This window comes from Papilio machaon, chromosome 4 (genome assembly GCF_912999745.1).
Source record: "Papilio machaon chromosome 4, ilPapMach1.1, whole genome shotgun sequence".
In the NCBI taxonomy this organism is placed as follows: Eukaryota; Metazoa; Arthropoda; class Insecta; order Lepidoptera; family Papilionidae; genus Papilio; species Papilio machaon.
The window spans coordinates 3,899,236-4,179,429 of record NC_059989.1 but is presented as its reverse complement, the minus strand read 5'-3'; the positions used below and the strand labels follow the sequence as shown (position 1 = coordinate 4,179,429).

General features: G+C 34.2%; 14 protein-coding genes across 21 annotated transcripts; 8 read left to right on the top strand and 6 right to left on the bottom strand.

Annotated features, from left to right (window-relative positions):
* The first annotated feature begins 21,023 nt into the window (after positions 1 to 21,023).
* Positions 21,024 to 27,624, top strand: LOC106718535 (cytochrome P450 306a1). The gene is made up of 8 exons (XM_014512649.2): positions 21,024 to 21,225; positions 22,718 to 23,042; positions 23,372 to 23,517; positions 24,224 to 24,423; positions 24,520 to 24,970; positions 25,081 to 25,227; positions 25,464 to 25,638; positions 27,415 to 27,624. Exons 2-8 carry the CDS (start codon positions 22,724 to 22,726, stop codon positions 27,594 to 27,596), a joined length of 1,620 nt encoding a protein of 539 aa, XP_014368135.2. The 5' UTR covers positions 21,024 to 21,225; positions 22,718 to 22,723; the 3' UTR covers positions 27,597 to 27,624.
* Positions 27,625 to 28,548: 924 nt separating this feature from the next.
* Positions 28,549 to 31,343, bottom strand: LOC106718533 (cytochrome P450 18a1). Its single transcript, XM_014512648.2, has 6 exons — positions 30,691 to 31,343; positions 30,334 to 30,455; positions 30,002 to 30,226; positions 29,678 to 29,882; positions 29,273 to 29,537; positions 28,549 to 29,185 (listed from the first exon to the last, which is right to left on the bottom strand). The coding sequence occupies exons 1-6, from the start codon at positions 31,073 to 31,075 to the stop codon at positions 28,771 to 28,773; spliced, it is 1,617 nt and encodes a 538-aa protein (XP_014368134.2). The 5' UTR covers positions 31,076 to 31,343; the 3' UTR covers positions 28,549 to 28,770.
* Positions 31,344 to 49,048: 17,705 nt separating this feature from the next.
* Positions 49,049 to 54,506, top strand: LOC123723604. The gene is made up of 2 exons (XM_045686733.1): positions 49,049 to 49,446; positions 54,046 to 54,506. Exons 1-2 carry the CDS (start codon positions 49,080 to 49,082, stop codon positions 54,318 to 54,320), a joined length of 642 nt encoding a protein of 213 aa, XP_045542689.1. The 5' UTR covers positions 49,049 to 49,079; the 3' UTR covers positions 54,321 to 54,506.
* Positions 54,507 to 75,220: 20,714 nt separating this feature from the next.
* LOC106718481 (cytochrome P450 18a1-like) lies at positions 75,221 to 78,993 on the bottom strand. The gene is made up of 7 exons (XM_045686960.1): positions 78,845 to 78,993; positions 78,539 to 78,766; positions 77,786 to 77,901; positions 77,000 to 77,224; positions 76,479 to 76,689; positions 76,013 to 76,277; positions 75,221 to 75,582 (listed from the first exon to the last, which is right to left on the bottom strand). Exons 1-7 carry the CDS (start codon positions 78,981 to 78,983, stop codon positions 75,225 to 75,227), a joined length of 1,542 nt encoding a protein of 513 aa, XP_045542916.1. The 5' UTR covers positions 78,984 to 78,993; the 3' UTR covers positions 75,221 to 75,224.
* A 5,709-nt stretch (positions 78,994 to 84,702) lies between these two features.
* On the bottom strand, positions 84,703 to 90,209 carry LOC106718374 (serine/threonine-protein kinase fused). Its single transcript, XM_045686804.1, has 12 exons — positions 90,012 to 90,209; positions 89,682 to 89,941; positions 89,357 to 89,525; positions 89,000 to 89,155; positions 88,533 to 88,720; positions 87,633 to 88,456; positions 87,420 to 87,526; positions 87,038 to 87,128; positions 86,889 to 86,941; positions 86,584 to 86,678; positions 86,181 to 86,314; positions 84,703 to 85,335 (listed from the first exon to the last, which is right to left on the bottom strand). Exons 1-12 carry the CDS (start codon positions 90,120 to 90,122, stop codon positions 84,983 to 84,985), a joined length of 2,541 nt encoding a protein of 846 aa, XP_045542760.1. The 5' UTR covers positions 90,123 to 90,209; the 3' UTR covers positions 84,703 to 84,982.
* Positions 90,210 to 97,556: 7,347 nt separating this feature from the next.
* LOC106718547 (troponin C, isoallergen Bla g 6.0301) lies at positions 97,557 to 105,683 on the top strand. Of its 3 annotated transcripts, XM_014512665.2 has the most exons (6): positions 97,557 to 97,692; positions 98,682 to 98,712; positions 104,013 to 104,156; positions 104,250 to 104,369; positions 104,708 to 104,839; positions 105,651 to 105,683. In XM_014512665.2, the coding sequence occupies exons 1-6, from the start codon at positions 97,669 to 97,671 to the stop codon at positions 105,677 to 105,679; spliced, it is 480 nt and encodes a 159-aa protein (XP_014368151.1). In that variant the 5' UTR covers positions 97,557 to 97,668; the 3' UTR covers positions 105,680 to 105,683. The 3 variants fall into 3 exon arrangements, with proteins under 3 accessions (XP_014368151.1, XP_014368152.1, XP_014368153.1); XM_014512666.2 differs by lacking the exons at positions 97,557 to 97,692; positions 98,682 to 98,712 and adding an exon at positions 103,753 to 103,937; XM_014512667.2 differs by lacking the exons at positions 97,557 to 97,692; positions 98,682 to 98,712 and adding an exon at positions 103,754 to 103,922.
* A 4,170-nt stretch (positions 105,684 to 109,853) lies between these two features.
* Positions 109,854 to 158,088, bottom strand: LOC106718375 (BMP-binding endothelial regulator protein). The gene is made up of 8 exons (XM_045686753.1): positions 157,735 to 158,088; positions 135,289 to 135,505; positions 130,042 to 130,142; positions 118,150 to 118,426; positions 112,374 to 112,583; positions 111,702 to 111,952; positions 110,406 to 111,535; positions 109,854 to 110,086 (listed from the first exon to the last, which is right to left on the bottom strand). Exons 2-7 carry the CDS (start codon positions 135,446 to 135,448, stop codon positions 110,450 to 110,452), a joined length of 2,085 nt encoding a protein of 694 aa, XP_045542709.1. The 5' UTR covers positions 135,449 to 135,505; positions 157,735 to 158,088; the 3' UTR covers positions 109,854 to 110,086; positions 110,406 to 110,449.
* A 15,949-nt stretch (positions 158,089 to 174,037) lies between these two features.
* On the top strand, positions 174,038 to 177,549 carry LOC106718556 (DNA polymerase delta catalytic subunit). 2 transcript variants are annotated; one of them, XM_014512679.2, is made up of 2 exons: positions 174,038 to 174,075; positions 174,214 to 177,549. In XM_014512679.2, the coding sequence occupies exon 2, from the start codon at positions 174,260 to 174,262 to the stop codon at positions 177,512 to 177,514; it is 3,255 nt and encodes a 1,084-aa protein (XP_014368165.2). In that variant the 5' UTR covers positions 174,038 to 174,075; positions 174,214 to 174,259; the 3' UTR covers positions 177,515 to 177,549. The 2 variants fall into 2 exon arrangements, with proteins under 2 accessions (XP_014368165.2, XP_014368166.2); XM_014512680.2 differs by having other exon boundaries at positions 174,048 to 174,087.
* A 1,304-nt stretch (positions 177,550 to 178,853) lies between these two features.
* Positions 178,854 to 180,121, bottom strand: LOC106718491 (pleckstrin homology domain-containing family A member 3). The gene is made up of 5 exons (XM_014512580.2): positions 179,965 to 180,121; positions 179,781 to 179,897; positions 179,551 to 179,697; positions 179,352 to 179,473; positions 178,854 to 179,120 (listed from the first exon to the last, which is right to left on the bottom strand). The coding sequence occupies exons 1-5, from the start codon at positions 180,002 to 180,004 to the stop codon at positions 178,917 to 178,919; spliced, it is 630 nt and encodes a 209-aa protein (XP_014368066.1). The 5' UTR covers positions 180,005 to 180,121; the 3' UTR covers positions 178,854 to 178,916.
* Positions 180,122 to 180,275: 154 nt separating this feature from the next.
* Positions 180,276 to 180,972, top strand: LOC106718497. The gene is made up of 3 exons (XM_014512585.2): positions 180,276 to 180,361; positions 180,441 to 180,739; positions 180,819 to 180,972. Exons 1-3 carry the CDS (start codon positions 180,298 to 180,300, stop codon positions 180,912 to 180,914), a joined length of 459 nt encoding a protein of 152 aa, XP_014368071.2. The 5' UTR covers positions 180,276 to 180,297; the 3' UTR covers positions 180,915 to 180,972.
* Positions 180,973 to 183,754: 2,782 nt separating this feature from the next.
* Positions 183,755 to 184,954, bottom strand: LOC106718543 (caspase-1). Its single transcript, XM_014512660.2, has one exon. It carries the CDS (start codon positions 184,784 to 184,786, stop codon positions 183,896 to 183,898), a length of 891 nt encoding a protein of 296 aa, XP_014368146.1. The 5' UTR covers positions 184,787 to 184,954; the 3' UTR covers positions 183,755 to 183,895.
* Positions 184,955 to 185,265: 311 nt separating this feature from the next.
* LOC106718542 (endoplasmic reticulum resident protein 44) lies at positions 185,266 to 189,624 on the top strand. Its single transcript, XM_014512659.2, has 7 exons — positions 185,266 to 185,430; positions 185,566 to 185,641; positions 185,727 to 185,969; positions 186,909 to 187,151; positions 187,333 to 187,599; positions 188,072 to 188,270; positions 189,362 to 189,624. The coding sequence occupies exons 1-7, from the start codon at positions 185,353 to 185,355 to the stop codon at positions 189,492 to 189,494; spliced, it is 1,239 nt and encodes a 412-aa protein (XP_014368145.2). The 5' UTR covers positions 185,266 to 185,352; the 3' UTR covers positions 189,495 to 189,624.
* Positions 189,625 to 197,687: 8,063 nt separating this feature from the next.
* On the top strand, positions 197,688 to 198,995 carry LOC106718568 (transcription factor Sp5). Its single transcript, XM_014512705.2, has 2 exons — positions 197,688 to 197,792; positions 197,975 to 198,995. The coding sequence occupies exons 1-2, from the start codon at positions 197,751 to 197,753 to the stop codon at positions 198,977 to 198,979; spliced, it is 1,047 nt and encodes a 348-aa protein (XP_014368191.1). The 5' UTR covers positions 197,688 to 197,750; the 3' UTR covers positions 198,980 to 198,995.
* A 1,689-nt stretch (positions 198,996 to 200,684) lies between these two features.
* On the top strand, positions 200,685 to 261,495 carry LOC106718567 (transcription factor Sp9). 5 transcript variants are annotated; one of them, XM_014512701.2, is made up of 3 exons: positions 200,685 to 200,815; positions 234,894 to 234,935; positions 259,785 to 261,495. In XM_014512701.2, exons 1-3 carry the CDS (start codon positions 200,774 to 200,776, stop codon positions 260,910 to 260,912), a joined length of 1,212 nt encoding a protein of 403 aa, XP_014368187.2. In that variant the 5' UTR covers positions 200,685 to 200,773; the 3' UTR covers positions 260,913 to 261,495. The 5 variants fall into 5 exon arrangements, with proteins under 5 accessions (XP_014368187.2, XP_014368190.2, XP_014368186.2 ...); XM_014512700.2 differs by lacking the exon at positions 200,685 to 200,815 and adding an exon at positions 231,007 to 231,207; XM_014512704.2 differs by lacking the exon at positions 234,894 to 234,935.
* The last annotated feature ends 18,699 nt before the right edge of the window (positions 261,496 to 280,194 follow it).

The window sequence follows — 280,194 nt, the reverse complement described above, 5'->3', positions numbered from 1 at the left end:
AATGAAAGAGCCTGTTTTCTCGGCATTAAATAAGATTATGCAAAGTATCAAAATATAAAATAATTTGTATTTTACGAGGCCTCGTCAAACTACTTTCCTGATTTTTTTCTAACTTTCTCAATATGTTTACATTTAACCTCTTATTTCTTTTTTTAACTTATTTATACAAATACACTTTACCTATATATAATACACTTTAAATAAACAGTTGAGTTCACTGTCAAACTAAGGCTTGATTTTGTCTATGATGAGTTTAATAACAAATAATTTTACACATGCCAATTGTTTGCATTATTTTTGACTTGAGGACGTCATATTTCTAAGATAAGAATTATTAGCGTCAGGTGTATCGTTTATGAAGGATGTAATATGTGTACTCATACAGATGATATATTTTGATGAATGGGCAGAGGATGTTTGTATTTATCGGAGCGACGGCGGCGACGTATCGAGTGTCGTTCGAAGAAGAATCTCACAATGACAGCAGCCGCACCATCGCTTCGCTACGGGGTCATCGACCTCCGGCTACGTTTTACATTTGGCGAACAATGATTTGAAGTGGCGAGGTGAATGGCCGCGCACGGAGGGGCTGAGCGTGGGCAGTTATTGACCCATATTGGAGGTGAAATGTAGATCAGTGGGCGAGAGCGGCGAAATTCGCCGCGGACTCGGCTGACTGTGTGTACGGCACCGGCGCGTACGCATCGCCGCCTCAGCCGCCCGCCCCCGCTCCCGCCGGCCCCGCCATCGTCCGCGCTCCACAAAACCACACAACTCATTCAAGCCACTCATAAATTGATATTTACTTCTATCAGCTGATAAATGTTTCGTGCTAGTAACGGTTTCTTTGAAAGGTTGTAATTATCCGTAGTTAAAGAACCATTTTATAGGTAATAAAATTTGTATTTCTTTATTAAATTTCTTTAATCCTTCCAGACTTATTTCAAAACTACTTCTGTAGACTTGTAGGTGTAGGTATTATAGAAGACGCATATAGTATATATCACCTTTACGATGTGCAAAAATTGAAATTCGAATTCTTCTCGGCTGTAGCTATTGTGTAAAAACAAAGGGCTTCTCGTTTTTCTCGGAGTTGCAAAACATTTGACCTATTTCGACACGTGTGTGAAATGTCCAACGGCTCCAAATATTTATGGCCTTTCTGAACCGTTAATCGTCTCTTTGTTCTGTCCCAGACACATAAAAACCTTCGGAATTATTCGACATTTTATTAATAGCTTTCCAAGTATTGTGCCTTTCCGTCGGCGTTTACAGACGCGTCTAGAAAAGAATGTTTTTCTTCCTCTTCGATAACAATAATTCATTATCTACAGCTTTATATTAGTTATGAGACAAATGCTGATTTCTTATAATATTGCTTACGATTAGTTTTATAGAACAATAAATGTGTAAATGATAATTCGATTGCGACATTAAATAAGTTATCTTTAAGGATTCAAGGTGAAATGACGTAAAACTTCTTTCGACCGTTTCGTGTTATTTTCATCTCCTTCGTGTTCTTCTTTACTGAAGGTCTTGCTCATCTTGAAGTGCCTTCACTGAAGTGTCGACGAGCTGCTTTCGTGTTATAGAAACGTTCATTTAATAACATGTAGTCTGATTGGCATTTTGATATTGCCGAGGCAAGAAGTGTTACGTTTGCTAACAGGACGTGACTCCTGTCACGATTGAGCTGCGATGTTCCCTTCCGCCTCATGCTGTCGGTATCGCGACCACCGCTGTTAAAGATTTATTTCTACATCCATTCTCTTGTTTCGTAAGCATTTAAATGTTAGACTCGTTAAATATGTGATTTAGAAACAAAATATGTAGTTTTACTGCTGATCTCAGTTATTTGATGGTCAGTAAGTGTCTACTTTGGTATTTATGTCTTCTTAATGTTTTTGTTTTTTTGATAAAGGTGAAATTTCAAATGATTAGTATTGCACTTTAAAAGTAAATTGAGCGGTCCGGAAGAAATACAGATTCACGAACAAATTTAAATATAATTCTGTTATATAATATTGGTAGTGGTGTCCTGTGGCTAAATTGTGAATCCTGGCAATAAAACACCATTAAAAATAAATAATTCGATTTATTTGAAATGAAAGCGTACGACGTTTACAACTTTCTTTTATGGTTAATCCGCAAAGCTCAGCAACATTCAGAGAAAGAGCACGCCCTGAAGTACATAAAATTATTTTACGAGGCAAGGTTAGTGCTAAAGGTATATGTAGCCAATAATGTTGGAAAATGTCTTAAGATTCTATGTTAAAGTAGAAGTAAAGAAGTTGTTAAGTAATAATAATGAACTTCCTGAGAACTCACACAAATTCAAATTTTAAACTTTATTTAAATACTAGCTCACCGTTGTTTTGCCATATAAATTATTTCTAGGAAATTTCTAATTTAAATTCGGTAAAAAAAGGGGTGGACAATTCTCATTACTTAAGTGTATGAAAAATAGATAGTAGCCGATTCTCCGCAGATTAGCGGGCGTTAGATTTATATTTGTAACTTGTAAAGTTATAACTAAATGACATATGTATTCAACATATCTATAGTTTGGACAATAATAAACGTATAGCTAATAAAAAAGAGAAAGTCAAAAGCATTAAAAAACGTGCATCTGAGATCAATGACCTGACGTTCAATGTCATCTTGTTTTACTAAAACATCAACGTTCTGATACGACTCCGTGACTATTTCATAATAATTAAAGATTCAAATTAATTTTAAAATAAAACATATATTAGTAAGGTTGTGAATCGGCTATACTCGTTAGTAATGAAAAACTAGGTAAGAGCTCTTGAAGTTGAAAAATATGACAAATTTCGTTATCAATTAAATCTATTGGAATACAGAAATTAAAAAACTTCATTGCGCTCTTGAAGATGTCATTAATCAACACTAATCATGCACATTTTTATTTTATTATTACTTGGTCTTCGAAATCTTTCACGCACTTCTGGTGTCTAAGATGATATTTATAACGAGAAATTATTCAAAGAATAGTCATCTATATATATAAAAGAAAGTCGTGTTAGTTACACTATTTATAACTCAAGAACGGCTGAATCGTTTTGACTGAAAATTGGTGGGCAGGTAGCTTAGAACCAGGAAACGGACATAGGATAATTTTTACCCCGTTTTCTAGTTTTTTATTCCGCGCGGACGGAGTCGCGGGTAAAAGCTAGTTAGTAATAAAACAATGTCACATCTCAATGGCGTTAAATACAATGTCATGTTACAATCACAGTTGCAATTACCTAATATGTATATCCTCAAGACATTGATCTAGTTACTTTATGTTTTATGTTATACCTTATATGTTAGGGTCATCGGAAATATATTGCCACGTGTTACGAAGTAAAAATAGAGTTAAACAAAACGTGCTTTCAGACAACTTTTAATTATTACCTCATCAATGTAATGAAATGGTGCAATAAACTAAAGAAGGATGTGAAAGTTTTGTTTTATTGGGTAATAATAACATTTACATAAATAACATATTTACATTAGTCTATATAAAAAATCAGTATAATCAATTTCAATTCTGTCATTTTGGTTCGGCTGATTTTTTATACAATTACACAGTGAACACATCCCAGCACAAAAGACGTTCGATATATTGAATACTAGCTTTCGTCCGCGGCTCCGTCCCCGCGTAATTACAAAAAAAACTTAATTAGTAGTCTATGTGTTCTTCCAGACTATGCTCTACCTTTATACCAAATTTAATCGAGATCCATACAGCCTTTCTGGAGATACCTATAAACAAACATCCATCCATCCATCAAATATATTATATTTATATATATTTTATTTATATTATATATATACATTCGCATTTATAATATTATATAAAAGTTTTTATTTAATTCAAAAATTAAACATAACACAATCCCTATACTATTTAGAACAAAAAAAAAACTTGAGAGGTGTCAAGGGACACCCGGATGGAACGAAGTTCCTTTCAATTAATTAGTGAAGGAACCAATGTTTATTCTATGAATAAAAAACTTAAGTCTTCACAAGAAGTACATTTTATTTCTATGAATTTTCGTTGTATATTGTCACGTCGTTGCCATGGTGAAGTAGCGCTCATTCGTCTATAGCAAAAAGTGTCGTGACAACTTTTCGTAAGAATTTTTTCCGTCTAGCCCCCTTTCACAACGTGCGATAAGGAACTTCGTTCCAAAATATCATGTTCGACTTAAAATACCTAATAAATAAATGGTTTATGATATTTTTAGTTCTATTTTAAGCAATGAATCATATGATTGTTGAATACTCTTACTGTAGCTTTTAAGATCTCTCTTAGAATATTTGCTACTCAGTGGGTGTTGCTTAAATTCGAGTTGGAAATTCGTGACTCAAAAGCTATGTATGCCGATCCCTGGATTAATGATAAATGTCAAATTGTTTTCATGCAATACTAACTGCAAGGCTTGATCAAGATACGTCAGGAAATATCCATTTAACCAAATTATTAGCAGCTAGATTTTAGGGATATATTTTGATTTTGGGACTAGGTCATATAATAGTTATAATTAAAATAGTTGGACCTATTAAGCGGTCGAGAGATCGGTACGCATTAGATTGGCTTCAGCATTTTCAATGTTCTCTTTCATTCAATTCTAATATTTTTTGCTTGTTCACCGCTCATTATCCTCACAGAAATAATAACAAGTAAACGAGGGAAGAAGGAAGTTGCGTAAAAATACTACTGCTTTAGAACGCATCACGTTAGGATGGTATATGGTCGAAATTTCTAGTTCTACTAACTAATTTACTACGCCAGACGACCGATAATTTTAAATGGTTTCTAACCGTTGTAGTCTGTGTCCAAAATCTCTGTATAAAACATATCGTCATCCCTGTGATTATCTTTGACAAAACAGCTATAACAATATGTTTTAAACGGGGATCTTGGTCTCGGAAACGAAGGTTATTGATATTTCTCGTTGTATAGTGTGTATAAAAGAATTTATAAGTAACATGAAATATAATAGACCAAATTAGAAACTATGATTGTAAATCTATATTGATTCAATAACAGGACAAACTCGGGCGAAGGCCTTATGTCACGTCGTGCTCGGACAAGGTTACTGTGGTGAGGAAATTCGTTCTAGACGGGTTTCCGAAAGCGGATGGAAGAAAGTACTTTTACTGAGAGAGGAGAGAAATGACACAGTTTCCACGCGACACGAGGTGGGGATCGCGCCAGGCCCGACCGATATCGCCGCCTGACGCGGTGACGCCTTACCGCAGGGGTGCCAAACTTTCACGAGCTTAAGTTCCAACCACTTTTACTATACAATTTTTAATATCAAGTATAATTAAATACGACTTAAATTTAAAAAAATATACTTAATTATTGCTAAACTCCGTGAGGGTCTTCTAGTTACAAACAAGCAGCTACAAAAATTGGTGTTGTAATATTATTGTAAGACATTTTAGATTATTACGGACCAATGGTTTATTATGTCTGGCGCAGATTGTCGGGCTTTCCAAGCTGTACGAATTTAACGAGCCGGCGATACTCGTTCATCGGGAAAATATACGGGATTAGTGTAATAAACGGTTGATACCCACCGGATGGAGCTACTAGAGGTAGGTGGATATGGACCTGTTTATATTGAAACTTTTCCGACTTTTCCTACACTGGGACGGCGTGTAACTAGGTTAGAGATCTCAAACTTGACGGAGCCGTTTATACCAATTGATAGCTTGACAGATCATACCAAATGATAGAATTTATTTTGTATACATTAGTAAATATATACTCGTAATATGTTCTTTGATGATGTATGTATGGTCAATGTATTTTGTTTATAATTTGCAATTACAAAGGTCGTTGAACTTTGTTATCGGCCCATGGAGAGTTTCTTAGAAGGCAACCTCACCTGAGAATTTGTCGTCTTCAGTTATCAATTCCATGAAGCGCACAGTTGAAATACCAACAGATCATTTTGTATTTGGTTCCTAATTGACGTTTTTAGTTCGTCTAATAAACATATTAGGGGTCATAAGGAAAATGAACACGATGCATAAAATACCTACATTTTCTCCTGTGTTTACGAGTTGTCATTAATTATACAAAAACAAAGGTCATCATCATTTTAATAATACAATTTAATATACAACAGTCTTGAAAATATTTAAAGAAACTATATACCTATAGTTTTAACCGTATAAATTTTACATACTAAGTAAATAAATTTGTGGTTTTATTTATTCGTTTAAGGGCTCTCCTAAAAATCTCTTATAATTTCTTTGAGATCTCACAACAGAATCTGATATTATCAAGTGATCTTGATATGTACATTATCATAGCTACTTGTATATAAAAAGCTCTTCTCATCTAGAGCTTTGTTAAATATAGTATGGAAGTGCTTATAAGATTTTAATTTAGAACTTTTATTAAGTAAAAGTTAAAGTAATGTTTCTTTATGAAATATCTTTTCATCCTTAATTTGAATCTGTATAAATAAATAACTATGATAAGAAAGAAAAACCTTCGAAAAAAGCAAGTGGACGCTATAATTTGGTAGTCAGTTTTATAATACATCATAAAATGTTGATTACACTTAAGAGTACATGCATATGTTTATTACTTTACGTTCAAAACCACCTACAAATAAATGGACAATGATACGGGAAATTCATTATTTAGATTTATGACAAGATTTAAGGATTTGTTGCGATATCTGATATCATTTTTATTTTGGATTAGGCTTTATAATTTCGATATTATAAAAACTCGGTGTACCAAATTGTTTAACAGTTTCTAGAAAAACGTTTGGAAAAGAGGTGAGTTTATCTTAATTTCTTTTATTTTAAACTAATTTCATTATAATAAATTTATAAGTGGTTAGTTAGTAGCCATATTAGTAATAATGTTGTGTTCTCCATTTATATATGTTTACTAGTTTGTCCTTGTTCAGTGTTTAAAATTTTCGTACTGCATGTAAAAATGCGTAGGACCACATACTGTGGAAGGCTTTGGGGAGGACCTATGTCTAGTATTTATTATGGAGGATAATAATAATAATAATTATGTCAAAATGTGTTTTCAAGATAAAAATCCTGCATTTTGAGACATAATTCGAAACTTATTATCGAAAATCGTCGTAACTACTGGAATACATAAAACTTACCAGTTACAATTGTATAAAGAATAATAAACATACCACAAAGTATTTTACGCAAAATTTTTATGAGGTGTTTTTTTTATTAACTTCCAGATTAAATCACCATGCGAACTATCATCGTCTTGTTCGCGGTATTGGCCGTAGCTATCGCTAACCCGTTACCGCTAGTGCAGCTTATTGTGAACATCGAAGCACAAGATCCAGGACATCCAATCGTACCAAGACCGATCCCCGAGGAGACTGAACTAGAAGTGATCCCTCCGGATCAGATCCAGCTGCCACACCCTCAACCCGACCCATCACCGGCAGTCCTACCAGAGCCAGTGATCCCTGGCGGTATCGTGCCCGAACCCGTGCAGCTGCCGGCGCCCGTCATTCCTGGAGTCATACTTCCTGCGCCGCTCCCGCAACCCGTGTTCCCAGAACCTGCACCCGTTATTGCCCCATAATTTCTAAAGTATTCTTTATTTTGCATTCTTTAATTTGAGTAAAGAAAATGTTTAATCGGGAGTGATTGCCTAAAACATTATTTTAATAGTTAAATTACAATTATTTCATTCCAATTAATATAATTTCGAATATTTTTATTTAAGTTATTCGCAGTATTTACTTATAGGTTTTTCCTTCTGTTCTCATATCTGTCTGCAAAGAATACTTACATGCGGGCTATAAATAACACGTGAATCATGCCATGCGCGCCTAGTCCAATGACTTAGCGTCTGCCTCGAGGGTTGAATGAAAGATAAAGTGCACTGGCTGTTTTTTGCAGAATGACTCAGAATTGCATCGACGATTCGGGAATTTTCCAGCGTAGTCAAGTTATTTTTATCCACCTCACTGATGTAATAAACACTTGATATTTCCACGATGAAACTCAGTATCTGTGTATTATAAACTTTTGCCTACTTGTTTTGTGAACTTACATATTTTAGCATAATACAGTAAACAGTTTCGAGAAAGAATTTCGTAAAAGAAAATATACCAAGGCGATCTGTTCTTTTTAATTTCAAATGAATGCAGCAGATGCCGGTCTCCTGCTTGTTGCAAAAAGACAAAGGAATTTTTGGCTAGGTATGCCTGATGGACGATAGAACTGCAGACGGACTCTACTTTTGTATTTATTGCATATCTTCGAAAAAAGCTCTTAAACAAAGCGCTATAAACTATAGGATTCTATTGTTAGGGACCTACTTTTATTTTATTTTTCTAATCTCGAAAGAGATGACATGTTAGAGTTTTTTTATGAAACTAGTATATTATTCGCCCTGACGTTGCTCGGGTAAATTTAATAATTTGCAATCACATTGAAAAGTAATCTACTAACATTAGGGTATATAATAAGTTACCTGTGGATAATGCAGTTATATTTATAAACAAAAATATGTACATATTAGTTTTGATCGACTTCCTTTAAATTGTTGTGACAATTTACTGGAAGTTTTTTCGTAAGAATTTGCACGTAAAACCTACGCTCTTCTACATTTTCAGATAAATAATTAAATTACAGCTACTTCGACCGGCATTATAACGATCGCTATCGTAATAAATAGAATCATTTTTATGTAGTAGTTTGTGGTAATAATACAAGGTGTATTTGAAAATAGTATGACGTCATAGAGGCAAGATTCACTCGTCCGTTCCGAGACGCACACGTGAGACTGGTTCTCGGAACGCTCTCTCCCTTCCATGAAGTTTTATTTTTTGCGCACCTGCTCTTATTTGAACCTCCTCATTTAATTGTAACCGCGTGGCGAATGAGACCATCAATTACCGTGACAGTCTATTTTTTTGCTCGTGTACACAACTTGTTTATTGTCTGTGAGTAATGGCAGGGTCGTCGCGTTTTGTACAATGTTGTGTCAATGGTTGAGGTCTTGTAAGTTTAGCGATGATAAATAACATAATTACTCTATAATAATAATACATATATAACCAATGGAAAGTTGAAGTTAGAAAACTTTTTCATCGACGTGTAATCTAAATATCTTATTTTTAGATAGCAACTGCAAAGGTAAAATATTCCCATTAAATGACTTTGATAATTATTTTTTTGAATCACGAAACTCTTTTACTCCAAAAACATACGATACGTAATGTCATTACTAAATATATTGATAGAAATTATCATTAATAAGAAGCTAATCTAATCTTATAAAGCATATAATAAATTACGTGACAAATAAGTCACTTTAAAATATAAAATAAGCTTGACTAAGATATAGTTTTATTACTTTGAAAGTTTATGATATGGTATAATGCAAAACTGTCAAACAAGTAACTACATCAATATTAAATTAATATTTTCCTTGCACTCAAAAACGATAACCACAACGAAGAACCTGACGTGATATACCTACTGTAAAAAGGTTTTACCAAATAATAATTCCATGCCACCCGCGTCTTCTTTAAGCTTTTCTATGACGTTTGTCAACTCAAGCGAAATATATAGACATCGATTAATACGTATGTGTGCATCGAACGTCTGTGATGGAGGCGATAATGACAGCAGAGGGCACGCTATCACTGGAAGACCGCCCGCTCTGACCTTGCTCCACATCACCCGACCTTGTTCTCTCCACCAGCTAACGAGCGGCCAACACTTATCTTGCGTAGCTATGCATTAGTTACAATAGTTGGCCCACTGCGCTTAATTAATCGCCATTCCCCTAGCCCTGCGACCATTGTATTATAGTGACTTCTTCGGGGCATTGTGTTCATTTCGCAGTTGAGTTTTATTCATAGAAGGTCAGGTTTAAAAAATAGCTATATCTCGTCTTTAACTGCCATATTGAAATGCCTAATTGGTTGTGACATATTTTATATTGATTACTGGCAAATAAAAAAATCAATAATAGATTTAAAATCGTACGTGTCATGTGTGGTTCTCAATGACCAAATCTGAACACCTCTGTTATTACAATGTCAAAAAGTCTTATACTAGTATTACTTTTAATGACAATTGTTTCCTCAATCTTCATTGGTTTTAAATGACGAGAAATTCTCTTATGGATGACGACGTTTATCGTTTTCACGAGACGTTCGTATGAGAGCATTTGCAGATAACATTGCTAGTATTTTCCCGACAGCTATTTCCTTTTTAAAATTGCTAACTAAAAGAAGCGACTTATGCTCACAAATACTGAAGTCTCCATATTCATAAAAAGTAATGTTCAAATATATTTATTTGGTTTTAACTATCTGTAAAATATGACATCATCTTTAAATGGCTTGTACAAATGTCCGCCATATTTGTAAGGTACATAGTCATTGCAAGTGCACAGAGGTATTGTAAAAAATAAAATTACTGGTAATTTAGTTATATTGTTATTCACCATGAAAAGGATCACAAGCAAGTAATTTAGCACAGTGATTTAGTCTGCAAATGATCATAACATGATTTCGGGACAGCTAAACACTACCCAAGGTCAAAGTATATTTGAGTACAAAATATATTGATTTCGTTACATACATATTTTTTTACCCATCTTTCCATGTTAAAAACAAAGTTTTATAAAGTTTAAAACAAGGTCATAATAAGGTTTGATCAATAAGTTTCATCAATAAAATTACACTAAAACGAATTCGGTCCAAAGTCCCCTTGTTTCCTGCGACAACGCAGGAAGTTACGTCGACATTCTGGTTACTATGGGAGTATGTTTCCACTAATTTATAGTGGGTTTGTTTTCATTAATTAGATGTAACAGAAATAATTTTCTCTAACATTAGCTTATGCCTATACTGATTCGACTAAACCTGCCTATTTTCAATATCACGTGTACATCGGACAGGCACGTTTCGTTCATCATAACCTCGGGGTTAAATACTGATAACCCGAGCAATCCCTGTCTTCCTTCGTTGCAATAAAAGATCAGCGAGACCTTATTTTTTATTGACGTAATTCTATTTATTCTTTTGAAGTAGTAAAATATCAAGGGAAAATGTGCACGGAGAAGTTCGTGCGCGAATGTTCGGTCATTATTTTTAGTGACGTTACAACTCTTTAACTTTACGAGCATTACACAAAATTCGACCGGAAAGAACGAATTTAATGTTTTATTACTCAAAATAACCACTGTGTGCTAAATATTACATGTATATAAATATTGCCAATTATGAAAAAAAATCATCGTTATAGTTTTCAATACTTAAGTGACACGATTTGGTTATTTTAAAATATTGTTCACACATGGCTTTTCGTGAATCGTACAATAAAAATCTGTGTGATCCTCTGTCCTAGTAATGCACAAGATTTCGCAGTTATTAGAAACTTTATTAAAACTAAATTATACACATCGACGAATTCATAAAACATATTATTTCAGCAGCTCTTCTATTTATATAATCAACACATCAATGTTAATATAACAAACTTATAATACTTTCTTTTCTTATCAGGTTATGTGGCATTCCTCATATGATACAGTCCGATAAGAAAAGTTAATGCCTTCTAATCTATAATAAGATCTATATTATACATTTATACATAGTACATAAAGACGCTCGTTTACAGATAAAAATAGAAAAGTTTGATAAAATAATTAAATTTGAATAGAAATCCAAATATTTGATTTAAAAGCTTTATTATGTACGTTGCTGTGTATATTGTGTTCACTCGAAATCGGCCGGCGTTTCCCTCAGCTTGCTGCGATTGAAGTGCCCTGCCCCCACCCTCGATCGGGGCGTGAAAGCACGATCGTGCGCGGGCGACGCTAAGTGTGCCGCGAGGGTCGTCGAACGCCGGCCTAGACCCACATACTGCAATTGGGGCACAATCAGCGACAGTACACGGAGCGCATTGACCCCACGCGGTGAAATGCCCATCTCTCTCCTTTACACTCTTTCTCTCGACACCGCTGTCGCTTAGCAACAGCTTTCCCATCGCGCTGTTGATTGCTTACGCGGCGCGATCATTGTTTTCATTTCGATATCGTCAGAACATAATTTAAGGTACGACTGAAAATTTTCCAGAATAACTTACGATGTTACCTTAATCAATTTCAGTTTGATATGAAAACTATGATGTGTTGTTAGATAGTTAAGTATTCTTATAATATGTTCCTTTAGTACTTACTTCCTGTATATAAGTAAGCTCGTAGTACATTTTAGGAATATTTGTGAGAAAAATATTTTGAATTAAATAAATTATTTTCTACATAAAATAACTTTTAAAAGGGTCGTAACTAGGTCTGAAAGATAAAACGTCGAGGTGAGAGATGTTTTATGTTTTTATTTAATTTTCCTCCAAACATAAAGTATTAAATTAATAACAATTACATAAATATCGCAAAAAAATGTGTGTCAAAAAAAAGTTGTTACAATGTAACAGAAGAAGAATAATATGAACTTTAGGAACGGAATCTTTATACGTAATGCTATACAAAAGTAAATTATCCTTGTCCTTCTTTGATAAATTTTATCTTCGTTTCACTGTCGTGCTGTATTCGTAATTGTGTTTTCCCCGGCAACGCAAACTCGCATGCGACAATCCGAACTATTCATCGGAAATGTCGCATAAGAAATTGTCGTTTAAGAAAAAAATTGAACAATTAGTGTGCTTTGCCTTCGCTCTCGTGGAATATAGTGATTTAAATTCAAAGCCGGGAGGTGTAGTTAATGAAAATTATTCATCTCGAAACATCATTGTGTACACGGTACACTAACTATAACTACGTGCGAGTAATGCGTGATTATACGAATAGTAAACATCGTTCAATTTTCACTTTCAGAATTGTATTTTCAATTATAATTAATTACTTTACGTTACTAAAAAAAAATTGGATTCACAGACAAATATCATTACACAGATTGGCCAGTCTTTTACTACCCCAGCAAAAGAACAAGCAAGTTGTGTTAAGACTAGTGATTGGCCTTATAGCGAAATGAAATTTTTAACTTGCAGGTGAATTAATATAATAATTATTTTATATAAGTTAAAAATAATAAAATCCAACTGGATAACGTGGTTATCTTTATAAGCAATTGTTAATAATATTAAATATCTTTAATAGTATAAACTTTGAGAATAATTGCAATAACAAACGAATAAGAGCGAACGGAAACGAAAGTAAAAATGAATGCGCCGATATAAATAAGAAGTAGGCAAACATGTGGTGTGAGGAACGCGGCTAGCGAACGCGGCGCCGGCGGTTTCATCTAGGGAGAAAAAGTGACGGCGAGACTGGAAACTTCAGAGGTTCTGACCGAGTATTGTCTCAACGTTCCCGCCAATTGCACTTCGCATTGCATTTTTTCCCCTACTTCTTCACTTTCTTCTTATGTACACTTTCTAGGTTTCATGGAGAAATGTCCACGCTTTCTAACGTAACACTAGTGCAAGTTTTTCCCCAGTAAGCATTTGTAATGAAAACGAGTTTATGTTTCTACTTAAGTTTGCACGTTTGTTATTGATGTTCGCTATTTTTATAAAGCCTATCTCTCGCTTCTATCTATATTGCAAATCAAACGAACTTCATCTGATTGTAAAGGGTCAAGTACAACGATAGCGTCTTTTGATTTATTTCTCTTTGTAAGTATTGTATCATATTTAGGTCGCTTCTCTGTAGGCCCGATCTGGAAATCTGCATAGACGGATGCCGGCGCTATTAGATATTGTAAGTTTCTCTCGGGTCGGTGAAACTTTCGGAGTGAGCGAAGTGTGTCGGGGCGCTGCTCGTGCCGGCACCCGAGGAAATGGGTCCGCGACAATAAACTATAAAGCGTGTCTATGTGGGCCATCGCAGTGTCGCAGTCGCAGGATATCTGGCTCGCTTATCGCCGAACGCTATGCAAATCGTTGGGAACTTTCTTCCGGCGCACCAAATGCCCCGCGGCCATTGTATCGATTTCTCCCGCACGCGGTCGCCTATATTGCCTTTGTTCATGTATTTACAAGTAAATCCGATAATCTATTTAATGTTCGCTAAGGTAGTTCACCGACTGATTAAAAAACAAGTAATATAAATGTAGATAACGTTTAATGGTTTTTATCGGAATATGGGATTTGAACATTTTTTGCATGAGAATGGTGTTTACATATTATATTCATAAGAATCGTGCACTTTTTCTAAATTTTAAATTTAGACTTGAGATGTCGTTTTTAGGATTTGTGAATGTTGTTCAAGTGGAGGTGAATGAACCGCTTGTCAATTAGTCGCTCTAGTGTACTTTCTCATTTGGGCGATTGTGGTCGTGGGAGAGCCGAGGCTGGCGAAGAGAGGCGCGGGCGCGGGCGGCGGAGACCACGACCCGCGCAACACGCCGCCGCTGCGCCGGACTGCGGCCGCGCACCGCGCACCAGCGCTAACCTACTTGGCGAACGTTGATCTCTTTGTTTGTAAACATGGCGTCGCCGGCGCCGTCACCGCCCTGTGCACTCGCTCAACCATATCCCACTCGTTTTAGTTCGAGTTCCGTAGATATACTATTTTCGTGTACCTACTCGTCTCAATACACTGTTGTTTTCTCTCAAATACTGTATTAACCAACGGAAAATGGTAAAAGAGAAAAGCAAAAATAGAGAAATTCCTTAACTTATTAATAATATAAGAATAACTAATACAAACAGTTTTAATAAAATGGCATAAAAATATTTCTTATGTTTAAACTGATAATTGTATTTCCTAAAGTGTGTGATGAACTATGTTTTGATGTACACTGTGTTTTTAACACTTTTTTACTTAAACGTATAAAAACATTACTTTTTCGTTTTGAATAAAACAATACGAATGGTGTGTTTAGAGAAGACAAATGACAGATTAAACACCTCGTTGGATATGATATGAGTATTGACAGATTGGATTGCTAAGACAATTTGAACAAGGCACGAGTACATTTTGCTGCCCAAATATTACATTACATTGTTTTCACATGACAGCACTTTGTGCGTATAGGTAAACAGTGCGCGCGATCTGACCCCAATACTTGAACATTCATCCACACGACTTCGGTACACGCATCATTGGGCGAACGAATCTTTCGGAAGATTACGGCTATATACGATTATCATAAGGCTACGCTTTATTTTATTTTATTTTTATTTTATTTTTATTGGGATAGTAAACAATTAAACGGTTTTTATTGTTTATTTGATTGTAAGAAAAACGTGCACTTAGAGTCGGCGTACATGACCGTCAAGCTCTTCGACCCTCACGCCTGCCATTATTATGTAAAGTCTGCTCTTAGCTCAGAGCGAGATCCCTTCACATTGTCAAGGGTCATTGAACCGGTACTATTCCCGCGAAGAATGCAAGGCCATTGATGGCTCTGGCCGGCATCAGGGAGCGCTTGCGGCGCCTGACTCAGCCTCGCCGCAACCCATTGCTACATCGTTTGAACGGACAGGCAAATATTACGAAACAACTTTTGGCACATTTCAAATAATTTGCTTAAAAACTGCAAACATACTACGTAAAACTTAGTCATTCTAGTTTCACGGATTATTTAATACAAAGATTAAGATTGAATAAACAAAAAACATTATATAAGAATATGTATTCACATGATTATCTTACTAATATTATAAATGCGAATGTTTGGCTGGATGGATGGATGAATGGATGGATGGATGTTTGTTTGAAGGTATCTCCAGAACGGCTCAACAGATCTCGATAAAATCTGACATAGATGTAGATCATAGTCTGGAAGAACAGATAGGCTACTTATTATGTTTTTTTTTTCGCGGGAACGGAGTGGCGGACGACAGCTAGTAGTTTATAACTTAAAACGTACTGGGGAAATTTTAATATGCAAACTTAAAAACGTTTATGTTATCATTAGCATTCATAGCATTAGCCCATTAGCATTGACTAGAGAGACTTTACTTTTATTTCTTCAAGAAGCATCAAGATATTTAAAGTACAATTTTTCGCACCGGTTAAAATGTAGGAGAAATTAAAATGTCGTGGACGTAAAATAATTGTCAACTGAAGATTCTGATGCGCAAGGGTATTAAGAATGGAAGCGGAAAATGTGCACTTTATAAATAGCTTGATACTTTCCTGGTGCCTATAAATAGACGTTTTATCCATGCGCTCGTTAAACATTCCAGGAATCCTGTCGTCTATTGTGCAACAGCTGCCCATGGCAGGGTAAAAAGCCTCGGTTTCATTGCCCCTGGCCGCAACAACTTGGTCTGTTTCACGGCCTTTAAAATAAAGAAAAACGACTCGTATGGTGTGGGCATGTATTCTAGACGGTACTTGCTATAGTAAAGGATGAAAACGAATAAAATAATGTGATACGTTCAGTGGCCCTGGGCGGAGTGGACGACCGCAGCGGCGGCCGGCGACTCCGCGGCCGCCGTCGCCGAGCCGCGTCGAGTGCCATTGAAAGTAAATAGAGAATAGAGGGTCGCTAAGATTGATCTGACTCGCCGCGCTCATTGACAGCGGCCCTCATTACAGATCCCATTGCTACGACCAGGTCTATCGCATTTACAACTGCACTCAATGTCTATAATTACGAAGTGCCTTTTATTCAACGTTTTCATTGCTATAATATTTAAAATCTATAAAGGCGGCTTTCTGTACGAATATCCGTATGGTAAGGTTCTCAAAGTTGGTCAACTTCGTCATGCGGTGGCAAAACTGATTGGGAGATTTCACATTCCTTCTTAGTATCACACATGAAATGCAGATTTCATCACAATATTTTCCCCAGGCCGTTATTGACATATTAAATTTGCAATAAAAAATTCAATGAGTAATTTCTTTGTTTGTTAGATCTTCTAGATTGAAATTTAAAATCGCTTGTAATAGCCTTCATTTATATAATTTACTAGACATCAATCGCGTAACTCGTTTCTCAAAAAAGGAAATAAAGTAAGTAAAAAATGAAGGACTTCGTCATAAAGATAAAAGCATTTGCGTGTAGGTACCTAGGAAACAGCTGTAAGCTAAAGTTGCATATTATCTTTTTATAGTGGAAAACGGATTTCGGCTTGTGCCTTGTCCTGTTTAATCCGTTTGACTCGATAAAACGTAAATGTCCTTTTAAGTGCAGTTGTGCGGGCGTCTACCTCTTGTTAACCTTGCATTGTGTCAGTAACACTGGCGGCGGATAACTGTACGGTGCCTGAATGAGAATAGCAAAAAGTAGGGCCGCGTGCTATCAGCTCCCATCAGACCTTCCTCGCATCACGACCACGCATTCCAATATTTAATTAATATCTATTATTATAACGAAAAATAACAATATTTTTAGACAAGCTTGTGGATAGAAACGGTTGCCACAGCGACATAAAGTTTTATAATGTACCAAATGCAACATTGTTTTTGTTGTAACAACGCATAATTTTCTTATCAGTCAGAGATAAATAAATATCAACATTACAATGATCGTTTATAGTTAAGTGACATTACCACGAGTATGATACGATGTAAGCTCAAAAATATTTACTTTCCGAGTGCTTTGATTTGTCATCGGTGTAAATTCCGGATAGTGAGTAATATTGGCTTTATCTTCACTTATTCTAGAATGTTCTATTTTTAAACCTAAGGGTGGTGTCAGGGTCACAATAATTAAATTATATTTGCTTGCTAATAAATATGCTCGCATGTTTTTAATCAATTAATAAATAAGTATTGATCCAAACTGATTCGCTTTCACCACTTTTTAGTTCCTAATAATATACCGAGACAAGTTTAAGGCCATTTATTTCTTAACAATGATAATAACACACATAAAAAAAATCAGTCGAATTGATAACCTCCTTCTTTTTGAAGTCGGCTAAAAATGAAACCACTTGCACCAATATGTCAAGTAGATATTCCGATACAACAATAAAGAAGTTTAATTATTTAATACCAGTATGCAATGTGCGCAGACAGGTGAATAAGTTATCGCCCATGTTATTAACATCGCTTTGAATATTCCTATAATTTGTATAAGGAATAAAGGTTTTGAAAGTGGAAACATATGCGCAGTGGAAACGTGTCCGACAAGTCTGCTGTCAGGTGGACGTCGATGCGTGATGGACTGCGCGGAGACCATTAATTAAGATAAGAGTTGGTAAGGCGAGCAACACGCACTGCACTCATTTATTATTATTCTCCAATGTATGTCAGTAATGCGTCTCATTTGCTATAAATAAGCTCTTACGGTGTTCCAATTATTATCTAAAAGTCAACTGAGTAGTTGATTTAACAACTATCAAAACTTTATTTTAATTGGTAATATTTATGTCCTTATTTACTTCTTAAGTAATGTCGTTTACCTTAGTCTCAGACAATAACAGTAGGTACCTATGTTCCAGCTATTAATATTTTACTTTATCTCGATACCAGAACGAAAACAAAACGTCTGTTCTTACTTTTATAACCTATGTATGCATTCCGCATTTATAGACACACTGTACGGTATACTGGAATTATTGGAGCATATCTCATAAATAAGTTTTTTGAAGTTATGTTGATGTTTTTTTCGGTTGTCAGAGTGCCACAAGAGAGTGACAGAGTGAAACAAAATCTTCCGCACAAAACACTTAAATACTTTGTTTTATTGTCTCAAGTTGAATGACAAGTTTTTGCGGCGGTTACAAAGTAATAACTCGTACAGGTAAACAATTAATTAACAGCGTTGATTATGATAGACTTAAAGGTCTCGACACGATCTGTAAAAATCTGTTAGCGTAGAATAGAAGGCAAAGAGCGCGTGTTGATTAGTTATTTCTGTTTGTAATAATGTGCGGCACGTGGACAGGCTAGTAAGCAGTGAGCAATGAGCATTAATCGGTACTGCCGGTGCTGAGATCGTTACGATTGGTCCGATAACAGCAGCGCGGCCGCTGACCGGCCTTCACACTTCGCGTCGCTGCGCCCGCCATTGCGAGCGACCTCGCTGTCCGTCTCACACTCCACCTAGCTAGGGCTCCCATTAATTATGAGCATATAACGAGGACAGCCTTAACTGCTTCACATATTGTTGTACAGAATTCTAATTTCATGCAACAGTGTTTTGCTACTTTTTTTACAGCGTGACCACCGCTTATCTCGAGGATGGACGACGATGATATAAAAGTGGTTACAATAACATGATTCATAATTTACTTTTCGTCGTTGTGGCTTAGTGGACTAAAATACTTTGAGGATTCAAGTATTTTGTTAGAAATATTTTGTATAACGGCCGGGGTGGCTTGCAATCAGGATTATTATTAATTGAGATCACTTGTAGGTGGTAGAGGGTAATATCGGATTCAAGTAAAACATTCAAAGACTTCACAAACTGTTATTGATTTACAAAGCTCATGTAAGAAAAAAAAAATTGTAAAGCAACGATCCCTATTTCAAGAGTGATAGACGTCCAGTGGATATCATTCAAGAAGTCTCTTCGAACGCCTCTCGGCGGCGCATATGTTCTAATTTCAATTTATTCAAATTGATTTCTTCTTCTGATTGCGACATATATATAAATATACTCCGTCCGCGCGAGACTAAAAAAAAACCTAATTAGTAGCCTATGCGTGCTTGCTACCAGACTATGATTTTCATCCAAATTTCAGCGAGATCCATGCAGCCGTTCTGGAGATACCTTCAAACATCCAAACATTCGAATTTATAATATTAGTAAGATTTGAATATGGCCTCATTATGCATTTATATGAAAAATAATGTAAAAATTATTACTTTGAAATAACATGTTCAGGAGATAAGAAATAAATTGTATGGAAATTCACATGCGTTTTATATATGCATAAATCATGTAATTCAGCGGCGCAGAGAGTAGTTATTTACTTCAACAACCCTTGTAAAAAGTTCAAGGTTTTCTTGTGAAAATCTACAATACAATATTAACAATTGCTGGTTGAAAACAAAGCGTACTAATACTTTAAACAAATAAATGTGGTCGCAATGGTCTTTTAGTTGTATTTTTACAATAAATTGTACCCTGCATTAACATTTACAAAAATACTAATTATAGGTTTCTGAGACCAAAATACCCGCTTTAAACATATTTCTGTTTCGTCAAAGATAATGAGAGGTATAAATGTTTTATACAGAGGTTTTAGTCTCAGAAACTAACGGTAAATGTTGGTAAAAGGTATAATAACTTTATCTATGGTATTGTCACTTCAAGAATCCTTTACAGTAACGACATCGCATCTACAAGCTCTTGTATCCTCTATTAGTTTCATTTTAAGTAGGCAGGTAAATGTACAAGAAAATACTTGGAATCGATCGACCGGCCAAAACCTTGGGTAACAATTTTATTATTTGCTGTTTTGACATTTTAAATAAGCGCTAAACGTATTAAGTGCAGGGAGACTGGATGGCTGGGTTTATCTGCACCGCTATTTAATGTGTGTACATACAAAAATATCAATTGCACAGAACATGCGTTCATTTCACACCGTTTAATTTTTGACATCACCATTGTAGTTTTTTTATATAAAAAAGAAAAACTTATTGGCTTTTTTTTTTGTTTTATACAGTCGTATCGATAAAAAACTAGGAACATTGCGTTCGATTATGGAACTGATATTAAATATCAATTATGCCTATTTTTCTTGACGTAAAAGTCAATTCAATGTAGGTATGGATAGTTTAAAAAGTTCCCCATGTTTAGTCAATGATGTGAAAAATCAAAAACACTCAGTTTTTCGTTTATAATACCAGGCTACGTCACGTCTTTCAATAGCCAAAAAACGGAATTGTAAAGATATTCACACCTGAAAAAAAAATATATAAAAAATAAAAAACAACAAACAGGTCATGAAAAATTACAAATAGCCAAAATTTTATTTATGGTACTTTTCGTAACCTACCTGGAAGTTTGTAGGTAGCAAGTATCGCAGGTAGAATATCAAACTTACTTTGAATTATTAAAATTTTACTTGAAAATAAAGGAATAAATTGAATTCCAATTGATTGAATAACAAATTTTGGTGAAGCAAGCTGAAAGACGAGCGCGGGCAGCAGTCGGCGGGCGGCGGGCCACGTGACGACTGGCTTCGGTTGACTGAGTACACAGATAGGTGTCGTGCCGGCAGCTCCACAACGCTCCCACGTCGCGTCTTTACTTGCTGTGACATCATTCTCCTCAAGATCGTGTACCACCTGCGAACAAACAACAGGTTAGTGTATTAATAAAATTTGTATCATCATTAGTAAATATATGAAAGCAAATAATTTCCTTATTCTCATTTGACTTTTGAGCGATATCACGCGAACTGTCAGTTGTTTATGTTGGTAATACTGTCAAAGATTAGATATACGTTCGGAAGTGACACTGTCAAAAAACGTTGTTATGTTTTCAAGTTTCAAGTTGTAACAAAATTATATATTTGTTTAAAATGAAAGTAGATAATATCTAATAGTATGAAATGTTTTAGATTATGTTTAATTTTTTCGACATTACTCGACTCGACAAAAATTTGTATGGAGCTAGTGTATTTTGTAAAGTATTATTTTTTTTTGTAAATAAAATGTGTATGTACGTTCTGTACAAACTAGTGTATATTATCTAATGACGGTCATATTGCATTTTTATAGTATCAGCGTTAATCTTCTCGCGATAAAAAACTTGGATAAAGTTGAGGCCATATAGCGAACATTTATACTAACGTAAATATTTACTTTTCAAACATTTTGTTCCTTATTTGGCACGTAAACGAGTCTTTTATCTTGGTCAATGTTTAAAACGGGTGATAATCTTTTTATAAATTACGATATAGCATTAAAATAGCTAAGAGACTAAGGCTCTTCGTATACAAAGCAACGTAAATCTTTGAAACTCGGCGATTTTTGGCGCCAAGCGACTTACGCATTACAATGTCACACAGGTACGCGTTGCCGACATTTGTGTTTTTAGCGTCCAAAACCAGTCGCTCGCAATCGCTGTCAAGATCGTTGTCAAAAAAGTCGCTATGATTTTCAAGATGGCTGAGCAAATCTAGACAGTTAAATGTAGTTAGACAACTTGCGTCGACGATTCAACGTTGTGTGTACGAAGCGCGCGCAACGCGATATTCGTGACGCAAGCGCGCAATATTACGTTCGAAGATTTACGTTGCCTTGTGTACGAAGGGCCTAACGGGTCTTGTACATGTGTACTTAGAGATTAAATTTATTACTCTATGCTAATAAGACTTTTTTCTACGAGGCTTTAACTAACAAATTTTTCCATTAACATTCCTCATTATATTTCCATTCCAAATAACATTCCCGTGTGTACAATTCTAAATGGGAAAATAATAAAAATCTAATTCGATTAAATGTTTCAACAACCATGTAGTTTCTTTCATCTTCTAAATGATAATATAATTTATCCATTAAAACTAGTTTTTTTGCTTGTGTTTTAATTATTCTGCAATACGGAAAATACTGATAGCTTTATTAGTTAAGTGATAAATATTCAAGAGTGCTTGCTGAAAACCAAATGAAACGAAGGATTCATTATTAACGGCTCGTCATCAAAATTGAAGACATATTTAGCGTGCTTACTGCACCATATACCTTCTCAGTTGGTGAAAGTAGAATAGAAGTTAAAACTGTTTATTTGTGTAATTAAAAGCTAATTATCTCACTAATAAAGGAATATGGATCAAAAGAAAATATTTATTTCAGCACAAGATGGATTTTATATTTCTATGGCTAGTTACTTTCGTACTTGGATTTTGGATCTGTAAGAAGATGAAGGAATGGCGCAGCTTACCTCCAGGTCCTTGGGGATTACCCATTGTGGGATTCTTGCCATTCATTGATCGGAATCAGCCTCATCTCACTTTAACGAAGGTCGCCAAACAATTTGGCCCAATATATGGAATATCAATGGGCAACGTGTACACAGTAGTGTTGTCCGATCATAAATTAGTTAGAGAAGCATTCGCAAAGGAAGCATTCTCTGGACGAGCTCCACTTTATTTGACGCATGGTATCATGCACGGAAATGGTAAGTTACACATAACAATAGAAAAACGTAATACGTTCAGCTGTTACTTTTATCATCATAAATATCTCATAGCACAATGGTTTGATACACTTTATCATTTCTTTTATTTTATTATTCTCATTTTAAAGAATCACAACTTTGTCAAGAACAGTATTTCAAGTCATTTTAAGTACCGTTTACAGAGTAATGCTAACCTGATCAATCTTTTGATGATATAAAACTTAATTTCTTAGTGCTATCAAAATCAAGGACCTGACCATCGTACAAAAATCTTAAAAAAATTAAGTTGTTAGGAAACATAGTTCCTTCATATATTGTAATATTTTAAGGTATAATTTGTGCTGAGGGTGGATTATGGAAGGATCAACGTAAACTGGTGATGATGTGGTTGAAAAGCTTCGGTATGAGCAAGTACAGCGTGTCCCGCGAGAAGTTGGAGCGACGAATCGCCGTCGGCGTTAACGAACTACTACAAGTATTATAACTACTACTAATAACTAATACTAATAACTAATACTACTAATAACTAATATTATTAAAAAAACATGACAGACAAACGAACAAAAATATTAAAACTTTATTTTTTGTTATCAGCAACGTAAATAAATCATGTGTTCATACAGACACTTCAATTTTATTAATGATAATGTATATGTTTAAGTTTGGTGTGAAATAACATAGAATAGGAAGTTCGGAACTAAGCTATATAGTAAAGAAAATCTGTGACTTACCCTCTGAAATGTTATAGGTTGATTCGAATTAATGAATTTTGAAGCATTGTATCAGCCGAAATTCAATTCATACGAAAAAGAGTCTGAAGTCAAATCGTAAAAACCTTTTAACATGTAGAATAACCAATATTAAAATTTTTATTACTAATATTATGAATATAGATGTACATATATACACTTTCACGTAATATGCGTTACGTGCCAAGTCTTAATTTCGTTTTTTTTAATACTAACTTTTTGTTAGTATTAAAAACACCTATATTATTTCTTGAAAGTGACCTTTTAATGGCACTGACAAATGTTACCGAGACTCACAGCAAAAAAACACGATCCCCACTTTTGTTTTTATAATGCGCTTGCGCACAAGGTAGCCGTCACTGTGGTGCGATGCTTATTTAGCAATATTTTACATTTGATTCTTCGGGATAATACAGCTGATTTAAATTTTAGAATGTCAAACAAGCTTCTGGAGCCCCAATTGATCTACCATCTATGCTAAAAAATTCACTGGGGAACGTTGTAAATGAGATTATATTTGGTTACAAATACCCGTCTGACGATAAAACATGGAAATGGTTCAGACAAATACAAGAAGAAGGCAGTCATGAAATGGGTGTTGCCGGAGTGGTTAACTTTTTGCCTTTTATTCGGTCTGTATACTAATAATTTAAATTTGATAATATGTAATATCTATAAATATTAAGATTTAGATTTTTTGTCGCTGATAACCCTATTTTTAATTTTAGATTTTTTTCACAATCCATTCAAAATACGATGAGAATTCTAATACGTGGTCAAGCCCAAACTCACGCTCTTTATGCAGCTATTATTGAAATGCGACGCAAAGTTCTAAAAATTGAAGCTCCCGAAGGTGCCAAATATCCCTTACATGAAAATCTGTTCAAACAGCATCCCAAAGGCTTTATAAAATGTATAAAGTACAGCAAACACGCGTCAGAAAAGGAGGAGCATTACTTCGATCCCGAAATTCTTATACCGACAGATGGTGAATGTATTCTAGACAATTTCCTCTTGGAACAAAAGAAACGGTTCGACAACAACGCTGAGACTGCAAAGTACATGACAGATGAACAGATGTTTTATCTACTCGCAGACATGTTCGGGGCAGGCCTTGATACTACGTCGACTACTCTCGCCTGGTTTTTGTTGTATATGGCTCTGCACCCGGAAGAACAGGTACAGATCTTTATGTACCTACACTTGTCACCTAAGCTCTTTATTTTTAATTAAATATGTAAATTAATTTCTCAACTTATTCATGCCCTATTGTGACAATGTTTTTGCAGGAAACTGTGCGTCGTGAGATCTTATCCGTTTTAATTGATGATAATGATAGTGATTATACAAAGTTACCTCGTCTAATGGCGGCCATTTGTGAGACGCAGCGCATTCGATCTATAGTGCCCGTTGGCATTCCTCATGGATGCACTGAAGTAAATGTTTTTCTCTAAGCTATGCCTTTTTGATATACGTATTGCTAAATTGGTTCTTTATTTGAACTTGAGATATTCATATTTTTTCTTTACACTGTTTCATAATTAGAAATAATTAACTACAAATATGGAAACAGGAGTACTTACTTTAGGAGGAGTAGGATACTTTAGCCCTGCACGTACTGTTCATAGTTTATAAAGTTTGTACCTTAACAACGTACTTATGTTAATTTCAGGATACATATTTGGGCGAATACAGAATTCCGAAAGGCGCTATGGTAATGCCGCTGCAGTGGGCGATGCACATGGACCCTGATGTTTGGGAGGATCCCGAGGAATTTAAACCCAGTCGGTTCTTAGATGAAGACGGAAATTTATTGAAGCCGCAACAATTCATACCTTTTCAAACAGGTCATTTTTATTTTATTCTTTTTTAATAACGTCTACATGGAATTACATCTTTTTAAAGATTCCAAATTATTTTTGCTATAATGTGGTTAAAAGTGACGACATCATTTTTTCCAGGTTCACAATTTGTCAAGGTAGTAATTATTTTTATTGTGTTAAGTGTACAGTATATACACATATATATGTCAATTTGTTCATTTATATTAGAGGATAGACAAAAGACAATCATTCATAGTTCGTTTCGTCGTTAGTTTACTTCGTTCCTACAGACATTTTAACAATAAAGTATCAAATTGTATCGTCACTCACGATGTCTTAGATATTTTCTCGACTTGTTTAATATACGAGTACTAATTACATAGTTATCATGATTGTGTTAATTTAAGTTTGGAAGGTGTATTCATTATTATACTATTTATTATATTATGAATACACGTAAAAAGTTTATGTTAGACACAGAAGTAAATTATGTTACATTACATTTACCAGTCTGGTGCTTTGCCACGGCTGGTCTAAATGTACTTTAAGTTGGGTTATTGTGACCGCAGAAGGTTGGAATGGTACGAGTCATCTTGTTTAGTGCTTCATTATTACATATTTAAACTAAATAAGTTTAAGAAAAGATAGTGTAAAGTTTATAAAATATGCAACGCTATAAATAAAAAATAACGAACAATTCAAACATTAAAAGATAAATTGTTAAGGTTGCAAAACGATTATAGGCCTATAATTTTACTCGTAAATGCTGACGTTCTTCAAAACTTTTACTTCTGATTGCATAACTAAGTAAGCGATATGAATTTTTTCTGCAATCGTACGGAAGTTATAAGGCCTATTTTCTAAATTAACTGACTTTTTATATACTGTTACTCGCGATTAAGCCTCTTTAGCGAATTGCCTTTCGTTAAGCACGCTTTCTTATTAGCCTCTCTGCCTTTCACATTTGGTGCATAAGGAAAGTAAACAGATGTTGTACATATCTATAGTACCTAATTCCTAGCTTCGCTCGGAGAGATGTTAAAGATATCCCAGGTTAAGTATCCCAGTAAGTACTGATAATAGAGTATTAGCCAAATAATTTTTAAAATAAATAATATAATCTTTTAAATCAAGATATAGTTGTTATAAAGGACTATATCTATATTTTTAAATTGGTTATTTTAGTTTGTTTATAACTTTATATGTAACTAGCTTTTACTCGCGACTCCGTCCGCGCGGAATAAAAAATAGAAAACGGGATAAAAATTATCCTATGTCCGTTTCCTGGTTCTAAGCTACCTGCCCACCAATTTTCAGTCAAATCGATTCATCCGTTCTTGAGTTATAAATAGTGTAACTAACACGACTTTCTTTTATATATATAGAAGATGTCACTTCTTCTTACTAATATTATAAATGCGATTGTTTAGATGGATGGATGGATGTTTGTATGAAGGTATCTTCGAAACGGCTTAACGGATCTTGATAAAATTTGGCAAATATGTAGAACACAGTCTGGAAGAACACATACACTACTATTTTATTAAATGTCGCGTGGAAGGAGTCGCAGGCGACAGATAGTTATTTATAAGACTGCATGACGTCCTTCTTTAATCATTCGTAATTTACTTTATCACATTTAATAATAAATGTGTCAATGTCTGTACCTCTATGTAGGTTTATCTTGTTAAATGATTTGATGTTCTTTCTACGAATATTATGTAACTATTGCTAATAGCATAATCTGAGTGTTGCTGTTATAGTTAATGTTGATTTCTTAAAAGGTTATTTTTATTTTAGGAAAGCGAATGTGTCCGGGAGATGAACTTTCTCGTATGATGTCGTGTGGTTTGATAACCCGTTTGTTCCGCCATATGCGCGTACGATTAGCCGATGAACCTCCCACTGAAGAGGAAATGCAAGGCACGGTCGGGGTCACAATGACGCCGCCAAAAAAACTGTATGTCTGTGTACCGCTTTAGGTCGGTACAGTCACGAAGAAAAGTTTTATGCGTGCTTAATTAATGCATTTATTATTTTTAGTTGTGTGTTTATTAATAAAAATAAATTGTATTAAAATGTGTTTTATTATTGAACCTCTAGTTAGTTATTTATTATTTATATTTTATTTCAAGGAGGAGGAGAAGGTTTAATGAAAATGGTTTAATATTTTTGCGAATTCATTGTTTATATTTAATAAAAAAACTACATTTAAAATCACTTAAAAATAAGCGTTATTTACAAAGCGTAACAATATAAATGGTACTTTTATAGTATCGGGCGGAGTAATAGCAAACTGCTATTAGTTACAATTGTAAATTTTCCTTTTATATGCAACTTTGTTGCTAACAAACTGTGTTTTGAAAAACAATTTAATGAGTCATTCGAGTTACGAGGAAATAACAATATAGAACTTACAGAGACGTTAACTGCCGCTCTTAGACTAGTTGTTGGTTCTACACTACCATGGAATGTTTCCACATATATTACGCATGATAGGTACAAAATACATTAAAACTATTAAAAAGATGAACACGTTGAAATCTTAACAAATACAAAATCATATGCAACGCAACCTGAGATCACATTCAACTGAAACACTCACACAAATGGTATGTACCTATTAATAAATAATGATCTAGAATAAACAATTATTTTGGTATAGGAAACTAGACTTTAAGACTTCGACAAATCAAATATTCTTTATGTAACTGTTCCATACAATGCATGCGATTGAAACCGTTCTCACAGATCGCAAACTCATAATACTGCAGTCGTAAGAATTCATAATCTCAACGATGGGAATTTACTGTATAATATATAAACTAAAATAAAAAGGTCGGTCTATATGTAATTGAACACTTTATGCACAGCCTCGACTATCGCTCCTGCGATATCATCACTTATATAATAAAAAACTTAATTTAATTGTCATCGATACGCTCTAAAACGAGTGATCATTGAATACTGGTGGGTATGTGGGTTTTTCTGGCAAACATGAGCGTAACTAGGGTGTTGCTAAGACTTCGCAAATTCTGAAGCGCTGTAATATAACATCGAGATGGTGCGTGATCGAAATATTGTAGCGTCGAAATCATTATACATAGCTATCTAGTAAATATCCTAGGTACGCCCATGGCGGCAATAGGAGCTGTTCTAGTGAGCTCCGACATGGCGCAAATGGGGATGATCGGGTGCAAGATTTGCCGCGTTTATCAAGCGTGGCAAGAAGCGCACGCGGAACGATTGCGGTGAAATTGTTGCTCCGACCGTACCTTCCAAGGAAGGAGGAGCAGCACCCGCTTCCATTTGGATGTCGAACTGGTGCATGATGGTCGCGAAAAACATGAACATCTCCATACGGGCGAGAACGTCACCTAGACACATTCGGCGACCCACTCCGAATGGCATGAAGAACTCCGGTCGCTTAATTCTGCCGGCTTCGTCGATGAATCTGCTCGGGTTGAACTTGCTCGGTTCTTCCCAGAGGGTGGGGTCCATGTGTACGCAGTTTATAAGAGGTACGACTTGAGAGCCTGCAGGGATCCTGTAGCCGTTTAGGTTGACATCCCTGTTAAGAAAAAATATTTAGTTATCAAACATGTAGTGAAGTAGATAAGGCACCATTTAATCATTTTTGTTGTTTTAAAATACTTACTTTGTTGGCGAGTGTGTAGTCGCGAGAGGTACGATGCTTGACATCCGCAACGTTTCCAAGATTGTTGATTCTGTATATACGAGGTCTGGCATATCTTCAACTGTGATAATACGATCGCTTCCGATAACGCTATCCAATTCCTCTTGAACTCGCCTTTTGACTTCGGGATTTCTAAGCATGAACACAATCATCCACAGCAACGAAGATTTGATCGTTTCCATACCGGCCGAAAACAGGTCACTAAGAATTTGTTTGATTTGTAGTTCTGAAAATAAATTCTAGTGTTATTTTTTTTAGTGAGAGAGAGTTTTTTTTTACAATTTTGATATATAGGATTTTAATAAAAAAACACAAAATTTGTACCTAAGAAATGGGCTTTATTGAAAGTAGGTAATGTATACATACCATGATCTCTGCCTTCAAAAAGTTCGCCTTCTCTGCCTTCATTCTTCGCTTTTTCAATTTCAATAAGATAAACATCGATAAGATCTCTGGCGTTATCAAGATCGAGAGTGTCGCGATGCTCATTTATTAGAGTTTGATAAAAAGCAAACATTTCTTCACGATTTCTGGCAACTTTCTCCTGTGCAAGTGCCTTTCCGGGTAGATACTAAAAAGGATAATATAAATTAAATAATTTTATTTTTAAACGTAAATTAAGTGAAAATTCAAGACGAAAATAGTAATAATAAATAATAATACGAAAATAATAATAGATAAAATACGTACGTTGTATAATGGAATGTATTCTCCGTAATGTATTTCGCCAAATAGCCGCATGCCCTCTTCAATGAGATGGTTTAACCTCTCGAAGCGTAAATCGCCGTGACTGAAGCGTACGGACATCGTGATACCGCAAATTACATTCGATACGACCAAAGCGAGCAACGGGTTCGCGTCTACGGGCGCGCCTTCCGTGCGTTGCAAGTTAGTTATCAGCTCGTAAACTTCACTCTGCGAATTAAAACGATTTAATTAGTATAACTGTTATTTACGCGCCGTTAACTCTTCGTTGAAATTTTTGTATAAAAATTTCACTTTTCTTTGCCTCGCATACTGACCTTAATTCTACTTTCCATGATTTTCTTGCCGTTGCCCATGTACGACATACCGAATTCGCGAAGCTTTTCATGTAGGAACCGGCGTTGGTTTTTCCACAGGCGGCCCTCACTATTAATGATACCTGCACATAATGAAGCGTTTATTGACATTGCGTTCTGCATATGGGCTCTGCGGGGACGCGAGCACTCGGCCTTCTTATCACTTTTTACATCACATTGATAAAAAATCTGCACTATTGTGTTCATAAATATATGAAAATTGTGTATATAATTTTAAATGTTTATAAGATAAAAAAGGTGGAGCATATTGAATTACTGCATTAAATTATTCTAATTTCGATTCGGAGTAAAACTTACCAAGACCATCCAACGTATGCATGAGTGGTGTGCTAGGGCGACCGGTGAACTCTTCGCGACGGAACGCTTCCCTGATGAGTTTGTAGTCGCAGAGGACGACCGTCAGTTGGTTGCCCAGTCGAGCCGAGAACAACGGACCATAGTTTCTCGCGAGTGACAGGAACGTTTTATGCCGAACACCAAGGAAGGGCAGGTAGCCCACGATGGGAGGTGCCCACGGGCCTGGCGGCAGTTTGCGCGTCTCCCGGATCAGGACCAATAGCCACGCCGTGAGGTACACTAGCACCACACCCAGCACCAGAGGTAACGTAGCTCGCGTCGAGCTGTAGCACACGATCTGCCATAGCCCCCATAAAATTCTAGAGTTTGTGAATATTGATAACATGTTTGCGGCTTTTATTTAACGGATAAAAAGAAAGACTCTACGTATATTGAGATACGGAACGAAACATTAGCGCGCAGCGTAGATCGCGACGATAAGTGGTGAACGCTGCGTCGTGATTGTATATCGCGTGCGAGCGACTCTTGCGCACTGGCGCGCCGCTGGCGTGGCCTTGCCAATAAATACGCGCGGGGTGGCGCGCGCGCAGGCTCGTCCCACCGGGCCTCCTCTCTCCGCCGCTTTTCCATCGCTCACCGCTACGAACCGCGTAGCGTTCTCTTCGTAGACCACTTTTGATTTCAGCAACGGCGGAAATTTAATAAGAGAAACTTGCGATGTAAAATCATTTTTTCAAATTGAAACTATGGAAAATAACTTAAAGAATAAAATAAATTAATAAAAATTCTGAAACAATGTTATATTTAGCAAATACGAAATGCAGTGCATGTCTCGATTATACGATCTGTGCATTGTTAGACACTTGACTTTGATGCTGACCTCCCAAAAGTACGTACAAGAATGCTTATTGATCTCAATTCACGAGCAGCGTTAAATTCGGCGAGGGGTGAGGGGTGCGGCGCGGTGCGGGGCGCGGGGCAATCGAGGTCGCGCGGGAGTGCATGCAGATGATAAGATTAACGAATTGCGTAAGTTGGCGCGAGGCAAGGTGACGGCGGGTCGTCGACTCGTACCTAAGAGCCTTGGGCCAAGTTCTACGCTGTTTGACTTTTAACTAATAATAAAGTAAAAATTTATTTTATTTATTTTTAAAATGTTTCTGGGAACAAATAAAATTGTCTGCGAATTGTTAATTTAATATACTCTTTTAATAAAACTAGTTTTTAGAACTTTTAGGCTATTTATGCTGTGGTACTATCGAGTTATGTCACAGATGGGCCATCTACATAAAATCAACAGTTTTTTACTCAGAACTTATAGAACCGGTTTAAATGTAAAATTTACTGACGGCTTGCCTAATGAATATTGCCCGTAGTTGGCAGATTCCTACATTCTATAGTTTGATCGAGGGTTATGTTTGTCCTTATAAGCTCCTGTATATAGACTTTATAAATGTAAAATAATTATAATTAGATAATTACGGACGTCGGCATTCATCACTGCTTGTTTTGAAAATACGTCCAGTATCTATTTGGCAACCATATAAATGACTGAGCTTTTAGTCCACAATTATTAGCAGAGTGACAATCAGACGTTGCTAAGTTTGGTAATGCAATACTTCTGCGTTGAATTTCACCGGTCGTACCTTCCTGCAACTGATAATGCACCTAAACTTCCACTTTTGATACAAATAGTTATCTGTTTATCTTAGTTTTGTATTGTAACTATTTTAATTTCGTCACACTGTCTAAAATCAGTTCATTTAACTAATATAACATAGATATCAATTTATCTTACTAATATTATAAAAATGCAAAAGTTTAGATGGAAGGATGAATGGAAGTTTGTTGGAAGATATCTCCGGAACGGTTCAACGGATCTTAATGAAATTTGGCAAAGATGTAGACGATAATCTGGAAGAACGCATAGGCTACTTATTAAGTTCTTTTTTTAATTCCGCGCGGACGGTGTCACGGGCGATAGCTAGTAAGGCAATAAATTTATAACACATCGTTATCTAAAATTAAAACAATAATTGTATTGCAAGTTTCGTTAGTAAGCCAAATGATATGAAATAAATTTATTCATTAATATTTGTGATATAAAGTAAAATCAACTTCAACAAAGTAACTGCGATAAGTCAATCTCTGTGTAGTTGACTGCACTACAACACGGCGCCGGATTCTTTCTTATACATTTTGATAATGTTTTTTACATACAGCCGTGAGTTTCCACTGCCGAAATATATATACAAGAACATATTGCTATCCTTCTTATTTGCTTCAAAATATATATGTTTTCTTACAGGTGATAACGGCGTGGATACAATTAGAATCATCATTAATTAGTGTTAACAATTTATTAGGAGAAAGTTTTTTTTTAATAAAGATTTATTACAACATTCGCTGTCGCTCGCGATTCCATCCATTCTTAATTAAAAAAAAAAACTTAATAAATAGGCGTATGTGTTAGCTATAGTAGATGTCTAGGTCAAATTTCAGCGAGATCCGTTTTGCCGTTCATAAGATACGTTCATAACAGACATCAATTAATTCATCTAAGCTTTCACATTTATAATGTTAGTTGTAGATATTGTTGATGGAAAAGTGTTATTTACATAATTATTAAGTAAACAATTAATTAAATAAACAACTTTGCTCGTTAATTCCACTTTGCGTGATTTTATACATAAAAGATATAAAAATTAGGTCATGGAAATATTATATTTAAATGGAGCAGTCGAGTGCAAATAAAAGTCAAATATTGTAATTGTTTATTTTTGTTTGTAAGTCACTCTAGTTTCTGACTGAATTTAGCGAAAACGGAATTCACTGCTATGTTGTTCAATTTTAAATTTAAAACATGACCCAATTTAAAAGCTGTAAAGTGGTCTTAAAAGTATTTATTAAAATGGAAATTTAATTATGAATTTTTAAATATTCCCGTAGCAACTTTATTCAATACAAACAAGTGACTAAATATTGTGTTTATTCAAGTATTTACTCTATTTTTTATAACGTGAAAATAGAGCTTCGTGTAATCTTCATGGAATCTAGAAGATTTTAAATTCTATGTCAAATATGAATATTTCGAAGCAACGGTATATACAACATAATTTTAAGGCCTCGTAAAATGATTTGGACCTGACGGAAAGGATATGTTTCGTTCTGATTACTTTGCCTTGAAAATTTTTGGAACATTTATCTTCGCATAAATAAAAATAATTTGTGCAACATTAAAATTGCTAATGTTGAATGTATTAAGTAAGATGAATTTCTAAAAAGTATTTCTTTTATTTAGTATTTATTATTGTTAACTATTTTTATTATGTTATTAACAAAAAAACACCATTGTTAACTTCATGGGGATATGTTTGTTAACGTCCAAGCGTATTAATGATTGCTTAACATTTTCAGACAACATACTTATGTCTATTCATTTGTGTGAAATAGTTGTAATAATATTTGAATCTGCCTTATCTAATTAATAGTCCGATTTGAGTGAACCAACATCGACGAAGTAACCTAACTGTGAACTGTAAATATACAATTGTGAGAGATAATATCGGCCGCGTACTACTGGTTGGGTAAGTTGTGATTTTGAACCATAACCAGATTAGATTTACGACTCACGTAACGTTAATGTACTGTTGACTCGGCCAAAAGAGCAACGACCGTCCCTTACATATTATAAGATTCAAACTTTATGCCAGCTTGAAGTTAGAGCGAGCGCATGTCTTCGGTGAAGTCACTGCCGATGGAGGATGCGGTTCACGGGTTTACTTACCTCTACATCCCTGTACGAAGATATTTAAAATTGCGTAGTCTCGTGCGTAATTACGAGCAGCCATAAAATTTGTACATCACTATGCCATTTTACGCTTGTGGGTACATCGACAGTCACACTGTGTGAATGACAGGAAAGGATATCAATTTTCAATTGAAGCATGTGAAGAGCGCTCGGTTTAGACTATTGGGACATCGTCCTTTAATGGGTCCGTGCGCGTGTCGAATCGATTTGGAGCCGGATCAACTCATCGTACTAGCTGCCACATAGATAACATAGTCCTGCACACGAACAATCCAACTGTAGATTAGGATAGTTTATTAAATACCAAATTGCGATTGAATTAGAAAAGACAATGGGACAAAAATACCCGTAATTTATACTGCAGGGCGTAGATCTCAGTAAGGTCTTATTTTATTCATTTTCATTTTGTAGTCCATTCCCTTTATGTATCGGTCATTTGTTATGCACATTGGTGAAACCACACGATGCACAATACCACCACGCACAATATCAAATTGACGTAACTTAATTATCTATATGCGTCAGACAAGATTAAAATTGCAGGGAAATGATAAAAAATCGGTTGTTATGTAAATATTTGGATTGAATTGTTATCAAAATATGTTTTGAAGCAAGAATAAAATATGAGTATTGGGAAATTGATAAACATCATTCAGATAGTCAACGCGTAAGCAAAACATTCCTGTTTAAACAAATGTTCATCATCTAGAATGAATGATAGAAGGAAAGATGAAGAAGAAATCTTATTGTTAAAATTCAAGGAAAACATATTTCAAATACTACGTTTAAAAATTTGTGTCTTCAGAATTTTACAAACGATTATAATTTTTCGAAAATTAATTAAAGATCATTTTTAAATTGTTTTTGTACTTGTTTTAAAAAATAGTTTAAGCTTAATTTTTTATCCTAGCATAATTTTTTTTAATTTATTTATATTAAACAGGGTACAAAATACAAAGTTACAATAAAAGTGTCTATAAGCCCATCGTGGGTTTGTCCAGACATTTTGGTATTACGGTAAGTTTAATTTTTTTTAACAGCAAATATGTGAGATCGTTTATACCATCATACTCGTATATAGGTACAGGGTGCACATCAAGTAATAATTTTATAACGCTCAGGATTTAAGATAGTGATCTTTAAGTAGATTTTTTAAGTTTTTGTAGTTTGTTATTTTTAATTTCAGAAGGTAAATTATTTATTAATAATGGAATTATATTTTCTGATGTACGAATACCATAGACTGTAATACCATAGAAAATTCTGGTATTAATTGATTGTGTTATTCATAAAATGAAATTTTGGATGTTCAAAGATTAAAAAAATGAATATTGAATAAACTTGGAAAAATGAAGTTGTGTCAGTGTAAATATGAAATAAGGTTAGATGAGAAAATCAACATATCATTATTAACGTTCCTGCCACTCACTCAAAGTGTCTATGGATAGTGCAAGCCAGTATTGCTCTGTAAGGGACGGTCGTTGATCTTTTGACCGAGTGTGCAGGGCATTAACATTACGCGTGTCTCAAATCTCTGATAGTGTTGTAAGATTCAAACTTTATAACGGCTCGTTGTTAGATGCGCATGCTTTCCTTCTGTGGGCGAAAGAAAACACGACCACGGGTACTTCCCATCTCTTTACGTCCCGCCGATATATGAATTTATTTTTTGTGCAATATTTTATGAAATTGCGAGCTTCTATAAAGTTTGCGCGTCGCTATACTCGTACTATATCCATATGCCACCTTAAAAGAACTTCGATCGCTATCATACCAACCAAAAAGAATGGTTACTTCATGTTTCTTAGGTTAATTTATAGGTTACAGAATATTAAGATTTCATCGTGCAACTGTCTGTAAACTTACAGTAATTTTTAATATGTAAAAAAAAATGGTGAAAATTTAATTTTGACTGATACTACAATGAAAAGCAGGAGCAAACTGAATGTGTTATTTTTATTACATTACATTACATTTTAAATGGGAAAATGATGGAGCATTTTTGGGCAATTCGTATTGGGTGGGTGGTCGTATCAATCATTGTGCCTATTGCTATCCATTATCATCAATCATTGGGACGGCACAATTGTCATTTCTCTACTCATGAAACACAATATACTTGATCTTAATTCTAAATAGAGTTGATAACTAAATTCGGTCGGTTATTGGCCAACTAAAGAATTATTGTCGTATAACATGTAGAATAATAAAACTTGGTCAAACAAATTAAACAGTAATTAATTGAATCACACCGTATGGTTGCTGATTAATCTATGAATTAATTCATAACCTTTTATCTATACTTTAAATCAAACTCCATATCAAGCAAAAAAGATCTACTTACAAAGAAAAATAATAAATAACATACGAAAAATATAATGAACTAATATAATGAACACATTCTATATCACAAAATTACACTCTAATTTTCTTGTTGGAATTCTAAACCTAAAAGTTGCACGTAATCCTGTCTACTAACTGCATTTCCTCGTTGAGTCATGACACTAAATTTATGAACAGGAATAAAACTTCTGGGAAGACTGAGCACCACCATAATAAATGCAGTAAAAAGAGCGCACTAGAATGGTTAAATAAAAAACTAATAATAAATAAACTCGTGACTAATAAATCTATGACTTATATTGTAAATGCATATCCGTGATCGTTTTTATTTTGCATGCAGCTGTTTTATTAAATAATAAAACACTGTGTCATGTATGGGTCGTCCGATAAGTTCATGCCGATTTTTAAAGAGAATTGAAACCCAACTCATTTAAATTTTGGTATACATTTATTAATTATATTGGTACTTTGGCCTAAATCACTATTTATCACAATCAAAGAGTAGAAATTATTCCCATTATGGAAATTTTGTAATGTTTTTACTGCCAAGAAATTAAAGGATAGATGAAAATTCGAGTGTGAATTTATGCTTTGTGCTCTGAATTATTTTATAATTTCAAAGAAGAATCCGACTGCAGATTTCTGAGCACGTGCAAAGTACGTGTGAATTCAAAAGTAGGCATATTGAATTTGTTATTAGCACGCACGACAATATAATGACTCAGTTCGCACATCACTGTATCTAAGAGCATCATCTGTGGGCTGAGAGTTGCGGACGTGGTGTACTGCCTACTTTGTAAGATTTTACAAGATTCTAAATAAATATTGATGAATTTGCAACATACTTAAATTCGCATCGCACTTAGAAGAACTTAGTGTTGGAGACATATTTTTCTATTTAAAAGAAATTCGAATTACACAAATTCAATTAATTTTCAATACAATTTAATAATTCAAATAAGCAAGTACACTAAGATAGTACATTGGAATTTAGTTCGAATTATAATTAGTTTTTAATTAATAATTAATAATGTAAATTATAGAGGATATTATAAAATAAAGTCGTTTAAAAATTAAAATAAACATCCTGTAGCGTCGTAGCTCTACATATATAGATGTACATATTCAAATTATTTTCGTAATAAATTAAATTTTAATTTTGTGTCATTAATTCCCCACTTCAGTTCTTCATTGTATGTTTTTTTCTATGCCTAAACCTGCGTTTGATCATCAAGTTCCGCTCGGTGTACTGACGTCTTACAATGAAATGATTATGCATGTTTTTTTTGTAATCTAGATCACGTCTTCATATAGTTACTTGTCAAAAAGTAGAACACTCACGCGTTTTGTCTAATTTTAACTTTACTCACCTGTATATTCAATATATTGAAAAATTGAAAATAACACAGTAATGCACTTTACACTTTTGTATCGACAATTTGTCACCTGCCAAATACATTTGTCTTTTTTATTTTTAAATTTTTATTTGACTAGTAGTCGCGCGCGATTTCGTCAGCGCAGAGTTGAAAAAATAGGCTTTAATATGCCCACATGCATCAGCTACCTTTCTGTCAAATCCCGTCAAAATCGATCCAAACTTTCCGGACATTACCCAGAACAAACGCGGCCTTGTGGACAGACATGTAGACAGAAATTTTAAAAATTGCGTAGCGGATAAGGTAAAAACCTTATCCGCTACGCAAATACGTGATGTATTTGCGTATACGAAATATATATTTTTTTCGATATTGCATACTGACACTACAATTTTATTAAATTATAATTTATATTTTGAGTAATTTGTTACTGAAATGTAATGTGATGGAAATAAATGATGGCTGTTTCCGAAAACAAAGTTTGTTGTCTGTTATTTTATACGAAGGCAAATCTTACACAAAATTACAGAGTAAAAAAATTAACTATTGATATATGTAAGTTTTTGTTTATGAATATAATTAATCTAATCACTTTGTTATATAAAATCTGTAATCTCCGTTGCTCTTTTTAATTTTTCATAATTCATGTCATGGTCGTATACTATCTGCGTGTTCGTGACACGGGTGTCGTACAGTTTAATTTCGATCATCATAAAAATAATGTTATAAGATGAATAATTGTAGCGACCTTCAATATGCGAAAAGTAGGTGACACATTTTTGCACTACCTATACATAATATGTGATAACTTGAGCGATAACCGAGGGCCCTACAATCAGCGGTTGTGTGCCCTGAACACGTTTTTAAATGCACGTCGGATATGCCGGCCGGACTTTAAACTTAAGCCGTTAATTTAGTCTTAATACTTCAAATTACTCATGAGCTAATAAGCATTTGACTTGTAATTTCATGTGTTTTTCGATTTTCAAATTTCAAAACCAAACATACATAAATGACGATTTTATCCTCTATAGTGCAGTTTTTACAAAATTATAGATGTATTGAATTGATTCGAAATTGCAAGACGTAGTGTTCCGAACTGTTACTGGTAGCTTTTGTTGAGTATAAAAAAAAATATTTTAATTAATTACAGACAGCACAAATTATGTTTATTTGCCCCTCGATATAATGTTATTAAAATACAATCAATGAAAAGAAAATACATAATTCAAGTAAAGTTTACATCACCAATGAGTGATAACAGAAACGTATTTTTTTAATAAAAGTAATATGTAATTGTAGTAGTGTTATTATTATTATTCCATATTGTATACTCGTCACGATGCTGCGCGCGTGAAACAATAAAGCCCGTGACACACCACGTGTATATTTAAAAATTGTATTGATAGTTGTACTTACTTAATTTTAAAATTGGGTTTTAAAAGTAGTGAGAAAAGGCATTAAAAAAAACTTGAGAGGTGTCAAGAGACACCCGGATGGAACGAAGTTTCTTTCAATTAATTAGTGAAAGAACCAATGTTTATTCTATGAATAAAAAACTTAAGTCTTCACAAGAAGTACATTTTATTTCTATGAATTTTCTTTATATATTGTCACGTCGTTGCCATGGTGAAATAGCGCTCATTCGTCGTTAACATACTTACTATAGCAAAAAGTGTCGTGACAACTTTTCGTAAGAATTTTTTCCGTCTAGCCCCTTTCACAACGCGTGATAAGGAACTTCGTTCCAAAATATTCTTCTTTGTTATCAATTGTATCATAGCGGTCTTCAATGAAAGCTTATTTCATTATGGAACATACGCACGTTTTTATTTTTAATTATATAATTTTAAGTTATATATTAGCTGCTAGCATTCTATTTATATTTAATTTTTGCTAGTTTAAAACTGCACTCCACTGCAGTGCGTCGGGGATGTTTGCAGAGGCGCGGGTTGATGGTTTCGCCGCGATTCGGCGCAAGCATATTGCCTCCCTGATGGAGCGGGTGCGCGGCAGCCGTAACACTATCCTGGAGGTGTTTGCGAGTCGCGTGGATAGCCCATTGTGGAAGCACTGGGTTAATGCCCATGTGCTGATATAAAATATATTGTATGTACAAGTTATTGTTTTAGATATAAGTTATTACTAACATAGTTTTTAAGTAAAACACTGTACTAACAATTAATGGATGTTTATCTGAAATAAATAAATTATTATTATTATTATTATTATTATTATTAAAACAGCAAAGTAATAAATATCACTAACTTGGTTATACAAATCAAACCAACCTTCGAATCTATGGTATAATAACAAAGTAACATTATCTATAATACATTATAATGTTTAGATCATTTCTCAGAACTGTTAAATTACGATTACAATGTCTGGTTTCTATTAAGTAATAAATAGTGTGACCATTAAACATTTGAAGTATGGTAAATATAATAAGGTATCATTGTTTTAATTCGACTATGTTATGATAATATCAGTGGACAGAGGCCACAGAGTTGAACCTGCCAGATCTACAAGCAGTCGACTGGCAGGAAACTGAGTAGAACAGGCGGATTTGGGAAACTGTGTCCTAGGTCAAAACTCACTTTGGGATTACACCGGCGTCGTCTTTTCGTCGGATAAGTCGAAATTAAAACAACATATGCTTTTCAAATCCTGTTATTTCTTTGTGACGTGAGGTTACATCTTTAAAATAATCAATCACGATATTCCAGACGACTGTTATTGGTGGGTTCGCGTATCATTACGAGGAAGTGTTGCGATCCGGGGCTAGCGATTTGCAATGCATTCGCGTATTGCAGCTGTTCCTGGGACCGCGTTACCAGAAACTCCACTCTCATTACATATTGACTATAATTCGCTTATTGTGTTATATAATCCTTTCAATGCTTGAAGAAATATGCTTACAAAATGTTTTTATTTCGCTTTGTTAGCTTACATGGTTTATGTGGCGAAAGTTTTTAAGTTTTTGTTAAACTTAATTATAATATAAATATTGTAACTTCATATCGGACTCTAAACTCAATGCTACGAGCTTCTAGTTGCGCGAATCGTTTTAGACAAAAAAGAAACTTAATCTCGTAAAGGATCTTGTAAGATGACTGCAATGTTATGGCTTCATTTTGTTATTAGAATTCGGAAAGTCCCTACTGCTATGCATGATTATGTAAGGTAAATTTTATAGATAGATTTTCCTTGTATTGGCTTAAGTGTAAAAGTTGAAAATGTACTGCTTAGCGCAACACACATAGTTCAATAATTAAAATGTTCAAACAGGGATGACCCAATCAAAGAAACGCTACTTGTTAATACTTAATGCATAATAATAGTAACCGTGGTTTATAACATTTGTAACATTTATATTTTTGAACTGTGTTTCGATGTTAATATTTGCTGAATCAAGTTACAAAAATTTGCGTGCGTGAATACGAGTACATAATCCTCCAGCCGTTTACCATACGGAGTGTCGGCACAGTATGTTACTCTTCCATACTTCTCCATTAGCTGTCATATCTAAATCTATCCACATTTTCTTCGGTTTTCTTCTACCTTTCTAGCTATCTATATTCAATCTCATTACTTTCTTGTTTATGTGACCCTCATTTCTTCGCATATGTCTATATCATGCTAACCTTTTGCTTCTTAATTTGTACATAACTGGAACTACTTTTACTACTACTACTTAATCACACCACACATCCATCTTAATACATTCATCTCATAAATGCGTATATGCGTGCGATGCTGCGTGCAATTGGAATATATAATACATATAATAAAGTAAATTACAAAGCGTAAAGTGACAAAATATAAAGACATATAGATTATATCTAATGTGCGTAAAGTCTTAGCACGTGTTCACGCAACGCCACAAAGTTATGCGCAGGTCAATTGTACCAGGATGCAGCTGCGAGCCGCGAGCCACGAGTCTGGTCGTGATTCTCAAATCTGCGCACCTAATGTTCGGGCCGGGGTCGACGAACTGTTTAGAGCGTTGCGAGTGTTATGCAGCCGCGGCCAATCGATAAGGAGGCTTGCGCAAGCGGCTTGCACGCCCTCCTTAGGGATACAGCGCGGCGCAATATTTATACAATTACACGTAATACGCAAATATTAACACATAGAACAATGCGAACCGTGAAAGTGCGTAGTTTACTCAACTCGAATTACAATACAAATTATCTTTAAGATATTTACAACGCAATTTAAGAAAGAAAATACATTTTTGCGGTGGTACTATACACCGTGATAGCACATACATGGATTAATGTAAACATGGGTATTGAATATTTAAATAATAGGTTAATATGAAATGATAAGAGATATTATACACATCTCTATACGCTGCAAAAATGAGTGGTAGCGGTGGAAAATGTCATCCTCACAAAACTACATAGCGGCAGTACTCACGAGCAAAGATTATCCGAAATAGAAATTTATTGTGTTTAACTCTAAAATTAAGTTGTCTAAGTCTTTGTTCAGGTTTTTTGGCAATGGAAACCAACGAATAAAACATTCTACTGCATTGCGCAAAGCGCAATTCGTTTGAACGTTTTGTTTGAAAAGCGATGGCTGCAAGTTTTACTGGTTCTATTGCATTCCTAAAAGCTAAGTGAAAAATACTCAATCAGATAATACTCAAAAGAGACTATAAAAAATATTACTTTGGTAGTGAAATATCCATTCAATATATAATTTCACTATCAATAATAAAACTATGAATTCAATCAGTGTTTAAACGTTTTTTCAAGTTAACCTTACTTTACGTAAACATTTCCTTTATTCATTGTGGGTTTCCGAGACCCAAATCTCCGTTTAAAACATCTTATTATGACTGTTTTGTCAAAAATGACATTGATGGTAATGTTTACACAGGGATTTCGGTCTCAGAAATCCACAGTTAATGTTTTCTTTCTAATAAATAAAACGTAAAAATTCGGCATAAGTATAACAAAAATTACTTCTCTCAACTTTATCCTTGTGTAGTTTTTTCATATTATTACTTTATTCATTTTTCTAATCCACATTTATTACTTTACTAACTATCGCCTCTGACTCAGTTAGCATGGAATTTAAAAACTTAACGGGTAACCCATGTGTTCTTCTAGGCTAAACTTTACATCGCTCATTGTGCGTACTGCAAAGGATTGGAACAAGTTGCCGGCGTTAATTCCGTCAAAGTATGACATGGGGGCCTTCAAGAGTAGAGCTATTCTCGAGATATTCTAGCACTATTCTAACAAACATAAATACATCCACCCATCCATCCATCTAAAGATTCGCATTTATAATGTTAGTAAGATTAATGCTTTAAACTCCTGAATAAAATTTTTTATTAATCCCTATTTCCATCCATAATCCAATTTCGAATCGTGTATGTTTTGTACAGCCAAGAACATTATGTTGAGCATTAAATTGAGCAAAATTAAAGAAACAAAATTAATAACGAATTGATAACAAAAAGATTTAGAAATAGTTCGGCCACGATAACCTAAATGCTAAGGATTCTTATCATGCGCGTTTTTTAATAATAATATAATTAAATACAATTAAATATAACGTATGTCGTTTATTTACATTAAAACATAACTATTTCTATTTGGAAAAAGGTAATGACGGGTCGTCTAATATTGTGTTATTTAGATAACGAGACTATCCTTTGCAAACCTAGTTCGAAACATTTTTAAGTCTCGATCGTCACTAATAAGAGCTGCAAATAAATTTCTAATGTATTGGCATATGACGTCAGAACAAATTTGCCAACGGCGCGGAGCGTAGGTCAATTGATAACCTACTTAGAACATTTATTACGATGAAAAAAATCCAAAGATCTACATATGAAACATAGACTGAGTGCAACATTACAAGGACATCCATACTTACTTTATAAAAATATAATAGAACTTAATATAACGAAGGAGTACTAATTAAAAAAAGGAAATTTACTCCGCGAAAGTAAGTGGTAGTAGTGGTAGTGGTCATCCTATACCAAGGATGGCGAACATTTGCGTAATATGAATCCATATAATACCAACTTTACACTATTCGTAGTGCATAATAAATTTTCTGAATGATCAGATCATCCCAAAATAAATGGTTTGCCATCATGTCATGGTTGCCATGGTGGAAAAATAAGAAAGGGCAATATAAAAACACTCGAAACCGACGAGCTTGCATGCGTATAAATGTAAAAAAGGCGAGAGAGTTGTGCGAAGACCTAGAAAGATAGAAATCTAATTTCTGATTGCTCCTCTGGGTTTTCTGGTGTGAGTTATAATGTTGTTATATGTATCAATTTTTAGAAATTCGGTATTACGATTAAATTATGTCGCCACCGACTAATTTCGAGCCCATCGGGGGCCCTTCATCAGGGTTTTTTTTTTATAGGAGAAGGGGGCAAGCGAGCAACGGACCGAAAGTTATTTAGTAGAGAGAGGGTGACTGAGACTGGTAATATTCCGCGGACGCGGCGCGTCGCTCACTCGTCAGACAAATGTACGTGAGTGTTTAGCCGTTTTCTATATTAGTTATTGAGTTAGATATCAAATCACACCATAAGTTTACATCCAGAAACAATTTTTATATTTTTTATTATTCTAATAGAATATTAATATTTATTAATGTATAGTAACCATAGATTACTTATCAAAGTCTAGACTAAGAAAGAAAAACTATGGCGCCATAGATAAATGACTGGTATTTTTCTTATTAAATCATATTACCAATTATTGAGGTCAAAATGATTTCATCGAAATGTACTTTTATTGCAAAGGGTTCAAATAATGACCTTGTTTATAAATGACTCAGTTTGGATGTTGATTTTGAATGCAAAATCATCTAATGAATCACATAACACAATTTTTACAAATGATTCCTGTAATTAGTCCAGTGGTATTTAGACTACTTGTCTCAAATCTCACGATTAAACGATCTCACGACTTTTTTTTCGTCGATAAAAAAACAATATTTGTATCATGCCTTTTTGTACATTTGAAGGTGATTTTTGACATTAAGATTACATAACTGCGTTTTGTTCAATCCGCGTCACCGTCGCCATCGTGTCGTGGCACTTGCAATTCAATGCATGCACGGTCAAAATGTTAAGGTTAGGAAAAAAAAAGGAAACGTGCAAAAACTTAAATGTCGAGAATTCATCAGTTGTCAGACAAGTCGCGTCCGTCATTAACAATAGGGGCACCTTTGCTATAGATAATATGTGCTACGCTCGGGTCACCTTGCTGATAAAGCCGATTTAAAGATACAAAATGTTTAAATTAACAATTATTTAATGCATCTTGAAGTCAATGGAATGCAATTTTTTATCTTTATTTTTTTTATACTTATCGCTATTAGGCTATTTTATTTTGTACTTATCTTTGTTTCGCATTATACGAATAAAACGTTTAATATTGTAGTAATACAGTAGAGTAATATTTTGTAATGAGCTGGCCGGAGGACTAATATTAGTCGATATACCTTCCCACCCTTTTATTATGAGGAAAAATAGGAAGTGGAAGTGCATATGATGGAGGAGGCGACGCACAGAAAGAGGATTTCCTTTCGTCGGTTAAAGGTAGGCAACGCATCTGCAATTGTGGACGTTTATGAGAAGCGAATTCAAGTGAATAAAGTTTGGCACTTTATGATATTAAAAAAAAAATGCAAAGATTTATTTTACTAACATGGTACCGCCAAAGTAAAACGCCTTTTTGCAAAGTAATAATTTATTTTGAAACAATTATAAATAGATTATTTGAGAATTCCCTAATACCGTTTCGTCTAATGTTTCTTATCGATAATAATTATTTTTAAATTTACCTAAATACATGATTATATTTTAAAAATAATCTTTAGTCGTTAAAAATGCAATCATTAAAACACAAAAGCAAATCGATGTCTAGGTCAACTCAGTTGTTGAATAATCATTAAGATATCTTAAAATGTCCTCACGTACCCTAATATTGACTACAAATTATATGTGATCAAAGGTATATAAAAACATATCATTAGACGGGACATTAATATTAAACCAATCCAAACCCTTAATATCAATAGACGTACCAGCCGATACAGTTTCGGTTGTCTAGTTTGCCGCTTCAGACAGCGGTAATGATGATTATGGTAAAAATATTTGGAGTGCTTGTCATGTCCGCTCTATAAGTAATATTTTATTTGAATCTCTGTATGCGATACGAAATTGGCGCCATACATTTTTTAATCATTTGTCATTCGATCGACGTTTATGACTAATTGCGTTGACAATTAACGGGTTTTTACCATAAAGGATATGGCTATAAAAAATTCCATTCATACTTTAAAAAAACTTCATACGTTAAGTATTTCTTTTTGTAAACTCATTTTTCATTATTCATCACCATCGTATAACTTTTGTATCATTTTGGAACATTTTCGTAATAAAGTTGCATTTTCATCAATTTAACGTATCCGATCAATACATCCTTTGTGACAACGTTACTCAAAGTATGTTTCGTGGAAAGAAAGCCTTTGTGATGAGTTCACAAAAAAACAAGTACTGATCTTAAAATATTTCAAAAGTTTAGTAATAATACGTATCTAGAAATATTTAGAATGCGAACACAAAGAGCGTCGCGACTAAAGAATTACAAATAAATCGGTGCTTGATTATTTTAGGGCCAAGAAAAATCAAACCTAGAATCTATGGTCAAGGTTCTGCTTCTTAAAAGAGTTCCGTAATCAAAAAAGGTTGGAATCCGCTGCTATAAGGACTCTAAATTTAAAAAATAGATTCATCTCAATTGTTGAGGAGCATCACAACTAACTTCCTAATCCTTGTGGCTGCAGTTCGCAATGATAAAATACCATTAAGTGGTCATTGTGCCAGTTTTTTCGCTCCCACACACAATCAAAAATATAAAGAGCGTGGTGAATGCGCATTGTATCATTCTTAAGGTTATTCAAGCAATTCCCTTCATTCATTCTATAACCATGCAAAAGCTATGCCGACTCGGGACCCCTTAATCCCAAAACTACTAATGAAAATGGACTTTTTGCTTACGTCCCCAACTTTTTCCTATGCCTATTTACATGGCTTTCGTTCCAGAACCGTGTATCCCTAATTTTGCTCTTTCTATTGTACTAAATAATTTGTAACAAGTTTCATTGTAAACTAGCTTTTACTTTTAGCCGCGACTCCGTCCGCGCGGAATAAAAAATAGAAAACGGGGTAAAAATTATCCTATTTCCGCTTCCTGGTTCTAAGCTACCTGCCCAACAATTTTCAGTCAAATCGATTCAGCCGTTCTTGAGTTATAAATAGTGTAACTAACACGACTTTCTTTTATATATAAAGATAGATTAAAAAATACGCTTTTAATTATAAATGTAAAGTATTGCGCGAAAAATAACACGATAAAAATTACGATGTTCAATTAAAATTAATTAAAGCAAGTCAGTATGATTGTAAGTCTTATTATCACGTATTTACTTCTAAACTTTCAAGATCACCGTGTTAATTACTAAATTGTTATACTTTATAACAATGAATGAACGGGCGCTTTATCTAAACGGCAGTGGCCTGTTATTGTGATGATGTAATTGTTAGTATGACCTTGTAGAAGTCGTAGATAGGCACAAGATATTTGTTATCTAAAGTTGATGTCACCACCTTAACACACGGTGTCATCACAGGTGATTTCAAGTTCAATGTAGCTTTCTAATAACTATATGACATACGCTGAAGTTTCTCTCGAAAGAATAAATATCAACACCATATTTGTCATTTATATTTAACAAAAACATATAAAGTTCGTAAGTCACCAGAGGAACGTCACACGATAACTGTCTACGCCATATTTAAAAAGTGGCAACATTGCCACAGAGCAGCGACAGTGCACTGTCATCGCTGCTCTCGCGCCGACGGCCGACCGGCCGGCGGCCGTCGGCGCCATCTTTTACTTCACTTCAATTTCAACATTCAACCTTACAACAAGCACGCGATCAAGTAAGATCTTTCAATGATTCTTCACGAACCTGCACCGACATAGTTTCGAGCCGGATTCGAATAATTTCTATTGGAACTCAACAATCAAAAGGGGCCAAGAAGAAAAATTTCGAAGCGGTGCGGTCGAAAAAAGAAGATTGATCGACATGGACGCGTGCTGAATATCAAATCTTCAATTCATCAAGCCAATATATACCTAGAGAGGTTTGCGGAGATGAGTGAGTTCGTTCCAATTATTTTCCAACTATTTACGTAAATCTCACTATTGCAATTTTCAATCTATTTGTTCAATCATACCAACTATCTAAAGGTGTGTTATTCAATTTCTTTGTTATTAATCATTTCAAAAATCATTATTCCAAATTCAAAAAACTATAATTTATTTCGTTTCAACAAATTAAAAATTGTCGCGTCATCCCACTTACCTTCACTAACTTTAAAAAAAAAATTCAACTATTGTACATTTCTAAAGGGTCTAGAACGGTGTATTGCCTCTATTTGTACTAATGCAGCATAATTTTAACCATTTGCTAACTTAAATTTCGAACATTACAGAAATCCATGTGGGGTCATTGTTCCCGCTTAAGCCGGTTGGTAGCCGAGTGAACCCTCATGAGCCTTCGGTTGTTCTGCCATCTGCTTGCTTGAATATAACCTAACGTTCTGCCTGCTTTTTACAAGTTTTTTCACAAAATTTAAGTATTTTTTTATTTTTTTACTTACCCTCAATTTAACTTTTTTTTATTTGCATATGTAACTTTGTTTAATTTTCTTTACAACAGCAGGGATTTATAATTTATTTCATTTTCATTAACATTTAATTAACTTTGCATCATCAATTTACTTTCAATTAACAATCAAAATGGACATCCAAACTTTGAAAAAATCTAGAGCAAGCTTCAAATCAAAACTAACAGTGTTTAAAAAATTTCTAGATACATTATTACCTAGCAAAACTATAAATAGTGTACAGGCCCATGAATTAACCATAAGAAATGGGAAAATGCAAGAAATGTACAATGATTTTGACTCGGTACAGAATGATATAGAAGGATTAACCGACATTCCAGATGACGAGTATGCAGAACGAGCTGCCTTCGAGAACAGCTACTTCAGCGCCATGGCTGTTGCGCAGGATTTGCTCAGCAGGCATGCCGCTGTTAATGCTGCTTCTGCTGCGGGCAATGACAGTGCATCGGTGTCGGGCTCAGGTGTTATTGGATATTCAGGTGGGCCGAGCATCAAATTACCAACAATACATTTACCCACCTTTTCTGGTCGCTATCAAGATTGGTTAGAATATCATGACACCTACAAATCATTAATACACGACAATCACACAATTCCAAAAATACATAAATTTCACTATTTAAGAAATTCATTAAAGGATACAGCGGCTTTAATTATCAAATCTATAGAATTTTCAACGGAGAACTATGATGTTGCCTGGGACTTACTTTGTGACAGATTCAATAACAATCGAATTTTAATTAACAACCATATTCAAGCTCTATTTAACATACAGCCTGTCACGCAAGAGTCTTCCAAGGCTCTGCGGAACTTAATAGATTGGGTAAATAAAAACCTACGGGCTCTAAATACATTAAAACTTCCAACAGAACATTGGGATGTGTTAATTATTCACATGATGTCAAGCAAACTTGATTTAGTTTCAATACGCGATTGGGAAACTGAGCGTAATCGGATTCAGCATGTACCATCTTTGCAAGAGTTCATGCAATTTTTAAAAAACCGTGCAGATCTTTTAGAAACCATCGAAGAAGCTCAGGGACAACCTAAGTCACGACGTTATAGTGATGTAACTCACAACCGTCCCAAGACATTTATTGTTAATGAAACATCTAAACAAAAACAATTTAAGTGCCCTGTTTGCAAACATTTTCATTCAATCTATCAATGTCCTAAGTTCAAGGCAATGTCCATAGAATCTCGGCTAACAAAAATAAAAGACCTGAATCTTTGTACAAATTGCTTGCGGTCTGGGCACAATGAACAACATTGTAGACTCAGTTCCTGCCGCTTATGCTCAAAGCGACACAATACTATGTTGCATCCATCTAAACAATTTAATGAACCTCCGGTTAATCAATCTTCTAAAAGTGACTGTGTTGTTCTACCAAATATACAGGAACTATCTAAACCTGTTACACTATCATCAATACACAATAGCCAGGTTTTATTATCAACAGCAATGATCACCATAGAAGATCATGCTGGGCAATTACATAAAGTACGTGCTCTATTGGACAATGGTAGCACTAGCAGTTTCATAACACAATCTTTGCAAAGGCAATTAGGGATACCCAGTTATTCCACATGTGTATCAGTCCAAGGACTAAATCAACAATCGTCCAACATCTCACAAAGATGTGACGTCACAATTTCATCTCTATATCAAAATCATTATAAAACAGAAGTTAACTGTTTTATCGTTCCCAATATCACTCAGTTGATACCCATGGTTCCCATCAATACCAATTCATTTGAGATTCCTTCCCAAGTTCAACTTGCTGACCCAACATTTGCTGTGCCGTCAGAGGTACACATGTTGCTTGGTGCTGATCTATTCTGGAATGTTCTTTCTTCAAATCAAATATCTCTGGGTAAACACAAACCAATCCTCGTTGAAACAAAACTTGGTTGGCTAGTTTCTGGGTCAATTCAATTACCATACAAAAGAAAATCAAAACAATTTTATTCACATACAGTCCATTGCCATTTCACAAACGATATCGAGCTTGATGAAAAATTAAACTATTTTTTTGAATCTGAAGCCGCTCCAGTCACTCAACAATTGCACGATCTTAAAGCTGAGAGTGAGTGCGAACGGATCTTCACTACCACAACAAAACGCCACCCAGATGGCAAGTTTATTGTTACAATTCCATTTAAAGAGTCCCCGGACTGTCTGGGTGACTCGAGCCAACAAGCTTTGGTTAGATTTAATTCTTTAGAACGCAAATTTAAAAGAAATCCTAGTTTCAAAAACGAATATATCAATTTCATGAATGAATACATAGAGTTAGGACATATGTCTGAAAAAACGAACACACAATTTACTACAAATTCATATTTTTTACCACATCACGGTGTCTTGCGCGAGGGCAGCATCAGCACACGCTTGCGTGCGGTGTTTGATGGATCCGCAATGACCAGTACAGGTGTCTCACTAAATGATATTCAACACATTGGCCCTGTAGTGCAAGACGACCTATTAAGCATACTTATTAGATTTCGACAGCATAAATACATTGTTACTTCCGATATAGAAAAAATGTACAGACAAATCTATGTAACAGAAGGTCAACGCTCTTTACAACAAATTTATTGGCGTTCAGATCCTTCAGAACCTATCAAACAATATACACTCAACACAGTAACATATGGTACAGCCTCAGCACCATTCTTAGCTACCAGATGCTTAAAACAATTAGGTGAAGAGTGTTCCAATCAATTAGTGAGTCAATCTATTTTACACGATTTTTATGTAGATGATTTTATAACTGGAAATGATGACAAAAATACACTAGTTGAAACCTGTAAGGGTGTTTTTAATGAACTCAAAGGGGCTCATTTCCATTTACGAAAGTGGCGTTCAAATAAAACGTCCATTTTAAATGAAATTGTTGATGAAACCAACAATAATGACATATTGAACTTAAATAAAGATGATTGTGCACGGACCTTAGGCGTAGCCTGGGCCAGCAAAACTGACACATTGTTGTTTCCATCAATACCTATAGATGATACCTCAATAACAAAACGCACTATTTTGTCCACAATAGCACACATCTTTGACCCTATGGGTTTAGTAAACCCATGCATGCTACAAGCAAAGCTTATCCTTCAGGCTCTATGGGCTCACAATATACCTTGGGACGGACCAGTACCAACTGATATTGAGTCGCAATGGAAACAATTCATAGAATACTTTCCATACATTTCTCAAATAACAATACCTCGAAAAGTGTTATGTGAAAAGTATATAACAGTCCAAATTTATGCCTTCAGCGATGCTTCAATTAAGGCATTTTCAGGTTGTGTTTATATTCGCACAATATCGAGCAGTGGTCAAGTAACTATACGCTTACTAGTTGCAAAGAGTAAGGTGGCACCTTTAAAAAATAAATTAACAATGCCAAGGCTCGAACTCTGTGGTGCTTTACTTGTAACACAATTGACAAAAAAGGTAGTAAGTGCGTTGCGATTAAACATCGACTCAATACAGTTCTGGTGTGACTCAACTATAGTGCTGGGCTGGATAAAAACTTGCAAAAAACAATTAAAACAATTTGTATACAATAGAGTAACAGAAATTACTAATACATTTGATCCAGCAGCATGGAATTATGTCCCAACCAATCTCAATCCGTCTGATATAGGTTCCAGAGGTTTGAATCCTTTACAACTCAAAAATTCAAATTTGTGGTGGGAAGGTCCGCACTTCTTGCGGCATCAAAACATAGATTGGCCATCCCAACCTCAAAACTTAGATATTTCAAATTTACCAGAAATAAAATCTAACTTTCATATTTCTGCGACTGCAGTCTTGCAAGATATTGATGAACATTTCACAACCAAATATTCAAATTTTAACAAAATGCAACATATCGTAGCTTATTTATTAAGATTCAAACACAATTGTCAAAATAAAAATAATAAACATATTGGTCCACTTAGACTTTCAGAATTAAAACTAGCATTATTAGTGTTGTGCAAAAGAGTGCAACTAGATATGTTTAATAAACAATATTTTTTACTCATGAAAGGTGAACTTTCACCAAAAGATAAACTGATTAAATTGAACCCTTTTATTGATAATGACCATCTTATTAGAGTTGGAGGTCGATTGTCAAACTCCAACTACGACTATGACACAAAACATCCAATACTGTTACATGCATCACATCACATAACAAAAACATTAGTACAACATTACCACACAATATTATTACATGCAGGACCACAATTACTTTTATCTACACTGCGGCACAAATTTTGGATCGTTGGAGGACGCAACCTCTGCCGAAAAATAACACATCAATGTACAACTTGTCTCAGATTTGCAGGCAAAACTTACCAACCAATCATGAGTACACTTCCTGCGGAGAGGTTGCAGTCTGAATTCGCATTCTTAAACACAGCTACAGACTATGCCGGTCCAATCATGATATTGAACAGAAAGGGTCGTGGTGCACAACTTATCAAATCCTATATAGTTGTGTTTGTATGTTTGGCAGTAAAGGCAATACACCTTGAGCTCGTCACCGATCTCACTTCGCAAGGTTTTATTGACGCGTTAAACAGATTTATTGCCCGCAGAGGTAAGCCAGCAACTCTTTATTCTGACAATGGAACTCAGTATAAAGGGGCGTGTAATGAATTGTCAAAATTTTTAAAGGATAACTGCAACAATATAGTTTCATATTCGGCTGAAAATGATATAAATTTTAAATTTTGTCCTGCTTATAGTCCCAATTTTAACGGTTTGGCAGAGGGTTCAGTAAAATCGGTAAAGCACCATCTAAAACGAGTCCTATCTATGACTCATTTAGACTACGAACATATGAATTCTCTTTTAGTACAAATAGAGGGGATACTAAATTCTAGACCTCTCACTCCTCTTTCGTCCGATCCTACGGATCTCATTCCCTTAACACCGGCCCATTTTCTAATTGGACGAACAATAACTATGTCGCCTGCACCTCAGGTGGAAAATCACCAATTATCAACTTTAAGCAAATTCAAGAGAATTCAACAATTAAAATGTCATTTCTGGACCAGATATTATAAGGAATATCTTTCAGAACTCCAGTCCCGCAGCAAGTGGCGCACGCGAGGAACGCAACCGCAATTAGGAGAAATGGTCGTCGTGAAGGATGATCGCCTTCCACCAAACCGATGGCTGATTGGAAGGATCACTGGCGTCCACCCTGGCAGCGACGGTGTCAACCGCGTCGCTGACGTCCTCACCACAACCGGGACGCTGCGCAGAGCCTACAACCGCCTCTGCCCACTACCTGCTGCGTTGGACCAGGATGCTCCTGACCCAAGGGGGGCAGCCTGTCTACGCCATATTTAAAAAGTGGCAACATTGCCACAGAGCAGCGACAGTGCACTGTCATCGCTGCTCTCGCGCCGACGGCCGACCGGCCGGCGGCCGTCGGCGCCATCTTTTACTTCACTTCAATTTCAACATTCAACCTTACAACAAGCACGCGATCAAGTAAGATCTTTCAATGATTCTTCACGAACCTGCACCGACAATAACAATCTTCACAAAACTTCCTCGGATTAATGACATTGTACTCTAAAAGACTTCAGTATAGGAGGTACCGGGCTATTAAATTAATAACTATTCCATGGGTTAACATGGACGAATGAAATGGCGATCCTCACGAGTTCCTATATAATATTATGAATGAAAGTGAAAACACGTAACATTATTGTCCGTGTTGTAAGAGTGCGACATTACAACTTACAGCTTAATATTAAATAAACGACATGTTTTGACGTCGTATAAAGATTGTTATTATTTTAAAAGAAATAAAGGTGAGTGTACATACAAAAGCGTCGACTTAAGCGTATAGGTATGTCAAAATTGTCACAGGATGTGATTCAATAAACCGGTTCGTTTTACGCAACCGTAGGATTTAAAACGATTACTATGGAAATGAGTCATATCTCATGGTATTGACATCGTATAATCGATTACAGCTGAAATGCGAGTGAAGTTTGTTGACTCCGAACCGGTAATACAATAAGTGCTGTTGCGTAACACTAAAGTGAATTTGGCGGACCGATGTGTTTACTGGCGGTTCATTGAACTCTGGTAAGTTGTAGCGTTTGTTGTTATTGAATGGTACTAATCAGTCGCAATTCCACTTCCTACAAAAAAGGAATATTAAATAACATATTGGCTATATAAAATGTGGTACAGCAAATTTAATCACAAACACAACGTATAGATTAAAACAGTCAAGATCACCGAAAATTATAAGATAAAATATCTCAACTTAATACAATACTTCACATATGTATATTCTTTAAGCAGTGTTTCTAGCCATATATTTGTGACAATCGCCTTCGTATCGTCATCGTCAATTATGTCAAAATTAGTCTAAGATTTTTGGTGTACTTTACACCCGATACGCAAATTTTGTCTTTGAAAATATGATGGCAATTGTCAAAATATTCGTGCTAGTCCCAATGTACTTCCCCATTCAAATATTAGTACTACAGCTTCTACAAGCTGTCACTGTTTTTGTAGTCGCCATTGTCGTCGATAGCTCATAATTTCTACAACCCAAGATTTTTTCAATACAAATTAGAATATAAAGATTCTTTCCTTCATAACACGTGAACCGCTTGTATAAAATATTACACGCAAATAAATTATTATATCTGTAAGTACTTTGTGATAAAAATTAAATATTTAAAGCTTTGATTGCTGAATTTGATACCGAACGTTAGATCTATCCGAGTATATCACATGTAGACAATGGTAGTCGTGTCTAGACAGCGCAGTTCTCCGGGACCACTTACAGAGTTTATTGATCCACACCTATTGATTTCTAATCAGGAAATGCCGAAAGTTGTAGCTGGAAGTAAGAAAGGATTATCTGACCAAAAAGTTCAGTTCATGGTTATAAAAAAAACATTTTTTATGTACAATTAAACAATAATAAAAGATAACCGTTGGTTTCTACTGCGGAAATATAGATAGGAAGTAAAAACATGATTTAATTTCAATTGTTCAACGAAAATTATAGTTTTTGTAAATTGTATTTTTAAAGTAGTATACCATGTTTCAAGTTAATATGAACCAAAGTTCCTATAAAAATAAATAAAATAAATATATTTTATATGTTTATTTATATCAGAATAAAAAGGTATGATTTAAATGAAAGTTTAAGAATAGATTATTTGAACCACGCAGATCAATGGTGAATACCTACGAGTAGTTATGAATTTTTGAGTATTGAACTAACCGATGGATAAAAATGAGTGTTTAAATACAAATATTGTATTTTAGCTGTTAGATAAGTAATCGGTAGTGCACGTTATTTGCCAAGATAACTTGCTATTAATAAAGATAAAAGATAACTCGTGTACTGATAATCAGTTTCGTTTTTAACTTATCTAATCAGATAGTTTTTCAAATTACGTTTTAGTTGGTAATTTTCATAATAGAAATTATCATTCTATAATTAACAATATATGCACAGGTGGGCACAGTTAATCGAAAAGTTAACTTCGTTAATCGTTAATTTGTTAATTAAAAAATTAACTTCCTTAATCGTTAAAGCGTTAAATTTTCAAATTCAAGTTAAAGTTAAAGTTAATCGTTAACAGTTAATTTCACACTTTTGAAGCGACACTTGTTTAAAATAGTAATTTCACTATACATTCTATAACACATTAATTCGGTCTTTTCACACTTGATTATTTTGATTGCAATTGAACCTATAGTCAGTTATTGGTATTTGTATCTCGAATATTAGACAAAAGTATGAATGCAGTATAGTATCAGTAAAGGTATGGTAAAGAAAAAGCACGAGTAAAAAAGTTTTTTTAACACAGTTGCTCAAAAAGTGGTGTCACGTAGAGCGTTTGGGATGTGGGCTCTTACATACTCGTGCTTTTTCTATACCTTTTCGGAACTGGTTCGTTCTCTTTCCCAATTGTCAAAATAATGTCTATTAAAAAGAAAAAACAACCACGGAGTTTTTACAAAAAAAAATCATAGAAATATTTCGAAAAAGAAGCTACTAATTTGTTTCAATATGAGATTTAATGATTTGATTCAAAGAGTTAGGTTAGGTTTAATTTCATTTCATCTCATTAAATTTCATTTTCATTTCATATCAATAAAAAAATTCTACTTAATACTTGGCTGTATGGCCATAATTCCCTTTGCCTACGGTGCCATTAAAAAAAATGTTAGTTGTTTTTATTATTCTATTAAATTGCTTAATTTTTTCGCAACTGTATTAAAAATAGTTGTTCAGTACACGTGCGGAAAGCCTGTCATTACAACTTGTTCCTACTGTCAACCCTCACCTCCGGCTGCGCCTCGGCTCGGGTAGACATTTGTCGGATCTCCTTGCAATAACAGGCTTTCTGCACTGGTAATTAAATATACTATTTCGAACCTCCTTTTGATTTGTCCTGTTGTTCACGCGAACTTCACATATATCTATTATCAACTCGTTCGTTCACTATTCGAGTCGCCGACAGTTGCCCAACACAGTTGAACTTACGAGCGTGGCGTGGCACGTAATTTAAACAAAATGACAGCACGTCTCCAAGTTTCTAATTTAACGATTAACGGACTGAATTAACGGAAGTTAACAAAAGCGTTAACACTTTTTGAAGTTAACGTAAAAGTTAATCCGTTAAGCAAAATGTTAACTTCGTTAATTAACGATTAACGAGTTAATGCCCAGCTTTGAATATATGTATATATTTTATTTTATATCATAAGGTGGCAAACGAGCAAGCGGTCACGTGAATCCGCCTAAATAGCGAAGCGACCCATAAACATATACATCCGCAATTGAAGATACGTTACTTACCTCTAATCGACAGAGGAGGGACGCACAGATAGGGGATATCTTCCTATGCGACCCCTCCTCCGTCAAATCCACTTTCTTATAAAGAAGGGATGGGAAGGAAACGTGGACTAAGATTAGGCCTATGGTACTAGACTCATCAGACGAAACACGGAATTGTTTCCACTTGACGCCTATCTTCTGTGTTGTCGTGATATTGCACCGGTCAACCCGGTCCATTCACGCACCCAACAAACATTGTTGTTGTGGGATCTACCACTGTTAACACTGTAAATATTAACCTTTAATTATATCTACAATAAGATTATTAAAATGATTAATGAATAATATGTTAATATAGTTTCGACATAGTGAACAACAAGATCTTGTCAAATAATTATTTTCTGTTAAATTTTAAAACTGAATGTCATAATTGTTATGAAGAAATTGGAATAGACACGATTATTATTTTAAACTAAGCAACCAATCTACAGTCAAGTTATTTTGCAGTGTAATGCAACAAGTTCGACTATCTACACTATCTATATTCTTATTCTATCTATATTACTATTCTTTTTGATAAATGATGTGGCTGCTTAGTAGTTTGCCACCATATTCTATAAAAATAGAACTTAAAATAAATGGTTTTTAATGAAATAATAAATTAATTAAAAGTAAATTAATAAATATATTAATTCTGAATTATTTAGTTATAATTATTTAAATAATTAATTATTATTAAATTTTAAGATATTCCAAGTAAAAGGTCAGGGAGATGATGATGAAATTAATTAAACGTAATTATTCTTATAGATTATTTATATCTGGTTATCACCGGTATTAAAGTCGTATTCACGTTATCTTGTATTCATAATCTCTTTCGAACATTGTTTTATTAGATTTTTATAAAATATACAAGCCGTCGCCGACACAGTGCGCTCAGAATTTTAAAAAATGAGATGCTGTTTCCAGCTGTTCATTCTAGAATTACGCGATAACAAATATCTATCCATCCAAACTTTTGCATAATGTGACGAAGATTTTACGTGTCAATTGTTTTGTTCTCTTCTAATAAAGGTCAGATTTCAAGTTCGATTCGACTGGTTTTGATGATCTGCATTTAGAAACTGGAATCTAAGTAGATATTTTGATAACCAATCCACAAATATCCGTAAAATGTGTACAATATACATTTATACATAATATAGCGTCGCTAGAGTAGACTTGTAAATGAATTTATCCATCGTTAGTTTTATCCAATTTACTTAGCTAAATTTGTTCAGATTACTTACCTAGTTTTTTATTTAGTTTATATCGTAATCTCCGCTTAATTGATGTGTGAGGAATAATTGAATATGTGTATTAAATTCAAATTTCAATGTCGCGACAATTACATTAAACTTTAGCATTGCAACGCATGCTGGCTCCAACTAGTAAACTCTAAAGACTGTCGTCTTTGATGAGAAAATTGGATAATTCGAACTATATCCAGGAAATGCAACATTGTAGCTTCAATAGAACAAGGAAGTGCATGGAGGATTCAGGTAGTGAGCAGTCAAAGAGATCTATTTGGAGTCGTAAACTCCGGTAGCAATTGTTCCCGGTAACGGATGAGGTCGTAGAGTTCACGGCCATTGATCATCGGATCGTGTTGGTTCAACAATATATTTATACGAATATCTACGTCATCGTACAAGTATATATTATGTTAATTTAATTCTTAGTCGGAATACTACCCACGGTCGCTCGTTTAACAAATAAATATAAAATTCAATCTCAAAAACATTTATAGTTGACGTTATAAGACTTTAAGGAAAATATTGGAACATAATTTTAACATGTTGTTCATAAAATAAGATCAATATTAAAATTGTGTTTTTAAAATAACTAAGAGTATAATCATAGTGTTGTATAAGTCCAGTCTAGTCACTTATACTCGTTCGTCCATTAATTTAATGCATCACGACGCTATATTTTAAGTAAAATTTGAGGACATTTTCGAACCCAAAATTGTTCATTGACAGCAAACTGACCTAAAACAGCAAACACGGTTTGGTTTTAACCGTACCAACTTTATAGGTTATTGTTACCTTTACACGTAACAACTGCTACTTCTTTACTATAACACCCATACCATGGGTTTCTGAGATCAATATCTCTGTTTAAAACACTTTTATCTCTGTTTTGTAAAATATTATTATGTACTAATTTCTTAAATTGTTTACTACATGTTCTCACGCTTGATTCAGTTACAACAATCAACGGTTCCCATTAGCTACTGTTCATATCTGCGAAGTTGTAACATAAGTCAGAGCTTTCTACGAATTTGTCCACGTTATCGCTGACAAACAGAATGTTTTGTAAATAAATTATTGCACGGATCATAACAGAGTTATGCATATAGATCTACAATGAAATATTTTCTGACAGTTGGACGTAGAGAATGTGGATGATTGAGAACTTTGGCAATAACGGATATCGCATAGATAGGAATATAATTTATTATTGTCCAAAAGGTTAACTAGTTCAATATCTCTTATCACGTGTTAATTATTTAACATAAAATAATAATAAAATTTAATGCATTTACTTAAAAAAAATACTTAACACCGCGTGTAAAATAAAATACAAAATTGGAAATTTGATTTGTTCCTTCACATATTGAAATTCCTGAAAATGTTTTGATGTAAAATAAATAAACATTTCAGTCTGATTTTAGTGATATGAAAAGAAGAGCTATATTTAAGGTTAACTCATACGTTTTGTTTGAGATGTAGGCAATTTATTTTTGTGTTCAAGAAACATCGCCTCAAATAGGCTTGTTTATACCTATAACCTAAATGTTGAGATGCTTTAAACTGTTTCTTTATTCAAATTCGAATTTTCACTCTTCATGAAAGAAAGAAATAAAGTCTAAGTGCTATTTAAACCTGAGACACGTCTAGGCTACTATAGCTGAACTTATTTTATTCGACGTGATACTTATGTAAATATTTATATATAAATTAACTACATATACATTATTTAGTTAATCTATAATATATAAGGTAATCATCATCCTTCATCGATTGAAGATGGGTAACGCAATTGCGGATGCCTATGGGCAGCAGTCGCGATAAAAATAAAATAAATATGGAAAATGGGGCACCAAACAACTCAAGGTATCATCAATAATAAATAATCACAATAAAATCAAAAAACAAAATTCAATTAACATCCAATCCAGTTATAATTACCAAACTTTTAGGTCAGAAACCTTCGACCCTCTTCATACACAAGGGCATGGAAACGTTATCTTATTAGAATAATATTTTTAATAGTATTTAACGCGTTCATGGACGGCGTTTGAACCCGGCAACGTATTAAACAGATGCAGCAATGCGGAACTGAAGTCATCTTCTTACATAACCATATGGTAGTTTTGATAAAGGCCAAACGAATAAATTAGACTTCAAATCACCTTCCATTAAAGGTTCATTTTAATAACATTGGTAAATAAATATCCGATGTATTACTAAATGAATAAACAAACATTCCTACCTAATCATGTTGAATAGGTAAACATGACGTAACATTGATAGGGAGCGAAATATTAATTGCAGTAATAATAAATACAAAAATTGTAAACTTCTTTCCGTAATATTCACGTGATAAAGTTCATATGATAAAGTTCACATTTTAAATCAGCTGAACGCTTAATCGATTGATTTTAAGCAAGTGTTCATCTTTAGTAAAATGAATTATGAGGTGATATAAGGTAAATATACCCCATATTAAAATTTTCCTAACACGACAATGTATAAAAAAGCTAGCGAATTAGTCCTAAGACATTAAATCGTATATAGATAATTATTATGAAGCTTAATGTGGCAATTATTACATAAACAAATGATACATTATCACAGGCAAAGTATTTTGGCAAAAAAATATCCAAGTCACATTTATTGGGTTCAACGCAAACACGAAGGTTTTCATATCTATACAGGAACTTCGGTTGTTTTTGTAGTTTTAATTAAAATCATTCAATAACTTCGTGCAAATTATGTACTAAGGAATTTTAAAAGTTAGGTGAGAGGAAAAAGTGCACTAGCGCTATCACTCGACCGCTTAGTGATTTTCACCTTACTTAGAATAGTTAGATAACCCAAAAATTTGTAAGGTTATTTAACAAACTGTATGCCTAATTGACCTTTTAGAATGTTGTCGAGAATTGCGCTGCGAGTGGTCTTGGACACTCTCCGTTGGGATACTACTCACACAACTCACTCTTCGAGTTATCCCTCTGGAATCTCAAGACTGGGTTCCACTAGGAATTAGGGAATGCGGCCAGCCGGAACAAACGTGATGCCGATCAGTGCCGGCGGATATGAAAACGCTCCGGCTAATGTGGCCCGAAACCAAGCGCAGCGACATCTTCTTCGCTACGGGGACTCAGGACTAAGTCAAGTAAAACATTCCCAGTTAAGCATAACCTGGTTGCTAATTTCTGAAATTTAAATAATAAGTACATTTTTGCTGTACATTTGCATAACTTTAAAAAGGGTAATTTTCGTTCCATAGGAGTATTTTTCTAATGGTTGAAATGAAAAACGAACCGACGCTGTCTTAATAGCGAAGCCAATAAACCTTCAAGCAAACACTATTTGAAAGAGGTTCACAAAAATGCACAACAAATAAAAGTTTTGCGAGATATATTTGTGGACATTGCGAGTTCATTACGGTTAGGTAATGTTTACGAATCAATAGTGAAAAGTTTACTTTGGCAAGGATAAAGATGAACGATTTGCGACGCCAACCTTGGTGATTTGCTGCACCTTAGTCAGGGAATTGTATTGCATAATGTCAGGTCAAGGGTGGGAAGGCGCCAACTTTTTGGCAGTAACACTTGTACACATTTTCGCATTTCCACCATTTGAATTCTGCGCTAGCAATGTCAATATACAAGTATTTAGAAAGAAAATATTTTAAAGTTTATGATTTTTATGTTAAATGACTTTAGAAGAATATGCTCTGTTTCAAACCTTAAGTACGTCATCAATACTTACTATGTGCCCCTACCGAGTTGCTAGGAGCCTCCCTAATTTAAGGGTGAGTAGGCCATAGTTAACCACGCTAGCCCAGTGGGTTGGTTGACTTAACATATATCTTTGAATTTCTTCGCAGATATGTTGCTGGTTGCATTACGATGTTTTTCTTCACCGTAAGAACGTCAGATAAGTGTACATATGTAAATCAAAACTTGAAAAACACATTGGTACATGGCGGGATTCGAACCCAGGACCTGCAGATTGCAAGTCAAGTGCTTAACCCCTGAGCCACCGACGCTCGAAGTACGAACGTTCTAAATTATAAGCAATGGTTATCGGATTATTCGTGGCTTCGAAGAATTTACACTATTCTGATACTGATATTAACGTCACAAGCTTTAAGAATCCGGGTTCACTTGTTTATGATTCATCGTTAAACTAATAAAAATTTCATAGACATTTTTTTCTTTTTACATTTCTTGCTTAAGAATTTGTCATTTAATAAGACTAATTAATTTATTCCACCTTTGAGCGTAACAGGTGCCTTAATTTCATTGATTCCAAGAAAAATCGGATTAATGACCCTTTTAGTGGCAATATGATTTGAAATACGTAAAATAAAAAAACTCGTATGACAAACATAAAGTCGTTCGCCTCCTAATGAATTCCAGGCTGATCAAAAAAAGATTCACATCATCTAAACGCGTGAACGACCTAAACGACCACCTGTGAATTTGTAAGAATTAAAACCAGAGTCCATAAATTAAAGTTGTTTTTTAAAGAATAGACAATCGAATATTGGAGACATAATAATACAATTAACATGCGTCGTATAATATCATGGATGCAGACAATTTATTGATTCTGTCCGCTGCTAAGAATGTGCTCCGGGCGCCAAACCACTTTTTGTGGCGGTCATACGACCTTGACCCGGCTGATCACTGCCAACTTCTTATATAGAATTAAAAGTAAAAGCTTTCGACATTCAAGTAGCTCGATACGTTAGTGCGTGTTACTTGTTAATACTTAGTACATGCAATGACTCATAACTGGAATTGTAAAAACAACGTAATCTTTAATAACCTGTTACATTTTTTAAATAAATTCAGGTAGTGAATAATTGATGTTTATAATGAAAAAAATGGTTATTGTGAGAAAACTATAAAAGATAGATATATGTTATCGCGGACTTTTATTTAGCACATTTAAAGAGCTACAATTCTTCCATATATCATTTTTATGTATAGGTCCTATAGTTTAGCCTACGTAAGCGCTGTAAGAAAAAAAGGTCCCTAATTTTCGCAACAAATTTTGAAGTTAAATTCAAAATGTACTATTCTTCTAGTTTAAAAAAAAAAACAAATATTGGGACCCATTTGCAAGCACTTCCTTTCGATGAAAATATTTTTTATCAAAATCGGAGCACCAGAGGCGGCGCATCGTGGTAACACATATTAAAAAAGAAACCTTCGTTGTGAAACTAATCTGGACCGGACTTTCCCGCATATATAAAGTGGAAGATTACATAACAAATTACAAAAATACTGTCCATCCAAGGGTGTCTTGGGATAGAAAATCGCAGCTAGTTGTAAATTGGTCTAGTTCGTGAATAGCCTTAGTGGCCAAGTCCCGTGAGTTGTGCCTCAGAATAAACTAGACGTCTGCTTTGGGTTATTTAATTTCTCTAGTGGATTGTCAACAATTTTGTTACTATAATCGCATACATTTTATTTTTAAACAGCTTTATTAAATATTAAAACTCATTTGTTACTGCTGTGAAGAAAAACACGCAGAAAGTTTAGCTGTCGCGCTGAAGAACCGTTTAGCGGTCACTAAAGTAGACTCTTAGTGTACTTATAATGTGAGAAATAAGCATTAAGGGTTGCTTAAAAGACACAACGAGATGCAGTGTAATAAAACTCGGTGAATAAATTTTATATTAATCTATGTATTCAGTATTGCATTCAATTTTCAAGCATTCATTTCAAAGCACTCAATTTTCATCACCTGAACAAAAAGAGCATTTTTTTTCACGCTTGTGTATTGGAGAGGTGCCCCAGATAACGGGTCAACGCTGATGACTTTTCAAACATTAATAAATGTAAAGTAGAACGGCGATGTGCTATCCCTAATGAGTTGCGATATTAATACATTCAGCAAAGTAAAAGCATGAAGCTTTTCTAAAATAATATTCAAGTTAACTAAATAACTTTTGGTTGAAAGTACATCATAATGTATCGAGTTGAATAGTGCAATTCAAGTCCAAGATTAAATAATTTTTCCTTATATTTGAAAACGAAAATTTTCGTCGAGTGTGATTTTGGTAAATAATAGTTAACGAAAGATAAAAAAGATTAGGTAATTGTAGTCTATCATATTCTTAACCACTAGACCTATGGTGATATTTTTATTTCATTAACGAGAAGTTGCTCTCCACACAAAACTTAATGGCTGAAAAATTATATGAACCATTTAAAAAAATATATTACATAAGATGATTATTTGTACTTATTTTTTACACTTACAAGCATAAATTAAATTATTGAATTGGAAAAAAATATAAGAATCCTATTAACACTTTCAGTATCAAGTTTTAGTATTACGTAATACGGTCACTCCTAAGTCTAGGATTCATGGCATACCGGTTATGGATAGATATATTTAAATAGACACTATCATTAAATATTCATACTAGACGAGTAGGACAATGCCCCGAATAGATAAGTCAAAATTCGACTAATGAATCCAATTTAGCTAGACAGTATTTCTAATTAGAATGTTTAGTCTACTCAAAAATAGCCACATCTGAAAATCACGTCTTGTAGTGAATTTGTACAATAGTATAAGCAAAATTAATTTTGTATTCAAGTTATGTATAGGTATGTAGTTATAATATGCTTATTTCGGCAAATTAGAGTGAAATATTAGAAAAAAATACATTAGTACTAGCATAACTGTTACTATTCTGATATCACCAGTTACTATGTTAAACAAAACAATAACATAAAAGAATTAGTGATAACTTAATAAATAAAGTATCCAAAATATTCATATAAATATCTGATAAAACTCGAAGTGCGGATTAATATCAAGACAATGACATAATCCATGAACATAAATGTCATCGCGCTGTCACACGCCAGGTAATGACTTTGTGCTTGTAATTTGCAACCGAGAAAATGCAGTCAAGTGTACTGTCGGATAAAATTACATGGCGTTCAAAGTAAACAGATCGTTCTAAAGGCCAAAATACTTCATTTATGACTGACTTACTGCCGCTCTCAAGGTCCTTAATTAGTCATTAAGTGAGATCTTAGTGTATTTTTTACATAATTAATCACTTAGGAACATCAAATAACAAATCTGACTGAACTCTGAGTTTTGGAGTTAGTAGACGTCATAATAGTACAGTGCGATTAAAATTATTATTAGATATTTTTCATTTTTCTTCATTCATATTGTAAGGCTACGAGGTCCTTATAAGACCTCCTGTTAGAGACGAAACCTCTTTTAATTAACGAAGTTTGACATTCGAGTGAACAAGTGAATTTCATTAGGGGTTCCAACGTTCCATAGAGATTGACGAAGCCCTAGCAAAAAAAGCGCTGGGCGATATTGGATTACGTCATCGTTTACTCAATCCGGCTATTTTTACGCTATTCTGGCCACAAAAAAAACTATTAAATGCTATATTAAATAAATAAATTCGGTCTTAACTCTCTAATTGTGTAGACATGCATATTTGGGATTTCAACAGTGAAAGAATTTTCCAAACCATTTCTTTAATTTCGGAGCCTATTCAATGCAAACAAATAAACAATAAAATCTTTTCTCTTTATAACATTGGTAAAGATTTTTGTATTATGAATGCAAGAAGCTATCAAGCCACGAAAAAAATTGCGGATTTCGACTGCCGTTACATATTGTTGATTTTGTTTTTCAAAGAGATTATGCAGCTTGACTACATATATATTGGCACTGCAGTCCAAAGCAATAATTATATTATGTTTAATCTACTTTTAAATTAACTCAAAATTTTATACAGATAGCAGACCCCCATTCCGTAATTCCGCAACTACAGATGAGCTACAGACTTTCAAAGAACTTAATAGATAAGTTAAAAATTTTTGATAATAAAAGAACTATAAATTAAATGACAACAGAAACATTTTTTGTGTACCTTTTTCAGTAAAAACTTATTAACTACAAAACAACAAAAACACGCTCCATTGAATTTTGTTTACGGACTTTATAGTCGCAACAAATATACAGAAAAAATAACAAAATAATAAATTAAACAAAAAACACAATGTTGATAACAATTTTAAAGTCAAGATTTATATTATTTATTTGAAATCGCTTTTATTTATAGATTTCAATGAACGACAATCCGTTAATTACATATGTTTTATATTATATTCTATGCACGCCCTTACCGATTTTACGGTGATGGAGAAAATCTTAATGCGTCGTCGTCAGCTCACACATGTCCCCACCGATGGGCTCGGAGCTTACCAAAGTTAAGGTGACTAGGTCGTAGTCAACCCTAGCTTAGAATAGAATCGAGCTCCTCTATATGAATTCATACCATAAACGGCACACGTTTATAATGTAAATTACAAAGACATAAAATTCATAGAACTTTTTCTGACCATTGGATTTCGAGGTCGACAAACAAAAAAAACATTCTATGAAAAAAGAATTCATCGACTTTGTTATTAGTATTCAGAGATCAGTGATAATTTTACGTCACAGCTTTTTGTTTATTTTTGACCTTTTGAATTATAAGACAATCGTCCTTCTATTGCTATTACGTCAACAGCCTTATTTCACATAGTTTTCTTCTCTCGAATAAGTTTTCTATTTCAGGCGACATCAGTTAAACACCATATTGGTTATGACGAAGAATACCATAGATACGGACTGAACGCCTGCAAACTGCCTTGTAAACAACGCTTTACTGTTAGATTATAAATAATAAAAATCGAAGTTATATTCTGTATTTAAAAACAAAACTGAAATAACAATATTTTTGTATAGTTGTTTTGGCAGTGGAAACTCACCGTATAATAAGGTTCTGTTTATTGTCGCAAAGATCAGCGATTCGGTACCGCTTCCTGTTTACGCATTGCAAGGTCAGATTTAAAGATTACCTGTCCAATAGACACCGGTAACGGTTATGAGATAAACAATTGTTTTAATTGTTTATTTTACCTACAAATGTATATTGATAAATATTAAGAAAATAAATCGGTTCCATATCTCAAAAACTAATTCCTATTAAAGCACATGGACATAATTATTTAAATAAAAATTTAATATAAACACATTTCATGTCGTAATTGGTAAGTTAAAATATTAGATTAAATATAATACATAAAAACTAAAATATATCATTAAAAGGTGTCCCTTTAGGCAAGGTTCCGAAGATACTGGCAGCGTTCCCCCTTTGAATGGCTAAACTAATTCTTTGTCCGAGGTAGCTGCCAGCTCTTCGGTCTCCTGTGATGTCCTGTTGGTAAGTATGTTATACTATATATAGTAATATATTGTAATTACTTCATAAGTTACGTGTACAGTAACTTATGTATTAGTAAATATAGTCAGTAAAATAGCTCATATTTTGAATTTGATGTTTCTCCTCCACCTTTGATATCGAGTAATCTGGACCACATGTTTGTTGTATGCGTTTAGCATTCGCGAATTGAACGCAAGTTGCATTTCCTGTGCATCGGGCGTGTGATTAGAGCGAGCGAGCGTTATGCAACGCGGCGCGCCTGCCCGCCGAGCCCGCCGTCCGCCGCCCGCCGCCGGCTGACATTAGCCTAAGGTCAAGGTGAACACTATTATCCTTGTGACGTCACTGCATTACGCAATCAAGCGCATACACAGTTTATTACCGCGACAACAATTATTACTCATCAAACTGTATTGTTTTATTATTGTTTAATAGAACGCATAGACAAGGTTCGAAGCGAGAATTCGCACCTCTTAAAATAGTTGTCATGACATTGGCAGTGAATCAGGTTTTACTTAAATCAAGTAGATAGCGTCATGATCTGATTTTGAAGGCTTACTTAGAGTAATAGGTTGTAATCGTGGGGTGTTAGTTTTCCGCAACTCAACATTAGCGCATAATCTACATCTATATATATAAAAGAAAGTTGTGTTAGTTACACCATTTATAACTCAAGAACGGCTGAATCGATTTGACTGAAAATTGGTGGGCAGGTAGCTTAGAACCAGGAAAAGGACATAGGATAATTTTTACCCCGTTTTCTATTTTTTTTTTATTCCGCGCGGACGGAGTCGCGGGTAAAAGCTAGTTAAGCATAAATTACAGTTTTCATTATGTCAGTACAGTAGAACATTAGCGCTCAAAATCAACGTGGAATACAACTGGAATAATGTAAACATTAACCAACGCTACAGTCTCACTGTACTTGCATAATGTAATCTGGCATTAATTTTGTAGGTAAATCGTAAGAATTGATAACAAATTTAACTAAATTACGCATAATATGAGCTGAATATAAAAGATATAAGAAGCTTGTATATTCGAGTTCTAGCGAAGCGGAGTCAGTCGGCTATTCAGTTATAAATAAAATTAGTTTTCTGTACTACTGATGCGTAGTACTTATAAATAGTGATTCATAGTACTTATTGCTTATAAATAGAGATGCTCACAACTTGGATGGATGTTATAAACAAGATTGTTTACTAGAAAGCCCACCGTTCAATCAACTATAATTTATTAGTCTGCACGAATGACACATTTGTGGTGCAAGAGCTTTTATCACTATTTTATGTTTACCTAAAGAGGTACCCGAATGTCAAGGGTTAATACGAACAACGCACTAAATCTGACACGTCATGTCAACAAGTAGGGAAATATTCCAGAACTCCGCTGCACGTTATATAAGTATGTGAGATATACACAAAACTACTATTTAATTAAAATATCAACAACATTCCCGTACAACTTGAACATGATTTGAATGCCACCTCACAGTTTACAATCAGTTTCAACGTTTACTAGCGATAACAATTAAATGGAAATAAGTATGAACCTACATATATGTAAACAACTTATTTACTAAAACCATTACCATCCTGTCACTTGAGCAAAAACACTAGACTTTGTAAAGGATCAAATCAAGCGTTATGATTTTTTTCTTTCGAATACATCATCATTGAGGTGAATTTCTTAAGTCTCACTCTATCTTACTAATATTATAAATTCTAATGTTTATATGGATAGAAGGTATTTTGTTTGAAGGTATCTCCGCAAAGGCTCGACGGATTTTGATGATATAATTCTACACAATAAAGTATTAAAACAAAGAAATCCATGGAGTCTCCTCTTAATTTTATCTTACAATCGGTTCCATTGTTATTAAAAACAATAGACTACTTACAGATTTCTTTATACTAGAAAATAAAAAGAAAAATTTTATCATTCAACAACTTGTACTGTACACCCGGAGAAAAAAATACAATCTCACCAAACCTCGAAATCGTAAAAGACTTTTAGGTACATCTAAGCGTTATTTAGAAATTATGTGAATATGAATTACATTTAGTTATTGTTTACAATAATTTAAACTAACTCACAAATGTAAATAATGATGCAAACAACTGTGCTTAAAACTTGAAATGTAAATTATCAGGCGACAGAAGATATACACGTATTATAGTAATTTCCCGGCAAAACAAAACACTAAGTACGCCTCAGATGTAAAGCGGTCCATGATGTAACTTACAATTTGCTTATTCGTAAGTATCATTTTCCTTTAGCAACATCTCAATGCCGAGGTTGTATTGCGCGTCGTTAATTCTACAACTGCAATAAATAATAACTGGATAATTGAATCAACACATAGCTTCTATTTATATCTGAATTTTTAAAAACATTGCGCGTATAGAGGTTTGAAACATTTGGTAAATTACGAGCAAAAGCCGAATTATAATTACAAATAGAAGTGGATCAAGTAAATATTAACTATTAATGTTTCAAAAAAGAAGGTACTTAAACTAACTTATTGCAAGTTACTTAATTTCTCTTTACCCAAAATCGTTAGTAATTCGTTTATTTAAAATCAAAGCAATAGACACATTTCGAAATAGTTGCCATACTTGTGTTACGTCAGAGAAACGTAATGATAGTCGATAAAAAATTGGCGCCTATTCTCAAGTAGGAGGGTACCGAAGTGTCGTCATAGAGCAGTGACGTGGCTTATGCAAACATTGCCACGGTGTTCGAATACAGACGGCCCGTTAATTCTGAAATAATGATGAAACTAAATGACATAGCACCCATCGGAGCTCAACCGAGCGGTAGAAGGGACTTATACAATTGCTTCACATACACCGGCTGAATTTGAATGGCCTAAAACTGCCGAATTACAATAGACAAGTAAGAACATCGATGGCTTGTGTAACGGCGTTGCCCTTGCGAAATGTATCGCGGTGCGTAAGGTCACTATCGTCGTTTTAATTTTGCACGCTTTCATAATGTTCATTTGAAGTAAACGACCTCGGACTGATCAAGGTATCTAATCTAATCGAATTCGGATCATTCCACATTACACTCACTGCTAATATTCAGGGCATATTTTAATTTCAGCTGCCTTCGGGGTGTTAATGGTTAGTGTTAGGGTGCAGGGCGGCCGGGCACCGGGCCTTTGAGGAACAGGGCTCGACCCCGAACCAACCGAGGGGCACCAGACCGTTTTCAAATCTGGGCGCACATTGCGGTTAAGACGGTTCTGCCTCATGTACCAATAAAGTTCGATTCTTATAGCACTAGTGGAAAAGAATTGACATAAATAGCGAGTAATTTTATACCAACACAACATAAATTATTGTAACAAGCTGTTTCTTATTATCGTCACGAGACGTCCTTCCTTGTCGCATAGTTAATAGCTAATTATCAATCACATTATAGTTATCAGGGCATCGCATAAGGCTGCGAGTCACGTGTGATGTCTATATTGTGAGGCGATCACGTGCAGCTGAGAAGATATCGCCGAGATAATTTGTTGTTTTGAATAAACTGCGGGCCCTGCCCACAGTGCTGGCCATGTGACTGAATTGATTGTTTATGTTTTTCTATTCATGTCATAAATATTCAATCATTCGTAATATAAAACATCTTGAAGTTGTTGTTAATTTGAAAAAAAAAAATCAAAAAGCCCGACTTTACGATGGCTAGAGTAAGATGACAAGAATACGAATTGTATGACACCTCATTTACCAAAGTCGGTTTAGCCGTTTACGCCACATGAGGTTACAACAGAATGAATATAGAGAGGTTTGGTTTACCTTCCTACAAACAAACATTACCTTCCTATATCTAAGGGAAAAGTACATAATACTGATACCAAAAGGAACATAAAGCTACCAGTGACATTAAATATGAGAAAAGAACATCAACAACATCCTTAATTCAGTTACTTCATTTATTTGAATTAGTCAGATAAAATATCAGTAACCAAAATGCGTAAAGAACTTTTAACTAGCGTTCAATATCACGACCTGATGCTTGCGAATAGCGCTAAATACTCCTTGAGACATGCAAACATTTCCTAATAATTTGGCATCGCGGTCAGACACATAGCAACAGCATATTCACACTTAACTAACAACTCAACCCGGCTTTACTCGGAATAATAAAATGTTACTATGTGGATAAATAAAAAATATAGCTTAACTCACACGTTCTAAATAAATAACAATTAAAAGTAGCTTCAGTATAATTTTGCGTCTACTTGGAATATTAAAGTCTATTATTTGTATAACTCTGTAGTAAGAGACTGTTATTAATATTTTTACCCAGATATTGCATTATTCAGAGTATGTGTAGGTGTGTCCTGTAATGCTATAATACGGACTAAAAAAGAACGATTAATATAAGTAGAAACGATCGATGTCGTTCGATCATAAGCAGACCTTTCTGAGATAATTGCGACGTTGGTAACAAGCAAACGACAAGTCCAAGGATAGTTTACAATAAAGTAATGCATTGCCAAAGTTACCTTGTACTCTAACAGCTCTACAGTTCATGTAACTATTTCATGATTTCGTATGCCGATCGAACGCGACCACCGACCTTCGTGGGGACATTACGCGCTGACTACTAACTTCTTAACTAATGCCTATGTAAAAATGAATGCCCACAAATGACGACATAGCAGAGAAAAGAAATACGCCTTGAAAATCATATATAATTAATACATTTTAAACTTCTTAGAATAAATAGAAATTATCAACGTGTGAACCATAATATCAATATCAATTTAATTAAAAAAAACCAATGTAAGGGCTTTTAAATTCCATCGGTTTAATGTTGAAAATTGTGATTTTTTATAATAATTTTTAATAATAACGTCAAAATTAAAATTGTCGTTGGTTGGTTGGTCGTTGTACAACCGTCCAAACCATTGCGGGCGCTGGGTGATGTATAAAGTAGATCCAACCCCTATAACCTTGAATTTCTGGTTCAGATGTCAGAATACACGTGATACATTTAAAGTCCGGTTCCACTAAAGCGATTTATTGTAATTTTTCTTAATTTTATTGCTTTCTCGGCTCTTAGCTTAGTTTTATAGACTGACATTTTTAACTTTAAATTTGTCAAACTTTTCACGACGGAAATGTTCAATTTACCGATAAGTGAGGAAAAATCAAAGATATTTATCAGATTTCAAAAAGAAAGAACACCAACGATTACTGCGTAAAAAGAACCCACACTTACACTCTTTAAATTTCTTCACAAAATGCAATATAATTATTTTTATATAAGTAAATGAACAAATCATCATTAAAATACAGTGGAAGCGATCTTTAAATCCTTGAACTTGTTAAGTGAGGTTACTGAGATTAAATAATATTGAATAGGCTTCCCATCGGCCCTTTGAATTCTTTAAAAACTCGAGGTCAACGTCATAAAATAGGCGACCGCCTCATATTCATTTAAAAGCATTATATAACCCATTCAATGCCACACTTTGACGACATTGAACTCTTAAAAAAACCTTTACAATTCGAATAATAAAACTACGGGTCCGGTAATATAGGGGAAAGCAATTATGTCATAAACACGATTAAAAAAATAAGATTACACAATGTTGTATAAACTAGTATGATTACTGACAAAGGTCTTATAAATAAAATCCTGCCATTGAACTCGTGTCAAGTTTCTTCCAAGTCAATATGATATATAAGGTCGTTATTATTACTATTCTATTATAATAATAAGATTCACTTTATACAAGATCTCATTGCCGAAGTCTATGTTCCGTGACCAATGTTATCTATATCTGTAATATTGAAGGAAATTCGATATGTATACATTTTACATGTAACCATGTGTAATATTTGAGATAATTTATTTTAATTCAGATTTAATTAATAATAATAATTTTGTTTTTATAATAGTGTAGGTTTTTTTTACATTAACATAACGATTTAGGAATTCTTTAAATTAAATTCCGATATTTATATACGGATTTGAATTGAAAGATCAGAATTTCTTGTAAACTTTTCTAACTGTTTTTTTTAATTGAATTTGTTATTGTATAACTTACAGGAAAGAACTCTGAATTAATCTTACTATTACAAATGCGAATATTTAGATGGATGGATGTTTGTTTGAATGTGTGTCCGGAACGGATAAACGGATATTGATGAAATTTGGCACAGACGCCGAACAAAATCTGGAAGAACTCATAATCTCCTTGTTAATTTTTTTTATTCAATTTCTCGCGGAAATAAAAATAAAAATAAAACACATCTGTTTAGTTAATACGAGTAGTTTTATAATATTAAAATGATAACTAATTGAAAAATACGTGTTAAAAATAAAATTATATTTAAGGTAACAAACACAAAGAAGAATTATTTAAGATTTAATATTTTGAACATTTTTTAACAATTGATTATATCAGAGAATTAATATTATTAAATAAAAATAACAAAAATAGTAGAATTGATTGATCAAATCAACAATTTTTTGCAGTTCGTTCACATTAAATATTCTTGGAACAATGAGATGACATAATTTTAAAAAATGGATATTCATAAACACCAATATAATACGTATACAACTTTTTTCTTGTCCTTTTTTACTAGAAATTTTTGATTAAATTATTACACAAACATGAAAATGTCGTCAGTTTATAAATTAGTGAACGAATCAGAAATAAATTACGAGTATATGCTTAATTCTACAATAAACCATTGCATAGTAAAACATTTATAACTTCTAGTACGACAGAATATAAACACGACAGTGATAAAAAAACAAACAAAGTAACATCAATGATTTATTATGAAATTAAGAAATGTGTTCTGCATTCTAATTTTACAATATTTACTAAAGCAGTTAACAAATTGCGTTATTTTTTATTCCTTAAATTTACGAAAAACAAGAGTATACGGCTGTGCGGAATGTGTAATACCAACATGACCCTCTAATCCTGGTAATTCTACCCCCTCAGCCAATCTAAACTCGTAATGATTCATCAAATTAGTGAAAAATAGAAACAGTTCAATTCTTGCCAAGTGAATGCCTAAACAAATTCGTCGTCCAACTCCGAACGGTATGAAGTAATCAGGTAGATGCAGGTTGCCATCTTTCAAGAATCTTTCAGGGAGGAATTTTTCAGGCTCTACAAATAATACCGGATCCATATTGATTTTGTTGATCAGTGGCACAATGTGCGAACCAGCAGGTATCAATAAGCCATTGATTTCCCAATCCCTGTAAAATTAATTTATTGGTTCAACAGTCAAATGTCAATACTTACAAAAAAATTTAATAAAAATAAGAAGGAAGCTTTCAAATGTTGTCATATAAAAATCACTTGTGATAACCTTCCTCAGTACTTATTACATGACGAGGGCTGAATATACACCCTTTAAATGGCTACATTACTCCCTTTGCGTAGATTTCTCTTAATAAACCATAATTAATGGATTCACTAGTGGACAATGGAACATTGCAAATATCGATCACGAACCTTAGTGTAATCGTTATATACAAAACATAAACATCTGAGTGTCGTCGTTAATAAAATGATTTTATATATAACTTCAAACTTTCGTGGTTTTTACTAATATACTGTTCGTAAGAAACGGGATTCTTACCACGATTAGGCTGTTTGAGCTCCCTATAAAATGATTTTACTTACTCAGTGTTAACATGGGTAGTTCCCAGTGGCACAACAGACACTCGACGCAAGGTTTCGTAGATAACAGCTTCAATGTAGGGTAGCTTTTGTCTGTGCGCCATAGTCACCAGGTTCCCGACGCCGACCACTTTCGCCAGCTCGTCTTTGACTCTCGCAGCGACGACTGTTTCACGCAGCATCATAACCAAAAGCCAAACAACGGTGTTCCGAGACGTCTCCATACCGGAGGAGAACAGATCGTTCATGACTTGCACGATCTGCCTAACTAAAAAAGGAAAATTCGAAGACTTCAATTGTCATCCGTGTTTAAAATAGGACAATGATTTTAAGCCTAGTGTTAACTGAATAAATTTGCCAGAACTAAAATTTGTAGAGTAATAAAAATAAAATCATTTTGAAACAGTTCCCTGGTGTTGTTCGAAGGGAAGTCCAATCCAAAGTAATCGAGCCAAGAGTCTAAAATTACCTGGTTGAACATTATGGAAAATTGTAGGAGATTTTCCTTCTTTTTCCTTTTGAACTTGTTCTAGATAATAATCCAGAAGATCGTTGTACTCTTGTTTGCCAGATTCACTTCTCTTCTTGAGACGTTCTTCAATATGCCTCGCATGGAACTGACTGATGTCTGTTAGATTTCGATTGATTTCTTCTATCACAGCCTTTTTGCCAGGCAATACCTAGAAATAAGATTTTTTTTCATGGTAAAATGCAATAAATCATATATTTATATTTAAAAACTTTAAACTCGTAATTTAATTAAAAATTTAATTAAATTAATTAAAAATTTAATTTATTTGAATGCGACTCTCTTTTCACTTTTTCTTTTTCAGATTATTGATTTTATTTTGTTTTACACCGACGTAGAATGATACCCTCATATATAATATGAAAATAATCGTTTTATCGTCGGAATTTTTGAATTCGAGGCATCCACTGGTCCTCAAGTTATTTAAATAACTACTTTAGAAAATAACATTTAACACTAACAAGATAAAACGGCAGATGTTCTCCGATATGCACAGATCCGTAAAGCTTCATACTTCTAGCGATTCTCTCGTTGAATACAATGAACTCCTTGTCGCCTTCCTCGAAGCGATAGCTCATAGTGAGCAGGCAGATGACGTTATGCAAGTGCCTGCCGAGGACTAACACCGGGTCGACAGGCTCGCCGAGTCGCTTCTTAATATTGCTTAGCATTTCATCGATTTCTCCCTGAAAATACCATAAAAAAAATTTTGCAACACTAACAAAGTAAATAATTACTGTGCAATGTGTTTAATTTAGTAGTGGGAAATGGATAACAAAATTAAAATCGTCCAGAAAAATTATAAGATGCAGTACCATTTTTTTGTAAAGAAGTATACGTATAACACTTCATACCGTAGGACTTGTATATTTGGCCGTTGTTGTTGTATAGATTGCAACCACAAAGTATGTAAATGCAGACTGGGTTAATCAAACAGTATCGATAATTTCCTAATTTAATAGATAATTAGCACATATTGATCTTACATTTGGTCCAATCATTATATTGATTGCAATTGTGCTGTGGATATAGTATTTGTTTATACTTTTATTTATTCCACGTACCTAATGGATATATCCTAATATACAAATAAAATAACTTATTACTGGCTTCAATCAGCAGGAGTCGTCTGACAATAATGATGGCAATGATAATGTTGGTAATGATGTTAAAAATCATATATATAATCTTACTAATACTTATATAGTATAATATTAATATATATAACAGTAGTAAGTGATCCTTACCATAACGATCTGTTCCAGTCGCTGATGCTTCCACATGCTAACTCCGAGCGCTCGGAACTTGTCGTGCAGGAAGTGGCGCTGGCGTCGCCACAGAACGTTCTCACTCAGTACAATACCTAGATAAAAAGCAAAATAAATGGTAAGATAAAAGACTTAAGTTGGTGCATAAAAACGTAAGCGGTACAAAATGTAGCTGCTGAAAAAAATTTCAAAATTCTTTCATCAAAAACTATAAAGCTCAATCTTTTATTATCCTGCAATATTTAAATGCAAAAAAACAACTCTGTTTTTGTCTAGTACTTTATGTTGGAAATATGATTGCATATGTGGGTACTCAAATATTTTGGCGTTAGTGAAATATGTTTTAGAAAAAAAAACTAATTCTCACGACTTCTTGGATAATATAGGTAGCTTGGATAAATAGCATCTGTTTTTCATCGAGCCCACTGGTTATCTTTCTGTATGTGAGCTTAGACAGATCCTCTATAAAGCAACTTACACACTCATATCGAATGACATAAAAGCAAACGATGGCTTTGAAAAAAACATGTCATCTCTCAGCCCTGTGTTTTTAAAAAACATTTGATTGATTGTTATTTTACTGGTGAGTGACGACAGAAATATCTAAACAAAAGCAAACTATATTTTTTTAAGAAAAATATACCACAATATTTATATTTTTCCTGTATTTTTTGTGGCAACTCATGGTAACATTTAAATATTGTCGCTAAAAATTACTTAATGTTAACCAACCTAATCCGCCCATCAAATTGTTTAAAGGCGTTTGTGGGCGGCCTGTGGATTCGAATCTGTTGAATAAATCTCTCAAAGTAGTTGCAGAGCCGATGCATACGACAAGATTGATGCCCAATCGCACGGATGAGATGTCACCATATTTTGAATTGAGCGATAAATAATACGCGTCAGGCGATCCCCCGCTGATCCACGGCAGCCGACCCAATAATGGCATTCCCCATGGACCTATAGAAATACAAAAAAGACTCAATATCACTTAAATTTTAAAATAAATTTCAACGGCAATTTAATTCAAACACTTACCCGGCGGAAGCCTGAAGTTATAATCCAAACGTTTCTTTATAAACCAAATACAGAATAATAAACATGTCGTAACTAATACGAATCTAAGATAACTGCAAAAGACGTTTTCTAAAAGAAGCATGTAAACGTAATCAAACATTTTCTAAAATATATTTTATTATCCTTAATACAAAGAGACCGATCACCCAAAAACGATACGAAGTATATGTTACACGTTCAACCAACACTAATTACAAACTACCCTCAAGAGTTTAAATAACTGTACCGTACGGTAAGAAATCATCTGGTTACAATAAGAATCAAAGAGCATTTGACAAGTGATTTAAATGTGTAAATATTTTTGATCGAAGGAGGACAAATGTCAAATGTTTGCCAAGTGTTCAATTTATATACCTAGTAGTAGTAGGAACGTGCCATTTTATCGTAGGATCTGAGATAATTGTTGTACTGCGCATTAATGGGGCATCATTACTTTATTTTCCATTGGTCACACTGAACTTCAAAGTTCAATGACAGAAACCTTGGAATCATTATTAATCAACTGTATGCGGACGGTAGAAGCTTTGTAATATCAAAAGGATGTTTTTTTATTTTAAATATATTTCAATAATCTAGGATTTTATCAGTTAACGAGTATTGAGGCTAATTGATGCTTTTTTTAACCTATTTTTGCCGGACAAAGTTTGTAATTCCATTTAAATTGTCATTTAAATTTTTATATGAAAATTAACAATAATGAAATTTACTAATTATTAATTTCAAGTTCAACTTATTAAACGTGAAATATTAATATGAAGCAATAAAGTCAGCTAAAGATAGATAAAGTATTCCTATTCATTAATGTTTAACAAACGTTAAGTGAATAATAGGGGGAAATATGTTTTGGAAGATTTAAAAAAGTTCCGAGTCCTAAGTCTTATTTTAAGTGTAAACATTCGTTTTGTATTTACAAAGTAAGTCGTAGTGTGAGTAAACAGAGTGCATGCGCAGCTTAAAAACGTAACAGGTGAACGACACTAACTCGCCTAGAAAGGGCATCGACCGCGAAGGTCGTGTCGTTATCCACATCGAAGGACTTGCATAAGTGGCAATCATGATTGGATAACATTATACCTATTATCTGTTGTAGGTGCGCAATTCCGGGTTCATTGCTTTCGCAAGGACGTCCGTTCAAACGTGATTGAATGGCGCACGTTGTTGACTTCGAGGTAATGTGTGAAACGTCATATTCTCCGATCGAACACCATAACGTAAGTAGCTCGTGCTGTTTGTTTTTTGTCTTTAATATCTTCTGTTATCTATAGCTGTAAATAAATTATATAAAATCGTATTGGAATTTGCTATCTATACATATGAATAAAATCGGCATATCTGTATATAATATCAAAAACGAATAAACAAAAAATTATAATAATAATAAAAATAACGATAACGATAAATCATTTTTTTTTAATTTTTTGTCTGTCTGTCTGTGTCCGCAAGGCCGCTTTTGTTCCGGGTAGAATCCGGAACGGCTGAACCGATTTTGACGGGAATTTGGCGGGAAGGTAGCTGATGCACGCGGGCATATTTTTAATACTACGCGGACGAAGTCACGGGCGACCGCTAGTAGATAATATAATCTTTACACGCTTGATTTGTATTTGTAAACTGTTTCATTTATGTCAACTGCGCGGACACGTGCTAATTTTGTTGTAGGTACTACACGTGATCTATATTTGAGTTTCTTATTGCGTGGAAATAAGAGCTAAAATTCAGCGTAGCTGTTAGTTGTAGTATCGAAATAACGCAATTCTTGATTAAATATAACAGAAATTTTACTACTGGCGTAATTAAGCTATCGGTCAGTGAACTCAAATATAGACTACACTGCAGAATGCAATGCAACTTACTGACTCTGCTTTAAATTTGACACATTACTAGTTGTTGTATATGGACTTATAAATATAATGCTCATGTAATAAGGTAAGTAGCAAACGGCTCCGTAGATAATTATCGATTTATCAACATCCATAAAAATCAGAAAAGTTGAAGATGAAAGTCAGCCTTTTATAATTTACAGTAAATAAGATAGTTAAAGAGGATAAGAGAAGAAGGCCTCTCTTTTGGATATTTCTTAAGGAAATGAACAGTTAAAGATGGGCATATTATTCAGTTCATCTTCTTTTTTAATTCTCAAGAAACAAGGCAATCTTTCGGTATTACAAAGGTTTCTTTTCCCTAATTTTGTTAATCAACGTTACCGAACTATTAGTGTGTAAATGTAGAACAAACTAAATTCACTCTAATCTAGATAATTGACAATCGTGTCAAAATTCTAATGTGATATACAATCTTTCGATAAAAAGTCGAACGGTCATCGAACTCTCACAGAATTTGTAATCTGTTTAACTAAGTACACGGCCGTTTCAAAATGCTTAAATAATGAACAAATAACCATAGTTAAGGATTTCGCTAGCTAGTCAAGGTAATTAGTCCGTCGTGTCATTTTGTGTGAAAGACTGTGTGAGCTTATTGAATAATCTGATAATATATACTGTGATATAAAATATAAAGTAATGTGAGTAATGCTCGATGCAAAAATTAAATCATAAAAAAACTTCGAATCATTAGTTTTCATTTAAATAAAATTTTAAAAATCCAAGTCTAAATTTAACATGTCCGTCGACGCGGTAGACCGTAGATCCCATCGATCAGTGGGAGAGCTAGTGGCGCGGCAATCACACCCACTACCAATAAACGAATTCGGTCATACGAATTGGCGCTATCTGTACGACCACATTCATTTCACATTTCACTTTCGTCGAGTCGGTCCGGTGCCACGGCGAACGGTCCGGTGTCGTTGACCCGCCGTCCTCTCGGCCGCGTGCCGATTAGATAATTTCCGCGCTGCGTTGTCAAAATACTCATGACCCAATGGTACAGTGAATACGATGGGTCAACGAACCCGCGACGATCGCTCAACCACCGACGTGATTGGCTTATTCATACGAAATTTCAATACAGAAAAAATAACACTATCGGTTGACTATACCGTAATCTCCCAAATTATCTTACTGATATGGGTTTCTAGAATATGGGTTATACACTACTGATTGTTTCGTAAAATTTGATACGCAGATTACAGCTGTCAATTGTTCTAATCTTATTTACGTTGCATAATCGTATCTTACGACTTTTAGCACAAAAAATGTTTTTTTTTTGGGTGCGCAATATTTTTACTTTAACTTTTTTCAAGTAATCTCCAGCACCACTTGTAGTTGGATTTTCATTTAGTTCGTAATAACTTACTCCTACCTCTTTCACTTGACCAAATGTCCGCTGCTAAATAATGTGACAGCTAACTATTTCGGTTAATAAATCATGCATACTTTTCTATGTTTCCTTACTAGAGAGGCCTGTTGAAGTTGTATAAAATAATGTAAGAAATGTACAGTAAATTTCATCTTTCATGAGGAAGCGATTCAGTATTAAACACTTGCTATCGGTTTTTATTTATATTTATCATAGTCATTCATATAAAACATTGTTAAAACGAAGAGAGAATGCAATTTCCGTGAATATAAACATGTATAATAGCTACTTATTTTCGTTAACTTTTTAGTATGTCTTTTATTTATTTTTCCAACTTAATTCTTACATTTTATTATTGTTACGTTGTTATGTACGGAAAATACCGTTAATTAAACTCTTGCTAAAGCCACTGATTTATATATGTATAATTAAATAACGAGTCTTTATTATTTACTTATCTTATAATTGATAAATACAGATTCAATTTAAGTACAACCATAAGTGGGTGCATAAGTATCCTTGATTTAAGTACGTCTGTTTAGTGGCACTTAGCACTGCCGGTTAGATCATACTGCGAGGTTCAACAACACAATGTGATCAGTATGGACATATGAAGACATACTCTGTCAATAGCGCATTGTAGCTTAGACTCCCTAATCATTCACATATACGTAGCTAGAATCGTTTCCGATCGTTTCGACGCCATAGTCTTCAAATTTCCAACAACACATGTTATAAGAAAATTAAAAATATAAAAACTACTGAGATATAGTGCAAAAAATAACTTTTATTTTTTCGATTATTGGAGCTAGGTTTATTTATTTAAGGCATTTTGTTGTGAGCGAGGACGAGAATATTAATGCATCTGCTGAAAGCATAGACTAACTGAAGCACTCAGAGTGGGCAATCTATTCAGGGACTGCTTGGTTAAACATCAAACGATTCGCAGTGTGGTAGTTAATCTTTGAACTGTTAGCGTGTAATGACAATGATGAAAATATAATGTTAAGGCTAATTGCTAGTATATTTATGAGGTGTGCACGAGCACTCTGGGCAGTGAACGCACGCGCTAGTCGAGGTCGGGCGATCACCTCCCTTATGTAACTTACACAGACTAAACCACGAAGTGCATCCAACGCTTACGGTTCAAGCACACAGTAAAATAAGGAATCTTGTCTTTAGCGAAGGTTTTTACAGTTAAACTCTATTGCAGTAACAGGGGTGTTCCCATTGGGCCGATTGAGTCCATACAAACAACAAGATGATAGTCCCCTTTCCCTTCCCACCTTTTCTTATAAGGAAAAAATGGAAGTAAAAGTGGATATAACGAAGGAGGGGACGCATAGGAATGAGATCCTTTTCTGTGCGTCCCATCCTCCATCGCTAAAAAAATAGGCAACGCATCGCAATTGCGTCGTTATTTCGACGTATTCAGGTGGCCACTTTCTCGTTTGCCACCTTATGAAAAAACATCATTTTACCCAATGGCGGATTAGTTTTTGTAATACTCTAGGCGCTACCCTTTGACTGTTGGATTTTATGACACTTTTGTGCTTGATACCCGGGGCGGCGTGTCTTTCCCCTTCCCACTTTAAAGCCGCAACTGTGATCTCATAATATATGAATTAAATGGCTATAGAAGTCACGTTCTATGATTCTGTTAAGATCGTAGTTATTATTCTTCGATTGTCTTTAGGACCAATGATTATTATACATCTGTTCCATAGGCTATTCATGTGGAATATAAACGAGTGTTTATCAGTGTGGGTGATCTTGTGTTATCTCGCATCCATTTCAATAAAAAAAAACTTAGGTATATTTTTAACGTATTTCTATATTTTGTCGAACCGTGAAGGTTGTTTACAGTGTTAGTACTTAAATGTTTTTTGTATTTTATGCTCTTACATCCCGATAGGAAAACTAAAATTCATAATTTGACTTTATCTTGTTTGTCTACACAAAAGTTGGCCAAAATTACTGTGATAAAAATTCTCTGCCTCACAAAAAAATAAAATTGTACTAACGTATAAGGCTTATTACTAACAAGGTATAACTTTAAAGCTAAAAAAAGGTTTTTTTTTTATTTTTTGCAGTGACAATAAAACACAATTATTAATATTTTATATATAATTTATTTATGGCACCATATAATTTTTAACAAATAAAAAAAGAATATAATGAGTTTTAAATAATATTGCAAAAATGCAATTTAATTAATACATTAAAAATTATCAAAAAAACCAAAGCTGAGATTTACAACTGTGTTATCAGAAGTACATATAATTAGTAATTCGAACTATGTTATAATTGAACTTAAAACTTATATATTACATATGGAGAAACAAAGTAGTACTGTAATGTAATTTTTACACATTAAATAAAAAGATTTAATCGCACTTTTCACAGCAAAAATTATATGTATATGTAAATAAAAAATCGTAATATATCAATTATAATTGTACTTAAATTTAATGGCAGTTGTCAATTCGATGTTTTCCACTTAGTATAAAACAAAATTATTTCCTCAGTTTTTTCGAAAGCAACGAGTGCAAATATTGTATTATTTTTTCTGTTTTTTATTTTTATTTCTTTTCACTATTCGTGTGCACTGTACCGATTTGGTTTATTTACCTTCATTTCTACCCAAATGTTGTCTGGCAGAGATCGCTGCTAAGCACATGAGCAGATAAGACCGCCTTTTATGAAAATCCTGATCTAATTTCTATTCTGTAACTTCATGACAGTGCACAATAAAGTATATTTGTATTTATATTTTTGTATTCTATCTAATATTATAGCACTTCTTTTCTTTATGTAATCTTATATTAAAGACATGAAAGTATATCAGCTAATATAAAACGGCATATTATTTAACTCTTTAGTCGCCAACCTCGCAGCTCTGTTGAGTGTCATATTGCAGTGTGTGTGCAAAGCTTCCAGACAGTCACTCTCTTTCTTACTCCATTTAGATTCCATGGCCGCTGAAAACGCTGTACAAGAGAAAGTACACAAAAGACTGATAAGTATACAAACTCTCATTCTGAGAGCGTCGCTAGGTTGTTCTAGAAGGTTCAAGAAGTTAAAAGAGATATCGTCGAATAATATCTTCTCCACGACATCGGCGTGCTCCGGAAGATCTTGGAGAATTGTGATCAGGAGACCGACTGTATTTTGAACGATGCGCGGAGATCTTGATGCTGGATAAAACAAAAAGTAAGTATAAAATATTAAAATAAATTTATAAAAGTGTAAACTAACTACATAGTTTTTAGTACTAAAATATTACAAAATAACTAATCATTTAACTAATCCTAAGATTCACAACGCATATTATTATTATTAATACAATTTCTAAGACTTAATTGTAGAACCAGATGTAATATATTTTTTTTTATCTAAAAGTACAGTAAGTACGAAAAAGTGTTTTGCTCACTATAGATGTCAGCATGGTCAAGAATTGCTGTAGCACTAAATATGCCACAGATATACAAAAAAACACTTTACTTAATATCATCATCATCATCAGCTCACTATACGTCCCCACCGAGGGGCTCGGAGCCTACCCCAAGTTAGGGGTGACTAGGCCATAGTCAACCACGCTGGCCAAGTGCGGGCTGGTTGACTTCACACATATCATTGAATTTCTTCTCAGATATGTACAGGTTGCATCACGATGTTTTCCTTCACCGTAAGAACGTCGGATAAATGTACATATGTAAATCGAAAATCGAAAAACACATTGGTACATGGCGGGATTCGAACCCAGGACCTGCAGATTGCAAGTCAAGTGCTTAACCCCTGAGCCACCGACGCTCTTTACTTAATATACAGAGCACAAAATACTCTATAGACTGTAGTCATAACATCGACTCGGAGCTCTTCTAATTCACAGTAAGTAAGAAAAACATTTTTATTTTCATAAAAAATTACGTATAAAATTTTTGACAGATGACAGCGGACTCTTAACGCTTGCGCCATCTACTTAGAGCTATCAGGTTTTTTCGTTTACACAACCTAAATGTTAATAAGGAGTGGTGCTTACAAAGTGTGAGTAGTTTGGTGAAGACTGCGTGTGCGCTGTATGCTGTGAGTGCTGCGGCGAGCTGACGCACGGCGCGACACGAGCGCACACACAGCCACAGGCACACCTCCAACATACGTCCCGCACCACACACTCTACATGTAACAAATTCCTCTGTCACTTTTGGAAACATTAATTCACAAACGATCATGTCATCATATTTGACGTTATTAATTTTAATGAAGAGTATACTATCGTGGTGATCTTTAAGGGAGGTCTATGCCCAGCAGTGGGCGTTACGTGACTGAAAAGAAGTAGAAGATACTATATTTAAAGAAAAAAAGATGACGAAATTTTTATTTGGTATCTAAGAGGAAAACATTATATTACTATGGTAATGTTCACTAGTTAAAAATTAACGTACCTGTCTTCAGCTTCATTATCACTATCATACCAGTCTTTCATCAGCGAATTTATAGCGGCCACGAAATTATATACCACTTTAGCTTCTAAATATACCTGGAATTAAAAATAACTATAATCAGCCTTACTTATAATTTTTACTATTATTTTAATTTCATCGTTTGAAAAATAAATACATACAAAATCTAGGCGTAAGATCGTATATTTTGAATTATTCCAACAGTCTAAGCGAAGAAATTTTCAAGTAGTTTTATAATTTACTCATCACAAACATAAAAATTCAAACATAAATCTAGATATACTAACATCCTGTATATTGAGCAGTGTGTGTCGGGGCAGGGCGTGCGGGGCGTGCGGGGCGTGTGGGGCGTGCGGGGCGTGCGGGGCGTGCGGGGCGTGCGGGGCGTGCGGGGCGTGCGGGGCGTGCGGGGCGTGCGGGGCGTGCGAGAGCGCGGGCAGGGCCAGCAGCGCCGCCACCGCGCCGCACACGCGCGCCCCACGCCCACCACGCGCCGCCACGCCCACCACACCCACCACCATGCTCACCTGCAACACGTAACACAATATACAGACACACATCTTTACTACCACCCTGTAGAAATCCCCTCCTGGTCTGTTGTCAAAGAAAAAAAAGACAATATTTATTAATACAAATGACAAAGCAGACCGATCATATTGCTATCTGTGGGAGAGGCCTATGCCCAGCAGTGGGCGTCACGTGGCTGAAAAGAAGAATATTGCTAGCTCAATAGATATTAATATTGTCAGTGTTAACTAGATCTATGTTTTTTATTAAATTTCTTCATGTAAAGGATCAAAGTGTGTTCATATAGTTACCATGTTCAGCTGTGTGAGTGATTCAACATCTCCATCCATGACCTCAGTTATATTGGAATTGAGAAATGCTTCCCATTCTTCTAATTCCATTGTAGACGGTTCTTTTACTGTAAATAGTAAAACATTACAAATTAAAAAAAATCTAGGTTTTTGTCCATCAATAATAGATATCAATGATATTTATTAATAAATAAAAGTGTAATTTATACAAACCTTCCACATTTTTGTCAGTCTTAAGAATGCAATCATTATCAGCAACTTCAATGGCATCTTCAGTTTCCTCTATAACCTCATTTTTCTCAATATCTTCATCTTTTTCTTCTTTAGAACTGACCACTTTGTCTTTATCTACGATACTTGAAACTTCTAAATTCGGTTCACTGGTACGGCGTCCTTCCGGCTTATTTTTATCCAAACTTCTACTGAAGTGGAATGATCTTTTTATACTTCTTGTTAATCTATTGCCCCCACTACCAAACCTAAGTTTATCTCGTGAGAATTGCAGTATTTTCTGTTTATAAGATGGCGGTACACTTTTACTTAAACCAGAACTAACATCGCTACTGCATTTCGTTGAACTTTTAGGATTCTCAAGGCTATGTGAAGCTGTATCTACAGATTTCGCTTTCTGCTTTACTTCAGCTATATCTTGTACTTCGTCACTAATGGTTTCGATTTCTTCAATTGCTTTATTCACATCGTGTTTTTCTTCTTCAATTTTGTGCATTTTCGTTTCATGTTTTGGATTAGCGACCATTAATTGAGCCATGTTTCTTTCAAGATGGCAAACGACAAGATTTGAGTTATTCATCACATTGAATTCGTGACGTAATAGTTTAGCGTTAACAGCAGTAATTGGTTGTGATTGATCTTCGTCATCAGTTTTAAGACTGTCACGAACACTGAATGCACTAGTTGCTCTAACACTATCATCATCAGACATGGGTACACACTCCATAGCTTGCATTACACCTCTGACATTACGTAAGTCATGTTCTCGTCCAGTTTTGACAGATTCAGTTTCAGGTTTTGCATTTCTGGAATTTAAAATATTAATTTTTAGTGTTAAATATTCTTCAAAAGAATTTTAAATTCTAATACAATCATAATTACTTAGTATTACTGCTTATTTTATCCCTTTGTAGTTGTTTTGCCTCTTGTTGGCTATGAGTTAGTGGTTTAGTAAAGGGTGATTCACTCTGCACATCCTCAGGCAGAATAAGGATGTGTCCCAATACAAATGGATGCTCCAAAATTTCTGGCCAACTCATTCTTTTACCAGGATCTTTGTGTAACAAACCCTGCAGTAAAACATTATAAAAACAATTATTAAAAGAAACATTGAATAACATATTATTTTGTTAAAATCTCACAAAATAACACTTTAAATTAAGAGTTGTAGTAAATAATGGTTTAAAGATATATTTTACTTAATATTATAAATGCCAAATTTTTGATGGACGGATATTTGAATGGATCTTGATGAAATTTGGCACTGATGTAGAACATAGTCTGGAAGAACATATAGGCTTCTTATTAATGTTACTTATAACTATGAATAAGTTATGAAAGCATTATACCTGTAAAAATGAACGCGCTTCCATGCTGATAAAACTAGGCCATTGTACAGGCTTGTGTCGAATCATGCGCACCAATTGCCAAATAGACATTGTACAAAATGGAGGCTGGCCAGCCATCAGTTCATACACAATACAGCCTAATGACCATAGATCTGCCTGAAAATCAATTAGTTTTTTTAAGATACGTGATAATTTAAACATAATGTGAATTAACTCAGTAATGATTTGCCTGTCAATTTAATTCTGTATTTATCAATTTAGCTCTAGCTTAATTGTTTTATGCGATGATATGTATTTTCATTAACACCAAAGTTAATACTTTTTTGTTTATTATGTTATCATGAATGTTAATTATACCTGATGGTCATACGGTTTTTCATCAATTAACTCCGGCGCCATATATAGTGGTGTTCCTTTGATTGAAGTCAGAATATGTGTAGCATTAGTCATAATGCGAGCTAGACCAAAATCGCACAACTTTGCACGGCCAGAACTGTCCAGTAGTACATTTTGAGGCTTCAGATCTCTGTAAAGTTTTGAAATATCTTATTACAAATAATTATAAAAATAAAAACTTTACATTCTTCAAATCAAAATATTTATTGCAATTATAGATATTCTGTAACATAATTTACACATTAGTATATTTTTCTACTGATTTATTTACTTAAAAAATTCTTACCTATGTAAAACTCTATGGGAATGTAAGTAATAAAGTGCTGACACCAAATCCCAGGTTATTTTCTTAACCTGTTCTTCGTTTAAGCATCCTTCCTTAGCAAGTATGCTGTGTAATTCTTTCTCAGCATATTCTGTTACAACAACTAACTCGGATTCTGTATCAAAACTGTCAATCATCCTTATTATGTTGGGATGATTGAGTTGCCGCTGAATATCACATTCTTGTCTCAAATTTTTCAAATCTTTCGGTGACCTCCCTTTCTGTAAACATAAAATTTAAAGTTATAAAGACAGATGATGCACAACATAGAAATTTGCATAAGCCACGTACCTTCCTTATAACTTTTAGAGCAACTATGGCATCAGACTCTTTGTGTTTTGCCTTAAATACACGGCCAAAAGACCCTTCTCCGATAAAAGAAATAACGATGTAACTATCCATATTTAAAAATTAAATTTTCAGTACGTAAGAAGTGAAGCAAGTTATTAAAGTTATAAGTATTTTTCTCTTCAATACCATAACACCAGATAAATTATACTATCACACAATTGTTATTAAATGATACATTTAATGTTTCATAATATTTTCATAGCATTATTAAATTAGTCTTTAATAACCAAGCACAATTTTAATGCAAAACCTGTTTTAGGAGGTTTCAAAGTTTTAAAAATAAACAAAACAAACTCCATTTGCAACCAAAGTCAAATTGACATTGACAGTTTAACAGGATTTCTTTTTTTAAGGCCAAACAATACGCAGCAAACGATACAGCAAATACAGCCACATGAATTTTTCTTATTATTTTAATCTTGCTGTAGACTTCGTTCTGAACAAATTATGCTGTCGCTATTTTCTTTAAACGAATAATATATTAGAAATGATAAACTGCTTCATACATTATGTTTTATTGCTGCGCTACATTATGTTTTATTTATTCAAGCAGCGTTTTTTCAACGACATTTTTTTATTTTTACAATGGTTTGAGTTTTTGACTTCATAATAAAAAATCCGTTTTATCTATTTTCGAAAAGGAATTGTAATACATGAAGTTATTTTTTTAAGCTTGTATTTTTATTATGTACTTGCTATCCGCCCGGAATTAAAAAACACGTAATAAAGAATCGTCTACATCTGTGCCAAATTTTATCAAGATCCGTCGTTCCGGAGATACCTTCAAACAAACATCCATCCATCCATCCAGCGATCCATCTAAACATTTGCATTTATAATATTAGTATTAGTATGATATAGTATGAAGTAAGCTTTAAGTAAACTAAACAAAAATCATATGAAACCCGGTTTTTGACAATGTAGATAAACAAATGCATTATTTTTTTTATATCATAAGGTGGCAAACGAGCAAACGGCCACGGATTCGCCGCAATAGCGAGGCGACCGTTGCCCATAGACATCCGCAAATGCAGATGCGTTGCCTACCTTTAATCAACGGTGAAGGGGGCGCACAGAGAGAGGATATTTCTCCTTCCTATGCGTCTCCTCCTCCGCCAAATCCACTTCCCCTTCCCATCCTTTCCTTATAAGAAAAGGGTGGGAAGGGAAAGATGACTAAAATTAAGCCTCCGGTACCACACTCATCAGACGAAATGCGGAATTGCTTCCACTTCTCGCCTGTCTTACCAACAAGCCATCTACCACTTAGCCACCAAAGCAACAATGCCCAATATTTTTTTAATAAAAACTCGTAAAACAAGTAGGTAGTCATTTTTACACATACTTAATAAAAGAATTATTGGTACAATTTGATTATTTTCCGGCTCCATTTTCGTACTAATCTAACTGGTATGCGAATGTTTAGATGGATGTATCTTGTATCTTGATGAAATTTGGCACAGATGTAGAACATAATCTGAAAGAACACTTAGACTACTAATTATTTTTTTTTTCCGCGCGAACGGATTTTAGAGTGAGTAGAATTTATTTTAAGTAATAGTAGATTTTGAAGAGACTACTCCTTAGAATTGTCGTTTCAAAATGTAGATAATTTGGATGAAGTTTTACTATCCACTGTGTAAGTTAATAAAAATTTGAATTATGGTATATTGCGGTAAAACGATCTAATTTTACGTCTGGGCTAACAGAAGGTCATAATTTTTTTTTGTGAACAAATAAAAAAAAAATCATCTATTTTGCTAGGATTCCATCATAAATATCATATAGGTACCGCCATAAAGATTAGTATTATTAGTAACAGCTTTGAGTTGTAGACAAAAACTTTCAGTTCTATTATTATTAATGAGACTTGCGTTATAATATTTTACATTTTAAGACCACATAAAACAAAAATAATATTAGTATGATCATCTATTCGTTTCAGGACTTCAGGGTTGAGCGATATAAAATTATTATCTGTGCTTTCTTTGACTTTATCATTTGTTTATTTTTTTTCGGAAAAGACTTCGGTTTTCCTGTTTTTGATGTGGATTATATAATTACTTAACTTTCATTAGAGTGGAGTTGTATATACAATTATTTAACCAATTACAATAATAATAGTTTATCCAAATTATCTTGGATTTCCAACCGCGCTGCAGCGGGATGATTGTTTTAGTATTAGTGTATTAAACAAATTAAGTTAACAAGATCTTTTTATACATGTAGAAGCGGACACTCACGGTGAAATAACACATCAAAGGTTTACCAATTTAACGTTTTTATGAGGTTCTTTGATGTGGAATCTGTTATAAAGCCAGCTTATCAATATCGTGTTTTTAAATATGTTATCAGCTCGACAGTTTTGAGAAACTTACGAAACTAGCCGGTTCCCAAAGTTACAAGACTAAATTCAAATTTTAAACAATTAAAAATGGCTTATACTAGCTAAAATGTAACACTAGTATGTAAAATGCAAAAAACATCATTAGTCACGTTTCGAGACAATTAAATAGCAGCCAATTCCTGTAACATTTGTTTAAAATTAGTGTTAACACGAGTAAACAAATTAAAATACACAATTCGTAGTTGTGCGCAATCGCGCTTACGAGTGCTCGACCACGCCCATTTGGAATGCTATCGGAATGTTAAATTAAGAAAAACCTGTAGATTAAATTCTTTATAAATCTCCGGACACATTAAACAAGCAACGGAGACCGCGGTATCGACATTAAAAAATCGAAAACATTCGGCCAGCGTTTGTTAATGCTTTGTTGTCTATGGTCTATTTTTAACCGATTATTCGGCAACCAACTGTACGACATACCTAAAATTCGGGATCGTATACTAAAGTTGCCAAGCGCTCCACGTTATATTGGACAATTCCGCGCCGCAGCTTTTACCGAAATACACACGGACAAAACTGTTTCCATCAGCTTCAAGTCAAATAAATATAAAATGTATTGTTATCCAACATCTCACATTTTAAACGTAGATTTCTTTAAAATGTTGCCTTTATGTGCCCTGATTTCTTTACAAATTATATATTGAATTACATCTTATAGGAGTCGAATGTAGTATACATTCGACTCCTATAATATGTAATTTTATCCTAGATTGTCAATACACAAAACTTATTGCTTGAGTTCGTCGTGTTAAAATACAATATTTTGGTATAAAAATATTGTATATAGAGATTTAATTGCATGTTTGTTTCTAATAAACTAACAAAACTCTTTAAATCATATTAAAAATTCTTTTATAGTATACTATGTACAGCTCTACTATGAGTGAGTAAAAAAGGCAACATAGGTTTTCGTTTTTTTTTAATATACTGTTCGAAAAAAACGGGATACTTACCACGATTAAGCTGTTTAAACAGCAAAAATTTAATTTCTTGTACGATGAAAACAAGGCATTTTATTTTAGCGTCTTATTATGATGTCAGTTGGTTATAATCGTATATATGCTGTAGTAATCGTTATCATTCGTTGATTTGTTAAAAACAGATCGATTAGAAAGAAAATATGCGAGACCGGTGTATTCCTAAACTACCCGCGCCCATCGCCGCCCACGCCCTGTCTCGTTTGTTTACAGAATTGTGCACGGCTGTAAAATAATATGTTTTAACTTGAAATAAATGCTTTCGTGCTCGACTGTACAGCGGTATGTTGTTTTATTGTGTTCGCCAAGTCTGCCAGATTCTAGAAACTCGGCATCTGATTGAGATAGTGTTTTCTAAGAAACTCTTCGTTTATGACGATAAGGAAATTATACATACATCGGCAACTTCGCCCACTTCGTAGATAGAATTTTGATATTTTTTTGATAGTAGGATGTTTAATAGTAACAGCTAAATTACTTTATCCAAACAAAATGATCAGTTTTTTATTTTACAATACATATATGCAAATAAATACGCTGACGCGACGATGTATTCCTCTTTCAAGTGATAAGTAACTTACATTGACAATATTTACCGCCTTAACTTAAATTGGAAAAAATTATTCTCATAAGTCAGGAAATTAGGAACAGACCCAAAATATTATTTACATGTATGGGTTTGAAATCGAATTTAAAAATCACATCGTCCAACAACATTTAACGTCTTTGCATTTTAAATTTTCAGCCATGTTGTCGTTTTTATAGTTACCCTACTTTTTAATTTATTTTATTTATATAAAAAGAAAAGATTAAACAGTTGTTATAAACGTATTACATATATCAATCAAACTGTATCAATGTAAATATTAATCAATGGAGATATTATAAATTATGTCTTCAGTTTGTTCTACTTTTGGTCCACTATATTCTCAACAGAGTTATTTTCGTTAGTGGAAGAAACAGACGTTCTAATAAAATAACGCGTTTAAATTCGTGTCCAGAGATAACACGTTCGCTCAGTAAAATCATTACGTATTAAATTACAAGATCAGGAGCTATATAATATTATGTAGTTGTATTTAAGTATGTATTTTTAAGCAAACTTTGCAGTTTATATCTAATATTATGTTATTGTTATGTTGAAAAAAAAAAATTGATTTGCCTTTGCGCGAGCAAATTTAAAGCTGTTGTCAGTGGTTAGTTGTTGTCTGCAATCCAAAAATTAGGATGTAAAAAGTGCTGCCATATCCTTCCTATCTTTTCTCCTTGAATTTTTCGTTTTATTTTTATTGCCTTAAGTTGACCGACATATGTTTAAGAAACAATGTAGATGATTAGATGTATTGTGTATTAATTGGAAGGCTTATGGGGCGGTATGGTCGCATGGCGACAAAGCCTCTTAAATACCAAAATAAAAAAATAAAAATAAAAAATTCATTGCAAAATGAAATCTTATATCCATCCTTTATTAAATGCAGCTGCATCCACATTTCGCATGGTAGTAAATAAAAAAATACAACATTTTAAGATAATCGTACAAATGGTCGTTGTGTATTTTCCACGAATTTATATAATTTTATGATCTGTTTAATTGAGTACGCGAGTAAAAAAACAAACAGTCGAGAATCTCCTATCATTTGGGTATGTTCGTAAAAATTGGGATAAATTATAGCTTCTGACGTTTGTGTTGGCACTCACCCATTGTTATGTTTGATATACCATTAAGTGGCACGAATAAAAAAACAAATCTTTAAGAGCTACGCTTCCCTGGAACACATGCTGTAGATTTTTTTCCTTGACTTTTTTCCATACGCGATATGAAATTTTCCATAAAATCTAATATTTGTGAGTACGGGCTCATGTCCTTAAGATTAAACTTATTTGACTTAAAATAATATTGAAAGCATAAACGCACCTCCTCCTCCTATTTGAAGTCGGTTAAAAAACAAACAGATAAAAGACTTGATACATGCGTAAAATGGTAGTGATTTCACGTTGTAAAAAGATACCTCCCCTGCAGAGAAGCCATCAACATTAAGCTAATCTCAGATACGAAACAGATCAGGTGAACGACATAATTCGTCTTGACTTTGATTAATAAAAAAGTAAAAGAAAGTGCTTAAAGAAATTTATGAATTCATATAAATGTAACTGGCAATACAGACAGTATACATTCTAACGATACAATCTAAAAAACAAGAACAAATGACAAATGACTAAGAATGATCTTCTGTTTATTGTATTTTTGTAAAAACAAAACAAAAAGGACGAGGTCATTGAACTGTCTTCCATAAGTACGTTATTGCTTTTCATTAAAGGCGTAACCGGTGCCAATTTTCCGGCTAGTCCCCTCTCCGACATTCGCAGCATGACGTATGAAACGAAAGATTAATGCGTAGTCTTGGACAGATTAGGTTGTATTTCAACTAAGAAACTCGTAAAGGGCGAGTGCGTGCGCTTTGATGGTTCTTCACAAATGATATATGCCACAGCTTAAAAGCTTTGAGTGGTTGAGTTTGATTTATTATTATCTGAAATGATGAATAAATTAGTTACTCGTACCTTTACCCGTTCCCTCCAACCTACTCATCCTCTCTCATTATTTCTCGTCTCAATCCCTTTCGTCGGTGGCCCAGGGGTTATTAAGCACTTGATTTGTAATCTGCAGGTCCTGGGTTCGAATATCGCCATGTACCAATGAGTTTTTTTCGACTGTAATGTACATATGTAAATCGATAATCTTTAGATTTACATATGTACATTACAATCGAAAACATGTGAACAACGATCAAAGTTGAGTATGGCCTAGTAACACCTGAATTAGGGTAGTTGAGCCCCAAAGTGGGGACGTATATTGAACTGATGATTATGATGATCCCTTTCGTCTTTTCTGTTCGTTGCATTGTGCAAGACAATAATTGATAAATAATATATAATAAGTAATAAGAATAAGTAAGAATGAAGTAATAAGTAATACACATAAAAATACCGTATAAATCGATACAAATTTCTCTAAGCCGCTAACAATGACACGATATTGGCCAGCCATTCCATTTGATCTGTATTCTATAGACGTGTATATATTGTATGTGACGTATATTCTATAGAGAGACTGGATGTTGAAGGTGTCTGTAACAAAAACAAATGTATGGTTATTTTATAAACATAACGTGAACGGAAAACATATGTTAATACTTTTAAATAAACAACTTCTTTGTATTTCCGGGAATAATATTTCATAGTCGTACTATTGATGTAGTTTTGAGTAAGTTTAAATCGGAAAAATTCATTCGAGGCCATCAGATTTTATTTCATTTTGATAAAGATAGATAAAAATAATAAATATCTTATAAGAGCCTCTCTACTCTTTTTACAGTAACCATCACAAGTGTTGGGATTTCAAGACAATCAACCAAAGACTTTGTGACAATGTGCCTAAGAGTGAATTTTTTACCATGTTTTACATAATTATTATGAAATGAAAGGTGGCTTTCCATACATGGCTCATTAAGAACGGTAAACCTCTAACACCACTTCAAAACATCAATTTTTATTTAATTGCCGAGTTATTCTGTAAAAACCAAAAACAAATATATATGAGTGATCTATATAGTGATAGTCTATATACCTTTCATATAGTGATTTTTGGGTCATGTAGTAATTCAAAAATACTTTTCATTTCTTACTGAAATAACTCAAAGCTCATAGTACATATAAATATAAAAATCAATAACTTTCTGGTCATTATCAACATTTTACAGCTATGTAAAAAATGTTGTTCTTTTCAAGCATCAAGAGTAAATGTAAATCATAAACGGCTATACGAAAAACTGTCTGAAAGCGAGCACGCGCGATAAATGACGCAGCGAAAGCTCAGGGCGGGCGGTGGGCGGGGGACGCAGGGCGGGCGGAGATTACAGCACCGCACGCTTCGCTTGTTTACGTTGTGCCTGACCACGTTTTTGACTAAAAATACCTTTGCATCCTGCCGTTTGGGCCTCTCGTGATTGGCCGGCGTCTGCGCAGGAATATGAGGACTCGTGTACCCGCCACCCCCTTCCCACCGCCCCGCGCCCACGGTCCGTTATTTTATATGAAAGTAACCGAAAATCCGTTCTCGTAAAGAAGCAGAAAATAACCCTGAACGTTAGCAGCAGCAGTCCGCTGGCCAGTCGTGTTGTGCGTCTCACAGTGCTAACTAGTGACATTAAACATGGTTCTGGACACAGAAGACTGGGTAGGTGTCTGTCAACTTTCGTTTGCATATAATCTCCTTTTTTAATATTCAGTAATTCAAATCTAAAGCATATTCGTTTTACGGATTAAAAGATATAATAGGAATAAAAATAAAAGTAAAAAAAAAATAACATTTTCTTGTAAAGAAAAATAAAGTTTTTTTCTGTAAACAACACAATTCTAAATTACATCGAAAAATGTCTAAATTTATTTATTACACTGTAAACGATGTTGTATAATAGATGCCAAGCAATTGATAATTATTCTTGAATAATTTTTTAACTATTTATACTGAAATTGTAAAACATTTTTATTTCTTTTAAAATATGTTTACATATATTGAGTTTCAATACACCTTATTAATTGCTATCTTAGGAAATAACAAATCATAGTATTACTTAAATTAAAAATTAAATGTAAACAACTATAGGTATATTATTTTTAAAGCAAAAATTTCCAAAACATCGAGAACTTTAATTAAGAAATATTAGATATTTAAAAAAAATTGCAACCATAAACCACTTCATTAGTACATTGAAGTTAATTTGAAAAACTATTTTTTTTTTCTTCTTTTCATATTAAACTACTATATAAGAATATAACAGTAAGGACAAAACACGCCACATATTATGTAACCTCATCGAGAAATAATGATAATAATTTAGATTAAATATGCTATATATACGTTATTTTGTTTACAAAATGTTTTTTTTTATTCTTAAGTCTTATGCCTCTGGTCTGTGTTTTTAATTGAGTAATTACTTTTTAACACGATCTTGTAAATACTCTGTAGAGGCGAGTCCGAAATCTTGCAATACCGAGGTATCTATTTTTGTTTGAATTGCACGTAAAACAAATTTATTGCGTCTCGAAACACGCCTGCTCCCCAAAAACTTGTGCTATGACCTATATAGATCAGTTTACAGTGTGTGTGCTAACAATTTTTATTTATGTAAACGGACTACTATATATTTCTATTATATTTTTTAGGCCGATGAGCTGCCCCCAGAACAAATTGCCGGTGAGTAATTAAATAGATACAGCAATATTTACCAATCTGAAAATTCGTACAAAGTTGTAAGACCCTGAAAAGAGTTCGACGTTGTTTTTAATTCTATAACAAAACTTTCTTACTATACAGTTTTAGTTTAGTTCAGATACGAATACTCGTCAGTTGAAGATACATGACATTTTTAGAACATTTTATTATCATTTTACCTTTCTAATCAACGCAGAAGATTTCCTGGCAACATTAACTCTACCTTCCAAGAGTATCTTTTCACCCTTTTATCTGTTAATACAGATAAAGTTGTTAAGATATTTTTAACAATTTCGAGCACAAAATCTTGTTTTAGGTTTGTAAAACGAATGACGAATGTGAACTTACAAGCTACCTATCGTTTCTTTATTTTAGGCAGCAATATATGTATTTATATTTTTTTTTTGTTGTTATCACGATGTCATAGGAAATTCGCAAGCTCATATTTGGCCTCATTCCAAGAACTCAATGAGGCTTGACTTCATAAATTAAACAGACAGGAACCTCTTATAATAAATTCGTTCTACCAAATCTTGTGTGGGTTTAATTATTCTCACAGGAATAGAACAAAAATTCATATCGCGGGGTGTGGCAATTTACATATTATGTGGATATTGTAACATATTAGATGTAGTTGACCAAAGATTTATTGGAACGAAGTTCCTTATTAATTTTAATCTAGGAATTTTAATGGAAAAATCTTGAAAACGGTCTTCAGAAAAAACATAAATATCGAAAATTTTAATGATAATTTCTAACGAATACCTAAAACCTGAAAAAAAAAAAATCCGTTATCAGGTGGCAAACAAGCAAGCTGCCACCTGGATTCCGCTGAAATAGCGAAGCCACCGATGCTCCGAACGCACGAAAAGAGGAAATTTCCGATTCCTGTGCGTCCGTTCCACCGCCAAATTCACTTCCTCTTCCCATTTTAAGTAAAGGTTGGGAAGGGAACGTGGACTAACGCCGGTCTTCTGTCTGTCTTCCAAACTTTTGAACTTATTGAAGCTTATTTACTGTATTAAACAAAAACTATGTAATAAACATTTTAAGGATTAAAATCAAATATATGTTAATTTTGTATCACTAATGTTATCAATTCTATGTGCGAAAATGTGAACTGCTCAGTAAAAAGAAAAAATGTATTATAATTAGATGAAATTGAACAGAACACTATTTAAAACTAGATACATTAAATAGTTGCGTTACGAAATAACTATCCGGTTTCAATAACAGTTCTGAAAACATACATATTTATAAGCTTCAACGAAATCGATATTCACGGATAAAAATTATAGTTACATCAAAAGTTATTAGCTAATAATAGCTCATAATTTATATTAAAATCCTGGCATTAAAATGGTACATTTAACGTTCAAAGATTAAAGATTGTTTGTTATTAGCAGAAACATAACAGCGGGCAGGTTGTTTGGGCGAACGGTGGCGTGGTAACACGCTTGGAGTGAAGCCAACGGGCCGCAGTGTCAGCTCACGGGATACGTCATTGTTTAGTTCAATACCACGGGGAAAATTCTCCAGTTATTCCAGTTTACGTTAAACAATCCAATTTTTGATTGACAAGCTGTATACATGTATACTGAAATATACAGTATTTCGCAGCGACTTCACAAGGCTAGCAATACATTTTGACTCTACTGCGATTATTCTAGGTACAGTAAGGACTTTAATTTTGTCTCGACTCAACGTTTTCAGAATCTTTTCTTCAGTAAGTGGCTTTTTTTTTATATATTTGTTACTCAATTACTAATTTATAACACTTTTATCAATAGTATTCATCATATAGCATCTGATAAAGCCTGTCCGTGTTGCAGACAGACGCAAATTTATTTGAACAAGTGTTTAATCAATATTTTAATGTAATTATCAGATATGATGATTAACATGTTGTGTGACGCGTGTACACTATTTCTAGTTAGCCAAGTATTTAATATAAATCAAATGAAAATGTAAACATTAAGAATAAATGAGGCGCCAAATGCACTACGCATTCTAGTTCAATTTAATATTCGTAGTGTAAATTGATTAATGATGATATTTATTTTAATTAGCACGAACTTAATCACCTCGTCGCCAAAATATAATGTTATAAATATATACTATAAAGAGACATTTAATTTGTATCAATCAGTAAGTACTGGTCCATGGAATTAATTCGTATAGGTACAGTCAGGGCCGTTCGCTGTATTTTACTTTTAGAAATAATGTCTTGTTTTTTGCAACGAGACAAACTTCGACCCTCCCTTACAAATAACCAATAAGGTAGCAGTTACGGAAACGGCGAGATAGTAAAAAGCACCGACCGACCTTTTTTGTTTCGATACATTTAAAAGCTACCCCCTATCTATGTTCAAGCGAAAGACGGAATTCTCCCGATAGTACATATATTATAACGGTGGTTCGACAACAAATCGTCAAAATGTAGTTTGCTAAAATATGAAAATGACGGGATGGAAACCCAGTAATTTCAAAATCTACTCAACTATGCATTTTTAATTTTAAATAACTACGGATCTGTAGAATTATTTTCTTTGTTGTATTAAACATCAAGTGGAAGGTGAACAGCTGCAAATTTTTATTTTTATACTAAAAGATAAATACTTTTATCCTAGTCCTTATTTTTTTATTTTGTTCTAAAATAATTTTACATAAATTAATAATTAAACGATGGAAAGTTTAGCACCGGGAATATCGCACTCGCATCTCGGCACTCGCTTTATCTTTTTATGTTATATGTTCTATTATCAGAAGCGTTAAATATATTTCAATAAAAAACGGATAATGACGTTGATCTTGTCCTCGTTTCGTGTACCATGTCCCGATGGTAGGTAGATAATTAATAAACAGCTAAAATCTAGAAAGAAAGTAATAAAACCCATGAATCTTTGACGCGTCTGCCAAGATGTTGACGATTAAAATTAACAACTCCAACCAGGCGAAAATAAAAGACGAATTTTATAAAAGTATTCCCCTTGCCAAATTGCTATTGGACAGCTGCGTTCACAAGCGTACATCTTTTTTATCAGATGCAGATATTTTTACTTCGTACACAGGGTTGAATTTAATTGGCCAATAAATTTTTATTTTCAGTTACGGTAACAGGTGTACGTTTTATGAAGGAAAATCATATTTTCAAGCTTTTATTAACTTGACCTATATGCATCCAGTTCTTTGTATAATAATCCGCCTAATGTAAGATTATTTCGGCTAAATATTTAAACACTTCTAGATAATTTGTAATAAACATATCTTGAAAAGAGGAATATTTTTTAAAAACTTATATGTTATGAATAAACTTTAAAACTACTGAATCGATTTCAAAAATTCTTTTTCTATCATTTTAACTGTAATGTGAGATATAATATAATCAGGATAAAAAATTACCTTTGCCTTTTTTTGAACAAAAATAATCGAAGATGTCAAATTAGAAAAACAATGCATAATGTTAACTAATTTTATTATTTGGTATCTTTAAATTATTATTTTTGATTGTAGGATTTGAACCTTTCGAAATTAAGTTACATTGTGCTGAATACCAGATGGCATTTAAATAAAATCTTCAGAAAGAAAGATTTTTGTGATGAAAGAACATTTCAACATTGTATCGTCTACGCACGTCACAGGAAAGCTTCGAAAGAGTTTATTTTCGTTAGCAACATTTGATATCATTTTATTTTTAAACAAAGTGACGCACGCGCCCAAATCTCCGAGTCGGGGTAATCGAGATCAAACTTTATAACTGTCCACGATCGTCAGCGTCTATAATAAATTGTCTCGCCATCGTTTATTAAGATCGTAAATCACATCATATCCTAAAGATTGAGTTGCTAAGAAAACCCTAGGTATAGATAAAAAACGTAGTACTTTTGTATTAATTTTTTATACTAGTTCCTTCTAGTAAGCGTTGCCTTTGCGAATTTTACCACTTTGGTATCTTCGGCAACACCATGTTTATTTATCATAAATTCTGCAGTACTTTTGTTTTTAATTGTAAAAAATCTTGAAGTTACCGTACTGATTAATTGACATCACACGTGACAAAACAAAATTACAACTGAGGCCAAAAATTTGAAGGCGATGAACTCAATAATATGAACGCTATCATAGAAATAAATACTTTATTTTTAAGTTGTATAAAAAGAAACGAAACAAAGAAAGAAGAGAGATTATAAGGTGGCAAACGAGCAAGCGGCCACCTGAATTCGCTAAAATGCAGTAGCGACCGCTGCCCATAGACATCCGCAATTGCAGATGCGTTGCCTTCCTTTAATCGACGAAAAAGAAGACGCACAGAAAGAGAATATGTCCCTTTCTTATGAGTCACCCTCCTCCATCAAATCTTCTTCCGCTTCCCACCCTTTCCTAAAATTAGACACCCGGCATTACACTCATCAGACGAAACGCGGCATTACTTCCACTTTACGCCTGTCTTCTGTGTGGTATTGCATCGGGCGAACCGGTCCATTCTGGCAAATTGACAAATATTATCCATCAAAATTTCTTAAGCAACGAATGTGTTTTCAGCTTCAGGGAGAAGTTGATAAAGAAAATGAGGATAAATATTGAAGGAGTATTTAGACTAAGGCCATGCTAATAAGAAATACATATTCTACCTATATAATCTTAGCGTTCACTTAGGAACTAAGCAGACTAAATGCATGCCCTATAAAGAGCTTTCATAAACAAATGAACAATGGCTAAAATATATTTATGCAACTAGTGCGTATGCTAATATCGTGTAATGGTCGAAATTCGGTATTTCCATTGAATAGGTCATTTAAAATTTTGCATCCCCTGACACACTAATATTGACATTTAACATCAAATTGTGATTAAAAGCATTTTGTGTCAGTAATTTACAGTATTTGTGCGTGTTTTCGTTGATTATTTATCGGCGTCCTATTTACACGCACACGCAGCGCCGGTGCACCGCGCTCGCCGCGCCTGTTGCACGGAAATAGCTGCGTTGCACAACTTATTCGCACTGCATTTCGGAGCATTGAACCTCTGTTCTAATCCCATCTTCACCCGTCGAGCGGCCAGTGCGACCGTTTTTATTGCTACCGCTGCACCGCTATTGTCCTTAGAAAATTTGAAATCAGAAATTTATAAGTTTCGTTAACTGCATTTATTCAATTTATTTCCGTCCACCATGAGCATGCTGAACATCGAGGGTACGACGTTCAACGGTCTTGACTTTCCGGTATATTTTATTCGTATTGCGTAACCTCGACGTGGTATTAACTTTGTGCTATTTGTTCCAGTCCTCCGCAAGGCCTTCGACGGCTTCGACCACAACCGCTCGGGCAGCATCCCATGTGACTTCGTCGCGGACATTCTCCGGATGATGGGGCAGCCCTTTAACAAAAAAATCCTTGAAGAACTCATCGAGGAAGTCGATGCCGACAGTAAGTATTCACATTTATGTGAGTTTGAACTTGTGCCGTTCCTCACAAATATAAAAAAAAAAACAATAACATAATAATTTTGTTTGCTATCAGAATCTGGCCGTCTAGAGTTTCCCGAGTTCGTAACTTTGGCTGCCAAGTTCATTGTTGAAGAGGATGCAGAAGCCATGCAAAAAGAGCTCCGCGAAGCATTTAGGTTATACGACAAGGAAGGTAAGACAATTTACATTATGTTTAAATTACATTTAAAAAAGTTTCCAATTCAAATATCTATTATTATCTAGATCTATTATATCGTATAACTAAATTGAAGAGATCTTGATATTACTTTATATCAAATGTAAATTCTTTAGTTGCGCCTTCTTGACCATAAACTCACATGATTTTCGTTAATAACGTTATCAATATATGTACTACATATTGCAGTGTTATACTCCTTTAATCTCTATTTACTCCGTTTTTAATCCAAAGCGTTTGACAACAAAGGTTGTTTAGAGACATCTATAAGAAAGCAATTTACGAGCAAAAAAATTTAAAATAAAATTTTGCAGGCAACGGATACATTCCCACATCGAGCCTGCGCGAGATCCTGCGCGAGCTAGACGAGCAGCTCACAGACGAAGAGCTAGACGGCCTTATCCAGGAGATTGACACCGACGGTAGCGGCACCGTTGACTTCGATGGTAACTATACTCTTATGGATCCACATCAACTAAGCTACTTATACTTTACTTGATGTTCAACCAATTGTAAAATTTAGTTAATGTCAAACAATATTGTTCGACGACCGGACCCCGTATTCTCTAAGGCCCTTCGCACACAAGGCAACGTAAATCATCGAAACTAATATTGTATGGTTGCGTCGCGAAAATCGCGTTGCGCGCGCTTCGACTACAAAATTGTATCGTCGACGCGAGTTGTCTATTCGGTTAGTACAGGTACAGCGACTACATGTCAACTGTATAGATGTGCTCCACCATCTTGAAAATTACAGCGATTTTACTCACCACAATCTTGACAAATATGCAGGTGGCGAACAACTGACTTTGGCAATGACAGATAGAAATATGGGCGCTGTAATACACAACGTTAAATCATCGACGTGAATCGTCACGACTTTAGAAAATGTCAACTGTATAAAACTCTGCTATCTTAAAAATCACAACAAATTTTCTCGCGACGATCTTAACCAAATAGGTAGTGAGCGACTGGCTTTGATGACCTGTACAACATTGCATCGCGTATGTCGTTTAGCAACTTAAATCGCCGGGTTTCGAAGATATACGTTGCCTAGTGTAGGAAGGGCCTAACGACAATTTAGTAGCCAACCAATAAACAAGCAACAGCTATAGATACAATAGTGGCCATTCACTCAGTCTATTCTAACTAATTGTGTTTAATACCATAGTAACACCATAGTAATACCATAGTAACAGTATTTATATAATCATCTGGTATTTTCACAAATAGCATTACATTTTATACTTTTTACAGAGTTCATGGAGATGATGACCGGAGAATAAACACCAAAAATCAACGTTACTCTTTATTTATACTTACGGTTTAACTTAAGGATACCTTCTTACATTTCAATACTTCCACTTTTCGAGGCTTGAGGAACATTGGACACCAAAACATATAACTAAATCTGCAGCAACATATTGTATTTAATATAAAAGTATTATGTATGTATTGTACAAAATAATATTTGCTCTCGTTAATTGATGTGTGTGGCTGAGTAATGTTTATATCTACTTATTAATAAAACTTTTAATATACTATTGTAGTGTTTTATTTGATGAATTGACTTGTTTAACTCCCAGAGTTGGCGACGCTCGGTGGGGCTATTCTCGTATCACTGGATTATAGGAGGTCGGAAAAAAGTGTGGAATGTAAAAATAAATAGAAAATATGGAAAACATCATAACTGGTTAAACTAAGTTAAGCTCTTCAGAGGACACCTAAGTGAATTACAAATATGGGCTACTCTAAAAACTACAATGGTATGCATTTCACAGAGTAAAACATAAACTACTATCGTATGAGTCTATCTTACTAATACTATAAATGCGAATGTTTAAATGGCTGGATGGATGTTTGTTTGGAGGTATCTCAAGAACCGCTGTATGGATCTCGATGGAATTTGGTGTAGAGGTAGAGCATAGTCTGAAAGAACACATAGTCTACTAATTAAGTTTTTTTTTTAATTCAGCGCGGACAAACGCGGACAAAAGCTAGTATTCAAATAATTTCTAATCACATTTAGGAAGAACCTCGGCTAATATCGTAGCATCTTGTTTCGATTTCGTATCATGCTTGGTGATAAAATATGTAAATAAAAAATTATATTATAATTTATTTAAATTTTGTTAATGTCTTAATGTCATGTAATATTACATTTAAGAAGTAAAGTAATGAGTATTCCACTTTAAAGTCGTCTACAAATATTTCTTGATAATTTTGATGACATTTTTCTTTCGATTGGATACTAGCCAGATACGAGTTATAGGCTGTAACACTTTCAGTAGACCATTTTATTGCCGTTTTTATTTTATATAAATGTTTATTTTTAGAAATTTATCACAGGGAATGTGTATCAAAATATTTTCAATGGAAAGACAAAACTAAAACAATTTAAATCAGAGCGAACGAAAGACGTTGTATTTCGTCTGAGGATGGATATTGCATTTGCCAACATGCATCAAGGAATGATAGAATATTCTTCACAATTGTACTTTATTGTTATATCTTTTTATCTTGTTGAATAAGAAACAGATGGCAATATATTTTCTACTCATGCGATGGCAGTGGAAACGCAATCAACAATGGATTTTAACAAATTCGGGTGACAGCTTCGTATTTTTTCTTAGGTTAAATAAAACAATCTTGTACAATTCGTATTCATGTTTATTTTAATATATGAAATCAATATTTCGAATAACTTATCGGGTCTACTTAAAACGTAGACTTGCCTTAAAGTTTATAGTAAGTAGTAATAAGATTGGAAAGATAGATTTATAGGAATGAATCACTGTTTTACAAAAGAAGTTTACATTGAACTGAAATAATATACCATATCAGTATAAAACAAGTTAAATTAATCTGAAAATCAAAGATATAATATAACCAATAGATACGTAATTCCGAGAACAAGAGAAGAGGCCTTTTGTGGGAGTAAATACCCTCATTGTTTTCATTTGCAGTACAAAAAACATTTAGAAAATCGTCTCCCAATTAGACGTCAATTTATTATTTCATACTCCATCTATCTTCCTAAAATTGTAAATGCCTATGCGTAGATGGATGGCTGTTCGTTATCAGATATCTCCAAAAACGATTAACGGATCTCGGTGAAATTTGGCATAGATGGAGAATTTAATCTAGAAGCACACAGAGGCTACTATTTTTTTTAATTCCGCACGGACGGAGTAGCGGGCGACATCTTGTAGGTTATAAATTTATGCAAAGAATAATGCTTTGATAAAATTCAGTTGTCAAAAAAGTTCTTCATGGTTTGAACTTTATATCGTTTATAATAATTTTAAGCATATATAAAACAAATGATAAATTATATTAATAAGTACAGATAGTAATTAAGCATACGCTTGAATTTTCACTTAATTTTTTTCAATGAACTTCCTTTCCTCAAATTTTTCAATCTTAAAGAAAAATCTGTTTTGTAATTTAAGGTATGAAAATTGTTTCAAGAAAAGTCATGTATCAAAAATATATCTTCATAAAAAAGGTCATAAAATTATATATACAACAAAATAAATACATATTTATATTACGACAATTTTAAAAATTAAGCTCCTTTCGATTGATTTTCCTAAAACGAATTTAAAAAGACTTTGCACAATCAGAAAAAAGCAAAATAAATATAATTTATGTAATAAATAAATGGCACCTAGATATTCACAAGTTATGAAAATAGAAAAGCACAAGTAGGATCCGCAGCCAGATTAAAAAAAGACATATTTCAGGTAGATACTACATGACAAATAATAATAATAACACCTGAATTTGTTTAATAATTAAATGACTTGTTATTTCTTCGATATTATTTATTTACTTGGGTAGCAAATAAAGTAACTGTTTACATCATTGAATGGTTGGGACACGATATAACAATTTTCTGGCTGCATGTACGTCAATATGAAAATTAAATACGAAAGTTATTTAACGCACTCTACGTATAAAGTTCATTGGTAACGCTTTTAACGACTAAATTTTGCAAGGATACACGTACATGTCACCTATCGTTTGAGAATTTCGTCAAATATTAATTACTCGAAGTGAGTCACAATCGATTGGTGGCATGCACAAAATAATACCACTAGCTGTACATTCCAAAAACATTAATCTATGTACAACAGTCGCTTGATAATGGTATTAGTTAATGGTTGTACTTATTTATATTTTAGAGTACTATTTATTTTGTATACGGTGCATATACTTAAGTATCACTCTCCTAGACATTTGTTTACAAAAATGAACGCCTAGATATAATGCGATTTAATTCTATCATTTTGCACAAATAAATCTGTAAAGCCCGGTAGAGGCCTCCAGTTTTAAATGTAGAGTTTTAACTGAACAGTCGAATTGTACAGTTAAAAGTTACTTTTTTAGGCAAAATTGGGAACTGCACAGTTTAACTGACACTTAAAATTTTGTCTGCACATGTAACTTTTTAACTGTACAGTTAAAACTGAAGATGTGTAGCAGGCTTTAGAAAAATATATATTATACAAAGGAATGGAGTCTATTACAGAACTCAAAAAATTATATTTATGTCACTTCGATCGTCACGATTTGTCAAATATGGCACTAATGCGAGTTAAGATTTAAGAAAATACTATTTAATTTTAAAATATTTCGAAACCTTGTTTTTTTTAATTACCACCAGCATATCTTCAGTCTGGGTATATTTTTGATAAATTATAGAGTTTTAACTTCAAATTGTTTCATAAGTACTGTCAGTTAAAAAATTGAAAAAATCTAAATAAGTCTGAATTTCATGTAATTCGATTTTCTCAAATTTCTAAAAGCTCAAAATTTGAAATTAAAACCCTACAATCACAGAATGACATATTACGCTTAAAAATAATAGAGACGAACTAACTCTATGTTTAAAGTATGATCATACATTCATATAAGTTTCCTCAAATTAGCTTCTTGGCTTGAGATAGCAAGATTATCTTAGATTTAGTAAAACTACAGATGAGATCTCAATTTGAACTATGCTTTACCAAACTTCTCTGCCATACAATAGTCATAAACAAACCTTATATCACATTTTGATTAACTTTTCATTATAGGATGACGATTTTTTTTAATTAACAATCAACGGATCAAGCATTTTGCTCTACTTATTAACTTAACTATATATATATAATATATAAAATAACGGGGCCATGAAGCCATTTAATAATGCAAAAAAATCCTTACGGATTTTTTGTTACATATATCTTACATAGATATTTTTACATAACAGTAAATAATTTATCCTAATGCTAACTTCAAGTACATATAACTAATTTAGGACGTATCGTATTTAAAATTGTTTCTTTGCATTTAAATGCAATAAGAATCAACATAGCCCAAATATGAATATTATAATTAACAAATAAGTCAAAGTTAGTAAATCATTATATTAATTAAATTAGAAAATCTCATCACAACTAAAATGTACTTTAATATCTATAAAACTAAGCTGAGATTTATTTGGTAAGATAATCTAACAATCGATTTATGTAAGGTTGTCGATAAACGCGAGGCAATAACGAGCTAAGCGGATGGTTTTTACGATTATAATTGGTATTTGTTTACTTAGTGTAAGTTTAACTTGAATACTGATTGCGTAAATAGATCTTCGTTCTAGTAGGTAGTCGGCTCCTCACTGATGCAACCCTCGTATAACTCGTAACACACTGAAAAAAGATAAGTAAATCTTTTCATCCTTTCTATAGAAATACCTAGAAAATAAAAATTATACTTGGACGATATGGATTACTATTCGGTACAGTCCTTATGATTTGTCTTCATCCATACATTTTTAGCTCTTTAATTAAGTGAATTTTTCATTACTTGTAACTTTTGTATAGTTATAGGTTCTTAAAAGGACACAGTAAATTATCTAAGATTTAAAAGATTTAAAAATAGATAAAGGTAAGAAATTCAGTAATTTAAATTATCTCGATGTTCGGTCAAATTAACGAATGTAGAATTACAATATAAATATTATCTTACCTAACTTCGCCAAATCGACACAATTGACTAGTGGAACCTCTGCGTTAGTGCAGTATTGGTGGCGGCGGTCGGGTGCGATTATTGCTCGACTTGGGGATGACTGGCGGCACCAGGTACGCCTTCTTAGTGGGCTTGGCTAGCGACTGCTTTCGTGACCGACCCAGCCAGGGTGGCGGCGGCCCTTCGCACCAGGCCGCCCGCGCCCACCCGTGTGGCTCGGCACCCAGGCGCGTGCACTCGCGCGCATAGGCCCGGTACGCCGCGCAGTGGCAGCGCTTGCCGGCGCAACTGCACGCATCCAGCACGCACGCCTCGCGATAATTGTGGGGGTTCACTTTGCCGCCGCAATCCGAAAACGCCTCGTATCGGTCGAAACCACGGCACAACCTCCGCGCCTTCACCAACTTAGACTGTGGGCAACGCAGATTCATACTCGGTCGCTCCGACGGACGCGAGCACGAGCGCCGCCCGCCCACTCGCCACGACGAACCGAAACGCCACGGATCGTTTAACTGTCTCCCGTCCCTCGTCCTCATATCGTCTCTCGCCATGGAATTGAAATTCCCACACAACCCGCACAGTTTATTTTTATACGCACTGGATACGGTCACCTCTAAAAATCCATCCCCGTCCCAGACGAGTTGCACTCCGATGTCAGATTTTAAAAGAACGGAACCGTTGCTTCGGATTATGTCGGCTACTTTTTTAATATTATGGGGTAGTGTCACTCTTTGACCGTTCACTTTGACGCGCATTTTGCGTCCCATATTTATTTTTGTGGCCCCAATACGCAACGTTGCCGTACGGGTCCATGAGGAATGTGAAGTATTTCTTGCGTCGTTCGATATCCTTATCGAGAAGGTGTGATTCGCGCAGTCCGATACTAACTGATATTTGCATGATCCTTGGAAGCTATAGAATTTTCCATCGAAAGTTTTATAGTGAGGATCACCGAAGACCGTGCATATACCGTCGATGTCCACACACTTAGGACAGCACTGTCCTGGAAGCTGCCGTAAGTTTTGGTCGGAAGGACATGACAGCGGCGGACATCTCTCCATGGCACATCTCGGCTCGCCACCGTGACATTCGCATGATTTGCACGCGTCCAATTGCCAAATTTCTCCATCCTGAAATTATAAAAAATAAAATTAACAATTTTCTGTATATTTTTAATCAAGTAGCAATTTAGTAGCTCCAAAGTTCTCTCTCTAAAAATAAGTCTTTGAAAATCTAATTGATGATAGGTTTTATTTTCAACGGCGATCTGGCGGAAACTAAAAAAATAATGTATACCTGATAGGTAACCCCGCCAACAACACAGGCAGCTTTGGCCTCTTCGATGTTTGGGCATTCAGGACAGCATTTTCCCGGGGCTGGGGGTAACGCGCGTGCACCGCATGTTAGGACCGGGCAAGTGTGCCGCGTGCACACCGTCGTGCCATTCATACACGTGCAGTCCGTGCACGGATCCACCTGAAACCGGCTTAGGTGCGCGTGGTACTCCTTGCCGAGTATGCAAGGCTTCGGTAACGAACTACCTAAACCTGTTGGGTTGTACATTAACATTAACATTTTCTGCTATCTTTTTAATAATGTAAATATATTTTTAAGGACAATTATGTCAAATAAAGCAACAAATGCTCATTTGTTACGTAAAAATTATCATTTGTATCTATATAAAACATAATATTATTTCTGTTTTGACCAGGATAATGAGAGGAATGACGATATGTTTCATACAGAGATTATGGTCTTAGAAACCAACGATTAGTCTATGTTAGCTTCAATCCGATTCCTCTTGGACATTTTTGTCATTTCATTCACTGTCCCCTCATTTAACATTAATAGATTGGCGAAACCTTCAGATTTTTATATATCGACGGAGGACAAATCACAGGTTTCCCTCCAAGTGTCTATTTACTTCCACAGAAGGTGCATTTGAAGACTCATGTTGAGATGACATACCAGGCAGAAATTTGTCGGACATGGGGTGTGTGCATCGTGGGCAGCACTCGCCGGGCGGCGTGTGCTGGTGTGCACGCGCGCAAGGTAGCACAGGGCAGGCACGCTTGGCACACGACAGAGCGCCATGTACGCAGCGGCACGACAAGCACGGCTCCTCCGGCACGCGCACGTCTCGACCCTCGCCTACACGCTGGCCGTTGATCACGCATTCTGTGGACATTAACAATTTATATGTTAATTTTAATTATTACACATACACATCTGCAACAGTAACTACCTTTAATAGTGGTCAGAGTAGAGACGTACAGAAAGAGAATATTGCCCTTCCAGCCTACTATTATTTGTTTCGTTATCGAAGCGATTATTACTGGAATTATTAAATGATTTCACAGTGCGTCGCCGTCGTCGTCAGAGCGTCGGTGGCTCAGGGGTTAAGCACTTGACTTGCAATCTGCAGGTCCTGGGTTCGAATCCCGCCATGTACCAATGTGTTTTTCGACTCTCGATTTACATATGTACATTTTATCCGACGTTCTTACGGTGAAGGAAAACATCGTGATGCAACCTGCACATATCTGAGAAGAAATTCAAAGATATGTGTGAAGTCAACCAGCCCGCACTGGGCCAGCGTGGTTGACTATGGCCTAGTCACCCCAAACTTGGGGTAGGCTCCGAGCCCCTCAGTGGGGACGTATAGTGAGCTGATGATGATGATGATGATGATGATATTAAATGACTGTGAATGCGGATGTAACTCATCATAAGTTGAAACAACAAGCTATGTTGTATATAATTGTATTTTCATAATAAGCATGCCTTTGATAATAAAGCGCTTTTTAGATTGCACAATACTAATCTGATTACGCCAACACAATGAGCATCAAAGTTCCGTTATAGGGAGTCGGTTATCAGTATTATCTAGTGACATAACGAGAAGTATATACATATATCGTCAACGCGCCACGCACTGTCCTCGGATAAACATTTCCTAATAGAAATGTGTGTAATAAATCCGAGTTAAATGTTTAAATAAATAAACTGCAAATATATTTTACTATTCCCGTTTTTATGATTTGTTTAAATAACCTTGTATCTTTGGAATTATGATTGTTTGTGTAACAGTTGTAACGGTTAAGAATGAAGCATATAAAACGTTTTATTTATTTATGATGCGGTGGATTGTTCGGTGATGTTGTTTAATAAAATATCATTAGGCACATTTCATTATCTGGCAAACGTTTGATTTGCTTATAATTTAGACCTGTGTTCAATATTTTTTAATCTAGATTTATTAAACACTATTAAAATCCGATTCAGTTGGTATTAAATTATAGCTTAATCACATTGAAATTTTTCTGAAAACAAGATCGAGAAAGAAGAATTTTCTGCAATTTCGTAAAAATTCACAGAACTGTCTTCTAATCGAAGATTCAAACTTAATAAATATCTATGTAACCTTAACATTTGACTTGCCAGTTCCGCTTCAAACGGACAATGAATACAATGAAAGAGGCGAATAAATCATCGTATCGCCATTTATTTAATCATATCATGTGTAAGATGTATAATTTATGGCTATTAAAGAAACATTTTATTGATACACATAGGTCAGAGGTTTAAAAAATGGTAGCGTCATTTGCATCACTATTAAAGTTATTGTGAAATCATTTTTTGATGCTTTATGGAATTCGTACATTTTAAAACCACCAGCTTTAGGATATGTTTAACACGGTCCAGAACTTTATGGCACTGCTCGCTTTTATTTTTATTTCCGTTTAAACTATTTTTTTTTCTCTGCTTTAAGACAAACAACTACAATTATTATTTCCGAAACGATGGTATTCAAGTGAGGTTTTATTTCCTCCAATTAGAAGGTTGAAGAATGCGATTTAAGGATGCAAAAACAGGAATGCGAGACTATTGTCTGGCGAAGCCCGGAATAGGCGGCGCTGTGACAAAGCACAAACCCCGTAAATTAGCGTGAGTGAACAATGAATCAATCAGAAGGTATAATAAGATTCAAACTTTATGACGCTCGAGGTTGCGAGAGTCCACAGAAGGTAGAAGATATCGTGCAGTCTTGAGCCCCTCCCCTGCAAGCCGTCCCGCCGATACTTAAAATAGTTTTTTCCCAGCGCGTAGCGCCTCGTGCGAAATTGCAAGCTGCCATAAAGTTTGGATAGCAGTATAAAGAATGACGCACGGCCGCACACGGCGCGCCCACCGCGGTGCCCGCCCTATCTCCAGGGAAACTAATTGTAAAAAATATACGACTCGTATCCCTATAGCCGCATCCAATAACCGCTTTAATTTATTTCTCTTCTCTTTAATTTGATTGTTATAGACGTTAAGAATGAAAATTCGTGGAATGATCCGTTCCGTGAACCTAACACGATTATTTGTGACAAGCGCCATCATATAATCGTCGACAAAGATTAAAAAATTAGGCAGATGATTTAACGTATATTATCGGGCGTAAAGTACACCAAAAATGTCATACTTATTTTGACAAATTTAACTATGAAGATGCGAAGGCGATTGTTGCAATATTCGTGCTAGCCCCACTGTTAATACAGCTCGTTAAAGCCGTATTAACAGTGGGGCTCGATGTGTTACACATTGGTTGAGTTGTTCTTAAATAATAAATGATATAGATTTATATTTCGAATCACAAATCAAAAAGAAACATAAATTACTGTTTAAGCTTTTAAATAATCAAAATTCATGTTAAAATTGAAAGATCGTGAAAAATATCTAAGCTATAATCTTACTTACTACAGCTTACTACAGCCTGTAGATTACTATAGCTCATTAGTCAATGCGACAATTCTTCTTCATCATTCTTAGTAACCCATTTCTATAATGTTTTATTTTATTTTTTAAAATTGGTAGACATTGTTCATGTCTTATTTGAAAGATATTAAAATTAGAGTACTTCGCAATGACTCGTTTATTTTAACGATTGTTTAAGTTCTACGACACAATAACACATTACAAAGCGTACGTAGGTATTTTCCTATCATCTACATCACAAATACAATGTTGCAATCACAATGAGCGCTTACGATGACAATGTTCTTGATTCGCAATCAAAAAGCTTTTATGATCGCTAGTTTGAAGTACTGAGAAGTGCGTTTGAATATAATGGAACTGGATGACATACAGCGTGTTCGTATGTGCACTGTATCGTTAAATAAGTTTCATTCAATATACAACGTTCAACATACGTGAAGTGGAAGAACAAATAGGGTTGCAACTTCATTTTAAATTAAAACCTCTAAAAGTTCTCAAAATTCAATTATAAATTATAAGAGGTAATGAATTGAGAATTGTTATTAGGTACAAGTTTTCTCATCTTCTGTAAGCTTTTATGTTACTTCTACATATAAAGTTATATAAAAAGATTAGTTATCTTTATATTTGTGTATGTCGACAGCCCTAAGAGGACCGCCGCAGTCGGCGCATAATTGTGACAATGAAGACAGTCAAGTGTCTGTCGTAAAACTACACAAGACCAACAAACTGAACAAAGCGCGCACTCCTTTTGTAGACAAACAATGAAGTATTCATCATCAGTCCGCGCGGAGCCGCCGCATTCTGCTGCGTCACCGAATAAACATTAACAAAAAAAAGTAAAACGTTCGTTATTTTTAATTTTAAACTATTTACAATGCATATTAAAAAGTTTGGACAACACATGCATATATTTTGCAACATACAATTTATTTTACCGAATTCGAGCGTCGCTCAACTTTCTGGTTTAGCTTTTTTTTAACATTTTGTAAATGTATTTTATATAAGCGCTATACTAAGAATATCATTAACATATATAGCATGTATTACTTAAATAATACTTATCTAGTCATATTATAAGCACATTCCAAATTATTTAAAAGAATGCCGACATATTCTTCCTACAGAGAATGGTTATATAAGTGTGCGCGGTATTCGCAGCACGTACGTGGCGTATATCACAGGCTAATTATTTCAATTTCTTAGGTTGTTGTCGCTGCCATGCCCGATAATAACGATGGCACAGAACACCTGGAGAATTCTGATGAGTCAGGTGACGGAGTCAAATTTTACCATTCCGTCATACATAAGATTTTCTTTCGTGGATTTAAAAAAGCGATAGCCGCATTTACATTCCGAACGCATTTTGGCTTTAAAGAGACGATTACGACCAACGAAATGATATGCATTATTCTCGGTCCTAATAAAAAAAGCCACTCGGACACTGATAAGAATTGAATCGTATAAAAAGCACATCGAAAAGAAGCAAAAAAATCTAATGCACCGTTGGGATGTTAAAACAAACAAACATAGGGCACACCTCATCGTTCCCGCAGCCGGGCCGACGTCGGCCGCTTTGAGCCGCACAAAAACCCACCCGCCTCAACCTTTTAAGTAGGTTGTTAACTTTTTGATTTATGGTCAATAATAGAGACGCAACGCCGTGGGAGACTTTCCGAACACCAAAGATATATAATTTTAATGAACCCCTGGAACATAATAATGCATCGGATTGTATTAAGACAGATATATTTTCTTTGCTTTTGCTGTTTTGTGCCTAAAGCTCAAAACGTTGGAACACGCAACATCGGTTCACCTGGGTGGTCAGTCAAAGGGAATTTCAAAACATGTAAGATATTTCAAATTGACGATATATCAAAAATTGACTTACCGTCTTATGTCATCGAAAATTTAAATGATTATATGCAAAATACGAAAATAAATATACGCCGGAAGACTTTCTTCTGTATTGCGAAATTAAATAGTCAATAAATTCCATGAACTACACAAATGTAACATGACTTTGACATTATTAAATTAATACAGCACCTGTAATATCGTATTGCGTATTACATTGTTACAAAAGAGTCTATTGTTCAGAGATTGGGTACTTTGAAATATTCATTGGTCTTAACTAGTGCCATTGTGAAGTACGCTGTGTTGGCGAATGGTGCACATACCGAGATCTCGTCTACACTCTCGTGTAAAAAGTTATGTACTAATTAGTTTTCATGTTTTTTTTAAAGTGTTTCCGATAGTATACGTCGTGGTCTCGTTCAAAAGCAATTCAATATTTTTTCCTTTCGCAGTTGAATTAATCATTCAACAAATAACCTGGTTTAACCGTAATTTTTTTACTGACTAGATCTACAATAATTAAAGAATGACAAACGAAATCGTTACATTAAGGCCAATAAAACGATCAAACGGAATGTAACTATGAATTTTTTACATCCACATCGAATGCTTATCCTCGAGATGCTATTATTCGATATTGAATTAATAAACTCGTTAAAGTACAAGAGCGGTGGTAAATTACAGGTCGGTCTTTGTTTTATTAAGTTCGCATGCCAGCTTTTGTTTGCTCTTATGTGGGATTGTGTCGGTTGTTGTTTTTTGGGCGCGCATGCGTCTGGGTGGGCGCGCGGCGAGACACGACTGCGCCGGCGCAGCAATTATAATGCTCCGAGATAAAGTGCTTTCGGTGGGAAGATGCACCGTGAAATACGACATTTTGATGTCTGTTTTATTTTTTGTACTGAAGTTCTGTAATTGAAATAAAGCTTGTAAATAAAGCAAAGTAATATTCTGAGACTTACTGCCGTACTCAAAGTCATTCATGATTACTTATCCGTTTCTTTATTGTTCATGTGCGGCAGTTTAAAAAACAAAAGATTATATTTTTTAAATGTTGACTTTGATATGCGTAGCAAAGGCCGAATTGATCTGTTTTTGTTACTTTACAAAATAAAAAAAACTTTACCATCACAGACAGGGCAATTGTAGTGTGTGTGCCGCTGCCGCCGGGGCCGGTCGCAGGGCACGTAGCATTCGGGCCGGGAGACGGTGACTACGCCGGCCTCGCAGCGAAGCAGTCTGCCGCCCTCAGCCCATTCGGTGTGCGAGACGCGCTCCGTGCCGTTGTACCAGCAGCCCTTGCAGCGTGCACAGCACCCTGCCCGCGGCAGCACTACCGCACACTCCTCCATCGACCCGCACTCCTCCTCGCCGCCTCCGCTGCGGCACTCCACGAACCCGTTCTACAATACAATATCAAAAAATAAAATACATTGCAATTATCTACAAGGTGATACAGTCTCTTGTCCACAGAGCAAAGAATTGGAGCAGTTTCCTGCGTCAGTGTTTCCAGTTATAATGTGCCTTGTAGAGAAAGCTAAAAGGAATTTACTAAGCTAGCACATACCAGCTTATGGCTACATCGCCACATATCATCAGGTGAGATTGCATCGTGCTCAAGTGCTATAGTTTATTTGTTATAAGAAGATGAAACAGACAAACTGACGGATACAGCCGCGCGATTTTCTCTCCTTCTTTTCTTATTAGACAAGTGAGGGGAAAATACAGGAGTAAAAATAGATTTCTGGAGTAAAAATTAATTATTAGAGTTCAAACTACCTACTTCCACGCTGTTTTCAGTAAAGCTAACAAAGCGACAAGTCGTAGTTAAATAATAATTTACTACCACGTGTTGTGAATAAACATTAGATGTCAATGTCCATGAATAGAATCATTTTATTGGGTCCACGTGCCGATAAAATTATAGGAAGTACTAACGTGTTACTACGTATTATAATATATTTGCCTTATTTGTTGCTACATCTATACAATTATTGCTTTCTGAACTACATCTTACTAATATTATAAATAGTAATATAAATACTGATATTATTAATGCAAATGTTTAGACGGATGGATGAATGGATGGACGTTTGTTTAAAGGTATCTCCGGAACGGCTCAACGGATCTCAACGAAATTTGGCACAGATGTAGAACATACTCTGGAAGAACATATAGGCTTATTGAGTTTTTTTAATTCCGCGCAGACGGAGTCACGGGCGACTGCTAATGTGTTATAACTGTCTTTTGACCTGTAAAAACGCATACCAGCAGACTGTTTTCGAAGGAAATTTGTAATGTCGTGAGCGAAACTGTCATAGTAAAATAATAAGAACATTTATTTAGTAATATCAAGGATTAGAAAATAAGATGATTTTACAACTGTGTATACGATAGATAAATTAAATTTTCAATACATATTTAGCTAAATCTGATACAAGGACATAAAGGCAAATTAATGAAAGAAAAATAAATCTTCAATTAACCCGAAAACAAATTGAATACGTTATAAGAAGTAAAAGTTACTTCAGATTTCAACGTTACTATTTTAGTATGAATAGATTTTTCCTATTTTATTTTTTCTCGTTTCATATTTATACAAACGTTACAATAACGGGTACGTTCAGAATTTGCAAATACAACGAATCAATAAAATTTAAATAATTACCTTAATGATAGGAAATTTCGGAGAGTCTAATGGTCATGTTTGTTATCGTTTCAACAAACCAGCTTTTGGAACAAACAAAACTTGATTGTGTCCAATTGAATATTATACTATGAAAAACTAATGCGAAAAATGTAACAAACATTGATGTCAATTTTAGATAGTTCAGAAACTTCCAGAAAAAAAAGTGTCACTATAAATTAATTATTATAAATATAAAGATAAATTGTTCAATTGTATCTTTCTTTTAACATTACAAGTTTGCGAAAAGTTGGAAAGCTTTGCTTTAAAGGTAAAACCAAAGTTTTAGTAATTGTTCTTATATAGTAAAAATTAATAATAAGTTAACTTTAGATTAAAATTATCGATTCCACATAATATACGATTATATGTTAACACGGAAACCATTATTTAATATTTATATTGGCGAGGAATTCAAGCGACTTATTAACATATAAGTTGGCAGACATGATCAATATTGGCGGCCAATATTGACACAAATCTGTAAACTTATCAAAACATTTTAACACCAAACATTGGGCCGTCCTAATTTGTATGTCTCCAGCCACGGCCAACGGTTGGTGACGGCATCAAGGTGCGTGCAAGACATGCCTTGGTTCAGACCTGATATACTTCCATACTGTTCAAGACTATTATTTGAAACAATCTGTTACAAATGACGTCATCACAGCACCGAACGCGTGGTTAGATATAAGCATAAATTATTAATTGTTAGATTCTTCGCATTTTTCTAACAGTAGATTAGCAAATTCAAAATAATAAGGAACAAAGCAGACTGCGAAAATGTACCTGATATAAAAAAATCACATAGACAGAACGGGCAGTCGGAGTGTAATAAATCGGCGAGGCCGCGCACGCACCGTGTTATGTTTAATGTGTTTCGATACATCGGCCAAATTTCAGGAGCGGCTCTTTGAACTAAGCCTCAAATAACGAAATATTTACGTTGTGAGCCGGATAAAAATAAACGGGCCGACCACAACCTGTCGACTGGCCATTACTTATTTTAATGTACCGGCCATAAAGCAGAACAGCCCACATAACTGCACTAGTTTAATAGGCCGATTCAATTAGGTTACAAACTATAATAAATACGTTATCGTACAGTTAACATGTCGAAATAACATTTAAAAAAACATTTATATTAGTGGTAATTGAGTTATGACTTTACTTTGTAAACATACACACAAAGTTTGAATGCTAGGACAGTTTTTGTACTTATATTAAGTATACAATGATCAATCAACTACAATATTAATTTATTATTGTATACTAATATTATATGGATTCCAAATTATCGCTTTCTTCAGTTAACGTAAATTAACGGTTTACTCCAGTTATTAAATATCTAAACTTTGAAATAAAATTAAAATTATTCAAAGCATTTAGTAAATAGAGTAAATTTAGTTATTTAATTTAGCTGTCATCCTCGCGGAATTAAATAACAAATAATAAATAGCCTATGTGTTCTTCCAGCCTATGTTCTACATAAGTGCCAAATTTCATCGAGATCCGTTGAGCCGTTTCGGAGATACCTTCGAACAAACATCCATCCATTCATCCAAACATTCGCATTTATAACATTAGTAAGTAAGAAATATGAAGTAAGACGTAAGATTAGTAAATATGACACAAGAAGTACAATCACAACAATTTCAACAATGTTAGATCCCACAACAACAATATTTGTTGCACGAATGGACCGGATCTACCGGTGAAATACCACGACCACACAGAAGACAGGCGTGAAATGGATACAATTCTGCGTTTCGTCCGAAGAGTGTGATTTCCGAAGGCCTAATTTTAAGACCGGTTCCCTTCCCACCCTTTTCTTATGAGGAAATGATGGGAAGGGGATGTAGATTTGGCGGAGTAGGGAACGCATAAGGAGGGAAACATAATCTGTCTGTGCGTCCCCTCTTCCGTTGATTAAAGGTAGGCAACGTATCTTCAAGTGGGCAGCAGTCGCTTCACTATTTCGGTGAATTCAGGTGGCCGTTTGTTCGTTTGCCACGATAAAATATAAAAAACAATTTTTTGCTAGAACATGAACAAACATTTACAATAGAAGAGGCTCTTCGAACGTGAAAAATTAAAGTAAATTTGTACAGCAATCAATATTTTTGCGAACGGAACGCAAATTTAACGATATACCGAATGTTTTCTTTACCATACCGACAATCATAGTGGAGATGTTTGCAGCATTCGTCGAATTTTGGTTTGGCACAAGTTGTATACGAAGTGCGAGCGCCAGACCGTCTGGTACCGCATTCCGGTGCTAAATATAGAAACCGTGCAAGACGTAGTCTCTTGAGCTAGGTTCAGGCAAAACCCAATAGATCTGATATACTTTTTAGAATCACACTTGTCATCTGTGAAATAATGGATATGTGACAAATACTTTCTACTGCTGAAAACAACAGTAAAAATGTTATCGTTATCTCAGTTTTCTCATGGATACTACTCATGGATATTAACATGGATAATACGAGTATGTTGCATTAACTGTGGAAACCCATAGTACTATTTTATCATTCAGCTTGCTACGCCTTTTGAACTACAAGTTGTACTTGTTACTGCAATAGAATCTAAAAAGTTTTTTAGTAAAACCTTTCCTTCACGACAGACACCAGCAACTACACTTGAAAAGAGAATATTGATAGTCCCATTTAATGTTAATATAATTTATACAAAATGCTCATCACGAACGTTACCAAATTTGGCTATGTTCCCAGATTAGGAGCGACCTAAATCCAGTACCATTGTAGATTATTCCAGGATCGTGATGTAATCTACGGCTAAATCACGAGATAGCAATATCTTTGGCCGATACAAACGTGTTAGTGGGTTATTAATACAAGCGATGGTTAATCTCATTAGGATTGTCTTCTACGCCCATGCTACGCGTCTCTACGTCACTACGAACCTTGATAAAATTGCACCATACATTGGGAAGATTTATTCGTTCTGTTATATAACACACCACCGTATTAGTTCCGGCTGAACATTCCCCCGTCATTATGTAGTATACCGAGAATACCTATTTGATCTCGATTCACAATACAACCGAATTTGAAAACAAAATAATCTCATCCATTGAAATAGTCAAGTATTTTTATCTTATTTTAACTGTCTACTAATTTTTGACACTAGTATTTGCCCGTGACTTCGTCCGCGCGGAATAGAAAAGAAATTTGGACTAATATTCCAACTTCAAACAAACCAGACAGCTTCATATTATCTGGTATTCCAGCATGAATCTCCTAATTGGCTACTGACCGCTAGTTTCATTGCTTGTTTTCCTTATCAATTTAATCTTTGAGTAGTCCTCGGACATACATCAGTATTATAGTAAATAATGGTGTGTTTGGGCAACCGTCATGCCACTTCCCGTGCTGATAATACGGACACGGAATATCCTCGACGTTTCCTGCTTGCGCAATCCTCCCAGCTGTATCCATCTTTGACGAAACCAAATACAAACTAGTTAACACGAATAACTAAAGAAAATTATTTAATTTAAATCATCACCAGCAAAGTCAAAATTATGTCAGAAGTTGAAATAAACAAAACAATAGCATAGTACTAACCTGAAAGAGTCAAATTTTAAAGGCACAAAACTACCGTAGTGTAATAAACATCCTTAGGAAGTTGGAACAAATCTACCGGTACTGGTTTAACTAGAAATAACAAGCACATTTAGACAACAGTGGTAAAAACCAGCAAAATAACATCTGTTGCACGAATTATTTGGCTTGCCCGGTACAATACCGCTACCGCACAGAAGAAAGCCACCATATGGATGTAATTCCGGATTTCGTCCGAGGAGTGTGTTGCCGAAGGCCTAATTTTTGTCTTCGTTCCCTTTCCCCTCCCATTTCTTATAAGGAAAGAATGGGAAAGGAAAGTGGATTTGACATAGGAAACGCACAGAATGAGAATATTTCCCCTTTCTATGAGTCCCCCTCCTCAGTCGATTAAAGGTAGGCAACGCATCTGCAATTGCGAATGTCTAAGGGCGGCGGTCGCTTCACTATTTTAGCGAATCCAGGTGGCCGCTTGTTCATCTGTCACCTAATATTACATATATAAAAAAATGGAAAATCTCAAATATTCCATTTCATAATCATAGAATAATTTTTCCATGTAAAAAGGATGCGACATAACATGTTATATTTCTGATAACAGCTAAATGATAGCGATTAAAATAATAGAAAATTAATTATGACAATAACATGTAATGCGTATATACGCATTAAAGAGATAATGTACGGCGAATAAGTTTTTATAACAATTTCCTCGGAGAATATTACTGATTATCTTACTAATATTATAAATGCGAATGTATATATGTATCTCCAGGACGGCTGCAAGAATCTCGCTGAAATTTGGCATAGACGTAGAACATACCCTGGAAGAAGTACATAGGCTACTAATAAAGTTTTTTTTTTATTACACGCGGAGCTAATTATTATATTTAAAGTACGATCGTCTCGTCTGTATGTCTGATAAAATCGCGACAGGATCACTAACAAACTAAACGTTTCAAGTAAAATTATATTATTGTAGTTTTGGTGATAAAAAATACACTGTACATAAATAGTATTCTGTTAAAGTCTTTTGATTCAAGAAACTAGTTACCAAGGATACAAGGAGGATGGTACCTTACATAATCTCAAAAATTGTCACATTTTATCATTTTTATTATCCTGAGTACGCTCTTCGAGTCAATAATTGAACTTTATACGACTCATTCTTCGATAAAATATTGTTTGCCATTTTAATCGCGTCTGTTGAAATGGAATTTATTTTTAAAACGTACTTATCTCATACTTTGCATAATAAAGTTGCGCACAGACTGCGAGGGGACGAGGCGTATCGCTTCTACCTGCTCTATGAGGATACTCTGAATGTTCAAACCTACACATGGATACTCCAAGACATAAAATGTTACACTAAATTCGTCATTTAATTTAACCTTACATTATTATCCTTTGAATAAAACCAATAATTTTCTTTTAGTATCAAAATGTCATTAACTATTTTTAAGATATCACAGATTCAGTTTATCAAATTATCAAAATTAAATACAAAAGTTTTTATTATGACTGTATTTAAACATACCAGATTATGCATAAATAACGCATAATTAAATAACGTTTATGTTAGTTTGTGAAAATACAGCTAAGAAAATCAGAACATTGTGTCAATATTATCTTTCGGTATTTTGTTAGCACAGCTATCCTTGGAAATCTATGTTGGAATTTTATCAAAAAAACAGACAGAGAATAAACGGATTCTCAATCAACATTCTTTGTTAATTACATAACGTAACGTGTTAAAAAATAAATCTATAATGATGAACTGACAACTCTATTAGTGCCTTATAGTGAAAATAATTAAAAGAATTAAAAGCTGTAATACTTTTTAAGACAATTATTCAATGATTCGCATGTTTCAAATTTTCTCCAGGATCGGAGCAACAATCATTAGAAAAAGACTTTTATTCCTCAATTTCATGTGTACATAAATGTTCTTAGAAAGTTTACTATTTACTATTTTTAGTATTTAGCTCTGTAACTATGTAAAAATCACAACTAGTAGTACTGTCTTGTTCACTCTCGCCGGTTACTATCTAAACGAGGCATCGCGAAGCCAACTGGACTACGCAAGCTTTCGCAAGTCACTCGGTCGTAAATCAAGTTTGCGCATCGGAATTTAACGTCTAAGCGAGGTCGTTTGTTCAGTTTTTTTTTTTAAATAAATTTGCCACAAATAGAGACATGTTTCTCAAATTACAAGAATGTGGCACGTGTTACATTATAACTAATATTATTGGGCAATGTTCTGACAAGACCTTCTGAGGGTAAAGCCACCCTGGATATGTCAGCGCTGGAATCTGCCAATAAACTATTTGAACTAAAAGAAATTATCATACCCGGGATTAAAATTAAAATAGAAATTGGAATATTCTTCTGGTACAGCGACGCTAATTACATGTACGTACTCGTACGAGTACTCTTAAAATAAGCGGATATTATTAGATCGGGTGTACTCACACTGTTGGTATAAAAAGAGAGAGTGTTTTAATTTTATTCGCTCCGTATAATGTGAAGACGTTTAACCGTGAAATTCCACTGTAGTGACACTTGTATTGTCAAATATTGTTGTCTCTGTTTTTCCAAAGAGGAAAGAAAGAAGAGGTTGAACATATTTTTATACAAGTCGCTTCGTAAGATTTATTCTTTGTAATTATATCTAGTCTTGCAAATTGTATAGATTGGGGACGCAAGGCCGACTGTGGGCAGATGGCCGTTGCGATGCGCCTTCGCTTCTACACATTTTTTATTCCACGCCTCATCCGTTATTAACATAGCTTATTACACCTTACTTGTCATGCATACCTGGTATTTTTTAGTACACGAATAAAATACAAATTATAAATGCAAAATAATCGTCGACAGCTCTTTCAGACATTCATTTCTTTTTATTTATCAATCGAATATAATGCGGATGTTTAAAAATGTAGTAAAAATTAAAAATGTCAAGTTTTGTTATTTACTATTACGATCAAGATAAAAAGAAATGCCAGTCGCTACTTAAGTACTGAACCATATAAGGCGTTAAAAGACGATTTTACTTAAACTCGAGGTTTTAAGAAATATGTAGTTGTTATACAAAAAAAGTTGTTATACGAGTAGTTATGTAAAAAGGCATTATTAAAGCCACCGATGGTTATACAAAATAAGAAACGTTACATTTCTTTTTATACAATGGTGACTATGTAACAAAGTGATAACACTGTCGACCCACAAGGTTGGATTGAAGCCAGTCACGTTTATTTCCATTTCTGTATTTTTATGTGCGAAATTTCGTTATAAATTATTTTTAGTGAAAAATATTTATCCGGATGTTGCTAAAGAATAATGCTCTCGTAGCAAAAAGTCATTCGTATCTTCATATATTTCTGTATTGATTCTGTGGTGCGAAGTTAACACGTGAACTCGACGATTACTGAAATTCTTTACATTTTTTGCAAGATAGCAAAACACATGAACAATATCTATGATGTGTGGCGATGTAAAAAATACACGTTGCTAGGAGAACCGGTGCGACCGCATACCTCGCGTGTTGCCGGCAAGGCCTCAGCGGCACCTGCGCTTTCCCGCTCCTCTTACCGCTATCGTCGTGCTACCCGCTGCCACTGCCCGCTCCACTACCCATGTTGACTTTCCCCATAGCTACCTCTATATGTTCTATATGTTATACGAAATTTTAGGCTACAAGTCCTTATATTTCGGTCAACTGAATCCGGTCAAAAGTATGTAATAGAATTTCCCAAAATATAAAATTCTTATCAAAACTTGAAATTTAAGTTAATTTAATATACCAACACAATTCATTGTATAAAATGAACAAAGAGTGGCAGGCTCTTGTCGCACGCCGGGGCCAGCGCTGTACGATCATTACGGGTACTTGACCCAGCAATTTACTTGTAACTATAAAGTACAATTTATGGATTATTAATAGACTGTACGGCCGAGACTAAAATAGCCTCTTGTATCACATTGCCTCCGTATGCAGCCAACGACGATGTAAAATTAGAAAGCAAACATAACAACTGATATGCAAATGTTTCCTGCCCTCCTAACAAATCATTTGTAGTAGAGTCTAGAGTATCAGTATAATAAATGTGATAACATCAATTCTGTTGCAATAGTTATCTTAGGTTTGTACTAAATAACCTCTATCGATTTTTCAGTCAGGGATGATGTTGGTGTATTGTAGGGACAAGAAAGCGTATAAAACGCAGATCAACACAAACGGTTTACGCCATCGAATAACACACCGTGCCTCAATAAATGGCACGGCTCATTAAAGTAAGCGGTGCGCGGGAGCACTAAGATATTATCAGATGTTATAAAAAGCCCAACGGCACCCTCCGTCGGCGCCTGGCCGCCTGCTCACTGCTATAGTACTCTTATACTTTAATAATGAAAACTTTAGCTTAACCTACTTACATTAATGTTTTCTTCACTCAATAGATGTCTCTATTATTAATTAACATAATCTCATACATTAAATGACCATCACGCAAATTAATAAATCATAAAAATTCCATCAACGGTAACACAACTCATCTATGTTATGTCGCACGCGACAAAAAAGACCATTAGGTAAGCAAATGTATATTTTAAAACAGAATAAACGATAAATCTCACGATGGGCTTTCGAATTCCGCGCATGTCATCCGACCAGGTGAGATTGGCTGGGAAATACCACACACATATGTACGAAGGTGCACAACCTTACATACGCGTTTAATCCGAATGTGCTCATATAACGTATTTAATTTGGCTTATTTTTCGAACCGGCTGCTATCAGCGCACGCTCGAGAATAAATTACTAATTGCAAAGAAAAAGAATATCGATAGAGGATGCGAAGAAGGATGAAATAATAATGGAATGCAAGTCGTTCTAAGCGTGCTAGTAAGGTACCGCATTGGAAGTTTTTTCGCTGCGGCGCCTGCGCATGCGACGCCGTCTTGTCGCCGCCCATATGTTGATGTCTTCGTAGCAAATCAATTCATTCAATGTTCATTAATAACAAGTAAGAACTTGGTTAACACTAATGACTTACGTAGTATAATAATTATTCTAGCTACTATCGTACAAAGACTTACCTGCTACAATACAATATGATTTAGCAATGCTCATGTATAAAATACTGAGATTTACAATCTTAAGGCCTGCTACTTTTAGGTAATTTATAATTATAACATTGTTTACAAAAGGTTTCTTTATCGACCTCAAAAAGGTTCTCAATTCGTCTGTTTTATTTGACAACTTAAGCTCGACTATAAAACAAATTAATGTTGATTGTTTCATATTTACGATAAGTCAATTTCTTGTTACAATTACAAGTACCAGTACGTAACGGAGGCTCGTGTCGATATTGTTTTGTTTATGTTTCGCACCGGTCACTTTCACATCCGTCCGCGCCTCGAGTTCCGTTAACAATCCTCTGTACCGATTTAAAATATTAATTTGTTACGTAACGTGCGGCTACTTCGTTATTGGCACCAAAATTTAAAAAGAATACAATTTATTCTACAGTTTTTGTGTAGTACTGGCAGATTAGTAATCATATCGTGTTCGTAATTAGTACTTTATTTTAGCAAAGTACATATTTTATGTTCAGTTTCGATTAATAATTGTTACTATGGAGATTCGCGAACCTAAATACAGTAATAGCCAAGTTTCGTTTTAAATAAGTTTTTAAAGTGCTATTTTTTTAACAGCTATCTCTATTAGTACATTATCATAACCAGTAAAGTTCCGAGTCATCACCAAATTATTAGACAATCGGTAAAAAAGTCGTAAATAATATATGAAAAATGAGATCTCTCGGAATTCCCAGAAGCGCGCAAGGCCACTTATCAAATTACTAGTTATTGTCTAGGTGTGAGCCTGTCGCGGCCGGTACTAACACATTATTATTCTAAACATGGCGCGTGATAAATTGATTTAGTGACAGTGGCCACCGTGTGGGCATACAAACGTCCTTTAAATACCACCAAGAGACGATTATGAGTGGTGTTAGCATTGCCCAGCGTCTGCGGACAATGCGATAAATAAAACATTGATCGTCTATGAGGCCTTTGTAATGTAACTAAAGACACAATAACATAATGGCCAACTCGGACCGCGTTTGTAATACATTACAAAAATAAATAAATATTAAGCAAACTGTTTGCTATTGAGCCGCGAGTGCTGTTTTTGATGAGCCAAGATAATTTAATAACTCTACACATTGTTTTAATTCTGGATGAATTTAAGTTTTAATTATTTCTCTATCTATTTGGCTTTACTAATTTTTTATTAATATAATTTCTTTAACCCTGACGTTATACTTAATACATCGCACTTACAAAGTCTAAGAGACAGTTAATGATGGGCAATTAAAGAATAAAATAAGATTTTGTAAATTGACATTGCAAAAAATTAACTAAGTTCAGTGTAAATGGTAATAAAGAGCAACCGGTATACTTTACCTTTTCCCAATGATAGTGATTCAAACCATAAGAAAACCATATTAGAAAAATTTACTTTTGTAGGCCCCTCTATAACCATCAATATTATCTGCAAAGTTTTTACTGAATAGTCGAACTGTTTAGTTAAACCTCTTCGTGTGTAGGCAAAACTGAAAACGGTACAGTTTAAACGACAATTAATTATTTTTCTACGCACGATTTAACTGAACAGTCCGACTGTACAGATAAAACAGAAGGTGTATAGCAGGCTTAAGTTAGTTAGTATTTGAAACCGTACCTTACAAATGCAACGGAAGCAACTGCTCCACTCGTGCTCGAGCCGTGAGTCCTGCAGCCGCACCGCCTCGCCCTCGTTAGAGCACGGCGCGCGCTGACCCTCTGAAATTATATTATAACATTAAATAAATCATAAAGTATAATAATTTTCCATTTAACAACATTTATCTGACTTCACCATAACGAAAAAAAAAAACTTGAGAGGTGTCAAGGGACACCCGGATGGAACGAAGTTCCTTTCGATTAATTAGTGAAGGAACCAATGTTTATTCTATGAATAAAAAACTTAAGTCATCACAAGAAGTACATTTTACATTTACTTCTATGAATTTTCGTTATTTATTGTCACGTCGTTGCCATGGTGAAGTAGCGCTCATTCGTCGTTAACATACTTTAGCAAAAAGTGTCGTGACAACTTTTCGTAAGAATTTTTTCCGTCTAGCCCCCTTTCACAACGCGCGATAAGGAACTTCGTTCCAAAAATCGGCTTACTCTTCAAAATCGGAGGAGTAATTTAGGTTTTACCCTACCTATAGGAAGTCATGGAACGTAAAATATCCATAACTAGTTTTATATTACAAGTGTATAGTTTAATTAATTAAACTTTTAACTTAATATTTTATACAAATGGTCAAGATGGGTATTGATAACACCACATTTGTTAAAACATATCCGTCTCTAATCTTACATTAATCTTGACCTAGGAAAAACCACGCCTTTATAGCATTCCTCTACATCTACACTATTATGACAACAATCTAGCTGTAACTATACAGCTATTATAAACAGCTGCTATTAAACTATAATAATAACATGATGCGCTAAAAATATTTTATTTACCTAAAATGTCAACATTTATTCATAACATTCGGAGCGGTGAGTCATCTAGATATTAGCGGAAAAAGTTATAAAAATAATTTCCTTGAATGTGTGAGCATTGTAATTCCAAAAATAACGCACCATATATAATAACGCATGGTTCTAAAATAATTAATAAGCTATATTATAACTAAAACAATATCTATATTATAGATGTTTCTGCAGCGGTATTCACAGTTAAAATAGTGATTCTGTCGTTACGCTCACTTCATACCACATTCAATCGTTAATTGGCCACTATGGAAGGCCCTTAGTGTAAATTTCTCTTAAATCTACACTATTTAGTACTACCGAACGACTAAGTTCACTAAACAATTTTAATACATGAATTAATAAGCAATAATAAAAATGTCGTCACCAATTCAATCAAATATGGGTACGTCATTATGGCGGCACATTTCTTATCTACAGCCTTCTGTGAAATCATAATCATCCACAAAAAATACTTCCTTTTAATGATGATTAATTTGAAATGGCTTCGGTAATGTCATACTGTAGATAACTTTACAAAATAAATTTGTTTTCAATATGAATATTATTATAAGTTGTACTTAGAACAATAAAACTTAACCCGGATTTGAACCCGGAAATAAGATTTGGAATATCCCTTTTAAAATGTGAGTTATTAATAAAAGCGTTTACTTTTCTCTCCAGTAATGCAAAGGTATTCTTTACCTTACAAGCTTTTTTACGTTTATTTAATGCGGAAAAATATCAACCAATACTAAAAACAAATTAAAACCAGTTTAGCCATACATTGTAAAAAACTATTTCAAATATTAATAGAGGAATAAAAGTGCTAGATAATTTAAATTAGTTTGCAAAGAGGTTTTTAAAATACAACAAATTTTCTTTTGACGTCAATGTTAAAGGCATGTTGCTATGCCACATATTTCAACATATTTTCCCCTCCAAAACAAACGAAGACAATTAAACAATAAATTAATTTACTTAAATGACACGACGTTAATGTTAAATAACATCTTTTATAAGCCTAATAAAAAGGAAAAACGTGAGGTAGCTTTCTCTACTCGTGAAGATCACACGAAATGTGACAGGTGCAAAATAAATATTTATGTTTGAAAATCGTTTTCGATTTTTTCTTTGAGTTCGAATCAAACTCGCGCATCATAGAAAGTAAAGTTTACTGCGTTACAAAGTAACTTGTACCATTGAAAATTATTATTTTATGTAAATTTACTTATAAATTAAGCCTTATCTTCCACTAACAGAACTATAAACTGCTAAATTCTCATATGAAATGTTTAGTAAAATATAACCATAACAATGCTTTAAAACAAGCTTATTTTAACCATTCGGATGTCAAACCAAATCATTATTTTAGTTGTATTAAATATAAGCTGTTTTAAGTTAACAAACAATAAAAAGGTCGTATATAATCGAGTGAGCCATTTCGCGAGTTGCGTATCGTAAAGACGGCATCCGATCGACGTCCCCGCGTGTCGCGGATCACATTTTTACCTTGATTCAGATTGAGCCACGGATCCGCATTCTTATTACGTACATAGCTGTTTCGGGCGCCGCGCCGTTGCTTTGCTGACTCCCGCGTAAATATTTCTCTAATTGATGTGTGCGCGTCAAACACGCAATTTGCATATATCCACTATTCACTATCGCAACAAAATTCGACCGCACCACAGTATATGTTTTTTTATGTTAATAATGCACATTATAACTTGTTATATGGTACACTTTAGAAAAAAATCATGCATGTTGTAGACTTATAATTGTGTGAGAAACTTTAAAAGCTTCCATACATATGATAATTCCCTATTCTTAATTTTTAGGTACTAAATCTGTCGATTAAAGGTAGGCAGCAACGTATTTCAAAACCGGATGTCTATTGGCAGTCCGTCACTTCGCTTTCAATGCTCATTTGCCACCTTTTACTACAAAAAAAAATAACGAAAAACTACTATTAGTCAACGTACTATGACAATTTTATAAAATAAGTATTTCATTTATATTTTCACATTGATTTGACACAATATATTTACATTTCATAATAGCCATATCTCATAGCAACGAGCGGTTTTCAAGGCTGTTGAATAAATTATTGAATCTCCGAATTATAAGTCAACAAATTAAATATTTGGTGGTGTTGAGGAATTGACTCACATACATAAATATGCTTGGCATGCTATATACATATATTGTACTATATAAAACACTTAAAATCCTAACAGGCCAGAATTTACGACTTCAATAACAGTGAATTAATAAAACCTTAAGGTTAACGATATCCTTCTTATAAATGGGGTTTTAAATAACCAAATTAAGGTCACTTTTTATTTTATTTGTAGATATAAACTTTATTATTTGTAGTTTGTCAGATACGAACTTTACAGCAAACGTTGTCTTTTTCTAAAATGTTTTTTCGTTTTTGAATATTTTTTGTGTTTCGCAAAATTTGAATTTCATCTGTCTAAAAAGTCCGGAAACAAATTGTGTAAAATCGAATTGTACAAATAGATCCCGGCCGGGAGAGGGGTCCCAATACAGAAGTAACACGTTTGAAGTCACTGAGATGTTTTGAATTTATCTAATTGCAACTTGCACTAAATTGCATTCACTACGGATAAATAAATGCTGTGTCATTTATTTAAATTTAATATTAACACAAGATAAGTGTTTGGTGCTTAAGAGTGAAGAGCCATGGTTTAGTGCGATTCAAGTAATTATTTAAATGTATGTCTGTACAAACCCTACATAAGCACTTGTAACGTTCATTATTTACTTACAAGGAACCAACAAACCCTTACAATGTTTGTACATTCAAGAGTTCAAGTGAATAAATATTGTCTCCATTTGCAATGAAGGATGTCGCAGATATTTATTAACAAAGACAGTTTTTATTTTTGTGAATAATTAACTGAACTTGGCTTTGCGTTTTTTCTAGTATTAGCTGATAAACGAGCCGCAGGGCCGAGACGAACTGGAATTCGCCAAAATAGCGAAGTAGCCGCTGTCCATGGACAATCGTATTTGAAGATACGTTGCCTACCTTTAATCAACATAGGTAGGGACGCGCAGAAAGAGGAATGTTGCAAAGTCTAAGTTAAAATAATGCCAAACATTTTAATAAAAATTATGGTATTGCAAACATATGATATGTTGATATAAAAAAGTCGACGAAAGAGTCTAGTTCGGTAAATACCTACCAAATATCCGTTCTAAAAGTTGTTTAAAAGGAACTTAGGCTTCCCTTGTAAATTTTGTCTCGTTTGGACCTTTCGACCGTTGAAGTAAGACGATGGCATCTTTGTTATTGAAGTTTAATTAAAATACACTAGACTATTAAAAGTTACTACTTGTTTTTTTTATTAATAAGATCCACACGCAGCATAAATATTCAAAGCAATGCATTCCACGAGTGAAACCGAAGAGATTGCAAAAGAAAGTAACATTACATCGCACCAAGTTTACTTCAAAAATAATCACGATGTTTTATCCATCATTTAAATACAAGGTGTACAATTTCACACCAACCCGCCAGGAACAGTTACCGGTTGTTGCAATGCTGTCTTATGTCCATATTCACAGCGAAGCTCAGGACTATTATATTATGACCGGTTTAGAAATCATATATTTCTTGCTTAGATAAAACTGTTTTCTGTGTTCTTCTTTCGTTCTTTCTTCTATAATTCAGTTAACATACCTCTCAACTTGTTTTCCACCTCAAATCGCTAACAGATTAATTATAACTAGTAGTTTTTTAAAAATCTCTCTTACAGATATTTTTCAAAGTTGTAGGTGGGGTAAGGCTCCAAGTCTCTCATATCTCACTATGGATATTAATAGACTGCGATGATTGAAATCCATTCTACATTTTAACAAGAATCCGAAAAATAACATCAACACAAAATTGTAGATTGTCCGTCTGAATAAGATGTTACTGGGCAGTGTACAGTCAAGGTACGCTGAGCATATTGTTGCGCAAGCTGGTCTGGGACTGGCGACTCTCGTACGGCGCATAGATCACATGTCGCTCATTCGTCTGTAACGATCTGTTCTGCCTGCTCTAGTCATTGCAGTAATTGCCAATCACACCGAGCAATTTGTTATTTTCATACGTTTCGAGAGATTAGAACTTGTCATGACACTTGATATATGGTACACATGTTGTAAGTAAAATTATGTGGAAAACAGTTGAAATTAACGATCGAGCGAGTGAAATCAAAAGTTTTCTTATGTAAAATTCAAATTCGATAGTACGAAATGTCCAAGATGACGATGTTTCCTGAAGGCTAACTGTATTAAAGTTTTTAAATCATCGGAACATAAATAGGAAGGTACATCTTTGGTAATTATGGAAGTTACAGATGAAGTTGAATAAATCATCACTCACTAATGAGACCGTTGTCAGCTGTGGCGAGGTGGTGTGTGAGCAGGAGTGGTAGCAGCAGCAACAGCGGTAGAAGCGGCGGCAGGTGGGGCGGCAGGAGTGGCGGCAGAGTGCTGGCGGCAAGCGCGGCGGGCGGGGCGAGCGCGCGGCGCGGGCCTCGCATGGTCGTTACTCCCCCGCGACCATCACACCCCCGCGCCGCGACCTCTCTGCGCGATACCTGACACAACACACACCTTCATTACACTACTATTACTTAGGACTCTAGAATTACGTCCCTGCGAGATGTACTAGGGTATGTGCCTCAAATCCTTGTGTTAAAGGAGACACTTCAGAGAAGAATATTAATAAAATGATTTCTCAAACATCAGAATCGGTCAACTGTAAATTCAATGTCACTTAATAGGTCACAGGTTGTCACAATGTTACACTTTACTAAGGTTATTGAGCTAAATATTAATGTATAAAATATACTCAAGCTTTTAAACTAATCAGTACTTGTATTTCTTAACACTTTACACCTACTTTGACAACTATAACCTTAAATTAACGCTACTTGCTTGATAAAACATTGCTTAATCTGATCTAATTCAACATGGCGGTTAATCATGAAGTTAAATTATTTCACAACATAATGACCCGGTTTTACCTGATCGAAATTCATCAACAAGTATCAAAATTGAATTAATTTGCTCAAGTAATTCACTTTTGATCTATTTTTTTAACATAAAATTAATTCAACATTCTAAAAAGTTTGCACGAATTAATTTTAATTGGTCTTTATTATAATAACATTATTTGGTTTATCTGAGTTTCATATATAACATTAGTAAAATGCGAGATTCTTTACGTTATATCTATATTGATTTATACTTTATGAGGTAAATATGTCATAAAAATAAATAATCGATTATTTCGATTCCTGTTTAACTTTTCTAACTAATAATAATAATAATAATAAATGATTACTCATAGAAGTAATATGTGATCCCTAAGGTTTAGGTTCTTTAGGTGTACTCCAACTTACCATAACTTTGACGTAAAATACATACGTCTAAAAACAACCAATTGATTTTATTCAATCAAATTCGGTTAAAACTTTACAAATAACTGTTAAAATAAAATAGTATGTAGTCTATAATTTATTATAACATATTTTTAAATTTTTATGTCCTAACAGAAAGAGTGTTTTAGCCTTTGTTTGCTGTGATTCACCCAATGGAAATGGTACGCGCCTTTACTGATCATAAGCCGTTTACCTCGGTCGAGACATGCGACAAATACGTTGAAACACACATAATGCAAACAAGATTCTCTTTTATTCAGTAACTTACATTCTTATTTAAACGTCCAGTCATATTATGGATACAATATAATAACTATCGCTCCGTGTCAACTCATATACTTGGAAAAAGGGACTTTACAACCAGCGTTGAAACAAACTAATTTAATGTGAAATAATGCGTCAGGGTTAAATTTTGACGAAGAAATTTGTACGAGCACTTTGAACGAAATATTTTTTAGTTCTTCTATTATTCAATAAAAGAAGTTATTAATTTTCGTGATTGGATAACCTAAATATTACGTTTTTGGATTTTATTATAGTCTGTACATTTATAATTGGTACCACAAAAACAAAGTACATATTGAGTTGATATGACGTAAACATATTCATAATAATGAGATAAATTCCATTCGGCCTTTTATCATTTAATCGCTTATATTGAATAAACAATAATTCAATAAAAAAATAAATACTTGGAGTGTCGTGAGTGACGTTAAAGAGTCAATGGACTTCAAATTACCGAGTGATAAGTAATTTATTTACAGCGTTTTTGCACGGACGACCCAGATACGAAGCTGATTGATGGAACAGGATGTTGTAGGGGCAGCTTGGAGACTCTCCAACACATACTGCATTTAACAATTATAGTTAACATTTCTTGGAATATAATGAATTTTAAAAGCCTTATATCAAACTTTAACGTTTAATCGATTACCCATTGCATATAAAGTAGCTCGAAGCTTTAGAAATGGTGTTCCAGGCTTTGTACAAGACAAATCTGTAAATACACGGTATCGCAACGATGTCATTCAATATTATATTAAGCTAATAATATTTGATATCTATATAAAGTCTGGGTCTGATGATGTCAAATACAAATATCTCTCATTAGTCAAATTAGAGAAAAAAACAAGAGCTAAATTTCTGGTGCAAAGAAAATATGAGCGCACATTTACATCGTTTCACTTGGACTATGAATGAAACGATAAGAGTCCTAAACGAGTAACTTAACATTTCTTGTTATTGATAGAAAAACAAATGAAAACCATTTTTAATTTGTCCAAACAGTCAGAACAAATAATTTGAAATGAGCAATAATAAATAGAAGATTTCGTCATAGGCCAAATCTTCCAGTACTTGACCGATGACATCAACTGTAGGAAATCAACAAAGAGGACAGACATCTTTGTCGTCGGCCTATAAATTCACAGCGCTTAATCGATCGTTATCGGAGGACGATTTGACACACACACTTATACAATGCTCTATTCTACTAGTACACCAACATACCTATAAACATTCCAAGCCAAGTATTGAATTCAAATTGTAAATTATTTTTGATTTTAACGTCGTTATTAAGTCGTTTGGCAAATAGTAAAGCCTTAACATCCTTATTTAACAATGTACTCTAATTTTGTTATTCAAATTACTAAGCTTCTTGTTTATTACTTAGTTTTATGTTACTTTCTTTTATGTAATGTATGGAACGTAAAAACTCCAACTAAATACAGTCGAACCTGAATAATCGAGAAACTTCTATAAGCGAGTGTCGCGAGCGATCCGCAACCGACGGACGATGTCCATAAGCGGGTAACTCGGGTTAGAGAGAAACCCCATAAGTTAGAAAAAATTTGGGGTCCTTTGGATTCTCGCTTTTCTAAGTTCGACTGTAGTTCTTCACACTAAATACGTTCGTTACTGCAACGAATAAATGAGAGAGTAAAACAAAGAACCGAAAAAAATTACATTGATTTAAAATTTTATAAAACGAAGTATAGAATTATTTCAAAGCAATGATGCGTTCCTTAATCGTATATATTTGACGTCAAATCATTAATGCAGTGAGTCTAAAACCAAGTTATATTAAGACCTACGTATTACTAATTCATAGTATTTATTGATTGAAGTTCATAGTATTTATATCAATAATAAATAACTTCATACGTCAGTAGGTATGCGCACTGCTTTGCTTACGTCACTAATACGAGTAATCTTTGTATACATATGAGATTTATTGTTTACTCAATGAAAATATTATTTTAATATTTATTACGCAAATAATTATTATCCCCTTATTTATTCGCAATATAACAACTCTAATTAATATTTATTTGCTTTTTATTAACTTTATTTTTTAAAGTATCTGAGACACTAATGTTCAAATTAAACATCAAACAAAAATTAAAATCAACTTAAATTTTAATTTATTAACCCGAGATTATTCTTTAATTATTTTTATTAGCTTTATTCATCAACGTATCTGATACACTTATATATAAAAATCAAAAATCAATTTGTAACAAATAAAAGAATTTAAAAATAAAGATTTATTAGGACGCGGACGTATATACAAAATTATTTTAATATAACTTTTTAATGTTTTAACCCATATTACAAAAGTTGACAACGAGTTTTCTAAGCAATCAATGTATCTTAAGTTTTGATTGATATATCTAAATGTCTTAAAATTCAAAATTATGGCTTCCCACTTAAATTTAAAAACCAAACATTCGTGCGGATAAAATAATTCAGGCATTTAAAATAAACATAACGAGTACGCGAGCGTCTGAATATCTCTTCTATTATAAAAAACACCGAGGCGTCCTTAACGCATTTTTTATAGCATTCCATTAGAACATTGACCTGCTGTACGTGAACATATAGCATTAATTCATTAATAATAACAGAGAGACGCAAAAAGTGGTTCATATTAGGTGCGCTTACGCAGCTTTCGGTCGCGTAATACCTCTTTCACACGAGGGCAACACAGTAGTAGACAGTATAACTGAAGTGAACAAGCAGAAACAGAACAATACTATTTTCACACTAGGTGTGCGAATAATAGCAGTACTGCATTATATACTGCTCTCTTTCACAGTTCTACCCTTGTGTGAAACAAGCATAAGGCTCTAGGCGCCGGCAGAGCCTCGCCCGCGCCCGAGCCATTGTCAATATCAGTTCCGGTTACAGATCCTCTTCGGTAATGCGTTTACGAATATAAAAACATACAAAACATAATTGATTCGCTTAACTTATTAATTTTAGCGAATGGAATGCAGTTGTATTGCTAATGTATTATTCACGTGTGTGCGCTATCTGAACAAGTCAAAAAAAATATCTTGAATACCTAATCATTACAACAGATTGGTTGCTTGTTCGTTAAACTTTCAGGATGTAAAGCGCACAAATTAAAACTTTTTTAAAGTTTTTTCTATCTTTAATGAAACTAGTAATAGATGTTTACGCCGTCCCGGATAACATATTTTTTATTGAGTTAATTAACTAGTCAATAATAGACTGTTGATCGGATTCCTTCTTAATTTGAAGACCTTGAATCGATTCCTTTCTCGTAATTATCACTAGTAAATAACGTAATCACCAAACTAATAAAACGTCAAGCTATTTGATGTAGCTATACGAGATAGTACTAAGTATTAGTAAGTAGGTAGTAATTAGTAAGTAGGTAGGTATTACTCGAGGGCAGAATCTTTGCCGATGGCCTCATGACGTTACGTGTAAAGCCGCGTTCACATTTGCCTGAAGCCGCATTCACATTTGCCTGACGTGTTGTGTCGTGATGCGTCAGAAAGGTATCGGTCTCATACAATTAATATGGTTGCGTGCACACTTCTCTGACGCAGTGTGTCGTGATGGCTTGTGTCGTGTCGCGTCAGTAGCGATCCCGGTCCGCGTCAGTTGGGTGAGGTGCGGGGGACGGCGCAGCGACACGACACAGCGGGTCGGACTAGTGTGCACGCGCACGTGTCGTGTTGTGATGCGTCAGAAGGTATGGACGACGAGCTGATCGAGTGTAAACTCTCCGAGAGCTATAACGGAACTGATTAAAAATGCGTCATAACGCGTCACATAGATGTGAACAGTAGCCATCACGACAGAAAGCGTCACGACACAACACGTCAGACAAATGTGAACGCGGCTTGACGTGTTGTGTCGTGATGCATCAGAAAGGTATCGGTCTCATACAATTAATATGGTTGCGTGCACACTTCTCTGACGCAGTGTGTCGTGATGGCTTGTGTCGTGTCGCGTCAGTAGCGATCCCGGTCCGCGTCAGTTGGGTGAGGTGCGGGGGACGGCGCAGCGACACGACACAGCGGGTCGGACTAGTGTGCACGCGCACGTGTCGTGTTGTGACGCGTCAGAAGGTATGGACGACGAGCTGATCGAGTACGTACGACAATATAAAGCGATTTATGATACAAAATGTAAACAATATAAGGATCAATCTATTAAAACTAAACTATCTTTTTGTATTTACTGGATGTATCCAATATCTTCTTCTCTTTTTTTGTTTTATTAGAAGTGTTGCCAGTGCCAATAACTGCATATCTTCTTCATAATCTGAATCCGAATCGGATGATTCATGAAAAAACATTGCGAATGTGTAAACTCTCCGAGAGCTATAACGGAACTGATTAAAAATGCGTCATAACGCGTCACATAGATGTGAACAGTAGCCATCACGACACAAAGCGTCACGACACGACACGTCAGGCAAATGTGAATGCGGCTTTAATTGACGGTATTGACCTGACGATCGCGGGGTTAGTGGGAGGGATAGTCATCAGCAAACCTTTTGCATGCGGCTAATATAGGTAAGAATAGAATGCAAAATAATTTTGTTTATGTTCCCGATGGAAAGATGAATTATATTTTACTGGAGTACCTAAAAGATGAATAAGTTTTTATTAGTGCGAGAGAGTAGTTGCATATTCTCATCAGAAGATTTTTAAGGTTGACTTATTCCAACAAATCTACTAATAAATAATCAGTAAGCTATATATGAGATATGATATATTCTTATAGATAAACAAATGGAACTTATATAATATCACCTTTTTATAAAATAAAACTTTAGCTAAAGTGTTATAATTATTTTGATAAAATTACATATACGATGAACATTTTTTTTAATGAACCATACATTTTTAATAAATATATATAAAAGCATATTTACAACTTTAGATCCAATATGACAACATATCAAATAACGTCAGTAAAAAAACATTTTTTTTTAATATACGCAAGAAACGATTTAAATTACTCATGAAATGTACGTGAGGTGATTTCTGTCAGAAAACAATGTAAGGGCCGGTAAACCATATTGAATAAATAAATTATGTGGAGGAAAACTTTTATAAAAAGTCTCGAGTACAGACGCGACCGACCAGACGGACACATACCGTTGCTAAAATGAATATAAATGTTGGTGTTCGAATGACGAAGAAAGAAGTGGCAGTACCTCAATGGCTGTCAGGCGTGGAAACGTGTTGCATGTAAAAAGTTCAATTTATTAAAATGAAGGTATCTAATATACGACGCACGTTGCAAATTGGACAGGGGATTTGTATAAAATCTTGTATGTTAGCTGCGATTAAGAAATATCGGTTCGCACTGAATTGCTTTACACGGTTTTAATATTAAATAGACTTGACTGAGGTGTAAGGTAACTAATTTCAAATAGATTAAACACAATTAAGGTATACATTTAAAAGGTATAACCAAGCTTTTAGGAGAAACTACTATTTATAAAATTACTTGATTGGTTTTTTTATAAATATATCGTGCTAAATAAGACTGTAGTATTTTCTTTATTGCTAATATTAGTTGTACACTCTTTTAGCTTCACTCATAGAACTGTATTCATCTTACAATGTTACAACTTATACTAATAATTCATAAGTTCATCTTTATTTCTTCTACTTCTTTATAATTATATTGAAATATTTTGTTAATTAATCAATTTATATAAATTTCATAGCTTTGTTATGTAAATTTAGTGTTAGGTTTGTGTCCCAAAACTTTGTTAAAAATAAAAATATATCAAATAAAAAAGGTACGTTAACACGCTTCTCACTCAGATACTCGAAAATTTGATTTTGAAAAAAATTTAAAAATACGTTGGTTAAAAATTTACAAATTTTAAATGTAATCTCATTAAATGTATCTTTATAAATATAATTTTCTTAATTATTATTAATAATATATCAAAAGAAAACTAATCTAACACTTAGCTGCAGTCCTGTGATGCGGATCATTACGTTTTCGTTATCAAAAATGGACAGGACAATCTCGTTGGACGTCAAACAAGTGACTGAAAAATTTTAAGTTGCGTTCTTAGAAGAAAAAAGAGCTACCGCGGTGGTCATCCAGGAAGCCCTCGCTAAGCAGTCGCTAAGGCTTTGTTCCAACTGGGAACATTGCTTCGCAATAATTCTCCGAACGTATTGCACAACCGTTGCCTTTAATACCGAACTTCCAATGAAGTTATGAATAATATTTGTTCATTAATCAATTAACTCAAGTTTAATATGCAGCTTAACTTTAAACCCGCTTTCACGTAATTTTGGGTTAAGTTGTCTTTATTTTTTGTGTTGGTTAACCAGTCCATAAATGCACGTTATTTTGCGGTTTTATTTACACGTTAAACTATAAAATCAATGTGTGTTAATAGTTTTATTTATATATATTACAATATATATGTATAAAAATCATACATATACAAAAAATCATACGTATACATGCCTATCGTCAGATTCACCCGAGAAAATTTAAATATTTTAATGGAAAAATTCATAGAAATATAGTAACACATACTGGTAAACCCGCGTACCTAGTGATTAAATCAATTGAAATAAAGACAATAACCCTTATTGTGTTGGCAACAAAGAAGTCGTATCTTAATTAAAATAAAAACATTGTCCATTACAAACAAGCTGATAGAATGGGCAATAGTTAACAAAGCAAAAAACAAAGAGTAATTAGATTCTTAGTTTGTTGAAATTATGATAATGGAAATACTAATTGTGATATAAAAGGTCACACAAATGTAAACTTAATTACGCATTTGATAATCTTCTACAACGTTTAATGTGTTATAATAAAATAGAGATGGATTGAGGTTACTTACATAAAAAAATAACCAACATTTATAAATTTTATCAACAAACTCTATAAAGACACACTTTTTAAAAAGTAATAACTTCTAAAGCTCTATTTTACATATGAAAATCCGGGATTATTTTTTTAACATCAATATTATTTTCTAACTCTAGAATTAACAACCAAAAACCCAATCAAAAACTCGCATAGTTAAGTAAGTACGCTAATGAGCATAAGAAAGGCTATAAAATATAAAAATAACATATTTTACGCATCTTGTAATTTCGCAGAAAATCAGAAGCATATTAAACGAAAATACCATTTAAATGACAGTAATAATATCAAACGCGACGAAGTATTTAATAAAAGGCATTAACATAAAAACGGCTACCGGAATTACTACACGGCAAAATTTAAGGTACTTCAAACTTAAGTGGTTACGCGGCCTTTAAAAAATGTGTGACGTAACGTACTGGTATCAATAAATAACAGCTGTACACAATAAAAACTTTAAAAACAGAAAAATGCTTTTAACAAGAACATATAGAATACAAGTTTAACACTTTTAAGTGTCTGTATTGATGTACAATTTACACATTCACCTAGTTTAAATGCTTCGTAAATTTAAACTAAGTAGACCTTAATTATTAAACTTGACATAAACTATCATGTACACTTAATTGTATTATAATAATCTGGTACGTTTTTTTTAGTTTACTTTTTTCACTGTCAGCTATCAAAACGAATGTTTTTCTTTGTCATAGTTCTAGAATGATACATTCGAAACTGGGGTGTTTGGTCTTGTTATAAGGGTGTTTCGTTAGGACGATCGTTGGGCCAATCCCAATGATTGATTCTATGGCTTCGATCGGCGCAATGGGAAAAATCTCATTTTGCCCATTGATCGATAGGCCGATCGGAGCAACGGGAAACACCCTGTAATTGAGGCGGATGTCACGATGCTTTAAATGAGTATTGTGCCTCGTTAAGTAGAAGAAATGCTAAAGCAATGTTTGTGGTGCCTCAGTCATCAGACCAAACTAAATCGTTGTCATATTTAGTTTTCAGTCACAATTTATCAATTTTCTAAAATGCTTAACCATATAGTATTTTTGTATTATTTTATAGTTATTTTTTGCACTTTTCTTGGCATCAAAGTGTTGTTAAACTTGGCATGATAGTTGTTATACTAAGAGTTTTTATTTTAATTCGTCCAAATAACTTTTTGTTAGCGGTCTGTACTTTTATCTAATTAAAAAAAATATATAAATTAAAAACTGTTTCAGTTTAATATCTTTGAACTCAATGACCAGTTTAGTATGTGTAACTGCATTTTTATGATTTGGTTTTTAATTTTAATTTTATGAGTTTTTAACGATAACAAATAAAAATACACTCACACCTTGTCTGGCGCTGATTAAAAATAATTTTACTTATGAATTATATATAATATACGTTTAACAGCAATAAACTTATTATGGGATGCCTTTCGAATGGGCCGTCTTGTTTATTTTCGTTACATTATAGTCCATAAAAGCCTATAATAGATAACATATTATAATAAACTTTTATATCCGAGTGATTACTCAAGATTAGTTACAGATAGTAAAACTTAAAAACTTCACTAAAATAAAATACGTCCTTTCTACATTTAGAAAGGCTAATAATGGTAATTTGAATAAACTAAATGTGATGACATTATATCAAAGTAAGAATACCTGTACAGGTATGTACATATGCAGCTTAGAAGTCATGTGATTTACTTGTGGAAAAATGGAACAGACTGTATTATGATAATAATAAACTTTATATTCGTCATAAGAAGACAGACGTTTTGAACATATCAAGAATATGCTAACATAAAGCTCCATCTCTTATTCGTACTTAGTCAACTTTATACTAAGTCGAAAGCTTACTACTCAACATTCTTTTTCCAGTACGGACTCACCCACTTTCACGACTACGGCGCGAGCGCACGCGGTGCGCAAGGTCGCCGTGAGGCAAACCACTCGTCGCACAGAATTTCTTTCGAGGCGGCGACTGGGGACCGGCGACATAACACGCATATACCAGTCCGGGAGCTGATCGGCCGCAATAAAAACTCTCGGATACATTTGACGCGTGTGCAACATTACCTCGACGCTCGGCTCCGATTACTTAATGCTTCACGGCTAACTGTACACTGCGACACGCGAAACGAGATCGGGTTTTTATTTCTCGTTAAGTTCGATGATCGGCAAGGGCGTAGCGACGCGGGGTGAAGTTCCGGGTAGCCGTTCGTGCTTCACTCAGTACTTACTTAAAGCATTTCCACGATAAATATATCACGTGACTTATATAGCAGTAGACAATGTTGTGATATTTATATATAATTAATAATAACTTGTTTTTGACACCAGAAATACGAACTTGGTTAACTAGCTCTTTATTTAATAATAGTGCAAAAGTCTGACAATATGAATCGAAAATCTGCAACACTAACTCAATATTACATTCCTAAATGTATGATATTAAAGAAATGAAAGCGAAATATCGAATCCTACGTAATCTAAATCCAACATAAGTCGTTTACACGCGCTATAAAATACTAATAAAACTGCTAACGTTGAAGTAGACATAATTCTATTTTTAGGAAAATAGAGAAATTAAGTCTAGTTCCCAAGCTAATTCTGAGATAAGTTATCTTGGATTTCTCATGATCTCATTAACATAACGATAATCGTATGCCACCGTGCTGAAATTTATCTTGGGCAAATATTGAAGGTGGATCTGTAATTTCCTTTTGTTTGCTGAGATAATTTGGATGGTACATAAACGCTAACATATTCACCCAAACAAAAGTATTCTTACTACTTTACTAAAATATAGTTTTACATTACTATCTAAAATTGGCATACGTTGCATAAGGTTACATTTGCGTTCTTCTTCGTTATGTCTTTTCCGATAGAAGCAAAAAACTATTACGTGTTGCGTTATAGCTACAAGCCTTTTTACTAAAGTTAGCAATATTCCGTCTTAAATTAATATATTAATGTCTAGAAATAAAGCCGTTACTTAATACTCTATAATAACGCTGATCAATTTTTACAAAATACGTCATTTTTTGTAACTTCCAACATAGGTTATCCTTCATGAACTGTAGGGTAACCACCAAATTACTAACTACAGGACAAATAAATCTCACCGGCTATAAACAACGATGTAAACAACATCGCAGACAGTAAAGCAAATAATATTTTTAGCTCTCACAATTTGATTAGTGCGGTTGTAAAACATTAATATCTCTAACAGGATTAATCAATAAGACAATAAAGAGAATTCTCGATGACCTAATCGAAAAATTAAAGAATATATTGTGGCGTGAAACAATAAAGCCCGTTGATTGGTCTGCGGCGCTTCTGGCACGGTAGCTAATTGAATTAACAGCCCTGAACACAACATGTCCATTAGACGGTCATCGCAAACACGAGGAGAGATGTTCACTGCAACTCGGCCGGCTGTGCTTTGCTATTACATTGTAGGAACACGATAAGTAGCCACACTATTATAACAAAAATGAGGATAGTCTCAAATCAATGTAAAAAAAATCTAAAAAATATCGTCCATATTTTATAAAAATGTAGAAGATATTTCTGCTAAAAATTTTATATACGTTTTGAATGAAAATCCGTAATGTATTTCTTTATGCCTATTTGATTTATTTCAGAAATGGTTATAAAAAGGTACAAAATTAAAATATGGAATATAAAAAAATTCAAAAAATTGTTAATTTCAATTTCCCTAACTAAATTCCAGCTCAACTAAGTGCCGTTATGTGGAACGAATGTATCAAATTATAAAGGGAAGGCCGGAGTTTTGGTTAGAATTCCCACCTGGCAGTGCTGGTCGCGACGAGTATTTTTGTTATGTTGCAACATCAATTTACATATTAGTGTACACCTGTACGAAGGTAAATGGTTAAAATAGCTTAATCTATTGAAACGACACTTTCATATAAAACTTCAATTACTAGTGAATGTTAGAATTTACTGTTTTATTTCATTTTTAATACAATATTAGAGCGAGTATTACAAAGTTTCCAACAGTTTATGTCTCGATTATAAAATGAAAATCAAAACGGAAAAACTACGCTACACATTTCTCGAGCTTAGAATGTGCTGACGAAATTCTAATGTAAATTCGAGCAATAATATAAATTTAAACCGGAATTAGAACACAGAACAGTCTATGTCTTGTAGATACAAGCGGGCTAACCGCAAACCTACGCGGTCATTGTTTACGACATATACACACGTATAGAATATCATCTGTTAATTCCTGAAACTTTACGTAGATAAAATTATCTATTCTAACAGAGAAATATTAGATGTAAGATTAATTGTGGGTTTTTGAAACCAAAATCCCTGTGAAACATATTGTTATCTCCGTTTTGTCAAAGGTAATGAGAAGGATGACGATATGTTGTATACAGGGATTTTGGTCTCAAAAACCAACGATAATTTTTTTTTTCTTTAAATGTCTGTATAAGTCTTGAGAGCAATTTTACTTTAATTTTACGCAATTTGTAAACTACGTTCTAAACCTTCGTACTGTCATAATTATTTCATGAGAAAACAAAATAAGTTAATACCTGTCAAAAACAATAGACTACGTCTAGATTTAAACTGTCATTAGTAACACAACAATTTCTATTGATTTCCAAAGGTGATTACTCTATTATAACAATATATTAATATAAACAAACGGTATAAATGAATTGATTAGTCACGCAGGTGCAACAATCGGCTTAATGTTCAAGCAGTGCAAGGCGGATGAGTTTGGCTAGGAGTGGCAGTCGCGAAGGGCGCGGTCCTGGCCCCACCGCCTCCGCTTGCATTCCTATCACCTCACGAATTACCCTAACATTTATTTTACACTTCAAATTTACACTAATTATAAAATATCCAACTTTAAATCTGAAAACATGCAATCACTTGACACATGATATTTACATTTTTTTTATTGGTAACTTAAGAAAAACTTTCAATTGTACACAAGCGTAATTGAGGTTCGTCTCAAAATAAGGTTATATACTCGTTACAGTAAATATTGATAAACTAAAGTTAGAACTCGGAAAACAGAAAGCTACAATTACAAGGTAAATTTCAACCTAATCTAAATACACAATTGTAATAGGAAGCTAGCAAGTAGCAAGTAATTTAAATGTAGCTTTGATATTTACTAAAGATATGCAACGCATAATAAATTTTGCGTTAGCTTAAAGGCAATTGTTAACGGTTAGGTGTTGCACACGCAATATTAAACGGTTAAATTAATTGCATAATGATATGCCAAGTGCTCGTGTGGATTGCATCTAAATCAGGAAGCGTTAGATAGTAATCTGGACTGTACTTACTAATGTCTTGTTAAGAATTAACATGACTTATCCTTGCTTGATTGAATATTAGTGATAGAAAATAACATACCTTACTGTTTCCATAAAATTAATGTTACTTAAGTAATCAGACATTTTATTTTAATATACATAACATACAGTGTTTAGATTTGTAATCAACTCTGGTTCCCAGCGTACGGTACTCCATAAAAAGATTTTATAAATAAGTACTCAAAGTTTGAGAGGATATGCCGAGGCATAATATCGTATGCTTTTAAGAAAAAAACCATACAAATAAATGGTTAAAGCAAGTTTTTTCAGTAACACTAGATAGACGTATGGCTCATACAATTCATGTAGTAGGTACATGTGATCTAAGGTGCATTTACTCGATTGGAAAACAATTTCGCACAACAATAGGGTGAGATACGAGATGAATTATTAATAGAGCTAATGTGGTACGGAGCGTGGTCGAGATAGCGGGGTGAGTGGCGCGACCTCGCCGTCGCCTCAGATAGTGCCCACGCAGCCTGATTGTCGCCAACGAGACCAAACCGACTTTTTACAATCGCCATCACACAATAATAACACTAAACACCAAGTCATAAAGCCCACCGTCCCAGAACATGGTTAAAACAATACCCATAGATACGTTGCGGTGAACTACACGCGCGTGAATCAATTTTAAAGTAAGTTAAGCCGGAGCAGTCGTGTATATTTACCACCATATTACATGCATGTTGAGTACTTTTTCCTGTTAAATACAAATCGCGTCTTAGTTCAATGTGACGTTTATTTGATTATTGTGGAATGTTAAAATTTATTCGATGTACTTTTTTTTAAAGTGAAACGAATAAGAAATACATTGATTTGAGTTTTACCAACATACTTTTATTAATAACTAGCTTTTACCCGCGACTCCGTCCGCGCGGAATAAAAAATAGAAAACGGGGTAAAAATTATCCTATGTCCGTTTCCTGGTTCTAAGCTTTCCGTTCTTGAGTTATAAATACTGTAACTAACACGACTTTCTTTTATATATATAGATAATAAGTACACCAAAAGTATGGTAGCTAACCATGTCATGCCCTGCCATACTTATTTGATTAACAATTATAAAAATACAGATAACAATATTTTAAAGCTGTTCAAATAAACAATCGTCAAATTAATTTAATATTTCTTTTGATATGAAATACAAAAAAACGAACTTTCGTGTAGTAATCTTTTTGATTTTGGTACTTTTTATGTGAAATGATCCATAATTAATTGCATAGAAACATGTTGCGTTTGTCAATACTGTCAACGTAGGTGGTGCTCACAAGCTCTTGCTCTATTATTTCTTCATTGTGAAATCGTTTTGATTTGATTCGAGTCTAAACAGCTTTGGTAAACAAGCGTCGAGTGCGTTGCGGTGCGGTGATAAGGAGGGTCGCGAGCTGTTCATTCAAGTTATAATTAAATAATATGAATGACTGCCGCACCGACCTCTTTATTCCCGCAATTTACTTTTCAACAACGTGTTTATCGATACTTTATAGTATTTTTTAATGTTATCAACTTGTTATGATTCGAAATCCTGTTCATTCTACTGTTATTTAATGGAAATTATATTAGTACTTTATAGGTTAACTATACATATATTTAATGGCAGGAGATAAATGAATAGCTTAAACAAGTAGCCAACATGGAGTTACCATTTTAAGTCCTAAACTTAATATAGATGTTAAGAAAAAAATATTCACACAAATTTAATGAATGTTTTGTTTGTGGTAACACATTCGCTCAATTAATCGTAATTTGCTAAATTATCATTAAATGGAAAATTAAATGTTGAAATCAATAATGGCATTTGTATTAGTTATATTACAAGTCACTGCAACTCTTATCAAAAATGTTTACGAGGTACGGAAACAGACCCGAACTGATTATTAATTTTATTGCATCTATGTAATATTAATGATAACTGATGCCATTGAGACGTTCTACTAATGCAAAAACTATATTCTATTAGACCCTTCATACACAAGGATACATAAGTCGCCGATATTTTATTCCTTCGGGTGCGAAGCCAGTTGCCAGTTGCCAGTCGCCGCGAAAAAGTCGCCGTAATTTTCAAGTGATGGTACAAATCTATAGGTACAGTTGACATTTTCAAAAGACGACTGGCGTCTACGATTAAATATTTTGTGTACGGAACGCTACGCAATACTCGCGACGAAAGGATCGAATAATACTATCGAAGATTTACGTACCCTTATGTATGGAATGCCTTAGTTACACAAACAACGGTATTCTATCTTAAATAACTTAAATACTAGTTTATATATCGTCAAGAACAAGATAAACACTGTAAATATATAAATACATACCTACATACATTATAAATCAATAGTCGGTCTGAACATCACTGTATTCAAAATGCTTTGTTATGTTAAACGTAATAAATAATTTAACAAATTTAAATAATTCAGATGTTCAGTAATTTAGAGATTATATACATATAATAGAAAGATTCGTTAGACAATAAAAAAGTTTATCTAATAGGCAGAATGTATTTGAATGTGTTATAGATGGCTGAATTTAATTACGCATTTTGGAATTATCAATCATACGATGTTTACACCAATCAAGAAACTTGATGTTATATTTAGGTATGAATCTCAATTTTTTAATATATAAATTGCAAGGTTGATAAATAATTTATAAGCATTGTCACTGATATAAGATCCTCCAATTGTCAAAAAAATTGGTATTTTTTGAGTTATCAATTAAAAAAAACTACATCTTTTATCTTTAAAAATAAGAGTATAACTTTTTAAAATTTGCATTATACTAATGATTTTGTATAACAATATTGTTCCTATTGCATTACACAATATTAAAATTATTTCACAATATACAAAACCCTCATTTGTATTTTTATCTGCTAAAACACGCAACAAGATTATCTGTGTTATAAAAAATAACATATATATAACTGGTATTCAAATGGATTTTGGATAGTAAATTTACAAACGAGAAAATACATAATGTATGCTTTTACATAAAATAATAAATAGATATGAGAAAAATGTTACATTTAAGATAAACTATGATGACTAGGTGGTCTGTTCCTAAGTCTTATAGACTAGGATTTTAATTCGAATACAAAGTTACATTAACAATAACTATTCACTATAAAATCCACGTAGATTAGTGTTTTTAGTTGTGTTGTTATTAATCTTTATTTTCAACTAAATGTCACCCGTGACTCCGTCCACTTGCAATAAAAAAACATAATAAGCAGCCTATGTGTTCTTCCAGACTATGATCTACATCTAAGTCAAATTTAATTGAGATCCGTTGAACCGTTCTTGAGATACCTTCAAACAAACATCCACCCACCCATCCGTCCATCCATTCAAAAATTTGCATTTATAATATTAGTAAGAAGTAAAAGTAAAACATAATAAAGAAGAAAATCATTTTATATTGTAAATTATAAACTTAAACACAACGTTTTTTTCCTAATCAAAGTAATCTAGACAAGAGGATAGGAAAATTAAGTAAATAAACTTTTAAAATAATCGTATTTGAAATAATCAGTTGACAGGCGCCCGTCGGATCTTTTGTGATTTAGCGGTGAGTAACGATATTGGCGTGCGCCGATAAGCGGGCAATAGACATTCAAAGAACAATCGGCTCTTCAGGGAGGCACTGATAAATTGCATTCCTCAAATAAATACTTACAGCGATAAGCAAATTCCAAGACTACGTCATGTTCAAAAGAAAAAGTTCGATGACGCGATGATCGCGGAGCACGTATGCCGATTAGATTAGTAGGTACACTTGTTTTCTCTAACCTAGATTATTTCACTCTAATCGGACACGTGTAATCTAGGTGTTTTAAATGCAATATCAAATGTACCGAAAACTTATGATCACTTTTTAATTGAAACTATATTTACAATTTTAATCAAGATATTTTTAGACTGAAGTAATTAGTTAGACACGATATTAACTAAGCTTGAGCTGAGATTAGGTATATTGTATGATTTTATAGGTATTGTAGTCTTTCAAACCGGTCGTTGGCTCTTTTATCTACCCTTTATTTCTTCCTCTGATTTCCTCATTTTTTCTGCTCGTTTCAAATGCTTATTAGTAAAAAGAAGCTTAACATGAGATTAGTAAAGTATCGCATAGAATATTTAAATATTATTTGAATATAAACTTTAAAAGCCATATAGTAAGAACTCGGTAATTAGCTGTCTTCAAACTCATTACGTTAAAACATATAAATAACTATGCTTTATTTACAACTAAAGGAGACTTAAACTGACCTTTAAGATTGTGGCGCAACCCTCATAAATATATATCACTACTTTGCAAATATTACCATTATAGTTGGAGATATTGGAAACTAGTCAAGTCATTTTAATTTAAAGAGACGTTCAAATTACTCTCCCTATATGTTTCTTAAAAATGGAATTAAAAAAGCTCTTAAAACTTGATTACATACGCAAGTTTTAAGAGCGTAAATGATTTATTCAAAGATAAAAGTATATAACCAATGTTTCTTTAAGTTACCTACCAGAATTAAATTTATAATTTCAGCATCCAGCTTGAATCATGATTGTGTAAGCAAGCTTATTTTGCTAGCTTAGATTAAATACATAAACAAAAAAAAATTTTCAAAGACATATAACTACATACTGTATGTATTTACACAGTGATAAGTTGCAATACAATAAGTCAATCATATTATTTCGGTCATATTTCCGTCCGATTTTTTCGCATTGATAACGTAAAAAAGAATATTTTATAGCAACGTCACTTCCGCGAAGTGTTGCCTATCCCAATGTATACTCAGATATATTTAACTGATATTAATAATAGATTATGGAATACGTAGAAGTTAAACGATTGCTCTGACTCAGATTCGCTGAAAACGATGAAACATTTTGGACTATTATTTTGCACCCGGAACTCTTAAAATGTTGTTTTCGTAACCTGTATCTGCCCTACAATTCCGGGTTAATTTTCTAGTATAACATAAATTTTACACTAGTTTTAACGTACATAGACTCGGCCTTGGCTTGCTACATCCTACCTTACGCTAGCACAAGGTACCAATGATTAGCAAAAAATATACTTCAAATCGAAATTCTAAATAATATAGGAACGACAAATTAGTTTTAAAATCTATTAAAAATAATTTCTGAAAACTTTACGCAGATTTAAACTTCCAAGTAACTACTTACACAAAAAAAAGCTTTCACGTTCGATACAAGACATAAAACTTAACTTTTAAGAGATGAATAGTAATGTTTAACTTTTAACTTAATAAATAATTTCAACTACTTTGTCTTTTTAGATATTGCCGTTATCCTAGACTACTACTTCATTTTATTTTCTTAATTTAAAATTTAAAAGTTAAGTACTTACAGTCATGCTCAGAAGATTGATGTAACGGATTTCCACTTCTCTTGATACCTACGCCACTCCTGACATATCCGTTTATCCGCACTGCATGCTCGACGGTTAGAAATATACTGCGTTGTAATGATTCGCAATAAAGCCTATTAATGGTTCCTCGAGGAACATCCGCTCACCGATAACAAGATGTAATATAGAATTTCTTAAAGCACATTTTGTCAACTATGATAATAAAAACATTCTCACGATCATCTAATTCACAAAGTGCTTTGAGATGTAAGTTGTACTGCCTCGTTGAGACTCATTTGACAGTTATTTAAGTAGCACCTTAGCGTGGATTTATACTAAATTTACTTTATTTACTATTTAGTGACCGTTAAATGATTTTGAATGCGGTCATAAACCGATATTCTAATCAAAGCTTCCTAATAAAAGTCTGTGAAGCCTTGGACCGAGCATGCTTATTTTTTTATTTAAATATGAGCAGTTATTTTTGTTAATTTACAAATATTTCTTGCATCTAAGCTCGAGGATTTTTTTAAGATATGGTTTTCGACAATTGTTGAATGGCGGGATTCGAACTCTCGTCCACGTGGTCGGAAATCAGTACCATTAACCATTGGGCTATTGACGCTTCATATTGGTAGAGGTAGGCCGGTTTTTAGATTTGGATGGTTTTGACGTAATACGTATTTTATACGTCGTTATTTTAAAAATATTTGGCTTATTTAATTAACACCAAATTAAAATTCCAAACTTTATTAACTTTTCAGTTTCCGCACTTTGCTGAATTTGAATAAAATATTAATTAAATTCGAGGCAATACGTAAATACACATTGGTTTTACAAAAATATTACGGTGATAGCAATCTTTTTATTTTACCAAATGTATTAAGATCCAACTTTAATTAAATTAAAAAAATCTTGTGCGAAACGGGAAATAATAAAGAAATTTTGTCTAAGCTTTTTTTATTTATGTAAATTGTGTTCTTGTAAAAAAATAGTTAATTCGATTAATGCGCTAGTCAATATTTTTTTTTTTTATGTGATTAGTTATTAGTGTAGAAATATTCAAAAATAATTATGTACTTTTAAAGCAATTAAAATTCAAAAGAAATTTAAAGCATTAATTAGCTTTTTTCAGCAATTTTTATTTCATATAATTTGCCGACGTTATATAAAATTAAAATGTATTTTTGATAGACAAGGATTAAAATGTTTTGGTCGAAAAACTACAATTGTATTGATAACATTTGAAGTTAATGAATTTATAATATACATTATAATAAGAATAATTATGTATCTTTTTTTACAAATTACAAAATTAATTAATAACGAACGTAATTAAGTAATGATAATAATTGTCAAATGGTTGGTTAATCTTACTAATTTAGAATAAAATCCTGGATTAGTATCCATTGGGGAAGTCTTTTCTTTTGTACAAATACAGTCGTATGAAGTGTCAATTTATAATATTATGACGACTTCGGCAGTCTTACTCAGAAATTTCGATCTGATTTATTAATCAGATCGAAATTTCTGAGTCATCTGAGTGAGTGTGCTATTGCACAGACTCAAATATTCGCAATTACTGTCTACCCTTGTAGATTACTGGAATTTATGCCTGGCTTACATTATGCCAGTAAGTACAGTATGTATGACATAATTAACACTAACTGGCGCCAGTGAGCCACAGTAGTATATGCCAGGCCAAACACTACTGTCTTACTATACTGGCATAATGACGAGGCATTAATTTCGTTTGGATATTTGCGTATAATTTTATAAGGAACCGTAAAAAAATTAGATATAGTCTCACGAAATATGAGTGAATATTTCATTTTCCTCTAGACGTGTGCAGTACCTGACTGTACAAGATATTACATGTCTCCGTCGAATGATTGATAAAGTTTGTGCTTATGAAGGCCTATTGCGAGAACTAAGTAATGATTCACAGATTCAATTGCAAATCATCAACCTCACTATATTTACGACAGCTGTGCTATTCGCTTACTATAATCATTATTTTATTATCTGTGATTTATTAATAAATAAAAGATAAACGAAATAATGTTGCAATTATAGCCAGACACTAGTACATGTTAACATGTTTTCATTATAATTCTTATTTTTTAATTGTGATACATTTAGCAGTGGAACTCCAAGATTAGGAATATTAGAACTGTACTAATTTAAGGGTTACAAGTAATATTTATTATTATGTTAAGACCAATAGCAACCATTACACAAAATAGAAGAATAATTTTTGCATACATCATGTATGACTTTATATATGTTTATATACACGAACCTGTAACTGTATATAAACTGTTGTAACTTAAATATTTAGATTTACTGATTTTGAATATTAAGATGTTCCATTCGTATTCTTTCCTGCCAGATATATAGGGGACAGGTAATCAAAACAGACAGCAATTTTACTTTTTAAGATTTAATTTACAAATTGTCAAACTTTGTTACGGCCACCCAAATTGCTGAATAATCATTACAATTCATTACAGCGAAGAATACATTCATTTATGATCAGTATATACCAAATGTTATATTAATCAAGTATTAACAGTATTGATTATTTATTTTCAAAAAAATAGACAAAAATATTGACATGCATATAATTAATTTTTAAATATTTGAAAGAGTAATTGTAAGACTCATATGTGCATTGTTTCTTAAAAACGTTTTTAAGTTTTACGCTAGTGTTAAAATATTATTGTGTCAATTGATTTGATAAGGCATGTTTTAGATGCTAAAAATATGTAATGGAGTATATAAATTGCGTGCTTATGTATATATAATAGTATATAATAAATGGAATATTTAAATTAGATGGACGATATCATTAACTGGTTTACATTCGTGTTATCTCCAACGTAGTCGAGGATGGCTTCCCCGTTCACATACACATTTGTATGTATGTATGTACATGACGATAAACATGCTATTAATTTAATATAAAGTTAGTATATGACAAGCGCATGGTCTTAATAAAATAAAGACATATTTTTCTATCAAATTGGGGCTATTAAATTATCATAAAATCCCTTACATAAAATAAATAAAATGCTGTTTGTTGTTTGTTCATTGTTTCATGTTTAACTTGAATATATTATATTAATTAAATTTAAATGATAGCTTTAAGCTCTAAGTACCAAAGATACTCAACAGTGTAATGGATATGTATTAAGGTCTGATTAAAAGTTTAAAGTTATTTAACTTCTTGTTTGAAAAGTTACATCAACTTAAGTACGCACTTAAGTAGTAAATATCAACGTGTACCAACATTTTCAACTTGTTTCGATCATACCATGTAACTTTCTAATATAATATTATACACACATTGGTATGCATACTTAAACATGTATCCGATTTTAAAGCATAAAATATTTTAATTGTATAAATTTGCATAATAAAAATACATATACATAAAACTTAAAAAAATAAAACTTACCTTAAATATCAAACTGAAGTCTCTGCTTTGAGCAATCGAAAAATATTAACTTCACTCGTACACCGAAAAAGCCCGTTAAGTAGTAACACGAAAATAGCACCTTCGGTAATGTAAATAGAACGGAACGTGGCGGAACTCGCGAGTGGTGTGAATTATCTGGGGATCATTTATTTATTTATTTTTTTAATTTTATTTTTTAGGTTGAGCGATCGATCGTACGGCGGCGCGATAGCGTGGTAGCGGACGAGATGACGATTGCGAGGCGGCGCGTGCACTGGCGCTGGTCGTGGTCGCCGCTCGGCTCGGCTGCGCCGCTCGCCGCTCTGCCCCGCGCGTGCGCCGGACCAGTTCCTCAAGCGCACTCCGTTCAACACTTGAACAGAGCTTCGACTCCGAGTCGATCTATGTGCGAAATGCAACAGTGCAATAATATGCAACAATTTCAACGAATCAAACGTCCAAGGCATTGTGACCTGCTCAAAGAGAAGGAAGAGAAAGCGATACTATTCTTCATCAAGAAAACGTATTCATTTCTTTTATACCGGTGGCTCACCATCGGTAGTAACAAGTGGCTGAATTCAATGTGAACGATTGTCCTATAAAAAGCTACAAAAATTGGTTAAATCCGATTAATGATAACTCAGTAAAATTTTACATAATTTGCTAGCTTAGCTTCGATGATCATATAATATTCCACGCCGGTAAATAGTAGGTAGTTTAAAAGATCACACATTACACGGACCGTTTTAACACATCTCGGCAATTTGTTTGTTGTGAGATAACATCCCTCAAGAATCTCCATTTGTACTACTCAGTGATATTTATCTATGACATTTTTGCACTCAACAGAATACACTACGAGACCACACATTAGACGGGTCAATTTATTATCGGTTTTGACACTAATAAATATTTCTCGCTTAGATAACTGGCTCCCACGATGTCCTGTACAAAAGACATTTTCCTTTTTGACCACACGCAAATCTAATAATTGTGCAAATGTCTATCTCAATAATAATCTATTAATGTTGACTGACAGAAAGTTCACAAATCTTATTTGCGATAAATAAGTGTTATATTTACATGTAACCCATGATTAAATGATGGGCTTACTCTGCACTAGTTAGCCCCGGCGGCGGCGCGTCGTGAGCGGGATTTTGAATAAACGCCAAAATCTGGTTAACTTAGATTACGTTACTTACTAAGTTACTTATCAAAACTAACTTTTTACAGTAGAAAATATTAGTAAATATATTACGGCGTAAGATTGTTTTCGCGATTTGTTTTTATATTACATTTAACAACGAAACTTAGATTTTTTTACATCATTATGTGGTAGACAAGTAAGTGGCCACGTGAAGCGTTCGCAGCGATCTCATCCGCAATTGCGGATGTCTATAGGCAACGCATGCACAATTGCAGATGCGTTGCCTACCTTCTTTAATCAACGGAGGAGAGGACGCACAGGAGGGGACGCCCTTCCTATGCGTTCCCTCCACCATCTATTCGACTTCCCCTTCCCATCCCTTCCTTATAAAAAAGGGTGGGAAGGGAAAGGGGACTAAAATTAGTCCTCCGGCACGAACACTCATCTGACGAAACGCGAAATTATTTCCACTTCATGCCTGTCTTCTAAGTGATCGTGGTATTTCACCGGTCGAGCCCGCCAATTCGATCAACGGATGTTGTTGTTGCTGGAGTCTAACACTGTTAAAATTAGTCAACTTTTGTTATCAAATAACGTGCGAATTGTTTGAATGTTTCGTACAAAAGCAGTTGAGCGTAAAAGAGGTCAGCCATGCGTTAGGTGACGCGCTGTCCATTCCAACGTTACTTAACTGAATCCCTTCGCCGATGCTATCGCGCTTGCATCGGATACGGAAAAGTAAGGACAAGTGAATGTCTTTAGTCGCTAGTGCACCAAATTACATTTATAACGACAGCGACGACTGATATGGACATAGATCTATTAAAGATAATATGTATATTTTCAAGATTATTTTAAACTATTTCTTTAGTTGTCAAAGAATTTCTTACTTGTTTTTAAAATTAAATGAAAACATTCTTACATTCTTGTAGTTTTTTAATAGCCTTATAACTTAAATAATGTAATTACGAAGCAAATTACAAGCAAATCTTCGTTATAACTTTATAAAGGTTTAAGATCTTACAGTTTTACTAAGATCTAAAACCGAAGAAAGAAATAAATCCGTTTCAAAGTACTCATTCGCGTTGAAATCGTTTGTCGCGTACTGTCCCACGAGTCTTCGTGAAAAAGAACTAAAACCTTTTGTTTAGAGGTTTGCTTTAAAACTTACTGAAAAAATATTTTAAAGATATGGGGTATATTTTATTAAATATCTGTGTAATGTTGAACCTAAATGAGGTAGGCAGACTTGACTATCAATCATAATTCGGTTATCGATCTAGATTGTTTGTAGTCAAATGACGTAGAGTCTTCGTTTTTGCATAATAATATCGAGTACCTTAACATCTTAGGTACCTAAGTGACTATTTAAAAAACCCCTACCCGTTTAGTTAATACAAAATAAGCATGACGTGTAAATTGTCCCACAAATAGCTTACGAGATAAGATTAAACTTAAAATAATACGGTTTTATTTTGCCCTGTTAACATCAATACCCTTTTTGTTGAACAAACAACAACAAATAGAACCTCATTAAATTGACACGTATGTCATTTTATTTTCATAGCGCTATCTCCTTTTACTAATATCTTCTGTAAAATTTAATACTCAAAATTTAAATAAACTGTGTCCCAGACGATAAATATCTTTATTTAATTTAACAACTATATATATTAATAAGAAACTAAATACTACATGGAAAAAAATTTAATTCTTTTAGTTTTAGCTTAATGTTGAAGATATGCATACATATGGACATAATATGCATGCATGTGAGTGAATGCCATTATATTTACAACGCTCTCATGAGATATTGTCTAAATCCTTAATATTTATTGACATTATACCGTTAACACTTTTGCATATATATAGCCGTGGCCAAGCCGGCGCCAAACGCCCACTGTCTGACTGTTTTACCCCATTTAGGGGGTGGTTAACCCCTTATCTCATCATATCAGATAAATTATGACAGTGTTTGAACGCGTCACTGAACACTTCAAATTATGAAATAATTTATTTAAAACATGTGAGATGTAACTAAGTGGATACGACATTTACCTTCTAAGTTACCGTTAAGTTGGGTAAACCCATAGAAACAGAAAGCATAGAATGCATAGAAGCAGAACATAGAATACTTTAATCGTTTAAAAGTGTTAAAGCTACAAAGATGAACAACGTTTTTAATAATTACTAGTGGAAGCACACGACTTCGTCGGTGCAGATTTTAAAAGAAAAAAAATTTAGACTATGATAATCCCGCGTACATGAGCTACCGCGTGTATCAGCTACCTTTTCCGTCAAAGTCCCATTAAAATAGGTCTAGCCGTTCCAGAGATCACAAGGACAAACGCGGTCTTGCAGACAGACAGAAAAGAAAATGGTTTTTCGATAACAGCAGGGCGCATACATCATGCATACGAAACATGTTTTTTCCGATAATACATACAGACACTCCAATTTTATTAATAAGTATAGAATATATATAAATATAGAACATAGATTACAACCTTTTATGAACTCTAAGAACCAATGAAAAAAGGCAGATAAAAGAAAGAAAAAAGTTGTCTATGAGTGTAAAAGTAATTTTATAATATTTATTTTGACCACATAACATTTCATTTAATGATAAATAAATAAAAATACACAGATATGACTAAGAATCGAGCAAGCTAAGTATAATATAAGTAGTCTAACGGAATGCTTGAGCGCGCAGTACGAACAAAGGTTGCGGTTTGCAATTCACACTTGATGCGTTGCAAGACCGAGATCTTTATCTGACATTATCGATCGACGTGATTAACTGTACTAAAGTGATAATGGCAACGTAATAACACAAGCTGGCGCTACACTAATGCTGGTTTCACACAAGAGCACAATAATAGACAGTTGCACTACTGTAGTTTGTCTCACGCTTTCTGTGATATCGCTAATCGAAAAATCGCAAATATATGGTAGTGACAATAACTTTCCATAAGTCATATGCTTTAACTGTATTTATTTATTTACATTTTGCCAATTTTACTAGCGACACAACTAATTGAACGGAAATTTTTCTACGGGGGCTGCTCTGTGTCTGCGATTCATACAATAACAGTACTGTTTTGCCCTCATGTGAAACTAACATAAGTATTCTCCTAAGAGCTAAGAGTAGACGAACCATTCGCGGAACAAATTAACTAACCATGTTTACTAACTGTTTGTATATACTTAGATGTTAATCCTAATTTTGTTTTGATTCTTTATAATGATAGCAAATTATAATCATATATACAGTAATATATTAATTATTTCAACTAAGTTTAAATTGTTTTTTTTTATTTACATTAGGTTTTTTGTCACGAAGGAATTGTGTGTTATTACAAAAATGATACTTTGATTCATCATAACGAAAAATGAATTTTGTTTCATCATGCGATAATCTATCTGTCATCTTTAGATGAGGGTAGATTATTAGTATGCGTTTATATTATGTACTAGCTTTTACCCGCGACTCCGTCCGCGCGGAATGAAAAATAGTAAACGGGGTAAAAATTATCCTATGTCCGTTTCGTGGTTCTAAGCTACCTGCCCACCAATTTTCAGTCAAATCGATTCAACCGTTCTTGAGTTATAAATAGTGTTACTAACTCAACTTTCTTTTATATATATATATAGATGTTCAAAGAAACTCTAATTAATACAAAATGTTGATCAACATAATATCAGGCAAATCTCTCGTCTATTTGTTGTCTTTTACAAAAAAATCTAATCCAGGTTTTAATCTAATCTCAGACATAATTATTAGTAAGATGTAATTAACTTCCTACACCACAGTCTATAATCACATCGATAATGATTTAACGTCTGTTTACTGATTGTCTAGATATTGCTCTGATTCATTAGTATCGCCGTGTAATTTGTGCAGCTGTAATTTATAAAACGGAATAATATTTGATTATCAGTATTCCATAGCGTAAAACAACATAGTAATCAAATGTCATGGATTAGTTAAAAGCTGAATACTTCTTTATCTCTATAGCCTACTCAACGTTGCGTTAGTCACTTTGGGCCACTTCACTATAGCAGTAAGTAATTATAGTCTTCTTTAAATACCTCATACATTAGATTTAAAATTTTATTTGAGATCTCCAAATTATAATTATATATTTTAAAATAAAAAAATATATATTTAAAGCTTATATATTACATCAGAGCTTTATAGTTTCATAAAAGCAAGTGATATTTTAAATGAAACTCGTGCCAACATCGGAAATGAAAATCGCTTGCGTTGAAATGAGTCTTTTCTTTAAGTATTTAATTTAACTTCGGCGCATAAATTCTATGCTCTGAAGCAACTCGTGGCTCAAAAGGCGAACCCTTTCGGTACTTGGCTTCAATCCAAATCCACGATAGTAGTCACTTTTCTATACAAAGGGGAAATCTTAACAATTTGCAGCATGACTCGGCATTTCAAACTAGTTGACTAACACATTGAAGACAAAGTTATGTATTGTAATAAATAGTTTAAATCTGATCGTTTGCCAGATAGGACAGAGCTGTTTGGCAGACGAAATCCTAGATTGTGATGTGGTTTTTAAATGACATTACACATAATTTAATGCTATAAACAAATCGAACAAAGACTATTCAAAAGTTGCGTCAGATTTGACGATTGATTCAGTTAATGTACGCAGTTGACTTGAATAACGTGAAAAGAAGGCAAAGTGCGGCTGTTTCGTTGAAATATCTTTTATCTTAACTTTTCGCTAACTTAAAGCGCTATCTTATTTAAAAAAATCCCGCTATATTTAACATCATCACTGGGTATAGTGTATACTGTAGTAGTTTCTCTGGACAAATATACCAACATCATTATTGCCTTTTTTGGTGTGACAGATAATGTAAACAACTAAAATAGGTTTGCGTTGTCTGTTAACGTCATTAGCGTATGCAAAAAGGAGACAATTATATGTCAAATGGTTGTTTATTGACAGGTCCCTAGACTAACCGTGTAATTTCCCGCGCTCAAGGCATGGCGCGCCACGGCGCCAGCCCCGCCGGCTCACATAAAAGGCGTTTATGCAAATATCACTAACAACTAGTAACCTACCACCGATCGCGACATTTCTCATCTACATAGCAGCTTATAAATTATTAAATCAATTCTAATTGCAACTATCTCAACTGTCAATCAACGCGTACGGTCAGCAAGATTGAACAAGACAAATCGCATTGACGTTGTTTGTGCTATTAGTTTATGTAAATAAATAAAAAAGCTTTCAATATGGTAAAAATTCACTCTTGTCCTATAATTTTGTGGATTACGGATTTCTATTGAATTAATAAAATTATAACACAACAAAGCTCTTTATTTGAATGCGAAACGATTTCCGTGCATCTTTCATGAAAACGATTTGATTATGCATAAAATCTAAACAAGGTAAATGTTGGCAGTTTTAACTAGAAATCAGCCACTGCAATGTACAAATAAGGAAAGGTGCTCGACTTCACGTATACTCAGTAGAATTCTTTGTACATGTTGTACACTAGCTTTCCCTTAACATATTAAGTTAAAATAATTTATTAATAACGTTATTCAAAAAGACGTATGTAGCCATATAGATAGAGCAATAGATTTACGTTCTTGGATATATATATGATTGGCATAAATACTTAAGATTTGCGTTGATACGTATGATGTATTAAGCTATCGATTGTGTCCAATAATGTAAGATCGTCTATATGCTATGCTATATCATACATTTTCGTTACTTCTCATTCTGAGATAAAGCGCTTAGCGACTACAGCACGTGCACCTAAGAGCGCTTCACTATATTATCCAGACACCTGGTCCTAATGTCAGATCTGATCTGTCGTTTAATAAACAAACTTATTCTGCGTAACCATAATTTATCTTTGTTTAATTAATGATTGCAATACTTGAAATAGTAAATAATATAGACCCGTATTAAATAACTAAATATTTGGGTTATCGACAATAAATTGGACATTTTCACGTTTAAAAATTCGCATAATTGCTTCGCAAAAAGCGTTAAAACCACACTATAATAATAATATTAATATTGAATTGTGCTGGCAAGGCTTATCTATTCTGTGTAGACTCTTTGAATTTGAAATCCAATACTTTTTGTCGTTATTGAAAAGTCGTACTTGAAGTGTATTTAATAAACCACAAAAGGCACCGCATAATTACAATCTATATACCGATAATTACAAAAATTATATCAAATACGTACTTAGAACAAAAAACTTATTACTATTAAACTGAATTAATCTCAATACATTTGTTTATTTTTAAGTAGTGAAATTAATTATACGTATAATTAATACGTATTAATCGGCTTGTTTAATCTTCGATCGATTCCCGTGAAGAGATCTAGAACTCATTAAGATAATGCTATATTAGAGACTATAAACATTCAACAACTAGTTTATAAGCAATGAGTCCGTACCACTAATCATTTTCACATAAACCCAACGATTCAATAACCTCACTAATTAAATTGCCACAGTTCTGTAGATGTAAGACAAATATATAGCATATATGTATATAAATATAGTAATAAATCCATCATATACGATTATTTATGACCACTACGATCGTAAACAAGAGTTTAACTATACGTTTGTGCTTAGTTTCCGGATATGTGGGTACAATTAATATTATCTTGACATTTCCCTTAATAAACAGTGGCAATATTAAATCTGATACGTTGCTCTGTCTCGAGCTTTTGTCTCATTGTGTACAGCGTGTGGGCGTTTCTCTGTATTATTCATTTAATACGAAGTGTAATTTCTTATACGATGACAAAGGCTTCTCGGCAATATGGCGTCGGCGCGCAGGGTGACGCCTAATTCGATCAACGATACGAATGCCTTGTTTGTACATTTAAATTATGTAAACACGCACAATGCCTATTTATAACCACTTGAATTCGATAATCTTCTTATTACTCATTTGTTTGTTTTATTTATTCAACTAATAAGGAAAAACTTTAACTACTTAACTCTAACTCTAGTTATTAGTTCTTTGAGTAATCAGTTAAGCTTTCAATAAGGAAAAACTAACTACTTAACGCTAACTTTGGTAATTAGTTCTATTGATAGTATAATGATGTGAGATAATTCAGAAATCTGGAAAAATATTAATTATTAATATTCAATAATGGAATTCCGATCGATTACCAGTCGTTAACTTAGTTTTCTATACTTATATTAAAGTAAGCATTAATAATTTAAATTAATATTTGCGGAACCCTATTCGATGAATTAATTACCTTCTTCGCTGCCTTCGACCGCATAAAAAATCGAGTAGTTACATATGATCATACAGATATTTTCAGATATTAACTTAAATATGTTCTCTCGGCCGTCATAAGAACCGCAAAAGTTGAATCAACTTTTTGTGGACGTGGAATCGTGTTCCCATTGCACCGCGGCTCGCGAATCAGATGTGATTAACGAGGCATCATGTGTAGTGCAATTTTTTGCGCATATATTTAATGAACATTTCCACCGCTAAACAATGTACTGAATGGAAAACGCGGTCGGCGACTCTCTACAGCGAACAAAGACCAACGACAATTATATTTAATTTGTGTGATCTTTCATATCGTAGTCTACTCACGTTTGCACATATCGCAACAGGCTTTAATGGCTTTGCAGAACTGAACAAATAAATGTTGTACATGATCATTGAACAAAAAATGACAAACATAATCAACGCACACTAAACAGCTGATTGGCCCTATTAACCTCCCGATCTCTGTCAGTCAGCCTATAAATGATGAGAAGCCTTGATACGTTTCAATTGACTGGGATCACTTTACTTTGCTTGATAAACATACCAGACTTGCACACATTACTCTCCGTATGTCCCATTTTAATAATGTACCCATTGCAATCAGACCTTCAATTGATAAGGTCTTTAAATTTTTTTTTTAATTGAGTTTCGTAGCGGATCGTATCGAAGCTTTCCCTAATTATTATTATTTGATTTTATTTCAAAAATATCCATAATACTCGCCTTACTCTATTAAACAGTTTTAAAATAGTTATGCCGTCCGATTTATTAAGACTTATCTACTAATTGTTAAACCAGGTTTTTGTATTTAATATTAAACTATGCATAGCTCAAATGACGTATTTAAAAATTTAAAAGTATTTTTCTTAATTATACCTCACAGTACTTGTTTATTTGTAAGTCGGCCTTTAATCGCCCATTCGGAATTCCACGCAAAGAAGTATTTAAGAGTAGGCAACTAATTTATCTGAATGTAAAGCGAACTATTGCGGTTTATTTTTAGAGCGGTATCACGTGCTAAAATAAACCTGTGAATCGATACGATTAACGTGAGGATAATCTTACTGTTAGTGTGTAATGAAACTGCGTGGGCTCGGTCGTGCGTCAATTTGCTTAGTGCACTGTCGTCATTGCCCTGCCTCGAGAGCTTTTACGTGACCAGGACCAAATATTCCACTTCATTGGCTTCCCATAGACAATAATGGATATTTGTTTTACTCTTTATAGCACAAATACGGTGATAGCTCTTCTTATCTTTCAACTTTTGTAGACCGTAGTTTATAACTGTTATTTGATAACTAAATAAAAAGATTAAATAAAGCTAAAACCGATTGAGGACAGTAAATAAGAGCAAAATTAGGAATAGTTTTAGGTAATCGAACATATTTGATTTTTGAATTAGTACCACGGAAACTGTATTGATGTTAAATCTCCTTTCCAGGCGACTTGGTGGGTGGCGACTATTTCAGACGCTTGACCGTAAATGTCAAAGGATATTGTTATATTTCGGTTATCTAAGAGCAAAAAGGAGGCACACCATTTTAGTACCTACTTGAAGTTATTTTATTTTTTCTTCTTGATAGAATCTTATTAATAGTAGAGTGATTTAATATGTAGTTTCTTATGATTTAATGAGTAGTAGTATATCTCTTGTTTCAAACTGTGGAACAGACATGACACTAGATATAAGGTTTATTACAAACGGCTGGAATTAGCTAGATGTGGATGGTGTTCAAGGACAGGAAATATTTTGGACACTCGTTAAATAACTACATCGTATGAGCTAATAAATTCTGATGTTAATGCATGGTACACACTTTATTATTACATTAAAATATTCGAACCCTAATTAGTATAAAATAGACACAAAGCACTCTATCCCACAATAATAAATAATTAATCACGACCTACAAAGTCAGAGTTGACAATGTATCGTACATTCTGGCAATCAGTTTCTTGGCGGGCGTCTGTGATACTCGTATAGTCACACTTCCTAAGATCCGTTTTGATGTAATAAGGGCATCGAACTCGTTTCTCGTGCGTACAAAATTTCGTATGCGCTGTTTAATTTACCTTCCGCACGTTGTAGCGCACTGCGCACTAATTTATTGCATTAGCGCGAATAACGCATTGAACTATGTCTAACAATGTAATTATAACACAAATTAGAACCATTATCTTGATACATCCGGCAAATTACGAAAGCTATCAGAAGGTATCGCTGTTTATCGGAACCTTTGCCACTGGCGCCCTCCATTCTTCAAAACACGAGAACGAAAGTAGGACTTGTGTTGTTTATTACATGCATAAACAATTCGATGACCGAACAAGTTCCTACTAGTCTATATATCAATTCTAAATTCAAAGTCCAGTTCTTTTTTTTCTCAGTTAAGAATTAGTGCGACGCATTTGAATACAAATTGAAATCATTTTATTTGATCTTATGTTTTATTACTTTTCATTACTTGTATATATTTACGTCACGATGGCCTAAAAATGTGATTCCACATTTAGAGATCCTAGGTACACTGACAGAAGAACTTATTTAGTAATTCCCAATGATTACTTTTCGAACGCTACCAGTGATAACAATATGATGATGACAATATCCATCGCCACTAATATGCTAGTCAAAATGTAAGATATTTAAACTTTATATTAAAAACGTGCCGTAACATTCGTCAAGACGAGGCTGGCTTCATCATCTAATGACATAACATTGGACTAAATAAGTTCCATTAAAGTAGGTCAAACAACTTTGAATCATTTATCATTCGTTACAGTTAAGTGACTACAATTCATATTTTGCATTATATTTGATAATTAACACAAATGAATGAGATTTTACCAAAAAAAACTCGAAAGAGATTGATTAAGATTTTTGTTTATAAGACAACAGTGGACATATAAGAAAATAATGAAAATAGTGTGTGGTTGCGCAACATCAGAGAGTGGACTGGAATTGCGAGTGCCGCCCAACTGTTTCGCCTCGCAAGGAATAAACAGAAATATGGAGAACTGACCGCCAACCTTCGCTAGTCGGAGAGGCACCTCAAGAAGAAGAAGAATGAAAATAGGAAGTTAATAAAACCATGATCATCATCAAAAACATCATCATCGACCTATTTCAGTTTACTGCTATGAGGAACCTACATATAAAATATTTTAAAAGTATTATACATTCCACCAAAAAGTATGTTTAATTCCTTAAAATGCCTAAGGTTTTCACATGTTCAGTATGATGATTAAGGCTATAAATGTCTTAAAATGATAGAGTCTGTTCGCAGTTCGCACAGTCATTTGCGGGAATCGTATCGGGGCATACGTGACCCCGTCACAAAGAGATTAGTCTGCAGAAACAATAACGTATTAAGCTCAAGGCAGATCGATGACAAGACTGGCATTTGGAAGGGAACACAGCAATCTATTTACTGTCATCTGGTGCAATGCCCTTTCAGTGAGTCGGTCCATAATCCTTTCCTTATGATGCAGTATCTCGTTTTTATTGCCTTACAGTTATATCGATTTTTAAACATCAACTTTTAAATTTTGTTTCGTGTTTTACTTTTAGTTACGAACGAAGTACAAAGTAAAATCCAACCGGCTTACATTCTTGTTTTTATTTTAAGGATTACGTATATTTAATGATCATTTAACGATATATTAAGTGATCACAGCCCATGGATTTACCAAAGGATTTAAAATACACAGCATAACAGATATGAAAAGAAAATTAGACATCGTAGAGGTTTCTTAAACATACGTAAAAAATCGTATACCTACAAGTTAACTTATTTCATGCATTGCGTATGTTTTCATTTCAATGCTGATTCTTTTTAATTTAATTTCTTAAGCGTTCCTTGCAATAGCTTAACGAGATAGTTTTGAAAACAGTTTTTTTATTATTTAAGTAGGTGGAGGTGACTAAAGATGGGAACACATTCCTTAAACTAACATTGCATTACTCTTAGTCATACGCTATAAACTATACAAGTTAGCCGTTTATAGAGACAGTAGATGAAACAAATCGTTCATAAGACCTATAATGATATTGAAGACATATTTTCCTTAAGATTGCGACATTAACGATAAGATCATGGTAAAAAGAACCATTCCGCCAACGATAATAGTGTAGACATGACCGAATAAATTACAGAAGAAAAGATGTAACTAAGAATCAGCATGTATGTCTTTAGACTCACACCACCAAAAAAAACACTAAGATTTAAGTAATGCTATTGGTTCTTAAAATTTCTTCTCAATCATTGATCTATACTACAAACTTATTTGGCTCGGTGAGTACTTTGTTACTTATTTCAGAAAAACAATTACAGAATAGAATTTTACATTAAAAGACTACTGCTTTAATTCCACTTTAGCCCACCCGGTCAAATAAGTTTATCACACTACTACTACTACTACTACTACTTTATAAAACTACATTACCGAGCTGTGATATTGATATTACTTATTGACATCGTTAGTGACAGTATATTATGATGAAGACAGAATGCTTATTGTAAAGCAAAACAATAATAAAATGAATGATTGATTACAATTGCTAGTATTATTTTTATATATAAATAAATAAACACTAGTGATTTAGACCTTGATCACATACATAGCTCGCGTAGATATCATTTGGACTAGTTCGTGGAAATGGTTAAAATTGTTTATAACATAGTGTAACTTTTATCACAAAACTCTTTTAGTAGAAGGCATTTATTAAACAAGATATTGTAAATAGTGGTTGTTTCCATCAAAGCGTAAAATGGGAAATAAATCATAATTAGATAGAATACGATAATTTGGTTTGTTACATTCAACTGGTACGTCTCAAATACCATATTAATCGAATTTTCTCACACTTGAAGCGCATGACAATTTAAAGTCCGGGTCAATGAATACTTTATCTTACATCTGTGCTCGATGCAGCTCTAATAAAGATAGCCAAGTAATGCAGCTGGCTCGAGTCGTAAAACAACACAATCGCGCTGCTTGTGCGGCCGCTTTTATTACGTATCTCCGCTTAGTAATAATGAATGAGTTTATTCAATTATCGATACTCAGAACCAATGTCACAGGCGTTAGTGATTTACAGCGCGCAGCAATCAGCGATCACCATGACAATAGCATTTTGCGCGACTAGCTGTCTACGATCTACATCAAGTATTTATACTTAGTAAAAGCATGGGTTTCCATTGCCGAGACACTAATGCAGGAACATACTGTTATCCTTTACATTTTCTTAAAAAAATAGGGATAACATTTTTGAAGAGATATTTTTTTTTTGTTTCGGCAGAGGAAATATTCCTAAATATATAATTTAAAAAAACATGTACCTATATTTTAATAAACCAGCTCGCACCATCTTTAAACCACATCAACACTTAAAAGCATGGAAGTCGAGGTCAAAAGCTAGTTTGAATATTGTAAAATAAATCACTTACTGCAATAAATAAATGCAAACGTAGGATGTTTCCAATTATGTGGAGCCAATCGTCATAGTATGTGTAATTGTATGTCTTAAAATATATTTTTTGAGATATTCATAGAAATAATAAATGTTTAATTGCGTCTCTTTGTCGTATATTGGATGATTTTATCTTCTTTTTATAACGGGTTTGTTGGTCGCGAAGTCGTCGGATGTGTGTACATCTGCAACATTGAATCAAATTAACTAATTGCGGGGCTATCGTCGCCAGACAATTGACTCTGTCGCGTCCATTCCTTTAAAATTATTGCTACATGGCGATTTGTTCATGATGTTTTAATAAAATGATTATTGTAAATAAATAATACTTAAAATTTTAAACAGTATATAAAAATTAGACCCGTAAAATTTATCGGGGAAACTTTTTTTTAAAGTTCATGGAATAAAAAATGGGGATTCAATAGATTATGTTATATGTTATGTTGTAAAATAACTATATTTTATTAATGAGTAAAAATCTTTAATTTACCCAACATGTCTCATGTTCAAGGATACATTCTTGCGTCAATAAAGAATTCATTATATAAAAATTCTATTAAAACTACTGTGTAATGAAATTGTATAACATCTAAAGTGGTAATTTGAAATGGAACTTTAGATGGCAGAGAAATTGACGTGCGAACCAGACGACTCACATGCCTAAATGAGCTCTGCGTCGAAAAAGGAATACAAAGTCTGCGAGTCATTGTCAACTATACCATATCGTTTGCTGAACGAATTATTAACTAGTGACGTAATCGCAGCTTTCATTTACCACCGAACGAAAATTAACAAAAAAAATAATGCAATTTTTTGACTTACTAGCTGTTGATCGCGACTTCACCAGCGTGGAATTAAAAAGAAATATAAGTTACTCCCGCACTCATAAGCTACCTTTCAGTAAACCCGGAGTTCAAATTACCCGGAACAAGCGCGGACGTGCGAACAATCCGACAGACATTTTTTTTATTTGTACACACGTAGGTACTTTGCTTATAACGAAAATAAGTCATGTGTAGGAAATATGATTTTTTTTAATAAGTTGTATAGAGAGACCAATGTTTCCTTAAAATGTTCATAGTATCATACAAGTTATAACGAAATACGTTATAAATGCCGGATATGAATAACAATGTATTTGTCACAACTTTTTGTGCCTATTAATATACATCAGTCTCATCAATTAAGGGAGCTCGCGGTAGCACCAGCTGGCTATCGCTTTAACACTACACACGTCTTCCCCGAAACGGACTGACGTGGCCTTAACATCTATGCTTTTACAAAGAACAGCAAAAGTTGCGGAGAAGCTTTATTCTTAAAATTATCTCCAAGATGAAAATAAAGGAAATAAAGCTTTTTTGAAGTGAAACTTCTTTCTTCTTACTCATTAAATTCCTTTACTTCAAGATACAATATTAATGACAAAAAATGAAGTCTCTAATGTACGTTGTTTTTATTGAGTCATCAATTCATTGACGAATACAGTTACCAGTACTTATTTGGAGTCAGCAATTACTAACGGTTTAAATTCATCACCGTTCCACGTCCAATAAAAAAATAATATCAGACAACTAAAGAATGATATGATCATGTCATTATCGATAATACTTCGGTTAGAGAAAAAAGTAACAAATCCACATTAAATATAACTTAATTTTTCACTGAATAAAAAATAAGTATATACTCCAGTCTATGCAGTAATCGATGATTCACCTTCAATACGACTGGCGCCACGAAGTATCAGCTACACACCGAGACATATTCGTCATAGTAAAATTTAAAATTACTAGACACAATCATTAATATTTCATTATTGTTACTTGTTACTCACATTACAACCACAAATTATGTAAAACTGTAGAGTATGTGGAATTCCATATACTCTACAGTTTTACATAATTTGTTACAGTTTATTGTTTACAGTTAATTTACAACGGATATTCTTTTTAACTTCTTTCATTCCCCTATTTAGAGATATAACGCAACGGAAGATTTAACGGAAGAGGGAAAGCATAGAGAGGGAAAATATATCCTCTTTCTGTGCGTCCCATTCTTCCTTGATTAAAGGTCATCACATATTTTTCGATATTACATACACACATTAATTTTAAAATGGCAAGGGAGCCAAACGATTTGAATTTACCCGCCGACAATAGGTAATCGTTCACACGGTAGTGCCGTTATAACATCTACTTTCAATCAATCTTTGTAACAAATGGGAAATATAATTAAATGATTGATTTAATTAGTACGTTGAGCACAAATACCTTTACAAGAATACCTCTTGATTTTTTTTTCGAAAAAGAATTACATTTAAAAACTAAAACAACCACATGTCATTATCATGTGACAGTTGTGACATTTGACAGCAATAATTTGTATGGATTATGAAGGTGATGGTTGGATTCGACGATACCGGTGAACTTTAAAGTTAGACTTCTAAAAACAAATTGTGCACTGAATTATATTTTTGAATATAATCCAGTATATCAGTAACACTTTCCGTTTATGAAAACTATAGCATGTCATACTTACGTTAAAATTCTTATTTTTCAGAATTTTGGCGCCAATACTAATTTAAGATATTTGTAGCAGTTTAAAAATGAATAAGAGCAAACAATTCAAAGGTCCACCCCCAAAAAGATTTAAATCACAAGATGACGATGATGAGAATGAAGTACCGTGTAGTTTTGAGGATACTCTTGCAGGAATGGAGGTTGAATTTGATTCGCCTAAAGTTATTGGTGAAGGCCCAGAGAATCAGTCTACTAATATTAAATGGTCTCGTCCAAACCCACCTCAGTTGGATCCTAAAAAAGATATCCTAGTATTTCAACAACTAGAAATTGACCATTACAATGGTCAACCAATGCCTGGTATGCCTGGATCGCAATTAGGGCCTGTACCAATCATGAGAATGTATGGTGTTACAATGGATGGAAACTCTGTGTGCTGTCATGTCCATGGATTCACTCCGTATTTCTATGTCACTGTTCCTCCTAACTTCACTGACTCCATGTGTCTTGATATGAAAACCAATCTTAACAAAGTTATATTAGAAGATTTGCGTTCTAACAAAGACAATATTCGAGAAACGGTTTTAGAAGTGCGTTTGATGCAAGCTCGTTCCATTATGTATTATAAAGGTGATCAAGATATTAGGTTTGCCAGGGTATCTGTGGCCTTGCCAAGGTTAATAGCTGCAGCAAAGCGCCTTATTGAAAAACAGCCACCATCCTTTGGTTTAATGGACCCATCTTTTTATGAAACTAACATAGATTTTGATATCAGGTTCATGGTAGACACTAATGTAGTGGGTTGTAGCTGGATAGAATTACCAGTTGGAAAGTGGTTGATCAGATCTAAAGACAGCAAAGCAAAACCGGAATCAAGATGTCAAATTGAAGTTGATGTTGCTTGGAACAGTTTTATTGGACATCAACCTGAAGGTGAATGGTCTAAGGTAGCTCCATTTAGAATATTGAGTTTTGACATTGAGTGTGCTGGCAGGAAGGGTATTTTCCCTGAACCTAATCATGACCCTGTAATCCAAATTGCTTCTATGGTAATCAGGCAAGGTGAAACTGAGCCATACCTCAGAAATGTGTTTACATTAAATACATGTGCCCCTATAGTTGGTTCCCAAGTTCTTAGTTTCCAATCAGAATCAGAAATGCTTGCTAGATGGGCTGACTTTTTTAGAGAGTTAGACCCTGATATAATAACAGGATATAACATTAGTAACTTTGATTCGCCATATCTCATTAATCGTGCAAAACATTTAAAGGTTGTTAATTTTGACTTTTTGGGTCGAATAAAGAATATAAGATCAGTTATTAAAGATTCAGTTTTACAGTCAAAACAAATGGGGCGGAGAGAGAATAAAAGTATTAACTTTGAAGGTAGAGTTCCTTTTGACCTGTTACTTGTGCTTGTTAGGGATTATAAATTAAGATCTTATACTTTAAATGCTGTGAGTTATCATTTTCTACAAGAACAAAAAGAAGATGTGCATCACAGTATTATTTCTGACTTACAAAACGAAAATGAGCAAACAAGGCGAAGACTAGCCATGTACTGTCTAAAGGATGCATATTTACCACTGAAATTATTAAATAAGTTAATGTGTATAATTAATTACATGGAGATGGCAAGAGTAACAGGAGTCCCGTTAGTATGTTTGCAAACAAGAGGCCAGCAAATCAAAGTTGTAAGCCAACTACTACGGAAAGCTAAAGAGGCAGGATATTTAATACCAGCTTACCATGGCCAAGGATCAGATGATCAATTTGAAGGAGCAACAGTAATTGAACCTAAAAGAGGTTACTATGCTGACCCCATATCTACTTTAGATTTTGCTTCCCTATACCCAAGCATAATGATGGCTCATAATTTATGTTATACAACACTAGTTCCTCCAAACATGCAGAAAGATTTAAATTTAAATTCAGATGATATAACTATTACACCAACAAAGAACATGTTTGTCAAATCTAATGTTAGGAAAGGCTTGCTACCTGAAATTTTAGAGTCCCTGTTAGCTGCAAGAAAAAAAGCTAAAGCAGACTTAAAAGAAGAAAAAGACCCATTTAAAAGATCAGTTTTGGATGGTAGACAACTAGCATTAAAAATAAGTGCTAATTCTGTGTATGGGTTCACAGGGGCACAAGTGGGAAAGTTGCCCTGTTTAGAAATATCAGGCAGTGTTACTGCTTATGGCCGAACTATGATAGAATTTACAAAATCTGAAGTAGAAAAGAAATACACTAAAACAAATGGTTATAAAGAAGATGCTGTAGTTATTTATGGAGATACTGATTCCGTGATGGTAAAATTTGGCGTCAAAACACTTGAAGAGAGCATGGAACTGGGAAGAGAAGCTGCGGAATTTGTTACTTCAAAATTTGTTAAACCTATTAAATTGGAATTCGAAAAGGTTTACTACCCTTATCTTCTTATAAATAAAAAGCGATATGCAGGCCTATACTTTACGCGACCTGATAAATATGATAAAATGGACTGCAAAGGCATTGAGACAGTCCGGCGAGATAATAGCCCTCTTGTTTCTAATATGATGAGTACATGTCTACAAAAGCTATTGATAGACAGAGATCCTGAAGGAGCCGTTAATTATGCTAAACAAGTCATATCTGATTTATTGTGTAACCGAATTGATATATCACAACTTGTAATAACAAAAGAATTAACAAAAAATGATTATGCAGCCAAACAGGCTCATGTTGAGTTGGCTGCTAAAATGAAAAAACGTGATCCAGGTACAGCACCAAAGCTTGGTGACAGAGTCCCCTATGTTTTGTGTTGTGCTGCAAAAAATACACCTGCATATATGAAAGCTGAAGACCCAATATATGTCTTAGAAAACAGTATACCAATTGATTTTAATTACTATCTAGAAAATCAGTTGTCTAAACCATTACTAAGAATTTTTGAACCTATTTTGGGTGATAAAGCAGAATCACTTTTGTTAAAAGGAGAACATACTATGACAAAAGCCATGGTGACTTCTAAAGTTGGTGCATTGGCAGCCTTTACTAAGAAAAAAGAAAAATGTATAGGATGCAAAAGTGTTATGCCAAATGATACTAAAAAGGCATTATGCAACCATTGTTTGAGTAAAGAAGGACAGCTGTACATTACAGAAATGTTTAAATTGAGGCAGTTACAAGATAAGTTTTCAAAGCTATGGACTGAGTGTCAAAGATGTCAGGGAAGCTTGCATGAAGAAGTTTTATGCACAAATAGAGATTGTACTATTTTTTATATGCGAAAAAAGGTAGGAATGGAACTTGATGTGCAGGAAAAGACTGTTTTGAGATTTGGTGAACCTGTTTGGTAAAATTTAATATGGCATGATCTGTTTAAAATAAAAAAAATCACTCATAGTTTTTTCTTTTATTATAATTCTATACATGCTATAATTTAAAACAAAGTAAATCCAATATTATATCACATTTTTTCAATACTTATAACTAATACAATTTCATAAGCAAAAGTATACTGGTATTGATTTTTTTCAGTTACAAAACTGTTCAAAATATTTACAACAATTTTCACTTGCAGCACTTGCTGATATTGTGGTGCGGATCTAAAATGTATTTTGAAGCATTTATTTCTTCTATTTCACCAAACCATGAGTGCATGTACTCCAATTTTTTTTTTTTATATTTCATCTAATATTTAAATGTCACAGTTTTTCAGTTGTCTCATACAACTATTATCTTGTGGATCAGGTTCCAACTTAACTAAAGAACCGGAAAAATGTTTGTTCCTTACATTTATAAATTATACACATATGTGAATGTACTGTACCACAACATAAAAGGAATATAAAGTTTTATTACAGTGTAAATAACATGTGTTGCAAAATTCTATTTAACAGTTATCTATGTACAAACTGTTACAATATTAAGCAAAGCCAAATAAATTAAAATTTTATCTAAGAACTCACTTCTTACTGTAAATTATTATGTGTGCATACACATTACAAGATATTCTATTATCAAAACTTATTCACAGTAATTCAACAAAATAGACTCATAAAGTAGCCACCTAAAAAGTTTATGATATCATGAATTTCATCATTTATGATTTTTTAATAAACATTTTAAAGTAATATTAAAAGCCAAGTACCATAAGTTATTATGCTTGTAACTTATAATAGACATTTACACATAGTGTAAGAACATAAAGACATGTGCCAAAACTATAAAACAAATTTTGTAATAACAGTATTCATAAACAGCATAGCTGTAAATAATTTGAACAAAAATAGGTTCAAGTAGCAAATGCTATCCTGATCTTAGAGCAAACATAACTAGTTGAGATGTTTAAAAAATCAATAATCATAAAGCTGATTATAGTATATTTATTTTGTTGGCTAAGAATAAAACTCCTGAACTTTAGCATATGTTGGAGGTATGTTATTTGTGAATTGACCAAATTTACATCCATACATAATTAAATCTTAAACCTGAATAAAAATATTTCATCTTGTAAAACATCATATTAAATATTTCACTACCAAATAATAAGCATGAAATAAGACTTTAACGGTTGCTGTTTCCTTATTAATAGTACAAATTTAATTACATATAATTGAAAATATATTTTTAAACAATAACATTTAAAAACAAACAATTTAAGCAACTTTAGGTATAACTAGTGACTCCTACTTTAAATTATTTCCTAATTAAATAAACTGACAACAAAAAAAATGGAATTTAATAGTTTTTGAAGATTTATCTGTTTTCTTGTGACACTGTTCTGTTTAAATGTGATTTTGTATTTTTTGAATTACTCTGTATTTTATTTAAATTTGGAATAGGCATTTCATGTAAAGCAGCATTACCTCCACCATAGTTGGCTAGTCTCATTATTTCTTCCAATGTCTTAATAAATGTATCACATGTAGCTTTTAAGAGATTTGCTTCTTCTTCCACTCTCTGAAATATTAAGAAACTTATTATATACCAATTTCATTTATACATAACATTTATTTTTCTCAAGAGAATTCAATAAGTCTTATGTTAACAGTAAACTCTCCATCACTTAGGTTGCTATGGTATATCAGATAAGTAGCACAATTTAATAAGTCCCAAATCTGAGAGACAACTAGAAGCTGATTACAATAAGAAACGGTTGCATAGATTTCATGAAAATCAACTACATATTACCTTATTTTCTGGGCTGTCAGTATATGATGCACCTCTTATAAAATGCACCTGCTGCATCATTAGGTCACAATACAGCCTCAATTCAGACTTTTTATGTCCCAAAGAATTATCAAATTCTGGGGCTAAAAGTATAAAATACAATTAATATAACTATTCAGAAAAACTAAAAATAAATCAATAATTGTAACTTGTAATATACCTATTGTGTCAGTTTTGTCAACACATGCTTTAGCACTTCCCAAAGCAACCAGCCACTTTTGCCTGTCTTGAGGTGAAGGTGCCCGTAAATACATGTGTTGCTGACCAGGTATAACTAAATCCAGACGGGTATTGTCGATATTGTTGACTGAAAATATATCATACAAATAACAAAAATAAAGTCGTAGGTAACTATTTAATAAATACACTAAAATTGTAATAAAATTTTACCATTAATTTGACATACTGATACTTTCACCGAGCCTTTGCATCCTTGAAACACTTCCTCTTCTGATTTATAATAAGATAGAATACCGTTCTCCAAAACGAACCATCTTGTCTGCCAACCTACAATATTAATAATTAGCGTTATAACGAAATTAGTCAATAATTAATTAACATATTTTTTCCTTACCGTTCCAGTAATTTGTCCATTTCCATAAAACACCTTCCATCACAATCGAAATAAAAATGTAGTTTATTTATTTACAACTGCAACGACAGCAAATTTTATAACAAACGTCAATAAAACAATGTCAAAATTACAAATTTTAATTTCAAGTTTCAGTTCAGCGCTTTCAAGACCATAGACATAGCCAAAGATTATAATAATAACCACAGGCCACAATTCCAATCGAACGATTGCAAGCTGTCAACTGTCACTGTCATTCAAATCCCTGCCACACCCGTTTGTTTTGCTTTTAACGATTTATTCTACATTTTCGAAAGCTTCAAGATAAGCTTTAAAATGAATAAAAACCATATTTATAGTTTCGGTTTCCTAATAACTCTATCATTTTTTGTCTTAAAAGGTTGTGCTCAAGTTCTATTGAATGTTTATGTTATGATTTGAAATAAAATACGATACTAATAATCTGATTTCTATTTCAGTATATGGTCTCGAATGTTATGTATGTGAAAATCAGGAAGATAATAACGAAAAATGTGTTAAAACCATAAAAACTTGCGAATACGGTCAAGATGTTTGTCTAACTGAAATAAAATGGGGTAGTACACCTTATTGGTCTCAAGGGGCAAAGAAGCAATACTATGTGTCGAAACGGTGTTCTAATAGAACGGACTGCGCCACAACCAGAGAACGCTATATGCCTACATGCACACATATTTGGTATCAAGATTGGGTATGTTCAGATTGTTGTCAGGGTGATCGCTGCAACTATTACATTATAGTAAGTAAACATTACTTTGTAATTTTCCTTAGTCTTGCTTGTTTTAAACATTATACTAAAATTCTTTTTTACTTTTCAGAGTGGAAATGCAACTATCCAGCCATTTTTATTTATGATCATAGGCAGTGTAACACTTCTAAGACTTCTAAGTAATAAGTTTATTTTTTACACATAGTTATAAGGAAAATAATATTTCTTGGAGATTAAGTATATTCTTTTCTCCAATTAAGACCGTCCCATTTTTGTATAAGTTTCTAATGTTGTTAAGGTAACTTTAACATTTTAAAACACACTCTTTTTAAAGATCTGTTTTTATAATAATGATTTACTTTTATACAAATGATTTTAATAGCTTATAAGTAGTGATATTGCATTGACTTGATTTTTATAATGACTTTAATGTTTTAATTTGATATCTTATTTATTGATGAAATAAAATATACATAAAATAGAATAAGCTATTATTAACCATATAATGAAATATTTCATACCATTATACATTGTATATGCCATTTCCTGATATACAGTTGAACCTGGATAACATGAAACCTCAAGAGAAAGAATCATTGTCCGGTCCTGGTGTTTTTAGTCCCTAAAACCTCTAAAAGTGAGAATTAGAAATCTCTACAGTAAAGAAAAAGATTAGAAAATAAAAATTATTCATTATAATCATACTCCTTTAGCTACATAGCTACTACATTGTTAATTGAATGTATATTTGCTGTTTAGTTTATGCAACCTCTATCAGTAATACTGGCCATTACTGTACCTTCATAAGAGAAAAAAAATATATAACCTATGTGAATGTTACAATATATAGGTAAATTATCTTAATGGTACCTTTATAGATACTGACATTAAAAGCATAATTTTTACTGTAATTCTCATTATAATTTTATTATGTACAAATGTATTTTAAGTGTGTTCAATTGAATTTTAATCCGTCCATTTTATAAATATACATGTATTTTGTATTGTTTAATATATACTTTGAGTTATATATTTTAATATAGTTACTTCTAAAAACTTTTGTTTTTTATTTCTATTTTAATATTAGTTATATAACCTAGCTCAGACTAGTTACAGTAGCTATCATTTGCAATATTGCAGTTACAGTTGGGAATAGAAATTGGACATCTATGACCTTGTGATAGCACAAATGTTTTTGTGCATCATGAAAAAATAAGATGAGAAAGGTGCTACTGGAACTCAGTTGGAATGGAAATTGTATGTGTGTACAGTAACTAATGCCGTCGTTAGGATAGGGAGCGATTGGGCGATGGAAGTCTCACAAAACCCTCTTAACCCACTCCCCCCACACCAAAGCATGGTAAAACAAAGAGGGCACCATAGAAATCTTATCCGGGGAGCTAGTAGAGCTCAAAATCGTTACTGGAGGTGTAGCCGGCCTTCCACATCATATAAAACAAAAGGATAAGGTTTTAAAAGTATAAATAAAACTAAACTTCAAACTTGGAAGTTACTTTTATTGCTCATACAAGATATAAAAAATATGTTTGTGAACCAAATATCTTTAAATGCGGAATATCTATGAAGAGAGTATTTTGGTTTCAATTTTATTGATTATTACGTACATAATTTAAATAATAAAACATTTATCAAGGCACCATTTTGTAATGTCCAATCTAATACACTTTGCCTAATCTCCTCACAGACTTCTCACATCAAACCTTATTTTAACTTTATACATAAATCAGTCGGTATCATTATCACAAACACTGGTGGATACACCACTACATTCATTTCTTAATGGACTTTTAATCAAAACTAATTTAGTTGAATATGTTTTATAAAATGGTCAAATTGGCATGTAAGGCAAAGTAATTCTTATTAATATGGCAGTTAGTTGTTACCACTAAATCTAATTATTAAAAATGTAAGATACCAAGATTTACTAAACTAATATGTAACAGAATGAATCTAGGAAAGTAACAAAATCTCTATCTCCTAGGCCAAAAGATTTTTAGGAAATATAAAATATAACATACAAACAAATAATATTCTATGTATTAAAACTAACAGATCTGAAGTTACAGAACTGAGATTATCCATACATTTATGTGGTGGGATTTGGCATAAATGTTAAATATAAACAATATAATATATAGTTACATAAAAATTATATAAATTAAAAGATAATTCATATATGTAAATGTATATGCTGGTTTTTTGTTGTACATCTTTTTACAGATGATTCATGTTTAAAGTTAGATTGCACCATTTTTAATTTTTTACATTATTTAAATACAACCAGATTTGTGCTCTTTAAATAAGTTTGCACCATATTATTCTAGAAAATTAATCTATAATTCTCATTATAAACCAGACCAGATCTGTGTAAACTAAATAAACCATATTTCTTATTGCCTAATATACATGAAGACAATTAAATATTGTTTTGCAAAAAAAGCAAATAATATTTGTATGACTATTTGCATTGATATGTATTACATATTATAAAAAAGTTTATATTAAGTCATAAAAACTTCAAAAAACTGATTTTCTTTGTTCATAACTCGTATCTATTGATAAGTTTTACAAAAGTTTTAAGTACTGTACTTGTTTTATAAAATATTTTTTGTGAAAACCCTACCATGCTAATATTCTTAAATTACAAATTTGAGCATAAATTAATTGCAATGTCTTTGTGTATTTAGAAATAATTAATTTGTGTCTTAACAATAATTTCAAATTTAGATACTGGTGAATAACAATAGATAAAGCAATGTGCTTTTTTATTTTCAATTCATATTTTTGCCACTGGTAATAATTTCAGTTAGCACTGTACTTTAAATTATTAATAATATAATCAAAATTCTTATATCACAATGAAATGCCACATCAAAATTTATATAACTAAAAATGCAAGAACATTATTAAAATTGTAAAAACAATTTTAATTATGAAATTTCTAACTATCCTTCTAAATAAAATAGATTGACAAAAATTATAACATAAAGGAAACAAAATTAAACTAATTACGTTATTGGTTCAATTACTAAGGGTAAAACAATAGAAATATAACAACTAATTAAATTGTTGGAAGGGAATGGATGTTTACTAATTCACATTTTTATGTTATTAATTTGTATACAAACATTGTATACACATCTGTTTAGAAATATATTTCCCCCTTTACTTCTTGTTTCCAAACATTAATAATCTTGTAAGCATGCTGGTAATGCAGGGCACTTGTTTCTGCTGGTGCATGGTCAACATATCTGGAGTATTAGATTCAAAATCTAGAGCCACTTTTTGACATACAAACGTAAGTAAAGTGAGAATATCTCTTTCTGTGCCAGAATAACGTAACTCCTCACACAAAGCTTGCATGAACCATGAACCTCGTGTTGTGTTCCTCCAGGAATAGTATCCTGGTACAGTAGAAAATACTATAAGAAAATCAGCATGAATAGGAATCCTATAGGAAGCACTAGATGACCCATCAGTCTCTGTGCGATTAGTAAGTGTTATGCCACCATCCAGCTTATCACCTTGGCATGCTTGAATAAAGAAAAGTTTAGGTTTGCCAGCTAGGCTTGGGCATTTATCTGCAGTGAAATAATACCAAAGATTATCAGGCTTGTAATGTGTATCTTTAGCATATAACATGCCAAGTTCACCGTGAGTTAATACTGCAACGAGCAAGCAATCATTGTCTGAGTGATCCATTTCAGCAGTTTGGCGAATATAGTGATTAATATCCTCCGATTTTAAGTTATGTAGCACGGTTACTCGGAATCCTAGATTCTTAAGAACTTTAGATAAATTATCACTGTCAACATTAGTGCCAGTGCGTGACTTCAAACTGTGTATATCAAAATGTTCATGGTTGAAAATAATCGCCATACCGCGGTACTTATGGTTCATGTTATAATAAGGTGCATTACGATCAACAGGCATTTTTCCATACGGACGTGCAGTAGATGAATCGTGGCTACCCCATGCGTCGCCTTGATCGCCATCGCCATCACCGTTAGTTCTTTGTTCTACGTTGCCATTGTTTTGTGGTTCAGACTCCGACATTTTGACCAACAATTCTCAAGGTATTATATCAATATAGAAAGCTAATAATACAGTGTGCAATCAGTTTAGTAATATTACTATGAATATTGTTTTTTGATTTATTCAATACTATCAAGCTTTCGACTTTGCTTCGAAAACGAAAATTAACTCAATAATCAAAGAGTATATAAAAACGACAGAACATCAATCACATGCCGTAGGAGTGTGCAAAGAGTATAGTATCTGTTTTACAAATTCCTATCATTTTAAAGATGCTATTTAGTTGTATAAAATAATTCTTAGTTTATCTTGCAAACAACTTTAGTATAAAGCATATGCATCCTTAATTAACTTTTTATATTAATGTCCTTCATGAATAAACTCTACCATAAATCAAAATCTGGTGATGAGTTCTATATCCACGATGGCAACTCTAATACGAAGAATTTTTCTTCTATATTCTATAAAAAATGACAAATGTCTATGTCCAACAATCCAACAACCAATGTCTGGCGGATAGATATTGGACGGAATTTATGAGAAAGTTTGTATTGTATTAAGTACCATTTAGTCATCGCTGGGAATATATGTATATGACTTACAAAATGTCGAGCAACGTTAATAATAAATTGAGCCCCAAAATAATTTCAATTTTAATAGTTTTGGTAAGTAAAAAATACCCAAATTATTAATCCCAACCGCACTAGAAATCGGTACACGTACCTATAATTGATTGTTGATTTTATGGTGTATTAGGAATAAGTAATTACACCACTACTATTAACAATGTTATTTTTTAGATTTGCCACAGTTTTTATAATCCAACTGATAGTGGGGCTGTTCAAATTACTCAAAGCAATTTAGATATGGTACTAGGTAAGCTCTTTTTAGTCCGTGTTTTCTTTAAAATTTGTACTCTTGCTAAATACCTTTTGTATTAATATTTAACTTTAAATTACAGCATCTAACGAAGTTGTGTTTATAAATTTTTATGCGGAATGGTGTAAGTTCAGCAACATGCTAATGCCGATTTTCGATGATGCGGCTGATGCGGTTACCAAAGAAGGTTATGATACAGGCAAAGTTGTTATGGGAAAGATAGACTGTGACAGAGAAGGTTCTGTAGCAACAAGGTTTCACATTACAAAGTATCCAACATTGAAACTCTTTCGCAATGGTCTTCCATCCAAGAAAGAATACAGAGGTATGTTTTCTCAATCATATATGTAGAAAAATTAGAACTGAAAAATTATAAATCTGTTTGTAAGGAAAGATAAAACCTTTCTTAGATTAATAATCAATTAAATTAATGACATGTATTTAATTAATTTTATGGTTTGTTAATTTGTATTCATTAAAATTCTATCAAATTCACAAATGTTAAATTTTATAATATCATCACCTTGTAATCTCATGGTCAGTTCATGGTCAGTTTTATAAGTATTATCAAACTTCAGTAAGTAATATCTTGTAAGTCAACAAAAGCTTAAGTTATTTATTAATTATTTACAACTTAATGAGATGAAATAATAGAAAATAAGTATTAAATAACCATACATCACCTAATCACTTATTATATTTTATTTATTATATTTTAAGGACAAAAATAAAGTTGAATAAAGAAAAAAATATATATATCAGACAAACATTTTTATGTGTGTAAACAAATGAAGTTTGTTCTGTATTTTCAAACAATGTCATTGTTTGTGTCTTTTGACATTGACTTTGCTTCTGTCCTTGCTTTAAACCTTATCACATGTTTAATGTAAGAAACCATTATAAAGGTAATAGATATAGATGGATGCTGGGAAACAAATGTTAAAATATTTTCTGGTACAGAAATAAAAGGCTCATGAAATAAAAAAAAATATAAAAACAATTGTTATAGTAATAGCAACTTCTAATTTTTTTTTAAATCTTATTCTATATGCAGCTTAAAGTGATTTTTTTTAGTTTTAAAATGTTTAAAAAATTTGCCAACCACTTTCACCTATTTTTGGCAATTATTTTAATACATTCACAGTATATATAAACCATTAATGCAATACTAAATAAAAATAAATTAACCAATTAAAAATAATAATATAAATATAGTGTGACAATGAACATGACATAAAAGTGATATTTATAACTTTATTTTCAGGACAACGGTCAGTTGAAGCATTCACAGAGTTTATCAAGAAACAGCTAACGGATCCCATTATTACTTTTGGCTCTTTGAAAGAGCTTCACAATTTGAGTGAAGAAAAGAGGCATATAATTGCATACATGGATAGAAGGGACCAGCCTGAATATGATGTGATCCGTAGGGTGGCTGCTAATCTTAAAGACGAGTGTGTCTTCCATGCTGGTTTTGGTGATGCTTCCCAGCAAATGCACCCACCAGGTACATAAAATATTTAACGTTTAAAGCTAAAGAATTTTTTTTAGTATCACTATTAATAAAATATATATCAGAAGGAACACATCGCAATATAATATTTGACTTGACTATTCACCAGTGGGCCTAAATCCCAAACAAATAATGTGTTTAATTAGATAATCGTTTTATTTCTCTTTGTCAACAGGTCAACCAATTGTCGTTTTTAGAGCTGATCGTAAAACTTCAACTGAACCTGACGAGACTTACCTTGGTTCATTGACCAGCTTTGATGAGTTATACAATTGGGTGCAAGAAAAGTGCATACCATTAGTCCGAGAGATCACTTTTGAGAATGCAGAGGAGCTTACAGAAGATGGATTGCCATTCCTGATCCTGTTCCACCATCCCACTGATACGGAAAGTGTGAAAAAATATAAGGAAATCATCAGTAGAGAGTTGTTGTCTGAAAAACGTATGTATATTATTTTTTTGGTTAAATATATCCTGAATGGAATGACTAGCAAATAATGATTGTCGTATTGTAATGAAGTAATTATTAAAAATTCAAATGCGCTAACCTCCAACGAAGGTGATATGTTCTAAGTAAAAATGTAAAGAAAAAAATTACAAACTTATGTATGATAATTTGACTGCAACAGTGTTTGTTTGTTTGTAAAATGTCTTATCAATTTGTCAGCTTTATCACATTTTGTTTATATATCTTCATTATCTAATACTAGTTGATTAGATTACAATCTGTGCGAAATTTTTACAACCAAATGGGAATGTTTAGAATTATTATACCTGATTCTAGTAATGTCCAATTTCCGAAAGCCATTTTAAACTTCTATTTAAAGAATACTTTGTTTATTTGACTGTTATTTTCGCTATGTATTTATCTTGTTATGAAATATATGGCTCAATTTACCTGTTTTTCTTTCCAGAAAATGTAAACTTCCTTACCGCTGATGGTGTGAGGTTTGAGCATCCATTACACCACTTGGGTAAATCTGTATCGGATCTGCCGCTGATAGCAATCGATTCTTTCCGCCACATGTACTTGTTCCCCAACTACAGTGATATGGAGAAGCCGGGAAAACTGAAGCAGTTCCTGCAAGATCTCTACTCTGGAAAACTTCACAGGTTAGTTAATAACAGTATAACAACAATGTATTTTTTTTTTTGTAAAAACATTTGGCAAGAGTATAGCAGCTTGTTTCTTTGGTGTTAAATATTAATATTTCTTTCAAATAAGGATATTGATGACCTTGATTTGTTAAATATCGTTAAAAAATACGGATTTAAAAAAATATTAATTCATTATAGACCCAGATAATAAAGAAATATTATTTCAGACAATATCATTTTTGTCGTCGGTGGTGGGTGGGAGCTTCGGTGGCTCAGGGGTTAAGCTCTTGACTTGCAATCTGTAGGTCCTGGATTCAAATCCCGCCATGTACCAATGTGTTTTTCTGGTTTCGATTTACATTTATCCGACGTTCTTACGGTGAAGGAAAACATCGTGATGCAACCTGCACATATCTGAGAAGAAATTCAAAGATATGTGTGAAGTCAACCCGCACTGGGCCAGTGTTGTTGACTATGGCCTAGTCAACCCTAAGTTAGGTTAGGCTCAGAGACCCTCGGTGGGAACGTATATTAAGCTAATGATGAATGATAAATTAGCTTTTTTCTGTTCAAACCTATTTGGGGGCTGTGAGGTCACAAGATAAAATAACCTTAAAAATGGCCCACAATATCAATTTTGTTTAAAATTCTTGTAATTGTTGTCACAGTTGCATGGAAACATCTGTTTTATGCTTGATTAATAATTAGATACGCTAAGAAGAGGCAATGTTAAATAAGTTATATGCAAAATAGGCCATAGACCGCTAGCATAATGTCAAAAATATTTTTTTAAAGATAAGGGGAAAATAATTTTTAATATACAAATCAATATGGTATATATGACTAATGCTATAAAAATATTGAATTTTTTTACGTGTCAAGTTTAACAAGTTCACTACCATATATATATATATATTAAAAGGTGGCAAACGAGCAAGCGTCCAACTGAATTTGTGAAATAGCAAAGCAACCGCTGCTCATAGATATCTGCAATTGCAAATGTGTTGCCTGCCTTTAATAGACAAAAAGAGAATATTTACCTTTCCTAAGTCACCTCATCTGTCAAATCCTTTTTATTTATTTATTTATTTTTATTTATTTCCCAGAGAGTTCCACTACGGTCCGGAGACACCTGAAGTGGTGAGCACAGATGTGAAGGTGACCACTCCACCAGAATCCACCTTTAAGAAATTAGCTCCGTCCAAAAACAGATACACTCTGCTCAGAGACGAGTTATAAGACTGTTGCAGTCTAGGTTTTGAAATTTAGAATAAGTCAAAGCCAACTAAAGGAGCGCTTTAGTAAAAATATCTCATCTCAATTTCTTTTTTTTTTTCTTTATACCCTTCTATTATTAAATTCGAAATAATCCTGTGGACAAAAATCTTCAAATAGGTTGTTATATGGTGAATAAAGCATTTATTATTACAATAATGTACGTAATTTTGACTTATTTATTAATGACAAAAATTTAGAAAGTTGTTATTTTAATACCATATAGTAGTTTTTTTTTAATTTGAACATTTCGGTTGTAACTTGTGATGTACAGATGAAATAACTTGTATGAAAAAGTTGATATCAAGAAATGCAAGTAATATAACTACTTGAATAAACCTAACTGAATTATACATTGATATTTTATTAGTGTCACGTTTTAAAAATAAAAATATAAACATAAATGTAAAAGTGTTTGATATCAATTGATTGTAATGTTTTTTTTCTCAATTTTTTTTTTTTTAGCGTCACTAATTTCAATTATATTTATGACTTATTCTGATACAAGTGACTATGAGCTGAGGAAATAAATTCATTTATTCTAAAATGTCGCCATTACCAACATTTTCATCAGAATCTTTACATTGGTTAAGCTTTAGGGGACAAAGATACAATTTTTTTTCTATATATATATATATGATCCTAATCAAGTAAATAACAGTAATGAATTTACTATATGTATAAAAAATATGAATATTATTCTTACCTTAAGCAAAAGTTCTAATGTATGTTGAGCTTTGATCACGATTTTTGCAGTAATATTATTTTTTTTTAAATAAATACGCCATATTATAAACAAAACGCTTGCAAAACAGACATAATCTAATTTTTCTATAATTATGTTAGCTTATTATTGTAAAACAAAAAAAATACGTCAAACTTAAAAGCAAAATTCAAGTGGGCTAAGGAATATAGTGGTGAGCCAAATCGTATTGTCACAGATTATATAGTGTTTTTTTTTTAAATAATAAGTATGATTGATACATTTTTTATACATTCGTACTTATATGGAGATAGTACCCACACGCAATAACATGAGACATGAGGGCACACGGGTTTGTAAAGGATGCAAATTTTTTTTTTCCTAACTCGAGGCTAACAAAAAACCTTGAGGTTCGTATTTCACACGCGTATTATTTAAAACATCAAATCCCTAACTGAATCATACAATTTAGTTATTTATTTTAAATGATATTTTTATCGTGTTAAAATTCCCCAGTATGTTTTTATGTAGATTATGTTTTTTTTTTCTAAATTTCATCTATAATAATATAAAAAATATTTGATTGTATGTTTGTTAGCATTGAATAGGCTCCGAAACTACTATACCTATTTGAAAAATTCTTTTACTGTTGGTATGCTACACTATCCGGGTGACGCAGGCTATATTAATTACTATATCTTTTAATTCTGTGCGGTTTAAGTCGCGGACAACTGTTAGTTTTTAATAATATCACAAATTCTTCATAACTCTGAAGAAAATTAACAATATTTATTAAAACAAAATATAATTAACAAAATTAATAACCAATATTTCAAAGCATTATTCTTATTTAGTATTTATTTTAGCAAGTTTATTAAAGTCGTTTATTTGATCACTTTTCGTAATATTTAGTCTAAATTGATATATTATAGTTGTAATTATAGTCGTTTCATTTTACATTAAATATAAGGAATTTTTGTATAAGATTGCATTTTCACTAATTAGTATATTTATATAGTTCTAATTTCCCATAACGCTCTATTAAGCTTACAAGTAACATCGTATTAAAATATAAAGTACTATAATTCTCAGTTTTGGTGATTTGATATACTACACAATGCAAATCTATAATCTTAATATGTCTTATTCAATTTTTTTTAATATTCAATGCTTTCTTGTATTTATTCAAGTTCAGAAACTTATTTTTAACCTAATAGGAATAGAAGATTTAATACATTTTTTTTCTTTATTGACATAATTATAAACTAAGTTTTGAAAATTCAACTACATGTTAATGTACTTACTACTTGTAATACGGGCAATGTTTTTTTGGATTAGTTCAGTCTATTTGATATACAATATAGTGTATTGCTTAATCTTTCGTGAAATATAGTAATAAATTAATTAAGTACGACTTAAGTCACATATGATCGTTCAATAACGGCACCGATTAGTTTCGGACTTGTCGGGGTTCTATCTTCAGGGCGAGTGTTTATTTTGAGAACTTCTCGGTCGCGTCGCTTCTCGCACTCAGTGCGATCGTACATGAGTGAAGCCTTAGTTAATTTATTAGTGTATTGCTGTTTATTGTGATTATATATTACAACTGTAATTTATTGTATATACGTAAAATAACTTTTCATGAATTGCACAACATATTTTCCATTTTTACAACTTTTTCGGATCCCTTAATTTTTTTTTTTTTGAATAATCTGCCTAGTATTTTCTAGTTCATTTTTTCTCATCGGCGTTTTTTATTTACGTTTCTAGGGAATTATTACAGAAAAAGTAACAAGTTCTTTTTTTAAGACAGTCTATCTGGTTATTATTTTGTAATTTAGTTATTATAATTATCGTTCAATGAATATATATTTTGTCTGTATTTTCTAGTAAAATCACAAAAGTCCTTATTATCTTTACTTATTATTATCTATATTTGTATGAACGTAAAATGTACAAAATGTGTATGTTATTGAGTCGTGTGCGTAATAAATTTTTGAACTTTGAATTCATGTTTTTTATTTGAAATCACAACATTTTTAATGTTTTTTAAAAGAGAAGGGGGCAAACGAGTAGCGGGAACACCAAGGTGTTCATCTACGCCCATTGACATTTGCAATACCAGAGGAATCTTAGATGCATTGCCGGCCTTTGAGATGGTGATACGCTCGATTCTTGAAGGACCCTAAGTCTTAGCGATTTGGAAATACCGCCGAGGACAGACTATTCCACAACGCGGAAGTACGAGGTAGAAAGCTACGCGAAAACCCCACGGTTGTGGATGTAATTTTTCTTTGGTAGTAAATAAACGTTATGATATCTGGCATCATTCATTACTAACGGATTGGCTTTTGTTTTAAGCCTATTCTGAGTAGAAATTAGGAAAACCAAATAATCATTTAAAAAGTTTTCAGCGACATTTTCTCTTATTAAAAATATTTCAATATGAAATTAAATGAAAACAACTAAATGCAACAAAACAAAATAGATACGCGAACTTATTTTATGACATAAGCACATGTTGACAAAAAAAATGGTAACATTTCATAGCCTCGTCGAGTCGAGTCCGATTTGCGGAGTGTCAAATGCGGCATTAACTGTCTCAGATATCTTTGCCAAAAAGATGTGTTGTGTTAAACAAACTGCGCCCGAGATGCCGATTTTAGTTATGAAGGGCAATTTCGGCTGTCAGTGTTTAGAAAGAAGTATGTTTGAAGACCGCCGCCACTCGACGGGGCGCCAGCGCTACGCGGAATTTTCTTACCTACTTTGTAACCGAATTGATATCCTTGTGAAGTTTTGTAAAAGTAAACTTTGTCATGATTATTCTTTCATTTTCGTTGATTTGATTAACTAATTAATAAATAATATTTGAAGATGATTTTACTATATCATATAGATTAAAAATTTTAACAATCCCGTCAACTACATACATCTGCAACTTAAGTAGTAAAAATGTTTTATAGCCAATTGGCTATAAAAGATTGCACTGAGAAACATTTTTAAAATTGTGTAAGTTCGCACGATGTCACGTTTTTTAGCGATGCGTTAAAATCATATTATATTTTTTTTTTTACAAAATTTTAACACTGATGTTGGCTTACAAAAGGCTTACAAAAGCTGTTCTTTGGAGTGCGAACCTGTACGTCACTTATTGTTGCGAACAGGTACTTGGGGATATCTTGTTACACTTTGACAATGACGACACACCAATGTTCACTCCTTGCCTTCCACTTGCACAAAATCGTGCGGAATTCCGATCAGATAACACTCGCGTCCGTTTCTTAACAAAGCTTTTATAGATACATACGAGCTTTTTAAGTTATGCTTCCTTTTTTTCAAAACACATATTGCAATGTAAAGATCATTTTTCCTCAATTGTACTTTGTGATCACCTTTTTATTAAAAAAATTGATTTAAATATTTTGTGGATTCAAATTACACCTTTCTTTAAAATTTTCTATAATGTAAAAAAAACTTAAAATATTCAATTTCTAATTAATTGATCAATTTTAGGTCTTAGGCCCACTAATAAATCTAGACCTATATAGGCAAGATTAACCGTAAGCTGCTTAGATTATATATACTAATATTATAGGTAAAAAAGAAAGGTATGATTGTTTGTTCGCATTGAATAGACTCCGAAACTACTGAACCTGTGACATATGCTATAATTATTACTAATTATTTTATTTTTATTTCGCGCGATCGAAGTCATGGACAACTGGGATTATTATAAATATGTAATCGAACGTGAGCTGTGACTATTTCTGCCTACGTCTCTCATACAAATCATTTCAACAAATAAAACGGCACCAAAAGAAATTATAAATCGCCTAAATTAAATAATGTAATTAGTAACCTAGAGAAATAGAGTCAGTCTTTATTATCTTTTAAATTAATCTTTTATCTTAACCGTTCGTCTTTACCATGTTATTTTTTTAAATATCAATTGCATAGATCGGTGTTGCATTCATCTAACCGTGGGTGCCGCGGGCGCTCTACAATGGTTGCAACTCGACACCATCGCCGGTATTTTGTACAAATCTCAATAAAGCGAATTGAGCTGAATGAGTCGGAACGCCAAAAGACAGGAAGTGAAGGACAACAACGCTCGATCGAACCAATTACCCGCCCACGACACACGAAACCAGTAATTAGTGTAAAATATCCGACTACTGAGCGGAAGTGTGCCGCTGCATGGACAACTGAAAAAGATTTTATAGTAAAGATGTGGGCGATCGCTATAGTTTTTTTTTGCTGTATCTTGTAAGATGATAAGCTGATTACTCCTCTAATAATTTGTCATATATGTAGCTACAATAATTTTTGATTAACTTTCACATCGCATTTACTTTTCACAATAAATAAATATAAAGCGTGACTCGAACTTGGAACTTTTCGATGTTACAGATCTTGATGTCTGTAAGAAGGGTTCGTTCAGCGGCAAATGTCTCACATCAGACTCGAAGCTAAGAACCTAAAAAATATCAGACAGACTGAAGCAATAAAATTTCGTTTGCACTAAAAAATCTTTCTTAACAATAGTTCGCCAACTAGATAAAAGAATAACAGAACAAATACACTTCATAATACGCATTAATAAATAAAAAAAGGTTTTATGACTTGTAATACAGAAGCACTATGATTGTCCGTCGTTTTCACTGTCAATGCGATGGTTTGTCAAAGTTTTTTTTTTGGCATAAAGACAGTGGATGGCATGTTAGATTTATGGCGTGAGGCGAACGATCATAGGACATTAGTAGCCGTCATTGTCCGCTACATGTGGCCTTTGTGCGTCGGCACAGAAGCTGTCGGGTTTTGTGCGAAGCCAAACATCGATCTCTATTGTTCTATGGTCTAACAAGCTTGTCGACAGGTTATTGCATTTGTGATTTTCAAAAGGAGTAAGCGTAGATAATGTTAAGTTGTTAAGATACTTATTGTATGTTTTCCTTTTTTTATATATCCACAGAAGTAAATTAGTAAGTAGACATGCATACACTGAAGTTAGAGTATTTTGTCAAAGAGATTTTATCTTCTTATTTCTAGTCTGACCATGACTAAAGTGATGTCTTAAAGAGTAAGAAATATATAGTTACTCGAAGTATCGAACTGTTTTGTCATCATCAGCACACTATACGTTTCCACTAAGTGGCTTGGAGCCTACACTAAGTCAGGGTGACTAGGCCATAGTCAACCACGCTGGCCAAGTGCAGGTTGGTTGACTTCATACATATCTTTTGAATTTCTTCGCTGATGTGTAGGTTGCAACACAATGTTTTCCTTCACCGTAAGAACGTCTGATAACTATTTCGTCGCTCTTCTTAAAACCTTATCATTCTTTGAGAATTGATCCTCTATATCAAAGACTTGAATCAAGCTAGCTTAATTCGTAGATAACGTAGCGGCAATTTTAAATGGTACAGGAATACAATCGTAAAATTAGGTAATTAAAACGAAAGATAAGTGTATTTTAATATTATAAACACTAAACATGAAATTTCAAACTGACGCTTTGCGTATTATTTTTAGTTAACAACTTATTGGTCATCCACAGTTCTCAAGGCATACTAATAACTTATTATTGTCATAAGTCCGTCTTATCTTACATCTGTATGGGAATACAATTAAAGAAATCTTTTAAATAAGAAAAGGTAACATAGTCTGATCGGTGCGAGAGAGCGGTAAAACAAAAGCGAGCAAGGCAAACGATTTAACAAACTGCCATATTTTAACAACGTGTAATTAAAGGTTTGGCCCCGCTCGAATATGCATAAATCATACGTCAGCAGCGAACTGCCGACCGAAATAGAGAACAAAATTAAAAACATTAATGCGCCTGGGAGTTTGGAAAGAAAAACAATAAATAAATAGTCTGTGAAGAGATAGTCTTTGCTCCGTTAGAGAGAGATAGATGTATATAATTATATTCGTTTGAATATTTTATAAAATATTCTGACAATAAAGTGTATATAACAAGTTAAAAATATTAATGAAACATTAAATATATATCCGGGATATACATTATTCAGGTGAGCCATTAAGCTTCGTTTTTCATAATGGATCGAATATTAAAAGAATGGGTACAACACTAAATGTCTACAGATATTAACAATCAATCATCATTGTTATCATAGATTAGTGTCGGAAGTGAAGATTTACAACATAAAAAGAGTTTAAATGGGTTACCATAATCTCAGTTACCAAGTATTAAGGAGTGGAGGAACTAAATAATCAAGATGCTACATTGACAAAAATTGACAAATAGAATACCTCTGTTGTTATCTGTCAAATGATTTGAGGGAAGCAAAAACCACACGACCTCTACACCGCCGTTGTATTTGATTGGCGGCGCATTTTCAACTCTATATCAGTAACTGACTGAGAATAATCCTGTAGTCTAAGAAAAGACCATACTCGCGATTCTAAGATTAGTAGAAATACTGCGCGAGACAATTGATTCTACAAAGCAGTTATGTAACAAGTTGGTACTAAAACTTTTATGTACGTAAATTTAACAATATAAGTTTTTCAATTATTGAAAACATGGTATGTGTCTAAAAAGGCCGTAAACTTCCTGTAAACAACTAATAATCCTGTTATAAAAGAAAATAACTATATTTACTATCGTGTTATTATTTTAAATTAGTGATTGCCCGCGAACTCGACAGCGCGGAATTAATTAAAATAGTATTAGCTATCTTCCAGTAAAAGTGCAGTCAAAATCGGTCCAGCACTTTCGGTGATTATCCGGTACAAACTCGGATTTGTGAACAGAAATACTGACAAAAAAATGCTTTTTCGTTATAGGCAACGCACATACACTATGTTCACGAAATATGATTTTTCCAATATTACATAAAGAGATTCCAAGTTTATTAATATGTATAGATTAAGATAAAAATACAAAGTAGATTTTACAACATACCTAGAATTTGTTGAAATGTTTGAAGCGAGAGAGGTGTGTCAGGATCGCAACAAATGGAGGTCTGTGGTCTCTGCCTACCCCTCTGGGTTACGGGCTCACGCCCGATTATATTATTGGTGTGGTTGATGTTTCTTTATTAGATGTATATGTATAACCAATGTTAGATACTATGTACGTAACACTTGCTACAAAACTTAACTAAGGTAAGGACTGAAAACAAAGCCTTGTTGTTGTGTCAAATTAAGTGTAAACGTAACCTTTGAGTGTCGGCGTTGCTTTTCAATCGTGTTGCTTTCACATAAGATTTCGGGTCGTAGAGTCATAATTCACGGGCGGGGCGAGGTGTGTCGAAGGCTGCGCCGGGCGGGGAACGCGCGGGGTGTGCGGGGTACGCGGGGGGTCTCTCCGGGCCGGGGTGCGCGCGCGCCGCCCGAGGGGCGCCCGAGGGGCCGGGGCGAGGTGACAACCGCTCGTTACGTCTATCCCAAGCCAGTTATTAAAAACGTCTCGGCGCGAACGGTGCGCCGCCCTGTAATTATCCAGTTGAGAGTTTCGATCGCGTAACGTTGTCACCACCGTCGCCGGCATGCAGTACGTGGACCCGCCCGCGCCCGCGCCCTCGCAACAGGTTCGTCCGCCCGCCCACGCCTTCTTTTAGCCGCTTCATTGTATTTAATTTATTTTTAATGACAGTAATTTCAAACTTTTATAGAGTTAAAAAGAAAATGGTGTTTTAAATTCTAATTCCCATTAAATCATTGAATATAGCTGAAATAAGTGTAAGTTGTTAAAAGTAAGTGATTGTTACAGATGATGAATATGATGGGTGGCTATGGGTGTGGATACGGTCGGGGAGATACGCTGTCACCCGCTTCGGATCTGTCAACGTGCAGCAGCGCGTCCTCAGGCGCATGGTGCGGGGCGGCGCCACCAGGCTGGCGCGACCTGCCGCACTACGCCACGCAGTACCCCGCCTATTGGCCGCCTGCGGCCGCCGCCGCTGTCGCCGAAGATGCTCGTGACCTACAGAGACGCTGCGCTAAGTGCCGGTGTCCCAATTGCCTTACGGAGGCTGCTGGCTTCGGCCCCAACTACGGGAAAGACGGCTCCAAAAGAGAACACGTCTGTCACGTGCCCGGCTGCGGCAAAGTGTATGGCAAGACTTCGCATCTAAAGGCACATCTCCGGTGGCACACCGGTGAGCGACCTTTCGTCTGCAATTGGCTCTTTTGCGGCAAACGATTCACCCGCTCCGACGAGCTGCAGAGACACCTCCGTACGCACACCGGTGAAAAGAGATTCGCATGTCAATTGTGCTCGAAGAGATTCATGCGATCTGATCATCTGGCGAAACATGTGAAGACTCACGCGAACACATCACGAAAAACTAAGAAAACGAAAGAAGACGATAAAGAAGAGACAACCAAGAATGAAAAAGAACAAAACGGAATAATGCAGAATGAAACAGTACCTTCTGTATCTATTGGCAGTACTAATTACGGTAGTGTTCCCGCAACTGTTCCCGGAGATCAAAAGCAGCAAGCTACATTGAGTTACGGTGCACTCGGCGCGCCCACGAATCCTGTGAATGTTTATAACACCAGTGCGGTATTCGGTAGTAGCGGTGTACCTACTAATGGCTGGTACCCGGAAGTTCACCAGGACGCTTTTTATGGGAGAACTTCTATGCGGGATCATCGATTCTACCAACAGTACCCTGCTCCCCTGGGAAGCTATCAGTGCGCCGCGAAGAATAACTACACGATGTTTCACGGGCATTACAATTTGCAACCACCAGTTGCTATTGGACAATAGAAGTGCCTTTCAATGTGATCCAGCATGTTTCTAAAGTGACAGTCATTATGTAAATATTTCTTGAACATTGGCAAGTTAATGTTGAAAGTTTTTGTTAAGTTACCATACGATTTAATGTGATGTATTGCCAAGTTATGCCTTAAAAAGTTCGTAGGTGAGGGTTAATGTTATTTTTCAAATATATTTTCATGTAAAATAAAATGATTGAAACATATTTTTTTGTTTTGTTTCCTATATTTCGTATAACGTTAACTTTAAATAATATAAAAATTTACATATTAAAAATACTTTTTAATTACATACTTGTTTTACATCACTTTATTTATCGGCAATTGCCGTCATCATAACAACCTTAATTCAGATTCTAAAACGAATAAATAAATTATAGACATAAAATCGAATAGGAAATATCAAATAGTTTTTGATGTGTAAAGAACAATATTTTCTTTTTTATAACAAACGTACTCTTAAAGACTTAACTATAAAAGGTATCATATGTAGTACAAAGGTGCGATTGCTCGTTTATGTCTTTTCCATGAAAAAAATTATATCAATATTGGCGTTTTACATATTTTTTCATCTTGTATATAAAAGTAAATAGCACATTTTCGTTCCCCTTTTTCAAGTATTATGTTAAATGTACTTGGCAATTAAACATAATCTTTTCTACCGTGAGTCGCAGTCTTAAGTAAAAATTACGCTTAGGTACTTACTAAAAATGAAAAATATAACAGATGCAAAGTAATATTTTATATATCTTAAAAATGAAATGAGATCAAATAAGGACAAAGGGGGTTCTAAACTTTACACAAATATTCAAAAAAATAAAACATAAATGTTCAGTTTTTTAAAAAGAAATTGTGAAATAAATATTACGAGTATTTGAGAAGAATGTTCATGTAAAGTACGAGTTGTAATTATGATTTTTTTCTTAAGAATCAATAAGTAAGAAAATTTAAGTTTTTTTTATGTGGGGTCAAGTAATTGGATAATTTGCCACTGATACCTAAGGTTTACTACAATTTAATCTCAAGCAGTTCCTAAGCTTTGTCTTTAAATTTACGATTTTAAAACAGATCCTCTGTTGTCCTTTTTATTTTTCAGTTATGACTATGTGGTTCATTAAGGTCATTAGGTTTGAGTAAGCATATTTCCAAGTTATCTGTAGGACACGTTCTTTCTGTCGATGTAGTTAAAAAACTTAAAACTGTTTGTTTTTGTATGTGGTTAGTTTGTTGTAGGGTTAATATTGACTGTACTCAATTAGTGTAAAAGTTAACTGACCTCAAAATGCAAAATAATTGATATTGATTTACAAAGATTGTAATCGGTAGCTTATTAACTTGCTTTGTTTTTATTTACTCCGATCGCTTTGAGATTATGTACTGTAGTATGTTAGATCAGTGTTGGCTTCTCGTCAACAGATGGCGGGGTGCGTAGCGCGCGGCAGGCGCTGCGGCCGCGACGTAATTGCGCGCGGCTATTATCTGGGCGGCGCTCGGCGTGCATGGCGGCCGGTGCGAGCGGGATGCACTCGATAATACGTAAAACAAAACGAGGCAGTAATAATGGTAAAAAACGAGCAACACGCAAATTATAGTGAGAAATGAGGCAGCCGGTAGCGGTGGGGGCTGCGTGGCGAGTGGGGGCCGGCGCGGCAGTCGCGCTCGCCGCCGGCACGCAGACCGCACGCCGCCGCACGCCGCACGTCGCCGCACGCCGCACGCCCGCGCTCCGCCGCCTCGCGAGTGCCGAGTGCCGTGAGTGAGTGTGACATGCGCCAGCGCCGGCGCCATGAGCGGCAAGCCCTCCAACTCGCCGGACCTGCTCATGAATGTGAGTCCCGCAAACAGCACCCCGACTAACATCCTCTCCGTCTCCCTAACACCTGCCTCGACCATCTATAGGTCTGACATTAACATACCCAAAAACCATTCCTTGATTCTATTGGACGCCAAGTTGCTGAATTTGAAACAACACAATTCAAATAGCATTTGCACAACTTAAGGGTTATACAGCCAGTTTGACCACACCTATTAAGAGCACCCGAAACCGATGTGCATGTATGCATAGATGTATGAATGTGGAAGAAGGTGTGTCAATCTTTTCGACACAGATCATTAAAAAAAAAACTAAAAATGAACCTTACCTTATATAGAAAATGTACTTACCTACGTATTCCACTTTTACTCAAAGAAAAACATCAATTCTGAAATCGAATAATAAAAAACGAAAAATAAACGAAGAATCCCACCCACCTAGAGAGGTTAATAAAGCCATCACGAGTGCACCGGCAATTGTTCACGGCACAGATTCCCAATCAACATAACATATCCCATCCCGGTTAGGTTAGTTTATACAACAGCCTGTTGGCCGGAGAGCGCAAAGCGCCCTCGGGTATTGTCGATTTAGTACGCGCTATAAGCGGTATAACTCACGACAGACTCCGTCCCCTAACCTAACCTCTATTACTATTCATGGCGACCTCCCTCGCCCATTCTAGTGGACCCGAACTAAAACGCTCCGTGCAACTCTCACAAAAACCTATATTTTCATTATAGTGTTCAGATTCGAAAGTTAAATATAGAAATTCAAAATATTATTCATTATCGTTAACAGGGTTGTATTTTTATTATTAAAACGTAGGCCTAAAAGGTTTTTTTTTTTTTCAATTCTGAAATCAGAAACCAAAAATGGTAACAAAAACTTTGAAAACAAAAAATAAACAAAGTCTAATGTAAATCAAGAACCCTATCACAGCGACGTAAATGTTATTGTTATTGTCCATTACATTAGCCACGAACATTACTGGCAGGTCGTAAAACTACTGAAATGTTAATTCAATTAAATAAAGTCAAATAAATAAAGGCCGCGCCGGCACTTTCGAGCGCCGTAACGAATCCTTAATGACACATAGAGCCTTCATCCATTTTCTACTCAATTTCCTTTTCATATTAGTTTAATCTAAGGGCAGGACTACTGGCGCCAAAAATTATGCCGCGTCGGCCGTGACGGCGGTGTCGGCGCGGGCAATCTCTTTAGCGTTGCTACGCCGCGCGCCGCACGGCCCCTTTGTGCGGTCAAAAAGGAACAAATTTATGTGTTTCGGCGTCGTGTGAGTTTTTTGTTAGAATGTAATTAATAATTCGGCGGCAAAACTAACAGTGTTTTCGCTGCACCTTCGTCTTAGGTGATTGATGCTCGACTTGTAGGCTCGTTCGCTCAATGAATCCGTTGCTGGTTTGTCTATTGTTTTCTCTCCGCCTCAACGTCATTAGTAGACGAATTATTATAGAAATCGATTTGGCTCCAGTCTTTAGTAATCATTAATTATTCGCTTATTTCAAACTTTTGCTTTACGGTGGCATTTAAATTAGGGGAATGCAGGCCTGGCTTTTATTTGCAGATTATTAGGGAACAGTCTTTTATTTCTCGTTTGAATGTTATAATACTTACTGGACGAAAGCTGAACAATATTTTTTCTACAGCAAAGAACAGTAAAGATGGTATAATTGGAAGAAAGTTCTTTATTAGTGGAAGTGGAACAATTTTAAATATTTTTGTTAATTATAAAAGTATATTAACGTAAGTTCATCATTAATAGGGTAGAAATTATTCTTATTCGTTAATTATTTATTTACATTATAAATTAAAAAGTTTTTCTTTTTTACAATTTAAATAAAGAAATATATATTTAAAAATAAGACATTTATCAGTTATCAAATTAATATTATTAATTACCTAAAGATTTTAATAGTTATAAATAAAAAAAACTGTATTCAGAAATTGTACCATAAAAGTTTCAGAGTAATCTTAAACTGGTTCCATTGGTGGTCTAAGTTTACTGGAGGGTGCGTGGGCGCAGTTTCTAAGACAGGTTACAAGTCACGAGGGAATCTCAAAGCTCAGGTGTTTGATGTTAGTAGATTAACTTAGATCATAGCTACAAGAAAGACTTTATTTACTCAGGCTTATTTATTCATTTTAAAGAAAAAAAATGTTTTAATGAAATTTGTGTAAGTTTGTCATAAAATATTTTTAGGATAACAATGATTTAAACTTACGACCATTGTTCACTTTCCACAGGTATTCTGGATTTTTAAATCTCAAAATGAATTAAGTAGGAGATGAATTAATAAATAACGAAAAAAAATTATTCTTAATGTTATTATTGATTTATAGTTTTCTACTAAGTATTTTACTTTATTAAATCTAGAAATATTTGTTACTAAAGTAAAATTAATTATGTACATATTTGTTTATCCATTTTTTTTTGGAAATTTAAAGTGTAACAAAGTAGTACTTAGTCATTACGTATCATTAGATTGTATATTATTTAATCTGGATAGCAGGATATAGGCAATTGAAGCGAGCCTACCGCGTAGCACCGTTGCTGGCGCGAGCGTTCGCGTATCGAGCTTTTAATTGACCACGCGATGCGACTCGTTCGACTTTTTCTGCTCCTCAAATTGCTCTAAAGTGCATAATGAGAGATGCGTGCGATCGCCGTTTCCACGTAGATACGCCGACGCTCTTATTCCGCACATAAATAGTTTAAACCGCTGCAAACTAATGTCGATTCTCGGTACGTGTAATTGCACCTGTGACAGGCTTCCGTCGCGCACCACGCAGCACGGCAGGCGGACTTCTCCCAAATGCTAGTTATTTCGCATTAACTTTGCGGAGTGTACACATCTCGGTGCGTGCGTATGCTCCGGCGCCGCTTGACATTTAGATAAGAACGTATACCAGCGCGCCGTTTAAGCGTGACAGCCGCGACTAAAAAATAATAAACACCTGCTAACGGTGATTAGTGCTATACATCAATTCGCTCCAGTTTACTGTATTTAACGTACCAAATAATTTGTTAATACGATGTTAGGCTATGGATAATTTGTTGGTAGAGTACCAGGATTGATAAAGTGTTTATTGTATTTTATCAGAGAGGCAACGGTTCGTAGTCTTGTTGAATAACCTAATGAAGTTATGATACAAGAATTTATTATAAAAATTGTAATTGTTTCTTCAAATATTTGTTACCTTATTAAAACAAACTTAACCTTTAAGCATTAAACATATCAATTTTGATAATTATCTGCAATAACCTTTAACGTGTGAAAATTAATGTACGTCGTAAAAGTTAGCACCACACTATGTAGGTACAAAATTTAATTTTCACGCCCTACAACTGCAGACATATAGAAAAACAAATGGAAGTAATAAGCAATTATTCAACATGAATTATTTCTGTATAATTATAGTTTCAAACATGTTGTTCAATAAATTTTTCCTAAACGGTCTAATTTTTTTCCAAGCCGGTTTTGTCATGGCGGCCATTATCGTTATATCTTAAAGATATTAAATAAATAATTAATATAAAAACATAAGTGGTTATTTATAATGTAAGTGTGACGGTCTTTATATTCTGTAGATACTTTAATGTAAAATAATTGATTATGATTACCCGTGGCAGACATATTTTTTTCAATTACGACTAGTTCTAGGTAAACACTTACGTGATTAACTTTAACCTTATAACTATGAAATTTATACAGGTTGTTTTATTATATGAGACGACATTTACTTGTATTTTTAGGTACTGTTGAATCTGACATTCCTGGTACATGATACATTTAAAAATAAAATAGAAATAAAAAAAGATAGTTCTCGGTAAAGAGAAATCTTTTAGCTCAGGAACAGAAGTTGTACGTGCTTCGAACTCAAAACCAGTTCGAGCAATTATGGCTGCCATGGCCGGCATCCAATCCGCAATCCAATTAATTCACTCATTAAATCCAAGATTGTAATTTCAGATAGAATATTTGACTAATATTTTGATATTTAAAACGTTACAACCGGACATCATGTTTGTTACATATACATGTGTTTTCGCGTGCTTCTCTATGCTAATTTAATCGTACAATTACCTGTCCGCCTGTACTTAGTGTCAATAAAATTATACATCACATTACAAATAAATACGGTCCATCATTAGGTAGGGAATGAAAAGGTTGATGGCCGTGTTAACTCACTCACTTCAACTAAATTTAGATTTATTAATATATATTTGAATGTGGGTTTTCACTTATGAAACATATTGTTATCTTTCATTTTTCAAAGATTATGATAAGGTTGGATATATGTTTTTTACGAATGTATTTACGGTAGTGGAAACTCTACCTTACCTTTTATAATATAGAGTCTATAATTACTTTATTAGAAAAAAAAATCCCAGTTATTTTTATAAATTTATTTCAGGATGGTTCTTGTAAGGATTAATCAAGGTTATATATAACAGTATAAATTATTTTATTTCGTTCCAAAATGTTGGACATTTAAATAAAGGTAAACTTTGCGATTTGCAGCGAATAAATAGAATTAAAAATACTTGAATTATTTTCATACAAATCCATATTTGAACATATTTATATTAGATACATAAAAATAAAACATAATTGAGATTCAATGAGAGAAAATCGAAATGTTTAGTCCAATCGCGCCCAGACTCGCCGCCATTGGTGATGTCAACAGGACCGGTTGAATGACGTCACAGGCTTACGGAGCAGCCGAGGCATCTCATAATTACACCCTACGCAACAGGTTCTTCATATGCTCGTGAATGGGCCACAATTTGTTTTCTTCGTTATACCATCTAAACAAATTGAATTAACATCTATCATGCTTCTTTTATTTGAAGTGAAAAGAGTAAACCAAAAACATTATTCAGGTATCGTTTTTCTTTACTACATATTTTTTTTGTAAACTAGTAATCGAGCCTTAGCAAAGTAAGTGCAAAAACAAAAGATTATTTACATAATTAATTGTTTTTTATTCTGAAAAAAAAAGATCATTTCTAAGAATACCTGTATAACTTTTAATCGATTTTATCTTATTGTTTTTTAATTTAATTGTGTGAATTTGAATGAATTCCAAAAGATAAAAATATTTATTATGGATTTTTTTATAGTTACAAAGCTTATAAATCTACTTTCCTATCCCTAAAGGAGTCCATTTCCTGTACAAGTAAGTTTGTCGTTAAACATATTTTTTCTCCGTTTCAATAGAACTATTACCATAAAAGTGTCGTTTTTCTTTTTTTCGGAGAAGTTGCAAAACTACGCACGTGCCGGAAATAGAGATACTGATAAATTACTAGCGCTACTTGATTTTGTGAATATTTCTAATAAATTGTGGAATATAATCGAATTTAGTTTTGCTTCGACATTAGTTTAAAAGTCTACATAATGCAGTAAACAGTGATTTAAGTAATGTGATTAGGTTGAAGAAAAAATGTATCGAAGTGCTACTGATGTATGTTTATTCATAATTAAATTAATTAAACTTTCGTGAGACATTATATGCATTAGGGTAGCCGTTTTCATTTCATTTATTATTAATTTTAAATTGTTTTATAAATAGTATTTAAATGGTAATTTATTGCATACACATAGACCAGTGAATCTACAGTCACCCTCGGTTTATCATAACATGCGTTTTCTCGCTGTCTCGATATTTCCACGTCATTAGGCAGCAAGCACTGCGCACTGTTTCCGTAGTTCCTGTGCTTGTTTGACATTTATGCACTTCTTTTTATCGTCTGCTATTCAGCAGGGTTTATGTTTTTTACCGTCAAATATATAAGTCATTTAATAATAATTATAGGATGGATTTTATATAAGTATTTGTGGGGGACGTATTAAAGTCTTATATGAAAACTAATCCTTGTATAAACACATATTTCTCTCATTATTCTTGAACTGAGATAATAATCGTTAAGATAAATAATTAAGATTCTTATACAGTACGATATTGTAGGCAATATAATGATATTTTTCAAGTGGTGGAAGACATATGTTTATTTTAAAGAGTTTGACACTTGTCAACGAATAATAAATGCTGCAACTTCTTTTATAAGTCCAAAGATGTACATTGAGAGTTGTATTTGGCGAGTCGCGCCGCGCCCCGAGCATGTCGATTATAATTTCGATCGACGATCAACATGAAAATGAAGGGCCATAAATTTATTAGACATAGTGTCGGCCGGCTCGCCTCGGGCCTGCATTACATAAAATATGTCAAGAATACCATTATCATACTAAGAATGTAGTACATTTAAAAACCACAACGCGTTGCCCAGACCAATATCTGGTGAACTATGCTCAGCAGATTATCGAATGCGTCTCATTAAATCGTGACTCGATTAACGAACTAACGATTTAAAAGAAATTAAACCGATTTTGTCATTAAATGTTATTATTTTTATAATGATACAGTGTTCACAATGTTGCATGCACTTGCTGTTCAATTAAGTATTAATATTCATAACGTTATTAATAATTATAAGCTATAAAAGATAAAGTTGGTATGATAATATTTTTATCAATAATTTTAGCGAATTACCTACATATTTTAAATCATCGTCTACTAGTTTATTAAATGAACGGAAAGATTAAAATTAATTTCGCCATATGCCAAAAACATTTATAGCCCAGTGCAAAAGCTCCACTCATGAACGTTTGGTTCATCTCGCGCAAGCTCTACCTAAATTACGTTACCTTGTACGTACTTACATGGCTGCCATTTTAAAACTTAACGGTATGTGTTCTCTTATCCCTACATAAAATATTTATTAGCAACTTTTGACCAATATTCCTAACTTGGTTTTACTATGAATACCATGCAGAAACTCCGCATTGTTTGCCTCCTTAATTTGGTGTTCAAAGTGACTGCCCAAATTTCAGTATAAGACAACAAGCATCAGTATACAACCATAGTATATTGAGTAAAATTCTTAATTCTTCAGGTATCGTGGAATATCACATAAACTGTTTAAGACGGTTAGAATAGGAAGTGTAGAAAGTCTAAAAGTAATACGAATTTATTGTACCATCGCAGGGGTGATCGTCATTGCGAGCAATTTTCTGATACGAGTCAGATCCTAAGCAGAGATACCGCGACTGCTACGGGGCGAACTTGTAAAATGTTAATTTATTGCGCGATATTTTACATAAATTCACATTGACCGCTACATATCGTTGGCTCTTAAATTACATCACGTAATTATGACCACCACAATTATTATAATTTTCATATAACCATGATCATGAGGAAGTGCGAAAAAAAAAACAAAGAAAACACTGATTTATTGCTGGCCACAATAATGGGTATAAAAATTGAATCGCAATGCGGATAGATTACAATGATAGTGTGATGGAAAGGATAACAGATTATTATAATTTATACTAAAATATTTACAACTTATATAGAACTTTAAGTAAATAATAGTGTTATAGTGACACAGACTTGAACGGGAAATTATCATTCATTCATCCAGATTTAAAGGCTGACTGCCTAAATTACTGTATACCTTTTAACTTATCATATATTAAATTACGTAGTTTTACTAAATTATATTTAATAATTAAAAGTACATTAATAAGTCGTATTGCAGTCGTGAAAAGATCATTAAGATAGAGAACACATAATTACAACGTAAACATCAGCATCCTTACGTTGCGCCGACCTCAGCTAAGCTCGTCTAATCATCGTCAATTCATCTGAGGAAAGGGAAAAATTAATTATACACAACGTCTTCCCTAAATTTACTTCGTATTTTTAATTATTACACAACGTCCTCTGATTTATTGCTAGCACACGTGTGTCTATGATTTATGAAATACTAGCTTTTACCCGCGACTCCGTCCGCGCGGAATAAAAAATAGAAAACGGGGTAAAAATTATCCTATGTCCGTTTCCTGGTTCTAAGCTACCTGCCCACCAATTTTCAGTCAAATCGATTCAGCCGTTCTTGAGTTATAAATGGTGTAACTAACACGACTTTCTTTTATATATATAGAAGATAGATATATAAAGATAGATATCTAATCGCCAATGTAATTCGTATTCAAAATCGATTTAATAGTCCAACACTATTGTATTATTATAACTGACAATTTTAAGGTTTGCTATAAAATCCTGTATAATTTTTTTAATTACAAAGTTTCGTAGCGCAATTGAAATCGAAGATTTCCCGCCCTTATATCGCGCAGCGCGCGAACTCGGACACCTTTCTTCCCACCGACTAGTTATAATTACAAACTATAAGCCGTACAATTATGTCCTTTGGCCCACTTATTCCGTTAGAATTATACCGTGTAATTATAGACAAAGACGATTTTAAAATAATTTAACTTCGAGTATTCCTTGAAAATTATTCTTCCATTTGGAAAAGCGGAAATATAATTGAAATGTTTTAAATCCCTTTTCATATAACACCTGACATAGGCTTCTATGGGACACGGATAGACATAATGATGGGGCAATTAAAACTTATTACACAAGGTTCTTTAGCGTAGAAATTCCGTATGAAGTACCGCATACAGAAATAGTAATTTTCTATAAATGATACAAGTTTTGTTTGCGAGATTAATTTATATATATGGTGATTTCATTTTCATGTATTTAATGTTACCTTTAAAAGACAGAGTATTCGTTGGCAGTGTGTTTTCGCAACTGACAAATTCACGGCACCCGTCTTGTGAACACGTGATCAAAGCCTTTGCTCTTGACTTAATGTGACTTTTATTGCGTTCCACTCCCGGTTTCATTGTGCACGATTCCCCCTTTTTACACAGATCGCATGGGGAAAGAGGGAATAGAAAAGAAAAGGACAATTCGGGAAATGTTTTAAGGGTTTTCATTTCAAAGTCATGACAAGTGAAGCGTCCTTAAAATAACTAAATAAGTATGTTAATAGATAATTTTCGAATCGATTATTTTTACATCTTGACATAACACAATATGTAAAAAAAAAACATTCGTTGTTCATTATAATGTTTTTGACAACATAATACAACACTGAACATACTGGACCTTAATACAAACTGACTCAACCACGGGATATAATAAAACAAACAATAACTTTATTTTTTATCCGCGCGCGGGCCCGTACGAATCAGCCATATGACGGGCGATGCGGCCGCGGCCGCTGGCGGGAAATGACCGTTGCCATTCATCACACCGCCGCAAATAGCTGCGCATTTTCATTTTCGCTACATGCTCTGTACCTTACATACATCCCTATAGAGCCCTTTTCTCTTCGTTCGCTTTGAACTTTTTAAACAAGCCCGTGAAATGCGATATTTTACACAGGGGTCCCTGCGGTCGGGGTAATGATCAGCGCGTAATATTTGTCTTCCGGCTTGCATTAGGTAATGAAGTGTAATTGGTTTATTAAGGCTCCTCTCGCCACATTCTCGGGCGTGAAGTAAATTACACGCTTCGAAGCTAAGTCACTTCCGGTCTTTGAAGTTTTGTATCGAACTATTTGCAAGGGCTAACGGTTTGAAGCAAACATATCTATGTTACATCTACTATTCTAAAGTAGTGCACATCAGGTTAATTCAAATTAATATGAAATCATCTAAAAAGAGGAAAAAGTATAAGGTTATTATCACTTCGCCATTTTAAGTCTAAAACAACTAGTAACGTCAAACAAACATCGCAGCCGGTGTCCGGTCTCCAATCTCCAGTCATCAATCTCCTTTTGTTCTCCGGTCTTCTGTCGTCGATCTTTGGGTGGGGTGCGGGGCGGGGAGGTGGGTGTCGAGTGCGGATTAATTTTCGCCACAATTACGCGCTCACATTTCTAATTGAGACATCAAAGCGCCGAAATGGGCCGGTTCACTGCTCCCGGCTCTCGTGACAATACTCAATAAGCTCGCTCTGTAGTCAGTCTTCTCCTTTATTAAGCTCTATTGAATATCGCTCTAAAATCTCTATTTGTCTTTATTAATATAGATCGTGTATCTTTATGTGTAAAAGACAAGTAGTAGTAGCCATTCAACACTTCCTTTCCTTTAACAGTCCTTTAAATCCCTACTTGATAAAAGCTACGTCTAAAAGGTAAGCTTTTAGTTTATGGCTAATCAAAATTAATAAAAACAGCAAGCTTTATGGTAACTTTGTTTCATTAAATACAAAAGACTTAAAACTGTCATGCAGACGGCGTTACGGCCGCAGGCATTGCTTGCAGCGAACGACCAACCGCAATATAGGGTCACGTGATAATGTGCGCGCAATTACGCCTGCATTACGAGCGGACTAGTTGGCCGCGCAAATAGCCCACTTCTTGTTATACTATCAAATGTCTCAGACGTGACTAGAAACGTTGCCACCAACGGCACGAGTTGTTTAGATACAAGATAAAGGCGAATACAAAAGCGCGACCACCGGATTTTCCTCAAGGGCACAATAGATAAAACGGGTGTAAATATCAAAACGGTTTCACAACACATTCCTATTGTTGACGGATTTCATCCAGTATTATTAATTCTTGGCTGCGAAAATTCATCATTCGATAAGCTGTATAGATAATACAGATACTAAAAGTTGGGGGGTATAAACTGAACATATACATATTGTGTCCCAATTCAATTGTCATCTGTTTTATATCATCATAATTTTAAAACTCACTGTATTTAATTTCCTTATTCCTGTCTGATCTCTAAGAAACAACATACAATAATAGTATAGTTAGAGCTGCCAAATAGAAGGGACTCTGGCCGTTAATACGCGTCAGCGTTAAACCTCGAGGGCTCCCTAGAGGTCCGAATCAGTGCGCACTCAGCTGTTTGGCTGGAGGTAAAGGCTATACCTACATTCATCCGTGAGTAGATTGACATGCGCCTCTGGTGGAAATTAAAGTTCAGTGCACGCAAAACAATTTTTTTTAATTCTTTCATTTTGACGACAATTATTTTTCTTCTCTATACTTATAATTTGTTATTGTTTCAATCAATCTAATAAATAAATTTAAATCTTAAAAGTAAATAATAAATTGCAAATTATTAAAAAAAAAATTTGTCTTTTCTTCTGTATATGTCTAAGAATGTTACAGTTACAGTTTGTAAGTTAATTGAATAAAATAAAACGGTTCAGAATTTATAAAAAAAAAACTGGTCCAAGATCACAGTCCTTAAAATTACCATATATGTGTACAGTTAAGTCACTTACACGTGAAAGAGTGATAATGAGCGGTGAGAAAGTTACGGCAAACGGTCAGAGAAGGCAGCGAGCAGCGACCGAACGTTCGCAAGGGGAACAATCGATCGATGTACTGGGACTACAATTTGCGTAGTGGCAGTTCCTCCGGCAATTTGTGTCCGTCGCCTTCGTCTGCCGTTACTCGGTAAACGCTACTGGAATATTATACATAGCCCGTGGTCGTGTTCCCAGTTTGAAACGCGCCCGTTCGTCCGGCCGAGTGAGAAACACGCTAATTATGGGCAATTTTCAAAATCGATCGGCGAGCATTCGCACTCGCTGCGGCTTCCTGCGTTAGCCCCACTCTACCCTTTCCCTGACCGAATGTGAACAAACATGCAGTGTTAAACTTCTCGCCATACTGATTGATTGATTGATGGTATAAGAAATGTATCAGACACCTTCATTTGTTTTCGACAAATTAACGAAATGTTTAAAATTATCTTGGTGTCGAAATTTGTCAGGTCTAAAATAAAATATTATATAATAATAAAAATAACGTAGGTCCAAAGGAACCGAGAATCAACATGCTAAACACCTTAAAATGGCCATACCTGAACACTGAAATAGTAAAATATATCTATAATGTTATGAAAATGATTGCATACCAAATTGACTTTATTATTGATGTCGTTCTTAGCTTTTTTCATATTTTTTTGGATTCAATATCTTAGAAGTTTTCATTAAATTTGATGAAACTGGTATATTTTCTTTATATTTTCCAATTTCAGTTTTATTTTATGTGTTTTTTTTAACCGGATTTTTAGCAATTTAACAATAGTTATACGTGTTTCGTGTACACTTTGGGTTGGCTACTATTTAATAAAGGTATCATCAGAGCATAGAGTTGGAACTGATGAGTGGTTTCGCAGTGGACGTGGAGCAAATTATCGGTCGATCGATAGCTTTTAGATTGCATCTCAATAATGCTTGCTCGAGATATCGCCTGAGATTGCGGTGCACGTTGCTACTATCTTTGCAACTTACGGGATCTTAGACGGAAGAATAACATTTAATGACAGCTCCTCAATCAATCTAGTGGTAGAACCTACAAGTTATTGAATTTCGTAATTTTCCCTTAGGAAATTCAACACTTTAATAAGTACTACCGTAATGGACTTTGCCGACCATCGATACATTGTTTCTATCTACATTAATTTAGGTATTCTCTGACTTAGTATTTCGTCAGTCTTTGTATTCCTGCACAGGCACTTCAGGTATTATAATTTATTGCGGACGTTTCGTACACTGAAAAATGACATTGTGGAAGTTATTAAAGGACATTAGGTATGCATTTCTTAGACGTGAAGAGTGCGTCGCTGGCGAGCCTCGGCGACCGTCGGGACGTGGTAATTGATGACGTCGCGGCCAACTGTTGTCCGCCCACTTTCCGTCAATTTTCGTCACTTGAATGATGGTATATCGTCACGCCCACAATCTCCCTCCCCGTGCACCCCTGGCGCCCAGCATACAGACGCGAGGCACGCGCTGCGCTAAATTTAAATGGGATGAACTTGTAACGCACCGCCGCCGCCGAGGTATGAAACGAAACGTTTATCATACATACGTGACAGTTACTTTGTGACATGTCATCGTTTATACGTGAAGTTTTAAAATAAAAATTGAAATATGTAATTTATCACATCACTCTTCACAACTTCTGCGCCTTTTTACGACCTTGTTTAAAACAAAGGCATACTTAAGTTTTATTTTGTTTCCCAAATTCATTATAAGTAAATTCAACAGTTCTGACCAAATAGTGCTTGTTTGTTATATTTAATATATACGTGAACACTCATCGTAATCTAATTGACACGGCACACCTCTCCCGTATCTTTTTAAGTAACTGAATATTATCTTCCTTTAGTACCTATGTGACCAATCCGTTCGATATGTGTTCTTAGTACGTCTACCTTTACTACCTTTCTCGAAACGTTGTCTCACCCCATGAGCATTGTACAACGTCACTTAAGACAAAGTGCTGCCTATTCCCCTCGTAAAGGTCTGTGGGGACGTAAATAAGCTGGCGGGGCATTTAATGAACACGTGAAGTGGAGAGACGCGATTGAACAACATCCATCCAACACAGTCCACATTCAAGCAGGGTATTGAATTTCTTAAAATATAAATCTTATATATCTCGATAAGTGTATCCTTGTGTAGCTATTTGAGTTAAAACAGGAGAGAGTCCTTTATATAATTCACTATAATAGGCTTCAAATATGTTTTGCAACTTATCAGATTTCAAAACGTATGTTAGTCGTTGGACAGACTTATTCAAAGATGGCTGCAAAATTGCCTGTTATTTCGTAGTCAGGCTATTCACAAAAACGTGATTCCGCTGAGTGATTGTCGATCGAGGATTTCGTGAAAAGGTTATGTATAAAGTCAAGGTTGAAATTAAAGCAATATACTTCAAATTGCAAGAGATACATTTAAATGGAACGAATTCATCAAGGCGAACTATATAATATATAGAATAGCTTAAAAATGTAAAGAGCTGGATTGTCTAAAAAGTCACCACATTGACATACTCAACATTACACGACTTAAATGCTTTAATTGATCTTGGCTATAAAAGTTTCTGAATAAAGAGTAACATGTTTTTAGCGACACCAAAATAGAGAAGTCCGAAATATATGAAATTGAACGTTTTCACTACGTCAGTTCTATACATTTTGAGATCTTTAATTCAGCAATATTGTGATCGAACGTTACAGTGTATGCTTTCGGTTATGTACAAGGTATCAAAGTATCATCATACTTTTATATGGGGACTTTATAATGTAGGTTGTTGTACAAAGAGTATGGGTCGCGTGTCGCGCCAGTCTTTGATTTATGAATCTTCAGTGCGGCGTCGCTGACAGCGTCTTGCGGTTATATGCCACAGCGTTTTTGGACCTCCATTAACACCGCCTACTGTGTTTTGTAAATAACAAAAAAGTTGCTTACGATTAAAATAACAATTTTGGAATTCTGTATCGATTTGATGGTAAGTTTAAGAAGTTAAAAATCTAAAGATTTCGGATAATATATATTGGATTAATAATACTGATACAGGACTAATACGCACAGGTGGGCACAGTTAATCGAAAAGTTAACTTCGTTAATCGTTAATTCGTTAATTAAAAAATTAACTTCGTTAATCGTTAAAGCGTTAGATTCTCGAAAATTTAACGCAAGTTAAAGTTAATCGTTAACAGTTAACCATACCAAAATTATACATACTAATTTCACACTTATGTGGCGACACTTGTTTAAAATAGTAATTTGACAATACATTCAATAACACATTAGTATTAGAGACAAGTACAATATGAATGCATTATAGTATATTTCAAAATGCAAATTTTATAATTATGCAAAAAAGTATAATTCAAAATAAAGCAAAATGTTAACTTCGTTAATTAACGATTAACGGATTAACGAGTTAATGCCCAGCTCTGCTAATACGTAATATTTTTTTATTTTAAACTTGATTTAATTAAAACGTTATTTCGTGATTTAATATTTGTAGAATTCAACAAAATAACTTATACAGCATATATCTGTACTACCACAGATTAAAAGTCACCGTGACTGAATATTCATAACTGCAGGATCCATTGAATACGTGAAAGCAGAGACAAAGCTGGCCGGTTGACGTAAGCCGGTGTAAACCGCGCGGGGGCGGGGCCAAGCGACCGCGATATCCAAACGTGATCTACCCACTACCTATCGAAATATATCCATCGAATCGATACCGGTATCGAGAAATTAATATCGATAAACGTATAACTATTATTGCCGTGAGAATTAGATATCGAATAAGTAAATGCAAGATTGTTGCTTTACAATTTCTTAAATCATTTATTCAATTACTAGCTGACGCCCGCGACTCCGTTCGCACGTAATTAAAAAATAAAACTTAATAAGGCCTATGTATTCTTCCAGACTGGAACCTAGTCTGGAAGAATACATACATATGTGCCAAATTTCATCAAGATGTGTTGAGCCGTTCCGGAGATACCTTCAAACAAACATCCCTCCATCAAAACATTCTCACTTCTAATATTAGTAAGATTATAAAAGTTGATTTAATTCCAGGTTCGACAGATATCACCTTTTAAATTTTAAATTTGCAATACTTTAAAGCCAGCTAATTATCAACTTAATTTAAGAGTTTAACTCATTAACTATCATTTTGGATTAAAAGACAAATTTAACTATTGTTAAAGACTGCATTTGGTATTCTTCCTATTCCAGATAGATTTAAGGATGAGATCGTGAAATTAAGAATAAATTTTATAAAGTTGCTTAGAGGGTTGTCGTCGTCGTACAGGCGGCGTCACGCTGCCTACACACGACGGAAACGCCGCGCTCATGCATAATTCAAAAGCGAAGCTAAGCCGAACACAAATACAAATAAATAGGCACGAGAAATAAATACAAACAGTCTGAATGGAGCCACGTCAGTGGGCGGGGCTGCGCGACATAAATATCAGGCGAGCGTCATAAGAGCGGCGGATATCTTGCGGGCTATTTCGGACGCGACGTCTTCGCCCGCTTGCCCGCCGCCGCCGGTGTTCACTTTATGTTTGTCTACGTGTTACCGTGTGCCGGCCACGTATCTTAATGTAGAGTTCACGTATCTATGAGGTCAATAACATTTTAAAGGCGTCTTAATTAAATAAAGACGACGTTAATGTAATTGAAAACATTATAAATGATTAATCTTTTGTAGCAAAGCGCGTAAAAGGCAAAAATTAAGTCCTGTAGTTTCGCTCAAAATTTTATGGATTTCTTTTTCATGGTTACTATAAACACTTGTAATTAATAATTTTTATGCTATTTCGTAATTGTTTTTAACAATAAGTTAACTTATCTCTTTTACAGTTTGAGAATAACTAATCATGAGATCATCGCTTAATTTAGAGGGTGATGTCTTAAGTTAATGAGGCGCAGGTGGCTTATAATATCGGGGAACGTACAAGGTACATACTGTAGTTATAATGGAAACGTGCGTGTTGCATTTGGATGCAAAGCTGTCGAATCTCTCGGCTAAAATTAAGTGCAATTTATTACTCGACGATACAACATTAACATTTAATTTGCAAAAACTTATCAACAAAACCCGATGAGTTTTCTCAGCCGCTGTCATTGATTGGTACACGAAATTGTTATTTAAAATATGATCGGTACTTAAAAGTATACTTAAAAATGTTAATGCGATATTATTTTTTAATATCACGATTATAGAGTGGGCTATTAAATATGAAAGATTATATAAATCTGGTCTGTTACTGTACAAATGTACTGTAAGATTATATTAAAATTACTATATTTTCTAGCAATGTTTATGTTTAGGTTTTTGTATCTGGAAAGGAAAAAACGGAACCCTTATAGATTCACTTTGTTTAAATATTAAATTCTTAGTAATCAACAATATCACTCATTTATGTAAAGTCAAGTGTCCTATGTAAACAGCACTTAACGCTGCCTACTCGTAATTTTTTTGATTTTCATTATCACAGGGTATCTTCGCTTCAGTTGATTGAATATAATTGGTGGTAATTTGCGAAACATAAAATTTTAATTGAAAGTCCCTCCGCTGGAAAAGCGCAACATCGCCCACTTGTCCGCTGCTCGTAAATTGTGCAAATCGCCATAAATTCTACCAAATCGCCAATTACATAGCTGATGACAAGAAAGTAAAACCGTTGAACTTCATCAGATAAAGGGAATGTACTGGGCCCCCTTTGATGTAGGTGAAGACAGACATTTTTACACTTTAATTAAAAGAATATCCCAAAATTCACAGGCACTTATTCGTTTCAGCAATGTGTCAAAATTACTCAAACTGCAAACAGGTGTTGCAGCTGCCCAAATTATTTTGAACGACGATTGAATGATTGAAAAACTATTGTTCCTTTGTTACATTAAGTGGGTAGAGAATTTAATTCTTTGACTGTGTGCTAGGCTATATCAGTGCCCAGTAGTGAGATCCAAAGCGTGATGTTGTGGAGCCACCGCGGGTGCGCCGAGAGACGTAATGGACAGCTCACGAGAGCGCCATTACCCCCAACAGACGTCTGCTGCCTGCCTCTGCCTAGATAGACAATGAACTACGAGCTCGGAAATTGCCCACGTTCATTGTAAACGTTTTCATTAGATTAAAAAAGAATCTAAGAAATTAAAATTTTTACATCTGCGTGTGGCGTAATTAGCATGGAAACTGAAAAATGGGAAGAGTAGAGTTGATGTTCATAATTTATATTTTAAATGGTATACTTGTATATATTTTTTCCTTGTGCAAAAATTGCATTTATTGGGGTCGTTAACCTTTTTGACCTTTACCTTCATATCTTAATCTCGAAGTTAAATACATAATGACACCAATTTAGCTCTAAAATTTTAGCACGAAAATCTCATCAAGTCGAGAATAATATTGTCCTTTAAAACGGAGTCCTTTGCGGACAGGATCGGCCGAATAAAAGGCGGTGTTATTATGTTGGTAAAACAAAATTCCCCATAATGGCCTCATTAAGTGGCGAAAATTGCCCGAGAGCTTTTTTGTGTGGTCATATAAATGTATTTGTAATAGCTTTTAGAAATATTGCGAAGAAGCGAGTCAGGAACCGGGCGGCGCCTGATATAACCGAAACTTAATTTATTTTCATCTTTAAAAAAAAACTAAATTATCTGTAGCGGCGTGGGAAAAGGGCCTGTCGCCGAAGGCCTCTATTACGTCATTATTTTCTATTAGATTTTATATTAAATCGTAGATTAATTGTAAATCGATACGCATCGTTGATGATGCGACATAGATTTTTATTGTACAGGTTTAATGGTATTTTAACTATGTACTAAATTGACGGCGATCTCTCTACAATTCTGTGCCTTAAAGTTTTAATTATTTAAAGTTAAGAAAAGATGTTTTGATTTAATTTTGTCTTTAAAACAGATAATTTGTAGGTTTATGTATGAATCGTTTGACAGGAGGAAACGTTAAAACGTCTTTTTAGTACGCAAAATTTTGTGAAAAAACTAAGTTACGTGTCATGGTTGTGTATAAAGCCCGCTACACATTTTCGACAACTGAGAAATGTACAGTTTAACTACAGATCAAATTTTGCTTACACTCGGAGGTTTAATTGTATTCTGTTCGACTATTCAATTTAAACTCAAAGTGTGTAACGTTCATTAAAATAAAACCTCTAGAATCTATCTATCTCCTTCTGAGTACTCCTAAATAAGTAGAATTAGACAAGACATTATAATGAGAGATGGAGAACTATATAGTATATCAGACAATAATTAAACTTCAAGTCATATCAAATCTTCAATACTCGTATCAATGAAAAGGTTAACGTCAATTGCCACTAATATAGTCTGTGAATGTTAATGAATCGATTCGTTGTGAGACGTGTCATAAAACGAGCCACTGGTTCGGGTGTCGCGGCCGGCGCGCTGCGGGGGGCCGAGGGGAGACCTAATTGATTTGTGCCCCGGGCCACAATCAAAACAGATCGTATTTTATAAGACGTATCCAACGCGGAGAGGGCGAGGGTGCGTGAGAGTACGCGCCAACAGCTCAGTGCCAGATGGACCATGCAAATTAACAATTTGATTCCGGGTTGACTTTAATTTAGAATTAACTAGTTCTGATTTAGTTGTGAAATTTATGATTACTCCGACCAGTTATTATTATCTTGTTAATTACAATTCCGTTATGACTAAAGTTGAAACATCTGCAAGCTTTTAAAAATCCTCTTTTAATTATTAGATTTTAGAGTACATACTTGTACTTACGTATGCTTCAAGTGTTTTATTATCAGAACACCAATTAAAGCCATCTTTTATAAAACGGTTTCAAAACTCTTTTTTCTAATAAAAAAAAATAAAATAAAAATAATCAAGAGTGAAGCTACCGCGCTCGTTTCATTTGCAAATTCTAATGTGTTCAGTGATCAAACACAAGAAAATCAAATGATCATTTGATAAATAGTCCCCTGGGGGTGCAGTCGCTTTGTCGCTCTCGTAATGCGGTCACTTGCACCCCTCGGCTACCCATCAGACCCCGTTGCATCCCTTGCGTTAAATCCTGCCCTCTGGAACATCTTGCTCCAGAGTCCAACTCTATGAGCATGGGAAATCATCGCCTACACGATTAGTTACGCTCTGGTTATTTATGCGTAATAATATTTACAGTAGATTATGTTACAAAAATATGACGGTTTCAATCTAAGTTGCTAGTGAAGATAGTTTTAAAATTACTTAACATATTAGTCATGATTTATACCTTACTTCTTTAGTTCTATTGCTCTTATTTCATGACTTTAATTTTTTCATTATTCATAAATAAATTCTTGCTTACATTTCTATGGTTTTTTTTAATAGTAGAAGGGGGCAAACGAGCAAGGGACCGAAGGTTTCCTTTTAGGTTCTTGATGATTTAATCTATCTCTATCAACTCTTAGATTATGTTCCTTTATTTATACTCTTGGGGACTTTAGAGAAACATTTACCAAGTTACCTAATAATTTAACAGGTCAATTTACTGCGTAATCATTCGAGTTTATTAGTGTTAATACTAGTAAGTTTAATTCTCTTGGTGTATTGAGCAGCAAATAGATCGGATGGCGGCCATTAATCACGCCGGAGTCGGGGAGTCGGGGAGCTCTCTCCTGCAATAAATCTCCCAGCAACTGCATTGCGGTACGTACACGCACTGAAAAATTGCCGATTGAAATAAACACGGCGCGCCGATCACGCCCACCGATGTGTTTTACCGGGACTCGATTATGGATGTTTATCATTCCTGGAAAACTTAATGCGATTATTAAAGCGCGATGGAAATAAATCGTGTTGTTTCTTTGAATTATAATGATTGGATCAATTACGTATACAATTGCTATGATGTTTTATATTTTTGTGATCTATATATTTTACTTTGCTTGAAGTGAAAGAGAAATTGAGAAAAAAAATTGTGCCAGATAACTTTTTTTAGTGAACAATGACGAGAATAAAGTACCATGATAATAAATTGTACCATTTCATGTAATTTTAAAAGTAATAGCAGTATCTTATTTTAAAAAGAATGTGATCTCATTGCTACGTTTTATTGAAATCAAATTAAAACAGTTAAATTAACCTTGTGCTTTCATTTTCTAAAAGCACAAGGAAACGTTGCGGGCTCGAGGCAGGCGAGCGGGGAATGCGCTCGTCACCCACGCAAGCGCTATTGTATGCAAATCGCAGGTCGCAGGTCGCCATTCGTCCGCCGGCCCTACGGACTCAGCCTTTTTATTTAAACAATCGTCCCATCATTTATTCGTTAGTAACTAAGCTGCATCGGTGACGTTTATTGAAATATGTATGCTAAAATCGAGTTTGGTTGCGACAGTCAGGCATTAGATTTCTACTCTTTCAAAAAATCTGTATATACATCTTAATGCGAATGTTTGGATGGTTGGATGGATGTTTGTTATTAGGTAACTTCAGAACGGCTCGACGGATCTCGATGGAATTTGGTATAGATGTAGAACACAGTCTGGAATAACACATTGGCTACCTATGATCCCGGAAATGTGTAGGGTTCCCGTGTTATACTTTTGATTTACTTATTTACTCATTAACTCCGCAGCAGTTCAACACATCTTATTGTAATTTGGCACAGATATAGAACATAGTCTTTAGTGACATATGAGTTTTTTTAATTTTTCGCAGAAGAATTCACGGGCAAAAACATTGTTTAAAAAGTCCAAAAATATAATTTGGTTAGTATCTTTCATAGGTTAGGTTATAATATTGCGTTGGTTAGTTTTTTATTGTAAACACAAACGGAAAGCTATCAATATCATCTTAACAGCATGTATGTGTCGAGGCTGTTGGAACGGAACCTTCAGTGCGGGTATGAATGGTCGGACTTTCTGCCGAGTCACTTCGGGAATTCCATTGTGTCTCGAAATTACGTCGAAACACGACAAGGCGCGCCGCGTGTCACGACATGATTCTGATTGTGAATGAACGGAGTGGGTCAGAGATCGACACGTTACAGGCAAAATATCGGACGTGTGTCCTCGTTTTAGTTAACCTTTAAAGTATTAACAAGTTACATTATTAACGAGATATATTTTAAAAGACAGGACAAACTCGAAGCCAATGTATCAAATTTCATGTTTCTTGCGTTCCTAACGTAAGATACTAGTCATTTAAAAACTTTAATTTCTTACTCACACCTGTCTTTATTAAGTAAATTTTACATTTATATATGTATATTCAAATAATCTAGTTGGAACTTTAAAAATGTTAGTCATTATCAAATTTTAATATCATTTGAATATCAGATTATTTCGATTGACCAAATAAATTATTAAAATAGTAAACTTAATTATACAAGTCACCGCCGCGATCGGAGTTAGAGATAGGAGCCCATGTGTAATTAAGTTTGAGCCTTTTATATCTATATATACTTTTATATACATATAATATGTCTTAGAAAAATTTACGTAACGATTAAATCTCATAGTAAAATATTGAAATCGTAACATCGGACGGTCTATTATCTATTTGATGGGTATTCGACTATGTCGCTTACTAATTCACTGGCAGTTATGAATCAAAACCAAATTGAATTTACTAATTTAGTCGTAGTTTTTTAAAGTTAAATATTATTTTAATTGATACTAATGAAATAGGTACATTTTACTCAATAGCATATTTTATTATACTCATATTATTACCGATCTTTAACAAAATGCCACCTACTCACCTAAACAATTTTCACGGTAAAACTGAGAAACATATATATATATGAACACTAACAAAATGAAAACATTAATTTGTTACATTAGTTAAAACCGCAAAATCCATTAAGGGTTTTATAAATATCAAAAACTTTCGGTTTCTTTTGAGACCGCAGTGGCGCTGGCGGAGGGCTGCGAGCTAATCCTGACCGGCTGATAGAACAATATACGGGCAGGACGCGTCCAGAAATTTACTGTCCATAATTACAGGGTTGCCTCAGTTAATTGCAGAGCCGCTCGCCCGACCTTCGGTGCCCGCTTTTTTTCGGCTAAATAAAAATTGACTAATATTCATAATAAATAATGAACTCTCCATTCTAAGGACTGTCAGGATTACGCTGTATAGATTTTAAGTTGATTAATTTAATCGACTTACGACTATCGATGTTGGCCAATGTGACGACGAACATTTCTGATTTAAAAAAATACTTTTTCGCTCATAGACAACATTAAAACATAAAATAAACATAGCATCGTGCATATATATCTGTGTTGCCATATGCATTCCTATAATTCCATATAATTTAAATGAAAATTGTTATTATACGCTCACGTCACTTGTAACTTGAATCCAGACATTCAAATCCAGTTTTGCTGGTTTTCTGTTCAAAATAGGAAACAATTAAATTATTTATTAATAAATTTAAAGCAATATTTATGAATCAAAAAAAGGATGGAGTCATTAACATGACAAATAGTATCGTTATTATACTCGTTTAGCTGCGTGTATTTATGTAAATCGAATTAGAGGACGAGGTAAAAAAGTCGAGAGCTCGTTGCACGCTGGCTGTAGTTGCTGCAGGCTCTCCTTATAATTGCAGGGTTTCACCCGAAAACCTTCAATTATAAAATAATAGCAGATGTGGTTCATAGTAATAACAATTATTATCACGCTCGCTCGCTATCATTATGTTTGAAATATGGCCGATGATCTGGTTGGTATGCAAACTTCGGACACTTGCGGATCGCAGATAGCACGTGATCACTTCCAAACCACTTTTATATATTGAAGTTTGAGTGGTTTTATTTCGAATATAGCATTCGAAATGTATTCGACGCGATTGTAACTGTTCATGTATTAGTGTTTAGAAAATCTCAATCTGGTCTCAAAATCAAGGTCATTTCTTGTACCCGAATACATGACTACTTATAAATACATACGTAATAGGCGTTAGGTTCACATTTAAACCGGTGGAGATGGTAAGAATAACTTGTTATCATAATAACTTTCGCAGCATTCAAAACATTCATTACTTTTAAAGAGTTGCTTTATTGTTAACGGTGTTTGGTTAACTATCTGAAATAGGTTATTTGTGGTTGACCACAAACCACTACTGCTGTTAAATAGTGCTGCGGTCTAAGGAAAAAGCTAGTTTAAAACTGCTACACACCAGTTGGGTGTCAGATAAAACTGAAGGTCTGTAGCGGGCTTTTAGTTTGATTTTCAGTTAGGGCTCAACATACATTGACAACTTCAAGAAGTTGACTATGAAAGCTTTATTCAGTCAGCGTACTGCCAACAGCATTCTTATATGACAATGCCTTCCTCGCTCCTTTGACATATTATATCATATTATGTCATCGATTACTGGTACCTAATTATAGGCAGGTCTCAGTGATTGCAGTTGTCATAGCAGTAATCTAATCAGGCAATTTGGTGACGTATTGTTATAAATTCCACTTAATAGGTTAACGTATAATTCGTAAAGTTGTGCGGGCACGGGCATTATAATTATATGACGAAAACGCGGTACATTTGGTATTCTGTAATGCTAAGCTGTAACGCGGCGATTATTCAAATTCCCGATCGAGTAGACACCGCCCCGCCTCTTTGCAGTCGCAATCTTAATAAAGACTTCCTAGATGTATTACTGATTTATTTTATTTCGATGAAGTATCATTGAACACGTGTTACATTAATAAGCAGGCAATTCCGTAACCCACAGGGTAGGCAAAGATTCCCGTTTCGATTATTTTTATCTCTTTTCTTAAATTCATACATCTACGCGTATACACACATACTTAAAAAATTGCGATCACTGGCTAAAGTTAACATATTTTTACAGTGTGTTTGTATGTAATAAGATAAACAATCTTTATCATAAGAAAGATACAGTTTTAAATATAATTATACCTACTTATATATCTTCTTTGTCGCGATTTTTATTTTATTATGTGTATGCTAGTCGATTACGATTGAAAATATTAAAAAAAAATCCGTAACAGTAACTATATAATTATGTCTCTGTAACTCAAGCTTAAGTTTCACACAGAAAATCAAAGTTCATTTGTTTAACTGAATCTAAATAAATGGATTAACCTCCGGTCACCAAACTCACGCTCACTGTGAATCGAACAGAGAACTAGGAGCATAATATCTAGGTTTCCTTGATTCTACGCCACAAGGATGTCTGTTTAATAAGAGATAGCGTTTAATTAAAGTTAATCATGGGGAGCGGTGAGATGAGATCGGTGTCGAAGCGTCGAAGGCGGTTTGAAATGAGCTGGAACTCGTTTAATATAATTGAGTTTTGATTATAATTCTAACGTACATTTTAACCTCAACAACTATAGAAAGCTTGCGGTTGACCACCGCACCGATCTAAAGATCCTTAGACGGTTATATTAAATATATTTGCAAAACTGACTGGTTTCTATAGATTATTTGCATTGATATCAGTAATTTTTTTTAATATTCACGTAGTTTTAAACAATCGGTTCGGCTTTTGACAAAGTTACCGAGTCTATAATCCACAACAGATGTTGAGAAGCGAAAAGTTTTTCGATCTTTTGACTGTTTAAAATTTAAAATCTACAGAAGAGGATTTTGTTTAAACTGGTGACCAGTGTCTAATGATTTTAACTATAGCATCGTTTTTCTTCCTAGTTTGAGTTCAAAATGTTAAATATACAACTGCTGTTATTCAATTGACTATAAAAGTTAGAAATCGAAATCTTATCATGCTGTAGTTGGCACTAACTAGGAATGACATGTCGGGTGCCTTAAGAGCTAAGCAGTATCTCGGCGGTAGGGTTCCGCCATCATTACGCCGGCAGCCTGGTCGATTAATCATTACAGTTCTACCGGATAATTCGGCGGTTGATTTAGTGAAAAGCAACGTGTTATTACGGGATAAATCTCTATCTAGAAAAGCTAAGAAGGCCTAAGACCGTCTCTGATTTATGAAGCCCCCGGCGACCGCCGAGTTGAGCTTGATTTGTGATCGTTGGAACTTTGTTGTTTTCATATTTAGTTGAATTTAATAAATGGCTTTAAAATTATAATCTTAAGCGTATAATTATTGACCATAGGACCTTTGATTATTGCTTTTAGCGCAGCAAATATTTATGTCGATGATTAGTTAGGTCATTTAATATCTACATATGTATTTTGCTTGGTGTTGAATTTTTATTTATTATATTTCAAATGTTTATGATTTAAGAAACTAAGTTAAGGCGCATCCGATAAAATCGGTTATTTCACCCTTTAGTGCGGGCTTGGTCGTATTAATCGCAAGTTGATAAAATCTTGATTTATTGCCGCTATCCGCCACCCTTTACTTTTTACAATTTTGTTCCTTCATAAACAACATGGATAAAAATTAGAAAAAAATAATCGCTACAAGTAGGTCATTGCATTTGAGACTATGACAACATTTATAGATACAGTTATTATCGGTAGTATTTTACCGGAAAAGACTGATATAGGGATGATGAAGGAGCATTGAGCAATAAGCAGTAAATTACCACATTCTTTGTCTTTAAAAAACGCGAATGATCTTTTCCCGATAAATGTCAAAGTCATCTTACACGGGATTATTATCTATAGACATTATCTCCGATGATATATGATTTTAGATAAACAATAAGTTTAAGAACAGATTTGTGCGGAGATTTTATATAAAATCTTCGTAATAATTAATAAATCTATTGGTGAGCTATCTCGAAGTATAAAGAGGCGTAGACCGATGCTGTAAATTAATGAAGTCTTTCGCGGAGTGTTTCGCAGTTTAATGGCCGCTATTAATTTTATCTCAACAGCGGGCCATCTCCGACGACGCGCTAAAAGACTACGCAAAATAAATGCATATTTTTCATTATATATGTAGAAAGAGACGATTTTCTTTAAATTAATAAAAAAGTGAAGAGATGTATTTGTAACGCTATAACCTTTTTTAAATAAAATAAAATCTTCAGAACAACAAAAAAATAAATCTGTGCCGTAGGATACAGCAAAATATTTCGAAAGCCAGTCAAATCTCAGTTCAATATTAAAGCTCAAAGTAAGTAGTATTCAATAAAACAGTGCGCATCGTAAAATGCGTGCCGACCTGCGTCCATCACAAAAACTTCGAGTGGGTGCCTCTACGAGTTCACAAAAGCTCGACAAAAGCTCGTAAAGGCATCTCGACTATTACGTAGTTATTGTTACAAGGTGGAAATACCATTATTACGTTCGCCGCTGCTTTATTTTGTTGTTTGCAGGTTGCCCGCGCCGCCGCACCGTGCACGGCTCGCTGTTGCCCGTGTAATATCAGTTGTTCACATTTTGACTCTCTGAATGAACTATGTTTTCGTATCTTCTTCTTCTTCTTGTGCCTCTCCACTATTGGAGGTTGGCCGTCAGCTTAGCGAAATTCTTCCTATCTTGCGCCAAGCGAAACAGGTCTTCAACGCTGCATGTTTTCGTATGTAAAGTCATAAATCTCTGGTTTAAATGTCAATTAATGAAATGTTCAATATAATTAAGGATATAGCTATTTCTATTATAGCAACGCTTTTACCATAGTATTTAAAATAATTAATGTTTATAAAACTTTTTGCGCCGACCCCACGTGAGTGGGATAAGTCCAGGGAGATGGTGAACTGTTGTGAACGACAATTTCGTCCCACGGTCATAAATTTCCTGCATGAATATCAAATAAAACTTTTATTGATCAGAGAAAATAACATAACATTAACCGCAAAATGATATTGTCTACTGATCGTAAAATCGCGAGAAAGTTGTTCAAATCCCAAATACACTCAAAGATAAGTGCATTCACAAGCATTTCAACATTTCAAAACACAATCTCCTTTTCGTTCTTAATCCTATTATAAAAGTAAACATTGTACAGATCTGTCTGTACGTCAAGTGAACATCTCTATGGGGCATTGTGTGTAGTCACTTGCTCGGTTCCTAGTCGGACGGAAGCTTTTAAAATGCACACCTTTATACCGGGATTAAGTGAATTTTGCATAGGAAGCGGTCGTCGAATGTCCCTCCACGTTGAATGGCTATTGAAATATGTGAATGGGATTTGTCTGAGTGCGTCAACAATAACGTATCGGATAGGAATCACACGTGTAGCGAATCTTGAACAATATGTACGCGACAGATTATCTCTAGTCCGATAAAATAAATGTAAGCAAAATTTACTTCTACTGCAAATGTGCAATTGTAAATATTTTTGATGTATGCATTAGATTTTTTCTGTTAAAATCTTTGAGTTATTATTGAATGGGTGTAGTTATTGTGACATCAAATATTGACATTTTTTCGACAAATTCAGAGACAAGGAATCATTAAACTGTTGCACTTTCAAATAATAAAATTGACACTTATTATAGAATTTTACAGCATAGTTTTTTTTTTAATTTTATAAATTAAAATGTAAAAGCTTTGAATTGAGCTAGCTCAATATTAGGAAAGAAATTTATAAAATAGCCACGGTTAAAACTTTTGCAAGAGCTGTATAAGTACTACGTTCTGAATATCTGTTTTCCAAGGCAACTGCAGCGGAAGTAGGTGTAAGATTGCAACCGGATTGCATCACAACCCCTTCCATACAAAGTACCCCAATGTATAGTGCGCAATGAATAATGAAATTTGAGTTCACATGCGTACATGTTGTGACATTTAACGAAATGTACATGAGATTTTAAGCTTTTTTTAAAAAAAAAAAACCATAAGTATGTAACTAGATTTAAACTCTTTGTAAAATATATTTGCAGCTGAAACTTTATTTGAAATATGTTTGTAACTTTGTCTTGCAACACAATACTACTGTGAAAAAGGTCATACAAAGAAACGTATCATTATGTTGGTAGTTATGTTCTTTGTGTTGGCAATTCGATACGCGACCGCTGCGTGGCGCTGCTGTGCAGGGCGGCGCTGGGCGGGTTGAGGGCGGGCGGCGACAGATGCGCACGCGTCGCACGCACGCTTTATTATGCAACGTTTCTATATAATTATAGAAAATAGTTAACGAATAAAATAACTGTGATTGCAGTTAGTAAATATCAGTTTGCATTTTTTCTTATATATTTTTTTCTATTAAAATATTTGCTTATTTTATATTTTGCACTTTCAAAACTTTATGTGCATAGTTATGGTTATCTACTACAACTTTAGGGGTTGTAAAACAGACTTTTTAGCTTACTTGTATCTAGGATATTTGACATTTTTAAATTGCATTTAATACGAAAGTTATTTTCTGCTCTAATACGTATGGGTGTTTACCATCGATCAATTTCCCGTAATTGCAAGATCCTGTATTATTAAAACGAGAATAACTACCGCATGTTCTATTTATGATAATAAAGCAATGTTTAACTAGGATAATGTCACATTATATGTAGATGCGAGCAGATGGCAGGATACGCTTTTTAATAAATTTCATAAATATTTAATGAGGCAGGAACGATTTCGCAAAACTAGCATGTAATAATAATGTCAACATCATTATGTACCTCACGTATTTTATAGAGAGCTGCAGCAAGAAGCTATATTTATATTCATTTTGGTAAATTTCCTAGCTCTTTGTACGTATAAAAGTTGAAACATCTAAAGATGTAATATATTTAATTAGTAACCCCTTAAACCCTTAGTGTAGATTCGGAACGAAAAATGTACACTAAATAGCAGCTTCCATGAGAGAGGACTACTTATAACTTTTTTTAAGCTTTCAAGTTTGTTGGAGTTTTCATTTATGAATGAATTATACCCACAAAAAGATTGAAATAGTAAGAATAACAGACCAAGAGTGAGTCTCGAAGGGAGCGCCGCGGGAGCGTCGCGGCGGCGGTGGATTACAATGATTACATGCGCACGCGCCGCGCCCACGCTCGCACTAATCACTGACATTTGCACATGTTATTTTATATTCCATACAAAACATTACTTATGTAGCTACGACTAATGATACAATACGTACGAACATATTAGTCTTAAGAGATATGGTGAGAATCACACAATCGTATTATATAAAAATATCAACATATTTATTTGGGTAGAGCTGTAACTGACAAAACCGATAAAAATTCGATAATCGATAATTTTGGTTTTTTTTTTTAAACAAATTTATTTATTGGTAAATCGGCGACAATGTTCTACCTATATTAATTAATCGGATAATTTTTATCCAGATCTATACGAAATGAATAATGTAATATATACAAAACGCCGTCTATAATATCTTCCCAAATTCAAAAGTAAAGTATAGTAAAAAAAGATTGTAACTATAAACTGTGTGAACATCTGTTAGTGTATCACGTGATCATATTTCGCGTGATATCAATAGTGTAAAGGAAAGTGCATCCTGTTATATGAGCCGTATCCGCCCCCGCACAGATTGTGCTCGTAAAAAATGGACCAATTTTTATAATAGTCGCCGGGGTAACGATCACAATGTACTTTATTACAAACCGGAAACGTTTATTACCATTGCGGGATGAAAATGTGCGTGACTGTACTTCCAAAAGGTTATATGCGTTTTGATTTAACATGAAATCTTTTTTGATTTAATGAAGATATTTGAGCATAAGCTGAGAATGCGTAAACGAGACTAATGTGTGACTTTACATTAAGATGCTGAAGAAAGCTACGTCAAAATTATATTTTACAAAACATCCGCTATCACATTGAAACACTATCGGAATTCTTTGCGAATAGCTTAGTTTAAATTGTTTTATCTTATTTTCATTACAAGTGAATTAAGTGCGTTTTCGGTGTACATTAGTTTTTGAGTGCGCGATAAAGGTTCCGCCCTAAGCGGCCGCCCTAAGTTCGCGCCGCCCAAAGTAAACAAACCACGCATCGGTTCGCGCACCACGCACTCACCACCGCACCAGAGCGAGAGAGAAGGCGCGTGTGTGAGCAGGATAGCGTCCGCGGCCAGCGAGGCCCCAAACCCAGCAATTAGTAGGCGAGATTCGTTCGCCGCATCGGTTCGTTACGAGATAATTGCTCCGCGGAATTTTAACAAATGATATAAAATATTGTCGCGTGTGATCGAGTGAAGGTAGAGTGAAGCTCTGTCGTATTGGAATTCATGGGCCATGAACTGCGCGTACTACCAGCAGCCAGGGGGCTCGCACCCCGCACCGCACAATGCCAACAATAATTACTTCAACGAGGTAATACTACTAAAATAAGTTTCTACTATTTATCAAATAAGTGTAAAAAGGATTCATATAAAATTAAATTTTTTAAATGTTTTACCAATAGTTTTTAATTTATTAAATTCTTTCGTTCGTGGAAAGCCTAAGCAAGATTTAATCAAAACAATAATAGTATAAAATAAATAAAAATGAGCGAGAGAAGCTCTTTGACCTGTTTTAAGCAACATCAAATTTTAAGTTATCGAAAATCTAAGTTAAGTTAAGCTTTAAACTATTTTCGTATTTTCTAATAGGAAATTTAAGTAGGTACGCACAATTAAAAACTGCGACGTAAGTAGTTTTTCTTTAGTAAAATAATGTATAAGCAAAATATTTGAATGCTAATCATGAACAGGTTAGCTGTCCCCGGGACTAAAGAAAAACTTCATTAGTAGCCGATGTGTTCTTTCAGACTCTACATTTTTGCCAAATTTAATCGAGATCCGATGAAGCGTCTTGAGTCTTCTAACATACATCCATGTCGTGTTATCGTGTTAGTTACACCATTTATAATCCAAGAACGGCTGAATCGATTTGACTGAAAATTGGTGGGCAGGTAGCTTAGAACCAGGAAACGGACATAGGATAATTTTTACCCCGTTTTCTATTTTTTTTATTACGCGCGGACGGAGTCGCGGGTAAAAGCTAGTTTATAATATTAGTAAGATTTAAGTTAATGACTTCTTGTAATGTCATTACTTAGAGCATAGTAATTAATTATGAAGTTGTTTTATGTTAGTTTAGAAAAAGGTTTTTAACATGAAAACCTTAATATAATTTTATATAGAGATAGTATTAATTTAATTTATTATTATTAAAGTAACTAAAAATTAAATTCAGTTAAAAAAACAATATTGTAATTCTTAAGATCCCTAAGACAGTATTCTTCAATTAAATTCAATCTTACTAATATTATAAATGCGAATGTTTGGATGGATGGATGAGTTGGTGAATGTTTGTTACAAAGTATCTCCAGAACGTCTGCATGAATCTTACTTAAATTTGGCATAGATGTTGAACATAGTCTGGATCATAGACTAATTTTTAAGTTTTAATTCCGCGCGAACAGAGTCGCGGACGACAGCTAGTTCTTAAAACGTTGTTTATTTTTTCTGCGTTTCAATGAGTTTTTATATTATTTCATGATGTTATCATTACAGTCATCAAATAAGAAAAAAAACTACGCTCAGATTTTAAGACACCAAGGTGAATAAGACTCCATAAGGCATAATGAAATAGGACTGCTTATTAACGTGCTAACTTGATTGTAAAAATTCTATTATACGTTTTACAAATTAGGGATCTCAAACATTTCACATCTCCACGACGTTAACAAATGTACAAAAGGCACTCGACGAAAATAATCAAACAAAGCACACCTCTGGCTTACACAAAGGTGAAATGGGAATAAAAATATTTAATTGGTGTGATTAGGTATGATTACAGCGCACAAACACCTCCCGGGGTCGACTCACGTCGCCGTCAGTTCCCTTTCCTTTGTACTTATTCTTGCTTTGTCGTTATTCAGTTGCAAACTAAATAATGAAAATGATTGAATTATTTGTGTAATCGAAACTGCATTGGCTTTTTACTTATTTTATATGTTTATTGTGTTATTGAAAATGTTAAAAAAAAGAGAATTTTTCGAAATTTGAATTAGAGATTGTTTTTATGATTAGACAGATTAATGTAGAATTCGTTTGCCTGAATCTACTTATGTGGTCAATTTGCGCGATAACTTAAAATGTCTTTTACACGTAAGTATATGTGATAACTTAAAATATCTTTTTCTCCTTGCAATTAAAGGCGGTATAAAAAGTAACAGATGTGCCCATCCTCTACTATGAAAGAATACTATATCTTTGTGCCCCATATTACATTAGGTACGTTTTGGGTAGTACCATAATAAACTATCTAAACATTCGTTTATAATTTTATTAGTACCTAATTTTTATTTTGACAAAAGCGCCTTCGTACACAAGACAACGTAAAGCTTCAAAATCTGGCAATTTTAGTCGTTAAGCAACTTATCCAATACAATGTCATAGCGCTTCGTACACGCGTCGCCGACATTATGTTCTTTAATCGCCATAATCAGCCGCTCACGACCTGCTCGTCAAGGTCGTCGGGGGAAATGTCACCGCGATTTTCAAGATGTCTAAGCAAATCTATACAGTTGACATGTAGTCGATATGCCTTTACTGACAGAATAGACGACTCGCGTCGACGATTTATTACTGTGGAAACGGAGCGCGCATGACCCGATACTCGCGACGCAAAGATACAACATTAGTTTTGTAGATTAACGTTGCTTTGCGTACAAAGAGCCTTACAGTAAATGACTTCTCCAATTTCAAAATTTATGTATAATATCAACTGCGCCTTTTGTTTTAAATGTATCTACCAGAAAATTCAATATGAAAGCTTCTCAAGAAGAAAGAAGATTAAACGCGAGGCATTGCCTTTCATTGGCGCCATAATATCTTACAGTTGCTTTAGTTTGTTTTACTGATAGAAATCGTAAACGGTAAGTAGTGGTAGTTATTGACTGAATCTATAATTATTATAATGCGGTCTTAAAACATTTTTTTTGGCTGACAAGATGCGAGTCATCGTAATTAAATACAATCCTTTTAAACTATGTTAGACAGCGAACAGTCGAATGTGCTACACTGAAGGGCAATTACTCTCTATTAGAACTGGTATTAAGTGTTTCATAATGTACAAAATCTATTAACACGTGTTATGGATATGTCTTATTCATTGTACAATGTTTAAGCAACAATATTTGTAGTGCTTTTTTATGTAATGTAATTTTTATGAAATGAAAGTAAGGAGCTGATGTAAGTAGATACTCAATTAGAAAACTAAATTATCCAGAATTAAAGCATGTCTCGAGATGTAAATTTGATGTTTATTTTTTTTATATTAAGGTAGAAGTATGTTTGAGTGCTAAACGAACGGCAATAGACAACTTTTGTCTACTCCTCTAACAAATAAAATAAAATTCATCACAAAAATGTCTTTATCATTAAAGAGAATTTATTTATTTTGTTTTAGATAGCAAAAACATTGAAAATTGATGTAACTTAATTTAGTCAGTGTAGCGTAGATGGCTAGAGCTGTGTGGGAGTGGGTAGTGGGTAGCGGGTAGGGACGCGGGGCCACTCCAGGCATCGCTATTACTGGCTTCATAATTAGAGGGCCAGAGCCGCGGCGCCGAAACCGGCCCCACGAACGAATCTCCCGCCATAATTAAAAACGCTCCAAATTAAATTCGCTCGTGTGTACGCGCCGACTTATGATATTAACTTTTTAGGGACTTTCTAATTAGTTTTTGTTTTTATATTGTACAGGACGGATAGGCGATGGGCGTGGGCTTGCTCGCTTAACGAACTTTCGATGTCATTATACGCGAATTAGTTTCCGAGTATTGTTTATACAACTTTTTATAACCGTAAAAAAAATATGAATATCTATTTTTTATATAAACAACTGGAGTCTCAACGAAATTAGAAAATGTGGATGTGGACAAATTAAGAACTGTCGATCTGCTTGGCGATTTTTAAATTAATTTTTGATCTCCGAAATACAGTAACCGCTTTTTCAAGTCTAATAAACCTATCTGCTGCAGAATAATAAAAACAAGTCTTTTGTTTTAGGTTAGTATCGAATCTGCGGACCACAAGGACATGAAGATTTTAGTAAGTACTAAATATAACATTGATTTATTTTAATACTTACTAATTTTCTTAGTCTACGTTTCATATGAACTCTTGCTCGCTTGCTTTTGTTTATTTTAAATATGTATATGAACATTATATATGTATAATCTTATTGCGTAAATGCTTTTTATAAGTTATCGAACTAAAGCAACTTACAACTTAACATTTTATCACAATTTCGATAGGAATATTTCAACTTGTATTTATAACTTTAACTCTTATCTTTATGTGTATGTATATTGCAAAATTCCCATAAGTTTGTTTTTATATAGTTTAAAGATATACCTATAAAGTAGAAATAAACAAACTTCTTAAAAAAACTTATGCCGAATAAATAAACCTTTGTTTTCTTCGTTTGTAAAAAACAATGCTCCATTCCAGCAAAAGAACAAGCAATTGATATACGAGTTTGTACGTCAAAATGATTCTATTTCCTTGATTCAGTCACATTGCTTTCTTAATAGTTCGTGTAGCTGTATTATCGATACAATTCGCATCACCATGCGATGCGATCTTCAAGCACGAAGTGAGGAAATTATATCGGAACGAATTCCGAATGACGAAATCGGTAATTTATTTTGATTTGTCGTCGTATCGGCGCTGTGAAATGGGCATTGTGCGCGCGAGAGGCGAGGGCAATGCATTCGATACGGTTTGGGCGATTGCGCGAGCTCGCCCCACACCCACGTTCTGTTTCAAGAGTAATCGACAACCTACGTACTAGATTTATGTAGTCTTAGTACTTATAATCAAAAATCTACACAACAACATACGTATAGATTTTAAAACTTTGGTGACTAGCATAAAGTTCGAATGAAGTTCTGAAGCATAAAAAGCCCAATCGAATCCTCTTTTCCTACTTGTTGTACTTTTTGGATATATTAGGTTCCGAAGATACGAGAATTTGTATCTTACGTAATTTCACAATTTTGCCGTCTAACTCTAAACATTGGACTGTCGTGACTTTAGAATTGAAACGTTTACAATGCATAATGGTTTACGTGTAGAATGGCTTGCACAATGCGCATTGAACGTTGTCGACGAGTGACGCCGCGGGCCGTCGCTAGTCTGCGTGCGGTCCTGGTTATAGATATGAACACGATATCGTAAGACGGACAATACATATTAGATATATCTATTATCAAGGCGTGACTGCTGGATGTCTATTGAGTGCAAATTATAACCGCTCATCTTCTACAGCAAAAGGGTGAATTACTTTAGTAATTTTAAACCACGATACAATTATTAATTTTGGTACATAACACATCAATATAGGTCTAAGAAGAAGTAGACATTGATAGCCAGGCCGTCTTTCAATTCAATCAATTTCTTTCAAAACATATACTTAACTAATTCCTTCATCTGATATTCTGTTTGAATAGTAGGTAAATACATATAATATGTGTATAGATTTCACTAAAACAATGTATGTAGGATTGCAACCAGAAATTTACCTTAATGGAATATCTCCAAACAATATTAAAAACTTACTGTTTTGAATCGTGTTTTTCATATTTTATATTACGACATTTCTCCAAACTGAACGTAAATTCATAGCTGCTATTCGGAAAACGTCAAGTGGATATAGGCATATACATATAGGTAATCATTAAGGACACTCCTGAAGTGGTCTCGCCAAGCCAACAGGGGCGGATAGGGCATGTGAAGTGACTATTAACCTTTGGCACTTACGAAACAACGTACGTCAATTTTTTCATTGTATTTAGTAAATGGCACCAACAGACTACGAACTTACTGTGTGGGTTTCTAAGACCAAATCTCTATATAAAACAAATCGTATATCCCTATCATTATCTTTGACAAAACAGAGATAACAATATGTTTTAAACGGGGATTTTGGTCTCAGAAACCCACGGTTAGTTAGGTTATAATTAGAGTAGGTTGTAACTAATTTGCAAAAATAGTGGATGAAGCTTAAGTAATTTGGTGGTGCAAGGTAATTTTTTTGTAACTAGAATACCGCGAACGAAGATGACTGTTATTGTAAATGATAAAAAAAACAAAACTGTTTCTATAACTTTAATTAACTAATGAAAACAATGACATTAGTACCGAGTGAGCTTAGTGAATTTAATGAGTGAGTCGACTTGAGTGAGTTTCGGTAAACCGCTTTGGAGCCGTTTGAAGCGCGGCATGTGATATGTGCCGGCGCCGCTCACTTCCGCCTATTTCCGGCCGCCGTGAGCCGTCGCCGGTCAAACTAATCTAATTGTACTCCCCCAGGTAACAGATTTACCTTGATATTGCTATACTGTTGCATAGTTAACTACGATTAGCAAGACAAATAAAACAAGAATTATCTAGATTTTGAGACTTCCTACGAAACATAATTGACTCATGTCAAACATAGCACAATCTGAACATTAACAATAAAATATGATATCTTTACTAATGCCGTTAATATATTAAAAACAAATTGTTAGTAAACATTACATTAAACCTATTTGAGATCTTAGTGAGATATATTCAACAATCATTTATGTAGCAACATAATGACATTTAAGCCCTGTTTGCTTACCTATATATTGTTCTATTTTCCCTTTGCTTTGCTTTATTGCATTCCATTTGTAGATATGTACCTAATCGTATTGATAGTATGTCGTATTGATGCTTATTGTTCATATTTAAAAATGAACATTAGAATATTTTTGGTTTTATATTGTTACACACGTAGGTACCTACATTGGGTCTCAACCTATTTCTCTCGACATGAAAAACATCGCTGCACGAAATTTCCTCGTAATTTGATTTCTGGCGCGAGACGCCCTCTCACACCGTAATTTTGCATCTCAGCGTGAGTTTCGTGCCCAAATTAAAATGTTTATTACGTTAAGCCGAGTTCGCACGGTCGCATATGAGCCCGGAGGGTTTTATTTCGTTATCCCGGACACGCCCAGCCCCTCCCGCGTCCCTCGGTTCTCGCCCCGTAGCCCTCACCTAGCAACGATTTCACTACATCACAAACTCGATGGCACCCCTGTCTAATACCGTTCTGCCCTGCGACTGTCATTTCCTCCGCCACAAATAACTTTACACGCTAACACTAAATTTATAGAGCTCATAATTGAATGATGCTCCTTATAAAGCTCGTAGCAGTGACATGCGTGTCATAAAACTATTAGCCGCTTAAGCTATTCTTAAAGCGACGACGTTTCTCTTAGAAATATTTAGCGGTGGCTCTGCGGCCGCGTGGGCTTGGGGGTGCGGCGCTTTCATATTTTTTTCCCTCAATGTTTTATATCTTTAAGGTGTTTTTATGTGCCATTACGAATTATTTGGTCGTGTTTATTAGACCTTTTTGGGGATTATACTTCATTATGTTTAACACCTTGTTGGTAGATTAGAACAAACGTCTAAGTAAGGTTTCGACAGCTGCTCGCATTTGTACATTACCGCATTTGATATCACTTTTTTGGTAATTACTGTAATTATTTTAGCCTTCTGTGTAACATACACTACTAATGTCGCAAAGAGTCATTGCCCTTGCGGGCTATTATATAAAAATCCATCTGAATATTTTCCATTCAGTTATTTATAATGTTTAAATATTTCAGAAATAAATACATACATGATTTATTCAAGAATAGTTCTAAAGAAGAGTAGCTCACTGTATAGGTAAAAGATTTTTATCAATTCTACTACTCGTAGTACTTACTGTTAATTTAGTAGAGTATGGTTATATAAAAATTAAATGAATTTTTTTACAGATATCCTCTAATAGGAAATTTGAATGAACATAGACCTATTCGGTTAAAGAAAGCAATGAAATGTAATTCGTAAAAAAACAAGACTATTTTTTTCGTATAAAAACTCAGATGAATTATCTCAAAATATAACTTATAGTTTACTACAAGTGCCGACAGTTTAATATTAATGCAATAGTCATAAAACCATATAGTTCTTTAGTTCATTTACAAACATATAATTTACTATCAACTTTAAAAAGATTCACAGTCTACATGTAACATTACTATTTTATTAATTAGACATACTGTTATGATTTCACACAACCTACCATTATGAGATCGCTATAAAATTAGATATAATTATAACGTATAATGGGGATACGTTTGGCGCAGTAATGTCTAAATTATTCTATATCAATTTATAAAGTAAGCTATATAGATTTGAATCCGTGAGTACCTATTTACGAAATATTTAAATCTAAACATATTGCTATTTCAGTTTTTTTTTTTTTCAAAGATAATGAAAGAGATGACAATATGTGTTTGAATAACAGTGTCAGTGGGAACTGTTAAACTTATCGCTAACCATCAATATATAGCTTTATGAATACTTAACCGTATTTATGGTTCAGTTAAATTTCTGCGGTTTTACTGGACTATGAAATCATTTAACTGTTTGTAGTTATATTACAAGGGTTTATGGTTTTATTTAACAACGTTAATTTTTGCTCCTCAGGGTTAAGAGTAAGGAGAAACTCTTAGACAAATTTAACGGAAACTATTAAATTTTACTGTGTTTTAAGTTACTTGCCTATCATAATAGGGCATAATAATATTTACTATATTAACTGCCGGAGAAATTTACGTATTATCATACCTAGATTTAGTTAATTTATTAAGGTAATATGGACAATGTAAAACATTACATTATTGGGTTTAATTTTTATATGTTTTTTATTGCGCTATGCGTCTTATTAATAAGTATGACAGACTGAGTAACAATGTCAATTGACATAAATAGATACCGCCGTTAACGCTGCCGGGTGCCTGCCGGTTGCCGGGGGCCAGCAAATTATTTGATACATGGCGTTTGTGTCACACTCTCGATAACCGTTTTTCTGAGATAATATAACATATTTTCACTGAACATTTACAATTTGCAGAAAAAAACGCAATGAAATTTTCTATTTCACTTGATAGATAATATTGAATTCTGTACCTAAGCGTATGATTGTTGCTGGCTCACGCTTACAAATGTAAGTATTTTTGAATCTTAAAAAGAAATGGAACATCGGCATTCCGCATTCAAATAGCGAGCTATAAAGTCGTATTAGTCGAAGCGTAACGGTATCCGAAAACCGTCGCGTCCTCTAAGTGAAGCGGCAATTTGAAACAAGAAAGAAAAAAGTTTATGCAAATCGTTGGGGAGCCGGAATAAAATGGAGTCGAGTGAGGCGCGTGCGATCGATACGCCCGCCCCGTGACCTTGGGGGCGGGCAGCGTGGGTGGGAGGGGCCAGCCCCGCCCACCGTGCGTCCCGCCCCTCCGCCCCCGCCTCCCCCGGCTGCTCGACGCGGCGCTGTCAGACAAACGAAGCGCGCGTGGAGGCGCGCCGATGTGCGGAGTGCAGTGCTCTATGTTGGTGTGCAGGCGACATGATCACCGACATGTACGCGCCCTTCTCGGCGCCGGGGACAAAACCTATCGTGAGTTTTAATATATATTTTAGTATTCCATTATAGAATGAACTTTTTAAAGTTTATTTTACATGACCGTTAGGTTACTCACTTACATATAGCTGAAGTTGTTGTGATTTAATTATTTAATACTATTCGTGTTCCCAAGGTTATTTATATTATTTTGGTGCAAATTATGTACCAAATATATTAAAGAAGTTTAACGTCATTGTATGAAACAAATTAAAGAAAAGCTAAAGTTATTTTATTTTGTTGTTAGCTTAGAAATATTATCCTATTAGAAAATTATTTTCTCTAGCTTATTGTGTGTTATTTCTTTTTACATATATGATAGTTATAATTGTTATAACATAGACGGTCCTAGATATCTGACTATAAGCTAAGAGTTAAAAGTTTGCAATATAATAACAGCAACATAGCCTTTTATAAGTTGTTCATGACAAATAATAATAGCAAGATATTAATAGATTATTACCGAAAAACTTTCACAAAAACATATTGCTTTTTTTCTTTAAAAAAATGATAGGAATCACATTTTCTTATGCAACTTTATTTCATTTCATAAAGATTGTGCTTACGTCAAATATAAAAAATGCTTGTCAAGGTTAAATGTAAACTGTTTACAAAAAATAATAAATAAAAAGTAAGGTAATAGACAAAAATTTGAAGTATGCAGTTATTGTAAAGTTTGCGTGAGTTACGTTGAATGTCCGTCGTGTGCCGTCGGCGACGCGCGTTGCGTGCGGCGTTCGCATCTACATGCTACAGGCTTTTTTTTTTTAATATTGGGACACGGATATAGGTCTACTTTTTAAAAATAACGGTCCTTAAATGTGTATGGTTAAATAACTAAATTTTTTTAAAGTTTACAAGTGGTTTTGTTAGATACATGTATTTACAAATTTATAATGTAAGTTTTTGTGCGTTTAAATCTTTTTTAGAGTGTTACTTTGTAAGTTGTAAAGTCGAAACAAATATTATAATTTAAAACTACATGTCTTATGGTTATTAGCATATGAAACTGCTATATTTTATTTCGAAGATTTATTCCAAATAATTAAAGTAAAAATTTAAACTCCTTTGTGTTAAAAAAGTTAAATGTGTATCAAATAAATGTAATTTTTCATCTCTATTACACTTAATTCTCTGTTTTCGAAATCGTTGACAAATTTGTTCATTCAATCAAGCGCCCCGTAATTCACACCGGCAAAAAGCTTCCGAACAGACTTTGTTCACATATCCCTTGCAGCCGATTGTTCTCCCCACCCTATCCATCATCCCCGCCAAAATATTTGTCATAGCAAACAAATTCAGGATGTACGAACGAATCACTCTCAACACCCGTCGGAAACTTCGATTGAATTTATCAAATAAAATTGAAATAGAGAACAATGAGGTATTGTTCTATATTACGAGAGTCAATCTTTTTTTTCAATATGACGCTAGCTTATTTGATAATTCTTTTTACAATTCGAACAATGGATAGATACATCTTATTACAGATCGCGTTCGATATCTATCTATCGCTTCAATAGCAACGGAGCATCACTAGCTATGTAATAATAGATTAATCTCGTATCTCTAATAGATTCAAGTACCAAAATAAAATGGAAGAAATGCAATATTTCCCCTCGTATTTCCCACACCCCTAGGTCGATAAGTTGCTTTCAAATAAATGTGCTATCTATAGAGTCAATACGACTAATGCTTCGAAGCAAAAAGGTACTAACAGCGAAAAAGTATGTACCTAGGTCTTAGTATAAAGTAGTTTTATAGGATACGGATCACCGATGCACCGGTCCCACAAGTAAAAGGAACTAGTAAGTCAATATGTTATTGTAGAGCTATATTTATGTCTTCTATAAGTAAAAAAAAAAACTTTGAGCCAACCTTCAAACATCCATCCATCCAAACATTCGCATTTACTCGTATACTCGTAATGTAAGTAAGATTGATTTTTCAACTAAAACTAACCTTATTGACCGATGCGGAATGATTAAATATTTACGATGAATTTTATAATAAATTGAACATAAAAAGGCACAACATAAAAATGCGTACAAGAACATATAAAATAAAACGTCTAAACTCAATTAATGTCAAAAATTCAATTTAAAAAATATGAAAAGTTAATAAATATAAAAGTCCAAGGAGGCGCGACGAAACACCGAGGCCGCAACACTTATTTTATTAGAGATATATTCTAATCATGTTAAAGGTGTGACCAACAAACATCTTCAAATCTTATAATAGTGCTAAATTACAGAAACAGTCATCGATATCCAGCATGGGGATGTCAATCAGGAACAAGTCGAGTTTTCACCTCGGCACGATACATCGCATCTATTATGCGTGTCTAATAGATTTTTTCGTCGCTGGCCCATTCACTGCGCGCAGCGTGAAGCCCCCTCAATGGCCATTGTGGCATTGAGCCGAACCGACATCGGCCGACCGACAAACTTTTATTTGTAATGGCCCTAAATGGCTGTTATAAGGATTAAGGTGCCCGTTGCATTGTCATCGTCCCGTGTCTAAGTCTACCAATTTCGCCATCCAGAGAAGACGGGACGCCTCGTTGGCTTAACGCGGGTCACAATGCTCTTTTTGAGATCTGTCAATTTTGATACGCTTGTTTTTTCATACGTAAAGCTTTAACGGCTCTTAACACTTTAAGTACGGATTAGGATATAAGTGTTTGCGAAGTTGGGTTGCATTTGTAAACGTATTTAGTCAGATACTATTAGTCGAGATCGATGTAAGTAAAAAATTAAGTTTAATGTACATTTTATTTGATGATACTCCATGGTATAGGCGGAAGTTGGTATCGTGTGTACGTTACAAGCATGTTAACATTTATTTAATGTATGAAGGGGTAACTCATAGCTGAAGATGAAAAATTATAGAACATAAATAATAGAAGTCAACACAACTAACACGGCCGTAGAGTTTCACACTTCATTAAAAGTTATAATTAAAAATAGTTGTCACATGCACCAATTAGGACAAAAAGTTGTACCGGCACCGGTAGCGACGGGTGCAGCCATAATTCTTTTTTATCGCCTCGCCGCGTCGTGTTTAACCCGTTCATTGACAAAAGGTATTTAAATGAAGCTGTCGCTCCAAATGATATTTACTGCGCAAACGGAACGACACACCGCATACCAATACCTTTCGCGTCAATCCTCGAATATTTTTAGAATTCAACTCTGATTTTTAATATATCCTCAGTCAATACTTCTTGTTTATACTTCTAATCGTTGGTTTCTGAGACCAACATTCCAGTATAAAACATATTATTGTTATCTGAAAGTATATATTGTTATGTCAAAGAATTATCTTCCATCTTATCCTTCTTATTAAAGAAGGATGGCAATTTTTTTATTTAGGAAATTTGATCTCCGAAACCAAAGATAAGTTGGTTAGTTTGTAGCTAAACATGTATATGTTTAGCTATGTATCAAGGTTTCTCCTCTAATCAATGTTATCTGAAATTATGTCCACCGGAAAATATCTGTTCTTAGGTTGAAATTGATTGTATTTTTATTGCAGTAGGTATGCCTTTACTCTTACTTTTGACGTGTCTCACTCGGTATTTTTGTTAATGTAGCAAACACATTGTATTCCACATAACTTAAAAAAGTACAATATTCAATTTAACAAAACAAAGGCTAATTCAGGAACATGTTCATTAGACGTTTTCCTTCGTGTTATTTATGTGGTCATCCGTCAACGGCGTGTCTGCGCGTGCGACAAATTTAACAATCCCGGCTGAATACTCTTTGCCATACCGACCACAGATTAAAAATCAAAAAGAATAACAAACCGTTAATTATTCGCGAATCTGTCTTGTTGAGTTTTCAAAGATTTATTGCGAGTTGCGTTTTTTGTCTCGCTAATTTAGCACCTCGATTGATGTTCGGTTGCTTCAGAAAAGTATGTGTTTTTTTTTTTTGTGACTGAGTAGACACTGTTTGTCTTGAAGAGGCATTTACAGTTTCACCGGGCTTGAGGTGACCGGGCGCAGATGGCGCTTAGCCTAAACCTCGTTTAAGAGTAACTAGGCTCGAGGGCTCCCTCAGGAGCCTCGGCTCGGGCTGTTACTTCGTTATTGTTACCGGATTGGGAAGAAGTATGTGTAGAATAAAAACTTCAGTAGAAGTGTTATTTGAGTAAAGTTATTCAGTCGGAATCTATTAACTATTTTTATATGTTGTGGAGTACACGAAGGGTCCCGCGAAACAACCTCTCTTACTCTACTACGCGTTGCGAGGGTTGGCATAATATTAAAAGTATAATAAGTGTCACTTACCAACTCCATGCCCCGTTCGTCGCCTGCAGGTGCCTGGTAACTTTGTCGATGTTAGTTGAGTCAAATAAGTCACTGTCATACAGTTTTAAGACGCCAGCAATGCTGCACTCCTGATGCACCCGATGCACCCTATACACGCGTCATTATCGGACCGAACGGGGAACCGTAAACTTAGCGACCTTGTACGCGAAATAATCGACACGTCCGATGTGCTCTTTTACTTACTCCTGTCGACTCCCAACTCTTAACGACTGTCAAATCACCGACTTCAACACACAAGCCGCGCGCCCATCCGTAGCGGGGAGGGATTTTGAAACTACCCGCTTGTGCGGGAGAATAAAAATGAGTCGACCTACCTACGTTAAACCTATATAGGCGAAACGCGAAATCAAAAATTTAGTTTGTCATTGGAGATGACGAACCACAGTGCATTTGTACCGAATCATTGTAAACACCTAAGTCAGAGTGCACTTGTCACTGTTTTTTAATAGTAATTTAAGTTCCTACATCGCAAATGTTAAAAAATTTATTAAATGAAAAATGCATTAAATACCTTTGAAAGTCAAACAACCACTAGAAATAAAAAAAGCAAAGTACATTGCACTTCCGATACAAGTGTAATTATTAAAATTAGTCAAATTACGTAGTTGTTATTTAAAAGTAAGAACAGGGTGACATGGCCCTAATTATTTACATAGCAGCCGCCGTGTACTTGTTGCACTGCGCCACTACGTCATAATTACCGTCCGCCATTACTGCGCCGCTCGTCCACTACGCTCTTGCCACGACAGCCCCACAACCACAAACAGTCCAGTTCCTGCCACTGGTGGAAAGCACCTTTAATTCCACTTGTTAGCTATTTAATATTTTCACCGAGGATAATTTTATTGTGGTTCCAATGGATAATAGTTTCATTTGTTTCCTAAAAGATAATAAGCAAAATGTTAGATTGTAGGTTCATTCGGATATACATTTAATATGTTTATTCTTTGAAATTTTATTTCTCTATGGTATATTTGTAATATAACTTGGAATTTATAAATGCGAATCCCTTTATCTGTTATGATTTATTATCGTAAACTAGCGCTTGACCACAATCCCACTTGATGTTTTTTGGTGACATTGTCGACAAATGTACGCGCTAATTTAGTATCGGTCTACTCTTGAAGGACCACCGACGTACTTTGCCGGTAATTTAATTCAATTCTTGCTCTGTAATTTTTCACACTTTTCAAAGCAACTGCAATATATTTATTTTCAGGTTTAATTTCATAAAACGGCGTTCTGTTCTAACCGATCTTTACAGCTCTGTAAATATTACTGTGTCCTTGCTCAACGCAGCAACACAAAAACTGATTTATTCAATGTTTTATCTGCTACACTTTAGTTTCCTGCGTACAATTATTTCCTTTATGAACTCATAATTGTTTTCAAATCTCTTTGTAACTTTTAAAGCTCAAAAAGTTGTATGCACTTGTAATCTTCCTACATCGTGTAAGTTCAATAATATTTTGAAAAGGTATGTTAGAGTTGTGTTTCTGTGAAAAAACCATACATCATGTGTAAATCATCTCAGACCGGAACTCGTTTTTGTTTAATTTTTATATTTACTCATCTCCTACAATCAGTCACGATGACTCTCGTAGGATCTTTGTGGCGGTTCCTTTGATCTCACCGCTCTATCAATAAAGGTCGCGCTTTGCTCTCACATCTCAAAGAAACTAATATACCATTGGAAGCGCCACTCGAGATTTCAACGTATCAGTCCGATTTGGAAGTCATTAATGTCATCGGAATGGTTGCAGTCGGCTCCTGGAATATCTCGATAAGGTAACACGGGGTAGGGGATTTTGAATTTTATGTTGTGAGTGTTAGGGGTTAAAATTGTGATGGGGCTAAGTGGATTTTTGCAATTCATTGCATTAGCTCGGCTCGTTAGTGCCGACGAGGCACACCGGCTCAGGCGCGGCGCGTAATGAACACGAAACGCGAGTCATGGGTCGGAGGCGCCGCACGTCAGCGCCGTCGCTGCGCGCCCTGTCAATACCTGATGGGCCGACAACGGAGAAGGTTATTCTCCACGATGCACCACTAATTAATGACTGCCACTCGATAAAAAATGTTACAAGGAGCCGCAACACCGCCATTGTTCTACTGTCAACGAGAACGCATCTTAAAAAGGTTTCTCCACAACGAGTCCATGCTCGGAAATATTGTGTTAAAAGCTATTTATACCACAGTAATTATAGAACTAATGTAACCAACAACTTATTGTTGGTATTTGTATGTAAAAATATGGGAAGAATAAAAATGTCAAATATTTTGCCGTGTTTAATGTTTCATATTTTTCAACACTAACGACATATTGTACGAAAAAGAATTATGAAAATCGGACAACTAGGAGCGGAGTTACGAAGTAACAAAAATAAACATACAAACGAATTGAGAACGAATTGAGAATTGAGTTAGTAAAGCAAGCACAAGAAATGTCACAATAAATAAAAGGTACAATACTTAATATTTTCCCATTTATACGACACCCCAAAATTTTACTTAGTTGGCACTAAACTTGGTACCAACTTATATTTAATTCATCGTTAAATAAACATAGTTAAGATATTGTCACCAATTCACCGCGTGTGTCCGAGAACTGGTGACAAAAAATATGTCCCACATAAGTACCAATTTGTTACACTTTAAGTCCGTCTCTGTCATTAGCACGGGTCGGACAGACTGATTTTGTTTAAAAGATTGTCGCCCAGTCATTGATTAATAATTTGGCACTTACGAGGTGACTACAATGTGAGATAGGGCTTCGCCCCCCGGAGTGCGACCGCGGCGCTCCGCCACCCGCAGTGCCTGGCCCGATACAACGGGACCCCGCGCCGCTTATCATATCACCATGACAACGGGACCTCTGTTCACACAATTACGTGCCTGTGAACGTCACTTCTAGCGATTATTTATATTAATGGCTTATTATAACCACAGATAAAATTAATAAAAACAAAGAAATATACTTTTTTTAAAGAAATTGACATTTAGATTCAGATTAAATTAAATTTTACATTTATTTAAATAAATAACAACTATTGAAGTAAGAAAATTATAATTTTTAAAATTAAGTACCTGTCACACTTTTCGTATACTAAGTAGGTACTTTTTAACACATATGGATGGTAGCATATATTTACAGTATTTGGTACGAAAATTAATTTTCTAGAATATATAATATTTTAACAGTGGTAGACGCCAGCAACGTCAGTTGCACCAATTGGCCGGCTCACCCGGTGAAATACCACGACCACACAAAAGACAGACGTGAAGTGGAAGTAGTTCCGCGTTTCGTCTGATTAGTGTGGTGCCGGAGGCCTAATTTAAGTTCTCTTTCCCTTCCCACCCCTTTTCTTATAAGGAAAGGATGGGAAGGGGAGGTAGACTTCATGGAGGAGGAGATGCATAGGAAGGTTAAATATTCTCTTTTTGTACGCCTCCTCCTTCGTTAATTGAGGGTAAGCAACGCATCTGCAATTGCGAATGTCTATGGGCAGCGATCGCTTCGCCATTTCGGCGAATTCATGTGGCCGTTTGCTCATTTGCCACCTTGTAATATAAAAAATATATATAATGTTTACCTATGACTTTATCTTTTCAGAAATTAAAAAAACTATTACTTTATCATATAATTCCTAAATTACGAATAGTTATTTCATGAGTAAACTTGATGTCCTACAAAACTCATCACCAACTTTGAACGCTTTAAATAAAAGGCCAAAACTAACTTCAATGAAAACATTATCTAAATGAATGTGAATGTGGCCGACGCTTTAGTGCTATTACTAAAGCCATCGGAAATTGCAACTATTAAACGTAACATCCGGCTTTTAACTGTAAACTTTCCGGCTGCAATTTGTCTATGTTGAATAACATACGATTTAACAACAACAAATAAATGTCCCCCGTATTTACTTTATAGGGGAATTTTAAAATAAGAATGAGTCGTAAGTCGCGTGCATCTAAATGAAAATTATCTTGAATTGTTGTTTAGAAATTGTACAAACGAGCAATCGATTTGATATTGCATTGCATATCGATTAACATCGAAATCTTTAAAAAATTGTTTAAATTGCTCTACTTTAATTACAAAATTAGAAATTGCGTGAGAAACTTATAGTTATGACATCTTCTTTTTTCCTAAATTCTTTACAAATACTTCTTAACTGATGCTTAGAAAATTAGAAGATATACAATTATTTATATTATCAACGTTATAAATTATAGTAAAGGTTACAAGTCATTGAATTTATTCGTTATTTTAAAGATCACTGAACTAAAAATCTTGCTCACATACTTTGTAGCGTTACATAAAATATTTACCCTTTTAAGGATAGTGTTTAGTGATGAAAATAAACATTTTCTCTTTCAAGTGTGGTACTTAATATTAGCGGAGGGTCGTGCGGTGCCATTAGGACCCTTTGTGAGGGCAATATTTCACGTCCTCTAACACGAACCTCCATGAATACTGCGGAGGGATGCAACCGCGTCTGTCCTTGATGGCAACATTATTGTTAACCGTTACATTGTTGGTATTTTCAAAGTATTTTAGCTTTCTATTAGAATCTTTTTTTTTAATTCAGATATTTAATATTAATAAGTTATCTATGTTAATGAAAAATGTCCTTTTTTTCTCTTATAAGCCTGTTTACAACTTCAGTAAAGCAATATAAGTTTTTTTATTCGTATTTAGCTTTTGTTTATAAACTGAAATATGTCATACACAATAATATTTAGCCAAACAGTTAGTACTGTATTAAACAACATTTCAACCACTACTTATTATGGCTAAGAATAAGCCATTGCGTTTTAAACATACGCAAGTTTATGTTTATAATTTTACTACATATTATGTACTATGCAAGTTGTATAGATAGCAAATCGTTGTGGTTAGTGGCTCCTATTCACAACTCCCTTATTCATAACGTGTAGAAGCAGTTGCAAGTCGGACGTGCGAAAACGTTTCTGTGCAACGTCTGCAAACAGTTTGCACTGCCGTTGCCGTCGTGGCTTGCATTGAATATGTGAATGCTTTAGTTACTGGCAACACGCCCATGCGGTAACACTGCGTCTATTCAATACAGTTCAATAGAAATAGACTTTGAATTGCCTTGCACTTAACTGATACATGTTTCGTTGATTAGTAAACGGATAAATGTAAGGACCAATACAATATCTCAGAGTTCTAACATAGAACACTCTGTATTTGTTAGTGTGTTAGATCGCAAGTTTAGTTATAATTTCAATTCAAATAAACTGTATAATATGTCATGTTATAATAGTAAATAAAGCCCGTTATATATAGAAAGGGCAGGGTAGAAATATATAGTAAGAAATCTGGCTTATTACATTAAATGTGACGTGGGATGAGTGAGGTTGAAGAGAGTATTATCAATTATAACTAAAGTGTTTAAAATGAGAGGAAATAAAAAATAATAGTTTAACAATAACCGTATGACAGGACTTTCGAAATGGAATCGGTTGAGGATCAGTGGTCGCGTGGCGCGAGCGAGACCGCCCACCGGGACTGGCGCGACCGCCACGACGGGCGCGGCGACTGCGCGCTATGCTAATTCAATTGTTAGACGGACGATAGCGATACCATCGGGCCCGCCCGCATTATCATAATAATACGCGACTCACCTTCCACTCGTCGGCGCTACGATATCGCAGATAACAATCACCTTTTTCTTCAATCGACATCGATACCTTCAAAACATGACGTAGAAAACAACACCACGAAAGCGGACAAACGTAAAACGACGTCTAATCGATTCGCAGAAGTGTTGAAAAGCGGCGAAAGCGGTTCTCATGGCGCATCGCCCGCGGCTTTAACCGTACACGGGCAACGTGTAGCATAGGTACATCTAGCCGAATGCAAATTGAATTATGAGACTTTTGTGTCTATACAATTGTTTATGGCTCGGCTTTGTTCTACCGCCGTGTAAGTACGTGACGATAGAGCGATGTAATCGCTCGCTCTCGGCCCCGTACATCTCGCGCCGACAAATTATAGTTATTTTATTTTATTACTTACCTAATCGCCGTCTATTGTTACGAATGCTCGTTCACGGAACACTCCGGTATTCCAACGTCGCATTTCCTATCGAAGCATCTCGCCGTATTAACTTAAAACGAAATGAACATCTAATTAGAATAATAATGTCAGTTATGAATAAATATCATAGAAATGGTAGTACCCGGCGGCCGTAATTGGGAATAAATAAAAGCTGAAATGCTTAATAATTGTTCGCTTTTATGAGTCCCCCACGCTAGTTGGAGTCTTGCAGGCTTTGTGGTTTAGACCCTTGGGGCCTTGAGTCGGTAATTTTCTCAGCAATTAATATTCAACGCGGTTCAATTACTTAAATATAAAAAAATATATGTGAAACAGAAGTCGAAGCAAAATTACCGAGCCGTCTCCATTAAGTTGGTTCCACACTATCAGCGCAGGCAATGTGTCGGCCTAACTAATTGCTGGACTGTCAGGCGACTATTGTCTTGACATGTGTCACTGCGGTCGTATACACAGCTTGCACAGAAAAACGTGTCGCTACGGAACACATTTTTAATTTTTAAATGTGAAAGAACAACATAAATTATGTTCTACAGAAGAATTAAGTAATCCAACCTTTAGGAGTAAACTTGGTAATTAATCTCCATTTTTTTACTAAAGTTTTACACGGCTGTGCTGATCGTATACACTATTAGCAACCTAACATACCCACAATCTTCAGTTCATTTGTAGTAATCTCCACCAAGATTGTGAGACGCCGCATCGCGTACCCCGAGGGGGATTCGTTTCGAACATTTTATTTGTTTGTTACTATCGTATAAATAGGGATAATTATAACAATTTCGTTGAAAATCACTGGAATTATCTTGCTACCAAAAATACGTGAGTTTAACGACGTATTCTCGGAAGTGTCGGGCCGGGGGCGGCAGCGGGGGGCGCAGAGAGGAGAAGTTGCACGCAACGCAGCACCGCGCCGCTGATTTGCCGCGCTGGCCTTGAACTTTCCTCCGCGTCTCGCTCTCTGCTCAACCACATGCGAAACAAGTAACAATCCATCATGAGTTTATTGACTATGTATTGAGGTTATATGCGTTGTACCTCTGTGTGTTTAATATTTTCAATAGCATTAATAACTGATATTATTTAAGCTGTGATAACAATTAGATTCAGTATAAATAGTTTAAATAGTTGGAAAATTACATCATTCAATTTTCCAACAAGCGATTGGACAAAGATGTAATAAGATGTTACTTTAAAATATTAACATAACGTGGTGTAAATGTTTATTTTGCGATGGTAAATCGAGATATACAAATCATAGTCACCACTACAAAAACAAAAGGTCCAGAGAAGGGGAACCCTTGTTTCAAATCCGACCGACACTCCGTTTTTTTGTCTCGCTCGAACATGTTTCTCAAATTGGTGCGCCTATTATCTGAACCCTGGCGGCGGAGGTCGGCCGTCACTTGATGATTTTAGAGCAAATTCCGTCACGCGAAATTTATACACAACTCTACATAAGGCTACTCAAGGCTGATTTAGAACGTTCGTATTAATCGGTCTGATTATTTAATTGAGAGGTCAATTTGTTCCTATCTTAAAGATTAAATTTTTTATGTTTAAAAGAATTATATTTTTACTCAATACCTATACATACTATAACGAAGACTTATGGCGTCTATCATAAAGTGTGTTAAAATCTTAAACTATTGAATGGATTTCCTTCACAAAAAAACAAAGCAATTTATGAGTTGTAATATATAAATAATTTTAATTTATAACGGTCCCGAATGGCTGAAAAATAGAGAATGTTCAACAAGCTGGTGCTTACGACAAAAAAGGCGCCATTTGCTTTGCGCCTTATTCTATTAATATATAAAATTTCTAGTAGCCGAAGATATTTAATAATACATAATTAAAACCCATTTAAATTTCCTAGAAAGCATACTAATAACTAGAATTCATTATATTTAATCATCCTTAGTTACTACTGCCTATTGAAGTTTACTTTAGTCGAAGGAGACTCGTAATTATCCTACAGTTATAGTTTCACATAAACGCGTATAATACTTTTAATATCTATAATTAATGTGTTAAACACTGAAAACTAATAATTTTGCTAAAGATATAGTTAAAAATTACTAAGTTAAATGATTATTATTTGATCTAGATCTAGACCGTAGACCGAATATTTTGTTATATTCGTAACTACTAAGAATTTCACATAATATTTAGTTTTCTCGGAAACAAATAAACAAGGTAAGAGAGAATGTAATAGGATAAGAAAGGACTCTTTCTATTACACATTACCTTCTATCACTTCAATTCTAGATCCAATGTCTACAATGCCTCATGAGCTCCCAGAACCGCTGGTCGGATGTCATTCCGGAGTTTACCGTTAGAAATATCGAAAAACAATGTAGGGTAGTCCTTTACGATAAAGCATGGGAGGAGTGAAGGCGTGAAACCGCTGCGGCCGCTCCCCGCACCCGCCACATGGCGTCGCGGTAAATTGACCCCAAACAAATTATTTATTTAAATGGAAATTATCGCCTTATGACCGTCCCTCCAGCGCCTTTGACGCGCTGTGCCAGTAATTTGACCGACATATGCGGCTTCCCAGAGAAAACCTTTTTGTTCGCATGTTAAAATCAATATATAATGAGGAAGGTTGAAGACTATTGAGGTTTCTATATTTACTAGTTAACTTCTATTGTACTTACTTTAATGGGCAAAAATCACTGACAAATATTTTACTATGACCTTAAACGAGTGCTGTGAATTACATATACCTAGGTATGTATGTAGTGGCACAATTTTTTTTTTAATTTTACATCTGTAAAAATGTATATAGTCGTATAATTTTAATTAGCTAAATTCGTGAAAGCGAAAACTTGTATTTGTAATGCTAACATTCATCAAAGTTTAAATTTAGGGTAAACTTTGAATAATCTGCGATCATAAATTTCGATATCAATCTTTAACGTTAATGTTCGAGTTTTGAAATGTCGATGAAATCCCTCGATAATGTGTCGGATATCGACGGCAAGACACAACACTAGCCTCGGGCATCGGCGACCGCACAACTTTCCGAACGATACTTTTTTTAGTTCTCTGTCAGCCCTCTGGCAAAATTTATAGTGTTAAGCGTTCCGACTTAAAAACAATACACTTTTATTTCGTATAAAGACTACGGGACTTACAAGTTACTTACTTAGTTAGTTACTAACTTACTTACAGTATTAAAAAAAAGCTTTCTATTGATGGGCGGTATATAAATATTTTAGGCAAATTTTAAGGAAATTATACTAATACTAATCTTACAAATGCGAATGTTTAGATAGATGGATTGTTGTTTGAAGGTATCTCCGGAACAGCTCAACGGATCATACACGTCTGGAAGAACACATAGGCTACTTATTATTATTTTTTTGTAATGCTGCGCAGACATAGTCGCGTACAACAGCTATTTCTGTTATAAGTAGAATGTCTTACACAAATGTTACAATGCTTTAACGACATAAATATTGTCTTAATTGAAACTTTACGGAATTGTTAAAACTTTTATCTTTTCACCAAAGGTAAATAATTTCTTTTTAAATTCCTCTATTCAGCTAATTTCGCATACAAAATAAATGCTTTTAAATGATTATACATTAAAATTACAAAAAATATTACTAGTTAGTCATTAGAAGATTGCACACAGCGATAGTTAAACGTGTGGTTCGTTGAACTTATAATAATGCGAATGTAGCTGTGAATTTGTCAGGCAAATGAATTTGCGATTAAAACATTCATGCATTTAAAATAAAAGCCCGACGATTTTTTATGGAATGTTCATATGCTTAAGAACATTTACGAATTTCACTTTATATACATAACGCTTATAAACGCTACGTTCTTGTCAAATGTCTAAAAAAGCTAAAATAATTTAACTAAAAGTTTAATTAAAAATGTTTTTGTTTTTAAGAATATTACTTAATTTGTTTTGCATCTGCTGTTAATAAAGCAAAAGTGGGTAGTTCAATAAACATGTCACTAAGCTAAAATACTTTGATCAGTATGCAATTAGCCCGCATCAAAATATAGAAACGAGGGCGCTGGCGTGCAGCCTACGTGCGTCGACCGCCTAATGTGGAAATAATGTCGCCCGCTCATTAACTTCTACCTACACCATTAACAACAACATTTTAACGTGTCCTTACAACTAATACTATGTATAAATATTTTATTTTTTCTTTTTACTACTTTACTTACTTGTCTGTCCATACGAAAATCTTTCAAGGCTATTTAAAAAAAATACCAATAATATTAGAAATAAAATCGCTGATCGGCTGCTGAATTTGGTCTTTTGAGTCCCTATTATAGGTGATGAAAATATTTTGATAAATTTATGAAGACAAAAAAATGTCTTGTTACTGTTTTTGTTATCATTTACAAACATTACATAACGCATTGGTCATGCGAGCTTTTAGAGTTATTAGAACTAGTACGTACTATTACATTCTACACAACGTTTTAACGCTTTCCTTTCGTGGTCATTAGTGCTTGTAATTCTAAATCCCAAATATAATATTTAAGTCTGAAGCGTGCAGCAAATAGGGCAACATTAGTTTCGACGTCACAACCAAACAATATGTCATAAATTGTAAACCCAGCTCGGGTTAGTTTGCATTAGAATGGCCAGGGCCGGGGTGCGCTCCCCCGGGCGACGCGACGCCGCCGACCCGACGACGACGCGAGGCGTTCGATTTCACCCGGAATTAACTCGATAATTCTCTAATTGTGCAATTAGCCAACGGCAATTTGGTCTCGACTTATCAACAGTGAATTACACACGACGTCCGCTCCGTTCCGGACGCCTCGTCGACATAATATCATATACTAACGAGTTCATTTATTTAGAAATTTAAAACGATGGCAACACGTCGTTTGGCTCCATTTTCAAAATCCCATTATATTTAATATCTGTTGAAGAGCTACGAAGTACATTTATTTGCGCTGTAGAAAATTATTTCTATACATTTCTTGGGAAATTAAAAGATCACATGTAGTAAGAGTCTTAGTAGAATTAATTTCGTAACTAAAAAAAGCCAGTTAAAATAAAGGAGACAGGAGTTTAGTACACGTTTAAGAAGACAATATTAAAGCACAAATGGATTAACTAATGAAAATCATCACACGACATGAAATCCAAAGTAAATCTCTGGCCGTTTAACTGCAATAAAGCGGCTTATTTGATAAGCGATAACGGCTGCGATAATACAATATTATAATTTAATGGTGCATCGTAATAAAATTAATGTGAGAAGCAATAAATCGTGGCACGAGAGGTCGCTCGCATCTCTCGAGCTTGGCGCGCCTTCGCCAGATTGGATAATTTCAAATTATCCACCGAAATTATGATGAAGTGAAATGAATATTCAAGCGAAACGTTTAGACCTCGACGTGTTATTAACATGGTCGTGGCGTCGTTACCAGCCAAATTGTATTTCATAAAATTCATAACCATACTTATGACCTAATATTTCTTGAAAATACTTTATTGAAAATGATCGAAGCCCATCATCTATCTTTCGTTATGTAGTTAGGTATGCTATACGTGTATCAATTGGATGTTTATTATTGTACCTACTCATCATCAGCTCACTACAAGTCCCCACTGAGGGGCTCGGAGCCTACCCTAAGTTGGGGGTAACTAGGCCATTGTTATTATGGTAGGCCTATTAAACGTACATACCACGGTTGAAGGGAGAGTTAATTTATTCAATGTTTTTTTTACTCTGGCCACTGAATTTGAACCTTTGTCGCTTCAGGGTATCAACGCTGTACTCGCTACTTCTTAGATGTCAGAAGAAAAGATCTTCCTCACAAACTTATCCATTATATTGACGGTAGTTTGTTCAACTGCACTCTCTGCGAACAGCAACCTTGACATTAAAGTATACTTTCGTAAAACTTCATCGTCATGACGACTAACATATTTTTTGTGAGTCGTGGTCCGTGCGCCACACTTACATCCTTGAACCGCGCCGGCTACCTGACCCGATACTACAATTTGTGCCCGCATTAGGTAATCTCGTTTCATTTCGACTCGTACGGCTTTTTTTACTACGAAAAGATCTTCGTCATTTTTGACAAGGAAAAGGCCATCAGCGTATAATGCGTACCGAGGCGCCGTTGCTCTCCGATCCAATCTCCAAGTGGCCCGGCTGGGTTGACGACCAATTATGGATATCACTCGGTTTCGGCCGGACCCAAATGGGGCATAATTCCTAGGGTAATTATGAGCGCGGCGCTCGCCTGCCATCGATTCTGCTCTCCATCTCCACTGACACGTATTATCCAAATTGCTTCGATGTCTTTGTGCGCCTCAGACGCGTTTTTTGTTTGCTTTTATTTATGGGCGCCACATCGCGTGTTTTGAAGGTTAATAAAACTAATCCATGTATGTAAGTATTTTATTTGGCAATTTTTTTATTGTAAAAAGATATAATCTCAATAATATTACAAATGGGAAAGTTTAAATGGATGTATGGATGAACGTTTATTAGAAGGTATGTCCAGAACGCCAGAACGGATCTTGCTGAAATTAGGAGTAGCTGTAGAACATAGTCTAGAAGAACTCATTGGCTGCTAATATAGTTTTTTTTATCCCACGACAGCGACAGCTAGTATGATATATTTTGATGTCAGATGATCTGACTAGTAGAACCACGGGCAGTTAATTATTATTCTTTGTGTATACACCTCCTTATGTGGTGCTTATGGGTGATTAAAATAACGAGGCCAATGGCCTAAAATTGACAAGCTGTTTTACAGATCGAATAACAAATGACCAAAGTGTCAAGCTACTTAACGTTACTTTCGTTTATTTTGGATCATTAATTAAAGTGCTAATTTAGTTGGCAATGACGTGTGACATGTCGTGAACTTTAAAAAAGTAAAAAAATATCTCATGTTCGTTTATCCAAGTGAAGCCAGTGATATAAACACGACAGAATCTATAGTTTTGAAACTGTATATATAACATAGTAATTTAGATGCAAATTGGTATCAGTAATTTTTTTCACATGTGTAAAAATGTTTAAACCATGCTATTTGCTTTCAAAAGGCTTCTTATACGTATGTATAAATTGACACAAACCAATTGTTAAACTGTGACCAAATTCCCATTCATAGGACGACCAAAACTTAAATAGTTAGTTGCACAAGTTAAGAGTCTGAATCAAGGTTATTGTTGATATTTCATTCTATATAGACATAAGTGTGTCCATGTCGCTATATGACATAAGTTAATAGAATGCTGGGCGTTAGTTGCGTGCACATACGAGTAGATCTAGCCGATAGCGCACTTCCACTCATTATTCGTATTTACTCAATGGCCGACATCATAACACTTGTGAACACGACTGTACCTATATGTGTGTAATCCGCTTTATTACTTCTGGTATTTTTATGTATTTCATATTAAACTCTATCGGTCATAAAAAAACTGAAACAGTGTTTCAAATACTTTTCAACTTGTGTTTAACACGTCAACCATTTCATACCGTGACTCTAGTAGTACAGGGCGCGGATTTTTGACAAATCGTGGTTATTGAAAAATTAATATATGTCTGCTAGCGAAATGCGATAATTACCAATAAATAATGAAGTACTTATACCGAGAGCATTGCGGTGATACATATTTATACATAAAACTACGTTGACGTCAAAAATATCAATCAGCAGCGGTTAAAGGGTTAAAACACGCGTTTAACTAAACAGTGTCTAACTGATTTTTTTGAAGTAGTAGTTTTTATACCTACACACTTTTTCAATTCGTCTTTAAATACAAGTGAGTACAACAAAGAGTTATAACTAAATCTATTTCGATACTTTGAACAGGCGAAAACACTTCTATATAAACAAAGATCTCAAAATGTTTTAATAAACAGTTGTATTAAATTAATCTGTACAATTGTAACCTGGAAGCAATAATGTACAACCTAACATAAATTCCAACTCTTAATCTTCGTTTGGTGGTGGAAGTAAAAGCTAGGAACTCTCCAGTTCCTATCTTTTATCTTTTATCGATATATATTAGATGTATGTACCTACATCTATAGATATATATCTACTGATAGTGAGGTGCATCGGTAGTGAGCAGTTGTAAGGCGCGGCGCACACTGGCAGCAGCGACAGCTGCGCCAATCACAATATAAAGGGCGTGGCGAACGACCCCGGACCCCGGTTTGGGCCCCACATTCGAGTCCCGCATTATGTTATTGCATACAATGAAACTTTTTTATTGACCCTTTGTCTCATATTGGGGTGAAATATCCGGTCGGATGTTACTTCTACACTCACCTTTATTTAACATCGAATGGGTGCGGGGAACGGATTATGCTTTTTTTATTTCTTTCTTTGATGTAATTTAATCTACTCTCACACTGAGATTACAATAGTTTTTGGAGTGTTGTAATTTATGTAACGGATATACTTTTAAATTATCTTACAAGTTCAGTTCTTGTATGTAACATTCTTCTAGAATTTATTCAATATACACCTCTGTGTCGATTTGAAAAAAAAAACAGATATTTCATAAAGTACACATTTAAAGTAAACTCAATATTAACAAACAAATATAAAAAAATGTTGCGTTTTCCAATGATAAAGTTCGGCCTGTTTATATGTCCTTGTTCTTAATCAACATTGATGTTTATGGCGAGTTGGGTAGCGTCAGCGGTCAGTGGGTAGTGGGGAGCGTTTATTAATTAGGACGTCCCTCAACCGCGGTAGCGGTAGCGTCGGGACCTGTCACTGCGCTGCCTAATTGTAAATACACTTCACGAGCTCACGTAATTTATTAAAATTATTTCTGAGCGCCTCGGGCACCAACTCAACCGCGGCTTTTATTCTCATATAAATAAGACCATAAATCTGACTCCACGCTGGCAAAGATTCTCACGGTCCTGCTGCCGCTCGATAATTAAACCCGTATAACTTATCCTTTCTTTGTTCATTCATCGTGATTAACTATTTTACTGTTCACCTTTCCAGGAACACCCGAGTCTGCGCGGCACGCCGCTGGCTATGCTCGCGGCGCAATGCAACAAACTCTCCAGTAAATCTCCTCCGCCACTGGCCGATGCGGCCGTTGGCAAGGGCTTTCACCCGTGGAAAAAGAGTCCAGGCACCCACTCGCCGCCCGGCTCCGGATCCGGACAGCGCTCGCAGCCGCCCGCCTGCGCTCCCTATGCCCGCCCGCCAACCTCCTGTGCCGCCGCGCCATCCTACGGCAACGATCTTTACTTTCCCTCGTCCGGAGATCAGCTACTAGGTAAAAGCGAATCTAGCGCAAGTCTTGGATCGATGTACTCGAGGCACCCTTACGAGTCATGGCCCTTCAACATGGGGGGAGGTGGCGGCGGCGGCTCGCTGAAGGCCGCGGACATGGGGGGCGTTAGCGCCGTCGGCGGTACATGGTGGGACGTGCACGGCGGTTGGCTGGACGTCGGTGGACAGATGGCCAACTACGCCGGCCAGGACTATTCGCAACTGACACATTCCCTGTCGGGCGGCGCGCACCTCCTGCCGCCCGCGCCGCACTTGCTGCAAGACGCTTACAAGTCGGTGCTCCCGACGCAGGGCTCGTTCGGGCTGCACGCTCCCGGCTCCCCGGCACCGCCCGCTCAGGCGCCGTCACCTCGCTCGCAGAGGCGATACGCAGGCCGGGCCACCTGCGACTGCCCTAATTGCCAGGAGGCGGAGAGGCTCGGGCCAGCGGGGGCGCATCTGCGCAAGAAGAACATCCACAGCTGTCACATCCCCGGGTGCGGGAAGGTGTACGGCAAGACGTCCCACCTGAAAGCTCATCTACGGTGGCACACCGGGGAGCGGCCGTTCGTGTGCAACTGGCTGTTCTGCGGCAAGAGATTTACGCGTTCGGACGAGCTGCAGCGGCACTTGCGCACGCACACCGGCGAGAAGAGGTTCGCATGTCCGGTGTGCAACAAAAGATTCATGCGGTCAGACCACCTCGCCAAGCACGTTAAGACGCATAACGGCGGCAAGAAGGGCAGTTCGGAATCGTGCTCGGATTCGGAGGAGAACAGCCAGGGCGAGGGCGGCGGTGGCGGGCGTTCGCCTGAGCACGTTTTGGACGTGAAGCCCGGCGCGCTCGTGTGACGGGAGCGCGCGGCGATGACTGCCCTCCTGCCGCCGCCCCTGTGAGCCACCCTGCGCCCTGCGCCCCCGCCCTGTACATATCGAAACTCTGTATAGAATGTAATTAAAGACTCCGTTCTAACTGGTGTTGCGTCGTGTATATTATATCTTCTTTGTGAAGTGTACAGTATAGATACTATGAAATATTGTCTATTATATAATTAGAAATTGTACGGTAACTTAATTTAAGTAGAATCACTCTTTTAGTCGAAAATTACATGTAATTTATTTAAATATTGTTAATAGTTCAACTGGTCCTCAATAAATGAATACCACCTGTTAAACTATCTGAATGTATTTGTTACATTATTTACTTAATTATAAAGTTTATGCAAAACATAACAATTTACCGCAATATGTACACACAGCTTCAGACTTTAATAATTATATATAGACAAATTGTCACAAATAAGAACTTTTGCCACGAACGTGACTCATTCCTGGCTGACACCTTTCAACATCAGGTGAAATCGCTGACTTTAGCTATTTTTTTATTATTATAAAAACTCATATGTTTTTAGCATAAACCTGACAAAACGTTTATTCGCCAACAGTTATGATTGTAACTTTCGTTTATTAAACAATTTAATTTACTGCAAAATGTTAATATTATATTTTATTGCCCATATTTATCTAAAATAAAAAAAACGAAGATATCAGATCACGTAAGTTGTTGCTATTTGCGTATGCATTGCCGACCATTGCAGAGTAATGGACGGAGAAGAAATAAAGAACTGTTTCTGTTTTTGGTACTTTTGATAGGTTTCATCTTTCTCTTTGCCGCCATAATCAAGAAATCATCTTTCCTTCTGTCAATAGCATCATACTGTGATATTTGTCTATATGTGAATTTGTCTGATTTAAACGCTATTAAGTGTAATTAGTGTGAAGACTAGAATCAATTAATTGTACATGAAGGATAGCAAATAATAAACTTACGAGTTAAAATGTATTTAAAAATTTAGCGTAAAAAGTTAATTTTTTATTGTCCCTGATTCTTTTTATAAATCGGTTCTAAATTATGTGATTTGTTTGTTTGTAAAAGTTAATAGAATTGTCGATAACTTGGTGGAATGATTGTTTTTGTGTAACTATTGTGTATGATATGATGATACGATATTGTACAAATATACGCTAATGAAATGCCTAAAATTGATTTTATAAAAATTAAATATATTTTCCGAGTGGATATCTGTATTTTATTGCTACCCAAAGTATTAAATCTATCTATATATATGAAAGAAAGTCGTGTTAGTTACACTATTTATAACTCAAGATCGGTCGAACTGATTTAGCTGAAAATTGATGGGGAGGTAGCTTAGAACTAGGAGACGGACATAGGAACTTTTTTATTTTGTGTGCATTTTTTTTATTCCGCGCGGACGGAGTCGCGGGTAAAAGCTAGTAGAAAATAAACAAAGGAAAACAGCTTTGTAATATATTCATTTGAATCTGCTTCTGACGGTACCTAAGTATAAACGTGGTGCAGTCAGCAAAAAACGTTTTGCTATTGGTTATACTCGTACAAAAAATAATTAATTCATGGCAGTTTTCCTTATCCTAAATACTTAGTAATGTTTTTATTACACGCTAAGTTTACACCATTTTTATTTTATAACACTAATATTTTAGAAAAATTTTATTATTATAAGAAAACTGCCAACTTTGACGATACATCTATGTACCATTTCGCAATTTCAAAAGGTTTACAATAATCATTCAATGTTATAATAAAAAATAAGGATGCTGTTCCTGTCCTCGTGATCACGATGGTTATAATTGATAGAGATACTAGAAAACACTGATACCTATATCAAGATTAATCTTGACGTCGGCGAATGTCGGAGAGCAGATTATAAGTTTTTTTGCTATCATGTAAGTATTATTCAACTAAACTACATATTAGTACTGTAGGTAATTGTCATCGCAACATATTTCTTGATTCCCTTTAAAATATGGCAAGCCGATCAAAAAATAATGGAAGCACTTATGTTTACTTATCATCAAAGGCACACACTAATTACTCTGTTGACATGTCTCAATTGAACCACAAAAAGCACCAAAGCTACAACACACAAAAAGTAAAATTCCCATTACCAGATGTGTCGATTATGACACATTTGGATGATAGTAATCTAAAGGAAATCTCGCAAAGAGGACATACTACGAGCCGTAAAAAGTGAATTGAAACCACAAATAATGAGAGGGAGGGAAGGGTCGGGGGGACGGGGGCAAGGGGAGGAGACACCGCGGGTGGGCGAGAGCTCGTGCCGTAAAAAGCGCGCTCATCTGCGACAGCCGCAGACTCCATTACGGTGCTCGTGGCCTAGCTTAATCTTGGCTTTATTAATGGCCCGCGCGACGGTGGTCCCCGACAATTGCTACTCATTGACCGGCGCCGCCCCGGTATCGTATTGATGTCTCCATCCTGCACACTTCATCACACTGCATTTACTTACGAACAAGGAATGATACGAAAGGAAATATACACAGTACGTTAATTGTTTGATATGCTTCTTAAGTTTTTAATAACAGCTTAAGAACACAGTTAATTAAATCTCCAGATTCCAAGCTGCTCATGTGACGTACCATAGGCATGGGCATAGTTTAAAAAACCAATAAACTCTACTGACTATTCAATGACGCTCTGGCGAAGAATACGAATAGAATTAATCTCTCTTTAATATGTACTAAGTATAGTGTAAGATTCTGGTAACAATGAAGTAGGCGTATATACATAGCTGCTAAAAAAACACCTAACCACGTAAGGTTCGATATTGCAATTTCATGAAATAAAAGTTATTCTCACATTCAGTTAGTAGATCAAGGTCGCACGTAAATGACTTCCGTGTATCACAGATTTTATTTCTCATAAGAAAATTAATTCATCAATAACACGATCACATAAAAAAGTCGTCAGTTATTGATAGGTTGTGCTTGATAAATGACCATTGCAAAAAATTGTGCAAGTTGATTGAGAGCCACCTCAGAGGCACCTGGCTACGGTTTACATTGTAACGGGTTTCGTGAGACAGGACCACACTAGAGCTTTGCCACATCACGTAACCTATCAAGTCTATTAAGCCCAGCTCTAATTATATTAACTTCCAACAGTAGTTATATTTGGTTTATAAGATTTCATAAAACAAATATACATATATACATATTTATTAACAGCAAAGTCATCGGCTTAAATGTAATTTAACCTACTTTATACACAATAGCTAATATGATTTATTTCAGTTAGTAATAAATCCGATTTTTTTTAATGGAGATAGTTGGAGCTATCTGGAGAAGAACTATTAAAATTACGATACCATTTACACAGCGAGACATAACAAATGTTGAGTTAAGTAAATAAACTGATAATGTCTTTATGGGTTTAAAACTTGCGCTGGTACTTACTGGTAGACCTTTTTGCAGATTTGCATTGCATGCTGTATTGCATCACATCATCCAATTGCAATATCAGAGTCCCAAAAGATTAAGGCAAAAACGTAAATAAACATTACCGATACGAAAAATAAATTAAAGTAACCAAATTCTTAATTAGAATTAAATTTGACCTTCATAATCATATAAAGAAAGCCGTTATAGCAACAACGTTCCCTGTAATAGAATTAAATCTCTTTCCCCATAACTAAACACAGATTTATCACCCTCTAACCAAATTACTCGTAAACTGATCGCGACCGCTGGATGGAGGGATGAGGGCGCCTCGTTAGACCTACTTCAAATTCAACCCGTGAACTTTGCTCCCTGTCTACTGACAGGGTAAAAGTAGCAAAATTTCATTGACATTATAAGTTAACACCCTAGGTACTTATTTGAAATTTCATAAATAAATTCACATATTTTTACCTTACACATAATTTTGTAGAAATGAAATGTGTCACGAGATTAAAAACGGTAAGCATAGTAAATACAAAACTAATTACCGTATATTTGGAACGAAGTTTCTTATCGCGCGTTGTGAAAGGGGGCTAGACGGAAAAAATTCTTACGAAAAGTTGTCACGACACTTTTTGCTATAGTAACCATGGCAACGACGTGACGATATATAACAAAAATTCATAGAAATAAAATGTACTTCTTGTGAATACTTAAGTTTTTTATTCATAGAATAAACATTGGTTCCTTCACTAATTAATCGAAAGGAACTTCGTTCCATCCGGGTGTCCCTTGACACCTCTCAAGTTTTTTTTTTTGGTTAAATTGGTATTGAAAGAAGGAAAAACTTGGCGATTAATTAAATAGTTGGCTTTAAAATGGCTTGACAATGTAACCACTACTAAATAAATACACTAACATCAATGCGAAGTAAAACAAAGGTAAAGTTTTACCACAACAGGTGTCCAGGCGGTTATTTCCGATATTTTAAGAGCTCTCTCTTAAGCTTTAAGTCGTAAAGAATCCTTTGAGTCCCCAAAGGATTTATGTTGCGTCCAAAAGCTTAATGCACAATACTATTATGACCAACCTATTGCTTTTACTTCTTAAACGTAGTCATATTCTACTTCCACTTTAAGTTAAAGCTGTTTGTAACTATGATACTGGCTAAATATTATTACACCTACAGAATACATGCCTGTTTTTAGTTGTAGAAATTTTGTGCATGTTTATATGTATGAATTTGCTTAGAGAACAAACAGATATATCTAATTAGTGCTATGATTAATAAACGGTCATAAATCCACGTCCTTGAGACGGACAAAGCCGCGCCGTCACACGTGGCGGGGACATGTTCTTAGAAAAACAATTCGCACTCCGAGCTCCGGCAGCTTTTTGTGGGGATATTGTTGCTAATTAGGACCCTTGAAAGTGATCTTCAATAAAAAAATATAGTACATAGTAATAATTTCAAAACATAAAATACACATAAAATACGATGATAAAGAACAGGTCGTCTAACTCTACAAGTACCTACATATATGCCTACTGTTTTAGTTGAGAAGTTTTCAACGTTATTCTTAGGTTAAAGTTAGGCTTAGGTTAAATACTATAGGGTTAGGCTAGAATCTAGTGTAACGATCGTAATACTAGACTACTTAAACACTTACTACAAACACTTTTTTCTTATGCCTTGTTATAACTTGACCATTCATTCTGCAATACAAGTCGATATAGCAAACAGATATCCAAAATAAACTTAAAACAATGTTGCAAAGGACGGAAACACAGGCAGTTTACAACTTTTTAACAGCACGCCGCGGCCGCTGTAAATCACAAGCTTTGGTCCCCTTCAGAAGTAATATCGACTTCTTCGAACTCACATTAATCCTCCATTCCTCAATATTCTAAAGGAAACGTCTTGCCACAAAGGAACGAACGATTTTACAAACTTCGCAACATCGTCATACAAATACTCAAACATCATACTCATAATTATTTATGCTCTACATTATTCGACGCGAGACTTATTATGATAATAATTACTACAACAAAACTAAGTCACGTAAGTACCTAGGTACCATTAAATTACGAGCAATAGTTAACTAAAGTTTAAATCGTCTTTCTAAGTACTAACCTCTTGTCAGTAAAATACAAAATGTTAAAGCATACAAATCTCTGAGATGCATGTTCCTTAAACAATTAATAATTGTTATGACTTCGCAGTCGTTTTTTAAGCCATTTATGAAGAGGATACAACTATTGAAAACGTCGTCGGCGCGCTTCATAAAACAGTAGCACGTTTTGCTATCAGCTGTACACTTGTGATAAATCGCTACGCTAAGAACAAAATTCAATGGAGTCGACATTATTTATAAAGATGTATTTTATTTTATTTTAGTATTGCATGGTATACTTATGAAGTATTGATTTGATACTTGAAAAGAAAGTCGCAGTCCGCTTTTTATGTAAGCTGGATAGGAAAATTGAAGCTGAGGTTTACTTTAAGAAGTAAAGGTGATAGTTGATTGCTGCCAGCACATATAAATATGTGCAGCGATTTCATTTTTGCTAAAGTATTTCTAAACGTAACTGCACACAGTAAAGGCAAGATGCATGCATAAAGAGGTACACTACAGGGTTTGGCAATCAATCAAAATTTAATTACGACAAACGTTGAACTATCTTCTATTCTTGTATAATGTATCATAGTTAAAGTATTTGCGTTTTACGACTATAAAGTACGCTAACAAGTCAACTATGTTATAATAAACTTAAAAAACTATATAATTAATAGCAATTCCAATATTTGCTGTTCGGTATAGAGCAAATCTGTGTTAGAACGGGACTATGACGCGGCGTGTCATGTCGAAATGTTTTAATTTAGTGTCGCAGTCCGTCTCGCAAGGCATATCCGCCGCATAGAGCTTGGAGTGCCACTCGACACCCGCTGTGTATAGTGCCAAGCAAACTTTATGACTGCTAGCAATTTTACACGAGACGATCTCCTGAACAAAATTTTACCTATTTCGATATTTTTAGGACAAAGAGAGGCATGGGTTTGGTACTGCATACTTTTTTTCATCTGCAGTGTTTAATCCTGTCGCCAAACAGTGCTCCTAACTGCCTTTGAGTCACTCTTAAGTATGAATCTTGTTATACCGTCAAGATAAATTTACTACGCGCTCCACCGCTAATCAAGGAAATGAGAACAACCCTTCACACAGCTCGCTTACATTTAATGTTCCGCTTATTATATTTTGACGTCTTGATCTTCAAATGAAAACAAACCTTAAATAATATGACAAGGAAATTTACTTCGAATATGTTAAATATAAGCTGCTCATTTTTTACGGAGACAAATGAGCAATTCTAACGTTTATAAACTTCTTAACTAACCAGTGTGATGGGTAAGTGAGAAACATCCTCAATAACTAAAGTGGTATGATCAAAAATTAGGTAGACAGCCAAAAACTGTATGTACAACAGTATTTCGAAAAAAAGAACTGTATAATTTTTTTATTAGTTTGCTAAGAATCAAAATCTATATTGTATACCCTGTTTCATTATTGACCACGCATTATTAAAAACAGTTGACTATCCTAAATTAAATGTGAATTTATCTATTTGTTTATCAAATACTTTGTACAAAAGTGAATTAATAAAGTGCAGACGATGTCGATAGAGCTTAGTGGGCGTTGTGTTCGCACGCGCCGCGCGGCGAATTTAAAATTTGTAAATACACCGCTGCTAATCCACACTCCTCTTTTTGTGACGTGATAAAATAATGACACCAAATTGTCAAAGCTCCGATGTCACCCCGACCCTCGCAAAAACGACATGAGACACAGATAAGGGATCCACTGACATTTGATTTGTTTTATTTTTATTTGTTAGTTTGTTACGCGTACATCGGATTAGAACAATCTTATGATTCTTTTTTAAGAACTTTGCTATGAAATTTGTTAATGTGAGAACTTTGCACAAGCTCCCCAAAATAATAAAAAAATATAAAGTTCTTGAAGGACCATTAGTTAACAATATCAGTCCTCATTAATTAAAGAGTCTGCAAAAGAAGATTGAAAAAAGTTAGTCCTTTACAATTAGAGGGTAGACTAATTAAAAACCGGACAAAATAAATTGGAACCCGTGCAATGTCAACATATAACCCTAACCTTCCTGTGTAGATCCAAGCTTATCCCCAATTCATACAGAAAGATGATGCAAATTAACGCATCTATTGAGCTAAATGAAAACTCGGCGACTCTCTCATTTGCCGCCGTCAAGGGGAGCCATTGAATCGGCCCTCGTTTGGGGACTTTTAAACATTAAAGCAATCTCCCAGCGCGTCACTTTATTACTTTCTGCTTGATTTTGTTCTTTTTGATGTTTGAAAGTAATTGTTTCGCTTTGTACCTATTCTAGCTTTTGTAAGAGTTGTTTAGCTTTCGTTATTGAGCTAAAACGAAAAGGACAAATATGAATGTAAATGCTATATAACTGCTTAGGTAAGCATTAAAAAGGCAAAAAACAATTTTCTAATTCATCCACTAAAGGTCTTAAGTAGGGGATGAACGTTTCTATGGAATTTTTCCCTCAAATAGCATAACTAGAAAAACACTTTTTAATCCTAATATTTTATTGGTTATTTCAAAATATAACCTCCAAGCATACAATGTCGATACCATAAATATATTTAGAAAACGTCGTAGTTTGATTACCATACTCGTAGATGTACAGTACGACTGCAAAAGACGAGATGAGGTCGTCGGGTGCGCGACATGAATCGCAAAGTGTATGCAAATGTCGGCTTTGTCGGCAAAGACCGACCCAAACCGTTGGCGTTGTCGGCAAAGACCGATTCAAACCATACTTACTGCGAAAAGTTTGTTGTCGCAATGTTAAATCGATTTTTGCTAATCTTATGTTACGAACACATACTTGTACTACGGTACTAAATCATTTAATGTTTGCTTTAACAGTTACTTAGTGTAGTTTTATTCTTATTTGATCTACACTAAATGTAGTAATTGCGTCAATTAAATGTAGTAAATGAGTGCGTCAATTAACAACATATGTAAAATAGTAAAAGGACATTTAGAGGTCGTTTAATATAAACAGTCTTAATGTCACTTGAAATTATAAGTTGTAATTTATTACTGACGATAATATGTTAATATTCCTCAGAACAATAACTGATTTTCAAACAGTCTGACAACGATAAAAAATAATTATCTTATAGATCCGTCAAAGTTTTCATAGTTCAAAGTATTAATAGCAAAAAATAACAGTCAGTATTGGGTTCTATTTTGTTATTCTTTCCTCTTTCTTTTAATTTTCAAATTGCCTCTAAATTTCTTTGCAAATCGGATCTTGATTAGTTTGAATTCGTTTAAGAATTGTTAGTTACATACAATATTACTTTCAAGTATGATTTAATTTCATGCTTTGATTTTTATCAATTGTTTGTTGCCTAATATTGGTTGTAAAGAGAAGTTAAGATTTCCATTATAGATCATCATTTATAAACTGCTAATTCAACAGTAAATCTACTTTTGCTGTGAAGTCGGTGATTTTTTTGTCGAACGAGTGCACCGTTAATGATTGTCGTGTGTCAGAGCAAAAACAAAGATGCCTTCAGTCGAACATAAATCTCGAAAGTCGCGTCACTCGTGCCGAGACCTTTAATTAATTATACACATTCCTGTCTCTAGAGGTCGCGTTATTTGCATTCCTTAATAATTTATTTCCAACGCCGAAATTGATAAACGACTGTGTCAAGAAGCTATCCAATCGGAATTGCTATTCACGCACTAGAAGTATTAAATGTTACTCTGGGTCGAGGTACAAAACATATTCTCTGGTTACTATTTAATATTTAATTTGTTTACAATTTGTTTAAAGTGGCATACACTTCTCCAGTATTTTACACATTATTTATATTCATTGGATTGATTAAAATGCCTCTACATATCTCGTACATTATTTAATTCTAATCTGTAAAAGGCATGAAAGGGAAAATTATACGAAACATGGCACTAGTTATGAATTGCGTAAAACTTCGCCACTACAATTATAGAAAATGTGTCTAGTTTTTGCCACTATTATATTCTATAACTCATATAAAATGACAATAGTGTCAAATTTCAGAAGTTCCAAAAGTCCGTGGGCGTGAACCGCAGCGACAAGGTGACGTTTGCGCACGCGCACGGAAACGGAAGCGTGTAATTATCGCGCTGTTTCGCGAACATGTCTCAATCGGCGCCTGACAGATGTTGCGCAATGCGGATTGCTCTAACATTCCACAAATGCTTGTGTTTGTGTGGTTCCGCAAACGCCCCCATTTACATTTTTTTGTTTATAAATATATTATTATACGAGTAGACGTAATATGGAATTATACTTTGTCTAATTTTCAATATAACTGAAAGATAAAAACAAGCTACTACTTAATGAAAGTAATGCTTACAATCAATTTCTAACTCATCCGTAGAATATATACGAGTAGTTCTTTGAAATCTTCTTATTCCATAAATTGTCGTAAGAAAGTTGTGTTCGTGTAACAGCAGGTGAACAGTTCATTACGTTTGCTTTTGTTGTTAATAAAAAAAGATTCCACAGATTGGTAAATAAATATCCGTCCCTATATAGTCCATAGATGTACATCTCTAATTTATAACTCACACCGTACCCGCCGTATCCAACGGGCCTTTTGTTTCGCGCATCGGTTCGTTTGCCGCGAATAAAATATGAATATAAAATAAATTATTGAATGTCTTTTTAATAAAAGCGGTCATTGTTTTATAAATATAATAGAGGGTCTATTGTGGCGGGCTTGGCGCCGCCCAGCGCTCCGCCGTCACACAAAGACCAAAAATAATAAATAGACGTATTTTGTTTTGCGTTTTCGTCGCTCGATCGCTTCTCCCTTGTTCCGTTAATTGGTAGCTGAAATAAATTAATCGAATTATACCGCTCGGATGACGAGCGACACGTCGTTGACTTGAAATGTTTGGACGTAGAAATTAAGAGCTCTCTTTTCAGGTTAACTCGGTCGTGTATATTTAATTAATGCTTTGTTTTACGTATTAACCAACGACGGTTGGTATGAACTCTTGTAACAATTTAAGATTGTAATATGTTATCTTGTCATCAGCTGTTTTGATTTTGCTGCAGATTCTGTTGTCAGTTTTCTTAGCGCAATGACTATGGACGATTTCCTTTTTAATACATTACTAAATATGTAATATAATACCTATTAAAAATTTAATCATAATTAACACATCTTATTCTCTAATTCCCTAGCTTAACCTTTCAATTCCCTACACACAAATCTCAGTGTCAATCATGATAGTACTTTTTTATGTTACGTTACGGTATACCTAATATACCTAAAATCCTATCTATAAAGAAATATCTTGTTTTAAACAACTATGCCATTTTAAAGATTTTATACATCAAAAATCTTCGGAAAGGAAAACATTGCTTTCCAGCGGCGAATCACATAACATAGTGACATCTAGCGCCAAGTAGCGAAATTATTCTGTTCAAAGAAAGTATATTCCAAACTAGATTAAAAATTAAATTAATTTTTTTAATGTCAAAATATTTATTATAGTATTTATATATATACTGTTTATTTAATTTAGTAAAGTATTTATATATAAAATAATATTTTAAAAAGAAAATCGACCACTTGATTATAATGTTTGTCAATAACTTGTGGTTAGAAACCAAACTTTTGGTGGAGTTTAAACTTTCTCCGCGTTCAGATCATTGTGTGGTTTACTTTCTTATTTCTTTATTGTTCGTAATTGCATTTAAAAAATTAAATGTATTTACGTATAGATAACAAAAGGAGTTGAGGGTACGAGTTTGTAAAGAGTAGGAAGTAATTAGAGCGGCAGATGGCGCTCGGCACGACCGCAAGCGCTATTGCCGGTGACAATCGTTAGCTGCGGTGCTACGGAAAATTGTTTAGACGTTTACAGTAACAAATTATTTTTAAACACAACAATATTGTTGGTTGATAGATTCGGCAAGATATTCGGCATATCATTCATGTTTAACTGTTTTTCGAGTTTAGATAAAGTAAGAAGTCAATAGAAATGGACACAAGACGATCGATCGATGCTTTTTACATGGGTTTTTAAGGCTCTAGACTCTTTGTTAGTATTTAGTGTGGAATATTTAAACTTAAATGATAAGATGAAATTGTAAGGTGTTTGTTTGTTGTTGTGTTTGTTCACAATGGTTGTTTATTCAATCAAATAGTTTTATTTTTCACACACAATGGTCGTATATTCAATCAGATAGTTTATTTTTTAAGTGAAATGACTCTCACTGAAAATGTACAAGATCAAGTTTTTTCCCATTTTAATAATTTCTAATTCTACCTACAATCGTAATTTATATAATATAAAATAACAAAATACAATAGTCAAATATGTCGCTAATGTGACAAAATTACCCTTGTTATTGATGGGAAGCGGGTACAATGCTTTGGAGTCGCCGCGAGTGTGACTACAGCTGGCCGTGCGCTGCTGTCGCTCCGACATTCTCTATGCCTTTTTGACTTTGATTTATGTATTTTTTATGTCCCATTCACACGTCACGGATACTACAGATATCGTACACTGCTGGAACGATAAATAATAATTCACAAAGCAATTTAAACATTCCAGTAATCGTCGTAAAGTCTATTTTCGTTTTCATTAAATTGCCGATTGTAACAAATGTAGCAAATCGAGTAATGCTACGCGTTGCGCCTGCGCCGAGTATCGCTACATCATCACTTAATAGTAGGGGACGTGGTGAGGGTTTTTATTTCATTTTCACAGTAATTTACCTTTGTTAGGATACAATAATGTTATTGTGCTGTTCAATTTTAAAGCAAATATGCGCAAGATTTGAGGGAGTGGAGGGGACACGGTTCACACCCTTTATGACAAATATTAAGTAACGGAAAATTAATAGCGTCATATGATTGATTCTTCGCTGCGATTAAATAAAATTTTGGTATAAATGTAACGTAGAAGTTAATTACAAAAAATCAAGATTTTAACATCCGAACCGTAGTTAATTATCAATATTTGTGTGGCAGTAAAATGGAAAAGGGTTGAAGCCTGGGCTACCTAGTTAGATAAAGCCTAAATTAAGCTTCTACTTTAGTCATAACGTGTTAATTAATATTCCTAATATTATGTTACCCAATAAGTATGTGCCTAATTTTGTACTATATACACATTTCATTTTTCAACCGACCATTTGTGCCCATAAATCTTAAGCTTGTGTTTGCTTCTAAACTTTATACTTTGTAGGCTTAACTATAAAATATTCAAAAAAAAATCAAGTTATATCAATAGAATTGAATTTGTTACAAGCTTTTATTTCGCCATAAAGCGACTATGTTTGCTTTCAACTCTACTCTTTTCGCCAAACAATTCTCTGACAATGGCCATACAAACCACACTTTTACGACGTAGAATTATCGCTTATTGAATAAAGAAACATAAAAGGCAAACAGTCTGACCCATTCATCATAAGGTAACATCTAAGACCGAAGACATCGTGACCCGCAACATACGATTGATCCGCAACATTCTTAACTTATGTTATAAGTGAAAATTGAATCGAAAAAAAATTATCATTGAAGATATACCGTGGTGCTTTGTGATCGTCGCTCGATGACAAAGGATCTTGCTACGTCGGTAGCTAACAATGCGGCGGCGAGCGAGATGGGCAATTTGTCAGAATCGACAATACACCGCTCGACATATTGACCATTATTTATGGAGCGCTGTAAAACTCCAACGAGGTTTTATTGCGGGAACGATTGAACCGCGTGTATTACACGATCATACCGATAATACTTTGTTGCTTGTTGACGACCGATTGTCTGTCCGTCTTTAGACTCGTAACAGAAGTTTCGTGGATAACTCACTCGTAATTACAGCCCTTTCGGTAACTTTCATAATCATCCCTTATGTATTACATTTTCAAGTAATGGCGTCGTCAATTAACCATCATTAATTGAAATTCAAAGCTATTTACAACTTTAAATGACTTTCGCTTGTCTTTTAACCTTATTATAAGCCATCGTTAATAACCCAGCAGACACTGCTATAAGTATCTTGAAATGTCGATGTCAACTTACTGTAAAATATTATTATATAAATATTATAAAACTTTTAAATCTTTTTGTTGTCAGGTATAACAATATTTTTATACAAGTATTTTAGTGTGTAAACCCAGAGGTATGACAGTTTATATTTATATGAACCGTAACGTATTTAATTTTGGTGGTAATCGCTACCGTTGCTGAGGCAGCGTGCATGCAGAGCAACATCACGGCGGGCCGCGCCTCCCCGACCGCCCCGACACACCCGCGTTTTGTTCACAAACGCAACACGCGCGTACTGAACAAAACCACGAATGATGAATGCCGTTTACTTATTTTAATTATGTATATTCCTACTTATTAAAATGGGAATATTATTATTTTTGTATACGTGATTTAAAAGAATCCTTTAGTTTTATGAAATACTGGCAAAGCTTATTAACATTCTAAAAGAACCTTAAATAGGGCTTTCGGGTTACAATCCGCTTGACAGCTTTATCACTGTACCTACAGTCATTGCATTGTCTTTAGTGTTTTTTATATAATTTCAAGAATTCACCTTTTCCACTTTATTACATAAAAATCATATTCTTTCTTTGCGTGCCTATAATTATTTTCTTTTGTTCTTTAGCTTATTTCATCTAACATTAGCATTTTTACATGTTTGCAAACGTCAATAAATGCGGCTTTTGCATGCTGCGCCGCAGTTATGTTCCGCATGGCTACAGCGACCGCTGAGATGAATACTAAACCGAATGCATCAAACCAACAAACGTGTAAGTAGACATGGGGATTTTTTTACAACATAAAAGAACATATGGCGTCTCGAACAGAAAAATAATTAACTCGCAACTAATCATGCGGATTTTAATTATTTAATTGCTTCCTATTTGTTTTTTTATGTTATGATATATTTTGATTTATAAGAGCATTATTTATTTTACGGTATCCGTTTATCAGGGTGTTCTAGTTTCAAGATTTTTGTTAAATTCACTCATGCTTGTAAATTTAATCTTAGTTTAGGTTAGGTATGGTATGTTTAGAATTATGAGAGTTTCGACACTTTTTTTCTTGTAATTTACAAATTCCATTGTTCAAAGTGGATGGTAGATTAGTTAAATTTCGTCGTATTTCTGTAGTAGATGTAAGTAAAAAAAATCGAAATTTCAAATTTTATTAAAGGAAATACCATATTGGTACTGCGACGAAATGAGTTGAAATTAATCCGGATACCTAGAAATTTATAACATAAAAGAAATTTAAATATAAACAACTAACTACTACAAGAGTATTTGATGTCTGTTACGCCATCTATTAACACAACGCAGTTACGATTTCGCCATCTATTGACGAATAGCAGAATTATTACTCCATAAGTATTAATTGAATTAAATATTATGTTTATTTAATTTATTTATTTATTTGTAATTATAAATAAATAATAAAACTTCGTCAATTAATGTGCGTCCGTCTTATTTTAGTTATCCTGCTATTTTTTTATCCGTTCGTCATTAAACTTATTTGTTGCTTGTAAGGAAGCTGCACCTGCATTGCCATAAAAAATGTTTCTAGTGGTTTTATTTTCTAAAATAAAAAAATAATATACTTTTTTAATTTAACTTCTTAACCATTATTTCAATTCCAATTTCTTCCTTCAAATATTTATATCTAAAGAAGCCCGGACCCATACAATTAACAACACTCAGAGAAACATAAACAACAATTTAATTTGGAAAATGACGTATATTATCGTATAATCTTTGTCAAATTTGTGTCAATTTCGAGCAATAAAATAGTTTAATGTCCCATTTAGTTAGATGCGGTCGTATGGTAACGTGTAATTACGTCAAAGAAAAGGGCTCGAGGAATCATATTACTTACTGCCAACTATTAAGGAAACAAAAGATTATTCTGACTTTACAACTACTAATTGACAGCTGCATTTAAATAAACATGAAACTCGGTGAAGCAATACCAGAAACATACTGTATTACTTCAAAAAATACTGTTAGTCACTGTTTAGTTAAACACGTGTCTTAATCGTTTAACCGCCGCCGGAGATTGATATTATAGATGTCAACGTGGTTATAAAAGAATGTGTTTTATATTTAAACATTTATTAATTAAATATTTGTTATTTATTTGTCTAGATCGCATTATTCCATAAAGATGATTTCGAATATCTCATATCAGCGTACGATAAAAGAGTTGAAATAATATGTTTAGGGTTAAATGTAATTGAAACACTGTCAGTTTTCTATCGTTAGGCCCTTATTTTTTTTAAAGATTACATTGTGTTTCGACTGCCTTGTCACTTTGTATTAACACATATTGTCATCCCTTTCATTGCCTTTAACAAAGCAGATACCAAAATATGTGTTAATATAAATAACAATAGAGTTGAATTTAACAGTTATCTACATTTTAAAAATAATAAACGAAGGAAATGTTTGTGGATTTTCCGAAGCAAATTAGATATATAATTTACGTAAGTTATGGATACGTTATCTAAAGACTTTACAATATCAATAACAGTGGTTGACAAAAATAAAAGCATTGACTAGAGAATGACAATTCATTCCACGATGTCACAGTCGCCGCATGGGAAACCTATCGTTAGCAAATTACATAGTAAAATTATCTACATAGCGGTTTCTTTGTGATTTTCTACTTGGAAAATTGCATAAAAGCGACAGGGACAATCAAATGAAGCCTTTTGTTAATACGTTCCCGTTACACTGGCTAATGGAAACAACGCCATTGTGGCTAGCATCCCTGTAATCTTATACGATTGTTTATATCGCGTATTATGCACAGATGAAACGCATAAAAAATTGCCTATTTATTATATTTAAATGACCAATTTATGAACAGATTTATACCTATAAATATTAAATAGAAATTACCAATTATTCGAAATTCGATCTTAACTCATAATCAAAAAAAATTATCTTCAAAAATATGACAATAAATAAGATCAGATTAGACGACGTTTACAGTCAAACTAGCTCATCTAGGCCGTTGGGAGGCGCTGCTATCGCGGTTGGTTCTGTCAGTTCTAGTGTGCTGTGATAATTTAGTTTTACTTGTGTCCAACGGGTCAGATATCCTTGTCTGTCTACACACTTTATGCATTTACTCGAGACTCTTCGAATTAAAAAAAAAAACATTATAACCTATGTGTTCTTCCAGACTATGTTCTACATTTGTGCCAAATTTCATCAAGATCGTTGAGCCGTTCCGGAGATATCTTCAAACAAACACCCATCCATTCTTCCATCTAAACATTCGCATTTATAATATTAGTAAGATATCGACGGCAGAAAGCGGAAATGTCGTATCTCGAAAATTGGCCCAAATAAGTTAACATCAATTGCTGTAACTAGTAAAAAATCAATGAAGTAGTAAGTTTAAGACATTCCAATTAACGGTATCAAATAAAATTTAGATTGATAGAAATAATATGTTCCAAAGTTCAACTTCCTATCTTTTTTAATTTAGGAGTTATGATTTTTTGAAATAGTTTTTTGGCTCTGGTGTAAAACTAGATATTTTGAGATACGACAAAATCGCTTTCTTCCGTCGATATGTTGTCGTTCAGTAGCGTCAATCAAACAGTAGTGTGTATAATGTTCATTTTTAAGACCCATATAACAAATAAGACCCATTAATGTCTGTTTAAAAGCATAAGTTTCTTGATGGAAAAATAATTCTGAAAAATTACTCTTTTCTCAAATCCGCTTGCATTTTAAAGACTCATTGCAGATGAAGCTTAAAAGAAAACAAAATGTATTTCTAGTACATTTTGATAAAAAAAAATTAATAACACTTTTTCCCCACAGAAACTAAATTTTACATTTATCCATTCGCGCAATTTCTTTAAAAAGGCATCCAAAGTTTTAGCTTCACGTATTAATGATTTATTTGATTCCTGTCTCTAGAAAAAATTAGAGCTAGTTTCATTTTTTTTTAATGTGTAAATCTCTGCAAAAACTACTATGTTTTTGTAAAAAGAAAGGCTGAGAAGACATGGTTCAGTATAGCTAATAAATCGCTTAAGCGAAGGTAATTATTTTCCAAAAAAAAAGTAAAGTTCCCTTATATATTTAATCTATATATTTACAGTTTAAATTAAAAAACACTATGAAAAGAAAAGTTAGTTTTGTTACGCTTCATAAATATTTCAAACAGTAAAAGCTATGGCACTTCGATTTACTTATTGTTTAACTAGCTGTTGCCCGCGACTCCGACCGCGCGGAATTAAAAAAAAAACGTAATAAGTAGCCTATGTGTTCTTCCAGACTATGTTCGAAATCTGCGCAAAATTTCATCAAAATCCATTGAGCCGTTCCGAAGGTACCTTCAAATAAACATCCATCCATCCATCTAAACATTCGCATTTACAATATTAAATATTGCATTGTTTGTGATACGTTTTCTTTGCGAAATTGCCAGGAAAATATTGTTTTTGTATTTAATAGCTTTTAATTTATTCTTTGAAATCAATGGAACTTTCTCTACTTTTATTTTAAGTTCATAATAAATTCAAATTTAAGTCGCGTAGGCAGAAATGACTATTCCTTTGTTCATTGTTCATTTTTTGTTGGTATAGAAACAAAATTTTTTTAATGGAATTATTTTTTAATATTTTTTTTTGATAATTTCATGATAACGTTTAGTAATCAAAGCGATTACTATTCTAAGCATAGGAATTCTGTGTTTACATATTTATACTCGAATGAACGACGAACGAATGACGAATATATCAGACCTTTGCCGGTTTTAGTGTTACCAATGCCCTGGGGAAGATTTCTATGGCGCCCCCTTTTTGCCATGCCTTAGAGAGGGTGCATTAGGTTACGTGAGACTGTCTAATTCGCAGGCCTGCGCCCCTTTCTATAATTCTCATAGAGACAGAATTTGAGGAAGACTACCTATCGAATGAAGTTCTCACTCTTCAAAGTGAGTCAAGAGTGGTCACATTGGAACCTACAAAATAATATAGTGAAAAAGCTTGAGTGAGAAAATTAACCATGAAGTTTTATTTTAACAAATTTTAATACTGTACATAGCGTAAGTCTAAACTTACAAATAATACACAATTAAAATCGAATTTATTTTTCATATAGGTATTCGGATTTGTCGCAGTTTTCTTCGTTAACTTAAATTATTCTAGAACTTGATTCATAACATACCTACTGAATTTGACGTTAAAAATCTACCAAAACATATAGATAAATAACCTTACCTAACTAAAGTTATTATTATACATAAATGATGTCATATGCATAAGTTGATTTAAGTTTTTTTTTTAAAATCAAGTGTTTGCTTCAGTTAACGCCTCTAGCATGAAACAATCAACTCGACTTCGTCTCGAATGGCTTTCGATGTAATGACAGTTATCAGGGCTATAGCTTTCGCTCCAGGGTTCGTTTATGTCATTAGGTGTTGTGAGTCGCGGATTATACTCTAATGCTCAATACAAATACAGCCTACGGCATTAGTTAATCTAGTCGATAATTCTAAAAGTAAATGTTAATATCGACTCGTCTTATATTTGCTAATGTATGCTTATGAAGAAAACTTTATTGTTACGCTATTATTTTAATTAAATAGAAATATATATATTTAGCGTGGCCATAGTAAATTTGATGAAAAAAATGTTATAAAATGGCATATTAATGACTAATTACAAAATTATGTTCTCTTACTGCAGCATTAAATCAATTCTAA

Bases quoted from the DNA above. Each gene is read 5' to 3' on its own strand.
- LOC106718535 (XM_014512649.2), top strand. From the start codon at position 22,724: ATGGATTTTATATTTCTATGGCTAGTTACTTTCGTACTTGGATTTTGG. The intron at 24,424-24,519 runs GTCTGTATACTA...TTTTAATTTTAG, and splicing joins AACTTTTTGCCTTTTATTCG to ATTTTTTTCACAATCCATTC. The intron at 24,971-25,080 runs GTACAGATCTTT...ATGTTTTTGCAG, and splicing joins CTCTGCACCCGGAAGAACAG to GAAACTGTGCGTCGTGAGAT.
- LOC106718533 (XM_014512648.2), bottom strand. From the start codon at position 31,075: ATGTTATCAATATTCACAAACTCTAGAATTTTATGGGGGCTATGGCAG. The intron at 30,227-30,333 runs GTCAGTATGCGA...TTTAATTCGCAG, and splicing joins TCATGGAAAGTAGAATTAAG to AGTGAAGTTTACGAGCTGAT. The intron at 29,186-29,272 runs GTAAGTATTTTA...TTTTCTTAACAG, and splicing joins ACTACACACTCGCCAACAAA to GGATGTCAACCTAAACGGCT.
- LOC123723604 (XM_045686733.1), top strand. From the start codon at position 49,080: ATGGACATCCAAACTTTGAAAAAATCTAGAGCAAGCTTCAAATCAAAA. The intron at 49,447-54,045 runs GTGGGCCGAGCA...AATATCTTTCAG, and splicing joins AGGTGTTATTGGATATTCAG to AACTCCAGTCCCGCAGCAAG.
- LOC106718481 (XM_045686960.1), bottom strand. From the start codon at position 78,983: ATGTTTGATTACGTTTACATGCTTCTTTTAGAAAACGTCTTTTGCAGT. The intron at 77,225-77,785 runs GTAAGGATCACT...TGGTATTTTCAG, and splicing joins GACTGGAACAGATCGTTATG to GGAGAAATCGATGAAATGCT. The intron at 75,583-76,012 runs GTAAGTAAAATC...TTAATTTTACAG, and splicing joins ACTACCCATGTTAACACTGA to GGATTGGGAAATCAATGGCT.
- LOC106718374 (XM_045686804.1), bottom strand. From the start codon at position 90,122: ATGGATAGTTACATCGTTATTTCTTTTATCGGAGAAGGGTCTTTTGGC. The intron at 89,526-89,681 runs GTAAGAATTTTT...AAAACTTTACAG, and splicing joins TCCCATAGAGTTTTACATAG to AGATCTGAAGCCTCAAAATG. The intron at 86,942-87,037 runs CCGCGCTCTCGC...ACGCCCCACACG, and splicing joins GGCGGCGCTGCTGGCCCTGC to CCCCGCACGCCCCGCACGCC.
- LOC106718547 (XM_014512665.2), top strand. From the start codon at position 97,669: ATGGTTCTGGACACAGAAGACTGG. The intron at 97,693-98,681 runs GTAGGTGTCTGT...TATATTTTTTAG, and splicing joins TTCTGGACACAGAAGACTGG to GCCGATGAGCTGCCCCCAGA. The intron at 104,157-104,249 runs GTAAGTATTCAC...GTTTGCTATCAG, and splicing joins CGAGGAAGTCGATGCCGACA to AATCTGGCCGTCTAGAGTTT.
- LOC106718375 (XM_045686753.1), bottom strand. From the start codon at position 135,448: ATGCGAGGCCCGCGCCGCGCGCTCGCCCCGCCCGCCGCGCTTGCCGCC. The intron at 130,143-135,288 runs GTGAGTGATGAT...ATATAATTTCAG, and splicing joins AGCTGACAACGGTCTCATTA to AGGGTCAGCGCGCGCCGTGC. The intron at 112,584-118,149 runs GTAAAGTTTTTT...TAATGTCCACAG, and splicing joins CAATTGCCCTGTCTGTGATG to AATGCGTGATCAACGGCCAG.
- LOC106718556 (XM_014512679.2), top strand. From the start codon at position 174,260: ATGAATAAGAGCAAACAATTCAAAGGTCCACCCCCAAAAAGATTTAAA.
- LOC106718491 (XM_014512580.2), bottom strand. From the start codon at position 180,004: ATGGAAGGTGTTTTATGGAAATGGACAAATTACTGGAACG. The intron at 179,698-179,780 runs GTAAAATTTTAT...ATATATTTTCAG, and splicing joins ATCAGTATGTCAAATTAATG to TCAACAATATCGACAATACC. The intron at 179,474-179,550 runs GTATATTACAAG...TTATACTTTTAG, and splicing joins TGACAAAACTGACACAATAG to CCCCAGAATTTGATAATTCT.
- LOC106718497 (XM_014512585.2), top strand. From the start codon at position 180,298: ATGAATAAAAACCATATTTATAGTTTCGGTTTCCTAATAACTCTATCA. The intron at 180,362-180,440 runs GTTGTGCTCAAG...TTTCTATTTCAG, and splicing joins ATCATTTTTTGTCTTAAAAG to TATATGGTCTCGAATGTTAT. The intron at 180,740-180,818 runs GTAAGTAAACAT...TTTACTTTTCAG, and splicing joins GCTGCAACTATTACATTATA to AGTGGAAATGCAACTATCCA.
- LOC106718543 (XM_014512660.2), bottom strand. From the start codon at position 184,786: ATGTCGGAGTCTGAACCACAAAACAATGGCAACGTAGAACAAAGAACT.
- LOC106718542 (XM_014512659.2), top strand. From the start codon at position 185,353: ATGTATATGACTTACAAAATGTCGAGCAACGTTAATAATAAATTGAGC. The intron at 185,970-186,908 runs GTATGTTTTCTC...CTTTATTTTCAG, and splicing joins ATCCAAGAAAGAATACAGAG to GACAACGGTCAGTTGAAGCA. The intron at 187,600-188,071 runs GTATGTATATTA...TTTTCTTTCCAG, and splicing joins AGAGTTGTTGTCTGAAAAAC to AAAATGTAAACTTCCTTACC.
- LOC106718568 (XM_014512705.2), top strand. From the start codon at position 197,751: ATGCAGTACGTGGACCCGCCCGCGCCCGCGCCCTCGCAACAG. The intron at 197,793-197,974 runs GTTCGTCCGCCC...TGATTGTTACAG, and splicing joins CGCCCGCGCCCTCGCAACAG to ATGATGAATATGATGGGTGG.
- LOC106718567 (XM_014512700.2), top strand. From the start codon at position 231,130: ATGAACTGCGCGTACTACCAGCAGCCAGGGGGCTCGCACCCCGCACCG. The intron at 231,208-234,893 runs GTAATACTACTA...CTTTTGTTTTAG, and splicing joins ACAATAATTACTTCAACGAG to GTTAGTATCGAATCTGCGGA. The intron at 234,936-259,784 runs GTAAGTACTAAA...TCACCTTTCCAG, and splicing joins ACAAGGACATGAAGATTTTA to GAACACCCGAGTCTGCGCGG.